The 212587-nt window shown below is 32.6% G+C and overlaps 2 protein-coding genes and 1 long non-coding RNA gene across 4 annotated transcripts; all 3 read left to right on the forward strand.

The window, feature by feature from the left end:
- Positions 1-4552: 4552 nt before the first annotated feature.
- On the forward strand, positions 4553-9527 carry LOC127725919 (uncharacterized). Its single transcript, XR_007993273.1, has 4 exons — positions 4553-4643; positions 5686-5762; positions 7491-7606; positions 9142-9527. It is a non-coding gene; the product is annotated as an uncharacterized LOC127725919 (long non-coding RNA).
- A 4624-nt stretch (positions 9528-14151) lies between these two features.
- On the forward strand, positions 14152-42702 carry LOC127725717 (uncharacterized). Of its 2 annotated transcripts, XM_052232894.1 has the most exons (16): positions 14152-14223; positions 14759-14871; positions 16664-16788; positions 17192-17278; positions 17836-18008; positions 18764-18859; positions 25167-25295; positions 26823-26969; positions 29265-29352; positions 30952-31049; positions 31292-31442; positions 32582-32728; positions 34496-34702; positions 35562-35777; positions 40572-40685; positions 42513-42702. In XM_052232894.1, exons 1-16 carry the CDS (start codon positions 14203-14205, stop codon positions 42632-42634), a joined length of 2034 nt encoding a protein of 677 aa, XP_052088854.1. In that variant the 5' UTR covers positions 14152-14202; the 3' UTR covers positions 42635-42702. The 2 variants fall into 2 exon arrangements, with proteins under 2 accessions (XP_052088854.1, XP_052088855.1); XM_052232895.1 differs by lacking the exon at positions 34496-34702.
- Positions 42703-53017: 10315 nt separating this feature from the next.
- Positions 53018-212002, forward strand: LOC127726006 (uncharacterized). Its single transcript, XM_052233304.1, has 24 exons — positions 53018-53444; positions 54806-54974; positions 82099-83560; positions 169721-170504; positions 182289-182384; positions 187235-187345; positions 187958-188065; positions 196236-196335; positions 196894-197000; positions 197715-197888; positions 198497-198631; positions 200021-200164; positions 201231-201409; positions 201767-201884; positions 202219-202280; positions 203006-203096; positions 203586-203717; positions 204027-204085; positions 204960-205101; positions 205837-205928; positions 206652-206735; positions 208827-208892; positions 209586-209777; positions 211060-212002. Exons 1-24 carry the CDS (start codon positions 53337-53339, stop codon positions 211955-211957), a joined length of 5613 nt encoding a protein of 1870 aa, XP_052089264.1. The 5' UTR covers positions 53018-53336; the 3' UTR covers positions 211958-212002.
- The last annotated feature ends 585 nt before the right edge of the window (positions 212003-212587 follow it).

The raw sequence follows: 212587 nt of genomic DNA on the forward strand, positions 1-212587 counted from the left end.
AACAGAACAGTTTTATTATACTAACAATTACATTTCAAGTCACGCAAACATGCTCAGCTTAATTTGAGACTTGCAAAGTGTATAAAAATGTCCGGTGGATAGAATATTGTTCAGTTGGTTGAATTTAGAAATTAAACATTAGCATAGGATAATAATCACTATTATTTAGTAATCTTGAACAAGATATTAGTAATAAAGTCGATGCAATCAATGCTATATCAAATGCCGTATGCAGATATATTTTTTGAAATAACGAATTTCCACGCACACTTTTAAGAGACATTTCAATTATAATCTTATTTAAACTGGGACGAGCATACAAATCTAAGATCATTAGGTTCAAATTCAATACATTTTGTTTAACGACTGAATGGGTCTAACAGCAAGTATATTTTATAACTTACTTGTACAATCACTGTACATTAGAACACTGAACAAATTAAGTTAAATTACTTGTATTTACATGTAGTATGCAACGATGCATGTCTTTAAACCAACGACTACAAGATGCACAAACTTATAATAATATAGCGCTTAATTGTATTCTATTTGAAAAAAAAAAGAAAATACAACATACTTTAATGTTTAGGTAAGAAAGATAACTCTTGTCAAAATATGAACAACATAGAAAAGTTATTGGTTATCTTTCTTACTTTAGTAACTTCTTTTTCACCAATTTGAATAAATGTATTGGAACCGCCTTTATTTTGGGGACATTAAAACCTTTTGAAGGTTGAATTATTCGAAACAGTTAGGTTTTTCTGTAAGAGATAAATTAGTCCTGCTAAAAGTGTCCGGGCGGACAAATATTAATTGTATAAAAAGTCCATGGTTACAGAATTTACTAGTATATTTAGTCCGATGTCAGTTATTTATGTCCCTATACTAATTTTCCTAGGAATTTATGTCCAGGTTATTAATATTCCTCGGTAAAAACGTCCATGTCCTTTATTTTAATAAGAAAATTTGTAATGAAAGAAATCATTTACATGTAAATAATAGAATTTTTAATTCGTATATGTTTTAATGTGTTTAAAAGTTGTGCATTAATCTTTTAATAAAATTTATGTGCCCAGACCAACTTTCCTAGGAATTCATGTCCAGGTCATTAATAGTCCTAGGTAAAAACGTCCATGTCCTTTATTTTTATAGGAAAATTTGTAATGCAAAAAAATTGTTTACATGTAGACAATGAGATTTTTAATAATTGATATATGTTTTTAAATTGTTTAACAGCTGTGCATTATCGTTTTATTTTTTTAGAATATGGGTGGTTTTTTAAATAATTAAACAGGCTTTTTTCTTAGGAAAATTGATATAACAGATTGTTCATAATGTACATGATTACAAATGCTCCTTTCGTAATTTTATTATTGATTAATTTAAAGAATGTCTTAAGAAACGAAATTTTAAATGAACATTTTTCATAGAAAAGAAAAATGAGAATATGGATATATCAAAAATTTCCTAGGAAAATAAGTGCTAGACATATTTTACTAGCTATGGACTTATTTTCCTAGGAAAATTTATCCTGGGACTTCAGTCCTAGTAAAATTGTGGTCACGGACTTGATTACCTAGGAAAAAAAGTCCAGCGGACAAATTTTACTACCGGACCGAAAGTGCTGTTACCTTTCTACCCTCAGGTATGGATTGCCTTTGCCTTATTTGGCATAACATTTTGGAACTTTCGGTTTTTAAAAATCTTCAAATTTGTATTTGGTTTGGCCTTTAAACTGTTTTGAAACGAGCGACTGATGAGTCTGTAGGCGAAAAGTGCGTCTGGCGTACACAATTTTAAGCCTATTATCTTTGATGAGTTTTTATACCCTATTTTGTTTTATTTGATAGGAGTACAATGTGTAACTGATGTGCTTCCTTGAGCCAAGTGAGCTAAAAAAACCAGTTAAAATAACAATTTTGATAGTTACATATTATTTCTTCCTCAAATCACAGAGCCTATATATGTAAGGGGATCACACTGATTAATGTTTCCAAACTCCCCAATGCAATGGAACAGATACCTTTCATATGCTTCAATCGCGTCATACGATTAATTAAAGGCACAAAAGCAAACAAACAACGCTGCTTAACATTAACTTTTGACATCGGAATAATTATTAATGTTTCCAAACTCCCCAATGTAATGGAACAGATACCTTTCATATGCTTCAATCGCGTCATACGATTAATTAAAGGCACAAAAGCAAACAAACAACGCTGCTTAACATTAACTTTTGACATCGGAATAATTATACCTAGGAAAAAAAAGTCCAGCGGACAAATTTTACTACTGGACCGAATGTGCTGTTACCTTTCTACCCTCAGGTATAGATTGCCTTTGCCTTATTTGGCATAACATTTTGGAACTTTCGGTTTTTAAAAATCTTCAAATTTGTATTTGGTTTGGCCTTTAAACTGTTTTGAAACGAGCAACTGATGAGTCTGTAGACGAAAAGTGCGTCTGGCGTACACAATCATAAGCCTGTTATCTTTGACGAGTTTTTATACCCTATTTTGTTTTATTTGATAGGAGTACAATGTGTAACTGATGTGCTTCCTTGAGCCAAGTGAGCTAAAAAAAAACCAGTTAAAATAACAATTTTGATAGTTACATATTATTTCTTCCTCAAATCACAGAGCCTATATATGTAAGGGGATCACACTGATTGATGTCTCCAAACTCCCCAATGCAATGGAACATATACCTTTCATATGCTTCAATCGCGTCATACGATTAATTTAAGGCACAAAAGAAAACAAACAACGCTGCGTAACATTAACTTTTGACATCGGAGTAATTATAGTTAAAACTTGTTAATTTAGGAGTTACTGTATTTTGGTATAAACCGATTCACATCCATCGTACAAGTATGCCACACATATTGTCTATGCATTGTAGATTATATTGTCGTCGAGTAAGTTATATAATTTGTAGAACATGAAAAAAGAGAAAGAAGCAAGTTTTGGTCATTTGGGAGACATAAAACATGAAGCGCCTGTTTCACATGTACTACTAAACTGTCCATATATTTTTCTTAATATGTTGAATGGCGCTATATCACCCGCCTTTTCGATGGCACTTTTTACTTTTTTTTACAATGAAATTTGAAGCACAAAAATTCAGATAAAGAAATAAAAGCATTATCACTGTCGATAATACCAGCATACAATATTTGAGAGTCATTTCCGATTTTATAATACAAAGATACGGAGATTTGGAATGATTTCCAATGAGGCAACTATCCACCAGAGACCAAAATCGGGGAAGTAATCAAATATATTAGGTCAAATCATGGCCTTCGACAATGAGCAAACCCATAACGTTCAGTAAGATATAGAAGGTCCCGTATAAGAAAATGTGAAACGCTTCATTGAGAAAACCAACGACCTGAAGTATTCTTTTTTTTTTTTTACAGTTTCAGCAATCTATGGTAAATATTGTTTGACAGCTGATAGTAGTAAAACGGAAAATCATGTAGCCACGAATAACTGAAGCAGGCTATACTTTTAGACGTAATCGAGGATGAGACCCTTGCAACTTTCAACATCACTTCTCTCAAATACGAACCCTTTTTTATAATTTTCTATTTTCATTTTTGAAAAGCTCTCTCTAAATTAATAAAACCCAGTAGATATCGATGCTCTTGTCAAAATCGTAGAACTTTTAAATATCTTTTTAGTTGTGTTTAACCTTAAGTAAAACGATCGTATACGATTGTGACATGATTATTGGTAACGTTACTATGGAAAGGCACAATTTAATATTTTGAGTTTAATTGCTTTAAGTACTGCAATCATTCTTTGGAATGGCATTGTTTTTGTTATTTTGTTTGTGCTTTTATCAATCATACCAATATATTAAAGAGTAAGGTAAACTTTTCCTCTCGTGATTTTATTGTAAACAGTAAACAACTATATTGCTCTATGTACCTTTTTGTTTGTCCACTAAACTAGATTGAAAAAAGGAGAAGGATGGAGATATAAATCACTAATGTCACCATGTAAGTCATGAACCTCGGCCTTTTTTTTTATATGTCTAATCTAAATATTTTTTTTATTTGAAGGGTTTGGTTTTAATGACAGATCATTGATATTTTATTTAATTTATTCTCAACTTTGTTATACTTTTTTCGAAGACTGTATGCAATCCATTGGTGTCTCTTGGTTAATTATGCCCAAAAGTTGCTATCCCATTTAAGTATACTCCACATCTTCTTTAATTCATCTCTAGATGTCGTTTGGTTGTTTTTCTCGTTGAAGTGCTGTCCAATTAATATTTACACAATATTTCTATTAACTCCTCTTTTATATTGATGATGCTGAATGTTTTATGTATCTAACATCCTAAACATAAGGTGTATATCGTACCTGATGAAGGCTATTCCAGAACCATTGTTCTGTGTATTGTTATCGGTAACATACGTACGTACATGTAATACATTGATAAACTTATTGTCTTATCTATTACAACAACAATAGCTTATATCTGACTAGTGCAAAGTCTCTTAATCTAAACATGGATATGATCGGACAGTTGTTTTTGCATATCTGTTCCATTGCATTGGTAAATTGTTTCCTTTTGGATGACTTAACAACAGTTCATATATTCGTGAGTCCTAACGGATCTGACACCAATAGAGGGTAAGAGTTAATTATTTGTAGCAAAAACAGACGGTTTCTCTTAAACTTATTCATGACTTTTATAAACTCGGAATAACTTAAAACTTACAAATTGTATAGAAACCCGTCTATTAATGGAGACAAGGTTGTTGTTGCCCACTAGATTTCTAGTGTGGTTTTTGTGGTTGGTTTGCTGTTTCATCCTTGTTTATTTTGTTCGCAGACTCTCTCTTTGGACAAAACAATGAGTAAACAATGAGGGACTTTGGTGATTTGCTATATCAAATATTGTATACGCGTAACTACATGTATGAGGCTGCTGTGTTTGGCTGTGAAAAAAAATATGTGGAATTTTGAAGACTTTTTCTTGAAGTAGGAGGTTGGGTACAATAAATAAACGTTTTTACCACATTCTCGTGAAAGGTATATTTCCACATTTTATTTAAGCCATCCTTTGAATTGTAAAGTGTTTTTTATTCATTTCTTTTTCTTTTGCAAGTGATTTTGGACACCATAACTTTAAGTTACAATATCTGAGTTACTTCCATATCAACTACTACTTAGTCTAGTATATTGTCTTTTCTATTCATTGACATCAAAGTAACACCACATACTGGCAAGTTTCATATCTCTCTCTCTTTATATTTTTTTTTGGGGGGGGGGGGGGGGGAGGAAGGGGGTGAACTAGCTGAGGAATTCAGTCCTGGCGTTAAAATATGGATTTTGCAAATTAACAAATTGTCCTCCATGGAAACTTCCGATTCTTAATCCGGGTTCGGCTATACTGTTGATCCTTTTCAGTTATATATCTTCTATGTGTGTATTAAGTTTTGAATTTACAAATATTTCGGACACTTGTATCACTGAAAAGATATTATTTGTCGAAATGATCTTCTGGTGGAGACAAATATATTTAAAACAAATTAAACAGAAAAAAAACAACACACAGAATAATTCTACAAAAAAAATTATTGTCATGGGACATTATTTAGGTTTACAATGATTATACTAGAATGTTTATTCAGGATAAAACTAGTTTTTATTTGTTGTTACATTTTTTTAGACGAGATATCTGGAGTCCTTTGCGTACGATAGAGAAAGCACTTTTGCAAATCAATGAACCTGCAACAAAGAATAAAGGTAACTTGATGCATGTGTTATAAGCTTTTTCTTGATTTCTACAAGGTTCCTGGCGAATTTTTACCGATAACCTCACTTAAGTTATACAATGCAAAAGCGTGTGGGTGTTAACAGAATTAACAATGAATGAGACTGCAGCATATATTATTTATTTTCCAGCTTCACTTGATTACATGCTTTTGTTCCTTTCATACATTTAAAAAAATATTCGATCGTTGTGTAAAGTCAACTATAGATACTGAAAGAAATGGTATACATTTAATTGTCGAAATCCGGATATGGTGTACTAATTTTTGCACCTTTTTTTGCGGTATACCATCTTTTCCGCAAGTTTATTGCTGTTTGGTATTAAATTAATAGTTAAGATCCATTTTGTTACATCCGTTTATTTGGCAATCGCCAATGGCAGTCAGAAGGGTTTAAGAACACCAGTTGTTCGACCTGCTAGTCAAATGCGTTTTGCTAAAATATACTTTTTCACTCTTTTGGTCTTTTGGAAAATGTTGTTTGTGCTTTATTTAGACCCCTCTACCAAGAAATTTGTTTTGCATGCACACGTATAAAAATTGCGGTTTTTATCCAACGCAATCATAGGTTTGAACGTTGTTTTCAATTTAGACTTGTTTATATATATATATATATATATATATATATATATATATGTGTGTGTGTGACATAAAACAAGACTTAACTGCGATTTTTACATCACATGCATGTGTCATTAAAATCCGTAATTATGATTTGCTGACAACAATCATGAGGCACTCCAATTTCCAATTTTATTTTCGTATAAAATACAATAAATATGACTACACGGGCTATCCGTGACAATGTTAAAACAATGCATAGAAAAACAAATGAAAAGATTGATTTATCTCTTAATTTCATGGTTGTATCATAAAAATGTAACTATAATAACTGAATGCCTCGTTTCTCGTGCGCACATATTTACAATATTAAAGCAGACAAAATATTTTTAGAATAAAATAGACAAAATATTTTGAGAATAAAATATACATAATATGCTTTGGTCAAGGCTTATACACTCCAATAACATAATAAAAAGAAGCATTCAATTCTTAAGTAAAATATATTCAATTAAACGAATATTCATTTACTTTGTCTATCCAATAAAACATTGCATCTCCAATTGGTTTTTACGCTTTCGAATAATATTTCAGCTTTCTAATTTTAAACATTGAATTTCTTTGTAGCATCATTCCAGTAGCGCCCGCATATTCTCAGAAATTGATATGATATTTCAGAGCTTGCATTAACTATTATGATATCCTTGATAGAGGTTTATTGCTGCTTGCAATCGACCCATTCAAACAAGGTTTCCTATTTGAAAAGTTGAAGTCATCCCTTCGAAAGATTTACAAATGCCATCATCATTTCGTTGACCGTTGTGGCATTTTTGAGTCACATATGACAATTGATTTGTCTTAATTGCTATCACCAAACAAGAACATTAACAGCTGTCTTGATATATATTTGATATGGTTATATCTTTTGTTTGTCAGCATGATTATTTTGTAAGGAACATTTAAGTGACATCTGAATTTTTAAACACTGCTGATAGAGTTTAATCGTCTGCAATATATATTTTATGTTTGGATGCCTGATCATATTCAAGAATAAAAAGAACAGAAAAAACTTGCTAACTTGATAACTGTATATTTTGCGTAACTAAAGAGAGTATATTGTACATACAGATGTTTATTACAGATGTTATAATTGAATTAAGGTCAGGATATTACGAGTTGCAGTCTACTTTGAAAATTAAACACACAGGACCTAGGCGACTGACAATTAGAGCTTCTCATGATCAAGATGTCCATATTGTAAGTTACATATATCTACAAAATACCATGTCTGTAATCTGACTTGTAATAAACATTCTTGCCATTATTTATTTAGGGGAGGGGTACGATTCCAATGAGCAATGAAAATCACAAGACCAATTTAACAGACAACATCATAGCAAAAAAGAAAAGGGACGAAAAGACAAACCACATTCCACAAAACCCTACACCGAAAACAAAGATTGAATTACACGAACCCTACCAAAAACTGTGGATGAACTCCAGCAGGGTAGGCAGTTCCTAATCCACTAGCGACACCCTTTTATAATATTTGATTAAAGGGTTTATATGTAGGTACTGTGAAACTTCTTGGAGATGTTTGGTAATTGTTATTTTTCATCTATGTGTGTCTTAATGAGATTATTTTGTATTGTAAAACTATTACATTACACTCGATTGCATTCTCTTATTTCTTAGTCATGTTATAGTAAGAGATCTGAACTATGTCTTGTTGGAGATGTCCTGATTGACATTAAATACTGGGAAACCCTGGTCTATTTTATATTTATTAAATATTGAAATTGGGCTTTCAGGTATCTTCAGTAACTGCTAGTGATTGGCACTTTGTGTCTATTTTTTCATTTTGTTACAAAATATTTTATGTAATTTGAAACAATCTGACGGATAAAACATTTTCAACTTTTTTTTACAGTTTGTTCTAATGTTGTACTGTTACATAACTGTCCCAGCCTTGGTTGGGGGTTGAGCGCTCAAAACATTCTATGTGTGTCTGTCCCATGCCAGGAATCTGTAATCCAGGGTTGTCGTTGGTGGGTGTCTACCATATTCAAATTGGTTTTCATTGTTGTAATATAAATGAGGCTGCTAGTTTTCTCTTTTGATTCGTTTCACATTGTGTCCTTTTTGTAGCTTACTAAACGGTATCGGTTTTCCTCATTGTTGAAGGTTGTATGGTAACCTGTAATTGTTTACTTTTTTATTCTTTGTTATTCTAATTATGGATCATACCCTTATCTGACGCCTAAAGTCTAGCGGTGATCGTTGGTTGCTGTCTGTCATATAAACTGTTTTGCTTTAGCGTTAATCGTGTTTTCACTTCATTTCTTTAGAACTGTTTCAAATTTTAATATCCTCAGGCCTATTCTAAGTTACTATACGGTAACGGTTACGCTCACTTGTGAACTGCATTGGTCTTTGGAGAACAGATGTCTCATTGGTACTTATACCACGTCTCCTTATTTTTTTATTGAATTTGTCTATTGTTTGAAAATGGTATATGGCAATAATAAGAATATAATCATGATGTGTCAATGCAGCGCTTATATTTTTCTAAACTTTTTTTTAATTAAAATAAGCATTTGATAAAAAAAAAAAATCAATAAGCTTTAAAAACTTTTATCAATAATGATGTCATTTATGACGGCATAATTTCACAAAATGATAATGACAAATAAAATTTTGCTTTTTTTCCGACATTTTTGTGGATTTAAATTAATTATTATTATCATTATCAAGTTTTTGCAATTTACATTTTTATAATAACCTCTCTTCAGACCGGAGGCAAACGGATATCGTCATCAGAGTTTAAAAGAGTTACAGATTCAATGGCTTGGCAAAGATTACCTTCTACGTCCAGGAATAAAGTAACTTATAACTTAGTAATACGATGAATGAAGGAAATGTGATTTAAATGAACTGAAATGAGTTTTGGAGTCATTGTTAAACTAATATAATGATGAATGCATTGAATCTTAAACTGCTTGTAAACTAGTTTAACCCTCCACATTTGTATGGGCGTGTCCCATGTCAGGAGCTAGTCAATAGTTGTCGTACATTTTATTTTAATGTTTTTTCGTTATTTTCAGAATTGGGTGTGAATATAAGATCTGTGTTTGCTTCAGTTAAATTCATTTACTATATGTATAGACTAGGGACGATTTAAATCTTGACATTGTATATAGACCCCTGTCAATTGTTGAAGACATAAAATATGTTGTATTCTAGATGTCCTATTATGTTACGTTCAGTTTAAATCCAGAGGAGATTGACAACGGTGCAACTATGTTATTCTAATACTTTATAAAATTGAGAATGGAAACGGGGAATGTGTCAAAGAGACAACAACCAGACCAAAGAGCAGAAAACAGCATATGGTACCAATGGGTCTTCATCACAGCTAGAAAATCCCATCCCCGGAGGCGAGCTTCAGCTGGCCCCTAAACAGTAATGTATACTGGCACTTCCATATAAGCGGGAGGTTTGGCTAGCCATAAACCAGGTTCAACCCACCATTTTTTCTTAATATGTCCTGTACCAAGTCAGGATGGCAGTTGTTATCAAATAGTCCGTTTCTATGAATGTTGGCGTTTGTTTTTGTAGCAGTTCAGTGTTTCTGTTGTTTTCCTCTTATAGTTGATGTGTTTCCGTTTTCCTCTTATAGTTGATGTGTTTCCGTTTTCCTCTTATAGTTGATGTGTTTCCCTCGGTTTTGGTTTTTGACCCGGATTTGTTTCAGTTAAATCGATTTATGACTATTGAACAGCGGTATACTTCTGTTGCCTTTATTTATTCAGCGAAAATGGACGTCACACTAAAATCCGAAACATATGAATGAACCCACATTAAAAAAAAACATACAAGACTAACAAAGGCCAGAGGTTCCTGACATGGGACAGGCGCAAAAATGTGGAGAGGCTAAACAAGTTTTGTGAGATCTCAACCCTCCCCTATACCTCTAGCCAATGATAGCTATAAACTTATAAAACACTATCGAGAACAAAACTTTCTCAAAAATAATAATGCATAGGTCTATTCTGTAAATACCCTTAATGTGCCTTTTCGTGACGAAACTGCAACTTATCAGTATCCAATATTCTGCCAAGAACCAAAGTCTTATCCAATGCCCGGGCAGCAATTCATGTTTTTAACATGACTTTGAAACATAAAATGAAAATATTTTTGTCGCTGATTTTTCCAAACCTTGGCTATAATAAATCATAAGTCGATGAAAGGCAGACATCAGCAGTACAGAAGTTAAAAAGTCTAGCTGTCTTCGGATTTTTTTGTCATTGTGTCACTGTTGCCAAGTTTTGATTGATAACGATCCCCTTTTATTCATAATTACTAGTCCCCATCCATTAAACTGAAGATTGAGCGACACCAAATCCACTAAAAACTCATGGAAAGTGAAGGTACTCTGGATGTTACGCGGTTTTCTGCACGAGCGGATCGATAATCAAATAAAAATGTACTTGATGATTTGTACCTTATTTGAAAACGTACCTATAATGGACCACCTACTACGCAACCACTGATTTATTAAATTTATCGCTTTTTATATCGCATCTTTTATATTTGATATCAATTTATGTTTGCCATATGTAAACGTAGACTGAAGTGTTACAGTTAGATAATACACCTATAACCGACTCAAAACTCGGAACATTTTATCTAACCTATTTCTCAAACTTACAATCATCACTTATGTCTAGAACAACATTTTTCATGACAATTGGTGCTATCAGGTTATGAAAGTACATCTTTATTTTCGTAAAATACGAACAATCAAGTTAACATTCACAAATCGAGCATAGTCTAAGTAAAATTTATTGAATTTTGTTATACCTCAAATTTGAGGACACCTATAAATACATATTTCACATCCACTGGACAAATGAAGATAAAATTTCATTTTTTTTTATTTCCCTACCTACATGTAATTTACCTGATTCGTTAATATTTATTCTTTCAAATGATAACGGTTTAGGTGCTTCAAGTACGATTGTCTGAAGTGGGCGTTACAAATCTTGGCACTATTACGGATTATGGATATTACATAAAACGACTAGCAGCATTGGAAGTTTTTGAGAACGACAATCCATTGACATTAGCTAGATATCCTAATAAAGTAAGTTTGTGTAGGTATAAATATTAAATAAGCTTCTCATGAGGAAACACGAATGAAAAATTATTGTCAGACGAAAAGTTTATTACAAATTCAAATATAGATTACATTACTAGATCTTTAATGGACCTTGCTTGTTGCTGGCTTAACATTCAGTGTCAAATGTTACCGGCACATAGAAAACAAGAAAACTTGAAACAATTATCAAATTCGTAATTAGGTTTGAAAAATTAAAAAAAAAAACATGACACAGGATTGAAAATGTCGATTGTTGCGGAAAAATTAGAAAATGTAGGGAAAACAGAATTAATTTATAACCTGTGTCACACCTTTCTTAAGTAAGACTGATTATATTTAAAGAGTTCGCTATGATAGAAAGTAGTGGTGAAATGTTTGTTTAAATTTACTGTCCCTGTTGTTTCGATCTGTTTCAACATCCCCAACCTTTTTAATTCTTCGATGAAGATGATTGCTGGTACAACACATTCCAGTCCGAAACATATCTAAAATGAGTCACATGCAAGCATATAATGTGTATTTTTAATTTACTCCTATCCGAAAATATGTGCATTATTAAAATCTGAATGATTGAAGCTATATCATGATTTATCTAGGGGTATATCAACATAAACACAACTTATAGTGACAAAAAATCCTTCACATATGATTCGGACCAACCAAAACAGTGGCACCATGAAATGACGTTTGGGCTCATGGCTTCTGGTATTTAAATATTTAGTATACTATAGGTTAGCTATGTAATCAATGAGAAATTTCAAAATGTAATGCTCTTATCATTTGATGATGTTACCATAATTAAAAATAGAATCTAAAACTTTACATTATTGTAGAACCACATTCGAAATTTGTACACAGCTACTTTTCTGTAATTAATATTTGTGGTCAGATATAAAAGTGATTTGAAGACAATTTGACATGCTAGACTCAGTATATAGTATAACATAAGACCTGAGGAGAATGTTTTGTAAACAACAAACTGTTTCATATCTTCTCCATAACAAGCTGATTTACAAATAAACGTAACATACTATTATTTGATCGTTTTTTGGTTTTACTCTAGAGGCAGAAGATACAAAGAGCACCACCAAAAATCATAAGTCGAAGTAGAACGGAAAGCACCATGAACAAAAAGACAAAACTAAAGACATAGCAACTAGTTCCTCCTGAAAAAAGGGGTGATCCTAGATTCTCTGGAAGGGTCTACTGAATGTTACTTAATAAAATTATGCGACGGGTGATACATGTATAACAGTAGATGCTATTTATGTCGACACTCCACAAATGAAATTAGAGGACAATATATATACGACATTACCATGAATTTATTTTTAGGTATTATAGTTGGTCAGATCGAGCTTACAAAGTACAACACTTTGATCCAGAAAAGAAAAATATAACACTTTCCAAACCAGCATTATACGGCCTAAAAAGAGGTATATTCCTACTTATTAACATTCTCAAAACCGGACGCATAAATCTGCATCAAGACGCGAACTCACGGGAAACCTGTATGAATTTGATTTATTAGAATTGGTTGGAAACCATTATCGTACAAAAGTTAAAATTCTGAACCTCCTTCGGAATCAATGATATTTACATACAAATGTGTAATTATCAATCAAATGATACATTGAAATTACTTTATCACCGAATTGGTACTTGCCATGTAATTGAGCAACACGAAGAACGCAACAATTGAAATAGGATCAGCTTATATAATCTCCCGGAGCACCAGAATCACCCGCCTTTTTTGTAGGTGTTCCTGTTACTTTTCATTTAGTTTTCTGTGTTATATTTTGTGATATTTTATTATTTAATGTCTGTTCAGTTTTTTATGTAAATGTTTTGGATTTAAACAGGAATAATGTACCAAGTGTCAATTGAGGAACTTGAATTGCCGACATTTCAGAAACTGTCGAGTTTAAGTACCCATTCATTTGATGTGTATAAATGTCTTGTGGAGTGAATATTGCATAATCGACTTTTTTCCATTTCTATGTAGCAAATTCCAGCAGCTCCTGCATACGGAGTATATATATCCTCGTTGATACGACATTCCAGGGCTTGTATTTCCTATCATGATTTCCTTGATGGAGGGTTGCTGCTCACAAGGAAGCTGTTAAACCAAGAGTTCCAAGTGGTGAAGTTGAAATCATCTCTTTATATATTTTAAGGGGACGCCATCACGAGTTGGTTGACCGTTATGGAATATCCGTTTCACAGATGATAGTGGATATTTTCCAAATTGTCCAACTACAATCCCGTCCCCTTTTCCTCGAATGTGATCTACCGATTTAGGCTTATTACCGGGTTTGTACTAACATGAGCAACACGACGGGTGCTACATGTGAAGCAGGATCTGTTTACCCTTCAGATCACCCCCCCCCCCCCCCCCCCAGTTTTTGGTGGGGTTCGTGTTGCTCATTCTTTAGTTTTCTATGTTGTGTTTTGTGTACTATTGTTTTTCTGTAAGCAGTTGGTCCTTTTCTTGTTTAGCTATGGCGTTGTCAGTTTATTTTCGACTTATGAGTTTGAATGTCCCTTTGGTATCTTTCGCCTCTCTTTTGTATAGTGTTTACATTTATATTGCATTTTTTTTTATATTTATATTTGAGGACACTATTGTGTATCAGGTCCATCAGTGGCAGGATATTCGAAACCAGGTGGCTACTTTAGATTTGTTAATGTAATGTCCGAACTTGATGAGCCCGTAAGTCACTTAAATATATTAAATAATAATGCAAATGCATTTTTGTCTGAAATCAAAAGTTTATCGATAAAAAATTGGACTGCTGTATAACATAAATATGGCGATAAAGTGCAAAGATCACTAAGTACAATTAGACACTCAGAAACATATAGAGAGTCGAGTGAAAAACAACTTAAGAAACCTTTCAATCTTCTAAGTACAGTACATAGATTAAAATAGCACTGCCATTTGTATGAGCTGTTGACCAATTTATCGTCATGGAAAATCGACAAACTTTGAAAAGTATAAAATTTTGGTTGTTCTGAAATACTTCTGACAAGAATAACGAAAGTTGAATAAAACTGCTTTTTGAATTTAAGGTCCGTTATTTATTCGAATTGTTGCTCACGTCAAGGTTTTGTATAATTTTAGAGACCATGGTAGTCATTGATCAAGTAGTTGGGGTTTTTCAAAGAATGCCCGAAGATGTCCATCATTTTAGGCGTTCGTACAAACACACATGTATTATCAGTATAATGCATTTTTTTACTTGTAGGGTGAATATTATGTGGATAGAGAGCGTGGTATTTTATATGTATGGCCGAGTAACGACGTGTCTTACAAAGATAGTGATAAGATTTATGTTTCCATTGTACCCACATGTATAGAGTAAGTTATTTTTATGGCGCATTTCAATATAATTATAACCCCGTTCCGAATGTAGGGTAGTTTACTGGTTTACGTGTCTGTCCGTCCGAATCATTAAATTTTGGTTGCAACTTTTCCAGGAACTACAATTAATACAATTTGCTCGCGTTTGTTTCATGAACTACTCATCATAGCTTCACGAATTTGAAATCAAGCTTTATGCGCATGCTGCACTATATTTTCAGATTCATTGCTCATCCACTTCCTATATACAAAATACTTATACATTATACACAATGGGCATGAGTGAAAGTTTCGTCGCATTTTTCAGGAAATACAAATCAAGATTTTCATAAATTTATGAACATGTTTTACCGTTTGATGCGTTTTTACATCTATCATTCTTCAACTTCCTACTTACCGAATACTTATAGAGGTGGTATTATTATTGAGCAACAGTTCACAGTTAAACTTGTTTATTTCTGTTATTTTTGCACCAACCTGTAAGTATCTGATGTATAGTTAAACATATTGTAAGCAAACAATGAAATCTAGCTGCACAATTTCTGTGGACATTATGGTCTAAATTAACTGAGTATATATATATATATTCCATCTTCATGCCTAATATATCATGTACTGTGTTACAACTCTAGATTCTACTGACGAGGAAAGGTAACACTAGGCCAACGAGAGCTGAATTTTTAGTTCAGTCTAGGTGGCCGAGTTGTCTAGAGCGACGGACACAGTGCAGGCGGTGTTGTCTCGATATCCTAATAGCATGAGTTCGAATCCCGGCGAGGGAAGAACAAAAACATGCTTCCGCAAATTTGCAGATTTAACATTGTTGTGCTGATATTTAGAGTAGTTATGTATATCGCCTGCACTGTATCCGACGCGCTAGACCACTCGACCACCTGGGCTTCACAATATATATATATATATATACAAGTCTAAATTGAAGACAACGTTCAAACCTATGATTGTGTTGGATAAAAACCGCAATTTTTATACGTGTGCATGCAAAACAAATTTCTTGGTAGAGGGGTCTCAATACAGCACAAACAACATTTTCCAAAAGACCAAAAAAGTGAAAAAGTATATTTTAACAAAACGCATTTGACTAGCAGGTCGATAAACGGGTGTTCTTAAACCCTGCTGACTGCCATTGGCGATTGCAAAATAAACGGATCACAAAGATGTTACAAAATGGATCTTAACTATTAATCTAAAACCAAACAGAAAACAATAAACTTGCGGAAAAGATGGTATACCGCAAACAAAAGGTGCAAAAATTAGTACACCATATCCGGATTTCGACAATTAATGTCTCTTCAGTGATGTTAGGAATCGAAACGGTATTTGGAAGGCCATATAATTTACCTCAATTTAGGATAGACTCTTGAATTTTGAAGAGTCGAAATAGGATGAACGGATCATATAAACCCGAAGGCAAATATAATACAAGCCCAAACGAAAAAATATCAACAAGTCTAAATTGAAAACAACGTTCAAACCTATGATTGCGTTGGATAAAAACCGCAATTTTTATACGTGTGCATGCAAAACAAATTTCTTGGTAGAGGGGTCTCAATACAGCACAAACAACATTTTCCAAAAGACCAAAAAAGTGAAAAAGTATATTTTAACAAAACGCATTTGACTAGCATATATATATATATATTGAAAAATGACTTAATCCTTTTTGATATTTGACACAAATGAAAGTGGTAATTATTTTCTATTTAAAATATTTTTGAAAGATTAATTATTCCGTCTACCAAAACAATATGCAATTTGGTTTACATTACAGAATTTCAAGTTCTTCAGCAAATGTTGTCTTGGAAGGATTTTCGATAGAAGCATGTCGACAGTATGGTATACTTGCTTCTTCGGTCAGTGAAATAACCCTGTCGAAACTACAAATTCAGAACACAGGTTAATATTTACGACCCAATATTTCTTTTCTTTATTACCAGTATTATAAATTTTTATATCCATATGGGACACACTAATTTTGTAGTTTATTTTTTTGAATATTGAGTAAAATTATATATATGTCGCTTTGAAGAAAACACATACCCTTCCTTTATCCGATTATCTAAAGCAATGCTGCTGTAAAAATATGAACTATGACTGATCCCTAAGTATAATATGATGAAATCCATTTATGTTGTTCATTATGAAGATGTATAACGAACAGGTATTTCAAAACGAATCTTTACATTTTTTTTTTGCTTTTGATACAATTTTAACACACGTGCGAATTACTTTTTGGATTTCGGAATATAACTGGAGTCGTAAATATTTTATGTTAACTTCTGTTCATATTTGGTTTCAGGTTCATATGGAATAAACACAAGAGGCAACAATATTAAAATCAGTCAGTGCTATATTCGAAATACTGATGGTGGAACTTACATTTCAGGTTGGTATATTTACTTCTTACTTGTGTGTCGATTTAAACCATTATCACCAGCAAAAAACACTCCAGACTAATGATTTAATCATAAAAAGTTAGAATCATAATAATAATCAAACAATTCGAGTGTTTAATTGCATTAACTGTTACACGCACATGGCTTAAATTGTACATGATTTACTTAGGATAATGACCTGCTTCAAGTTATTCCATGCTGTATGGATATATAATAAGGAGATGTGATTTGATTGCCGATGAAACAACCATGCCACAGAGCCAACTGAAGCGGATTTAAGCAACTATAGGTCACCGTACGGCCTTCCCGTTTGACATGGAATAGGTTCTCATTATTCTGAATCAAATACTGTAAATTTAGAAATATTCCCGATTTTTTTTTATAATTCCAAAAATTGCGCCGAGATAACTAAAGGTTCACAAAAATAAAAACTCTCATATTGTAGTAACGTGTACCTTATGTCAATTTAAAAAGACGTTGAAAAAACAACTAAAAAAAACCAGAAATTACATCATGAATTCATAAAATGTTTTTATTTTTTGGATAGGCGGTGATCGAAAAACTTTAACCCCATCAGGAAATGAAGTGTCCGATAATGTCATACTAAACTTCGGACGTGTTGGCTATGTCGGGAGTGACGGGATTTTTTGTGGAGGTGTTGGAAACCATATTCACCATAACATTTTATACAGAGGTTCATATACAGGAATACATTGGAATGTATGTCTTTCATATTAAAAAAATGACACATCCGCGGTTTATATAGAATGATTCTACTGGCTGTAGAAAGCAACATACATAAGTACTGGAAAAAAACCCAAGTAGCTTCATGAGTGTACCTTTTGGTTCACAATGTTTCACAGTTTTGAATGAACTCATCGTAGGCATATTCTTTTATAAATAAAAGTAGATGTTGGGTAAACGTCTATAAATTAGAAATCTATCTACACAAAAAAATATCTATATAATGCAGCTTTAATTATTTTTATGATCAATGTTTATAAAATGCATTTATTTATCAAGAAAATGAAAAAGACAGGAATTACCAAAAACATTGAACAATACAACATACTATACCAACCATCAATACCCGACTCGTACGAAAAAACAAAAGTATGAACAAAGACGAACGAACAACAGCTAAAACGCATTGTCTATATAGATAAATAAGTAAAGGAACAAAATATAGTGGGGTTAAACCAGTTTTACGTTTACAAATTTTCCACCTTTGCCTATTTAAAACATATGTGTTGAAAGAGTAAAACACACACGATGAAACACCTACATGGTTCAGTTACTAACATAATGACCACCAACTCGAACAATGACAAATAGGTTTAAACGCACTCGCTACTGTAGGAAGACATCTAATAAATTCATAGCTGTTGGTTTAAAACTACTACTTGTTTGACGAATATCTTTTATTACTTATGATCTTTGCACATCCTATTGTCAACTTCATTTATTTATTGCAGGAAAATGATCATTTATTTGAATATAATCATTTATCAAAAATGTGTATAGAAGCAAGTGATTGTGGAGGAATGATGACAGGTCGTGATTGGGCTGCGGTAAGATAATTTTATTTGAATGATTTCATGACATGACTGTTAATCTTTTCGAAGATAATATATATATACCATAATTTGCTAAAATCTCCAAGACGGTACCTAGTCGGTATTACCCCAATATCATGCCAGGATGTCATTTGCTTGAGTATCAGAGACGAATTGCGCAACCCATGGTCATATTCTATTACCATTCATTGAATGTTAATTGGTTAAAAAGGGTCATTAGCTACATGTACGAGATATAACAAATTATTTTTTTGGTTTTTTTTGTTAAATCATTAATGAAAGCATAAAAGTGAAATAATAATTCGCTTTTAGCAGCCAGTTTGTTTCAATATTGGGGTAATTCACTTGCAAGTGAATAATTCGACCTCATTGAATCCGTATTCATGTGACCTTCTATTAAACCCCTTAGCTTAAGATGGGTAACGCATGAACGAGTCGTGTTTAGCTATTAAAAGGAAAAGAATGTCAACATTGAAAGTGAAAAAAGGGTAAACCATTTAGTTCACTGATTCGATCCACAACAAAAACTCATTCTTGTACAGGTAAAACAATCATTAAAATATTTGTTTAACCTATAATATGAAATAAAACAGACCTAGAAAAATCCAATTGCACGTGTTTGCTATTTATATATATCTATATTTATGTTTATATCGGGTAATATGACCGTCGGCAGTTTTAGAAGGTCACATCGATGGTGAATTAGATGGCATCTAGACTAAAATACACACGAAATGCTGAAACATATTATCGAGTCCATGCATCGTTGTTTATTTTAGACTTTTTAGAATTTGGATAAACGTTTTAGTATGTTATAAATCAAATATGAGAATTTGAGGCAAATATATGAACATGAATTTGACAGCTAATGCCCCTTTAGTACCGAATAAGAATAAACTTCATTTCCACTTGTTAACGAATGTAAGAAGAGTATGCCAGAAACATAGCAAATCTGTGTATACTAGAATTGTGGCGTGAAAAGGGTTTTCAAACCTTCAGATTGCAAAGAAACTGATATATCTTTTTGGACCATAATAACACTGAAACTTTCATTTGAAAAGAAAATCATTAAAATGACTGTTTAATGAACGTGTACGATATATATGCTACACATAATTACAAAACATTTCTTCATATACAAATTAAGAGTTATACTGCGAAATAATATGTAGATTCTCTCTCCTTTTCGCATAGTTGTCCAACACTACAAAATACAAATACGAAATCCCTTCTATTATCCAGATTCTAGAATTAAATATATATATATGTACAATGTACAAATTGATTTACAAGTCTACCTATTGTTTAACTAAGTCTCTTTGTTTAAAATTCACGTTTCATACTTGAGCTCAAAAATGTTTGTCGAAATGAGTAAGCTAGGGTTATACAGATTCTCTTGTTTTATTTTTTTCTGTGTTGTACTTTGTGCTTTTTAATTTTAAATGTCTGTATTGTTTCTACATGTGACAATATTGTCTATCCTTTGTCCTGAAAACCGTATTTCAATTCAAAAATGTCACATTCGGTCAAGTTTTAGAGCTAGATAACTTACATTGGGTGATGCCTATTCACTAGACATAACTTATTAACGTATACTATAGAATATAAAAGAATAGAATTCTATTCTATTATATACTATACTATAGGAGTAACTCGAACGGTGTAACATGTGGAGAAGGATCTTCTTACCCTCCAAGAGCACCTGAGATCACCCCTTGTTTTTGGCGGGGTTCGTGTCGCTCAGTCTTTATTTTTCTATCTTGTGTTTTGCAGACTGTTGTTTGACTTTTGGTCTTTATTCTTTTTAGCTCACCTGACCTGAAAGGTCAAGTGAGCTTTTCTCATCACTTTGCGTCCGTCGTCCGTCGTCCTGCGTCCGTCGTCCGTCGTCCGTCGTCCGTAAACTTTTACAAAAATCTTCTCCTCTGAAACTACTGGGCCAAATTTAACCAAACTTGGCCACAATCATCATTGGGGTATCTAGTTTTAAAAATGTGTGGCGTGACCCTGTCAACCAACCAAGATGGCCGCCACGGCTAAAAATAGAACATAGGGGTAAAATGCAGTTTTTAGCTTATAACTCAAAAACCAAAGCATTAAGAGCAAATCTGACATGGGGTAAAATTGTTCATCAGGTCAAGAACTATCTGCCCTGAAATTTTCAGATGAATCGGACAACCCGTTATTGGGTTGCTGCCCCTGAATTGGTAATTTTAAGGTAATTTTGCTGTTTTTGGTTATTATCTTGAATATTATTATAGATAGAGATAAACTGTAAAAAACGATAAATGTCGGCAAAGTAAGATCTACAAATAAGTCAACATGACCGAAATTGTCAGTTGACCCCTTTAGGAGTTATTGCCCTTTATAGTCAATTTTAACCATTTTTTCGTAAATCTTAGTAATCTTTTACAAAAATCTTCTCCTCTGAAACTACTGGGCCAAGTTAATTATAGATAGAGATAATTGTAAGCAGGAAAAATGTTCAGTAAATTAAGATGTACAAACACATCACCATCACCAAAACACAATTTTGTCATGAATCCATCTGCGTCCTTTGTTTAATATTCACATAGACCAAGGTGAGCGACACAGGCTCTTTAGAGCCTCTAGTTTTACTGTAGTCAAGAAAAAAAACCCCAAAAATGCATTTCCATATATTTTAACAAATAGGAAACTTGAAATTTTCTTGACATAGTCCAAGAATACTCTGATGTCTGGACAGACTGTGTAGGACTTGTTGGGGCTGTCGGACTTCAGAGTGTAGATCATAAAGAAAACATGGAAATTGTCGACCTAGATTCTAAATCCTAAAAGATCTATTTTCAAGTATTACAGCCTCCATGGCTGAGTGGTCTAAGTAGTTCATCCACAATATCACTAGCCTGCCAACACTGAGGTTGTGAGTTTGAACCCAGCATTTGACAGGTGCATTCAATGCTGATCTTAATTGACTAGGATTGGCAGTTTTTTGCTGAAGGTTGTGGTTTTATCCAGGGAATCTTGCTCCCTCCATCAATAAAAAGCAGGGTCCTGATATAGCCAAGAGTGCTGAAAGTGGCATTAAAAACCAACAATCAATCAATAAAAAAAAAAATCAAGTGAATAAATCATACATCATTTGATTCCTTCTTTTTTTACTCTGCAAATATGCAACTTTTATTCAGTGTAAACATTAACTTTTAATCATATGAAAATATTTCCTATTTTACAATTTTTTGTCTCACCTGTGATGAAAGTCGCGGAAAACGAGACATAGGGATTGCTTTTCCGGCTCCGGCGTTAACAATTGTTAAGTTTTCTGCTTAAGTTAGTTTGATAGGATCTACTTGTGGTAGATCAATGATATTTTGTATGAAGTTGCATAGGATCTACTTACATTAAAAGATATTTTCTATAAAGTTACATTACTGTCTGTACATCTCAGTTTGTCTCCATTTTCAGGCCCTGCCCACTAGATCATGGTCCAGTGACTGAATTAATAAGCAATTAGATTATCTTTTTAGCTCACCTGACCTGAAAGGTCAAGTGAGCTTTTCTCATCACTTTGCGTCCGTCGTCCGTCGTCCTGCGTCCGTCGTCCGTAAACTTTTACAAAAATCTTCTCCTCTGAAACTACTGGGCCAAATTTGACCAAACTTGGCCACAATCATCATTGGGGTATCTAGTTTAAAAAATGTGTCCGGTGACCCGGCCAACCAACCAAGATGGCCGCCATGGCTAAAAATAGAACATAGGGGTAAAATGTAGATTTTGGCTTATATCTCTGAAACCAAAGCATTTAGAGCAAATCTGACATGGGGTAAAATTGTTTATTAGGTCAAGATCTATCTGCCCTGAAATTTTCAGATGAATCAGACAACCTGTTGTTGGGTTGCTGCCCCTGAATTGGTAATTTTAAGGAAATTATGCCGTTTTTGGTTATCATCTTGAATATTATTATAGATAGAGATAAACTGTAAACAGCAATAATGTTCAGCAAAGTAAGATCTACAAATAAGTCAACTTGACCAAAATGGTCAGTTGACCCCTTAAGGAGTTATTGCCCTTTATAGTCAATTTTTAACCATTTTTCGTAAATTTTTGTAATCTTTTACAAAAATCTTCTCCTCTGAAACTACTAAGACAAATTTAACCAAACTTGTCCACAATCATCATTAGGGTATCTTGTTTAAAAAATGTGTCCAATGACCCCGCCCATGAACCAAGATGGCCGACATGGCTAAAAAATAGTACATAGGGTAAAATGCAGTTTTTGGCTCATATCTCTGAAACCAAAGCATTTAGAGCAAATCTGTTGAGTATAAAATTGTTCATTAGGTCAAGATCTATCTGCCCTGAAATTTTCTTACCAATCAGGCAACCCGTTGTTGGGTTGCTGCCCCTGAATTGGTAATTTTTAGGAAATTTTGCCGTTTTTGGTTATTATCTTGAATATTATTATAGATAGAGATAAACTGTAAACAGCAATAATGTTCAGCAAAGTAAGATCTACAAATAAGTCAACTTGACCAAAATTGTCAGTTGACCCCTTAAGGAGTTATTGCCCTTTATAGTCAATTTTTAACCATTTTTCGTAAATTTTTGTAATTTTTTACAAAAATCTTCTCCTCTGAAACTACTAAGACAAATTTAACCAAACTTGTCCACAATCATCATTAGGGTATCTAGTTTAAAAAATGTGTCCGATGACCCCGCCCGCGAACCAAGATGGCCGACATGGCTAAAAAATAGTACATAGGGTAAAATGCAGTTTTTGGCTCATATCTCTGAAACCAAAGCATTTAGAGCAAATCTGACATGGGGGTAAAAATTGTTCATTAGGTCAAGATCTATCTGCCCTGAAATTTTCAGACCAATCAGGCAACACATTGTTGGGTTGCTGCCCCTGAATTGGTAATTTTAAGAAAATTTTGCAGCTTTTGGTTATTATCTTGAATATTATTATAGATAGAGATAAACTGTAAACAGCAATAATGTACAGCAAAGTTAGATCTACAAATAAGGCAACATGACCAAAATTGTCAATTGACCCCTTAAGGAGTTATTGCCCTTTATAGTCAATTTTTTACAATTTTCATAAATTTTGTAAATTTTTGTAAATTTTTACAAAGTATTTTCCACTGTATCTACCGGGCCAAGTTCATTATAGATAGAGATAATAGTAAGGAGCAAGAATGTTCAGTAAAGTAAGATCTACAAACACATCACCATCACCAAAACACATCACTTCACCAAAACACAATTTTGTCATGAATCCATCTGTGTCCTTTGTTTAATATGCACATAGACCAAGGTGAGCGACACAGGCTCTTTAGAGCCTCTAGTTTTGCCATGGGGTTGTCAGTTTGTCTTCGACTAATGAGTTCGAATCTTCCGCCTCTCTTTTATATCTCCTATGCACACGTAAATCATATATACGTATCTTTGATGAGTTTTGAAAACATGTTTTGGTGCAAAAAGATTTCAGTTTGGTTCAGATAATATGAGTGCATTCTTTGATCGAAAGACTTTACATGATCTGTCCGGATTTTTAGAGAAATAAGCAAATTTTAATGCAGAATAGAAATGCAATGTAACTTTTCATTTGAATGTAGAATTGTATATGATAATTTATACATTTTGGAAGTAACTTATGCTTACCAATACAGAAGTGTTCTCGACTGATTTAGAAATATCATTTTTTTTAAAGAATATAATTGTAATTTCATTTTATTTTGTTATGTAAGAAAACTAGAACACAGACATTTTCTTTTTTATTATCCGGAAGCATATTTTTTTATATCGAAATTAGATCATTTAGTTATTTCAAGTCACATAATTAAGGATAGAAAAATACCAATCAAAAACCTTATGCCGAGGAATTATTCATCTAAGAAAACATAGAAAACTTAAGACTGTAAGATATCATAGTGCTTTATTTTTTATATACACCCTTATCGTTTTTTGTTTTTTGCAATGGCATTGCCAGTTCGTTTTCGAGTTATAATGAGTTCGAATATATCATTTTTTATTTTCCGCCTCTCTTTTACAAAACATGATAATCTTGCATAGCCTGTAGCTTGAAAAAGAGCACTTTTTTAAGTAGCACGACATACACTACATTTAAGCAAAGTATAACTAGCCATTCGTCTTTTTTGGCTATACTCTAATTCAAATTTATTAATTAATAAATAATAAATTTTCCGTAAACATTGTAGATTTTGAGTAAAAGGAACAATAAATCTATTAAATATTAAGAATGTTTTGTATTATTTTGATTTCTTAAGGTCAGATTTCTCAAAAGGTTTGTTTATTTCAGAGAGGAAATATCATTCGAAACAACCATTTCCATGATATAAAACGATTAGTACCAGGTGTTGACGTCAGAGGTATTATGCTTGATGACCAATTTTCAAGTGTTATTATCGAAAATAATGTTTTTCATAACGTAAGTACAAAGTGTTTTATTCATCTATAAAGTTCTGTTGTATATGTTGAACGGATGATGAGAGACGATAGAATAAAATTGAGAATGGAAATGGGAAATGTGTCAAAGAGACAACAACCCGACCATAGAGCAGACAACAGCCGAAGGCCACCAATGGGTCTTCAATGCAGCGAGAAACTCCCGCACCCGGAGGCGTCCTTCAGCTGGCCCCTAAACAAATATGTATACTTGTTCAGTGATAATGGACGTCATACTAAACTCCAAATTATACACAAGAAACTAAAATTAAAAATGATACAAGACTAACAAAGGCCAGAGGCTCCTGACTTGGGACAGGCGCAAAAATGCGGCGGGGTTAAACATGTTTTTTGAGATCTCAACCCACCTCCTATACCTCTAGCCAATGTAGAAAAAAAACAAACGTACAACAGTACGCACAGTAAAACTCAGTTTAAGAGAAGTCCGAGTCTGATGTCAGAATAGGAAACAAAAGAAAATAAACAAAATGACAATAATACATAAATAACAACAGACTACTAGCAGTTACTGACATGCCAGCTCCAGACCTCAATTAAACTGATTGAAAGATTATGTCTTCATCATATGATTATCAGGCACAATCCCTCCTCTTAGGGGTTTAGTATTATACCATCATAAAATATATGAGAAGAACATAACCCGTGTCATGCCAACAACAGAATGTCTGTTTCTGCTTTTTAAAAATTACTTTTCAATGCATCTCTTCATTGTAATGCAAACTTTGAAACCTATTAGATCAAAAATATAACGTTTCCCTTTTTTCTCTGTAACTTGTGACACGTAATCATCATTATCATCATCGTCGTCCCCTCCTCCGTCTTCGTATAGCATTTATCTTTAAACATTTGTAAGATGACATAATTGATTGATTTGTGTTATTTGATGCTTTTGATTTATCTGAAACGGCTTTTTTCTCAATGAAGGTTGGTAATTTTGTTGGGGGTCTTATCTAAAAATTTAAATGAAGATATGTTTAGACCCCTTTTATGGCCCATTAATTCGGAAATAGAAAAAAAAAACATTTTAAAAAATCAATCACTTACCATCCTCCAGTGTTAACTAGACATTACTCCGTCAGATGTCAGTATCAATATTTTTTTTCAATTTTGTCTTTTTAATATTTTCTCTATATAGCTAGGGCTTCAATCTGCATTACATGAAAAACTTCAAAAACTAACGAAAATGCTAAACAAAGTTTTCTCACTGTGATTCCCTGTTACGACATCAGTTTGAGTGACTGTTTTCCAAAATGCTATTATACTTACGTGTTGGTTCAATGACCCTTTAACGTTCAATTCAAATAGCGAACTAAGAACAACTTTTCGATATTTAAAAAATATATATTTTTAGCTTTCAATACAGTTTTTGGAGGCCACTTATCTATTTTTGAGGAAGTTTGTGCTTAATTTCTAGCAAACATTACCTTATCCAGAAATTTTATGCAAGTATATATGCAAATAATGTAACACTAATAACACTATTTTACAGAATGATGTGCATGTCAACATTGGAGGAGGAAGGAACAATATTGTTCGACAGAACATTTTCTTCAATACATCTCAGTATTCAATGCAGATAGATGCGAGAGGTCACAATAGAGGTGGAAACACTAATGTTTTAATAGAAAATCTTAACGTATGTATTAACATAGAATTACAGTAGAATTATAAACCGCACTGTACTACTCAATTGGTATCATATTATAAATAATGATTTACTGTAACATTAGAAGTTAGTATCAAATTTTATTATCAAAACGATTTTCCTGATGAAGTATAACCGACACTGCATTTTATATATTTTAGCGAGATTGTTTTTAATTAAATTTGAACCCGTGAGTGAAAAAAACAAATCCAGTGGGACTTTTTCCTATCGTTTTTCTAAAAACTTAAAGGAACACACGTGCACTATGAGTTTAATTAACTATTTAAGGTTTGTTTGCCTTGTTCTATATTACGTTGTGAAGATTTTGAAGGTCAACATTATATTATTCTTAAATGTGTTATAATTGAAAACATCGATAGAGCTGGGTAATATAGAACAGTATTTAAAGCATTTGCCTGTACCCGCAGATACAGCTCCGAATAACATCGTATTTTTGTGTAAAATTGCTTGATAATGGGATTAGGTATTGATTATTCACTTATACTCAACATATACGCACATGACTCTTACCGAAGTGAAAATCAGGAACAATCATAGGTCTGTTCTATAATTTCCTTTGGAATTTAAAGATGACAAATTTGATCTTCTTTCACTGCACTGGATAACAAAATTATAGAAGTGTCCTCACAAACAACGTTAATATAACGGTATATTGATGGATTTGAAAAGTAAGTGCTCCATGAAGAAAGTCCTTTCCAAACTGTTTACATAAATTTTATCAGCATTCAAAGCCTGACTCCCAAGTTACTGTGAAACTATCTACTCTAGGGGCGATGTGAATCAAATGTGGATACTTAAATATTCAATATATATTCAATATAAAGGTCTGTTAGAGTACTTACAATCTTAGTCTCTTTCCTCTTGCAATTGCATAAAACATTTGATTTCTCTTCCCTTTACAAAAGTATACCCCATTCTAAAATAATAACTAGATAAAAAGAACTAGTGCCACTTTGTTTCATGAAAAAGAATTATATATAAAACATTCTGATTCAAACAAGAAATTCTCTGAAACTGATATCATCCAGATGATTGACTTTTTTATAGACAACATATTTATCAAGTTTGAATTGAAGGACTTTGTATTTCAACACACAATCGGCATTCCTTTGGGACCTTATTGTGATCCTCCTTTTGCCAACTTGTTCCTTTATTCATATGAGACAGAATTTATACAGGAGCTGCAGTCGTTCCGCTATAGAGATGATGTCCCTTTACTAAATAATCCAAAGTTTGGTGAATATGTGGAACGCACCTATCCCAAAAGAGCCTGAAATAAAGGATACCACAGATACAGTTAAGTCTGTCTCATATAATGACTTACATCTAGAAATTGATAATGTAGGTCGATTGAGAACAAAAATTGAGAACAAAACGTTACGACAATAGGGCTGCTTTCAGGTTCCTAATTGTAAACTTTCCATTTTTATGTAGCAACATTCCAGCAGCGTTCATTGAACTTGAAATAAAGTATACAAGAGATACAGTTTAAGTCTGCCTCATAGCATGACTTACATCTAGAAAATTACAATTGGTGTCGATAGAAAACAAAACTTTACGACGAAAGGGATAATTTCAGCTTCCCAATTTTAAACTTTCCATTTCTATGTAGCAACATTCCAGCAGCCTACATATGTAGTATATCTCTCCTAGTTGATACGATATTCCAGAGCTTGCGTTTCCTATCATAATTTCCCTGAAAGAGGGTTTACTGTTTACAAGAGAGCTACTGAACCAAAGTTTTAAAATGGTGAAGATGAAGTCATCCTTTCCAAGGTTTTACGGACACCATCACGAGTTCGTTGAATGTTATGGAATATCTGTGTCACAGATGGCCACGGATATGTTCCAATTGTCATAACCACAATCCCGTCCTCTTTTCTTCGATTATGATATTACCGAATGAGACTTTTCACCAGATTTGTACTTGCATGAGCAACATAACGTGTGCCACATGTAGAGCAGGAACTGCTTTACCTTGCGGAGCACATGAGTTCATTCCCGGTTTGTGTTGGTGAGGTTCGTGTTGATCAACATTTAGATTGCTATGTAGTATTTTGTGTTCGTCTTTTCGTCGTTTTCGTTTTTTCCCTTCATCTGGAACGCTCAAACACAAACATTTGGAACCCAAGGATGTAATAAGACCAAAACACGTTAAAACCTATATGACCAAAAGGAACCTAAAAATAGACTAATTCATTTAAGTTCAACTTTGCCTGAGAGATTCTTCATTTTAATGTATTAAAATATATTACATTTTACCAGAGATTACCATATCAAAACGTTCTATGGAGTCATCGCTACCCAAAACTCGCTTCAATTATGTCTGAAAACAAGCCAGGTGATCCAGAAGGTATGATTTATAAATATTGGACGGAAATTGCGTTTAACCGTACTTAAAATATACTATTCCTTGAATATAAGAGTTTTTAAATTACATTAATTTAGTTAACTGTTTAAAATAGCGAGGTTATTATTGTTGCTATTCCTGTGGTCCTTCCAAAAAACCGCAGAATAGTACCCTTACAATAAAATATATGCCATACTATTATAAAACCCCAAAATTTATACCTAAAAAAAGATTCTGACACAAACATAAGCATATAAGTTAGAACAGTTTTTGTAATTCGTAATTGCGAATTAAATTCGTTATCACAATTTTTGTAATTCGTGATAACGGATTTAATTGTAATAACGAATTTAATAATGCGTGATAACGAATTGTATAAATCGTTAAACCGGATTGAATTCGTTATCTGCCATAAAACCCCAAAATTTATACCTAAAAAAAGATTCTGACACAAACATAAATATATAAGTTATAACAGTTTGTGTAATTCGTAATTGCGAATTAAATTCGTTATCACAATTTTTGTAATTCGTGATAACGGATTTAATCGTAATAACGAATTTCATAAATCGTGATAACGAATTGTATAAATCGTTAAACCGGATTGAATTCGTTATCACGAATTCATAGAAATAGTTATCACATTTTTTTGAAATTCGTGATAACGGATTGAAATCATTATAATGATTTTTATGAATGATTATAACAGATTAAATTCGTTATCACGTTTTTAATCCGTTATCACGAGTTACAAAAAATTGTGATATCGAATTTAATCCGTTATTACGAATTACAAATACTATTATAACTAATTCCATACATACGTGATAACGAACTTAATTTGTGATAACGAATTCTACTATTCGTGATAACGATTTTAATTCGTGATATCGAATTCAAATTATATTTTGTGGAGGTCCTAAATAGGCTTCCGTAGATTAAAGAAGGCAGAAAGGGCAAACTTTGTAAAAAGAACGCATATATGTTATCTCTGACCTGCCACGTATTTTAATAGTCGTTTACACCATCGTAATTAACAGTTTATTTAAATGTCTGTATAGTTTAATTGTGACTAAATTTGCAAGATCATCTAAGGGGTGCCATGAAAAAAGCATAATGCGAGATGACAAATGTAAACAGGCTGTACTTTGCACAGACTCAAAATATTGACAAAGCGAATTTATAGGATTTCCGGGTCGCAACATGTGTTTCTGGAATAATCTCCATCAGGTCGAGATCAAAAGTTAAGAACGTCAAAGATAAAATTTTTGAATGCAGAAAAATTATTTTTAAACATGACTACATTTTAATTAAACTATATAATTACGCTTTCTGCTTTTCTGTAAAAAGGAAACGGGAGATATACGCAAATAAGACATAAGCCAACACCACTATCTCTTTTTGATTCTATAATGACCTTTGTCCTCGTATTATTTGCCACAAGCAGATACATCCGTATCTTGTCAAAAGATCTAGTTTTGATTATTCCTAGTTGTATGTTGTATTGAATTAAAAATACCCTACCCCTAAGTGGTTATTTTTTTTAGCTTACTGACGTTCCTTGCAATAATATATATAGTCTTGGCAATTGAATTTGAACAGGGAACCAAATAACAGATAATATTTTCCACTCTATGAATAAACCCCATTTCCATGGACAGCATAAAGCAGAATGGTTTAATGTTTCTGAGAATATTTACGTGAGTATTCATTTCAGTCAGGTGTGTATATTTAAACCAGATTTCAGTTGCAAAGATACTGAATATTGGAAATAATAATTAAGAATGAAGGCATTAAATTCTAAAATAAGGGTATATTTTAGCTCTTCAATGATTGTATTAAAAATATTTTAAGCCCTTATAACTAACATATCAAGATATTACATAACTAAAGTTACTTGAAATTTTATTCAATTTGATTTAAGTATATATTTGATTTTCAGGTACCTGACGAAAGCAGCTTTTATGCCCCCTTATATGGGAATTTTAAACCTATATGTCTCCTGAAAGGTTTCGCTGCAGTAACTAGTTTTCATAATCCAGTACTGCCAATCGATGTTGGACCTAGATACCAAATAGGACCTTCAAGTAATAGTATGTTCTTTAATGGTAGCACTACATTTTTATAATGATTACTAGTATTGGGAAGTAACCTTTAAAGAATTTTTGTTGAAGTGAGAAAAATCAGACACAAGCGTTACCTTAATTAGAAAGAAAGTTTCATTGACAAGTTACATTATCGCGCCACATGTAAGACGTCAGATAATTTAATATTGGTGCGCTGAAAGCATAGATTTATAAATCGCACTTTACAAGACAAGGTTCCTCGTCCATCAGACAAAGGTGACCTTAAGTGGATTAGGCTTCTCTGTTTGGTCCCTTTTAGTCATATAGCCTATGAACTGTTCAAGTATTGAAACACCATAGGCTTTCAAAGTTTGTGGTTTGAGCGGTCCCTGATGAAGATCAACCCAGGTGAGCGCTTCGGACGCATCACATCTTTTAAAAAGAGGTATTTCCTTTACATTTACACCGGGTCGATATCGTCACTTGGGGACTGCTGGTCCCCGAGTGTATCATCAGTTCAGAAATCAATGCTTCGGTACTTACATGATTCATAATGTACCTGTTTGGGGGAAGTCAGTTTCTCGTTGTATTGTCATTTTTTGTCATTATGAGATATGGTTTAGATCGATTTCAGTTCTTTTCAAAATCATAAAATAAAATAAAGGCTATAACTGTTAATGAATTAATAAATTATTTAAAAACTTAAGTTCCAACTCCCTCAGGTACAGTGGACCTTAGATGAATTTGGCTATTTTTTCCTTATGTTTATTTTAGTCTTAAAGTTCCTAACATGGCTACGTATGTTGACTTCCCTGGCTTTCAAATGTTTAGGTTTGAGCGTTCCTAATAATTTAAATCCATAAATCGTTATTTATAAAATGTTTTCATTTACTAGGACTGGGTTAATACCTCTGCTGATTGACTGTAAGTTTCCATCGGGATATCATTACCTCAGTAGTTATTGCGTAGACTCTTACATGACTTGTAACATTTTTTTATTGTAAAATATCAGTCTTTTCCAACCTGCATGATTTGAACACATACATAGAACATGTCAAAACGTTACTGCATATCAGAAAAATAAAGGCAACTAAGCGATGGTTAAGCTAAATATTTTAACAAGATAATTGTTCAGAGGTTATCGTGTACATTTTTTTTCTTTTCAGAAATTGTAAAACCAGCATTGGGGTATTTATCAGGTATCCCACCTACACCTGGGGCGTGTATATTAAAGTCCTTGGACAAACCTCCTGTACCTATTTACCTTCCAGACGGATCTGTTCCAAATACGTTATATAATGTTTCTCAAACAGGTATATATTACACACTTTACTTAGTTACGTGTAAAATAGTCAAATAGTCAAATGTCAATGTCAGATGCATTTCTGAGACATACAAAGGATGAATGGATTTCCGCATAGTCAAGGCTAGTTAAATCAATTTTAAGTTTTACATATTAATTTTGCTAGCTTATAATAACAGTAAGCAGTACAAATTTAAATGGACTAGATAAGCATTTCGACAATTGTTATCTCTTCAGTGATGCTCGACGTCAAAGTATTCGTTAGTCTAAAACATAATACAAACGTTCATGGGATTATAAAACAGAAAGAACCACTAGTTTTGCCAAACCCGAGCAAGGAATAAGAGTTATGCATGAATTAGAATACATCAAATAATTTCAAAGGATTTCTGTAGTAAGATTTTTGAAATGTCTGCATCGGTACCAGCATTGATTTTTGATGTTGCAAAATTTTAGGATAACAAAATGTGTATGGCTAAACGTTTGAGTCAATATATTGTCGATACTTATCCAGTTAATGTGTACTGATTGAAATTTAAGACTGGGAAAACACGATTTATTTTCAGTTGGATGTGGCCTTTAAATACTAGTAGCTTTCAGTAACTGCGAGTGCTCTTAGATCGAAACCTTGTGTTTTTTTTTATCTTTTTGTGATGATTTTATGAACGCTTATAGCCAATTTGATGAGTCAGGCCTTTTTCAAACTGATCAGCGTAGTTTGTGTTAAGCTGTTATATATTGATCTTGATTCTCGATATTGACACAAATGATCGACTTGAAACTAGAATATATGACGTGATAATTTCAAAACACTCATCATAGACCCCAGGCTTTAACTTTTGTTCATCAGACGCGCATTTTGTCTACAAAAGACTCATCATTGACGCTCGAATCAAAAAAGTTAAACTGGCCAAATTAATTACGAAGTTGAATAGCATTGAGGACCCATAATTTCGGAAGGTTTTGCAAAATACAGCTCCGATAATCTATTCCTTGGATAGAAACTCCTCAGTATTTCGAAAAATTCAGTTTTGTAAACAGTTAATTTATAATTATGACCATATCAATGATAATTCATGTCAACACAGAAGTGCTGACTACTGAGCTGGTGATACCGTCGGGGAGGAATGAGTGATTATAGTTAGTGCTTTGTTTTTAGTTTAAGCCTACATCAGGCCGTTGTTTTTCGCTATTGAAATGTTTCAAATTTGATCATGACGGGGTCTTTTATGGATTTCTAAAGTTTATGGGTTTTGCTTATTGTTGGCTTAAATAACTAGGGTCAAAATTCCATGTTAAAAGTAATCCTCTTAAACGGATATGTTGAAAGGTTGCAAGAAGTCTGCAAGCTGGTTTGAATACACGACACTAAGATCATACATGTACTAAACCTAATGCACGCTAAAAGTTCATATGGAAGGTATCATACGTACAACCTAATTCATATTGTTTGATTATCGGCTTATTGTGTTTAAAAAAAGATGGAAGATACAAAGTGGACATTTAAAACTGATATGTCAAAAAGAGATACTGACAACGACATGCCAAAAAACCGAAACATGACAAAAAGACAAACAAGTCCACTAAACACTGCGAAAAACAAGAATGAGCAACACAAACCACACAACAACTGGGACGATCTTAGGGCTAAGAAGATAGTCTTTTGAAAAATATACTGAGAAATAATTTTTCAAAAGCCATTCAAACAGACCAGACAAAATATTTTCTGTATTTTTTGTGCATGGTTTCTTCTATATGCTTCTTTGTTGTTATTTAGGTTGCTGGTTTTCATTTGACAAATGTCCTAATCATTCTGCATATGAGAAGGCTAAAAGACCGGTATCCACGCCTTTTTATCGCGACATAAACGCGGAAATGAAAGATAACTCAGGAACAAATGAAACAATCTGCCTAAACAAAGTGTCTGAAATGATAACAAAATGTGGTAACGGTTCATCCTTTGCAGTAATATTTGGACCAACAGGTAACTAAGAAATACACAACAAACATATTTTAGGGTTAACTTTGAAAAAATGTCCTGTAAAAAGCTCATTCACGTAGAATCGGAAATGTTGCTTAAAAATGCTTAGAATTAAACTTTTTACCATGAAATGTAAACTATTTTCTGTCTTTCTCAATGAGCAGACACTCACTTTTGCATCGAAGGTCAGATCAAAGTTCAACGTAATAAGTAAACAACTAATACTGAGACTTTTATCTCTTATATATGTCATAGTAATGCTGTTGAACGCATCAACGTATTATGGTGAATAATATAATCTCCTAGAAGAAATTTCCATATAATTCACAAAGTACTTTCAGGGATACAGAATAAATCTCGAACACATTGGGAAACATTGTAATTTTTCTGCACTGTGTGGGTTCTTCCGTGCGACAAATATCAGTTTTAATATTGAAGCGCTGTTCATTTTTATATATAAATGCCTATGTTCGCGTTTATCTGCCCAGCATTTCGATATAATTATCGTTTCCATTTCGGACGTATAAGAAACGGTTACATGATTTTTGTGTCAGTTCTCTTATTAATGTCTGAAATTCCTTTTGAATGCAGAAAGATATATTGTATTGGTAAGGGGTGTTTAACGACATTGACTATAGATATCATTTATGTATATCTTATATTGCTCTATGGATATTAAGTTGATTTACAAGTATTAAAGGAATAGTTTTATGATCTTTTCTTTCGCAGCCCACTAACAAGAATAGGTATATGGAGTGAAAAATTTCGATCTCCCCATATGCACCTTCTTTAAAAAAAAAACCACACGGTGTTTAAGCATCTACAATTCAAGGATTTTAATTGGTCATTTTTTTTATTATAGGAGCAATGACACTTGGCGGCGATGGATGTTATTTTGCCACGTATGGATGTCCTAGGGTAAAATCGATGGCCTCTGGTTTCTTTAGAGATTCATGGGCAGAGCAACATGTCAACGGTGCTCACGATGAATCGGCATGTTTATCCAGGGCATTACCACAGTGGAGGTATTGTGGAAGTGATCCAGCATTTCCCATGGCTAGTATATATAAACCAACAGGTGAAAAAATACATAATTGTCTAAAAGGCCATCTTTTTTTGGTATAAGTTCATCTGTAATACAAATATGTTGCACTTTATATGAAACTATCATTAAAAATCATAATAACTTTAAAAGGCAACAATAGAGGACGCAGGAAATTACATTTGTTTAAAATTATTTAAACAGTCTAAGAACCAGACTGTAACATTGGTATCTCTTAAATTTATTTGTCAAAGAACCAATATCATTATACTCCCGATGTCTAAAGTGGGTGATATATAGTGATAGGGGTGCGTCTGTCGGTATGTCCGTTCCTTCGTTTGTCCTTTTATCATGTACCCACAACTGCTCTTGAACTGCTTGTCAGATTTTTGTAAAACTTTCACAGACATAATAAACATGATGTTTTAGTCCACATCGTATTTTTTTGTATCAGAGTCATTAATGGGTTATCCTAGTTTTAGCTATAAGCTCTAATTTTTTTAGATCATCAAAGGTGAATTATTAGAGAGAGAACAAATATTTAGTTAAAATTAACGGTATATGTCTATTTTATCAAGGAGATCCGAATATAACTTCCTTTGTCTAACGAATATTTGTTATTTTAACTATTTTTTGTTATATTTTCCTTTCACAGTATTTTATTCCCGTTTAGTCGCACTTTGTACCATATTACAAATAATAATAACGATAATGAAAATGATACCCAGATAAAAGTATCCTATATATAAAACAAATAAAATAAATACTTGATAAAAATTATACAAACTCGTTTACCTTAAAAATCACAGCAAAAAAAACAAAAAAACAAAACAAACAAACACAAAAAGTGATGTTAATTGATGATACTGTGCAGCACTCCATATCATTTTGGAAATGTTAAACTTGTTTGATTCGAGTGACACCTGTGTGTTACATAAACGAAATGCACGTTATGCGAACTAAATTATAAGCATGGTATCTTTGATAAGTTTAAATCTTATGCCGTGGGGGTGAAGAGTGACACAACATAGGGTTTCCATTGAGTCATACAATATTTCATTCATCGGAATTTCTCTTAAATATACTTTTGTACAGATATTTGGAATTAGTTACATTTACATTTTACACGTATAATAAATTATTGTTCCTCTACAAAGTTGACTGAGACTCATTAACAACTAATAAAGGTAATTGTGAACTTGAAATATTAACACATTGGTGTAAAATACAAAATGAACATATTTTCACGTTCAGCTCATGATATAGAGCTCGGTTCATGATCATATTCCGGTTTAAAATGCGGTTTGGTTGGAGCTAAGCTTTAAATTTATTTCCATTTTCGTGTTTCATTGTGCTGTTATTTTTTATTGACATTGGTCGTCCTTTTTATTTAAATACGAATACACTGAATTGTACTGTAAACTTTAATAATACATCTATCATCTTCAGTAAAACCCAAAACAGACTCCCAGAGGTCAAACTAAGGACTTAAACAATAGACAAGTGGCTATACCATATGTCTGGCTTAAATCTCTTTTTCAATTTCATTTACATTTTGACAACATTCATATAGATACAAAGAAAATTTAATTATCATTGAGAACTTGTGAAATATATGTTGTGACAGGAAAGTTCATCAATGTTTTCGAAAATGTGATTTCTTTTTTATCAAACAGTTCCGACTATTTCTGACTTCCCGATTTGACTTGAAAATATAAGTCGATTGGTTTTTTCAGAAATGTGGTATTTTAAATGCTATAAGTTTATATATGATACAAAACGAAAATGGTAAGAAATATTATTTGTAGGCATGGTACATGTAGGTTCAAAAAGCTACATAGGGTTTAAAGGGAAGAAAAGTAACCTTTTGCGACAGGTTTCATCTGGCAGTTTTGACTTCTTTGGACTGCAATATGTATTAATTGTTTCTTTTCATAATGATACGAATGCCTCTTATTTTTTCATTCCCTTAAGATAAAAGTCTTTATCAGTCTTAAACTAAATGCAACATTTGCAGGTGTAGATGACCAATTTAGATCTTAATTATCATAAATGGTGTCTAAAGGCGTATTTGCTAGTGCAAAACCAGTTTTAGTTTGATAAACTTTCCATTTGTTAATGAGAACCGGTTTTAAACTGGTTTCGAACTGAAACTGGTTTGCCATTTGTTATTCTCAAACCGAAACTGGTTCAAGAAACTATTCAAACTACGTTCATGGGTGGTTTGTGGTTTCGGTATAGGATTTAAATGGAGGCAATGTTGATGCAGTGTAGTAGTCGCGAAAAAATTTAAGCAGATTCTATGGTCAAATTGATTTTTTTTAATGGATTTTCAATACTTATATGTATATTAACCTTTTTGTGTTTGGTGTTTTTTTAGCTACACATCGTTTTATATAGATAATTAATGTTCATTATAAACACTATTCATTTGTTTCTGTTATTGCCATTTTTTCTAGTCTGACAGTTGTCTTTTTGTATGACTGATTGGCAATTAAAAAAAAACGTTTTAAATTGTTAATTTTTATTTGTTGTGAATTGGAAAATACTGAGATGACGAATAAATGTTTATGAGATAACAATCCGATAAAACAAAACAAAAATATGTAAACCTTTCTATACATGCTATAATTCAAAACTGGGAAGTAAATGGAAATAGCCTATGAAAACAAGAGCAAATGAAACTGTTAGAATTGTTAAAATTTGTAATTAGGTCTACATTTCTAGGTCCGTGATATTTGGTCTATATGTTGTTGCATTAAATTAAGCATAACTCATTGTCATGTTAAATTTAAAAAATGGCTCCATTCTCCAATTGGTCTATGAACACTGAAACATTTGACAGGTAACATGTAAGAGTTTTTGATTAGGTATGTTGATGGGAAACCACCATTGATAATTCATTGATATCGGTATGCAGTTTGCACATCTCATTTTAACAGAGATTTTTATATTTTGACTTGGTGCGTCTGTCATTATCTTACCAATAATGAATTCAGAGACTGGTTAAGTTTAATTTTATGTCTTAATTTTAAGTAAAAAATCACATCTTCGACTCTGCAGTGTCAGACGGACTATGTACATCACAAAAAATATTTCTTTCTTTAATCTCCCTAACCCCCCTCTTCAATGTACTCATTCATGTACATTTTGTAAGAGGCATAACTCGTGTAGCAAGCAACAGATCAAAGCTACTTTTAATAGGTACCTTCATCCTAATCTGAAACAATAGTGTAACATCACAACATAGAAAGACACACTATAAATTTTCAATTGAAATGACTGAACTCAATCAAAAGACATATTAACACTAGTGCACATACACATACACTGAACGAATAAATTTATTCTATGATACAATGTACATACAAAAATCAAAAGCACATGTAGTATAACGAAATCAGAGATCTATATTTTAATTAGATTGTACGCGGAATCACCAAGTAAATGTGTATTACATGGGAACACCTCGTTGCGTTGTTGAATACTGGAGAGAAATGAACGGAGTCCATCCACAAAATACATAAAAAATAATACAAGAAATGCCTATTGCTATCACGTATACCCTGTAGATTTACTGAATGGAAAGATTTGCGATTAATGTAGTTCCCTTGGAACTCTCTAGGTGCGCTAATAGGAATGTGTGTCCCGTCAATTACACCTATAAATCTTTAAACCGGGCCGTAACTACCGATGAGCCGCGTCTGAATTTCTGGCAAAAAAAATAATGATTTTAATAAAGAAAAAAAATATGGAGAAAGCTAGGCATGCAGAGGGTAGAACACATCTTTGCATTTTTACATCAAAAATTAAGTAGTGCATACTTCGAATAGTAATTAATGTTGACGTGCAGCTTCTGTACTTTTATTTCAACGTAAGGTATCAAACTCTCTGTATCTGATTACCATTGCCAGTAAACCAACATTTGGTTCTGCAATTATTAAATATCGCGAAAATGAATTATTGATAATGGATATTTTCCACATTATAAGTGCGCAAAGTAAATAAAAATTTAAATGGTTTGAATTCTTCAACTTGCTAGGTCAATACTATTAAAGAAGCATTCACAGATCACACATGAATACCAAAGCATCCCACACTTTGTGTGTAGTTCTCTTTCAAATAAAAGGAAGATTTGAGGCATTTTCAAATGTTTTGCTACAAACTTGGCTGCTATTTGTTTGGTTTAACAATAAGTTGGATGTCTTTCAGCTATATAATAGAGAGCAGGTTTTGTGATCATTCCTTTCGAATGTTAATTGGACAGGAGAAGACCTTGACAAACTATCAATTTGATTGCTTGATACTTATAATTTCCACAGAGTATTGTAGGAGTACTTCGGCCTGGCGAAAAAAAAACACGGTTGCACAATTACCCATGGTCAAGGTGACTAGAGAGCATATAATTTGTATCATTATTGATTCGGGTGTTATGCATTTATAAAATAATATTAGCAAAACAGATTAAATTATAGATACAATTCCAAGCGTAACATAATTGGTGGTATAAATTCGAGGCAAGTATCTGTAAACTGGCTCTGATAGCCTATTACAGTTCTTGATACGGTAAATATGAAACAATAACAATAAATATGATACAAAAAACGAAGGCAACAAGATATATTTAGAACCATAATATTACAAGATGTAAATAAACTTTACATTTGTTGAAAAATATCTAAACCTTAACCAGTTTTAAAACCTAACCCAAAACCAAACCAAACCAGTTTTAAACCAAAACCTAAAACTAAAACCAGTTTTTCTGTAACAAATAAGAACAGTTTGTATATTTGTCATACAAATACCAAAGTATAAATTTTCATTGATAAGGCCATATAAAAGTAGCAGGGAAGGGATGTTGGATTAAACCAGAGAAATGTCCAGCTGACAACTCACTGAATCACATGTTTTATGATGGATTTGGAGGTGCAAATCTTATGACAGGTAAATTATATCAGTCAGTAAAATTTTGAAATATATTCTTGCGTGACTAAATACCTAAACAAATTTGTCAACACAAACATGCATAAAAGCATTAAGGACCAGGGAATATTATAAACAAAAATAAAGATTAATAATATATTTTGCCACAATGTTGTTATATTATATGAATACAATTTATATAAAAATAAGAAGATGTGGTACGATTGCCAAAGAGACAACTCTCCACTAGAGACCAAAACACATAGAGGTTAACAACTATATTGGTTTTGTGTCAATTAGACAGTAGTTTTATGACACATAAAATTAAAAACGCAAAACTACACATAGAGCTCTACATGTGGACTTAATAATAGACAAATGATTATACATCATGCCATGCTCTAAATTATCTGCAATCTAAATAAGTTTTCAACTACTAGAGACTTTTAAAGATCTGGCTTTAACACCAAAGCATGCTTTTTAAAACATTATAATAAACGGTATGCGTCCACGTCTTTATTTACAAGCTTGTAGAGCTGACCATTTTTCAAATGTTGTCAGATTATACAAGAAAAACGCTGTTATTGGCAAGTAAGAAATTTTAAACCTAGTTTACATTAAAAATAGTACAGATGTAAGAAACAATTTCTTGCTACATACTGTTTAAACAAAAGAGAAAAATTAAAGGTATTTTATAATTTTTTTTAATCAATTAAGATCAGAATCCTATTTTCTTTAATGAAGGAGACTTAATTCTGTATTTGTTTCAATAAAATACAACCATCATATAAAGTTGAATGAATATATGTATTCAAATAAAATGTCCCGCAAGTAAATAGCCTTTTATTATTTTTAATCAGTACATGATTTCTATAATAATTCAAATAGATCATTTGCAATCAGAGATGGCAGGATATTCCCGCACCACATTAAATAAAGGAACACAATAAAACTATGCATCCTCTGGAAAGGTACAACACTGTCTGCAACTATTAGGAGACTCAATAACTCGCAGCAATATTTAAATTCGCATTATTCTATTATTAAGAGAGGAAACCTTATAGACACTAGGAAAATATCAGCAATTCAAATAAAGAAAAACAAAAATAACATGCAATTACAGCAAGAGTGATGTTTTGTTGAAAGTAAAAAGGCATTGCATGAACGTTATGAGAAATTAAAAGTACTAATGAGGATTCAATATTCTCCTCTCCATAAATAGCACCAACTCTGAGAAAATAAAAGAAAAACATTATTTACCAGTAATACTTTGTCGCAGGCCCAAGAAACATCGCTTTGAACCTTATATCTTTTCTTTTATCGAGTTAGAAATAACATAATGGTATATTTCTGTACGCTGTCGAAACAGTAATATCACCAGTTTAAACGTAGAACTGATATAAGAATACCAATTACAATTTTTTGTTTAGGTATGTTAATAAAAATTGCCTCATAGTCGAAACAATGCTGATTAGTGAAATGAGCTGGTAGCTTAAAACCTATATGAAACTATTTTTTCCCTCATAAATACGAAAAAGTGGAATGGATTTGAATTGTGGTAAAAAAACACTCGAGGGTTTGATAATGCCAAATCGTTGAATCCCTCGAAACCGTGCGATATTTCATTATTAGTTGTTTGAACGTTTTGTTTCCTAATCAACATTGAAATTACTTTCTGTAAAAAAAACTCAGTGTGGACTACAAAGGGGTATAAATATATTCACTGCCTTGATCGGACTTGTAGTGACTTTCAGGAATAAATCAATACGATTACTTGTAGTGTTTAAGACAAGAGTGAATATGTTCAGATAAGACTCAACATTCCAATATTGTACTGTCTTATTTTAGATGATGACATCGACAGCTGTTTTTCTCGGGCAGAATATTTCTGGAGACAATGTGGAAGTCATACTGAATATAAAGTTACAGCATACTTTAGACCAGCAGGGAAAAGACATATTTTTCCATGAGGAGATAAGCCCGTTCATTAAATTTCAACACATCCATGACATTTGTTGTCTTTCTGGTCAAATGCAAGTCTGGCACAGGTCTTATGAGTAGTCTTCCTACTAGTATACTAATTTCTTTTTTAATCAATTCTATGATTCTCTTTTTCGCCTTAAAAAGGCTAAAAAAACCATGTTTAAAAGTATTTTAAGACAAAGATTTTAAAGATACATTGTATCTCCAAAAAACTCATTGTCATGGTCATTTTATAAACTTTTTTGTATCTAATGCTCTTCATGAGAATACTATATGAAACGTGTGTGTAGTGTACTTCAATATGTATCATATATTTAATTTATTTTCACTAAATCAAATCGCAGATGGTAGTCTGTCTGACCTTGAGGCCGGTAACATTATGAATATATTTGAAATGTATATTTTCGAAACATTTTAGCATGTAAAGTTTAGTGTTTTATAAGTTGAAATGCACCAAAGTTGACCATGGGTGGATTTTGGCTGTTTTATTTAGACCTCGTTTTGTTATGAGTAATCACAAATTCTTGGATTTTTATATTTGTTTCATGCCTGAAGTACATTTTAGTTGTCATTTAATGTTCATGAGAAAGAAAATACTCAGTGAAAAAATGAAAAGTCCAATAAAAACAGACAACACCATGGCAAAAGAAGCAAACTAACGTAAAGACAAGCAATGATAAAAAAACACTCCAAAGAAAGTTAAAGATGAAGCAACATGAACCCCACAAAAAACTGGGGATGATCTTACTTGTTCCGAAAGAGATGGCAGATCCTGCTCCTGTAGAGGCACCCGTCATGTTGCTCGTGGAAAGTGCGAATTCAGCTGTTCGAGATCTACTAGTGACATCTGCTGTGTTGCTCTTGTTAAAGTATGTTGATGAATCGCATTCGTGATAAGTTACCACACATTAGAGTATTAATAAACGTCTCTTGTCTAACCCTAACGTATAAATCAAAAACGTTTTTCCACAACAAGAAACAAATGTCTTAGAAAAAGGTATTGTGGAATGGAGAATATTCAAGCTATACACATTTGTTCAAATCATACAAATATAAAAACAAATCAATAAAGACTATTGGATTTATCGGTAATAAGTTTAAATCACCTTGATATCATATTTATGTCATGTTCATAGTTTTGTAAGAATAGAATTGATTCACAATTGATCTTTCATTCATTCGTACATACATACATTTGTATTACATGTACTCGAACACCGGTAAACCTCCATTATGTCTTGTAATTAGAATGCATTTACTCTCCCATTTCTATCGATGATCTAACCTCCGTCGTGATGGTCTTCATTTTCTTTTGATACTTATGAAATAAGATGATGGTCGTTTATTGGTGCATGCTTGACTGATTTATATGAATCTATCGACGAAAAATTACAAAAAACAAAGAATAATAAAACAAGGAAAATTAATGCAATATTTTGGTATTTGACAGAATAGTGAAGGAAAACAAATTATGTGTTTTAAACTATGTTTTTTTTTTTCAAATGAGAGAGCGATGCGGAGAACAGAAATTAGCTTTTCTCTAAAGAACTCAACTGAGGGAGAAAGAATTAATGACATGGATAATTTATTTTACTGCGGTATTGAGTTCGTGTATGTTATTAAATTCTTAAAGAGAAAAACCTTTGTACAAAGAATTTTAAAAAATATATTCACGTCATTAAACTATTTTTGGAATGAACACTGGTAGTTTCTCTTTCATTTCTCCGAAGCAGTGGATCAAGATTTAAATATATTTTAAATACAAAAGACTAATGGGTAAGATATCTGTTTTATTTCATTTCACATTCTTGTCTTTTATTTCTAAAAGTATTTTGTATCACTAAATTATGTTTAAATTTGGAAATAAGTATATTGACATTTGTATTTTTTGTGTAATAAGCTCAATGAGTGATAAACGACACAGGTTCATTCTTTTTTTATTTTGATATATTCATTGTATAGATCTAGGATAAGGAATGCCCGGATTATGGTTGTCAATTTAAAAGTTAACACTAAGGGTCTGCTTCATTCGTTCTTGTTCGGGCTATACCCGGTAAGCCCTATCACGTGACCGTGTTAAAAGCGCCTGAAAAGTGAAACGAGTAGAACCGACTGAATCGGATGAATCAAAAATGGCGACTGAAGTCCACAATTATACTATTTGCTTTCTAAGCTGTCAAATATTAAAAAAATGGACCTGTTAATAAAAATTGTATGTACAATCTTTTTTTCCAAAACCTCATTCGTCCTAAAAACGTGTTTCGGAGATAATTTTATCAATCTTTTAAAATAAAATATAGCGTAGTGTTCTATTATCGTCATAGTGGACCATTGCAGTATCCCATTACAATATAGTTTGATTGAAAATGTTACAATCTACAACTTTAAGTTTCGACATTTGACCTTTCAATACGCTTTCCGCCATATTTATTTGACCTGCTGATATCGTGCTGGTGTGTAATGACCGGCGAGGGCGGCGTATGCCGATATGCGCCGGTGGTTGATTTCTTAGCAAATGAAGCGACTATGCCTATGCCGAAAGTACCAACCGGGCTAACCGGGTTAATCCGCCTTGGCAAATGAAGTACTACCTTCGGCAGTGGATGTCTTATGTTATATCTTGATATTTTTGTTATTTGGAGAAATTGGTGTTGAAGCAGATAGTTGTTGTGGACCTTATTCACAAACTTTTAAAACTCGGTACAATAAGAGCTTAACATATTGTACATACAGGGATTCTCGGTGGCAGAGTGGTCTTAGTATTCCAACTACTGTATCACTAGCCTGTCAATACTGAGGTTGTGAATTCGAATCCCGCACGTGGCAGGTGCGCTGGACTCCAATCTCAATTGACTAGGATTGTCAGTATTTCTACCTTGAGTCGGTGGTTCTCTCCAGACCCTTCGGCTGCCTTCATCAATAAAAACTGACCGTCATGAAATAGCACAATAGTGCTGAAAGAGGCGTTAAACACTAGTCAATAAATCAATCACTATTGTACATACACTTGGTGAATACTTTATATTTCCGTAGATTATGTCATTTGCATTTTTGCCGTTGAGTTGTTGTCAAAGTGAAACATACCCTACATCAGGTTGAATTTATTCATATTTTGTGTTCGACTATGGATATCTTTGGATTAAAAATGAGAGAAATATCCGTATATCTTATATTCTGTTAAATTGTCAGCGTAATATCGTGGGATTGATCGGTTTCGTAATGACTTCAATAAAAACGATACTAGTAATGCATTTCATCGGCAATCGTATGTTGATATTGGTTATAGTAACGCTCATCTCTTGGCATACTAGTCCACCTGTCAATTGAGATAGGAAAAGTGCTGCTATCCTTTTCTCTCTCCTTCTTACTCTTAAAAAAATTATTGCAACACACACAAGATAAAAACGGACATGCATGCAACGACTTTTGTCAATAAGCCGTTGGATACAAGGATTTATTACTTTCCAAAAACCAATAATTACAGTAATTACAACAGAAGGTCAATGTTCTAATTAACTGCAAGATAAAATTAATTGCCTCTATTTATTTATTGTTGACAATAATATATGGCTAAAATTAAATTTTAATTGGAGACACCAAAAACAGAGAAAAAACTTTCCCCTTTTAAAGACTACTACATCTTACCATTCTTCGAAAAGATGTATGATTGTATGATGTAAACAAAACTTTGTCTGTTTATTGACGTCCGTTTATCTGCATTGGTATGGAGTTCTATAAGAGAAAATCCCGTTAATTGAGTAGTTACTGGTCCTAAGAGACTAATTGATAGAAATTGAACTTGGTTAAGGTAGCGCATTATTCTATTTTTTTTAATTTCTTTATTCATGCATCGTCTTGTGTATCTAGCATTTGTAGGATTCTGCATGCTAAGAGGAACAGCATGGAATTCCAGACTTTAAAGCTTTTTAAAAGTTAAAAGAGATAAACACACAATTGACATTATACATGCAAATCGACATATTTTAAAACTGTACATTATCCTTGAAAATTTACGCTGATTAAACCAATGGAGGCATTTTTGTAACCAAAATAGAACGTTTTTAGAGCAATAAGTTATAGGAAACGTGAGTGCGGGATGAGAATATTCATAAAATATTATTTCTTGATCTGCTGACAGAACCCGTACTTGGAACTATATATATATTAAGGGACAATTCTTCTTTTAGCTAGACCAATTTAACAGTGTTAAGTATTGCTAAAATAATTCCTTGCTGTCAGTCTCTCAGGATAGAAATAGAAAAACAGTTCTTTTTTTTTTTATTTTAAAGTACTAAACATTTAGCTTGTTCACCGACAGTCGTTCACTTTGCAGAACATATGAATGCTTATATGTAACTATAAAAAAATCTGTTTTGCATTTAGTTCTCTAGCATAGAATAAACAGCTATGGCGATTAACACAATTTTTGTATGCGGTGAGAATGTTACGGAGGAGTTAAAAACAGAGATCACTCAAATATGTGAATCTGGACCAAATACTCCAGGTAAGTCTAGGTTCTCAAGGAAATTGTATACCTTAAATCTTTTCGACCAGGACCATAGGATCATGAAATCTTCAAATATTACAGAAAATATCTCAGAAGGAGAAAGCGTAGTTAAAAAGGGTAATGAAACATACATTATGAATGGAAAGTAACGGTGCCATATGTCATGCCCTAAATCGTCCAGAATCCAGACAAGTTGTGAATAAATTCATCGGAAACTAATAGACATATTGCAAACATCGCCAAAAGTTAGAGAAAAAACATGAAGAAACAAGATAATCGTCCAATAAGTGCCTTTCCGTAGTTCGAAATTATTAGAGCCCTGTTTTTTTTAATAATTCCTCATAATATAGACAGACCAAAATATCAAGTCCATCCGCGTCAATTTATCATTCTAATGCAATTATTTTGTATCATTGTTTCTGATTGGATGACAATAAGCGTAAAATTCTCTATCTCCCTGTCTCTTACTAAGGAAGCCGACATTTTGAATTCCGGAATGTGACATGTAATTTCTCCAATAAGAAGCAAAAAACTCACATTTTGCACCTAATAATCTTCTTTTTATCAAATTTTATTACATTCTGAAGCGGACAAGAAGCCAGAAAACACCCGGTGTTTACGTTTGATGCCGGAAGCATACCTATGACGTCACCTAGTTATGGCGCCAAAGAAGATTTTTTATTAACATCATTTCACGGAATTTTTGTTTAATAAAAAAATTTACACTGAAATAATGACTAAAATTGAATGATTTGTTTATATTGCATTAGAATAGAGATAGCTGTATTGTATTTGAAGCTTTACGATCGTCCATCGATATTTTAACTGTCGCAAATTTAGTTTACCTGGCGACGCGTACAGTTATTTCTGAAATGAAATGCACACGACTTCATTCATACAACCGAACAACTATCCAAACGTTTCAGTTTGAAAGCAGGTAACGGTTTGACTCCAAGTCTATCAGCAACAATAGAGTCACGTGACCGTGAAAATTCAGTAAAACTACGGATGAGACAAACCTCATTTTTACTCACTAAAATACCACTGTCATGATAAAAACTTATTGATCAAAATAATCTTGAATATACATAGTTTTAACGCGTCAAAACTTACACATGAACTCAAAGTCCTTCATTCTTTATTTTATCTTCAAACTTGAAGTTTGTGTGAAAATTGTCTGGTCTCCTGATTAAAAAATCTAAATATTTTCGAGGAAACTAAAAATGATTGGCTGAATTTAAATTTAATGAAGCATCTCATTACGACAAGCACTCGATATGAATATCTAGGCAATAGAGTTTTGGATACGCAAACGTCAAGTTATTTTCAACACGAAGCGGTGTTTTTTTTGCCGATTTGTGCAAGTGGTTATCTCCCCTTGATATCACCAGTCAAAAACATTCGTCACAACTCGGCCGATTCCGTACCTCATGATAGAAGGAGATTAGCGGAGTTACCCGAGGATTGCCGATTGCAGTCAAAAATAAAAACCCAGCAAAATGAATAAAAAGGAGTTTACAAAAATCAAGAAGAAAATAAACTATGTTATTATAATATTAAGAAGAGATACTTCTCTACTTTTCAGAGAAGGATTAGAGGTGAAAATTAAGACCAAAAAAATGGTAAAAATTAAAAGTCACCTAGAAACCTAGCTGAATTAATATAAATTAGCTCTGGCTGATGAAATTTACTTTGTAATTTTTATAATGGGATATGGAATCACTCCAAGTAGAATTTTTTTTTTAAATACTTCTAACAGTGTTTAATGCAATAAAACATATTTTATACAATTTAAATAATCTTTCTGAAATAAAAATAATAAATAGTACTGATCATATATATTTTATATTCTAAAAAGTGGGACCAAGAGTCACAATAAGTTTCTTCAAAGTAAAAAAGCCTTTTAACTCAAGCCTATGTTTCTTAGTTGAACAATACAGTACTGCCAAGATAATATCCTACAAAAAAGGATAAGTATACCAAAAATATTGATAGAAATTCTGTAAAAAATAATACTTAAAATTATAAGTGACATAATTTTGAATTTTAAAATCATTATTACTGTAAAATTCAATTATTAGATTAGCTAGCACAGCTAGTAGCCCTTGCCAAATTTCTCAGGGTATTTCATAGTATAGATTATGAAAGTAAACTTTTTTGAAAAAAAACAAACAAAATGGGGCTTCTATTCTTCAGGTTGAGGTATCAGCTGATATACATATTTATAAACAAAGTCAAAGTATTGTATATTTTACCTTAATGATTGGATATTTATATCAGAAATGAAAGTTGGTTGGACAAATCTTGTGTCTTTTACTAAATGATCAATGGATTGTTAAATTTATCAAGAATTTGCCATTTGAATAAATTCAATTTTGTAAGAAAACATCTCTTTGAATTTTTCTTCTTTGACTTGATAAGCTAGTTTTTGCACTTATTACTGTAGCTTATTTAGTAAAGAGATAATCAAATAATCAAGGTTTTTAACTTATAGATATAATTAACTGACCTTCTATTCATTTCCTTTTTCATATGTTTTTTCCTCCAGAAATTTTCTTTACATGGCATTTTTCATTGCTATTTTTTGTGCTTTTGTCCATCCATAGGCCATCATTAATTTGTCAGATTTGTATCCAGTATGAATGAAATTTTCCAAGACGTACAGTTTCAAACGCAATAAAAATGATCTTTATTTCACTTTTCCAATGTGTAAATTTTCACTATGCACATGACCCTGACACATTTTGTTAACGTTATATGACGTGTGTTGAAAAAAAAAAACCAATGTCACCGTCAATTTGTGTAGGGGATCAAGAAGGGTTTAAGTTACTTTGAAATGGAAGTATCGTATGGAATTGTGAAAAACAACAATTTTTAATCACAATTTCATTCATATCTCTAATAAAATCAGTATTTTAGAGTACTTTGGAAACAGGTCCAATGAAAAGAAGTTGAACATTCACTGTTTTAAACAAGAAACGCAGCAAAAACCAGCTACAAATTGACATGACTGGTGGTCACTAAAATTGATGTATTACAGTAAAAAATGATGGCTTCATAATTGTGTAGAAATTTGAAATAGGTTACCCGGTTTCATTTACGATTTTTATCGTTCTTTTCCGTATTTGGATACGCAAACGTCAAGTTATTTAAATTCGATGTTTTTGGCGAACAAAAAAGATGGCTGATAATTTTTAGAACGGACAGGATAAAGAAATAGCAAATAAAAGTTATTTTGGACGATGTTTCTATATCGTATTGAAACGATATTGCTCACAAAACCTACAAACTTTAAAAATCAATTATAATAAAAGCATGACAAGTTGAAAAAAATAGTTTAAACGTCGATTTTTTAGCTGATTGATTTGGTGGACTTTTTGTCGTCACCGACGACTGTAGCGCCACCTAATTATTTCCCCTGCTATTGTTGCTGATAGAGCTTGACGACAACGGACGTTTCTAAGGACTTGCTTTCCAACTGGTTTTGTACGCGGAAAGTAGTTTTACTTACTATTTCATTTTACTTCATATTCTCAACCAAAATATCAATAACCACATATAGAATAATGGCATTTTTGTTTTTGATACTGACTTTATCAGCAAGAATATCAAGCGAGCCCGGTAGGTTATCTGTTGCCATGATAACTCATCAATGTTTAATCTTATTCTACTTTCTTAACACATTTTATATATATGTAAAAGCACTTGATCGGATTTTTTTCGACTAATATAGTTTATAAGTATCATACAGTTAAGACAAATTGCCGATATAAAGAATAATGGCATTTTTTTTTTGATACTGACTTCATCATTTCGAATATCAACTCGCCCTACCGGGCTCGCTTGATATTCTTTCTGATAAAGTCAGTATCAAAATCAAAAATTCCATTATTCTATATGTAGACCTACAAGCTTCAATACCGACTGAATTAAAATCCAGAATGTTCTCGTTGACTGGTTTGATAATCGTAATTGGTATGCAGTTCACTAAATTATTTGCCCTAGGGAAACTTTATTTCTTGTCAAGTTATCTGACATTTATTTTGATGTGCCACATAGTTTGTATTGTTTCTGTATTTTGCAATGAGATTGTCGGGCAATTATGTTAAAGCACGTGATCGGATTTCTTCGACTAATATAGTTTATAAGTATAAAATATTTAGATATGTTATGATTGCCAATGAGACAACTGCACAACTGTATCCAACAGAGTAAAAATGAAGCGGTTTTAAGTAACTAATGTCACCGTATGGCCCATTTTATCCAAAATATAATCGCCAATTTAAAGGTAGCCATACGTGATCATAATTTTGTACTACCATTTATTAAGGTAAAATGTGTTAAGAAAGTAAAATAAGATTAAACATTGATGAGTTACCATGGCAACAGATAATGACGACATTTGTAGATTTTTTCAAATTTCGTGCTTTTTCTTGTTTTTCCTTTATGTTTTGCGTATATTTTGGATAGAAACGTATGTATGCACAACAGAAACAACTTTGTATTATGGGAGATTAGATAAATAGCTATAATAAAGATTTTATATATTAGTTTGTTGTTTCTTGGCTGTGCACGATGTTTCCACAAATAAAAAATTGGTTTGACAATTGCATTAATTCAGCATTTTACTTCATTTTCTATAAAAAAAAAAGGGGGGGGGATAATATGACGTAATTATGTCTTAAAATCATAAATCTTGTGTAACTCATTTACATTTCTTGATCTTATGCATTTCCATACATTATGCATATTTGTTTTTCGTTCATTATTTTGTACATAAATTAGGCCGTTAGTTTTCTCGTTTGAATTGTTTTACATTGTCATTTCGGGGCCTTTTATAGCTGACTATGCGGTATGGGCTTTGCTCATTGTTGAAGGCCGTACGGTGACCTATTGTTGTTAATTTCTGTGTCATTTGGTCTCTTGTGGAGAGTTGTTTCATTGGCAATCATACTACATCTTCTTTTTATATTATGTACATATTTGGAAATTCATTTTCTTGGACAATAAACTTTAAACCGGTACTACGGGTCGATTTTTCTCTACTAGAAAGCCTATCCGTAATTTCAGATGAGAAACAGCAATCAAAGCGATCTTCCTTTATTTTTTTTAAAGCGTGTAGGGATTTTTCTACCAAGAATTTGATTGTGATGGAAGATCTTTGAAAGTCTTTGTCGATTTTATTCACAATATTTCTAGACTTGTGACAATTTAGGATACTAGTAATAGTCTATTGTTGAAGATTTTATGTTTTATGATTTTGTTTTGAAGCTGCCCCATTTGAGTTTCTTCACACATTTTGTATTATTAAAATACATGAAAAATGGGACGAAGTTAAACTTCTAGAGTTTGTTTGAACTTAATCTGACATGATTTGAAGTACTAGCATATAGTAGTCAATCGGCACAATAGACGAGTTTCCAATTTCGATTTTATGAATAAATTGCTCCAGCTGACCTGGGGTAGTTCGAAGTAAAGACGCGTCATGAACATTGTAATGTGAAGATATTTGCTTTGTGACGTCAAAGTTTTGCGGGGAAAAGCCCCTGTTGAAAGATCATGTATTATCTTATGTACATATTTTGACATCTAAAAGCAGGGTTCAAGTTCTTTAATATATATTTGGAAGGGCTGGCAATATATGAATATGGGTCTTATAAAGACTAATTAAATTTTATATTCATATGTTTAATATATTCGTTTTAATACTACCAATAGATCATTAAAACAGCAATTTGTTATAAGAAATATTCTGTAGTTCGCAGTACAGTGTAGTTTTTATTAACTTAATTATGTAAGGCATTTAGATATGAATATAATGTATCATAATGATGAAATATCAATTTTACCTTGCAGTAATTAATGCTGACCTTGAAGACAATCAGAAAAGATGGTTGATTATTGGTATTGGTATTCAGTTTGTTTTATCTCCAACTCTGCGAAAATATACGGAACCAGTTGTACGCAACTTGTATAATTCATTAAAACAGACGCATAGAATTCAAACACAAACATATCCAAAGCAACTTAAAAAATGCCAGAATTCCGGAAGAGAACTGAATTATGAAGCTATAAATAACAACCGTCTAATTCCACGTGTCCGTAGCAAATCAGATGTGGTTAAATTCGACTACAAAGTGATCAATCATGTAGACTTCTCAAAATTATTCTTGAAAACTTTTATGGCCCAGTACACGGCTTTTGATGACACGTGTGACTTATCGGCGCTCCTTGGGATAATCTTAAGCATTGATAAGTTTCCACAAACAGTACGGAATGTTGCGGCAAAGGTATGTAATTCTAGGGAAAGAATTTTGTCATTCATGTTGATTAGGGTCATATGTCAGACAGAAAAACTCACACAATGATATCCCCTCTCATGCATAAAGCAATGGAAACGTCTTTGATTGCTTAAGAAAACCAAAACCATTATTCAGATATAAGAATACAAATTTAAGAGGCGCAGAATTACATTATGTAGTTAAGATCCTGAGAAGTTTAAAGAAGAGGTTTTGGAGGAGTTTCAGACAAAATTGGTATCCCATAGCAAGATAAATCAATGGCAAAGTCTATGATTTGCCAAGGGAAACATAAAAAATAGTTTGGATAAAAAACACGAGGTGTACAATGTCATTTTAAGGCAAAATACTGAGTAATTTTCTTTATACGATGAGAAGCGAAAATAATTTAGTACTGTTATTACATTATCTGTACCAATTTTACTGCACATTTCGACAATTGATGTCTCTTCAGTGATGGTTGAGTTCAAACTTATCTGAAAACGCAAAACCTTATAAAAACGTTGAGGAGCTGATACATTGTAAAATATTAATATTGTAAATCGAGAAGTGGATTTAAATTATTTTCCGTTCAGTAACATACGTCTTACTCGAAAATTTGTTCGATTACAAGTATGCTTTATGTTGTCAATAATGGACAAGTTTCCTAATCATATTCCTTATACTGTAAATTCAAATGATGTTGTATTTTCATCTGCTATTAAAATCGTCAACATGACTGTATAGATCTAATTGAATGGTAATGTAGGTAATAAAGTGGCTATTTAAGTTCACAAATAATATGGTATAATTAAGAAAGTAACTGTAATTTGGAAAAAGTCGTCTCAAAATAGTTATAAGTATGAGACATAATGGATAAGCGACAGAACGTTAAAAGATTCAATTCGCTCTCCGGGCTCATAACAGAAAAACAAAGGATATGGGGTATCCATCTATGACACAAAATCAGTACATGCACAGCAAAAAACACACAAAAAGCAAAGGAACTGCGCTTTTATTGCTGTTCTTCGTCACAAAGTCACAGTGGTGCCTTCAACACGGAGCAAAAAAAAACTCTTACATCTTTGCAAGTTTAAAACGGTCCATAGCACCGTAGTATGGTACCTTTAAAACACACTAATGCTTATCTATTGTATCTCAAAAAAAGAATCATTTTCTCTAATGATTTAACGGAAATAGTGCAATGTTCCTAATGTATACAGCGGGAAATGTACACGAGACTTTAACCAACATGTGATTTATCAAAATTTATCAAAATGAAAATACGAAATTTGAAATTCACACTCATAATAGTTTTAATTACAGTTAAATAATTCATGAGTATAGGTCTTACTTAAATAAATGCTTTTAAGGTCCGTTCAGATGTGCGGAACCCATGGGCACATTGCAACTTTAATAAATGGGATTCACTCAAATATCAAACCGCATTCCAGTTGTTGCATCAACTAGTCGGATGTCTTCAGCTAAGTACAGCAGATGAAGCTGATATATTAGCAGAATTAACCAAATGGGAAGAAAATGGTATTTTTTTACATTTTATTGCATTAGACATATATCAAGTTATTTTTAATTCAAAAAATATTTAACTTATTTTGTAATTCAAAAAATATATAACTTATTATTAAGTTTTCATTGTTTAAAATGATATTACAAAATTTAGTATAAGATATATAGATTGCAATAATATATACTATTTTTAGTCTTTTTTTTTACGAAAGAACTAAATCATCATAGCTTTTTCTTTCATATAAAGTTTCATAAATGTAGCTAGTATTAAAATAAAAAAAGTGGTATGATTGCAAATGAGACCGCTAAGAAGTATATTCAGCTACTTTAATTTTCAAGAATTTTCAAGAATGTGTGCATTAATAATACTTAATTAACTATTACATCTGGGAGTTCGACTCAATTTTTAATCGAATAGGATTGCCAGTTTGTCTACCAAAGGTCGGTGATTCTATCCTGGCACTCCGGCTTCTAAAGCCAATATTACCATACCGCCATGATATACCAAAGAGTGCTGAACTGAAAGTGGCGGCAAGCACCAACAATCAACCTTAGTACATCTGGACTTTCACGAGTGTAAACAAAACAACGTTTCTTGAAAAAAACATGTTTATTTTTTTTTCGTGTGTTTAACAATAAAATTGAGAATGGAAATGGGGAATGTGTCAAAGAGACAACAACCCGACCATAGAACAGACAACAGCAGAAGGTCACCAACAGGTCTTCAATGCAGCGAGAAATTCCCGCACCCGGAGGCGTCCTTCAGCTGGCCCCTAAACAAATATATATACTAGTTCAGTGATAATGAACGCCATACTAAACTCCAAATTGTACACAAGAAACTAAAATTAAAAATAATACAAGACTAACAAAGGCTAGAGGCTCCTGACTTGGGACAGGCGCAAAAATGCGGCGGGGTTAAACATGTTTATGAGATCTCAACCCTCCCCCTATACCTCTAGCCAATGTAGAAAAGTAAACGCATAACAATACGCACATTAAAATTCAGTTCAAGAGAAGTCCGAGTCTGATGTCAGAAGATGTAACCAAAGAAAATAAACAAAATGACAATAATACATAAATAACAACAGACTACTAGCAGTTAACTGACATGCCAGCTCCAGACTTCAATTAAACTGATTGAAAGATTATGTCTTCATCATATGAATATCAGGTACAATCCTTCCCGTTAGGGGTTTAGTATCATACCATCATAACATATATGAGAAGAACATAACCCGTGTCATGCCAACAACTGTTTTTTTTTAAAATAAATGTGTTTAGTGCCGATGCAAAGACCCTATAAGTGAATCAATATTAACGCCAAAATATGCAATCTTTAATGACCTGACAACAGTATCGTAACTATATCCCTTCTTAATAAGTCTATTTAAAGGTTTTGTTATCTTCAGAGGTGAATACTGACATTTTTGTGCTTTATAAAGAATATTTCCATAAAAAATTGGATGTGAAATACCTGAACGTATAAGAAGTCTGCATGTTGAGCTATATTTACGAATGATGTCCTTAAACCGATGATAAAATTTAGTAAATGTTTTGACTAGTTTGTGATATCGAAAACCCTGGTGTAATAATTTTTCAGTAATACATAAATTTCTCTCGTTAAAATCTAAAACATTGTTACATACACGAGCGAATCGTACAAGTTGAGATATATAAACACCGTAAGATGGTGACAAGGGAACGTCACCATCTAAAAATGGATAATTAACGATGGGAAATGAAAAATCATCTCTTTTATCATATATTTTAGTATTAAGCTTTCCATTAATGATATAGATATCAAGATCGAGGAAAGGGCAGTGGTCATTGTTAGTATTAGCTTTATTTAAAGTAAGTTCAACAGGATAAATTTCTTTAGTATACATACTGAAGTCGTCATTATTGAGAGCCAAAATATCATCCAAATATCTAAAAGTATTATTAAATTTGTGTATCAGATGTTGTTTCGTTGCTTTGCTGATTTTTGTCATAAATTGTAACTCATAGCAATACAAAAAAAGGTCCGCAATAAGTGGTGCACAGTTAGTCCCCATTGGAATTCCGATAACCTGACGATATACGGAATCTCCTAAGCGAACAAAAATGTTATTTAGTAAAACTTCAAGGACATATATAGTTTCAAAGCATGTCCAATTGACATAGTTTTTTTGTTTATTGCTACTAAAAAATGACCTAAAAGAGTTTGAACATATATATTCACATTCTGACTTTTTAAATGCCCATTTAATTAGGTGTGTGAATTTTTTCTTAATGAGAATGTGAGGCAATGTGGTATATAGGGTAGAAAAATCAAAACTTTGAACAGATTCAAAATCACCAATATATGCATGTAATTTATCAAGTACTTCCAACGAGTTCTTGACACTCCAAAAGTAATTAATTCCACTATTTTCGAAGGCCTTATTTGAACAATTTATTATCAGGTTTTTGATTGTACCAAGTGTACTGGTAAGAAGAATAGACAATTTAGTAGTGGAACAATGGCTTGAAGACGAAATGAATCTATATTTGTAAGGTGTTTTGTGTAGCTTCGGAAGCCAATACATAGTTGGGACTTTCATTGTATTTGGTTCTGCTTGTAAAGCGGTAGCTAAAAGTTTATGTTTGTTACAGATGTCGTTTTCTGAAAATGGAGTCAGTTGGAATGTTGGTGAATTGGTGATTTCTTTTTTCAGAACCTCAATGTAAAATTTACGTCAAACAATAATAATATTATTAGCAGCTTTATCGGCCGGGACAAAAACAAATTCCTTGGCTAGTTCTTTTAGTTTATGTTTGATACGAGAAATAGGTTTATTGTGGTTATTGTTAAGAGTAAAATGTTCTTTAAAATGTTGAATACGTATATCAACTATGTTCATTACTGAATTAAAAAAAGAGTCCAAAGATTTTTTGTCAGCTTTTTCCCGTTTTATCCATTTCAAACAGTAAGTATGGAGTGAGTCGTGGATGATATTACGACACTCATTCCAATTAATAATTGACGGGGGACGATATTTAGGTCCTTTACTGAGGAATGATTTTAACTCTCGGTCTTGAACGATGTTAAGATCTCCTGTTATAACATGGGAAATGGGTCCATAAATGTATTCGGAATTACTGCAATTACATGAAGTAGGTGTATTTTCACTGATATTAAAATCTTTACACAATTGGCTATAATTAAACACAAATTTCCGGGTAGATTTCTTGTAAATATAACAAATAAGAGGGAGCTCAGTATTATCAAAATATCCCGGAATTTGTTCTTTAACAGAATGGTCGTTAAAAATACCGGCAATATTTACAAAATCAAAACCTTTATTGACATACTTTATTTTAATAAACTGTTTTTTATGATCTTCAGGGCGATCAATTTTGGGAAACAGTTTAGAATAACAATATGCCATTATAATTTGAACGATTTCATACTTAGGACTGCTATATGAAATTGTGTTGCAATCCTCTAAAATTTATGTTTCTAATATAACCTATACCAGATACGCTCCAGGCTTGTTGAACCAAAAGTTAAGTTGGAATAGCCAAAATAAATTGTTAATTGCTGAGAATACATACAAAATACATGAGATTGTGAATTTTATATAAGATTTATGTAGTGCTGTCACAAGAGTAGGCCTTGGAAACTCCAAAATTTTCCTCTTGTTTAATTTTTCTTATATTTACACCATTGAAATAGTAGGGGTCCATGCATCACATGCCAAAGTCTTGTTGAAATTCGACGTCGAATATGACCAGTTTTGGGGTACCCTAAAAAACGTCCGAAAACACTAGTAGGCATATATTATTGTGGTTTTTTTTGCACATGTTTTCATTAGGAATACCCATTACTGTAAAAAAATGCTAAGTAGAAACATATTTTAAAGTAAATCTGAAATGTCATGTTAATTTTTGTAGCCTGAATGTAAATAAATGGTTTAAAAGTATTGATAAAGCTCAGATGATAACACATTTATCTTTCAAACTTTGCCAGAAAACAAAATTATTCCTTCAAAAATATTGCCAAAACAATTATTGTTTATAAAAAAAAAATATTAACAAACTTTTATTTGAATTTGACCGTTTGAAATTTTCAAAATCTTCAAACTAGTTGGCTTACAGGCACAAGACAAAAAAAGGAAACTTTTGGGCGAAATTAATTAATTTTCCCCCTACAAAACCTTTTACAGTTTTTTTGCATTATTTTTATGTGCTTAAGTGAAAATTGTACTGTCCCAATAATAGTTGTAGTCAAGTTTATAAGGAAAAACAGTAATATTCAGTATGGGACGAATACCCTTGGGACGAATTGACATATCAACATTAAAATACATAATGTTGGTTTCTCTCCCCAGACTACAAAACGCCTCTGTCATCAGTAAGCAGACGCTATTAAAATTCAATGTTTTGACAGTCGATCATTATCTGAGTACTATCGTTGTGCTTAATGTAGATTATCTGTCAGCATTAGCTTGTACTAGGATGGATGTTCAGATCATATCTTCTAGAATATTGCCGTTTATATTTAAAAACCAAAGACATACAGTTAAGTACAGCCTATCAACCAACAGCTTAGCACTAAAACCTTATAACTTCATTATTCAATCTATTTTTTTCCAATTCAATTTTTCCCAAACCTTCCAAGATCTTATCTATATGATGTCAAAACACTATAGTTTCTCCAAAAACTCCTCAGTGCATAGGTGTTTTTAAAGCATTTCATGTATGAATGGTAATTGTCCTCCTTTTCAGCTTTTGATTATTGAAGCTTTAAAAAATGTAGTTCCTTATTATAATGCTTGGTGGCGTCTAACTTGTCCAATTTTCCTAGATCTTCCTGCATCATTCTCAAAGCCAAATGTAAACAACATAAATGCCTGATCACTGTTTCTATTACTTCTAGGTTAAAACGCACACATGACTTCCAATACATTTGTAAGAATTGTCTCTTATACACAAGATCTACCCCCTTAATGAGCCTATATATTGTACGTTCTGGCGGATTATCATTTCGAAAGTATTTTTAAACCAAACAGTTCTCTAATACAACATCATTACATTTACGTAAAAATGGAATACATTAGGAAAACTTTTTGTGAATATACAATAGACAAAGCTGCCAACAATGCTTTCAGTGTTAGAAGTACAAAATGTTAGTGCTATATTCAAATAATTTAAAATGTGAATACACGTATAAATCATATTTCTTTTATTTCAATTTCTCTTTTAAAGCCACCATTGTCAGTGAACATCTTTAAATAATGACTGAACAACACAAGATGTTCTTACCCATATGCTTTCAAAATACCAAAGGAAACGAGTTTCATTTTATGTCGCATTAAGGATATGTGCAATTTCTGATATTCGTGTACTGCAGATTAAAAGTGGTAATACCGCTAACTTTTCAGTATAAAATCATTTTGTCAAGCCAATGTCATTAGCGATATTCATGATTTCTGGAGTGTTAAACTTTTGCATTTATGCTCAGTATAATTCGTCTCTGATGGAAATTGTGATTTGCCAACTCTTTAAACCATTCCAAATATTAATCATACTGCAATTTTCTTATTGTTCTCTGGGTTTTTTCTAAATTTGAAAGTCGTTATATATTTGATGTCGTTACAATCATTGTGTTAGTTGATAAATTTACAAGAATATCTATTGGACATTGCCCAATTACCTCTTCTGCATTTGAAGATAAGATTATAGGTATACATGTATACACGTCTCAACAATAATACACTAGAAATAGAATTTTTAATTTCAATTTAAATTAATTCGTGATCTCATTAAAAAGAAAATGGAATCTCATTTTAAATGAAACGATAATATTTAACCTGACAATATTCATGTTCATTTTAGAGAAAAGCTTCAAGTGATCGGTATCACTATGGAGACTAACAAAACCCTTTTTGTCACGTATTTTCCCTTTACTTTTATAAATCGCAGTCATAAAGACACAAAGAAACAAAACTTTTTTTTTCAACAGGGTCACCTGCAAATATTTCGTCGACATGTCGTCTTTCAATATCCCACTTTTTACTGAATTGCTGTTAGTCACCTTAACTAAGTCTTACATATCTGAAATTTTAATGCGGTCCTAGACTTTTTTTTACACCTAGCTTTTAGAATTTCTCGCCGTAATCTTCAATAAATCATGCGTCGACTTATTTTGATGTGCTTTATATATGCCATTTGTTATCAAATGGTGAAATGGAATTTAATACCTTTAAATATACAGTTCAACCCACCATTTTTTCTTAAAATGTCCTGTACCAAGTCAGGAATATGGCAGTTGTTATCAGTGAGTTCGTTTCTATGTACGTTGGCGTTTGTTTCTGTTGTACTTCACTGTTTCTGTTGTTCCGTTGTTTTCCTCTTATAGTTGATGTGTTTCCCTCGATTTTAGTTTGTAACCCGGATTTGTTTTCTCTCAATCGATTTATGACTTTTGAACAGCGGTATACTACTGTTGCCTTTATTTATACAGAAAGAATAAATTTGACACTAATTAGTTCTTGCACAAAATTTTAAATCGTCGTTTATTTTCATTATATACGGCAAGGAAGTTGGTGAAATATAAATGAATTTTTTTGTTTATCCTCAGGATTTCGGTTTCTACAAGGCTATGCAGTCTCCCAGCAATTTGTAAAAGAAATTAGACAGCAAACACGTGTTCTTGCTGATTATTCTTTGAAAATGAAATCAGGTATGGACGAAACATTTATAAACGTGCATGATGCTCTGTTCAAAGTAAATGGTGAAATAATGTTAGCATGTAGTCGTATAGGTAATATTGAATCCAAACAAAATATACAACAAATATTACTCGATACCATACACGAAGACGTGACTGTTTTATACGATAGGACATTAGCGTTTGAAAACACGACCAAAAAAGTATCCAAACTTGAAAACGAAAATAGAAAGATAAAGGAAGATATATCAAACATTAAGACTGAAATAACTGAGATAAAGGAGGGCAAAAACGATTTCAGAAATGACATGCCGATGTCTGAACCTAGTGGGAACACTTTCTTTTATCCACCCAATCGATCAAAAACATTTGTTGCTCGAGAGACGGAATTGTGTAAAATTAAAGACAACTGTATCGCAAAATGTAATGGAAATTATGATTTAGTTATATGCGGTTTAGGTGGCTGTGGAAAGACAACGCTTGCTATTGAATTTGCACGGCGGTCGCAGGAGTTCTATCCAGCCGGTGTTTTTTGGATGTCAGCAGAAACACAACATACACTAGAAGATTCCTTTACAACATTAGCAATAGATGTTGATACAACTGGAAAAGATTTCCAAGAAACTTTTAAGAAAACTCTCAAATGGTTTTCTAATTTGAATGAAAGATGGCTTTTAGTTGTTGATAATGTTGATAGTGAAAACCTTTCTGACAGAACCAAAGAACTATTGATAGGAACATGGAAACGGAATATTCGTGGACATATCATTGTAACAAGCCGACGTGAACCTAATGAAATTGAAGAGTCGATGGCCGTTAAGTCAGAGACCTGCATCTGTCTAAATGTATTTGAAACGCAATAAGGATTAGATTTTCTAATGCGCAGAACAGAGATTAAATGCAACAATGATGACGATACCGTAATGTCACTAGTAGAAGAGCTTGGTGGATTGCCATTAGCACGAGAACAAGCAGCTGCACATATAAAAAGCATTAAATGTTCCTTCACTGACTACGTCAACAAATTCAAAAAGAAACGATTGAAATTATTGAAGGCATCACCTTCTGTAATGAATACCAGCAAAGATAGACTAGCGATAGCGACAACATGGCAATTGAACATTGAGTATATAACTAGGCAATCGGAAAATGAAGGCTTGAGCACAGCTGCGGTAACCATAATGCAAGTTGCGTCATTTTTGTTTGCTGATGACATTCCGAAAGAAATTATAAATATAGGAAGTCCACTCGTGGAAGATAAAGTTCTGGTTGACGTACTTAATGATGAAATGGGATGCAGCCATATCATTGAAATTTTGACAAGATTCTCTTTGTTTCAGCGTTTACGTGATACGTCTCTTTCGGTTCACAGGTTAGTTCAGGAGGTAATAAGAGATAATATGGAAGTCCAACATCGTTTTCTTTTTCTCCAACACGCTATACGTATGATAAACAAGGCATTAGATTCAGGTCAATCCCCAGTTAATGTTCTGTACGACGAAGACGGAAATACGGTTAAACGGGGGTCACTCGTTAAGTGGGGAAAGTTTGCAGCCAATGCAAATACAATAAAAGCTTATGTGTTAGATATGAAGAAAAACGAAAATTCGCAGTACCAACTTTTCTTTAATACGGAGATGCTAAAGATATTACAGACCACAGCAATATATCACAGTATTCATCAACAAGGAATGGCTCTTGCAGACCAGGAGCTGATGTTGCGAATAATGACAACTTTGCCAGTGGATGAAAACAGTTACAATGATCTAACAAAAATAAAAATACCGCTTCAACAAAAAGACAGGGAAATTATCTTAGAATGTCTAGTATATGCTATCCCTATAGAAAACAAAGACATTCGTGCCAATAAATCTGTCGTCACTTCAGGTGTTGACACCTCAAAAATAACTGGTCACGGAACGTTCAGAGAGCAAATGTATCCAGATGTATTTCGATATTATACTGAAAGTATGCGTCCATATCGGTTTGAAAATCTTGATATCAGATTTTTCTCGAAAAGAGGCTTATGTAGAATTGGAGACTGTGAGCTTTTCTTGCCTGATGGAAATAGGCTTGTCAGATTTCCTTCTGATGCTTTGAAAAGACACTGCCGGAAAGCCTATGGTTTATCGGGATCGGTAGAAGAGTCGTTACCTCCTTCTGTTGAAGGGATCTTGTAATTATCCATCATTTCTCCTTGAATCACACAGGAAAATAAATTGTCCAATTATAGATTATAAAATGGTTGAGAGACCAGAGTTCTTACAAGAAATTATGTCGGTTACTCCCATGCCATTTACTACATTAATGTTGCGGAAAGGACGATATATATTCAAAAATATAATTGTTATAACAAAAAGCATCCAGATGATTGGTATAGAAGATGGCGTTCACATCGACACTGGTCCAGGTGTTAAAATTTGTTGTTTAACCGAAATTGGTTTCACAGTTGATTTTGAACCCGAACAAACGATAAACGCATATTTTGAAAACATTAATTTTGTTTCAGGAAGCCAGATCACAGTTAAAACGAATTCTACAGCAACAGTTTATAGATGTGAATTTTCAAACGGGCAAAAAGGGTGTGAGGCTTTCCCGTTGTATTGATCAAATAGCATGCAAACAAGTCTATCAAGAAAAAAAGATGGTTTCTGGGTTTCTCTGTTTAGGTCAGCCCGGTTATGTAGGAATAGGAGTATACGCTGGAGGTATTGCGCACATAGATTTATGTTTGTTAAAAAGATGTGGAGGGGGTGGAGTTTTGTCACATGGAAAAGGTTCTCTCATCGAAATCAAAAACTCTACCGTGCAGAATATGAGACAAATGGGAGTTGAAGCTAGAGATGGAGGCGCTATCAAAGTAATTAAAAATATCATTTCAGAAAATCAGTTTCATGGAGTTGCTATTGGACCTAATGGTTATGGTTACATTTATGAAAACATAATTCAGGCAAACGGAGCAGAAGGCATACGGTGTGGAGGAATGATAACGTCAAATATATCGGCAGAAATGAACGATGAGGGTGCATCTAGAGCTGTAATTATTGATAACATTATAAGAGGAAATGGTCTTTGTGGCGTATCGTGTGATGGTGGTACTTTCGAAATAAAAGGAAACAGAATTTTTTCAAACTTTTTTTGGGGCATGATGGTGAAGTTGCGATCTTCTGCCTATATTATGAAGAATGACATTTTTGATAACAAATGTGGTGGAATCAGAATCGGTCAAAATTTTACAGCTTCCGTAATAATTGATGAGAACAATATAAGAGATCATATTGGTCCAGGTATTTATATATTGAATTCAGCAGAAATATTTCGTAACAAACTGCAGGCCACTAAACCTCGTATATGTTTAGAGAACAGTAAAGTTTTAGGATGTGCAAGACCACCTATAATTTATAGTAACAATTATTTAAAAAACAATGAAAAAGGGACACAACATCTATATGATATCGTTCGACTAGTAGAAGTCTGCTGTTTTTGTCGTCAAGTATCACAAAATTTGAAATCATGTTCAAAATCCAAAAAAGCAACATATTGTTCAAAATCCAAAAAAGCAACATATTGTTCAAAAAATTATCAAGCTATACATTGGTCGAGACATAAACATATGTGTAGGCTTTTGAATAATTCATATGTGGTTAAAGTGAAGATGGCAGAAACAAAACCAAATAATCAAGGAGCTCTTCCAGAACATTGGGGACCAAACCAGATTTACACGAGAACATTTAATTCGAAACTCGAAGAAATTTTGGAAGAAATACACCCAGACAGGAATAGTTCAAAACGTTTTATAGTAAAGATTCAATCTGGAAATGAATATGAATTTTATGATCCAAAAAAAAAAGATATTTGCTTATGATCGAACTGTTTCACTGGACATTCAGTTTTCAAACCCTTCTTTATATCATCTTTGTTTGGAATGTGGAGTACTTGCAGGTGAGAAATTCACAGTGAAGAAAATATTTTGCTGGGCATCATTCAAGAATAAGGGGAAAACTCTTTGTTTTTATACAGATAACCTTCCTCCATTTCAAAAGTGGTGACCGATGTCAATTGATAGGACAATGCATCCAGGAAAAATATATTTTAATGAATTTCTTATCTTCAAATTATTTATAAATCTCCGATTGATAATCTATTTCATAAGAAAAAGGCGTTTTAATAGCAAAGCAATACAAATAAAACACAAAATAGATGTATCTACAAAGATCGACATACATATATACTATTTATAAAAATAAATTCTCAAAAACATGTGTTAATGTTTATAATTAAGAGGGAGGAGCATACAGCAACTGTTATACCAGATTCCTTTATTAGGGGAATGGTTGAGGGCTCATGAAATGTTGAAAAGAGAAAATGTGAAACTTTAAAAGCAAAAACAAAATATATTTTACTTCTATGTACCATCTGTATAAATTGATCCCAGTTCAAGGGAATCGACATAGGTTTTGCTCCCTACGGTTGAAGTGCATAGTTATTAAATCCCTAGCAATATTTTCAATATTATAAATTTCCTAATAATTTTAGGGGGTTTTATACAATCACTGAAAATGTTAGTAATTTACAAAATCACTTATTTCAGGGATCTTAAACATCCCAAATTTTACAAATTCACTAATATTTTTACAAGTTATAAAATATCAATGTCGTAGATGAACACGGACATGTTCAATTTGCCGTAACTACAATACCATCCTCTTTTCTTTGATTGTCATATTAACGAATGCAACTCATCGCCAGATGTGTACGTGCATAATCAACACTATTGGTCATGTGAAGCAGGCAATGCTTACCATTCCGTAGCACATAATTTCTATTTGGTTTTTGATGGGGTTCAATCTTTAGTTTTCTTTTGGTTTCTGTGTAATGGTTTGTTGTTATTGTTCGACTTTTAAAAAACAAATGTTTGCACATGGCTTTGATTTTCGTTTGCCCCCTTGATATTCTCTCTATATTTTGGCTTTCTATTTATTCAAATTCATAAAATATCAACTCACAATGACTTTTTGTCAAGCTTTTAACTGTACAAAGACAAAGCGGCAATTCAAAACTGATCCAAAACAATCATGCGTCCATGTAGCGGATTCAGATGATGAAAGAATTTCGGTTTGTAATTTCGTCATTAGTTTTTCGGTTTCAAAGGTTTAAGCAATGTGTTTGCCCTTCATGATACTGTAATTTGTTGCTAGTTAAGCAAATGAAATCATAAAAGAAAACCCTGAATGTTGAATTAGGCCGAGGTAAACCGAAATAGACTGGGTGACGTCATTGATCAGAGGTAAATGGAAGCTTCCACTTTGGTCGAAAATTCAAAGTTCATACATGAACGCAAATAATTTCCTGGTTGATTCGATGCATGACAACTATTAAATGAGTTAGACACTTTTTTTTTATAATTATGCAAAAATTATATATATAAATTTCCTAAGTAATGCCACGATCTTTGTGTGCCTGTCGAAGTCTGTTATGTTTTAGTTGTCGTTTATTGATATCCGCTATAACTGTTTGCCGTTTATTTTTGCCATTTAACAGGCCGTTGTTTTTCTGATTGGAGTTTATCTCACGTTTCGTCATCCAATGTCTTTCCAAGATTACGGTATAAGTTAATGTTATTCATATCAAATATTCCTCCGTGAACAGCAGCTACAGATGTTAATAAATAGAATATATTGTTAACACCACAAAACACTTATACTTATAATCATGCAATAGTATTTTTTATATACCTTTCTTTACTCTTTTTAACATATGTACGTATTCTAAGCAAAAACTGGGAATCTATCATCTATCTATCATAACTTGTTCCCAAGATTCCATGCGTTAAAGGAAATCAGTAGAATATTTAGCAACTTGAAGAATCATTAATTGTTTCCATTAGAAATAATGAAAATTAATTTGCGTATTCAAACAAATTTTGTTCCCTCTCTCTCTCTCTCTCTCTCTCTCTCTCTGGCCCAAGACCACAATTAATGATCCCACGAATATAGTTCCTTTTAATTAGAGTGTATTTTTTCTTAATTTTTTTTCTTTCCCTTCCTCACTCATTTCTTAGATTTTTTTGGATGGAAATGAAAGAAGAGAGGTGAAATAAACTTTTGGATGTTGTATTTTAACTGATTTTGATATGGAAAGAGTGATTAGGCCAGGTGCAAAAAGGTTATATTTACAGTTTTCGGAACATCTCTTGACTTGTCCATAGGGGTATGGATGTGTATTGGCTAAATTTGTAAGATACTTGGGAGCAATCTTTCTGAATGTTGGATATATGTTTGGACTAGTACTGTACTTTACACACACAAAATATTTGACAAAAAGAATCGGTGCAGTTTTTTTAATGAAACAAAACGTTATAAAGAACTAATAGAGAATTTAATTGTGGTCTGTGGCCTAAGATCTCTCTCTCTCTCTATCATTATATTTTAGACAGTGTTGTCAAATTGAACAGTTCTGCCTAACCGGTTACTCGGACAATCTTTCGACCGATAAATCGGTTAACCGGTAGTTGAGTTGATGTTTTAAAGGTCTTCAGTACTCTACAAATGCACGGTTTTATGATAAGCTGAATTAAAGATTGTGCTTGGGTATTATATGGACTGGTTTTCAGCAGTCTTGGTAAAGTTTTATTTTTGACAGTCCAATACTACTACTATGGCCTTTGTAATAACTTCATGTTAATAAGATGAAAATCTTCTTACTCTCGGCGCTGATTGTTTCATTTTCTCTGATGTCTCAGAAAATTCAATTTGAGATGATTATGCGTGTTTCTCGTACCACACAGTATTATACATTAATTTCATTTATAAAATTTGCGTTTTACCATTTTTGAGTCGCCATCTCGTTTAAATATGACAAAGCCTGAGACGATGGAGGTGGCATATTTACATGTAGACATACTTTATATTAAAACAAAGCGAAGCAATGAAGTAAATCGTAAAATTTAATCAGCTTACAACTGTTCAAAATACATGTACGCTAATTGTGTTTACTTTAGATCTTGCCCCGAGCTGTCAAGTTGTCTTTGTGTTAATTAATTTTGGAAAAATTGGAGTGTTTTCAATGTTAACAATAGCAATCAATATACTGGACAATTGATCTGTCAGATCACTTAACACGATTATCATTTAAAAAGTTTATTACTGATTTCAATATTCATTTCTATCACATCTATAAAACTTGAAAAAAGGTCGTTTAACCGGTTAGCTTTTTTAGTATTCGATACTCGGTCCTTCCGACGGTTAACCGGTTAACCGATTAACCGTTGACAACACTAATTTAAAGTTTTGTTTCGCTCATCTGTTATGCAATTGTATGATTTTGTATGATATTTTATTTTGGGTGTCTACACCAACTAAAACGCGACTGTGTTTATGTAAGTAATTATAGTTTTAAAAACATACATTTTTGAAATACAGTTGTGAAATTTTCATGTTTTTTAAGATACTTGTCGTTTGAAATTTTTGTATGTTAATGCTTCAGCTAGATAAATCAATGCAAACACTATGTAGTTTGTGTTTCTGCCATGTCTCCCTCGGTATGTTGTAATAGAATAAAAATTTCATAAACAATAAATAAATTTAAAATAAAAGTTCACAAATTGTCACACGGACACGTGCTCGTATATAGTATATTTCCGGACTTGACTATTCATGGCGTGGAGACATGGCGGAATCTAATGTTCTACTTCTTTCCTAGTTTATTATACTTTTCAATCGTCCTGGTCTGTACAAGGTTATTAATTTGCTGCATGATACATATATCAGCGTAATTGAAGTAATACATGTACATTTTTTTTGGTACGAATGTCAAATGTTAGTTCAGGAAAGTCATGTCACTGAAAACTTAGAGAAAGACTTAAATACTGAAATTAAAGGTCAACAGTATCATAGCTGTGGAACCTCACAGTCCAAATGAGTTTCAATTTTAATTAACGACGATTTAGACTGCAAATTAAATATATATATTTACAGACCAAGAGGGCAGGTTACTCTTAATAAATGATGAAATTGAAGACAGTATTTATACATTAGTGAATGTTTATGCACCAAATATACCTAAAAAAAGAAATATTTGTTTCAAAAAAGTTAAAGAAGTAGTTACTAAAAATAGTTTAGAGATGGTTATAATTGGAGGAGATATGAATGATACGTTAACAAACAAAGATAATAAAAAAAGGTTAACACAAACATTAAAACAAAAAAAAACAGTATTTAGTCTTAAATCTTTAATTAAAACTAAAAAAACTAAGTGATATTTGGAGAGAACTTCATGGTAGTAAAATACAATTTATTTGGAGACGTAAAAATAATTTAAATGAAGCATCTAGAATAGATTTTTTCTTAACCTGTCCTGAACTAAGAACTAAAATAGAATCCCCCGATATTAGGCCAGCTTTCATAACTCATACTGACCATCAAACAATTTCTCTAAAGATAAAAGGTCGATCAGAACAAAAAGGTGAAGGATACTTCAAAATTAATAATAGTATTTTAGAAAATGAAGAATATCAAAACATTATTTAGTCTCCCAAACGAAGTTTGGGAAGACTTATTGGTTTTGATCAGTTCTTATTATTATTATTATTATTATTATTATTATTATTATTATTCCTCTTCCTCTTCGGCAAATTTTAAATTTAAACTTGTTCGCACCCGTTCTCCAAAACCGCTTGTCAGATTAACTTAGGGTTTCACAATATGTTAGACTAACATGTCTAGTTGTGCAATAAGGGTTTTGTTTGTACAATTGGGTTTATAAAGGGGTACTTTGAGGGGCAAAAAGAAAAGAGGGTTTTACTATAGAACCTGATGGGATTTTATTTTTAAAAATTTTCAAATGATTATAAATTGAAAACCGTTTGTGATAGACACAATCTTTTTAATTGAAAATGTTCTAAATGATAAAGCACATTAAATGAAATACAGGGTTAGTCCCCAGGGGTCTACCCATCCCCTGCCATTTAAGAAAGTTCTAATATCTTGGGGGGCCTCGGTGGCCGAGTGGTCTAAGTAGTTACTACTGTAATCACTAGCCAGTCAACACTGAGGTTGTGAGTTCGAACCCCGCTCGTGCGGGTGCACTCAACTCCAATCTTAATTGACTAGGATTGCCAGTTTTCCTATCGAAGGTCGGTGGTTTTCTCCGGGCACTCCGGCTTCCTCCACCAATAAAAACTGGCCGCCACGAAATAGCCCAAAAGCGGTGCTTAAAAGTGGCGTTAAAACACCAAAAATCAAAATCAAATCAAATCTAATATCTTGTAAGTGGTCAAGATCCCCTCCCCTAAACCATATATATTCTGGTTTGTCATGCTAAGATGGTTTGAATGATACACAGGGTGAGTCCCCAGGGGTCATCCCGACCCCCTGCCATTTGAGAAAGTTCTAATATCTTGTAAATGGTCGAGATCCCCACCCCTAAACCATATATATTCTGGTTTGCCATGATAAAGCACATCAAATGAAATACAGGGTTAGTCCCCAGGGGTCAACCCCACCCCCTGCCATTTAAGAAAGTTCTAATATCTTGTAAGTGGTCAAGATCCCCACCCCTAAACCATATATATTCTGGTTTGTCATGCGAAGATGGTTTGAATGATATACAGGGTTAGTACCCAGGGGTCATCCCGACCCCCTGCCATTTGAGAAAGTTCTAATATCTTGTAAATGGTCGAGATCCCCACCCCTATAGCATATATATTCTGGTTTGTCATGATAAAGCACATCAAATGAAATACAGGGTTAGTCCCCGGGGGTCACCCCCACCCCTTGCCATTTAAGAAAGTTCTAATATCTTGTAAGTGATCAAGATCACCACCCCTAAACCATATATATTCTGGTTTGTCATGCGAAGATTGTTTGAATGATATACAGGGTTAGTCACCAGGGGTCATCCCGACCCCCTGCCAATTGAAAGGTCTAATATCTTGTAAATGGTCGAGTTCCCCACCCCTATAGCATATATATTCCTGTTCGTCATGTCTCGAACATTTGAATGACGTATATGGTCAGTCCCCAGGGGTTCCCCCCATCCCCAATGTTCTAGTATCTTGTAAATGGTCGAGATCCCCACCCCTAAACCATATATATTCTGGTTTGCCATGCCAAGATGATTTGAATGATATACAGGGTTAGTCCCCAGGCATCATTAATGCATATAACTTTACAACTTTACTGGACCAAACCAATTTTCACTGGACTTTGCCCAATGTCAGGCGACCCTGGGAATTACGAATTATGGGAGCGTCGTTTGGGAGACTTCGTAACAGCATCCTGTTACAATCATTTCTTGTTTAAATTCTTATTAAACAATTTGAAAAGAAAATATTACTCACCAATGATATGGGTCTTAAGTGGGATCTTTTTTAAACTGAGGTTAGAGACCATACTATAGCACTATGCAAAAGAAAAGCACAAAATAATGTAAAAGAAATACATATTGTAGAAAACAAATTGAAGAAATTAAATGAGTGTGTAAACAAAAAATGTAAAAGGGTGTCATTAACTTTTTTTAAAGAGGAAACTAATATTATAGAAGAGAAATTTGGTAAACTATATGATTCAAAAACAAAAGGAACACAAATAAGAATTAGATGGGTAGAAGAAGGAGAAAAAAACACAAAATTCTTCTTGGGATTAGAAAAAGCTAGGCAAACAAGAAAAACAATAACAGCACTTTGGGACAGAGAGGGGATGATACACACACATAACTAAATCTTGAAAAGGAATTTTATCAAGAAAATATAATTATTAAAGTTCAAATCCCAATAAAAAAGAAATAAAAGATTCAGAGATAAATAACAAATAACTCACTGTATTTAAGTGAAAAGAATAGTTGCAAACATAAACTAGAAAAACTAGATTCAAATTTATACAATTTAAATAGAATATGATAAAGAAGTTCAAATTGGGTATCATAAGTGGAACAGAATATCAAAATGTGAAAATGTACAAATTGAAGCTCAATATATGCAAACATTAAATCATAAATATTTAATAGATAATAAACTGAAACTGTGCAGATGGAAACTATTACACTTCATTCTTCCAAACAAAGTTTTATTAAAACAATGGAAAATAAGCCGTAACTCAAACTGTAAATTTTTGTAACCTTACAGAAGACTATGAACATTTTTTTGTAACTTGCCACTTTTTAGATGAGTTTTGGGGAAAAATATATAGGTTATTTAAAACAGTTTAGATTGGTAGACATATATTTACTTTAAAGAATTTAATCTTGGGTTATAAAATTGAAGATGAACATTGTTATGAAATAAACTTTTTACTTACAGTTATTGTGTTTACTATACACAAAATTCACTATTTGTTGGAATATAGGATAAAGTATATCAATCTGTATACTGTTTTGACCTTGATTTAGAAGAATACCTAAAAAAAACCTCTGACATGTGACTGTTCCCACTCGCCTTATATTTACAGCCCCTTTAACCAGGTTATTCTGGGGATCTTAACATAATTCAACATGTATATCTCCTAATGGTGATATCTCGTGGTCCTAAGTTGAGGGAACCCCAGCACATCAATTGGAACCATAATATTAAAATAATTATGGATTCCATTGAAGACTATGACAGAGCATGGGCGAAACGAGAAGTTGAACTGGACACTTTGTCAGAATGGTCAAAACAATCAGGTCTCTGACTTTTTCAAATTTATGTTGACTAGTATTGATGACTTGGATGTCTGCGCGTTTAATTTTGTGGAATTGAGAAATTATTATCTAGGTATCCTGTCCAAAATCACAAGGGAGAGGTCGAGTTCAAAGAAGATATTGATATAAGGAAATCGAAAACAAAGCGGTGGTTTGGTGCTTTCCACTCAAAACGTTTTTCTTATAATATTGTAATATCGCTTTTAAATAGTGTATCGAAGAAGGATTCGTCTTATAGAAGGGTTATATTAGATTTGAGTGAAAGAGTGCGGTTAAAGGTTTTATTAAAAAGGATTTATACTTAGGAGGTAAATCTGAAATCTCCTAATGTTGACGCTTTTGTCAATTTAATTAAATATACGGACGAAATTGTCTTATTTTTCAAACGGGATTTGCGAAGAGCCTATAGACAAATATCTATTGAGTCCTTTCTTTTGGCTGTTCTGTCGCTCACACTTGCCAGTGCTTTACAAATGCAGTTGCATATATGTTGTCTGCTCTATGGTCGGGTTGTTGTCTCTTTGACACATTCCCCATTTCCATTCTCAATTTTACAGACAGCTTAGGTTTAATATTGTGAATTACCTTGATGATTTTGCGAGGGTTGATTCAGCTGACAGGGCTGTAAAAGCAATTGATGAATCAAAACAACTTTCATTTTTTTTCTAGTCAGGAAGAACATTCTCACAAGGCTGTCCCCTTCTACTAGAATGGAAATTTAGGAATTATAAATGATACAAATTTATATTACAAATTTTCTGAAGATAATTTACAAGATATTCATTAAATTTAATTTACGGTCAAACAAAAAAACTAGTAAAATGTCGAGAAATTCAGTCTTTAGTGGGGAAGATGAATTTTTTTAGCAGTTTGTTTAAAACCAGGTCATATTTTTATGTCTCGTCTGCTAAACTTGCTTAGATCAGAGTATGCAGCGCAAATTTCGTTTGCTTTATCTGGTTACATTACTCAGACCTTTCTTATGATTTTATAAGTGATAAGTTTTCACTTTATACTAAAGTTAATCAGTTAGAATTTGTTTGAGTACATGGTTAGACGTACACAATTTTCATCCTCCTACCCTCCTTTTCTTTTATTAATTTATTTTACGAAAATTTGGGCTAACATGGCCCTGTCCTACCTTTTATATATTATATTGTACATTTCGGCCGATAAAAAATGTTTTGTAGCCCGCCCGAAACATGCAGTTTTGTCTTGTGTGTTATATATTCGTACATTTATTTGTGCCTATATTTGTTGTCTTGTATGTGATTCATTTTCAGCCAAAATAAAAATGATGTTATATTTAGTTTTCATTAAAGGGGCATTAGCTACGAGAAATAAAAAAAATCAAAATATATTTTTTTTTTCAATCATTAATGAAAGTGATATAGTGAAATACAAATTCGCTTTTAGCAGCCAATTTGGTTCAATTTTGACCAAATAAGATAAGAAACATCGCTGATGAATTATTCACTTGCAAGTGAATAATTCGACCTCATTGAATCCGTATTCATGTAACCTTTAATTAAACCCCTTAGCTTGAGATCGGTTACGCATGTATTCAGCTATTAAAAGGAAAAAAATGTCAACATTGAAAGTGAAACAAGGATGAATCATTTGGTTGACTGATTCGATCCACAAAAAAAATCATTCTTACCCAGGGAAAAACGACGATAAACATACTTTTTAACCTACAATATGAAATCAAACAGACCTAGAAAAATCCAATTGCACGTGGACGCTATCTATTTATATTTATATTTATGTTTATATCGGGTTATATGACCGTCGGCAGTCTTCGGAGGTCATCTCGTTGGTTAATTAGATGACGTCTAGACAAAAATACACACGAAATGTTGATACATATTATCGAGTCCATGCATTGTTAATTGTTTATTTTAGACTTTTGTAATTTGGATATACTCTTTTAGTATCTAATTAATCAAATATGAAAATTTGAGTCAAATCGGTGTAGATGAATTTGACAGCTAATGCCCCTTTAAGCTTAGTAACTCATACAACAACTGAACATCTTTTAAAGCCAAACCCTTTGTAACTACGTAGAGATTGAGAAATCCGATTGAAAGTCTCTACAATCATAAAAAGTTATTAAAAATATTGATATCTATATAATAATCTCTTAATAATTAGTTTATGTATTAGTCAGATCAGAATAAACATTAATGTACGCGTTATCGTGCGAAGAATTACCCTACTCGAAAAACATCAAGTAGGTGTCTGTCAAACCCGAAAAGCGCTAACACATTACAACTTATCACTGTATGAAGTCATTCTGTTAATTAGTACCCGAGAAAAGATTGTCTTACAAATTAAATTTAAGTATATGTAACAGAATGATAATCCCTTTCTTCATGATTAAGTACGAGCATTAGCGAGGCAAATTATTCTCGTATTAAAAATTGCCGCTTCCCGTCAGATGCCAAATCTGGTTCCCTATGCACATTACATTTCGATGATGAATTGACTTTAAAACCAAAAAATTGTTTCCTGGGAAACTAGCACTATGTCTTATTCTACAATATACATTTATATATTCATTTCTAAATAATATATACGGAAACAGGTCACCAAAAAGTAATTTTTATCCTAAAACTTGCATTTGAAGTCTGAAAATCAGTGACACGGAAAACTGAGGAGGATTGTTTGAGGAAACAAAGCACTATGGGCCTCTACCTTTCCTGGAAATAGATAATGGGTCCTTATCTTCCGTGCAATACAGTATTTGAGGCTAACAATTCTTCAACAAAATCGATACTTTTATTTACCTCGATCGTTTTTTTGTTACCTTCTAAGCTGCCAACCCGTATTATATATAGCCAACACCTCGCGTGTGGCGTTCTACAAGGTGATCACTTTTTGGGAAAGTATATACTGCCAATCGCGACTTTTGTTTTCTTATCTTTTCCGTACTGATTGAAAGTTATTCAAATCGAAAACGACAGTTTAAACATGAAAATCTTTAGTCCGTTTCCATGAAAACTATGTTTTCTCGCTTCTCTCTTTTTTAGTGCATATACCCCTCAATCATCCTTTTAACCATCCTTATCTTCGTGTTCGACAAAGAACAATCCGCTTTGATCACTTGTATCTTCAAATTATTGAACTACTAATTTTAACATAAATCGAAATATTGCATCAATATCATATCTTGACTGTACCCAACATCATTCCAATCCCATCATATGTAAATTTTGATGCAGAAGGATGATCCTATATGATCCAACAAATTGAAAGCAAACAGAAGGGCCATAGTCAGAATAATTTGTTCATAAGAGTGGTTTTTCTAAAATCAAGCATCAACAAAAATATATTTATAATATCAACATCAATGGAAACGACAGCATGCAACAAAACTTCCTGTTGGTATTCAGCTGTTTAATTTACTTTTATTGAGACGATTTAAAAATTCACAATTTATAGTGCTTCTTAGTAAAGAACAATTGGAAAAGACTAGAAATAAAAAGTCATGATATTCCAATAATGGTGTAGAACTGTAAGTTGATCCGATGTAATAATGATATCTGTATGCAAGTATTATTTTGAGATATGATTCTTTAATCTTTATATATGCAGATACAAAAACGAACTATTTTCATTAAAAAACTCGTCAGAAAGAACACTGATAATTGCTTACTCACTGAATGACAGTAATAACTATATGCGGTGTCAGAATAAGACTTGGTCCAAAGCTGAAACAAAACTTCATTTACAATCGAAAAACGTCGATAACATTATTTTCACGTTATATATATATATAATTAGTAATGCAAATTCTTCATATTCCTCTTTGGAAAGTTTATTGAGATGCATTTTAAATATCGGTTTAATGTTTAAACGAAAGAATAATAGTATAAAATGAAAATAAAATAAAATAACTGCAAGTATATTTGTTGATTACATGTATGCATTTGTGTATGCATGATTAATATCAAGTAATATTCGGCCCAACTAGGTGTACAGTGTAGTGTATCTGTACTAGTAATAACTGAATTACAAAAGTGCATAAAAGTGTAGTGTTTAATGCATTTAGGGAACATTACCTTATTTTATGACCACATTTACATTGCATGTATACATTTAAAGCGTCTTTTAAAACATGCGGTCTATACATGTTAAACATGTACATATAAAGTTAGAAGGAGGGTAAACAGAATTTGTAATTTCGAAAGATTAATTAAAAATTGGTAGGGGGAATCTGATCTTTTTTTCCTGAAAGCTATCTGATAATATAGATTACTACAAGAACGTTTGGAAATTTTCCCATGAACAAGACTTCCATTATCGTTTCAGCTGTAATGCTGTGAAAAAGAGAATACACAGATCAATTGATAAATATATATATTTGGGATGTTTTTGTTTAAATATGTTTATTAGTATGGTGGTATATATGATTTCAAATATAAATAACATGATTGACTGCTTGAACTATTATTAGACACTGATAGCGTTTCCGTTTTATTCGACGAGATTAAAGCTCGCGTCAGTATTCATCCCCTTGTATGATCGTTTGCGTAGTTTTTTTTAGCATTCTAAATTTGTTTTTAAAATGATGATTTTAACGAATTTTTCTGATTTGAAACTTTGGAGGAAAACGAACACGTTCAAATTGGAGCTGAAATTAAAGACGATGTTCAGTTATCACAAGTTGTGGCCGAACTAGATGAAGACGACCGAAATAGAACATGCTATCAAGTTGGCTGTCGTTTCCTAAGAGATTGAGGATGATTATCTTGACGATCTGGATATTTCAAAGTCAGCGAATATTATGGATTTTAACTTGAAACTTTCGCAAGCTATGAACGTTTACAATGTTGAAGGCAAAGAGGAGTGTGACTTCGGAACATTTAAAGTTGATTATTTGGTGCTTGAACCACGTAACGACGGCGTGGAAAAAGGGTTGATCATTCTTTTACACTTGATTCTTCTGAAGAGATCGATAAGCTGATATGCTCACAAACTAACCCGAATAGACAAAAGGACACGTAGTGGGCAACAATGGTGTTAAAAGAATGGTGGGCGGACACATGGTGTCAAAATTCCAGAATTGTTGTAAATGGATTTTAAAACTATGGATTATTGGCTACAGAGATTTTTTTTTGAGGCACGGAAAAAAACGGGAGACGAGTATCCTCCAAAGTCGTTGTATTACATCGTTTTACTGCGGTAAATTCAGTACTATTCAGAAATTTTGCTTGAAGTCAATTACAATCCGTTGAGTCTATGTTCAGACTGCTCAGTAACTGCTATTTACACGAACAAATCAACATCATACTGAATTGTCTGAAATGCTACTGAACAGTACTGCATATACATTTACCGCAGTAGATAAGTCTGAAAGTTGACTAAAAAGCTGAACATGACTGAACAGTGAGACTTTTTTCAGATCCTGTTAAGATCAAAATCATCGTTTCAGACTAAAGCTCGTTTACTAGTGTTAATCACGACTGAGAAGAATCTGCATTCCTGACAAGAGTTATCTCCCATCTTTCATATGATACTGATATTGTTTGTTTTTATTTGCATAATATTACATAGAAGTAATAGGCAATATCACTGATTCAAATTTAAATTAAGTTGAACATTTCAATCACCCCGTTTTTACTTATTTTACCAAAACATAAAGATCAATAAAAGTCACCAAAGAATTAATTGTGTTATCTGGAGTTATAACTTATTTTCAGGTTCCAGGTGTATAACCAACCTTTTAAAGACATATCTTAACACGCTTGGGGCTGGTGGATATTTTTATCGGAAACTTTTGCTTTGAAAAAGAATACGGTATGGAAAACAGCCGCTTGAAGCTAACAAACTAGGAGGTTTAATGAAAGAAATGTGTCGAAAAGCGAGCTTAACTGAAAATTGCACCAACCGTTCTGGGAAACTGTATTGTACAAAGCCGGATTAGATGAACAAGCAATAATGGATCGTACTGGATACAGATTGTCAGCCGTGAGGGCATATAGAGCAAAAATAGAGCAAAAATTGTGCGATGTGTTGATCCACCAAGTAAAGATACAGCTTCTGGTTTATTGAATCTACTAGGTAATGATTTGAAAGTTACAGAACCACCTTTAAATTGTACAAAACTGGAACCAGTCAAATTGCCATGACATTTTAATGCGTCAACAATGCTTGAATGATATTACAAACACAAGTGGAACAGTAATTTCAATAACTGCATTCTTACTTTTACTTTAATAAGTTGAAACTGAATTTTCGGAAAGGATTTTGTTTTCGTAATTTGTTAGAACTGAAAAAAAAGGAATGTTTAGTTATTTTCATTTAACATTAAAAAAAATAATGAAGACAGAAACACATACCGGATATCCTGATCCGAAACCGAAGAGGGGTCCGAATCACGAGAAGCAATTAATGAAAAGCTTATTACGATGGGTAAGTAAAATTTAGATCCGATTCCCACGGAGAAGTTATGCGCCGTGGGAACGAGGGAATCGGCGTAAGCAATATAAGATTGATAAAAATGTCATGATAACTGAAACCATTGGATTACTACTTATATGAGTAATTGCAAATCACCTAAACAAATTCAATAAATAGGTAGAAAATAGAAACTATAAAAAAAGATCAGCCATACGAGATCTACAAAACCGCTAATATGACCAAATCATTGGATGACTCCTGAAGTAGTTATATTTCAGTTTTACACGGGAAACTCTACACTACGAGAAAAGGGACGATTTTTCGTTCCCTATTGGTTATTTTCGAAAAGGTGATGTTCCTTTTGCACCATTTTTCGGTGTTTATTTATCACAACTCGTTCGCTATGCCTGAATCTCTTGTGGCGTTTTGGATTTCAATGAGCGTAATCTATGTGTTACTGGGTAATTACTAAGTCAGGGATTTCGTTACCACAAATTACTTAAAACCTTTACTAAATTCTTCTATAGATACAAAGATTTCGTTTGGAAGTTTGGTTGTACCTGTAGAAAACTTATTTCAAACGGGATAGCACATCCTAATTTTTACGGAGATGTTGTTTACCGAGCCCGGAAATTTAGATACCGTAACGATCCGGGTAAACTTATCGATCTTTTAAAATAACTTTTTCTAAAAGGTTACCAATTCAATACTGTAATTAGATCTTTGAATAGTGTTTTTATTGGTATTAATATTGATTTTGTTATCAATAAATTAAAATCAAACTAAATATTATTTTTATATACATATGCACATCCAAGGCTCTACAATCTGTCGATACCTGTATCTTGGCGTTGTACAAGGTCATGTTTTTATCTGACTGATTCTGACTGGCGCCTTTACTAAATCCATTGGATGTTGGATGTGTACTGATTGATATTTTAGTCTTAGATGCATGGTTTTTTATTAGTTGTTATTGGCTTTGAACTAGCTGCCGGTAACTGAGAGTACTTTTCTGGTGTCGTTTTTTGTTTTGGGGATGTATAAGTACCCTGCCACGTCCGGTCTGTGTTTTTGTTAGATGTTTTTCTGCTTTGTATCGATCTGATGAGTTAAGCCCTTTTCAACTGATTTTTATAGTTTGTTCTTATGTTGTACTGTTACACCATTGTCCCAGGTTTAAGTTTGGGAAGACTTATTGGTTTTGATCAGTTCTTATTATTATTATTATTATTATTATTTTTACTATTATTATTATTATTATTATTATTATTATTCCTCTTCCTCTTCCTCTTCGGCAAATTTTAAATTTAAACTTGTTCGCACCCGTTCTCCAATAAATGTGAAAGTCGTTATATATTTGATGTCGTTACAATCACTGTGTTAGTTGATAAATTTACAAGAATATTTATTGGACATTGCCCAATTACCTCTTCTGCATTTGAAGATAAGATTATAGGCATACACATACACGTCTCAACAATAATACACTAGAAATAGAATTTGTAATTTTAATTTAAATTAGTTCGTGATCTCATTAAAAATAAAATGGAATCTCATTTTAAATGAAACGATAATATTTTAACTGACAATATTCATGTTCATTTTAGAGATACAAGTAAAGCTTCAAGTTATCGGTATCACTATGGAGACTAACAAAACCCTTTTTGTCATAGATTTTTCCCTTTACTTTTATAAATCGCAGTCACAAAGACACAAAGAAACAAAACTTGTTTTTTTTCAACAGGGTCACCTGCAAATATTTCGTCGACATATCGTCTTTCAATATCCCACTTTTTACTGAATTGCTGTTAGTCACCTAAACTAAGTCTTACATATCTGAAATTTTGAATGCGGTCGTAGACTTTTTTTTACACCTAGCTTTTAGAATTTCTCGCCGTAATCTTCAATGAATCATGCGTCGACTTATTTTGATGTGCTTTATATATGCCATTTGTTATCAAATGGTGAAATGGAATTTAATACCTTTAAATATACAGTTCAACCCACCATTTTTTCTTAAAATGTCCTGTACCAAGTCAGGAATATGGCAGTTGTTATCAGTGAGTTCGTTTCTATGTACGTTGGCGTTTGTTTCTGTTGCACTTCACTGTTTCTGTTGTTCCGTTGTTTTCCTCTTATAGTTGATGTGTTTCCCTCGATTTTAGTTTGTAACCCGGATTTGTTTTCTCTCAATCGATATATGACTTGAACAGCGGTATACTACTGTTGCCTTTATTTATACAGAAAGAATAAATTTGACTCTAATTAGTTCTTGAACAAAAATTTAAATCGTCGTTTATTTTTATTATATACGGCAAAGAAGTTGGTGAAATATAAATGAAGTTTTTTGTTTATCCTCAGGATTTCGGTTTCTACAAGGCTATGCAGTCTCCCAGCAATTTGTAAAAGAAATTAGACAGCAAACACGTGTTCTTGCTGATTATTCTTTGAAAATGAAATCAGGAATGGACGAAACATTTATAAACGTGCATGATGCTCTGTTCAAAGTAAATGGTGAAATAATGTTAGCATGTAGTCGTATAGGTAATATTGAATCCAAACAAAATATACAACAAATATTACTCGATACCATACACGAAGACGTGACTGTTTTATACGATAGGACATTATCGTTTGAAAACACGACCAAAAAAGTATCCAAACTTGAAAACGAAAATAGAAAGATAAAGGAAGATATATCAAACATTAAGACTGAAATAACTGAGATAAAGGATGGCAAAAACGATTTCAGAAATGACATGCCGATGTCTGAACCTAGTGGGAACACTTTCTTTTATCCACCCAATCGATCAAAAACATTTGTTGCTCGAGAGACGGAATTGTGTAAAATTAAAGACAACTGTATCGCAAAATGTAATGGAAATTATGATTTAGTCATATGCGGTTTAGGTGGCTGTGGAAAGACAACGCTTGCTATTGAATTTGCATGGCGGTCGCAGGAGTTCTATCCAGCCGGTGTTTTTTGGATGTCAGCAGAAACACAACATACACTAGAAGATTCCTTTACAACATTAGCAATAGATGTTGATACAACTGGAAAAGATTTCCAAGAAACTTTTAAGAAAACTCTCAAATGGTTTTCTAATTTGAATGAAAGATGGCTTTTAGTTGTTGATAATGTTGATAGTGAAAACCTTTCTGACAGTACCAAAGAACTATTGATAGGAACATGGAAACGGAATACTCGTGGACATATCATTATAACAAGCCGACGTGAACCTAATGAAATTGAAGAGTCGATGGCCGTTAAGTCAGAGACCTGCATCTGTCTAAATGTATTTGAAACGCAAGAAGGATTAGATTTTCTAATGCGCAGAACAGAGATTAGATGCAACAATGATGACGATACCGTAATGTCACTAGTAGAAGAGCTTGGTGGATTGCCATTAGCACTAGAACAAGCAGCTGCACATATAAAAAGCATTAAATGTTCCTTCACTGACTACGTCAACAAATTCAAAAAGAAACGATTGAAATTATTGAAGGCAGCACCTTCTGTAATGAATACCAGCAAAGATAGACTAGCGATAGCGACAACATGGCAATTGAACATTGAGTATATAACTAGGCAATCGGAAAATGAAGGCTTGAGCACAGCTGCGGTAACCATAATGCAAGTTGCGTCATTTTTGTTTGCTGATGATATTCCGAAAGAAATTATAAATATAGGAAGTCCACTCGTGGAAGATAAAGTTCTGGTTGACGTACTTAATGATGAAATGGGATGCAGCCAGATCATTGAAATTTTGACAAGATTCTCTTTGTTTCAGCGTTTACGTGGTACGTCTCTTTCGGTTCACAGGTTAGTTCAGGAGGTAATAAAAGATAATATGGAAGTCCAACATCGTTTTCTTTTTCTCCAACACGCTATACGTATGATAAACAAGGCATTAGATTCAGGTCAATCCCCAGTTAATGTTCTGTACGACGAAGACGGAAATACGGTTAAATGGGGATCACTCGTTAAGTGGGGAAAGTTTGCAGCCAATGCAAATACAATAAAAGCTTATGTGTTAGATATGAAGAAAAACGAAAATTCGCAGTACCAACTTTTCTTTAATACGGAGATGCTAAAGATATTACAGACCACAGCAATATATCACAGTATTCATCAACGACAAGGGATGGCTCTTGCAGACCAGGAGCTGATGTTGCGAATAATGACAACTTTGCCAGTGGATGAAAACAGTTACAATGATCTAACAAAAATAAAAATACCGCTTCAACAAAAAGACAGGGAAATTATCTTAGAATGTCTAGTATATGCTATCCCTATAGAAAACAAAGACATTCGTGCCAATAAATCTGTCGTCACTTCAGGTGTTGATACCTCAAAAATAACTGGTCACGGAACGTTCAGAGAGCAAATGTATCCAGATGTATTTCGATATTATACTGAAAGTATGCGTCCATATCGGTTTGAAAATCTTGATATCAGATTTTTCTCGAACAGAGGCTTATGTAGAATTAGAGACTGTGAGCTTTTCTTGCCTGATGGAAATAGGCTTGTCAGATTTCCTTCCGATGCTTTGAAAAGACACTGCCGGAAAGCCTATGGTTTATCGGGATCGGTAGAAGAGTCGTCACCTCCTTCTATTGAAGTTATGGGATCTTGTAATTATCCATCATTTCTCCTTGAATCACACAGGAAAATAAATTGTCCAATTATAGATTATAAAATGGTTGAGAGACCAGAGTTCTTACAAGAAATTATGTCGGTTACTCCCATGCCATTTACTACGTTAATGTTGCGGAAAGGACGATATATATTCAAAAATATAATAGTTATAACAAAAAGCATCCAGATGATTGGTATAGAAGATGGCGTTCACATCGACACTGGTCCAGGTGTTAAAATTTGTTGTTTAACCGAAACTGGTTTCACAGTTGATTATGAACCCGAACAAACGATAAACGCATATTTTGAAAACATTAATTTTGTTTCAGGAAGCCAGATCACAGTTAAAAAGAATTCTACAGCAACATTTTATAGATGTGAATTTTCAAACGGGCAAAAAGGGTGTGAGGCTTTCCCAAAATGCACAGGCAATTTAGGTTGTATTGATCAAATGGCATGCAAACAAGTCTATCAAGAAAAAAAGATGGTTTCTGGGTTTCTCTGTTTAGGTCAGCCCGGTTATGCAGGAATATGAGTATACGCTGGAGGTATTGCGCACATAGATTTATGTTTGTTAAATAGATGTGGAGGGGGTGGAGTTTTGTCACAAGGAAAAGGTTCTCTCATCGAAATCAAAAACTCTACCGTGCAGAATATGAGACAAATGGGAGTTGAAGCTAGAGATGGAGGCGCTATCAAAGTAATTAAAAATATCATTTCAGAAAATCAGTTTCATGGAGTTGCTATTGGACCTAATGGTTATGGTTACATTTATGAAAACATAATTCAGGCAAACGGAGCAGAAGGCATACGGTGTGGAGGAATGATAACGTCAAATATATCGGCAGAAATGAACGGTGAGGGTGCATCTAGAGCTGTAATTATTGATAACATTATAAGAGGAAATGGTCTTTGTGGCGTATCATGTGATGGTGGTATTTTCGAAATAAAAGGAAACAGAATTTTTTCAAACTTTTTTTGGGGCATGATGGTGAAGTTGCGATCTTCTGCCTATATTATGAAGAATGACATTTTTGATAACAAATGTGGTGGAATCAGAATCGGTCAAAATTTTACAGCTTCCGTAATAATTGATGAGAACAATATAAGAGATCATATTGGTCCAGGTATTTATATATTGAATTCAGCAGAAATATTTCGTAACAAACTGCAGGCCACTAAACCTCGTATATGTTTAGAGAACAGTAAAGTTTTAGGATGTGCAAGACCACCTATAATTTATAGTAACAATTATTTAAAAAACAATGAAAAAGGGACACAACATCCAAATGAAATCGTTCGACTAGTAGAAGTCTGCTGTTTTTGTCGTCAAGTATCACAAAATTTGAAATCATGTTCAAAATGCAAAAAAGCAACATATTGTTCAAAAAATTGTCAAGCTATACATTGGTCGAGACATAAACATATGTGTAGGCTTTTGAATAATTCATATGTGGTTAAAGTGAAGATGGCAGAAACAGAACCAAATAATCAAGGAGCTCCTCCAGAACATAGGGGACCAAACCACATTTACACGAGAACATTTAATTCGAAACTCGAAGAAGTTTTGGAAGAAATACCCCCAGACAGGAATAGTTCCAAACGTTTTATAGTAAAGATTCAATCTGGAAATGAATATGAATTTTATGATCCAAACAAAAAGATATTTGCTTATGATCGAACTGTTTCACTGGACATTCAGTTTTCAAACCCTTCTTTATATCATCTTTGTTTGGAATGTGGAGTACTTGCAGGTGAGAAATTCACAGTGAAGAAAATAGTTTGCTGGGCATCATTCAAGAATAAGGGGAAAACTCTTTGTTTTTATACAGATAACCTTCCTCCATTTCAAAAGTGGTGACCGATGTCAATTGATAGGACAATGCATCCAGGAAAAATATATTTCAATGAATTTCTTATCTTCAAATTATTTATAAATCTCCGATTGATAATCTATTTTATAAGGAAAAGGCGTTTTAATAGCAAAGCAATACAAATAAAACACAAATTAGATGTATCTATAAAGATCGACATACATATACTATTTATAAAAATAATTCTCAAAAACATGTGTTAATGTTTATAATTAAGAGGGAGGAGCATACAACAACTGTTATACCAGATTCCTTTATTAGGGGAATGGTTGAGGGCTCATGAAATGTTGAAAAGAGAAAATGTGAAACTTTAAAAGCAAAAACAAAATATATTTTACTTCTATGTACCATCTGTATAAATTGATCCCAGTTTAAGGGAATCGACATAGGTTTTGCTCCCTACGGTTGAAGTGCATAGTTATGAAATCCCTAGCAATATTTTCAATATTATAAATTTCCTAATAATTTTAGGGGGTTTTATAAAATCACTGAAAATGTTAGTAATTTACAAAATCACTTATTTCAGGGATCTTAAACATCCCAAATTTTACAAATTCACTAATATTTTTACAAGTTATAAAATATCAATGTCGCAGATGAACACGGATATGTTCAATTTGCCGTAACTACAATACACTCCTCTTTTCTTTGATTGTCATAATAACGAATGCAACTCATCGCCAGATGTGTACGTGCATAATCAACACTATTGGTCATGTGAAGCAGGCAATGCTTACCATTCCGTAGCACATAATTTCTATTTGGTTTTTGATGGGGTTCAATCTTTAGTTTTCTTTTGGTTTCTGTGTAATGGTTTGTTGTTATTGTTCGACTGTTAAAAAAACAAATGTTTGCACATGGCTTTGATTTTCGTTTGCCCCCTTGATATTCTCTCTATATTTTGGCTTTCTATTTATTCAAATTCATAAAATATCAACTCACAATGACCTTTTGTCAAGCTTTTAACTGTACAAAGACAAAGCGGCAATGCAAAACTGATCCAAAACAATCATGCGTCCATGTAGCGGATTCAGATGATGAAAGAATTTCGGTTTGTAATTTCGTCATTAGTTTTTCGGTTTCAAAGGTTTAAGCAATGTTTTTGTCCTTCATGATACTGTAATTTGTTGCTAGTTAAGCAAATGAAATCATAAAAGAAAACCCTGAATGTTGAATTAGGCCGAGGTTAACCGAAGTAGACTTGGTGACGTCACCGATCAGAGGTAAATGGAAGCTTCCACTTTGGTCGAAAATTCAAAGTTCATACATGAACGCAAATAATTTCCAGGTTGATTCGATGCATGACAACTATTAAATGAGTTAGACACTTTTTATTTATAATTATGCAAAAATTATATATATAAATTTCCTATTTAATGCCACGATCTTTGTGTGCTTGTCGAAGTCTGTTATGTTTTAGTTGTCGTTTAATGATATCTGCTATAACTGTTTGCCGTTTATTTTTGCCATTTAACAGGCCGTTGTTTTTCTGATTGGAGTTTATCTCACGTTTCGTCATCCAATGTCTTTCCAAGATTACGGTATAAGTTAATGTTATTCATATCAAATATTCCTCCGTGAACAGCAGCTACAGATGTTAATAAATAGAATATATTGTTAACACCACAAAACACTTATACTTATAATCATGCAATAGTATTTTTTATATACCTTTCTTTACTCTTTTTAACATATGTACGTATTCTAAGCAAAAACTGGGAATCTATCATATATCTATCATAACTTGTTCCCAAGATTCCATGCGTTAAAGGAAATCAGTAGAATATTTAGCAACTTGAAGAATCATTAATTGTTTCCATTAGAAATAATGAAAATTAATTTGCGTATTCAAACAAATTTTGTTCCCTCTCTCTCTCTCTCTCTCTCTCTCTCTCTCTCTCTGGCCCAAGACCACAATTAATGATCCCGCTTTTCGTTGTCCACGAATATAGTTCCTTTTAATTAGAGTGTATTTTTTCTTAATTTTTTTTTTCTTACCCTTCCTCACTCATTTCTTAGATTTTTTTGGATGGAAATGAAAGAAGAGAGGTGAAATAAACTTTTGGATGTTGTATTTTAACTGATTTTGATATGGAAAGAGTGATTAGGCCAGGTGCAAAAAGGTTATATTTACAGTTTTCGGAACATCTCTTGACTTGTCCATAGGGGTATGGATATGTATTGGCTAAATTTGTAAGATACTTGGGAGCAATCTTTCTGAATGTTGGATATATGTCTGGACTAGTACTGTACTTTACACACACAAAATATTTGACAAAAAGAATCGGTGCAGTTTTTTTAATGAAACAAAACGTTATAAAGAACTAATAGAGAATTTAATTGTGATCTGTGGCCTAAGATCTCTCTCTCTCTCTCTCTCTCTCTATCATTATATTTTAGACAGTGTTGTCAAATTGAACAGTTCTGCCTAACCGGTTACTCGGACAATCTTTCGACCGATAAATCGGTTAACCGGTAGTTGAGTTGATGTTTTAAAGGTCTTCAGTACTCTACAAATGCACGGTTTTATGATAAGCTGAATTAAAGATTGTGCTTGGGTATTATATGGATTGGTTTTCAGCAGTCTTGGTAAAGTTTTATTTTTGACAGTCCAATACTACTACTATGGCCTTTGTAATAACTTCATGTTAATAAGATGAAAATCTTCTTGCTCTCGGCGCTGATTGTTTCATTTTCTCTGATGTCTCAGAAAATTCAATTTGAGATGATTATGCGTGTTTCTCGTACCACACAGTATTATACATTAATTCCATTTATAAAATTTGCGTTTTACCATTTTTGAGTCGCCATCTCGTTTAAATATGACAAAGCCTGAGACGATGGAGGTGGCATATTTACATGTAGGTATACGTTATATTAAAACAAAGCGAAGCAATGAAGTAAATCGTAAAATTTAATCAACTGTTCAAAATACATGTACGCTAATTGTGTTTACTTTAGATCTTGCCCCGAGCTGTCAAGTTGTCTTTGTGTTAATTAATTTTGGAAAAATTGGAGTGTTTTCAATGTTAACAATAGCAATCAATATACTGGACAATTAATCTGTCAGATCACTTAACACGATTATCATTTAAAAAGATTATTACTGATTTCAATATTCATTTCTATCACATCTATAAAAATTGAAAAAAGGTCGTTTAACCGGTTAGCTTTTTTAGTATTCGATATTCGGTCCTTCCGACGGTTAACCGGTTAACCGATTAACCGTTGACAACACTAATTTAACGTTTTGTTTCGCTCATCTGTTATGCCATTGTATGATTTTGTATGATTTTTTTTTTGGGTGTCTACACCAACTAAAACGCGACTGTGTTTATGTAAGTAATTATAGTTTAAAAAACATACATTTTTGAAATACAGTTGTGAAATTTTCATGTTTTTTAAGATACTTGTCGTTTGACATTTTTGTATGTTAATGCTTCAGCTAGATAAATCAATGCAAACACTATGTAGTTTGTGTTTCTGCCATGTCTCCCTCGGTATGTTGTAATAGAATAAAAATTTCATAAACAATAAATAAATTTAAAATTTAAAAGTTCACAAATTGTCACACGGACACGTGCTCGTATATAGTATATTTCCGGACTTGACTAGTATGAAGTCATGGCGTGGAGACATGGCGGAATCTAATGTTCTACTTCTTTCCTAGTTTATTATACTTTTCAATCGTCCTGGTCTGTACAAGGTTATTAATTTGCTGCAGGATACATGTATCAGCGTAATTGAAGTAATACATGTACATTTTTTTTGGTACGAACGTCAAATGTTAGTTCAGGAAAGTCATGTCACTGAAAACTTAGAGAAAGACTTAAATACTGAAATTAAAGGTCAACAATATCATAGCTTTGGAACCTCACAATCCAAATGAGTTTCAATTTTAATTAACGACGATTTAGACTGCAAATTAAATATATATATATTTACAGACCAAGAGGGCAGGTTACTCTTAATAAATGTTGAAATTGAAGACAGTATTTATACATTAGTGAATGTCTATGCACCAAATATACCTAAAAATAGAAATATTTGTTTCAAAAAAGTTAAAGAAGTAGTTACTAAAAATAGTTTAGAGATGGTTATAATTGGAGGAGATATGAATGATACGTTAACAAACAAAGATAATAAAAAAAGGTTAACACAAACATTAAAAAAAAAAAAAAACAGTATTTAGTCTTAAATCTTTAATTAAAACTAAAAAAAACTAAGTGATATTTGGAGAGAACTTCATGGTAGTAAAATTCAATTTATTTGGAGACGTAAAAATAATTTAAATGAAGCATCTAGAATAGATTTTTTCTTAACCTGTCCTGAACTAAGAACTAAAATAGAATCCCCCGATATTAGGCCAGCTTCCATAACTCATACTGACCATCAAACAATTTCTCTAAAGATAAAAGGTCGATCAGAACAAAAAGGTGAAGGATACTTCAAAATTAATAATAGTATTTTAGAAAAAGAAGAATATCAAAACATTATTTAGTCTCCCAAACGAAGTTTGGGAAGTTTGGGAAGACTTATTGGTTTTGATCAGTTCTTATTATTATTATTATTATTATTATTATTACTATTATTATTATTATTATTATTATTATTCCTCTTCCTCTTCCTCTTCGGCAAATTTTAAATTTAAACTTGTTCGCACCCGTTCTCCAAAACCGCTTGTCAGATTACCTTAGGGTTTCACAATATGTTAGACTAACATGTCTAGTTGTGCAATCAGAGTTTTGTTAGTACAATTGGGTTTATAAAGGGGTACTTTGAGGGGCAAAAAGAAAAGAGGGTTTTACTATAGAACCTGATGGGATTTTATTTTTCTAAATTTTCAAATGATTATAAATTGAAAACCGTTTGTGATGGACACAATCTTTTTAATTGAAAATGTTCTAAATGATAAAGCACATTAAATGAAATACAGGGTTAGTCCCCAGGGGTCACCCTATCCCCTGCCATTTAAGAAAGTTCTAATATCTTGGGGGGCCTCGGTGGCCGAGTGGTCTAAGTAGTTACTACTGTAATCACTAGCCAGTCAACACTGAGGTTGTGAGTTCGAACCCCGCTCGTGCGGGTGCACTCGACTCCAATCTTAATTGACTAGGATTGCCAGTTTTCCTATCGAAGGTCGGTGGTTTTCTCCGGGCACTGCGGCTTCCTCTACCAATAAAAACTGGCAGCCACGAAATAGCCCAAAAGCGGTGCTTAAAAGTGGCGTTAAAACACCAAAAATCAAAATCAAATCAAATCTAATATCTTGTAAGTGGTCAAGATCCCCTCCCCTTAACCATATATATTCTGGTTTGTCATGCTAAGATGGTTTGAATGATACACAGGGTGAGTCCCCAGGGGTCATCCCGACCCCCTGCCATTTGAGAAAGTTCTAATATCTTGTAAATGGTCGAGATCCACACCCCTAAACCATATATATATTCCGGTTTGCCATGATAAAGCACATCAAATGAAATACAGGGTTAGTCCCCAGGGGTCAACCCCACCCCCTGCCATTTAAGAAAGTTCTAATATCTTGTAAGTGGTCAAGATCCCCACCCCTAAACCATATATATTCTGGTTTGTCATGCGAAGATGTTTTGAATGATATACAGGGTTAGTACCCAGGGGTCATCCCGACCCCCTGCTATTTGAGAAAGTTCTAATATCTTGTAAATGGTCGAGATCCCCACCCCTAAATCATATATATTCTGGTTTGTCATGATAAAGCACATCAAATGAAATACAGGATTAGTCCCCGGGGGTTACCCCACCCCCTGCCATTTAAGAAAGTTCTAATATCTTGTAAGTGATCAAGATCACCACCCCTAAACCATATATATTCTGGTTTGTCATGCGAAGATGGTTTGAATGATATACAGGGTTAGTCCCCAGGGGTCATCCCGACCCCCTGCCATTTGAAAGGTCTAATATCTTGTAAATGGTCGAGTTCCCCACCCCTATAGCATATATATTCCTGTTCGTCATGTCTCGAACATTTGAATGACGTATATGGTCAGTCCCCAGGGGTTCCCCCCATCCCCAATGTTCTAGTATCTTGTAAATGGTCGAGATCCCCACCCCTAAACCATATATATTCTGGTTTGCCATGCCAAGATGATTTGAATGATATACAGGGTTAGTCCCCAAGCATCATTAATGCATATAACTTTACTGGACCAAACCAATTTTCACTGGACTTTGCCCAATGTCAGGCGACCCTGGGAATTACGAATTATGGGAGCGTCGTTTGGGAGACTTCGTAACAGCATCCTGTTACAATCATTTCTTGTTTAAATTATAATTAAACAATTTGAAAAGAAAATATTACTCACCAATGATATGCGTCTTAAGTGGGATCTTTTTTAAACTGAGGTTAGAGACCATACTATAGCACTATGCAAATGAAAAGCACAAAATAAAGTAAAAGAAATACATATTGTAGAAAACAAATTAAAGAAATTAAATGAGTGTGTAAACAAAAAATGTAAAAGGATGTCATTAACTTTTTTTAAAGAGGAAACTAATATTATAGAAGAGAAATTTGGTAAACTATATGATTCAAAAACAAAAGGAACACAAATAAGAATTAGATGGGTAGAAGAAGGAGAAAAAAACACAAAATTCTTCTTGGGATTAGAAAAAGCTAGGCAAACAAGAAAAACAATAACAGCACTTTGGGACAGAGAGGGGATGATACACACACATAACTAAATCTTGAAAAGGAATTTTATCAAGAAAATATAATTATTAAAGTTCAAATCCCAATAAAAAAGAAATAAAAGATTCAGAGATAAATAACAAATAACTCACTGTATATAAGTGAAAAGAATAGTTGCAAACATAAACTAGAAAAACTAGATTCAAATTTATACAATTTTAATAGAATATGATAAAGAAGTTCAAATTGGGTATCATAAGTGGAACAGAATATCAAAATGTGAAAATTTACAAATTGAAGCTCAATATATGCAAACATTAAATCATAAATATTTAATAGATAATAAACTGAAACTGTGCAGATGGAAACTATTATCCCCAGGGGTTCCCCCCATCCCCAATGTTCTAGTATCTTGTAAATGGTCGAGATCCCCACCCCTAAACCATATATATTCTGGTTTGCCATGCCAAGATGATTTGAATGATATACAGGGTTAGTCCCCAAGCATCATTAATGCATATAACTTTACTGGACCAAACCAATTTTCACTGGACTTTGCCCAATGTCAGGCGACCCTGGGAATTACGAATTCACTATTTGTTGGAATATAGGATAAAGTATATCAATCTGTATACTGTTTTGACCTTGATTTAGAAGAATACCTAAAAAAAACCTCTGACATGTGACTGTTCCCATTCTTCCAAACAAAGTTTTATTAAAACAATGGAAAATAAGCCGTAACTCAAACTGTAAATTTTTGTAACCTTACAGAAGACTATGAACATTTTTTTGTAACTTGCCACTTTTTAGATGAGTTTTAGGGAAAATATATAGGTTATTTAAAACAGTTAAGATTGGTAGACATATATTTACTTTAAAGAATTTAATCTTGGGTTATAAAATTGAAGATGAACATTGTTATGAAATAAACTTTTTGCTTACAGTTATTGTGTTTACTATACACAAAATTCACTATTTGTTGGAATATAGGATAAAGTATATCAATCTGTATACTGTTTTGACCTTGATTTAGAAGAATACCTAAAAAAAACCTCTGACATGTGACTGTTCCCACTCGCCTTTTATTTACAGCCCCTTTAACCATGTTATTTCTGGGGATCTTAACATAATTCAACATGTATATCTCCTAATGGTGATATCTCGTGGTCCTAAGTTGAGGGAACCCCAGCACATCAATTGGAACCATAACATCAAAATAATTATGGATTCCATTGAGGACTATGACAGAGCATGGGGGAAACGAGAAGTTGAACTGGACACTTTGTCAGAATAGTCAAAACAATCAGGTCTCTGACTTTTTCAAATTTATGTTGACTAGTATTGATGACTTGGATGTCTGCGCGTTTAATTTTGTGGAATTGAGAAATTATTATCTAGGTATCCTGTCCAAAATCACAAGGGAGAGGTCGAGTTCAAAGAAGATATTGATATAAGGAAATCGAAAACAAAGCGGTGGTTTGGTGCTTTCCACTCAAAACGTTTTTCTTATAATATTGTAATATCGCTTTTAAATAGTGTATCGAAGAAGGATTCGTCTTATAGAAGGGTTATATTAGATTTGAGTGAAAGAGTGCGGTTAAAGGTTTTATTAAAAAGGATTTATACTTAGGAGGTAAATCTGAAATATCCTAATGTTGACCCTTTTGTCAATTTAATTAAATATACGGACGGAATTGTCTTATTTTTCAAACGGGATTTGCGAAGAGCCTATAGACAAATATCTATTGAGTCCTTTCTTTTGGCTGTTCTGTCGCTCACACTTGCCAGTGCTTTACAAATGCAGTTGCATATATGTTGTCTGCTCTATGGTCGGGTTGTTGTCTCTTTGACACATTCCCCATTTCCATTCTCAATTTTACAGACAGCTTAGGTTTAATATTGTGAATTACCTTGATGATTTTGCGAGGATTGATTCAGCTGACAGGGCTGTAAAAGCAATTGATGAATCAAAACAACTTTCATTTTTTTCTAGTCAGGAAGAACATTCTCACAAGGCTGTCCCCTTTCTACTAGAATGGAAATTTAGGAATTATAAATGATACAAATTTATATTACAAATTTCTGAAGATAATTTACAAGATATTCATTAAATTTAATTTACGGTCAAACAAAAAAACTAGTAAAATGTCGAGAAATTCAGTCTTTAGTGGGGAAGATGAATTTTTTTAGCAGTTTGTTTAAAACCAGGTCATATTTTTATGTCACGTCTGCTAAACTTGCTTAGATTAGAGTATGCAGCGCAAATTTCGTCTGCTTTATCTGGTTACATTACTCAGACCTTTCTTATGATTTTATTGTGATAAGTTTTCACTTTATACTAAAGTTAATCAGTTAGAATTTGTTTGAGTACATGGTTAGACGTACACAATTTTCATCCTCCTACCCTCCTTTTCTTTTATTAATTTATTTTACGAAAATTTGGGCTAACATGGCCCTGTCCTACCTTTTATATATTATATTGTACATTTCGGCCAATAAAAAATGTTTTGTAGCTCGCTCGAAACATGCAGCTTTGTCTTGTGTTTTATATATTTGTACATTTATTTGTGCCTATATTTGTTGTCTTGTATGTGATTCATTTTCGGCCAAAATAAAAATGATGTTATATTTAGTTTTCATTTAAGGGGCATTAGCTACGAGATTAACAAGATATTCATTAAATTTAATTTACGGGCAACAAAAAACCCAGCAAAATGTCGAGAAATTCAGTCTTTGGTGGGGAAGATGAATTTTTTTAACAGTTTGTTTAAAACCAGGTCATATTTTTATGTCACGTCTGCTAAACTTGCTTAGATCAGAGTATGCAGCGCAAATTTCGTCTGCTTTATCTGGTTACATTACTCAGACCTTTCTTATGATTTTATTGTGATAAGTTTTCACTTTATACTAAAGTTAATCAGTTAGAATTTGTTTGAGTACATGGTTAGACGTACACAATTTTCATCCTCCTACCCTCCTTTTCTTTTATTAATTTATTTTACGAAAATTTGGGCTAACATGGCCCTGTCCTACCTTTTATATATTATATTGTACATTTCGGCCGATAAAAAATGTTTTGTAGCCCGCCCGAAACATGCAGTTTTGTCTTGTGTTTTATATATTCGTACATTTATTTGTGCCTATATTTGTTGTCTTGTATGTGATTCATTTTCGGCCAAAATAAAAATGATGTTATATTTAGTTTTCATAAAAGGGGCATTAGCTACGAGATATAAAAAAAATCAAAATATATGTTTTTTTTTCAATCATTAATGAAAGTGATATAGTGAAATACAAATTCGCTTTTAGCAGCCAATTTGGTTCAATTTTGACCAAATAAGATAAGAAACATCGCTGATGAATTATTCACTTGCAAGTGAATAAACATTAATGTACGCGTTATCGTGCGAAGAATTACCCTACTCGAAAAACAGGAAGTAGGTGTCTGTCAAACCCGAAAAGCGCTAACACATTACAACTTATCACTGTATGAAGTCATTCTGTTAATTAGTACCCGAGAAAAGATTGTCTAACAAATTAAATTTAAGTATATGTAACAGAAATCCCTTTCTTCATGATTAAGTACGAGCATTAGCGAGGCAAATTATTCTCGTATTAAAAATTGCCGCTTCCCGTCAGATGCCAAATCTGGTTCCCTATGCACATTACATTTCGATGATGAATTGACTTTAAAACCAAAAAATTGTTTCCTGGGAAACTAGCACTATGTCCTATTCTACAATATACATTTGTATATTCATTTCTAAATAATATATACGGAAACAGGTCACCAAAAAGTAATTCTTATCCTAAAACTTGCATTTGAAGTCTGAAAATCAGTGACACGGAAAACTGAGGAGGATTGTTTGAGGAAACAAAGCACTATGGGCCTCTACCTTTCCTGGAAATAGATAATGGGTCCTTATCTTCCGTGCAATACAGTATTTGAGGCTAACAATTCTTCAACAAAATCGATACTTTTATTTACCTCGATCGTTTTTTTGTTACCTTCTAAGCTGCCAACCCGTATTATATATAGCCAACACCTCGCGTGTGGCGTTCAACAAGGTGATTACTTTTTGGGAAAGTATATACTGCCAATCGCGACTTTTGTTTTCTTATCTTTTCCGTACTGATTGAAAGTTATTCAAATCGAAAACGACAGTTTAAACATGAAAATCTTTAGTCCGTTTCCATGAAAACTCTGTTTTCTCGCTTCTCTCTTTTTTTAGTGCATATACCCCTCAATCATCCTTTTAACCATCCTTATCTTCGTGTTCGTCAAAGAACAATCCGCTTTGATCACTTGTATCTTCAAATTATTGAACTACTAATTTTAACATTAATCGAAATATTGCATCAATATCATATTTTGACTGTACCCAACATCATTCCAATCCCATCATATGTAATTTTTGATGCAGAAGGATAATCCTATATGATCCAACAAATGGAAAGCAAACAGAAAGGCCATAGTCAGAATAATTTGTTCATAAGAGTGGTTTTTCTAAAATCAAGCATCAACAAAAATATATTTATAATATCAACATCAATGGAAACGACAGCATGCAACAAAACTTCCTGTTGGTATATAGCTGTTAAATTTACTTTTATTGAGACGATTTAAAAATTCACAATTTATAGTGCTGCTTAGTAAAGAACAATTGGAAAAGACTAGAAATAAAAAGTCATGATATTCCAATAATGGTGTAGAACTGTAAGTTGATCCGATGTAATAATGATATCTGTATGCAAGTATTATTTTGAGATATGATTCTTTAATAAAATTGAGAATGGAAATGGGGAATGTGTCAAAGAGACAACAACCCGACCATAGAACAGACAACAGCAGAAGGTCACCAACAGGTCTTCAATGCAGCGAGAAATTCCCGCACCCGGAGGCGTCCTTCAGCTGGCCCCTAAACATATATATATACTAGTTCAGTGATAATGAACGCCATACTTAACTCCAAATTGTACACAAGAAACTAAAATTAAAAATAATACAAGACTAACAAAGGCTAGAGGATCCTGACTTGGGACAGGCGCAAAAATTTAATCTTTATATATGCAGATACAAAAACGAACTATTTTCATTAAAAAACTCGTCAGAAAGAACACTGATAATTGCTTACTCACTGAATGACAGTAATAACTATATTCGTGTCAGAATAAGACTTGGTCCAAAGCTGATACAAAACTTCATTTACAATCGAAAAACGTCGATAACATTATTTTCAAATTATATATATATAATTAGTAATGCAAATTCTTCATATTCCTCTTTGGAAAGTTTATTGAGATGCATTTTAAATATCGGTTTAATGTTTAAACGAAAGAATAATAGTCTAAAATGAAAATAAAATAAAATAACTGAAAGTATATTTGTTGATTACATGTATGCATTTGTGTATGCATGATTAATATCAAGTAATATTCGGCCCAACTAGGTGTACAGTGTAGTGTATCTGTACTAGTAATAACTGAATTACAAAAGTGCATAAAAGTGTAGTGTTTAATGCATTTAGGGAACATTACCTTATTTTATGACCACATTTACATTGCATGTATACATTTAAAGCGTCTTTTAAAACATGCGGTCTATACATGTTAAACATGTACATATAAAGTTAGAAGGAGGGTAAACAGAATTTGTAATTTCGAAAGATTAATTAAAAATTGGTAGGGGGAATCTGATCTTTTTTTCCTGAAAGCTATCTGATAATATAGATTACTACAAGAACGTTTGGAAATTTTCCCATGAACAAAGACTTCCATTATCGTTTCAGCTGTAATGCTGTGAAAAAGAGAATACACAGATCAATTGATAAATATATATATTTGGGATGTTTTTGTTTAAATATGTTTATTAGTATGGTGGTATATATGATTTCAAATATAAATAACATGATTGACTGCTTGAACTATTATTAGACACTGATAGCGTTTCCGTTTTATTCGACGAGATTAAAGCTCGCGTCAGTATTCATCCCCTTGTATGATCGTTTGCGTAGTTTTTTTTAGCATTCTAAATTTGTTTTTAAAATGATGATTTTAACGTATTTTTCTGATTTGGAAGTTTGGAGGAAAACGAACACGTTCTAATTGGAGCTGAAATTAAAGACGATGTTCAGTTATCACAAGTTGTGGCCGAACTAGATGAAGACGACCGAAATAGAACATGCTATCAAGTTGGCTGTCGTTTCCTAAGAGATTGAGGATGATTATCTTGACGATCTGGATATTTCAAAGTCAGCGAATATTATGGATGTTAATTTGAAACTTTCGCAAGCTATGAACGTTTACAATGTTGAAGGCAAAGAGGAGTTTGACTTCGGAACATTTAAAGTTGATTATTTGGTGCTTGAACCACGTAACGACGGCGTGGAAAAAGGGTTGATCATTCTTTTACACTTGATTCTTCTGAAGAGATCGATAAGCTGATATGCTCACAAACTAACCCGAATAGACAAAAGGACACGTAGTGGGCCACAATGGTGTTAAAAGAATGGTGGGCGGACACATGGTGTCAAAATTCCAGAATTGTTGTAAATGAATTTTAAAACTATGGATTATTGGCTACAGAGATTTTTTTTGGAGGCACGGAAAAAAACGGGAGACGAGTATCCTCCAATGTCGTTGTATTACATCGTTTTACTGCGGTAAATTCAGTACTTTTCAGAAATTTTGCTTGAAGTCAATTACAATCCGTTGAGTCTATTTTTAGACTGCTCAGTAACTGCTATTTACACGAACAAAGCAACATCATACTGAATTGTCTGAAATGCTACTGAACAGTACTGCATATACATTTACCGCAGTAGATAAGTCTGAAAGTTGACTAAAAAGCTGAACATGACTGAATAATGAGACTTTTTTCAGATCCTGTTAAGATCAAAATCATCGTTTCAGACTAATGCTCGTTTACTAGTGTTAATCACGACTGAGAAGAATCTGCATTCCTGACAAGAATCTGCATTCCTGACAAGAGTTATCTCCCATCTTTCATATGATACTGAAGTTGTTTGTTTTTTATTTGCATAATATTACTTAGAAGTAATAGGCAATACCACTGATTAAAGTTTAAATTAAGTTGAACATTTCAATCACCCCGTTTTTACTTATTTTACCAAAACATAAAGATCAATAAAAGTCACCAAAGAATTGATTGTGTTATCTGGAGTTATAACTTATTTTCAGGTTCCAGGTGTATGAAAAACCTTTAAAGACATATCTTAACACGCTTGGGGCTGGTGGATGTTTTTATCGGAAACTTTTGCTTTGAAAAAGAATACGGTATGGAAAACAGCCGCTTGGGGCTAACAAACTAGGAGGTTTAATGAAAGAAATGTGTCGAAAAGCGAGCTTAACTGAAAATTACACCAACCGTTCTGGGAAACTGTATTATACAAAGCCGGATTAGATGAACAAGCAATAATGGATCGTACTGGATACAGTGAGGGCATATTGATCAAAAATAGAGCAAATATTGTGCGATGTATTGAACCACCAAGTAAAGATACAGCTTCTGGTTTATTGAATCCACTAGGTAATGATTTGAAAGTTACAGAACTACCTTTAAATTGTACAAAACTGGAACCAGTCAAATTGCCATGACATTTTAATGCGTCAACAATGCTTGAATGATATTACAAACACAAGTGGAACAGTAATTTCAATAACTGCATTCTTACTTTTACTTAAATAAGTTGAAACTGAATTTTCGATAGGATTTTGTTTTCGTAATGTGTTAGAACTGAAAAAAAAAATGAAAGGTTTAGTTATTTTCATTTAACATTAAAAAAAATAATGAAGACAGATACACATGTTTCTTGACATGTGTTTTTAAATTGCTTGTTGGCTTTTTGTTATAGAACGAACACAAATAAATGTTCATGATCTTTCACTTTTTCCGTTCCTAAATAGTTGACGGATTGATATCTTTCAGAACATGGGATGGAGCTTCAGCCATGGAATAACATAAAAATGAACATGCTGTACCTTGACTTAGCTCCATCTACTTTCCTCTTTCATTCTATTTGGGCTTCATAATAAGTTATCCAAGGATAATACAACACCAAATTTCAGATAATAGACCATGGTTTTCCTCCAACACACTTTTAAAGCAAATTATTTCTGTAAAACATAAAAAAGAAAATTTATACAACATTAGATAAGTAGAAACTGTTAATGGCAAAAACTACTAGCAATGCAAGATATACAAAACAATACTAATAACCGAAACAATTGTATAACTCCTTATAGTAGTTGTTGACCTAAAATGTCAAATGTTTTCTAATTTTATAATTTTGCTAACTATTAGTATCTCAAAAATATAATAGATAGGTAGAAAATGTATACAACAAATATAATTAGCAATACAAGATCTACAAACAGAAGGCTTGATGGCTGAATTCATTTGATGACTCCTTAAAGAGTTAAAGCTCTTACATGACGAGTTTTGACAAATTTTCATGTTTTTTCCAATTATCTCGTAAAATATGATAGAAAGCCAGAAACTATCAACAGCTAAAATAATCAGCTATACACGACCTGAATACAATGCCAATATAACCGAATCCATAAAATGACCCCTTAAGGAGTTATTGGCGTTAAATGCCGATTTTTGACAAATTTGTGTTTTTGTCAGTTATCTCGAAAAATATGAAAAAAAGGTAGAAACTATGAACAGCAAAAATGATCAACCATACAAAATCTACACAAATGTTTTCGTAACCAAATCAATCGGATGACCCATTTAAGAATTATTCACCTAAAATGACGAATTTTTAATAATTTTTTGTGTTTTTGCCAAATATCCCGAAAAAAATAATAGCTAGGTAGTAACTGTAAACAACAATAAAGATCAGCAACATACCGGATATCCTGATCCGAAACCGAAGAGGGGTCCGAATCACGAGAAGCAGTTAATGAAAAGCTTAATTACGATGGGTAAGTAAAATTTAGATCCGATTCCCACGGAGAAGTTATGCGCCGTGGGAACGAGGGAATCGGCGTAAGCAATATAAGATTGATAAAAATGTCATGATAACTGAAACCATTGGATTACTACTTATATGAGTAATTGCAAATCACCTAAACAAATTCAATAAATAGGTAGAAAATAGAAACTATAAAAAAAGATCAGCCATACGAGATCTACAAAACCGCTAATATGACCAAATCATTGGCTGACTCCTGAAGTAGTTATATTTCAGTTTTACACGGGAAACTCTACACTACGAGAAAAGGGACGATTTTTCGTTCCCTATTGGTTATTTTCGAAAAGGTGATGTTCCTTTTGCACCATCTTTCGGTGTTTATTTATCACAACTCGTTCGCTATGCCTGAATCTCTTGTGGCGTTTTGGATTTCAGTGAACGTAATCTATGTGTTACTGGGTAATTACTAAGTCAGGGATTTCGTTACCACAAATTACTTAAAACCTTTACTAAATTCTTCTATAGATACAAAGATTTCGTTTGGAAGTTTGGTTGTACCTGTAGAAAACTTATTTCAAACGGGATAGCACATCCTAATTTTTACGGAGATGTTGTTTACCGAGCCCGGAAATTTAGATACCGTAACGATCCGGGTAAACTTATCGATCTTTTAAAATAACTTTTTTTAAAAGGTTACCAATTCATTACTGTAATTAGATCTTTGAATAGTGTTTTTGTTGGTATTAATATTGATTTTGTTATCAATAAATTAAAATCAAACTAAATATTATTTTTATATACATATGCACATCCAAGGCTCTACAATCTGTCGATACCTGTATCTTGGCGTTGTACAAGGTCATGTTTTTATCTGACTGATTCTGACTGGCGCCTTTACTAAATCCATTGGATGTTGGATGTGTACTGATTGATATTTTAGTCTTAGATGCATGGTTTTTTATTAGTTGTTATTGGCTTTGAACTAGCTTCCGGTAACTGAGAGTACTTTTCTGGTGTCGTTTTTTGTTTTGGGGATGTATAAGTACCCTGCCACGTCCGGTCTGTGTTTTTTTTTGATAGATGTTTTTCTGCTTTGTATCGATCTGATGAGTTAAGCCCTTTTCAACTGATTTTTATAGTTTGTTCTTATGTTGTACTGTTACACCATTGTCCCAGGTTGAACCCCGTCACATTCTGTATGTGCCTGTCCCAAGTCAATGTAATTCAGGGGTTGTCGTTTGTTGTTTTATATCATATTTGGTTTTTGTTCATTATTTTGTACGTAAATCAGGCCGTTAGTTTTCTCGTTTAAATTGTTTTACATTTGTCATTTCGGGGCCTTTTATAGCTGACTATGCGGTAAAAGTTTTGTTCATTGTTGAAGGCCGTATGGTGACCTATAGTTGTTAACTTTTATGTCATTTGGTCTCTGATGGTGAGTTATCTTATTGGCAATTATATCACATCTTCTTATTTTTATATATGACATATATAGCCCTTACAGGATGATTGTTATCCGTTTTAACGTATGTGGCAAAATCTATAGTAGACCGGTAGAATCTGTACACAATATAAATGATCAGCAATACAAGAACACCAAAAAACTGATAGTTTGTTCATAGACGATATGCTAGTCAATGATGTTGAAAAATGACCATTGTTGAAGATGCACATAGATCCAGGTGAGCTTCTGCTAGATTTTTGGCCTGATTCGGTCAGTGTTGATTCTCCCCTTTCGATCTTCCGCCTACTTTGTTTTAAAACTTTTCGAAATTAAATTTTTATTACGTATACTACAAAGTTTAAAGCTGTAAATTGTGTTTAAAAGTTTTATCAAATTGTTAGCCAAATGTTGCCGGTATGGGCAACTTGTTATTGATGAACTGCAACCATTTTAATTTAGTTTAGCTGTTTTCATAATCACTAAATGCAGAATAACTAAGAGAACATAAAATCTTGAATATATCAATCTTATATGTCACTTAGTTTCATCTTCATTTACCACATTTCTCTATCTTTACTTGGTAGAAACGTCCTGGAGAAAAACAAAGTAAAAGAAAAACACAAATAAGGACAACAGGTAAACACTAAGTCATTTGGTTTCTGGTGGAAAGTTTTCACTTAGGGAATCATAACACATTTCCTTATTTTATGAGAATAAAGCTACAACGTGTAAAATACACCTTTGACGTTTTTTACTTAAACATTACACACTTGAATGAAGTGTACAATTTATAAAAAAAAGTACACGTACAAATATACATTTTCGTTTCCTTTTTATATAAAGAGGAAAGTTTTCTCATCAGACTTAATTATTACAAATCGCCAATTTTCCAACCGGCAAAAGATGTTTTCATGTTTGCGTCGCTTAGAATGTGACCTGTCGAGGGATGGGTGGAACTGGTTCTTACAGTAGCGGAATCGTGTTTGTTCATAGTTACAACAACTATCCCAGTTGATCCACTCAATGTCTGGACGTTTGATCCTCGCATGTCTGCAAATATATCACCCACAACGTCACTATTTCGTAAAATGTGAACAGCAGTTAATGTTCCCCTATCGGGGAAAATGGTAAGAGTTAATACATATACGCCGGATTGAGGTGCGACGAATGCTCCGATATGTTTATTGTATCCATTTCCATAATTTGTTATGACAACATCAAAAACAAGTCCATGGTGTGTTCCAATATTATATTCGTTCTTACTAAGATAAGCGTAGAAAGCAATTGTAGATGGCTGCATTGGTATGTTTTCTCCAACTAATAGTCGGTTGGCTAAAATTTAAAAAAAAGTGTTTAAAGTTTTTATACGTTTGAGTTCTAATAATATAGAATGAGACTTCATCTGATTTTAACTTGTTATGACCAACACGGCCAGTGAATTTTAAATTATGACCAATGTAGAAACTGCATTTTAATCTATTGAGTTAAGCTAAGGATAACGGGTCTGCTATATAGCTTGAAAAGCATCTACAAACTGATAGTGAGTGTCGGTAGAGATTCAAACACTCAAACAACAGGGAAAAAACTGAATTTGTCCCATGTAAACTTTCAAAATTCCTGATGGATAAACAAAGAAATAACTAATAAATCAAGGTCCTAAATCCATCAGGCAAGTTGTCCATGGATAAATTTGGCTATTATTTTAGGTCACTTTAGGTCATATTGCTCATAAGTTTTCCATGTATTTATACATCCCTGAATTTTAAATATTTTGGTGTGAGCATTCCTGGTGAAGGTAAATTCAGAAAAGCGCTTCGGACTCACGAAATTTATTAAGGGTTATTTTCAATTCTATTTTATAAAGCAATGTTTAGGCAACATATCGGTAGCGTACTCGTATATCATATATACATCACCCAGTTGACACGATATTCCAGTGTTTGCGTTTCTTATGTCTTCTATGGATTTCCATAGAGTGTTGCTGCTTATAAGGATGCTATAAACCCATATCGTCTTTATTGTAAAGTTCAAGTAATCTCTTTTAAAATTTGAAAGACGAAAGCATGATTTGGTCGACCGTTATTGAATATCTGTTGCTCAGATGGTCGCTTCTCTGTTTTATTTGTCGAACACAATAACGTCCTCCTCCCTCGATTGCAACTACCGAATGCTACTCTCATTGAATTTTGTTTGAACTGCGATTAGTGAATTGCGTACCCTTTCGAAAGGTCTGATTTCATCCTAGATTTTTGGAGAGCTTAGAGTCGCTCAATCTTTCGTTTTCAGTGTAGTCATATAGGGACTTTGATTTGTCTTTTCAACATATTTACATCTATTAAACCTTGCATATTGTTATAGTCGTGATTGACTTGTCCCAATAAAAGATTTCTATATATTAGTTGGTTGCTATCAAAAAGTATAACTCACATTCTTTTGGTATAACCACAAGTGGTTTTTTAAACCTCGAAAGCAGAAACTAACACAGTGCATATTCAGGTAACTGTTTCTTTAAGTTTATGACAAAATCATGCCTTGAATGCATGCTTAAAATGAAAGTAGATGATACTTACATCTGATAATTTGTCTTTCCGGATTATTTTGACTTGTATCACTTCTATTTTGGAAAGTATCTGATCCCGATCGCGCCTTTTTATGAAGTTCAACGTTCACTACATTCATCTGTATACTTTCGTCATTTCGCGAGTCTATAATTTGATTTAGTCGGTTTATTTCTCTCTGTTGTTGATCAACAGTCACGGTAAGGTCCCGAATTTGAATTTCTTGTCTTTGAAACAATTTTTCTAGTTTCACAAGCCTAATATAAAGATCGGAATCTGCCTCTTTTGCTTTTACAGACCACACAATAAAAACATAACTCATGAATAAGATGTCGAATCGCATTATTTAATGTTTACAAATGTAAGTTGACACTAAAATGGTTTCAATGAACAACGAAAGATAAGAACAGATCGCAAGGCCCATAAAGGATTATCTTCGTGCATTGTTTTTATTTCATATATAAAAATAAGAAGATGTAGTATGATTGCCAATGAGACAAAACTCCACAAGAGACCAAATGACACAGAAATTAACAACTATAGGTCACCGTACGGCCTTCAACAATGAGCAAAACCCATACCGCATAGTCAGCTATAAAAGGCCCCGAAATGACAAATGTAAAACTATTCAAACGAGAAAAGTAACGGCCTGATTTATGTACAAAATAATGAACGAAAAACAAATTTGATATACAGCAACAAACGACAATCACAGAAGTACAGGCTCCTGACTTGGAACAGGCACATACAGAATGTGGCGGGGTTAAACATGTTAGCGGGCGCCCAACCCTCTCTCTAACCTGGGACAGTGGTATAACAGTACAACCTATGAACAAACTATAAAAATCGTTTGAAAAGGTCTTAACTCATCAGATAGATACAAAGCAAAAACAAGTAACAAAAACACAGAGTGGACGTGGCAGGGTACTTATACAGCCCCACAACAAAAAAACACTAAGTACAGACCTGAGAGTACTCGCAGTTACTGACAGCTAGTTCAAAGCCAATAACAACTAATAAAACAAATCATGCATCTAAGACTAAAATATCAATCAGTACACATCCAACCTCCAATGGATTTAGTGTAAAGACGTCATAAACAGTCAGAGAAAAACATGACCTTGTGCAATGCCAAGATATAGGTATCGACAGATTGTAGAGTCATGAATATGCATATGTATATACAAATAATATTTATTTTGATTTTAATTTACTGATAACAAAATCAATATTAATCATATATTGTTTTTTTTTGGTTTTTTTTTGTGCTGAAAGATTGTTTATCTCGATGTCTCGTGCAAAAAATGCACTTTTCAGGCAAGAAAACCATTTTCGATTCGCAATGAAACCCACTTTAACTCATTTCCTTCATATTCTTCGTTTCCGTGTAGATGCCCTCTCACTAACCTCTTTTCATCGTTCTTATCTCATTGTTAGACAATTCTCGATCTGATCTGGTCAGTTGTATAAACTCAAGATGTACTGAATGGTTTTGATAAAACCTCGATATATTTTGAAGTAATCTATTTCGAACCTGAGATCACAAGGTCTTTCAAACACTGTCTTAATGCAAAATGAAAATATATATGAATATGTTCTAGCAACTTTAATGAAAATGGAATAACCTACTACATTAAAAAGAAAACAGAAATTATCAAATATATTGGAGAGCACAACAGCAACATCCAACTCGTCGGAGAAAAAAAAACCTACGCATGCATGTGTCCATATGTATGCATGTTTGGGAAATTGTGAAACATCCTTTCCCTCATAAATATTTGTATTATATCAACATCTTTGGAAGAAAAAACAATATGTAGCAAAACGTCTTGTTGGACAAGACAAGACTGTTTTCCATAATACTAGTATATATATATATATATATATATATATGTTTTCAACTTAGACTTGTATATATATATATATATAATTGAATAATTCAGTCAAACTTTATTTTTGATTATTAAAACTCTTAAATTGCAAGCTTTAACATTCAGTAATTATCATAAATAAAACTGCTCTGTTGTTCAAAGCTTTCAATTATTTTTTTTAACATTTCATTCTATAAAATAATTTCAGGCATTTTGTAAAATGCCTTTCAGTTTTTCCAGGCATTTTATAAAATGCCTAGAAAAAATAGTCATTATGTAAAATGCCTGAATCTTGCAGGCATTTTAGAAAATGCCTAAAGTTTTAAGGCATTTTACAAAATGCTTTAATTAAGAAAATGCCTTTAACATATATATGAAACCATACTTATCATGTTATTGTTAATTATGAAGCACAGATGGAAATGACCAGAATATAAAAAGTCATGACATTCTAATTTTTTTGTTGTGTTTACAAATAGGTGGTTGGATGATGATAAGTATCATATTGAGTTATAATAACATTTTGGAATAATTACTATGATCCAAAGCTGATACACAATATACATGTATTTCCCTTGACTGAGAATGATGTGAAGATCAGTTCATTTTCCAGAGGACATCGCTCGATGGAAATATTACTTTTTGAGGGTGAACAAATTTTCATATCTCCCTAAGCCAAGGGTAATAAAGTTTTATTCTACTGCCGATATTTTTTTTACTTCCTGAACATAAGATATTAATTCATATATAATTTTTCCTTTTCGCTTGCTTTATCGCATTGTCTCTTTGACACATTCCCCGTTTTCATTCTCTACTCTACATCAGCAAGTCGAAAGGTCGACAGGTCAGCAAGTCAAATGCCCAACAGGACACATATCAAGTGTTCTTTATATCAATTCATTATATGTTTTACAATTATTTGGTAACAGTTCAAACAATCAGAAAGACATCAATTTTACAGGTCGACAGGGCAAATATCAAATATTTTATATATGAATTCGTTCCATATTTTTAAAATTTATTTGGTAATCCTAAACCTAATTCTTACGCAAACTATCACCACTAACAAATCAGGAAGTCTACAGATCAACAGGACAGATATCAAGTGTTCTTTTTTATCAATTCATTATATGCTTTACAATTATTTGGCAACAGTTCAAAGAATTAGAACGACATCCATTTTACAGGTCGACAGGAAAATATCAACTATTTTATATATCAATTCGTTTCATGTTTTTATAATTTTTTTGACAACACTAAACCTAATCCTAACGCAAACTCTTTCCACTAGCCTTATCCCTTACCTTCAACATAACCCTAACCTTTACCTAATCATTATCGTAAGTTTTAGCCTTACTCTAACTCTAACCTAAACCCCAACCCTGAACTCTAACATTATGCCTATCTGATAACCCTAACCCTACCTATTATTCCAAACTCTTACCCCGTTCCTTAACCTAATCACTATTCAATACCCTAACTTTAATACTAACCCTATCCCCTTAACGTAAATAAAACCCATAGTCCTAATCCTAACCCTAACGTTACCCTGACCATAATTCTTACCACAACCGTAACCCCAACCTTAGCCTTTACCTAAAGCTTATTAACTTTTAACGATAAATATATTAACCTGTCTACCTGTTGACTTGCTAACTTGTCGACCTGCTTACTTGTCGACATGTTGACGTGCTGACGTGTCGATCTGTCGACCTTTTGACAAGATCCTTTCTTGACATGATAAAAGAATGAATAAAAACCGAATCGCTCATCTATATATTTGTATCCATCCACATGGACTACAATATCGTATTTTATACTTGATCTAGAATATGATACTCAGAGGGGAATATGAAGTTTTGTTCTGTGTAACTAGAGAAAGTCTCAACCAATCAAATGTTGATTTGGCCATCACTATTATCATACAGTGGAATAATTCAAATCATAATCGAAAATTTCGAAAACATTTTTTTCACATGAGTTATGCACATGCTTCATATTCCTTTTTATGGAAAATGTCTGATCAATATTAATACTCTTTTATTATACTTCAAAAGGAGAAAAAAAATACCTTAAAATTCCTACAGATATATTTGTTGATTATACATTTTTCTGTCTGAAACTGTTTTACATTTATCGTATCCATGAGACGTGTACATGAATGCATTTGTGTATCATATGATAAATATCTGTAATATAAGGTCAAAAGATCGACGTAAAAAAGAAATAAAAAATAAGACAGTAGTGCATAAACGTGCACATGCATTTTTGAGGCCATTATCTTATTTCATACAGATTTATTTTTCATTTATAAATTTATTAAATTTTGTTTTTAAAAGGGTTGTGTATGTATTATATATTTCAATCGATCTGAAAGAGGGGTAATAGCATTCTGAAGTATACTTTTTGTACAAAAAGACTAAATAAAAGGGACGCCTATTCTGGTAATTTCTTGATAACCATATTAATTTGTTTTTAATTTTAGGGAGAAAACCCCATTGAAATTTTTGAATAAGCAAGACTTAGTGCTATCTTATATTCTATTAAGTTCCGATAGCGTTTCGGTTGTAATGCTGTTAGAAAGAGAACATTATACAAGAAAGAGAACATTATACAGTTCAATTGATAAAAATCTGAGGAAAATTGTTTGGAGGTTTTTTTATAAGCATTAGTTAATGTCAAATATTAAACGGCATTCCTATACCTAGGAAGTCATAAATTAAGAATTTAATACAAATTTAATATCAGCAATGACTAATACATTAATTTTCAGACATTTAGATAACATTGTAACTGTTCTTATTGTGTCGTGTTATCGATTCAATGAAGGAACATATCGCTTATCAAAGTTCAATATAGTTTAAATTTCTTAATCGTTTGAAATATTTGAGAGGTTTTTATCAGTTTATTTTGTTTATTTTGTGACACTTTATTATTTTATTGATGCACAAGGAAGGAGCATATTGTGATAAAACTAAAATGGATTCGATAATGTAATACAAACTTGTCGGATAATTCATAATGGTAAGTATTTATAGGTAAATATATATTCAAATGAAATTATGGAGAACCAGGTATTCCTGATCATGATTATTTCCTGTATTGGAACTGTTTATCGTACATTCAAACAACTGAGCATCAAACATATATTGTTTCCTCTCAAAACGTATGCAGGATTTTTAATGATTATTGTTTAGTGTGTTTCTGCTGAACAATTTTGTCTACGGAAATACAAAATAATGTATTTAAACTTTTTTTTATCAAGATAGAACTGTTACAGTAGTAACTTTTTGTTTGAATCAAAGAAAAGCATTTTGCAATTAATTAGTCCCCTAGGACATCTTAACAATATTATAATGCCCTCCACAGAGTAAAAACAATGAATCAAGTAGTAGTGTGTCTATTTATTTAAATGTTATTAAGGACTGAGTAGTGTCAGGCGCAGATCCAAGATTTAACCTGTGTGTTGGGGGTACTGGGAATTAGGAATTAGTGGATCATATTTTGACAAAACAATTGCTGAAATTTGATTTACTAGTACCTATATTTCTGTTTTTAGGGGGGACGCCGGTGCGCCCGTTTTGATTCCGCGCCTGAGTGTACCCTAAGTTTTGTCTAGTCCGAGTCGTGGGCGAGTGCTATATCAAACTACACTTTGTATCTCGACTCGTGGGTAGTCCCTTCATCTGGAAATGGCCCGCTAGTCATGGTTCTTGTGTGTGTATGTGGTTAAAAAAAAACAGTCAATATATGTTTATGTAAGAAAAAAACTGTCCTTTATTAATTTCCTTACAGAAGAACGATAAATAAGATAGCCATTTGGGTCTTTGGATTCGATAATCAAAGATATGTTAATCTATTAATTTAAAATCATTGAGGTACTACTATTCTTAAGACATAGTTTGTCAAATATCAGTAGTTTGACTCATATCTAATAATACAAACAATATCTGTAAAATAGCTATTTGCTTTTGTCCAACAAGATAATTTTCGCATGTTTATTAAATCTTAGTATTTTCACAAGTTGAATTTCTGCACGTACATGTAAGCAATAGGTATAAGTAATAGTACCAATATAAGATATATGTTTCATATTAAATATGCAAGTTTCATTCATCTTTATTTAATATTACACCTTTTTTTAACTTTGGAGTTTAATATCTCTATGGAAATATCGAAACATGGTCGTTATAAAATTCTTATACTACTTAGTATATGCCACTTCTTTATGCAAATCAAAAACCACGTCATAAAAATTAACGCAATGTATTTTCAAGTTAAGTAAATATAATATATACACTTTTCACTGTGATCAAGTCGTAAAACTGACATTCTCCACCACATATAATCATAAAACCAAAGGACGATTTACACACATCAATTAACAAGTGCTATTGTAAAAACACTGACTGTACAAAACACTAGTGTTATTGTACTTATAAATAACCAGGCTTCTATGGCTGTTCTTCGTCTTGAAAGTTTGATTCGAGCTATTCAATGAGGAACTAATGAGTTCAAATACTAAATGCAAATTGTTATTGTTTTTCGTCTTCGTTCTTGATGTTTTCATCAGTTTTGATTTTGTTAATTATAAAGTTTTATGTTTGGGGTTTCAATCAGCATCAGTTATCTGATACATTGTTAAAGTATGCAAACTGCTAGTTTTGAATGCGTACGATGTACAATACCCTGTCAATTATAACTAATAAATAACGGGTGAATTCTTTGACTGTGTTGGATATATAAATACACAGTCACGTCCGATTTTATTGGGTACGTGTAATCAAATATATTTTTGATAATAATCAATATTCTTGTTCAGAAATATAGGTATTACTTTTTCATTTTTGAACATAATAGGGTTTCAATAAATAATTGGTGTTGCATAAAAGTAAATTTTAAAAGTAAAAAAAAATGTTGTCTTCTGAGATTACGTATTAAGGAATAAGTATCAAATGTAAAGAATATTGATTTGATAAACACCAATATTAGGGAATGTTTCATAACCCATTAATACACAAAGCAATAGAGTTATAAACGATATGAACACATTTTACTTGCAGAGTTCAATCAATATTAAAATACAACATTGTTCATGACATGAATTGTGATGGCTCAAATCAGCTTTGACAGATATATATGGAATTTTTACAGTGTTTGGTCCAGTGACAACTATTTGTGTTAGATTTTTTATTCTAGTGTTATGTAATGTTAATAGTTGATCATAAATGCTGCATTATATGCATTTAACGGTCTTTACAATGTTAGATTCCATAACGATAGGGCCAAGGAACAATAAATGGTCTATGCCACAGATTTGACTTCTTCTAAACGGAGTTTTACTGTGCGTATTGATGTGTGTTTGTTTATTCCACATTGACTAAAGGTATAGGGGAGGGTTGAGATCCCACAAAACATGTTTAACCCCGCCGCATTTTTGAGCCTGTTCCAAGTCAGGAACCTCTGGCCTGTGTTCGTCTTGTATTTTTTTTTTATTTCGATTCATTTTTGTAGTTTTCATATTTAGTGTGACGTTCAATTTCGCTGAACTAGAATACATTATTGTTTAGGGGCCTGCTGAAGCCCGCCTCCGGGTGTGGATTTTCTCGCTGTGTTGAAGACCCATTGATGACATTGGGCTGTTTTATGCTCTTTGGTCGGGTTGTTGTCTCTTTGACACATTCTCCGTTTCCATTCTCAATTTTATTTAGTAAATTTTGCATACAACTTTGGATCGTTGAATTATAAATGAAAATCGAAAACAATACTGCATTTTTCTCTTTTATTGTCTGAAAATAGGTGAACATTTGTATAGAAAGCACAGTAAATCGGCGAAAAACGTTCTTAAATTTGTCTTTAAATCATCAAAATCTCAAATTTCAAGTCCATAGATTTTTTTTTAATAAAATATATATTTTGTTGATTCATCAATAGCCGTTTTAATGATATAAAATTATCATATGGACACCGACTTCGTTTTTGGAGTATTTAGCCTATCTGTTACCTAGTTGGTAGTGAAAAACGTCAAAAATCGACGTTTTACGGCCTACAACGCGATGACGAACTACGCTTATTTCGACGTTTTGTTGTAATTTTTCACATACAACACTACTCTGAATGATGTATACTATACACAACCAGTCGGTGACCGTATCACTATTGTACATCATTAAAATGGAATGTATGTACTAACAACAAATAGTTTTTTTAAGAAAAATCTATGGATTTGAAATTTGAGATTTGATGATTTAAGACAAAGATAAGAGCGTTTTTCGCAGATTTAATAAGATTTCTATACAAATGATCACCTACTTTTGAAGAATTCAATCAAAAAATTATAATATTTCAGACAATAAAAAAGATAAATGCTGATATTTTCGATTTTCAGTTATTGTTCACCGAGTCATAGTTGTATGCAAACTTTTACCAAAATCTGTGACATAGCCCATTTACTGTTCCTTGACCTTAAACTCTTTTTGCATTCTGAAGATTTTCCGATTTGTTGATTGATTAAAACTATATAACGGCCAACTGCAAATAAAATTGAACAAAGTATGGTTTGTGTGGTCTAATGAACATTGTACTGTTTAGTATCTTAGTCATTTACGTCATCCCTATTGCGTGTTAGATAGGAGGATAACTCAATTGTCAACTACGAAAATAATATGCAAGTTATCAAAATCATCAAACGTCTTCTGTCAAATATTGGCCATCACTTTATAATTATGGTTCTTTGTCTTGTCACCATGTTTTAGACTCTTTGCTCTTCATGTGCGGTAAGTTGTTTCTCCCTCTAAAATGTGAAAAAAAATTATTTGAAATAGACATTTTAATTACATTGCTGTTATGTCCTGTCCTGATTACATTATATTGTACATGAATGAATTTTACAAAAAGTGAATTGATTCAACAAAAACAAGTCATATACGAAAATGTAATCCTGTCGGGTGAGAAGCGGATACCGGGTGACCTTATCGTATCTAAAGCCTGCCAAAACAGACTATTTTGGTATGTAGTAAGTTTCTTGCCTTGTTCATTGGAATTTATAACAGTTTTAACCACTTACAAACTAAAGGCTACCTCTTTTCAATTTAAATAAGATTTTTTGCTATTTTGTTTGTTTGTTTTTTTTAGGGGGAGGGGGGTCGGAGTTATTTGGGACTTTAATGATTAAAATAAGTGAGACATATGTATATTGCTCTCATGACAAAGCCGTTTCTTAATTAAGGGTCTGTTGTTTTTTCAATCAAAGCATGAAACAAAGAATAGTATTTTTGTTCATTGACTTAAGAAAGTGATTTCTTTGCTAAGTCATAAAGACTTTTCTCCTTCCAATTGCAATTGTTTTGCCATCTATTACACACTGATAAAAACAACATATTGATAAGACCAGCCCAGGCAGAAGTATTAAGCTTTAAAAGATATGTATATTTAATTTAGTATTCATTTTAACACGTTTAATATCATACTGTAAATGCGTGATATACTAAGCAACATGTTGTTTATTTTTACAAAACACGACATGAGTTGTATTCTCAGCATTTCCAAAATATTAAAGATCCCAGAATATTTAAATTCCTGTAAAGGTCAAGGCTCCATTTCAACAAGGAAGTCAAAAGTACATTCGTGACACATTGGAGATGTTCCATTTATATCATTGATCCGCAAACGTTTGTCTAGTTGATTCAAACGTTTTCACATATTTTAATAACCTTCCATATTTTAATGTACTTTTCCATGTTCAGGAGCCTAATAAGTGGTACTTTTGATTACATATTAGTGGCATATTTCATAGATAATTTTCAGTTTGATATTCAATTTACTCGGTCCATATAAATAATGCATAGTCCAGTTCCATCTTTATCTAAGTATTAAACCTTTATAAATGGCTTTTAAATTTTGAGATAGAATTTGCTTTTCGAAGGGACGAATCGGTATTATTCCATAGTCTTACAGTTGATGGTATAAAAGATTCTTATGTGAGTGATGATCTACAGAAAGGAACAATAACATCATCATTTCTCAAAAGGATATACACTGCTCTGTACCCAGGGTGAAACTACATAGCATAGATAATTCGGAGCTTGTTTATAGTCAGTTCTCAACCAAGTTCTTCATATAAACTTTCAGTTCTTGCAAATATGTAACTATTCTAGCAGCTTCTAGTTGTAAACCTTCCTTTAATCTTTGCCAAATACATTGGTATAATCATAACTTATCTAGATTCTGGACGACTTAGAGAGTTTGACATATGGCATAGAGATTTATCTGCATTTGTCTCTAGATGTCTTCAATGATAAAATCCTCGACTACCCGTTAATAATTATGCATGAATATAACGTTAATCTTAACCAGAAAAAAGAAGTGTGTTCATCTACGCAAGATAAAACGACCGAAAGCAATAACAGCTGATACCCGTTTTAGAATTTTAAACAGAAAAAAAAATACATCAAACGATCGAAAGGCCTGTTGGTTTATTTATTTTTTAAATTGCCTTCTTCAACTTGTTTATTTTTATTGATTATGGTATCTTTTTATTTTTATTGACTCTGGTATCTTGTTATTTTTATTGACTCTGGTATCTTGTTATTTTTATTGACTCTGGTATCTTGCTTCTTTTCAGCTTTTTTGCTTTTACATAATTATTATTCATTTACTTAGTTAATATTTGTTACTTTGTTTGTATCAGTATCGGATTATACCATTGTTGTTAAAATATATACTATGAATCCATTTATGCTTCATAATCCAGATGTTGCATGCAAACTCAAATTTGTTAACGTATAACAGACACAAAGACAATAAATACTAGTGTATTTGATTGTTTAAGGCTTTGGAAATATATTAAACATTTTGAGGCGTGTCAAAAATCCTAACAACTAAGTTATTTACGATAATATAAATCAGTCTTATATAAAACATTTTTTCACCTGCTATAGGTTGTCGTATATATAAAGAGACAATTGATTAAAGTTATCGATAATGAAACAGGGAACCAATAGGAATATGTTTACTGTATTAGTCTTAAAAGTCATCGTTAAACAATACGAGATGGTCACGTGGGGATTGATGTAATTTTATAAGGTGCACGTTGTTTTAAGAAATCTACACTGCATTACTGAATTTTTTTTTAGTTTCACGATAATGATCCTTTGAATATTTTAGAAGACAATAAAGGAACAACTATCATTTGTTTTTACTCGTTTAACTTTGGAAGATCATAAAAAAAAAATCGATGCATAAATATAAATTTCAAGAGGTTATTATATAATGTTATCGAATAGAAGATTGACATCATGAAAACTATCTTTTAGTTTTTTGAGTTATGGTTTAACTTTGTGGTACAGTTCTTTTATAATTGCGTTAGTATACGATTTTGAGCTACAAATCACTTGAAAAACTTTCGAGTCAAAGTTCGAGCTACATTCGGGATTTCAGTCCGAATTTAATAAAAACACCTTAACAAGGCAATCATCTCAAATGTTAAGTTATTGTTTATTTCATGTCACCTTCATGTATGAATTCCGTTTGTACGATTTAGTCTTGTTAGGTGGAAGGTTTAGCACCAGCAAACTAGTTTAACCCCGCCACATTCTGTATGTGCCTGTCCCAAGTCAGAGGACTGTAATTCAGTGGTTGTCGTTTGTTGCTGTATATCATATTTGCTTTTCGTTCATTATTTTGTACATAAATCAGACCGTTAGTTTTCTCGATTGAACTGTTTTACATTTGTTATTTCGGGGCCTTTTGTAGCTGACTATGTGGTATGGATTTTGCTCATTGTTGAAGGCCGTACGGTGACCTACAGTAGTTAAATTCTATGTCATTTGGATTCTGGTGGAGAGTTGTCTCATTGGCAATCATACCGCTTCTTCTTATTTTTATATTTTAGTTTTAATTTCACACGTTGTAAGAAATTACAATAATAGGAAGAAGCGGAGATATTATGTGTATCAATTTATAAAAGAAAAAGTCTTCGTCAAAATTACTATTGGTGTAGGAGGACAGGTTCGCTGCAGTTTCACGTTGTTCACTAGACACACTAAATTCTCAATTTTTATCTAAAATATTATTTGGTGACTTTTGTAAGCGAGTTCAGTATAAAAAAAACAAGCTTACACTATCCAGGATGTCAATTTAATTGTACCCAACATGTTACAAGATAGAAATGTTAGACGATCGTCTCATCCATATTTGGTTAACAAAGGGTGACTGGGAAATAGAAATATGATCACTTTGGTTTTCTTTCACCCGGCAGTAAAACCCTTACCAAATGAGGGCGTCCATTTGGCTGTGCGGGATACATAAGTACGCAGCCCCGTCCGGTCAAAATGGAGAATTTAAATCCGATGGCTCGTGTAGAGAGAGTGCAACATCTATTTGAGGGGTATGTAGGTGGCCTGTTGCAAGGCAAAATGTCTGTCCCTATCCGACATACTCTCATTTTTCAGTGGCAGTCTCCCGCACGGCCTCTATTGACCTATTATTCTTTTTATTGTTATATAATTTTATAATTTGTTCTCGTCCTGAACATGCATGAAATATTTGCCATTGGATGTAAAACAAACAATCAATCAATCAATCATCTATATTTTTCGTACTTAGAATTGAACAATTATATTTTGGATTCCGTGACAAAGCCTTGATATTCTACACATAATTAGTTAAAAAAGAAGACGACAGGAGCAACATAAACTAGAACACATTTTGTACATCGAGTTGACATGTAACTTAAAAGGAATAGACACCATGGTTTTCCTGGAAAAATAATTTGATAGAAAGGTACCTTTAGTTAGATAATACGGCATGTCCAACTTTTATAATCACTTTACCAATGACTACGTGATCTTACGGGATCTATCATCCATAAATTGCGTCCGTCAGACCAAAACAAATTATGACAAAAAATATTTTTCGGCATGTTGTTCGAAAATTATTGCCGTTACCTGAACCTGATTTACATTTATCGTAATCATGAGACATTTGCATGTCTGTATTATTGTAGACATGATTGATATCGCGTAATATAAGGTCAAAAAGTGCAAATGCATTTTTGAGACCATTATCTTGTTGCATAACCAGATTAACTTTTCATATATATATATATATAATATATATAAAACCTTTGATTTAAAGCGTGTGATTTGTGTTTCAATTGATCGGGAAAGAGGTACTGTAGTATTTTTAGTCTTCGTGGACATTAAGCCGAATTATCAAACGGCACCAATTCTGATCGTAGTCTTTCTGGTAACTACTTGATATCACCTACTAGTGCTATCGTCTATATATTCTATATAGTTCCATTGGCATTTTTGCTGTAATTCTTTGGGAAAGAATAGGGACTGTGGGGAAATATTATAGGTTTTTTAAGCAGTAGTTAATGTTTAATACTAAACAGAATCCCTATCAGGGAAGTCATAAATTAAAAATTTAATCAAAATTGAATATCACCAATGACGAAAACATTAATTTTCAGACATTTAGATAACATTGAAATGTTTCTTATTATAGTAACTGTGTTATCGATGCAATGAAGGAACACATTCAATATTGTTAAAGTTCTTTTAAATTGTTTCAAATATTTGAGAGTTTTTATCAGTTTATTTTGTTTACTTTGTGACACTTTATTATTTTGCATGACTTTTTTTTGTGATAAACTTCAATATCTAAATAGTTTTGTTAGAATTAATTTGTTTGAAAATTCATAATGGTAATTATTAGTATGGAAATGTGAAGTAAAGTGAAACTTTGAAGAAGAAAAAAGAACCAGTTGTTTACAATATTGAGTACCGGCTTCCTGTATAAAAAGCATATATGTTGGCTTTTTCTATCACATCTTCAAACTTTTTCAGACTATTCATTATTTGATCAACTATTGATTATTGTTGTGTCTATTTCATTGCAAATTGCAAATGATAAAATAATTTTTAAGATATTTAAGCAAGATTAAATTTAAAAGTATATTTGTTTCATTCTGCAGAAAAACGGTTCTCCATCAGTTTTACTTCTGTTGTCTAAAGTGACCTTCCGTTATGCACGCAATGTCCAGTTGGATACATTACTTCACATTCGAAGACACTTGTTATTGAACTATCTGTATCATACCAACTAATACCAGGGAAACGTTATTGAAGTTGGGTCTTTCTCCTGTTATAGCCACACTAATTCACTCATTTTTATAAACTACACAATTGAATTATTAAATTATGATAAAGAGCTTGTACGTGAAATATTTACTTTTAAACGCCAACCAATTAGTTAAAGAAAGAATATTCAAGAACAATTTAGTTTGTATGCATGAGAAAAGTCAGAGGTATTTTGAATCTTTGCAGAGGCTCAGTTTTTCGGTTCTTCCCAATTCTCACAATATGTCACGTAACAGTCAAAATTTGTTCACCTTATTTGCCCAATCCCATGGCCCCTTTTCCTATTCGTGTCCATTTAACGTTCATTTTACACTTTTCATTCAATGTTCATCGCCTCGATAAAACCTCTGTGTGATGCTTGGGCCTAAAACATCAATAAATAATAAATTAATTCTACGTACACACGTAATTCGAATTCGATTCGCATTAACTAATTCGAATTAGTTTAATTCGCATTCGAAACGTTTAACGTCCAAACGTAAATTCTAATTCGAATTGCAATGCGCGTCAAATTCGCTTTACTGTCCTAACGACGTTAACTTTTAATTCGTATTAACAAAAACTCATTTCTAATGCGAATTGGATAATGCGATTTAGCCAATTCGAATCAATTCGAATTAAAAAAGAACAGTGTGTGAACGCGATTAGCGAATTCGATTCGCATTCGATTCGAATTCAATTCGAATTAAATGTACGTGTGAACGAGGCATAATATATGGATCCTTACGATGAATTTGTCGACAATTCACATCAGGCACTGATGTTGATGAAGGTAATAGTTGATTGTGAAATTCAAGATATCCAAAGGTCTAGAAAATCAGTCTTAAAATGTTATAGTAGATTTTATTTAAATGTCTTCCCCGACCTTTTTTTCCTTTAGACATGCAAATAATAGAATTATAACTAAAGTTGATTGTTTAGGACTTTAAAAAAAAATATATAAAACATCTTGACGCATGTAAATATGCTCACAACAAAGTTATTTATGATATAAACCATTCTTATGTTATACACATTATATCACCTGATATTTGTTGCCCTAGTTTTATCACTTTATAACTGATAAAATCTATCGATTATAAAATACTGATTTGATCGAACAAACATATCTTATGCTTTTGTAACTACTTCAAACATTTTTTTAAATAAAAAAATACTGGAAAAGTGACGAAAGTAAACAAATACACCCCCCCCCCCCCCCCCTTTAACCATAATATTTATCAAAACCGAAATTCTCCACACGTTCAGTTTGCTACATGTATATGAATTACCAATGCATAAATGTTGTAACGTAGAATAAAGTGTACTCTCTCTTTCTCTCTCTCTCAATTATTATTAAAGTAATCTGCGATACATTTGTACTTACGATTTTTTTAAAATTATTTCAAACATGTATTATAAATAGGTCATTTCCTCATCTTATGGATATCTTCTCCTGATATATTGGACATTCTACAGCTTAGAAATTGTTTTGTGCAGTAAGTATAATTTAAGTATAAAATTGACCAATTATACACAAAATGTTCAACTCAACTACGAATTAAATATACAAACTTTTTATTCATTGAAAAAAAAAAACATTATTATATTCATCAAATCAATTATTTTGTTTTGTGCGCCCAACATGTGTTTCTGGAATAAACCCTAATCAGGTTCGTTCGAGGCCAAGAGATTGGAAAACAAATATACAACGAAAACGTGTGAGAACATTGATCCAAAATTGCTTAAACATAACAGCCAAAACCGTGTTCGATTACCTTTGTCTGTGAAAATTTCAAACTTCATTTGCTTTATAATGATTACTTAATTTTATAAATGGAAATACATTATATTGCATAAAATAGTTTTACACACGAAATACAGTTTTCAATTTTGAATTTACTGCCATTTTGTGGGTTCCGATATTTTGTTAATCTCTTCATTTAGCAGAGCACACAACTGTACTTTCTATGTCACATATACTGTCACGGTTATTATGTTTGAAATTCCATAACATTGTATTTTTAATAAGGTTTTCGTAAAGTGTTTTGTGGACTTGTTTGGTTTTTTTTGTCGTTTCGTTTCATTGCCATGGCGTAATTCTGTACATATTTCGTTTAATTTTCCAATATTTAAATGTGACATCTATGCACTGATATTATATGTACTCAAATGAAGAAAAGTAATATTTTAATCAGTTATCAACATGTTTAAGTTTACAGTCAGTCAAAAGACAGACATGCAGTAGGAATTTCACCATAATAGCGTTTCTATATTTTAAACGAATTAATGCTACATGCAAATTTGTTACTTTCATTTAATTTGGTTTTAAATAATTCATCACTGTATGTATAGAATATAACACGCGGACGTATGCCCGATTTTGTATGTTCCATTTTATTGATTATCTTTTATAAGAAATAATATGCAACGTTTTAAACTGTAAATTTATATTGTATTTTGTGTGCTTATTGTAGATACATACTGCAGTAATACATCTATTTTTGATTCTGCTTACGGAGTTCCTTTCAATGATAGTGATACATTAGGTAAGAATATGTTTATTTAGTAATGAAGGATTATACTGCCCCAATAGAGCATCATAATGAGATCGACACAGAGGGCGAGAATAAAGGGTGTATATATCAATAGTTTGTTGGCTATAGGTCTTTTATTTGGGAAAAGCCGTTACCATTTCATTACGAAGTTTTATTATAGACAATACCGTCATTGGAAATACAGGTCATGAATGTTGAATCGTTCCACTTGTCCGAACTCCAGATCAATAGGAAGGGTTTTATAGACATGACCATCACTTTGGCGAAAGTGGGTGGATGACCAAAGATAACCTTTTGGATGACTCAAACTAACTTTTAAATGGAGTTGCTCGGAATGGCTGATTAAAGGAATATAACTTAATTTTTGTTTTTAAGGAATATATTGCTTATGTTATTTTAAGTTTTTTGGTGTTTTTGTGTTTTTGACATTTTTGAATCTGTCATAACATGGCTATTGAAAATTAGAATGCAACGTCGAAAAATTGTTAAAATATACATGCACAATGCCAGAATTTAGCTAAAAAGAGCATGACAATACTGTTATAAAATGAATATTCTAAAATAGTACCAAACAGACCATTGTTACCGTTGGATGCGCACTATATTGGTTAAGTGTTAATGGTGCAGGATTTTCTGATCGTATTGTATGTTTGTAAAACTGCTAAATGCACCTGAAGGTATACAAAGTAATCTATCTTTGACCTCTTGTGTAAAATATTTGGAAACTTCAAATAAAATCCCTTCCCCTAAGTCTGCCTTTTAGGACATCGACTATGCGAAGGGCTTCATCACTACTGTGTGGTGCCCCCTTTACTCTGTGACTGTAAATGTTAATTAGGAAATTCAGTTTCCCCAAAATTTATTAAAAATTGATGATGTACAATTGTTTTACGATGTAAGCTGCTAAAATTGAAAAAAAATACAACATTTTAATAGGGGACGTTGTTTAAGATAGTGACTTTAATTTTCAGTGTATAATTCATCAACCTTAGGTAATAGGCTAGTGCATGTGCTTGTTTATGAGCTGCTCGTATGTTAGAAAAGATAATTTGTCTCTTTATTTTCATCAGAAATGTATTGGTAGAAGCGAGTGTTAAACGCCATGAAAAATTGTGTTTAAAAAAAGAAGAATATCAGTATATTTAACAAAAGTGTTTTAAAAGCAATTTTGGAGAAAATAAGTGTTGCCTAAGAATAGATAGCTTAGGAAAAACCCAGCAGAATTGTTTCAATTTGAACGAAGCGAACATCGATTTATTATAATAAGCAAATATTATGAAATTCTAAAGTTGAGGGTATTCATTTTTAGCTCTATTAATTACCTGTTTCGCTCTCCATTTTTTCAGCTTCTCCAATTTATTCATATTCTGACTTGCTGACTGGTTCCCTTAGTTTTGAAAGCGGAGAATGCAACAATTCTATGAGATTTGAAGATCATGAATTATTTCTGACTATCGATTTGATGAAAGACTGTGTGAGTTCAAATATAAATATAAATATATTATAAAAACTGATTATAACAAGTTATATTTTACACGGTTTTATTTAAAATAGGTATCAAAGAAGATTGTGGTATAACGCATAAATGACAACAATAAAAACAAAAACAATTACAAGAAATAATCTAACACGCAACATTCAGTAACTGGATTGTGATTGATATTTCTTTCAATATATAAATAACACATAGCTGAGAGGGTGATAGAGCAGATTGTTACCCCGAGAAAACATTGTCAACTGAGGCGAAGCCAAGGTTGACAATGTCTTTTCGAGGGGTAACAATCTGCTCTATCACCCTCTCAGATATGTGTTATTTAATTTATTACACTGAATGTTCTGTTATTACTGTAATAAACTATGACGTCTTGTACATAACAACCATCCGTATTTAATAAAGCGCACACTTGATCAAGCGTCTCTGTGAAGGGTAATAGAGTATTTGCCATAGGATAGAGTCGTTTTTAATAAAGCGCACACTTGATCAAGCGTCTCCATGAAGGGTAATAGAGTAAATTAACACCCTCGTATTAGCCAATCAAAATATGGCATTTTGACGTGAAGTATAATAATCCTATTTGTTTCTTTGTGTGACTATCTATGAAATAAAACACCTGCAAAACCACACGATCGTTTCAATGTTTTAGGCGAATTATCAAATTCGCTTTGTTCACTGAAAGATAATATATAGAGTTTTGTTCGGAATGTCACAGATTCATTTCCTCGCGCTTCCTAACTTTTGTGAAGCATATATATTCACTATAATTTCGAGTGACTTGTTTTAAGACGGTTGATTAATGTTCTCTTCTCATTTAGAGATTACAGTACCGTGTTGATGTTGATTATGTTTGAGCTTTTATTGTACCAACATACCAACAACATGTCATGTTTGACAGAATAATCGATATAAAACGAAAAAAGGCTTGTTGTACTTATTAAAAAATTCACACCAGATTGTCATATTTAGGAACGTTGTAGTTCGTTGTCTTTTTGGGACTTACAAAATATAAATCATTCTAATTTTATCTCATAAAACAACGATGCATCAAAAGGTAGTTTTGGTCTGTTTGTTTTAGTGGTATCTTTGATTATTCTTGTGGTTAGATGCTCAATGTGCAAGTTAAAAGGGAACAAACGAATCAAATACCTGGTACGAGTAAAAGGGGAGGAGTTGGGGTAACATTTAATTTACTTTTATTTCTGTAAGGAATCTTTTGGTTTTGGTTTTGTTGTGTTATTTATTGTTATTTTTTTTACTATTATCATTATCATTATGTATCGGTTTTTGTGTCGTAGTATAAAATAATTAATATAATTACTTTACATTACAGAATAAACAGTCTTTTACCTGTGATGTTTTTTGTGAAAAGGTAAGATTTATACGTGTTGGAAAATATCGAAATAAGGTCCAATCAAATTGATTAAATGTGTTATAAGTCACTCTATCGACGTATATTGTCTAAGAAAGACAAAGAAATGAGATAGTGCTGATTGTAACTTGAAATTTGTGATCAGAGGAGTGATGTTAATCTGCTAACAAATATTCTAAATATCATAAATGTAAGGCAAATTGACTGTTGTAGTGTTGATGCCATAATCAAACGTGCTACTGCTTGGAATGTTTTATCAAATAAGCAAAACAGTAAAATATACTGCTTTAAAATATATAAGATATACAATATCGCAACACTGAAATGTACCTAAGTGGACGTTTCGCTCGAAGACTGATAGTCCCAAAAGCATCGACAACGACCCAATAGCATTTAAACAAATGACTCAAAATACTATGGGACTAACTTCAAGTAAGCAAAAGGAAAAATGCTTTCAAAGGCCTTTCCTTATTTAGACGGTTACTGAGAGTTTTCAATGTATTATTGTCTTCATAAAAATCATAATTTTTAGAAATTCGCACAATAAAAAAAAATGTATTTCCGACCTTAGTGAGATAAAACGTACAAATGAAATCAATGTGATGCACCATGTAACTATATAGCTTTGTTTGTTTTTGTTTTTTTTTAGTTGAAACAGACTTTAAGTCTGAGACGAAACTCTCTACCATCAGGAAAGCTTTCATTTAAAATGAATCAATACACAAAGTCCATTGTTGAGGTATGATAAATTTTATTTCCGATTAATATAACAAAAAAGGTCAAATAGTGGTTTTATTTTGATAGTTTTTTTTTAATGACATTGCCTACTGTTAATTTGATAATGTATACATAATTAGTCAATTTCAGTTTAGAAAAAAAGGTTATGGTTCAAATATATCCTTTTAAACATCCAGTATAGAAGTGCATTCAAGAATTACGATGTACCATGAGCACACGGGTTGCAAGGAAGCCCGGTGTTGTGGATGCATTTTTTTACGATTTGATTTCACATATTTCATATATTGATTGTACCATGCATATTTCACATCCGACCGGCTTCCTTAAATTTCAGAATGTGTCGCCACTTGTTGTTTTTGATGTAACACCGGAAATTAGCCAAACAGACTGTTATTCACTGAACAAAGGAGAATTGGTAATCAAGGTAAGGTTGAAAAAAAACCATGTGATTAAACAATTTTTACTAAAACAAAACAGTAAACAATGTTACAAAATGATGTGATTTACCAATTTATTAAAGGTTATAAAAGGGAATCTCTAATATCTGTCTTTTAGTAGATGTAATGGACAGATATAGGTTTCATGAGTTTTCAGGTTATACATTGCATTTCTGAGCTTCGCGACTTTAACTAAAAGTGAATAGAAACTTAAATCCTTCTTAGAAATGTTTTTACCTATCTTCAAGTGGAGCGGGAAGCTGGCGAAATTGTGCATCTGATGATACAAGCACCAAGTTTGGTCTGTAGCTCCCTTGCAACACCCAATCATCAGCCAAAGCAAGTACGGAGCCTACAGAAGGTCACACGATGGCACCTGAACTACACACGAAGGCAACACAAGGTTGTAAATTTTTATTACGATGTTTCTGAGCAGGACACACGAAGGCAACACGATGGTTATACGATGTCGTATTGAGAGTACGATGCGCTCGAACTAGGTCACGAAAGCGTCACCACACCCCCAGACGGTATAAAACCTTCGGTCGACCGTGGAAAATTTTATTTAATTACCTAATTTTTTTTAACTTTACCCTTACTTTACAAGTTATTTTAATTTCTATATTAAAGTAAATTTCAATCAAAATTTTAGAAATAAAATTTATTACTCTCTACAGATTTTTGTCTTAAGTTGCAATATGTGCAAATAATATGTTCATCATCACAATGTAAATGTCTATTTACTGATTTTACTGTTACTGCTTTATGGGAATAATTACAGGACCATCCTGTCCTGCCATGGCACCGAACAAGCCTTTGAGGGTAAAGTAGTGACCCGATTATATTATATAGCCTCCCCTCCTAGGTTCCAGTGTTCTCATTGTAAACATCCAGAAGTACTTTGTTATTTCTCAATGCCCCTGAGATGCTAATCTGGTTCTAGTCCTCCAAATCCATCAGTTGTTATGGGTGGCTGGATATCTCAGTCTGATCAGGTTGTGAAGGATCACACAAGTTGTGATGATTTTTCTGCATGCCTATGACCTCTTGTTCATGGTCTTGAGCAAACCTCGGAACTTAAGTGCCAGAATACCAAAGGCATTATCCACTATACGCCTGGCTCATGAGAGTCTATAGTTAAATGTTCTCTCATGGTGCTCCATTTTTCTGATAAAAATGGGTTTGTAAGGCGCATATTGATCCCAAAAGCATATGTAGTAGGGGACAGGAACGTCATCACTAGGTAGATACTTCTCTTCAGAGAGGTTCAATATGCAGTTTCCAGGCCTTCTTTTAGTTTTGAACCATTGTAGATACTGGCATCGACTATAATTATCAGAGGCGACATCAATCCATAGAAACTTGAAGTCTGCGTCGACCAGGGCCATGAGAACAATGGAGAAGAAGCCCTTGTAGTTTCTGTACACAGAGCCAGTATTCTAAGGACAGGTGACCGCCACATGCTTGCCATCCAGAGCACCACAGCAGTGTGGAAATATCTATTTCTTCTCAAAATGCCCAGCAATGGCGGTACACTCCTCAGTTGTAGTAGGACACCTCAACAGCAAACAGGAGTTGCTGGACCTGTAAGAGTTGCTCATCATTTTCTCTGAGATGCTTCAAAAGAAGCAATGCTGCTGCCTTCATTTTCCTGATTGTCTCATCATCAAAGTATACCATTCTGCAGGAACTGAATTGTGAATTATTGTAATTGAAGATTAGGGAGTTACACACTTCTCTGTTCTGTAGAGTTGCTCAGGTCTGTCCGAGGAAGATGCCCTGAGGCTAGCCATTTATATGTCCTCGTTACAATGACACATGTGAAATGCTTGAATTATTCAAATTCGGCTGCCTTCGCCGACATCATGGTCCCATCTTAAAACAATCGGGCAGCTTCTTGTTTCCTTCGAAAATGTCCGATAGCACCGATGATCACACGAAATAAAGACGAAGATGACACGATTTGACAAGATGCCCTCACGATGGCCTTACGAAGGGCAAAAAGGATATACGAATTCAGCACGAAAATGAACCTTCGCAAGGTCTTTCGGAAATTTATTTTTTGGCATGCCAAAGATTTTGCAATCGCTCACAAAGTTGCTGTCGGAACCTGAAAGGTCATCTGGTGTCAATTTCGGGACAGTGTGACGCCTGCATTATAGTCTACATTATCGATATGAATCACTGGCCACCGGAATTTTTGCCTTATTTAAAAAAAAATGCGTAATTTTAGTCATATAAAATTGGTAAAAATGAAAGTAACCAAAAGATCTACCTCATTCACCTTCTTATAATGGATTTACTGTCATTTTAGCCTGTGCAACACCTCTTACTGTTACAAATACGTTTTGGCAATGATATTCATTGCGCATGCGTTGTTTCTAAAATAAACACCCTTATTTCAAATACCTTGACCAAAATTACAGCTGCACAATGCAGGACAAACAAGTTGGAACGAGAACAATTGCAGTGTCCGGAACAATAACTTTCAAGTCACATCTTATACGTTCCTGGCACGATGCAGCTATGGGTGTCAAAGATGTCCAATATGGTATCAAAACGTCATTATCCTTTTTCCAACCCCATCTAGACGGCGATGGCAACTGTTGATTACGACATAAAGACTAGCCTTAAGTTTGTCCAGTTTGTAAAATGGACTTTGCAATATGTTCGATTAGAACAGCCCTAGATGGTGGAATGACATTATATGAACGATGTTTACGTGCAAACAAGTCCAGGTGTGCTTCATATACTAAATTAGTGCTGCTTGATCGGTCATATATAATGACGACAAATTCGTCAATAATGGCAATTAAATCATTTGTCACACTATCCACTAGAAGGCTGAGATGCTGGAAAACTTCAGTTGCTTCTTTAAACACATTCCAGGCCTGCCGTGCTTTTATCAACAACAACATAACCGTGTCACAACCAGTAAATACATGGAAAAAGAAAGCGCATAAATTTTGGACCGAGCGATTTTGCTACATCATGAACTGGAATCCATCGAATGTCCTTTCCTCTCCTAAAATCAATCCATAGCATGTCTTCTATTGGCTCTGTGAATAGAACTATACCAATAACAACGACATCAGTATCATCTATTGCAGCATGTTAGGCGTGCAGGAAAATATATGTATCAACCTCCGCGTGATTACATGTTGCAGTATGGTGACCATCGATTGCTTTGTGGTGTTTTGCCAAAAAATATGCACAGTTCCGTTTTGGTTTTTCATCATATCGAAAAAAAAAAGTGTTCCATGACCAAGGAAGTTTACCGTGCCCTGTTACTTTTCTTCTGGAGATTGTTCCATGCTTTTCTTGTTTCAACTTTCAAATTGTCGCCGTAATATGAATCTATTCGCGAATAGCGTTGCGCGAAACAATTGATAGGAGATAGCATTTCATCACTAGCAGATTCATCATAGGTTCTAGATGTTCTTAGTGGATTTGAAATTACCAATGACGCAGCGTCTATCATTAGCGAGTCTGAAACAGATACTTTATCTGGCATATCTATAGTATCTTCATATATTGGCATCAACTGAGATCTTATCCAGAATTAAGGGAACCAGTTTGTGATAATGAGGAAGGCAAGTTCTTGTTTTTATATCTGACGACATCTGCCATATCACAAGGTCTACTTTGACATGAAATGAATTACCTAGGCAAAAGGTTGTTATATATTACCACGTTTTAATTTTGCAGCACTGGTATCAGAATTTTTCTTTCGACAAAAGAGAGCATTCTTCTTTAAAGGTTTATATAAACCCGATTTCTCTCGATTATTTAAACAAGCAATAACATTCCCGTATTGAATTTCCCCAATTTCTTCTATTTTTGCTATCTTTTTGACTTCTTCAGAATCAATAACTTCGTATGTATCTAATGCATACAAGTGGTTGATTTTTCTTCAATGGGATTACCGATTTCTGAAAGAATGACTTGTTGCCTGTTCGTTTTGTCAAAAAAAAAAGTTTTTTCATTATGTTTTATTATGCTCTAGAACATATCAATAAGCACTCAAAAATTCATTAACAAATATACTTACCTCTGGTCCGGCCAAGATCGATCGCATAAGAGCTGACAAATCTATTGTTATACCGATTGCATCACCCATCAGTCTATACTTTTGTCCACGAACAGTAAAATTCCCCTGGAAAATTATTTCAAAATAAATAGCTGGATGCCCAGTATTTAGAGTAGCAAACGGCGAAGATGCACAGACATCCAACGAACATAACTAATGTGATCGAGGACAAAGAAATGAGAATGGACAATGTTGTGATGTTATACTATTGTTTCAGAAAAGGGAGAAGGTTTGGTAGCATAAAAACGTTTAATCCCGCTGCAAATGTTTGCACCTGTCCTAAGTCAGGCATCTGATTACAGTAGTTGTCGTCTGTTTATGTAGTTCATACGTGTTTCTCGTTTCTCGTTTTTATATAGATTAGACCGTTGGTTTTCCCGTTTGAATGATTTTACACTAGTAATTTTTTGGGGCCCTTTATAGCTTGCTGTTCGGTGTGAGCCAATGCTCCGTGTTGAAGGCCGTACCTTGACCTATAATGGTTTACTTTTATAAATTGTAACTTGGATGGAGAGTTGTCTCATTGGCACTCATACCACATCTTCCTATATCTAATGACTCTTTTTAAAGCTTGAAATCACATGTCTCTATAGGATGTTACAAAATATTGGACAACAGCTCTAAATGTAAGACTGTACCATAAAAGCGAAACTGCGGAGATCGTTTTTACGGACTAAGTACCTAGTCAGAATGTCATCAAGAGAATCGGCATCGTTATTGTTATTTTCAAATTGATATGACATTTTAGTCACTTCAAAGAGATAGCCTGTTGATATTTGATGAACTTGCCTCGTCTCCGCAACATTGAAAACTGTTTAAAAAGGATTCAGCAGACCCTGATGATGCGATATCTGCTCCTGTCAATGCTGTTATCCAACAACTACTAAGTAAATCACCTAGAAGATTAAAAGCTGTAATTTAAATATAAAGACCTCAAAAAATAACAATGCGATTTGTTTTCTCCGTAAATATCCGACCATCGCCATATGATTTGCTTTGCAAAAACAAACAAAGGTTGGTCACAAGCCATGATTGGTGTTTGTGCCGGATTTAAAAAAAATCATGTAACTTCCTTCACTTTATCAGCATCTTGCGATCTTTTCTTTTTTGGTGAATGATAAGCCGACCATGACACAGTTTTAACATATAAGACCCAATAGGTCAAACTAACATACTGTAACTAGTCATATTCAAAACGAAGGTTTCAAACCAGATTTGAAACTGTGAGATGTGTTTGTTTGTGAAGTAGACGTTATTGCTTTATTTTCTTTTAAATGCTGGTTTGATGTATGACTTAGGAAGGCTTAAAAATTGAAATCAGGCTTCTGTCATTGACATGTGAAGTCAGGTTTGGCACAAATTACATTTGCGCCAGGAGGTTGAAATACAGGTATACCTATACTGTGCAAAAAGAGTCAAAAGATACCAAGGTGTCATTCCAACTCAAATGTCGAAAATAAACTGACAACGCAATGGCAGAAAAAAGATCAAAAGACAAACAACAGTACACAAAGCACAACATAGAAAACTATAGACTGGGCATCACGAACCCCATCAAAACGTGTGGAAAGAAGACATTGCAGTCTATCAGAAGGTTTATGATCCATGTTGTCACCAGCAGATATGGTGAACATATCTTTTTTGTATTATTAACACTTCATCTGTTAATCTATTGATCATTGACCCACCAAGCTGTGTGGTAATTTCTTAAACCCAATCAATTCCATGCTGAAACAATGAATCAATGAATCAATGAATTGACGTTTTCTGGTCTTTACGTACAGTAATGGACCCAGGTATACGGTAAATGGTGGTTCACGTTCAACTGAATGTGTCTGCTGTTGTTTTTTTTTGTGTTGCTTTTTGGTGCTGTTTTCATACGAAAATTGAGCGATATCCAGTTCTGACTTTGAAATCGCTTTTTAAATTGCTTTGTCATTGGAATATTATGTCCGGCCCATGCTCAATCATTGACACTTGTTGAAGTAGGCTACGCGGAATTGTATTCAAGGCCGCATCCTTATCAAAATGACTAGAGAACTTTATTTTGTGTTTTTGCATTTGTGACATAAAGGATACAGCAGATAAAGTAAAGTCTGCCTCATATCTTCACTAACATCTAGAAATTGACAATGAGGGTCGGTTGAAAACAATACTTTACGACAAAAGAGATGATTTTAGCTTCCCAATTGTGAACTTTCCGTTTCTATGTAGCAATATTCTAGCAGCGTGCATATGGGTATTATATATCTCACAGTTGATACGATATTCCAGAGCTTGCATGTTTTCCTTGAAAAAAGGTTGCTGCTCACAATGAAGCTATTAAATCAAGAGTTCCAAGTGGTAGAGTTGAAATCCCCATTCGACAAATTTACGGACGCCATCACAGGTTGACCGTTATGGAATATCTGTTTCACAGTTGACGATGGATATGTTCCAATTATCATAACGACAATCCCGTCCTCTTTTCCCCGAATGTGAACTTCCGAATTAGACTTATCCCCGGGTGTTTACTTACACGAGCAATACGACGGGTGTCACGTGTGGAGCAGGATCTGCTTACCTTTTTCAGCACCTGAGATCACATTTTAATTAAATTCATGTTTTTCAGTCTTTATTCTTCTATGTTGTGTTTTGTGTACAGTTGTTTTTCGTTTTTTACCATGACGTTGTCAGTTTATCTTCGACTTATGAATATGAATGTACCTTTGGTATCTTTAGTCCCTCTTTTGCATCGAACTAAAGGTACTTTTTTCAAAAGAGAAATGCAATTGTACCAAAAACATGAGAAAAAGTCAACCCAGTTTTCAAGTACCTGACGAAAGACACAATGTTTGTATGGTGCGTTTGTTATCTGAACTTATATAATATCCAACTCGATTGTTGGAATCCGTCCCATTCTTTTTCAAACCTACGGGACAGCTTCATTTAAAGCAACAAATCATAAAATAAAAAAAAATAATCATAGGTTACACTAAAATGTTTATATCGTACGAAAATCGTGTTCTCTGTTTGTTTTATAGTGAGCTACAAAGGTTTGTTCAAAAACAAATATATTATATCTTAATTTTTCGATTAACTGATGATTCTGAAAATTTATTATTCTTTCAAATTAAATTTGTTGATGGGATTATATAAATTTTATATTCAAAACAAATTCCTATAAACCTTATGCAAAAAGAAACTATTATTCTATAAATGGAAATGTATATATATATAGGTTTTATGTACATCCCTATTGCGAGGCCCCTGACATACTGTGTAATTTCGTGAAATCATTGTTATCGATAGCCATTGACAAACACGAAAAAGGCTAATAGTTAATAACGACATGCCAGGTGCCCATGTCTAAGCAGTTATTGATTTGATTATATGACTTTAAGGAATAACACTATTTATAGAGTAACGACACTGGCCCATTTAGTATAGTTGGTAACGCAATTTATCTTGTGAAGGGACTAGATTATGACCAAGGAAAGACGTTTTACACCGTGAACTTGACATATGAGGTTGGTATAAATATATATGATTATCGATATTAAATAACAATAGGCTTGTGACTGGAGCTATAATGATCAGGTAAATAAAAACACTATTTTGGTTTAATTTTATAAATCGTATTGGTTTCATCTTATGTATACATGCTGTATAAATTAACTTGCATGTTTAACCAATTTCCATATTTTTTTGTTGAGTAAGCGATATGAACCAACGACAACCACTGAATTACAGGCTCCTGACTTGGGACAGGCACATTAAGAATGCGGCGGGTCAACACTATAGTTAATCTATATAATAACAAATGATCTTTGGTATACATTCACAGGTATACTACTTAAATTAGTCAAACAAATATTTCCAAGAAGATAAGCACAAACAAGAAAAAACAACCTTGGGGTTAATAATAGTCCTATAGTATAATACTTATAACATCCAAACTGATATAATTGTGAGGGACGTTGTCAAAGCATTTTACAAAGCACCTCAAAAAAGACTTCTCTCCAAATTTCACCACTACGGCATTGAATCCAACACATTGAATCAGCGCGTTTCACAGATGATAGCGGATATGTTCCTAATGTCGTAACAACAATCCCGTCCCCCATTCCCGAATGTGACCTACTGAATTATACTTATTACTGGGTTGTACTAGCATGAGCAACACGACGGGTGCTACATGTGAAGCAGGATCTGCTTACCCTTCCGGAGCACCTGAGATCACCCCCAGTTTGTGGTGGAGTTCGTGTTGCTCAGTCTATAGTTTTCTATGTTGCGTTTTGTGTACTATTGTTTGTCTGTTTGACTTTTTCTTTTTTAGCCATGGCGTTGTCAGTTTATTTTCGACTTATGAGTTTGAATGTCCCTCTGGTATCTATCGCCTCTCTTTTGAAATAGACAAGATTTTCTCACATCCAAAAAAAATAAACAGTCATTATTAATGAAGTACAATCAAACAAAATTGACGTTACATCTGGCGCTCATAAAAGAATAGTTCATATGGCAAAATGTTGACTACTCGGCTAAATTGCATAGCGGCCATATTGTCTTATGACGACAGCCACTTCAAAAGGATTATACATGCCCTTAAAATAGATCTGCAAATATGCCAATTCCTAAGTCGCATCAGCACTTTGTCCTTGCAGGTTGAATTTTCAGGTTAAATAACATTTATTCGCCTATTTTCTTCAGTTTTCGGTCAAATTCTGAGAAAACATGACGTTTCGTCCTTCTTATTTCTTAAAAAGTCATATTTTAAGCAATTTTCATAGATTTACACAGCATATTTGTAAATATTCGCCAAAGGAAGTGTTAAAAGACACGTGAGATTTAGGTCTAAGACGGAAACATACTTAATTATCCGCAATTTTTTAGTAATTTATATTTTTAATCTACAACTAAGGGGAGGAGTTTAATCAAAAGGGCCAAAGTCATGTGATGCAAATCTTATGAATAAAGTATCAAGGATTTTGCCATATGTTTGGGTCCTATCCTGTAACAGTACATTGTGTGCATAAATGCACCAAACACCGCACATTTTCAGATGACAACATCATATACAAAAAAATAATAAGAAACAAAGACAACACACATAAATTGCAAGAAGACTTTATATCAGCAGAAAAAGGGGAGAAGGACCGGGTAATGTCTTTCACCAAGAGAGCTCAGTTTTGCAGATATCAAATGAGAAATATCCATTTAGATTTGACGATATCCTTTACAAATATGTACTGCAGAAAGAATCATCCACAAAAAACCTTGATGTAATACTACAAACAGACATGAAATAAACGTAACATAACAGCATCGATCACACAAAAGTTAAACTTTATAAAGAGAACCCTTAAAGTCAAATAAAAACAGTAAAAAGAAAATATTATACATTATTTTAAGACCAACGCTATAATATATATATAGCAGCTACGTCTTGGACCCATATAACAAATTACAAACACAGCCGCTTGAGATGGTGCAGCGCAAAGCAGCTAGATATAGCTGCAACTGTTTCACAACACTAGCTAAGTTACTGAAATGCTAAACACACTTAACTAGACAATCATAGAGAATTTACGAATAAGAAAAAGATCCTTCTTATCTACAAAATCATTCACTTATTGTAGCGATTTGCTTACGCAATATGGCACAAGAACAAAACAATATCCACGCAATCATTCTGAGAGACCTATACAGATCACCTAACATTCATATGAATATATACACAAGAACAATATTTCATTGGAACCTTTTACCTGTAGTTGAATAAAACTGAACTACACTGGACATTTTCAAGAGCAAATCCCAATATCTGTTCCCAACAAACATCTCTACATTAACAAAAACACACACTGTATTAGATCCCACGTACGCATGGTACAGTGACACTAGTACCCTGCACGTTATTATCAGTAACTCCATGGAGTGCTGGAGTCGGTTTCACAAACATTTACGACTAAGAAAGATCGTACAGAACATATATATTGAGTTGTTCATGACTTACGATCGATCTTAGTCGTAAGTGTTTTTGTGAAACCGACTCCTGGTCTATAAAGAAGAATTTTTGTTTAAATTTCTAGACCTGCTTGGTTAAATCCAAAATACCTTCTTTTTATTGTATTATTGACTCCAAATTTTGGACATTATTTCTACCTTTTTTGATTGGGAATATTTTGTTTTAATTGTTTGTACTAATATTTTTACCAGTAACATTTAAATCAATTTTCAATAGCAACCTTCGCATGCAAACAAGGTCCGGGAAACTGCGACACAACTAATTATAGCGATACAAGACGAGGATGATATGGACCCTATGTTTAATCAGACTGAATATGTGTATACTATATACGAAAATGTAAGTCTTCGCAAATTTTCTTCTCAGTAGATATTTGTCATGATATAAAAATACAATCAGCTTTGAAAAAGAAATATTCATGTTGTTTTGTGCTTCAATTTTTTTATTTCATTTTTTAGGGTGGGGGATTAAAGTGGATAATTTGTATTTCTAATCAGGCAATTGAAACCTCGAAATGATTGCCTTAGTGTTTGCATTGCATGTTTTACAACTACCGGAAGGGTTAATGTTGCAGGATAAATATATATTTTTAAAATAAGGTAATCTAAAATATATACTTAAGGATGATTGTTACTCTTGTTTTTGTATTTTGTCAGATATTCGGAATTCTCTAGTCCTATCCGTGTAGTGCCAAAACAATTGTTTTTGCCCGCTAACCCCTACCTTCTCTTTTCATAATATTATCACATCTTGTTTAAAAGGGCCATTTTTTTAAAATCTTATAAAATCCTTGTTATTTTTTCATACATTTTCGTAGAAAGAAGGTTTCAATGCAAAATCTATGAAAAATCAATACCCGCCAAATTTCCAGTTGATTATATCTCAAAAACAAGGAAATGGACCTTTAATTGTTTTTCTACTTTTTTAGGTTCCGTTAATTTTACACTATCAATTTATTACAGTCTTTTGAAAGGCTTGTTATTTTGAAACAGAGGAACGAACATCCTTTATAAGGCAATAACATTTATATTGCTGTAAATTACTTTATTCATAAGACGTCTATTAGATAATAAATATGAAGAAAAGAAATATGTTTTAATTATTCTACATATAATAAATCCTGCACTATGTTGTTATCTCGTCTACAGACAAATGACACCGAGTGGAGAGAAACAACCCCGTCGATATACGCTTTTGATCGAGACTTTGGTGAAGGAAGGCAAAACCTATCTTACTTCTTTATGGGTAACTACAAAAAGCATATATAAAACCAAGATTTATTCCTAAATTAAAGAATGTAGAAATGTGATCATTTTGGATAAATGAAGTAAGGAGTCATACGGTTAACCTCTGTTAGACAGACACCCGAGAAACAAAAAAAAAATTGTTATCTTGAAGTCATCTGGTCACCTTCATCAAACGGACAACTACACTTATTACTATGACAAGCTTCAAATTACCAGGACGTAAATACGCTTTGAAGAAGATATGAAAGATATGATTAAATTTCAAAGTGACCACTAATAATAGAATTCCTTACTTTGCATTAGCAAATAGAAAAATGCACTATGAAATAGGTTTAGATTGTAGTTTTTTTTTTTATCTCTCGAATTTACTCAATTAATCTGTATTAGAAAAAAAATAACGATATGATAGAAGACTAAAAACTATTTTTATAAAAAAAAACGGAATTACCGAATACAAAATGCAGCCTGAATTTTTGCATTATCTAAATTTTAAAGTCGGCTCAGAGTGATTACTTGCGTTTCGTTAATGAATCAATCATAAGTTTCTACACGCCGTTATCGAGTAATTTTTTCACAATTGATTTTATATTGCAATATCCTTAAAAGTGTAAAACAATCAAATCGGTACGCGTATGCAATCTGGTCCAACAAGCCAACTATTGTTTGTCGTTTTCATTAGTAAATCATAAGAAGTAATACATTTATAATACCTGCATTATAATACATGTATCTATAGAATAATGATTCAAAAGAACAACTCTGAACATTATAGGCTTTGCTTGCGATATTATCTTAAAATTCATGTGGTATGACAATTTTTTTTTTTTTTTTTTTTTTTTAATATATATAAAATCCCTTCAAGTAAAATATCGCTTAAAGGTAAATTTGTGTTTCCTATATTTATTCGTAAATGTATTATTCTTGAAGGTTATCTTTATTTCCTTTATAGATAATTCTATTCTTAAAGATAACATTGCTATAAACACAACGACTGGACGTATACAAGTTCGCCAACAACTTGATAGGGAAAGTCGACACGAATACGTGTATGCTATTAAGGTATATAAAATTTCCTATAGAAAAGGTCTCTCATAGATATTAAACTATAATAAAACAATCAATTTATAAATCAAGTGTCATGATTTAAATAATTCAAGGATATTAGATGGAATTACTTTATATAATACTTTATTGAAATTCCAGGAACCAGAAGACCAGCGATATTACTGCACTAAATAACACAACACCCGTAATGCCACTTTTAGTTATACTAAGTTGTTGTCCATCATTTTTCAACTTATAGTTACAATAAATATAAAAATAAGAAGATGTGATATGATTGTCAATGAGACACCTCTCCAACAGAGACCAAAATGACGTAGAAGTTACCATTTATAGGTCACCGTACAACCTTCAGCAATGAGCAAAACCATACAGCATAGTAAGCTGTAAAATGCCCCGAAATGACAAATGTAATACAATTCAAACCAGAAAAAACTATAAGCAGGATTTTTCTACAAAACTATAAACGATAATAAATATGATATACAACAACAAACGAAAACCACTGAATTACAAGCACATACAGAACGTGATGATGTTAAACAATTTTGGGCGCCAAACTTTCTCTCTAGTCTGGGACAGTGGTGTTGCAGAACACCATAAGAACAAACTATAAAAATCAGTTAAAAAGGGCTCAACTCATCAGATAGATACAAAGCACAAAAAACCCTAACAAAACACATAAGACACTGAGTACAGATCTGAGAGTACTCGTAGCTACTGAAAGCTAGTACAATCCAATAACATGTAATAAAAAATTCATGTATCTAGGACTAAAATATTAATCAGTAAACATCCAACATCCAATGGATTTAGTGTAAAGACGTCATTAACAGTCAGAAAAAAATACAACCTTGTGCAATGCCAAAATATAGTTATCGACATATTGCAGAACCTTGAATGTACATATGTCACAGTGTATAACAATAATATTTTGTTTATTTTTAACTGATAACAAAACCAATATTTATAGCGATAAAAAAATATTCAATGATCTAATTATAGTGGTGAATTGGTAACCTTTTAGGATAAGTTTATTTTGAAGGATCGATTAGTTTACCCGAATAGTATCTAAATTTACGGGCTCTGTAACAACATGACCCTAAAAATAAGGATGTGCTGTCCCGTTTGCAAAAGTTTTCTACAGATACAGACAAACTTCCAAACCAAATCTATGGAAGAATTTAGTAATGGTTTTAAGTAATTTTTGGTTTCCAAATTTTTTACTTAATAATTTACCACTGATGCATACAGTAAATTTGTTTTTTTGCGGAAGCAGATGAAAATGCGTTTTATAGGATAATCAAGCAGCACTATAAAACATTTCTTATCTTTCACCGAATAACACTATATTAGTTCATCATACTGACCAGCCAAGTAGTCAGCACTTCTGTGTTGACATGAATTATCATTGATTTGGTGATAACTATAAATTAACTGTTTATAAAACTCGGAATTTGGGTTCCTTGAACGCACTTCAACTTCGTACTTTATTTGGCCTTTTTGACTCTTTTTATTCGAGCATCACTGATGCGTCTTTTGTAGACGAAACGCGCGTCTGGCGTACACAATTCTAATCCTGGTATCTATGAAGAGTTTATTTGCAAGCGGTTACATCGGTCTTCAAATTAAACTATTGTGTTACTTTGAAAAACGTCGAAACAGATATAGCTTTTTTATTTTGCAGGCTGTACAGGACAACAACCATTTTCGGAGTGCAACGGCTTCTCTTAAAATTACTGTATTAGACGTGAATGACAATCTGCCAAACTTTGAAATCCCATTTGTTAAAGTTAACATAGATGAACATTCAAGCCACGGATCATACATATGTCTAGTGTCGGCACATGATGGAGATCTTGTAAGAGCAATTTAACATTTAAATATTTAATTGTACATTAAGATATTGTATTTATGACGATGTAAGATACCGTATGTCGACAAATAATATTTCATTGATTGATTGTTGATCGCAAATTAGTTAATTTCTGCGAGTTAGAGTACTGGAAGACAATAATTCAATAGCAGTATATTTCAGATAACCAACATTCAGTTTGCTAGTTCCCGTTCTTCATTAATCAAAATTCATTTGTGACGTCATTTCTCGAATTCATTTGTTGAAATGTGACTTTTCTTAAAAGGATTACCGTTTTTTTTGTTATTTCTAGACACAATTCAGTAGTCTGTAATCTTATAATATTCTACATTTATACCTAAAAATAGTATTGTTCTTTGGCTTAAATGTATACGAAAACAGAATTTATGTATACAAAGAATTACTTACAAAAGTTCTCTGAAACTGATCGCATTAAGATGCCTGATTTTTTAATTTAACACCATATGATTCTTGTTTTTTAACAGACAGCTTGAAATCCGGCTGGAACCAAAATGTACTCCTCTTCTTGTGTGTAATATGAAACTCATTCTACTAGTATATATTTCTTTAAAAGATGAAATAAAGTCAGATTGCAATCCTTGATATAAACATTGATATGAATGTTGTGATACAAAAGATATGAAAGACAGAATTATCGAAAGAGTTATTAAATTCATTGAATTGACAAAAGTCATGCGTGTAATAATCGCATGATATGTTAGTACTTCAAGACATATAACCCCAGAAAATAGTAAAGAAATTAATGGGGTGTCGCTGAAATAGTTTCCGTTTATCACTTTTTTTCTTACCTCCTCTTACGTCACCAATTTAAACCAACCTTGGTCTGAACGATCATTAGGGTATCTAAGTTTGTACGGATTTTTCAATTCCAGCCAGTCAACAAACATATGGCCTAACAATCTCAAACTATATTTGATATGTAGTAACTGTTTATGACAAAACTGATCGGCAATACATCATCGAACACGTTGGATGACTCTTAAAGAAACTTTTGCACTTGAAAGACCCTTTTTAACTAATATTTGGTGTTTTTGCCTATTATGTCGAAAACTATAATAGATAGGTTACCAACAAAATATTATAAGCAATACCAGATCAACAAAATAGATTGACAGCTCATATCGATGGAGTTATTTCCCTTAAATGACGATTTTTGACTTATTTACGTGTCAGATCGTTTATTTTGGAACTACTGAACCAATTTAAACAAAACTTAGGCCGAATAATCCTTTTGGTTTCTAGTATTACGTTCGAGTTTATATATGTAGAACCGTCAACAAACATGTCCAACATTTCAAACATAGAACATATAGGCAGAACGCATTAATTGTGTTATATATTGAAAACCACAATTTAACAGTGTAAAAATACTCAATTTGTTAAGTTCAACCTACTTTCTATTTTCACCAAAGTTAGCAGTTGACTTCTTAAAGGCCTTGTTACCATTAATGATAATTGTTTGCTAGTTTGGAGGAGTAGGCTAATACAATTAAAGAATTACAAAACTGTGTGATTTTAGTTACATATATTCGTGATAAATGTGAAATGTTTAAACTGTAATATGTTTTAATATTATGAATATTTACTGAGAATTTACAGTCAACAGAGAGCAAATTTACAAAATTTCTACAAAAAGTTTGTACATGTATATTTTCATATATATTTGATAGTGGAAAATGTTGAGCGCATGCAAGTACCCAAAAGATATTTACATGAAATGTGTTGTTAATATAAACAAACACTGTGGGAAATTATTTGATTGGCTCTTGCATGCGCTCTATATGTCCGGTTCCCATAACTGTGTACAAAATCACCATAATCTATGGGTTTTTTCGGAAACCTATTTGTGACGTTACATCTGCAGTTATTGTAAGTCATGGGTAATAATAGTAGTTTTGATTAACATTACCTCACCTTCAAAACAGACATAAATGGAAATCTTATACCAAAAATTCAAACATTAGGCTAAATAAAGGCCCTTATCGTACGCTTTCCTTTCGTGCGTCCAAAGCTCTTAGTTTTTACCATCATCAGAAACGTTAAAACACATTTGATAACCAAGGATTTATAGATACGTATACGTAGAAACGTTAGGAGCCATATGACTTAAAAGGCTCTGAAAAGAATAGCCAAATTAATCAAAGGTCAACTTTGCCTGACGGAGTTGGAAACCTAGTTTCTTAGTAATTGTAAGAACGGAGAACTTTTAGAAAAGAAATATGTTATAAACTATGACTACTGAGCTGATCATACTCTCATTTATAAAAGATAACCATTAAATGACAGAAAAAAATTTCAGTCATACAAGATATACTAAAAAAAGTATATGAACAAAACCATTAAATGACTCCTCAAAAATATATTGCCCTTTACTGGCGATTTTTTGCTTCTGTCGATGTAATGTCCAATAATCCGAAAGACCATAAACGATATGTACAAAATGTAAACGACAAAAGTGATCAGCAATTTAAGATCCACAAAACTGTCTATCAACTGAAACCATTGGATGACTCCTTAAGGAGTTATTGATCTTACAGGATGATCGTTGTTACTTATTTTCGTGTGTTAGCCTATTATCTCAAAAACTTTAATAAGCTTTGGACTTTCAAATATTGTGCCCTCGAGCATCACTGAAGTGACATTGATTGTCGAAATGCGCATCTGGTGCAGCAAAATTGGTACCGTTTATGTTATTAAATATATAGTTAGAAATAGAAAAACTGCAAAAAATATCAGCCGTATAAGATTAATTTACAAAATTGTCAATGTTAAAAAAAAATCCTCACAATAACATTGCCCTTAAATGATGTTGAAAACGGGCTTTTTGTGTTTTGGACTAAATTTGATGTAGATAGAGACAAAACACAGCAACAAAAATGAATTATATCAGAAATTAGGGGAGTGGTTAGTGTTTAAGATGCAAACAGATCATGATTGAGCGACACTGCCTCTGGTTGTCAGATATCATGGAAAAAGGTGATATAAAACGTTTCTTTGTATCAATGCATAACAAAGGAAATATAAAATAAATTATTAGTAATAAGTTTACTTGATGTAGAAGTTGAACTGCCATTGTGACAGATGCAATTCAGAAAGTGTTGTTTTCATTTTTTTTTGAGGTTTTATAATCTTTTGAAACTTGACATATATGACCAAAATTATCAATTTTAGATACATTAGGGTGAATAAAGGAATGAATAACAGGGATCAGAATAAAACCAACTATTGAATGTAAATCAAAATTATCTTGTGTCGCTTAAATAAACATTTTACTACTTGACAATAATTCATTTTTGAGTATGGTTATTGATGGTACTTTCATTTTAAACTTTTACATTTTTCAGTATGACTGATAGCATGAAGACTTATGTTTTGTAAAGATCCAAAGGTTTTTATTTTTTAGCTCACCTGGCCCAAGAGGGCCAAGTGAGCTTTTTTCATCACTTGGCGTCCGTTGTCCGTCGTCGTCTGTCGTCGTCGTCCGTTAACTAATACAAAAATCTTCTCATCTGAAACTACCGGGCAGATTAAAGCAAACTTGGCCTAAATCATTCTAAGGGTATCTAGTTTTAAAAATGTATCCGATGACTTCGCCCATCAACCAAGATGGCAACCATGGCTAAAAATAGAACATGGGGGTAAAATGCATTTTTTGGCTTATATTTCTGAAACTAAAGCATTTAGAGCAAATCTGAGAGAAGTAAAACTGTTCATCAGATCAAGATCTATCTTCCCTGAAATTTTCAGACGCATCAAACAACCCGTTGTTGGGTTGCTGCCCCTGGATTGGTAATTTTACTGAAATTTTGCAGTTTTTGGTTATTATCTTGAATATTATTATAGATAAAGATAAACTGTAAACAGCAATAATGTTCAGCAAAGTAAGATCTACAAATGAGTCGATATGACCAAAATAGTCAATTAACCCCTTAAGGAGTTATTGCCCTTTATAGTCATTTTTTAACAATTTTTTGTTAATTTTTGTTATCTTTTACAAAAATCTTCTCCTCTGAAACTACTGAGACAAATTTAACCAAACTTGGCCACAATCATCATTTGGGTATCTAGTTTTAAAAATGAGTCTGATGACCCCGCCTACCAATCAACATGGCTAAAAATAGAACATAGGGGTAAAATGCAAGTTTTGTTTATTTTTTTTTTAACCGTTATAAATAGAGAAAATCTGAAAGGAGCAAAAATGTTCAGATTAATGAACTCTACCAATTGTCCATACACGTCAAAACTGTTAGACAAATTCTTTTAGGAGTTATTGCCCATAAGTAACAAATTTTATCATTTTTGCCTATTATCATGAAAACTATATTAAGAGAGAAACATTTTTATCCCGTTAGGCCTTATATAATTATAATAGATAAATAAACACTTTAAATCACAACAATGATCAGTAAGGCAAGATCTATTCAAAAGTCAAATTTTGCCGATATAGTTAGCATGGTTAGTAGACTATGACTCTTCATAGAAGTGATTGGCCTTAAATGAGGATTTGTTTACCCTCTTTTGTGTTTTGAGCAAAAACTAAAGAAGATAGAGAGAAACCAAACCGACTAAAAGATCAGTAATACAAAATCAACAAAATAGAGATTTTTGACATGAAGTCTATTCTCATCTACAATGTTGGAGAGCGTCCTTTGTTTGATATACACATCGACTAAGGTAAGCGACACAGGCTGTTTAGACCTCTAGTTTAAGAATGCTTCTCTTTTGTAATTGTATTTAGGTATTGAAAAGTGTTGACCGAAGCACATTTCTAGCGCTTCATACTAAAAGTGTGCGCACGATCAACGCTTTGAAAACCCTATAAAATTGCAAACAGATGCATTCAATTCTTATAAATACATGTATATGCTTACGAGTTACATCAAGCTTTTCGTTTGTTTTCCAGTGCATTGTTTTGGTGTTGTCGTGGGAAGCACGTGCAGTCATGACTGTTGCATTTTATTGAGAAATACAATGTCATTTTACAATGCCTCATGATTGTTCCCAATCAGTCAAAAATACGGATTCTTATGGCATTCATACATGCCATTCATATCTTTATAATACTTGTGATTTAAAGTGTGCCAAACAAATAGTTTTATCGTTTTTGGGACTGTTAGCTTTATTCATAGTATGAAATTTTCGCTTCGTTAAAGTTTTGATTATGTTTGGATATCTTTAATAATCATACATATGTTCTCTCTTGCAGTACCCATTTAACATGACCAGATATGAGCTAAATAAATACTTCGAGATATTTTACATACAACAAGATAAAGGAAAACCTGGTGGCGTTATAAAAGTTAATGATTCTATAACGTTTGATCGCGAGATGTTAGGAGATGTCATCACTGTGTCAGTTAGTATCAGCTATATAACTGTTATGTATTGGGTTTTTTTTATTCGTTCTAAATGTAGTTGATAATGAAAAAAAATACCATCCTGGGTTTTCAAAATAACACAACGATTCAATTAATATCACTCTTGTGTTTCTTCTTTCTAGCTAAAAGATAGTTATCTAAAGCTAAAATATGGGTCTATATAAGCTTTGATCATCATATAATTTGTAGCTTTCAACTGTCGTCGTCAATTTACAAAAGCCTAATCCTTTACGTAATCTCTCTACGTAGGTAGCTAAGTTGGTTAGATTAGAGACAAAAGTAGTTAACTGATGTTCATATATCATAAACTAAGTAAGAACATACTAAATTAAGTAAAAACCAAAACTAAGGGAATCGCATAAACTTTTAAAAGAGAGGAGAAAGATACGAAAGGAACATTTAAATTCATAAGTCGAATATAAACTGACAACGCCATGGCTAAAAAAAAAAAAGACAAACAGACGAACAATAGTACACAAAACACAACGTAGAAGGTGCCAAACCAGGTGCATCGACTCTTACTACATATGCATGTATAACGCATTACCCGTCATGCGAATACACTCAGGCAACATTTTACAATCGGATATCTTTAATTTATTCCTAACTGTTACAGGCTCGGAAATATTTAAAGTTTGACATATTGAATAGACACATGTTTATCATTGCAGTCTTTATTTTGCCTCCTATATATTTTGGCAAGTTTTGTCGTTGGGTTGTTGTCTTATTGACGTTTAACCCTCTTCATTTCATCCAAGTTACTCATCGTATACCGTTATAGTAAAAAACAAGTAAGGAACTAAAATTGTCTGTTAATGTACCCTTACGACGCAGATGCTGGGTTGGACAAACAATCCGTGTTTTTAGACATCAATAATATTTTACACACTCCAAAGCTTGGGATAATTTATCAATCATGATGTTATTCCAAATTTGATTTCATTTTTTAACATTATTTATTTTCTTTTTGAAGGTTATTGCATTTGATGTATCTGATCCAACAAATGAAACAAAAGGTGGCAATATGACAGTAAAAATCAACATTATTGATATAAACGACAATACGCCAAAGTTTTCAGAGCCACATGGATATACATTTAGTGGGGACACTTTAGGAATTGTTGGACAGGTATTATAAGACTTCTCTGAACTCGTTACATTATAACTTTAACCTGACCGTTTTCTATCGACTATGAAAAGTAAATACATGTCATACATGTTCAATATTTCGATTTAGAATATAAATTCTCAAACATCTGTAATTGTATCTTTATTTATTTCGAACTTATTTTTTTTTTTTTTAGATTATATTTAATATAGGTTCTTAGAAATAAACTTAATTAATGCGCATTTGAATAGAACACATTTTTTTTATATTCATGTAAGTGCATTTCCTTTTGCAAGATTTCTCATCTTCCATCTTATATGTTTTTCCAGTAACATAGCTATTTTAAAATTGTCTGCCAAGTCTTTGATATTAGCCAATTAAAAGGACTCACACAAGCCTCGTCGGAATTGTCTCTCTTTTTGAAATTTATAGGTGAATGCGACTGATGATGATAGTACCCAAAATGGCAACGGCGATGTTAAATTTGCTATAATATCGTTTCCTGAAGATAACCATGTTAGCATCGATTCAAACTCCGGCTATATTAATTTAACCAGTCATATCGTAGATACTATTGACTTTTATATCGAAGCTTGTGATCAACCGGTACAACAAAGCAGCAGGTAATTACATATACTCTTTAGAAAATAATGTTTACCTTGGTCATATTCGTCACCAAATTCAAACACCAAAAATGAGCAGTACATTACCCTATGTTTGCCCAGAGTATGGAGAAAAATATAAATAATAATAGTATATGTGCGACAGACCAAAAAAATCGATTATTGTTTACAAAAGATACATTATTTTTATTGTATGATTTGGTGTATCATTTTATAGTCGATCGAGGGGACTGCAATTTCAAAAAGATTACTTTATTCCTCACAAGTTGGGAACCTCGCCTGTTGTTCTATATGATGTTTTTGTGTTATTTTGAGAACAAGGTGTTGATGTCATCTCTTTGATTATGATGATTTACTTGGAGCCATTTAGTCCTTGACATAATGTGGAATATTGTATTGACACATTATTGTTGTTAAAAGTGTATGCTGCTCATTTGTATCGTTAAGTTACTGTATCATTGATGTAAATAAAGTCAACAGCAGTATACCCTGTTCAAAAGTCATAATTCGATTAAGCAAATACAAACCCGGGTAATAAACTAAAGCTGAGGGAAACACATCAACTATAAGAGGAAAACAACTGAAGAACAGAAACACTGAACTACAACAAAAGCAAACGCCAACATGCATAGAAATGGATTGTCTGATAACAACTGCCATATTGCTGACTTGGTACAGGACATTTTAAGAAACAATGGTGGGTTGAACCTGGTTTTATCGCTAGCCAAACCTCCCGCTAATATAGCAATGTTAAAAATACCGCTAACATGTCAACACTACGTGACTGAAATACTGTACAATCAAACGCAAGAACACTCAGCACAGATAAATACATAAATGAATAATATAAAAGTACATTACAACATGTAAACCGCAGAATAACAACTAACGCCTCCCATGAATTTACGATAGCACACGAGGACACGACAAAAGAAATTTAAACTGCGCGTCATATGAATGGATCAAAGTCACAAACAGTGACGTATTTTATGTGACGTTTATATTATCACAGGCAAATTTCTAACATTAAAATAGATATGTTGTATTTATAGACACGTACAAAAATATTGAATTTGGAATGAGTTTGTATTGGTGTTATTTTGTGTATTTTGTAACCATGACAAGAATATTAAAATGGAATTGTGTTTGTATTTTCTAACCATGTCGGTTTTTCTTCTAAATAAAAAAACACCTATTTATTCATATTCCATTTATACATATGAAAAAAAAAACCAACATGCAAGCTACCATCAACTGTTTTTGTATTCCTGGTCTCACTTTAGGTTAAGAAAATTTAAAGGCAACCTTAGTTTACAAGTTCAAATCTCGTATATCCATTGAGTATATACAAATCAAGAAAAAAAAAAACATGAGTCGACAGGATAAGCATCTCTTGCTAGGCATCAATAGCCGTCCGAATATACACTCGGTCAAAATGACACAATAGGGAATATGACACAATGGGTAAATTTAAAAATCAAACGACAATTCTAGTATCTAAAGATCGAAGAACGCGGAATACGATTGTAAATTGAGATACAGACACATCGTATAGGTCAAACAATTCATGATGCTAATCGTAAAACTTGTTTACTGTCGATTTCATTATGTTTTTCTCATAAGGCAGCTTGAGCAGTATTTGTGTCAGGAGCAAACTCCTGTTAATGGAGTATGTATAATGTGAAAATGCGCGCGTGTAACGTTATGATTGATAATTGTTAACGATATACGATTCGGCAGAGGAAAAATGATCTCGTTTGTCATGTCCTATTTTGTGTAAATCCCGTGTCAATTATCAATTGATTAAAACGGAAACATGGAAACTATTCTTTAAATTTTGACAGTGTTAAGAGTACATGATATGATTGACTTCTTATTTTATAATGTTTCTTTTTTCAAAGAATCAACTTCATGGATTTACTTGTTAATCAATCTCACAAGCTAGATTTTTTAGATTAAATAACATTTTTAATCGAGATTAAGTTTAAGTTTTTCTTTAATGTCATTAATTTAAATTTTAGATAAACAGAATTTATTAATATTGACAGTACCAAATTTAGTGTACATGATTCGCTATATTCTACTGTAATTCAATTGTAAAAAATACGAAACCCTCTATACGTTTGGGGTGTCTAAAGTGCTTTAAAGAGAAAACTGAAAGCCAAGGTTCTAAGTATATAAATACTTGAAGAGCTTTATGACCAAAACCATCTATGGTAAAATGTGTTTGTTGATGTTCATACGGTATCATATGGAATCATACAAAGACAAATACAACATTTGCTTTTAAGGCAATTAAACGTAGCTTAACATGAAGGATAAATATTAAATATTTTTTTGTCGGATCATATAAAAAAATATTTGTATTACCAATAGGAGAACAGCTATGCGACCGTCGCTTAAGCTCCTAAAGCTAATACACATAAACGTTATAGTTTTCGAATATGTATAGAATATACTGTATATAAAAAATTATTTTCAGTTTAGAAAACTCAATTTTCTGATGTTTTCATTCTTATCTGCTGTCTGATTTCAAATTCACTGAATGAAAATAAACCTGCTAAAGAGATAAAACTTACCTTCTCTGACATGTCTTATTTTCATGTATCACAATTTTACACGTAGTTGTGATTCCATATTTCTTTAAATAAAGTTGCTGTTCATTTTTACTTTTTAGCGATTTGCAGGAAATGATAACCGCTAGTCAATGACAAATGTGACATGTTTTAAACATTTCAATAATAGCAATAATGATATTATTACATTGACGCAACACGTATGCTTTGTATTCATTGTCAAACATGTTTAGCCAAACTATAAAAGAATTTTTTTATTATTTTATTCGGGCCAATTGTGGGTTATATTCAGGTGAAAAAAATCTATTTCAGACGATGTGTTCAAGTATTAGTAGTGTTAGCGAAAAATTTAACCGAAACTGAACATGTAGAAATTAAAGCCAACGTGTCGGAAAATGTCAGACCTGGTACTATAGTTACATTCATAGGTGTAAGTATATGCAAACTAGCTTTTATTATTTCTCTAATAAGTTATTTTGATATAATGTTGACTGTTATTACACGTGTGTTTTTCCAACAAAATGAAAGATATTCATGGTCGAAATAAGTATAACAGATTTTTGATATTCAAGAATCCCCTCCTTAAATATGGTTGTTATGATGTATTATTGATTTCATTCTCGTATTAATTATTTTGTCGATCTAAAGAGAGGCGAAAGATACCAAAGGGAAATTCAAACTCAAATGTAAAAAAAATGAACGAACAATGCGATGGCTAAAAACGGCAAAAAGACAAACAACAGTATGCAGTGTGTGAAAGGACACTTACGTGATTTAGGTATCCAAAACAAAGAAGGGACATTGATTTTGTTTGTTTATTTGTTTGATTTTTTTATCCTTGTTTTAAATTCCAAAGTAACATAGAGCAGACCTATGATTATTCAGAATTTCCTTCTTGGTGAATATTTTGTTGTGCTTATGTTGAGTTGTAAAATTCGTTTATCAAGTAGTTAACGTTTATTTAATGTTAATTACACACAAACTCTATGTCTTTTTGGGCTTTATCTGCGGGTACAACAACATATTTGATATGGATGTCGGTCACGTGCTTTCTTTAGGTCTTGAAAGACCATTGTTGCATGTGCATGCATATACCCATTCATTTCTTTAATCATAATTTGAATTAATGACCTCACATCCTTAACCCATTCGCAAAGACCATCAATGTCTTCTATTTCGCGTTTAAATCATTACCTGTCATAATCCTTGACTAAATCCATTAATATTTTGAAGTTGTGTTTCATATCGATGGATGTAGGCCCACGACATTTCGAACTTTTAGATAACATATTTCGCGGATAAGTGTTGTTGACAATATTCAGGTAACCAGTAATAATATTGCGAGCTGTAACAGGTGCAACCATGAGGTTTAGACTTCAAGTCGTCAATATTGAAATTGTTTCAAATTTGTCTCTTTTGGTTCGTCCACTCTGTTCGCAAATATCCCCATTGCAAGGAAGGGGTTTATTTTTTTTCTCTGTCTGATTGTCTAGCCTTTGACATTATTGCCGCCCTATTCTGAGGAGCTACAAATCAAAGCTTACTGTTCTTTAACGAATACTGATCTATTCTTACACATTATGGAAATTTAGGAAAAGGTAACCGAATACTTCTAGCAGGGGTATCGCTGATGATCTAAAAGTGCATTTTGTTATATTGGTTTTTGTTGGTCCGTAAACCTTTTTTGTTTTAAGACTGCGACCACCCAAACAAAAAATGTGATATCAGGTGCTCCGGAGGGGTAAGCAGATCCTACTCCACATGTGGCATTCGTCGTGTTGCTCATGTAAGTATAAATTCGTTGATGTCACATTCTAGGAATATTGTATTATGTTATACTCGTACTTTCATCTTCATGCTATGATGGCTTCAAAATGGCCTGTGTATAGATATTTGAATAATATTATAGTCAAGTATACTAAAATATTGAGATCCAATTATATTTTACGATAAAGTCCTTGCACTTTATTTTATTCAGTTCAAACATGTATATCCAATTTGATTTTTGTTAGGGCAAAGGCGGAACATACAAAGTTGTTGGAGAAGAATCTATGTTCAAAGTTAATAAAAGCAGGTACTATTAAGTATATCAGATATTGACATAAAACAAATTAGTTGTTTGTTTAATAAGCATATTTAAAAATCAGTTTATGGTTTTACACCTTATGATAATAAGAAATATATATATATATCAAATAGAATAAGCGATTAAAATGGTCGACCATATATATAAATAATAATCTGGATCAAGAAACGCATACACATAAAATGAGACGTGGAATATACGTCAATAGGAGAGCAACCAAACGAAATAAGACATCTAGAGGTCATCAAAGTTAACCATGACAACAAAGAACAAACAGTTTACAAAACACTATATGAAAAAGTAATGATTAAACAAAACGAACATACCAAACATCAAAAGTGTAAATACTGAAACCAGATTTGTAACGACTTTCACATATACAGTCTCATCAAGATTTCTCGAAAAACCATTTCCATAACGATGAATATTTTGTAATATAATATTTAGTGGCAGTGTAGAATACTGAGAAGAAGATCTAGATAATGATTGTCAACGGATTCAAACTAACGTTCAAAGAGCGTATTCATATTCAATACATATTTTTTACAACGTTCCATAAATAATTCATTCTGTTGTTTATGGTATGTATAGTATGGGAGTATTTCGCCATCTTTGATTGCAATTGAAAGCAATTGATCGGTCTAAGTTGTTAATTTTATAAGCACTAGTTGATGCTTGGATGCGTTTGTCATTTGTGAGAACTTTGAAGTCCAGAAGTTATTGTGAGTTCTTCTGATAATAATTTTTTTACAAATAAGGATTGTTTTGTATTGATTAAAAAATTATAAGCTTTGATTTATAAAGAGGGATAACTCAGCTATTTTAATTTCATTACTCAACTATACAGTTAGTTTATATTCTATGTTAGATGACAAGAAAAGAAGCTCTGTCATCCCATTTTGTCTTTATTATCCGTCATATTTTTTAATGTACTATGATATGTATGGTATTCAATGCTCTTCATTTCCGTAATCGATAAGGTCTTCGAACTAAATTAATTCGAGAGTCCATGGTGAGTATTGTAAAGACGAAACGCGCGTCTGGAGAACCAAATTATCAGTTTGTTGTCTTTCTGAGAGTTTGACACAACTTGGTCGGTGCCACTGATGATGAATATTTTGCTAACGAGGGTATCGCAAGGCCAGTTGTCAGCACTTATCTGTTGACATGAAATATTATTCAATATTTTCTGGAAATTTACTCTCTAACGCGTGTCTGGCATACAAAATTATAACGTACAATATTATAAGCTTAAGGCTAATATCCTATCATTTTGCTTACTTCCTACTCATATGTAAATTTTGCAAAACATGCACTTTTAAGAAAGGTCAGTATAAAGTATAAAAGAAAAATGGAATATTTGTCTATAATCTATATAACTACCTTACCAAAGAGAAGATCTCTATTTTTTCTTAAACAGTTCAGAAAAACCAAAAATTAAACATTCACTAGATACTAAATGTACCATTTAAGAAGTGTACTAAGTAATTTGATTGCCATTGAGACAACTATCTACAAAAGACAAAATGGTGTTTATGTAAGCCACCATAGGTATCCGTATGGCCTCAAACAATGAGAAAACCCTATATCGTAAATTAAAGAAGACTAGAGGCCAAAGATACCAAATGGACATTTAAACTAATAAATCAAAGAAAGCTATAAAGAGGCCCCTACGTGACAAAAGGTAAAACTGTTTATACAATAAAGCCAACGCCCTGAATTATTTAAGAACAAAGAATAAAAAACCCGATTGCTTCATTTCGGATTTAAGGAAGCTTGGATGGTTAAGCTAGCTATAAAACCCGTTTGATTTTGTAAGTTTTTCTAGATGTCCCCCTTTCTTAATTTACCTTGGAGTTCGGTATTTTTGTTATACTTTTATACATAGTGGGAATATTTTGGTGTTCAGCAGCAGTTGCATGTTCTGTCTATGTTGAAAAGAATTTTTCTACAATATATTTTCAGTAAACATAAGACCTTTATCGACTGATAAGTGCTGACAACTGGGCTTGTGATACCCCTGTAGGGAACATGTTTAAACTCGCAACATTCTTTATGTGCCTGTCTCAGGTCAGGATCCCTGTAGTTCAGTGGTGGACGTTGGTTTATGTCTTTCATATTTGTTTTTCGTAAATACGACTTTTTGGAATTTATTGTTTTCAATGTATTCATATTAGTATTAATAGTTATAAAAAGTACCATGATTATAATTTAATACGCCAGACGCGCGTTTCGTCTACATAAGACTCATCAGTGACGCTCAGATCAAAATAGTTATAAAGCCAAACAAGTACAAATTTGAAGAGCATTGAGGACCCAAAATTCCTAAAAGTTGTGCCAAATACGGCTAAATTTGATCTTCAAAATTAATTTATTCGATCACCACTGATTATTTTGGTTTAGATGAAGCGCGCTTCTGGCGTTCAATATTATAAGCTTAAGGCTAATATCTTTCTATCATTTTGCTTACTTCCTACTCATATGTAAATTTTTTAAAACATGTACTTTTAAGAAAGGCCGGTATAAAGTATAAAAGGAAATTGGAATAGTTGTCTATAATCTATATAAATACCTTACCAAAGAGAAGATCTCTATTTTTCTTAAACAGTTGTCAGAAAAGCCAAAAATTAAACATTCACTGGATACTAAATGTAGCATTTAAGAAGTGTAGTATGATTGACATTGAGACAACTATCTACAAAAGACAAAATGGTGTTTATGTAAGCCACTATATGTATCCGTATGGCCTCAAAGAATGAGAAAACCCTATATCGTAAATTAAAGAAAACGAGAAGCCAAAGATACCAAATGGACATTTAAACTCATAAATAAAAGAAAGCTATAAAGAGGCCCCTACGTGATAAAAGGTAAACCTGTTTATACAATAAAGCCAACGCCCTGAATTATTTAAGAACAAGGAATAAAAAAAAAACCCGATTGCTTCATTTTGGAATTAAGGAAGCTTGGTTGGTTTAGCTAGCTATAAAACCCGTTTGATTTTGTCAGTTTTTCTAGATGTCCCCCATTTAGATTTTTAACTTGGAGTTCGGTATTTTTGTTATACTTTTATACAAAGTGGGAATATTTTGGTGTTCAGCAGCAGTTGCATATTCTGTCTATTTTGAAAAGAATTCTTCTACAATATGTTCTTTCGAAACATAAGACCATTATCAATAGATCAGTGCTGACAACTGGGCTTGTGATACCCTCGTTGGCAACATGTTCAAACTAGCAACATTCTTGATGTGCCTGTCTCAAGTCAGAAGCCTGTAGTTCTGTGATTGTCGTTGATTCATGTCTGTCATATATGTTTTTCGTAAATAGTTTTGTTATAAATTAGGCCGTTAGCTTTCTCAATTGAATTGTTTCATATTTTTCATGTCGGGGCCTTGACTATACGGTATGGGTTTTTCCCATTGTTGAAGGCCGTACAATAGTCTATAATTGCTTAAATCCACTACATTTGAACTTTAGCGGATAGTTCTCTAATTGGCAACCATACCATATATCATTATCTGTATATAACAGGCGAATTTATTATTAATGATGAAATATCTTTTGATAACAAAAAGATCTGATAATTTTGAACCTTCCTTACAAAGACTGCAAAAGACGATGCGTGTAATTTATTTAGATGTGATTGCTCGTATAAATATTTACGAGAGTTACTTCAGTATTGTAAATTTCCTTTTTTACAGTGGAGTTGTCAGTACTGCAGGCAAAATTGATAGAGAAGATAATCCTGACAAATATCTAGTCAATATACATGTTCTGACGAAAACAAACCAAGTGAGTAATCATTAAGGATCTCGACGTATTTGCTTAATCTTATTTATTTTTAGTCTTTTTATCTCCATTTTACTTGTTTACCGTTTATAAAGGGTGTACTTTTATTGTAGTAGCTTACAATTTAAAATTGTATATTTATCTATAAAGGTGGATACGATTTTTACTAGAAGATAGAAAATTACAGTGAAAAATAATCTTCAAATTGAAGTCGCCTTATTGTAATAATGACAAATTATACTGGATATTCGTCTTACTATTCCTTGTTTAACCGATAACGAAAACTAACATTATGAAAAGCATGATAAGCTTATCGGTTCATTTTAAGTATAACCAAGATTTTTGAATATCATAAGGAGAGCAATGATATCTTTGGTTCTTCGCCTTTCTGGATTAACCTTTATCCGTTCTTGTTCTACTTGGCGTTGTTCCTGGCAAGTAAATATCCGGATATAATTCATTTGATGATTTCATTAATAAGATAGATAGGAGGACGGGATTATGACTACACAATGTAGAACATATCATTGGCCGTCTGTGACACATACATGTACATAATACATTATAGATAAGTCCGAAGATCAGCTCTATAACTCCCTGTGTATCAAAAATAATTGTATTGCTATACATTCTTTTTTGTAACGAACTGCAAGATTTTAATTTATATGTTTGTGCTTTGTGTTTAATTTTAGGTTTTTCAAAATATAAGCCTCTGTATTGAATTATTAGATGTCAATGATAATCCACCTCTCTTTGAAAACGCTGATTATTTCTATCACTTACCTGCCAACGTTTCTCCCGGACTATCCATTGGAAATGTCAATGTAAGTTCATTTATTAAAAATATTATCAATTCGAGACATGTTAGCAATTAAGATGTGTTAAATGATGAATGGAAAAGCTTCAATTATTACAGTTAAGGTTTTCATTTTTTATCATTTGTAACAGCAAAATCATTATCTTATTTAAATAACGTTTATATTCATAATTTTGACAGCCCGTTTTCTATTGTTTTAGGCAACTGACAAGGACAGTGATAGAAATGCTGATATTGAATATAGCTTTCCAGACACAATGTATGTTAATTACTGTTATCTCAGAGTATGGAATGAGGTGGTACATGTAATATTTTGTGTAGTTGTTCAGGATTTTGTTTTTTTAAGTCCTGAATTATGGAATCTAAATGTAAAACAAAAAATTAAAAAAAATATGTTTCGACTCGCGCTTTCGTTTAGTGTGCTATTTATAAAAATAGCCATAGTTTCTGGGTATTAAAGTTCATATTTTACATTTATTTCAAAGTTTTTGACTCATTAATGTCTTTAATGTCTGCTGTGCACACTAGAGGGCTTAATACGTTTGTATTACTAACTGTAGTTTGATACTGCTGCCGTTTAAAAGTCAGTCCTCTAGGGGTGCAAAATCAGTTATAGCCAACTTCGGTAGTTGCCAAAAAAATATCAAGTATTATTGTAGTTTGTCAGTGATTTGATAATGTAACATGTGTAATTATTCTGGAATTATATGTTCCTGGGTCAAGGTTGACATAGGTGTGATTTGGTTAGGTTTCGGTTTGATACCTATTTGGCTCACATGTCCCAAATATTGCCATCACTTTGTGTCCGTCGTCATCGTTTAATTTTTACAAAAATCTTCTCATCTGAAACTGCTGGGCCAATTGGAAACACACTTTACCATAGTTATCATTAAGGGTATCTTGTTTCATAGATATATGTCCAATGATTCTTCTTGCCAACCAACATAGACGACATGACAATGAATCGACAATACATGGTAAAATATATATAGGAAGATGTGGTATGAGTGCCAATGAGACAACTCCATCCAAGTAACAATTTATAAAAGTAAACCATTATAGGTCAAGGTACGGCCTTAAACACGGAGCATTGGTTCACACCGAACAGCAAGCTATAAAGGGCCCCAAAAATTACTAGTGTAAAACCATTCAAACGGGAAAACCAACGGTCTAATCTATATAAAAACGAGAAACGAGAAACACGTATGGAGTACATAAACAGACGACAACTACTGTACATCAGATTTCTGACTTTGGACAGGTGCAAACATTTGCATCGGGATTAAACGTTTTAATGGTACCAAACCTTCTCCCTTTTCTGAAACAATAGTATAACATCACAACATAGAAAGACACACTATAAAATATCAATTGGAAGGCTTAACTCAAATTAAAAACGTAAATTTACACACAATGAACGAATAAATTTGATCTGTCATACCTGAATGCAAATACATAGTTTAAAATTATAAGGGATAAATAATTAAGGTCAAAAGTAAATAAACAGGTTTAAACAAAGTTAAAGTATGATACCACTGTGAAATGTTAAACAATTTTTAGAAAATCATCACTTTTGAAAAACCTGCGTCATATTATACACAGGTAAATGGAAATAATTTTGTTGTTAAGTATACTTCTTCTTCTTACTTTTGTGTATAAAATCTTTCGTTTAGGAATACCAAGAAATTTCTTTAATATCAATAAAACTAATCTAACACTTGTTATATATGGGGTGAATATCAACAATAAAACTATACAAGTAGTGCTAGATAAAACTTCCTGAACAGGTACAAGAACAGTATTTAAGGAGAAATGAAATAATTTTGATGTTCATATTACGAAGAAGTGAAAATTTGTAGTAATACCAAATAATCAAAGTTGGGATATAGACAAGATCCATGTTAACATTAAATAAAAAAAAGCATTATAAATAGTATCAACAGGTCAAATTAAAAAGAAAGTACGATTTGAAAGTACTCGCAGTTACTGACAGCTAGTTAAAAGCCAAAACAATTAATAATAAAAAATCATGCATCAGAGACTGAAATCAACTAAAACACATCCAAGGGATTTAGTATTTTAACGTCATGAACAGTCAAAGAAGACATAAAATGTATGTTTGTCTATTGTCTTGAAATTCATTAAAGATTAAAAAAAATATGACAAGGGAGAAATGTTTAGAATGTCAAGATCTACCTATCATGCATTAGACCAAAACTGTCAAACGACTACTTGTAGGATTTATTTATCGATGAATAAAGATTTTTACCAACATTTGTCAGTTTTGCATGCTATTTTGAAAACTATAATGGATAAAGAAAAACCTGAAATAGAAAGAAAAGAGTACTTATAGGAATTACAGCCCTTTATTGGTGATTTTTACCCATCTTTGCCTTTTTTGTCATTATAAATAGTATCAACAGGTCAAATTAAAAAGAAAGTACGATTTGAGAGTACTCGCAGTTACTGACAGCTAGTTAAAAGCCAAAACAATTAATAATAAAAAATCATGCATCAGAGACTGAAATCAACTAAAACACATCCAAGGGATTTAGTATTTTAACGTCATGAACAGTCAAAGAAGACATAAAATGTATGTTTGTCTATTGTCTTGAAATTCATTAAAGATTAAAAAAAATATGACAAGGGAGAAATGTTTAGAATGTCAAGATCTACCTATCATGCATTAGACCAAAACTGTCAAACGACTACTTGTAGGATTTATTTATCGATGAATAAAGATTTTTACCAACATTTGTCAGTTTTGCATGCTATTTTGAAAACTATAATGGATAAAGAAAAACCTGAAATAGAAAGAAAAGAGTACTTATAGGAATTACAGCCCTTTATTGGTGATTTTTACCCATCTTTGCCTTTTTTGTCATTATAAATAGTATCAACAGGTCAAATTAAAAAGAAAGTACGATTTGAGAGTACTCGCAGTTACTGACAGCTAGTTAAAAGCCAAAACAATTAATAATAAAAAATCATGCATCAGAGACTGAAATCAACTAAAACACATCCAAGGGATTTAGTATTTTAACGTCATGAACAGTCAAAGAAGACATAAAATGTATGTTTGTCTATTGTCTTGAAATTCATTAAAGATTAAAAAAAATATGACAAGGGAGAAATGTTTAGAATGTCAAGATCTACCTATCATGCATTAGACCAAAACTGTCAAACGACTACTTGTAGGATTTATTTATCGATGAATAAAGATTTTTACCAACATTTGTCAGTTTTGCATGCTATTTTGAAAACTATAATGGATAGAGAAAAACCTGAAATAGAAAGAAAAGAGTACTTATAGGAATTACAGCCCTTTATTGGTGATTTTTACCCATCTTTGCCTTTTTTGTCATTATAAATAGTATCAACAGGTCAAATTAAAAAGAAAGTACGATTTGAGAGTACTCGCAGTTACTGACAGCTAGTTAAAAGCCAAAATAATTAATAATAAAAAATCATGCATCAGAGACTGCAATCAACTAAAACACATCCAAGGGATTTAGTATTTTAACGTCATGAACAGTCAAAGAAGACATAAAATGTATGTTTGTCTATTGTCTTGAAATTCATTAAAGATTAAAAAAAATATGACAAGGGAGAAATGTTTAGAATGTCAAGATCTACCTATCATGCATTAGACCAAAACTGTCAAACGACTACTTGTAGGATTTATTTATCGATGAATAAAGATTTTTACCAACATTTGTCAGTTTTGCATGCTATTTTGAAAACTATAATGGATAGAGAAAAACCTGAAATAGAAAGAAAAGAGTACTTATAGGAATTACAGCCCTTTATTGGTGATTTTTACCCAGCTTTGCTTTTTTTGTGGCAAATACGACAAAAGAATAAAAAATATCTTAAAAAGCAAAAACGATCAGCAGCACAACAAAATCGAAATAGTTAGTCTTATTACAGAAATTGTTGCCCTTTTATCACGATTTCCCCCCTTTTCACGTTTTTGCCAAAATCTATTGGAAACTTAGAGAAATTGTAAACTGCAAAATTTTTCAGCTAGACAAAATTGACAAATAGTTCAGCAATGCTGAAATTATCAGTCTTCCTCTTCGAGGAGTAATTGCACTTGAAGGACCATTTTTAAACTTTTTTCTGCTTTAGGTAAAAACTAAAAACTATAGTATATACAGACAAGAATTATCACCAACACAAGATCGATAAAAAAAAAAGAAATTTTAGTCATGAATCAAATTCTAGTTTACAATGTTCGAGAGAGGTTATTGATGAAGATGCACATTGATTCAGTTAAGCAACACACTCATAATTTCTAGAGCCTCCATTTGTTTTTTTTTTTATAATTTGGTGTTGTAAAATTATTTTTATTTGCCTCTTAGATTCTCTGACTCGATTAAAGTTTAGTTCATTTTTAAGGGCATACTGATAAACTTGAGCAAAAGCTAACTCTTTGTTTTGTTTTGTTTTAGTGTTCATGCATTGGCACTTAGTTAAGGAATATCAATTCAACAACGTTCATTAGGGAAATTTTTCGTGATAGATATTTTTTCTCGTGTTAGTTCAATTCATTGTTAAAAATAAATAACAAAATACGTAAGAGGTGATATGTTTTTAATTTCAGACTGTCTCCCTATTTCACAGTTAACAAAACATCCGGAAATATATCTCTTTCTGGCATTGATCTTCCACAAGGAAAAGATTTATTTCAACTTATAGTTATTGCCAGGGATAAGGGCGACCCACCACTGCAATCATCATGCAATGTTTATGTAAGTAGAATGTAGTATATCTGAAAAGAGGAATAATGAGGGGAGTACCTGTAAAAATTCTACTTCGGAACTTAGCAATTCATCGAGTTGGCTTTATCTTTAACATACCAACTGATCGAACGAGTTCTTTTGGCAGGCAGGTCTGCATTGTTACCAGCCCTGTTGTTTTATGTGTGTCTTTTTACAGTAAACCCCTTTACAGTATTAGATTTAAATACTTATTTTAAGTCCATATCAGTTTGATGTACTGTTTAAATGAAATACATCGGAATATCAATTTATCATTTTGAATATTAAAACATACTTTTGTAACAAAAGAGCATTATTTCCCCTCAAAATGACCTCTGTACCAGCCGATCTGGCTGCAACGGCCCTGACAAATCATGAGATAAAGCAGTCATACACTATTAACGATACCCTGATTTAAGAAAATCAACGATTTATCAAATCACTACATTTACTGTTATTAAAAAATGACAATTTAAAGCATAACGAGTAAATATTGCATATTGTCAAGCTGTATAACACGCATTAGCATGAAATTATAATTTTTGCAATAGTAAAATTGAGGCTGGTTTTCTGTCAGTTATACAGTATATTACGGTTGATCATTTTCTGATGCAATTACTACTTCTTGTCTTATATATGAATTTGTAGGTAATCGGAAACATAATATGTTTGGTTAGAACATTTCTCAAAGTAAATTGTTGAGTTTTCTCCCCTCAAAATATATGAAGTCATGCAGTCAAAGTTTTTGTTACTCAAGAATTCCATTAGAAATAATATTTACTAAAATCTAATAAAATAAAATTTTGTAAGCAATTGAAAGAGGTAGTGCTTTATTCTTTATACATCATTCCCGGTTTATTTTTTTGTTATGGTTCTTGTTGCTCAGTCTTTATTTTACGATGAAGTGTTTGTAGACTGTTGTTTGTCTTTTGATTTTTTGATTATTTATCGGGTTTTTTTTTTGCAATGGCGTTGTCAGTCTGTTTTCGACTAATGGGTTTTGAGTGTCCCTTTAGTATCTTCCGCCTCTTCTTTTTCTTTTTTAGAATTTCACAATTGGTATTACCTTTCAAAACTTCCATTTGTATATGCTAGAGAAAAACACCTACAGATAATTTTCAGTAAGACAAGAAGGAAAACACCATGCAGAGACATCTTAACCGCAGGCTGATCCTACAATATAACCTTAAAAGCTTTACTTTATCTTCTGCAGGTTTCAAGAACAATTGCAAATAACGCTTTTGTAAGAATCGAAACTCCAGTTAAAGCATCGTTGTTGAAAAGACAGCAGTTAGAATATGAGAGGTAACATATTGTTTTAAGTCGATCTGATTAACATTTGATTTTATACTTTTCTACTTAACTATTATTTTTAAGGCAAATACATATATAACTGTAGTAACAGTAGGCAAATGATTATCTGTCAATTTAGTCACTGTAAGATAATAACTGATCGATTGATTGTTTCTTGCTTCCTTAACTTCCCGAGGCAATTATTTCATGAATATCCAGGACGAGAACAAATAACGATTTATACAATAGGTATGTTCTGTAAGGTGGAACGTTAGGGTCGAAGAGCGGGATAGTTAGAATGCCAATACTAATTTACGAATTTTAGACTGACACAGTCATTTTGATCTTGACATCATCTGAAGTCTGAACAATAAGTTATAAAGTTATGTTAAGTCTTTCAGTCAATTTTCGGGTTAATTGACTGCGGTAAATTCAATACTATTCAGACAATTCACTTTCAGTCAATTCAGGACTTTTCAGCAGCTTTTCAGACAATTCAGTATATTTTTGATCTGTACAGGTAAATAAACAACTACTGAACAGTCTAAACATAGAGTGAACAGATCTTAATTGACTCAAAGCGAAAGGTCTGAACAGTCCTGAATTTACCGCTGTGCATAAGGCTGAAATTTGAGAAAAAAACTGATAATGACATTATCATTTATTGTTCAGTCTTTTAAGAACTGTTCAGAATAAAAAGACTGTTTCAGACTAAAAAAAATCGATTACTAATGCAATGGAAAACCCCGTGTATTAAATAGACGCAGAATGTTTGGCATGCACCAGGTCATCTACAAGGACCTCAGGGACTTGTTTCGATTGTTCGTAAACGTGCAGATAGCGGGGTACTCACCCTGCAGGAGGTTTCAGATCTAACGTCCCTATTCTTACCAAAGATTATAATTCCAGCACAGTCAAATGGACGCTCCACCTCAAAAAGGTTTTACTACTGGGGCGGGTGGAGCCCAGGAATGACAATATTTTTATTTCCCAGTCAAACCTTGTGGTTATGATAATAAATATATTATATTTTTATTTATTTCACTTATTCCGATTTCTCTATGTTATTTTAATAGTTTAGGGAATTAAAAAAAATTATGTATCATGTATTTAATACATTACAGAAAACTCAGTACGATTCTCTCACTAGACGTAACAATTAAAGATGTTGTTCCCGTACATATATACAAGAATGACATAGCACAATCAAGGTATTTCTTGTTAAGAATTACTTCCTTCTGATTTAGCTCATCATGATTTTCAATTACAAACAGTACATGACTGCACAAAACTACTACCATTCTCAAAATCACTGTCAAACATTATACGTCCATTTCAAGCGCAAAATAATGCCAAGCCTAGGTTATATTTCTGTTCAGTCCAGTTCACATGAGTAAACAGATTAACTTATGTTTTTACTTTCATAGATATTCCGTTTATTGGAAGAGGTAGGCATACAACGAATATTTCTCAAATTAAAAGTTTAAGTAAAACTTTAATTTTTCATTAACACAAATGCATTTTTTTTTTCTCATCTATGGGTTCATATTTTTCTTGATTTATATTGAAGATCTTTAATGGATATTTCTGCAACGAATCGGACAGGGACTGTTTTACCAAGTGACGAACTTCAAAGGTATATAAATATATAATTAGCCGTTACTTTTCATGATATCAGTTCGTATATGCTTTGACAGTCTTTTATATCTTCTAAATTGATTATACGCTAATACTGGATACATGTCACCGGATAATATTTATTTTCTTTATAAAATGTAAAAATTAAAAGTTGTGGTATGACTGTCAATGAGACAACTCTCCATCAGAGACCACACGACGTAGAAGTTAGCACATATAGGTAGCTGTATGGCCTTCAACAATGCGTAAACCCATACCGCAAAGCACACTTTAAAAGACCCGGACATGATAAAAATATAAAACCATTCAAACAAGCAAACTGTCTAATTGAATGATAGTAGTATGCTTAAGTCTAAAGGCAAGTATTTCAGGCATATCAAGTACAAAACTCTAAAATAAATAAATTATATACGTAGCTTCTGCAAAGATGGTCGACTCGAATGAATTGCGGAATTTTCACAGCACTAAGGGTATAATGCTGGGTCTTCTAAGTGCTCTACGAAACCTCTTTTAAAATTATTAAAAGAAATTTTATCAGCAGTCAAATCCAGGCTACAGAGTTATTGTGAAACTACCTATTCTAGATCTAGAGATGGCGTGATACTAAAGAATTCAAAAGTTCGGAAGTAGTACATACAATCGAAGACTCTTTCATCGTGCAATAGTATTAAAACATTTGACTTTTCTACCCTTTACACAAGTATTCCTCACTCCAAACTAAAAGACAAATTGAAAGAATTGGTCCCGCATTGATTCATAAAAAAAAGGATTGGCTAACGTAGATACAAGTACCTTGACTTAAGGGGAACAAATCGTACTCTGTAAAAAAAACATTGTGATTAAAAAAAATAAATCTCTGAAACTGGCATTTTCAAGATGCTTGATTTGTTGATTGACAACATATTATTTTATATTTGGAGGTGGTGTTTTTCAACAAACAATCAGCATCCCATGGAATACAAATGTGTTCCTCTTCTTGTCGTTTTCTTCCTTTATTCATATGAAGTTGAATTCACACAGGAGCTTCTTAAGAAGAACAAAAAAGAAGCTAGCATTATCCTTCAACTTCATTTTTTCGCTATATAAATAATGTCTTCTCACTATATAATTCAAAGTTTGGTGACTATGTTGAACTTATCTATCTCATTGAATTTGAAATTACAGTTAAGTCTGCCTCATATCTTGACTTACATCTAGACATTTCAATGAGGGTCGGTTGAGAACAAAACTTTAAGACAAAAGAAATCATTTCAGCTTTCAATTTCAATATAATGTAGCAGCGCCTGCATATGGAGTATATATCTCCCAGTTGATGCGATATTCCAGGAATTGCATTTCCTATCATGATTTTCTTGATAGAGGGTTGTTGCTCACAAGTAAGCTATTAAACCAAGAGTTCTAAGTGTTGAAGATGAAATTATCCCCTTAAAACTCAAAACTTTCACGGACACCATCACGAGTTAGTTGACCGTTATGGAATATCTGATTAACTGATGACAACGGATATGTTCCAATTGTCGGAACCGCAATCCCTTTCTCTTTTCCTTGAATGTCACCTACCTAATTAATTTATCGCCGGGTTTGAACTTACATGAGTTACACGACGTGTGACACATGTGTAGCAGGATCTGCTTATCCCTCCGAAGTACCGGAGATCACCCCCGGTTTTTGTTGGGGTTCGTGTTGCTCAGTCTTTACTTTTTTTTTTGGTGTACAGTTCTTTGTCTTTTGGTCTTTTTCGCTTTTTGACATTGCGTTGTCAGTTTATTTTCGACTTATGAAAGTCCCTTTGGTATCTTTTGCCTTTCATTGGAATGAGACAGAAAGTTTACCTTGCAACAGACCACGTACGGACCCCGACATGACAAACAGCTACCCTTTTTTAGCACAGGGTTAATTGCCGTAAGTCCAAAGAAACACCATATGCTTAAACCTTTGGCTTTTACTTGCAGATATTCAAGTGATAAAATTTACATTACTTTAATATATTTATTTGGTTTTTGTCTTATAAAAAGACAATTGTTCAATTATTTTCAGGATTCCTCAATTAAATGTTATTCTAACTGATGAATCATGCGACTCCTTCAGATGGTTTTTTTTTTTTTTTGGGGGGGGGGGGGGGGGGGGGGTTACCTACGCTTGTATCTTTTTAATGGATTTAAGAGATTTGAACTTCTGTAAACTTCTGTTGCCTTTAATATGTATTTCATGTACGTGTTTTATTTCATATCTTTCAATGTTGTATTGGTACCACCTCTGTTGGTGGACTGCAAGACAACAGGATTAAAACATGCGCAGTAGTTAGTGTTTCTAACCAAGATATTAATTTTATATTGATACTTGAGAAAAATTTAGCTGACAAGAAATATAAACTCTAAAGTTATCATCCTGACGTAATGTGCTTTTTTGTTGATGTGGTTCATAAGTGTTTCTCGTTTTTTATATAGATTAGACCGTTGGTTTTCCCGTTTGAATGGTTTTACACTAGTTTTTTTTGGGGCCCTTTATAGCTTGCTGTTCGGTGTGAGCCAAGGCTCCGTGTTGAAGACCGTACTTTGACCTATAGTGGTTTACTTTTATAAATTTTGACTTGGATGGAGAGTTGTCTCATTGGCACTCATACCACATCTTCTTATATCTATTTTATTCTGATACTCTTTCCTTTCATTTCTGCAGTCATATTTGTATTATTTTTTTTGTTTCATTACTTTAAATGGTTAATACTTTTTGACTTCCAATAAATGATAGCGAGAACATCTGACTAAAAAAACGTTTTCGAAATGCACACTACGTGCATTTAGTATTTTTTTTTACTCTAATAATACAATTAAATGAATATTTGTCAGGTAAAAGTGTAAAGTTCATTTAGGAATCAATATCAACTTTATACAAGTACAGTTTTTATGCTAAAATGCACTCTCAAGTTGATATCCTTCTGAGTTTTATAATATCATTTCAGGATTGTTTTACAAAATATGGAAGCTATTCAAGCGCTATTTTTACAACAAATTACATCAACTGTTGAATCAAAAGAGTCGTCTTTCTCAGCATCACAGATTGCTTTGGTCATATTAGCTGTCGTTATACTTATCGGAGGCATTCTTGCAACTATGTTTATATTCAAAACAAGGAAAAGGTAACTCTCATTCAAATTCACCTATATTCATAATCTGAAGATTTAGAATTTTTTACGTGGTTTTAGAATTGTTTGTTAAAACGATTTTCAAACTGAACACTGTAAATGCAAGATTTTCATATGAAATGCTAAGGCAAAATATGAAAACCTTGGTAAAACCAAAAACAAAAACCACGTTGAAAGAACAAATTTAAAACAACTATTCTAATTTCATTTTTTTTTACAAAATAATTTAAGGTAGTAATTATTTATCAATTTATTATTTCGCTTGTGTGTTTGCCTTTGTCGGTGAATAGTAAAAACTAAAAAAAAAATATGTAAAACATAAGCGCTTTTTATAATACTTTCCCCTTTTGGAATTTGACTTGGAGTTCGGTATTTTTGTTATACATTTTTGTCTCGCCTGCGACGAAAGTCGCAGTATGCGAGACATAGGTATTACTATTCGGCGGCGGCGACGTCAACTATTTGTATAAAGCTTTCTATTTTCAGTAGACCTGGATGCTACATACCTTCTATGCAGATACCTTATTTTATGAAGTTTTCGTCTGTCATATGCCCATTGTCCTTGACCTTTTTTTCATGGTTCAGCGACTGCTTGAAAAAAAAATTACAGTTTTTTTGTCATGTGAATTTCTCACTTATTATGAGTAATAGGTTAACTATATTTGGTATATTGGTTCCTTTCAACATCTACATGTCCTTCAAACAGGGATAACCTGATCTCGACCTCAATTCATGGATCAGTGATCAAGATTAAAGTTACGTGATTAGGTCCGTTTCTCAGATACTACAAACAGCAGGTCAACTATATGTGGTGTATGGAATGATAGGTACATGTCAGACTGGTAGGTTTCATCTGACCTTGACCTTATTTTCATGGTTTATTGGTCATTGTTAATTTTTTGTGTTTTGGTCTGTTTTTCAAGTAGTGTAATCAATAGGTCAACTATATTTGGTGTTTAGAATGTTTGTAAGGGGTACATGTCAGACTGGCAGGTTTCATCTGATCTTGACCTCATTTTCTTGGTTCATTGGTCATTGCTAATTTTGTGTATTTTGGTCTATTTTTCAAGTACTGTAAGCAATAGGTCAACTATATTTGGTGTATGGAATGATTGTTAGTTGAACATGTCTGTCTAGCTGGTGTCATCTGACCTTGACCTCATTTTCATGGTTCATTGGTCAATGTTAAGTTTTTGTGTTTTGGTTTATTTTTCAAGTACTTTAAGCAATAGTCAACTATATTTGGTTTATGGAATGATTGTAAGGTGTACATATCTGTCTAGCCGGTGTCATCTGACATTGACCTCATTTTCATGGTTCATTGGTCAATGTTAAGTTTTTGCGTTTTGGTCTGTTTTTCAATTACCATAGCAATATGTCAACTATAATTAGTGTATGGAATGATTGTAAGGTGAACATGTCTGTCTAGCCAGTATCATCTGACCTTGACCTCGTTTTCATGTTAACGTTTAGTTTTTGTGTTTTGGACTATTTTTTGATAACCATAAGCAATGGGTCAACTATATTTGGTGTATGGAATAATTGTAAGGTGTACATGTCTGTGTGACAGTTTTTATCTGACCTTGACGTCATTGTCATGGATCTTTAAAAATGTTAAGTTTATGTGATACTTTACTCAGACTTTCAACATAAAATCAATGGTCAGTAAAACAGGCAAGACATTTCAGCGTGTGCACTCTTGTTATAAAGTGTTATGTATTTTAGAGATTAATGACCTACATTTATTATTTAGATCATTGGATCAAATATCAGTCTCGTCTGTTAATGAGGAAAAAGAACCTATAGACGAGCAGAAAAGTCATGTAGCTGATCGTATTTCTACACAGTCGATAGAAGTAACAGTTGAACTTGGAGAGGAACGAGAAAAAACATCAGACTATGACGGTTCTCAAAATAGCAATGAACAGGCAATTTCAGAATCAAACGCATTGGGAAGTATTAATCCAGCATTTCAGAACGATAACGAAACCATCGACATGACTGAAATAAACGCTTTGTCAACAACTGATGAGGCGGAACGTCAGCTTAGTCAGTTAAATGATTTGTTGAACATGGAGGAAAATAAAGCACCAGCTTCAGACTACCATATCGTAGATACAGTAACAGACAGCAAAGATGTTCAGAATCTTGATGATGAAAATGCGCAACATGTTTCTAATGGCACCGGGCCAGGTTTATATCCTCCAAAAGCAGATTACATCGATATCAATAAGATCAAATCTGAAAATGAGCAATTGAATGAAAATGAATATCTTACCGTCAATGAAGAGGTTAAAGATACATTGAATGAAAGTTCAGGTTTTCCACAAGCTGAATATAAAAACAGTGAAAATGAAATACCTATAGAAGAAAATAATGACCAAGTACTTGATCAAGAGTCGGGTGAGTTTATAATGTCTCTTGATAAAACTGAAGACCAAGACATAGACTACAATACAGCAAAGGTCGAGCATATTGATGAAAATAGTGTTGATGTTCTAGACGAAGAACCAGACATTGATTATAATGAGAAACAGGTACGTTTTTCTACAGTTGTATTGGACAGTGAAGAGAACAAATTTGAGCCTTTAAAAACTGATGTTGACGATCAAAATGACGTCTTATCGAATGAAAACGAAACTCCTGAAGATTCAGTAGACGGAGAAGAACAGACGACTGAAATTGAAACAATCAATAATGTAATGGATATAAATCAAGATGATACTAGTTTGCTTCTTGTCGAAGAAGAAACTACAGCTTTCTAAAGAATGGTTTATAACAGTTCTAACTTTCCAAAGAACAAATCCTCTATCATGATTGGAGAAGTTTGATTAATATTTCTTAGGTTTTTTTTAGTGTTGTTATTAAACAGATTTTGTGAATTCCTCAAACTATTGATGCATAATTTCTATTGTACATATTTATATTGCTGAGTTTAGTTTAAGAAAAACAATAATGGTGTTCCAATGTGTTGACAAGTGGTTTTGTCTTTCTTTACTTCATTTATATATATATAGACGTGTAGATAAAATCTTTTTTTGTTTAATCTCTTTTAACTACTGCTCTGAAGCATTTTTAGAAATAAAATGTATTTTATGTTTTGAGAGTTGCATGTAAAGAAATAAAAAAACATCCTTTTTCTTTGTTTTTAGCTAGTGACAAAACAAAAAAGTAAGATAGTTCTGAAGTTTTCATTTATAAAACTTGATACAATTCATCCAAAAAATATCATTAAAAAAAATCTGCCAAATAATTGCACGATTCCTGGTTTTTCATATGCTTTATTGTGATTCTCAAACAGTGAATGTATTTACAATGTATGTGAAATGCTTATGTGTTCTGTATTAAGATGGATTAAACATACTAGAATGATAAACCTCCAGGTAAATTGGTCCAAATTTAGTATATTGTTTTAATACTTCTGTTAAAAACAAACATCTTAAGTGCATTGTAACACAAGAAAAATGTCAAAGATTATCATTAATGAGTACATACATTTTCCCTTACGGTGTTGAGACCAATCATGGCAAACGAGATAAAATAAACAAACTGAAGTTAAGCTCCCCACACACAAGTGAAATTGAAACATAAAGAGATTTGTTTATATTATTTTAACAAACACAGATACAGTTTTGAACGTAATTCCCTATCAAAATTGTACGGTTGCCAGCCAGTGGTCTCCTCAATAACCGTGAGATAAGGTGTGTATATTCAATGGAAAGATAAACACTGAGGCATAAATGATTTCCGTCATTGTAACATTTCTATATGGAATAATTATGAAGGGATTGTATTTCATCAGTTACTAAAAGGTATTTGTATTTATTTGTAAAGTTTATTGTATTTGGTGATGGAAAAACAATTAATGTTCGTTTCCTTCCAAAAATCAAGTTTGTATGCATAATATGTAATCAGCATTATTTTTGTTTTTGTTAAAAGTAAATTAATAATTCCAAAAACACTGCATTCATTTTGCAATTAACCATCAAACATTATTGTTTTATGTTGAAAACATAGAATATAAAATAAATGACATGAGATTTATTGTATACACACAGACTATTCTCTGACGTCTTTTTCCTATGAACTAAAACATTTCAATTTACAGCGCATACGGATTACAATAACATTTAAACAGTACGTAATTTACAGTAACCTTTCTCGGCCGTTTCAGGCGTTGTCTGAGTCTGTTGCTTTGATAAGTTTAGTAAGAGTGTCCGTGTTTTTGTTAGACATGATTCATATTTTTTTTCTGTTTAATTTGTTAAAATTTTAGACTCGGAACGATTTAGAACTGGACATGTTTTAAATATTTCTGTCTTTTGTTGAAGACTTTGTGTCCTTTATTTAAGCTGTCATTTGGTTGTTTGTGTTATTGATTGCTTTTTTATTAACGTATATCTGACATATCCTTTTATTCAAAACCGTCATAAGAAATCACAGGCTGGACATCTATAGTAACACATACAAACCATCCCACAGTGCTTCAGTTTAAAACCAGTTATATGTACATTGTATGGTTAGTGATTACAGCTTTGCTTGATTTTTAATTGCTTGTGTGATTCATGACCTTTTATCCCCCACTCTAGGAGTGTCAGGCACCCGTTTCCGGTTTGCCATTAGTTTGTTTTTATGCTCCCGCCGCAAGGCGAAGAGGGTATTAAGTGTAACCCTTGACCTTCTGTCTTTCCAATCGTCCCATTTTCGTTTGAAAAGCAGGGGGCATTCGTGTCCTCAGACACATTCTTCTTTAATTTACTATGTTGAATGAAATTAATATATAATTTTGTCACGCTTTTCTCTAGTACTACTAAACAGAATGTCTTCATACATGGTCTGTAGCATGTCTGATAATTTGGAAAGTGTAAACGCTTTTCGGATCTGTCAGACATCTTTCTTTTTATTTGTCGATAATTTGAATTACGACTGAGAGAATCCTTATCACGACAACTGTTGCAACTTCCGGTGTTTTAGGCATCCTATTAATACCAAAATTCAGACTGATACATTAAACAGTGTCTATTCTATTGCACCGGATGCTCAGTGCGACGTATATATTCCCCGTCAGTGAAAAAGAGAAAGGTAGCACAAATGAGCTGAAACAACAAAAAAGACAACACGAAGAGACGTATTTACTCTATACAATCCTTTATATATGTGTTTTCTTTCGAAAATAGTTGAAAAAAGGTGTGGGCTAAAGCGATTAATTGTTGGACCCATGTTAATATTACAAATGTAAGTTAATTTTCAAATTTAAGAAATAAAACTTAATAGAATAATGATATCTAGCTAGTAGATAAATTTGAATACTATTGAAGGTCATACTTTCGATCATCAGGTGGTATGATTGTGTTTAGGGTAAAGGTGAGATATAGACACTTTTAAGTCATTTGAATAGAACATTTTAATAAGCATAGACGTTTTCATTTTGCCTTCTTTTAATAATTCGGGTGAGATATTGCATGCAATCGCAGAGTTGAAACAGAGGGCATTTGATAAGGTCCATCATATGTTTTTTTTTCAATTGCAAGAAACTATACATTCTACAATTCTTTCAGAATTATCTTAATTTACTTGTAATAGATGAATTAATTTGATAAGTAAAAAAAACGAATAAGACTGGACAATGGAGTGCAGGATTGTCACTTGCTACGTCCTGTGACGTCATAAACATGTTATTATTAATTATTTTTGTTGTTTTTTCATTATATAACTGACATAATTTTGACACACAATGACATTTGACATCGAGAGCTTTGTAAAATAACGAGCTAGATATTAGCAACAGCCTGAACAAAAAAGATACCTTAATCGTTTTAATACAAGTATATCGTACTGTAAAATATTGTTTGTAAGATAGTTGCTCGTATTCGAATACTAATTGAAACATCTGAAAATGTTAAAACTTGTTTTTCGGTTTTTGTACTTTTCCCGAAAATGCATGAAGAAAAAAATTCGAAGCAAAACTGTAAAACATATTATTAATACATGCACCGATAATGTCTTGTGATGATCTTCTGAAATATAGTATTTACTTAACTTTTTTAAGTCTATTTCAGTGAACCAAAGCAGTGTCTTATCATACCTTCTCTTTCATATATTCTTTACAAATGATCTGTTATTTCTAAAATGTAAAAAAGATAACCAAAATGAGAATCAAATCTCACAAGTCGAAGAGAAACCTACTAAAACATGGCAATATACGAAAAACGACGAAAAGACAAACAAAGGTCTATAAAACACTTCGTGCTTAAAACAAAACTAAAGACTGAGCAACACAAATCCCAGCACAAACCAGAGATGATTTCATGTGCTCCATAAGAGTTAGCAGATTATAATACATCTTTTCTCCTCCTATATATCAAACTTCATTACGTTTTATCTCAGTATTAGAAATTCAACTGTTTTTTATCTGCTTCTGAGGAGCTTAATAACAAACCATTGTAATGACCATGAAATAACACCAATATAACCCGATAAATGAGATAGTCAATGTACATATGAGTTTTATGTAGTTCACATTATATGAAACAGGTTAGCTGATATAAGGCACTCACTCGCCTAACAGCTTAATATTGAACTTGTTCGTAGGTATTTTGTGATATCAATGTGCATTAAACCTAATTATTGGAACAGGTTGACACTTGAATCATATTATTAATTGGAATCTTTACAATATGGGTATTTACTTAGGAAATTGGGTCTATGTTTTGCCCCGTCGAATACAAATATCATTATGCACACAAAGTTTATAATGTTTCTTTATGATGTTGTAATCAATAAATGTCTACGTCTGTTCAGGTGTCGTTCAGTGGCACATTTTGACATAAATTCGGGGTAAAAGGGCAGACAACTTGAATTGTGATTTGGAAAGGGGGTTAGTTGAAAAGGGGCACAAATTAAACCTTACATTAGGCAACCTACAGACGCCTTGGAGATTTTTTTAACAAGGTTTTGTTAACTTGACATTCTCCCGATACGAACCATCAAGTTAAACATCCATGTAACGGACGTGAATGCAGATTAATACACCTCGTACAGCCTTCAGAATATGTCTTACTGCCAGACGAAGAAATTCTTCTTCCAACTGCAATTTTTGCAAATACCCCTCCTGAACATAAAATTGAGAATGGAAATGGGGAATATGTCAAAGAGACAACAACCCGACCAAAGAGCAGACAACAGCCGAAGGCCACCAATGGGTCTTCAATGCAGCGAGAAAATCCCGCACCCGGAGGTGGTCCTCAGCAGGCCCCTAAATGAAATTGTGTGCTAGTTCAGTGAAAATTGACGTCACACTAAACTCCAAAACATATTAATGAACTAAAATTAAAAAACATACAAGACTAACAAAGGCCAGAGCCTCCTGACTTTGGACAGGCGCAAAAATGCGGCGGGGTTAAACATGTTTTGTGAGATCTCAACCCTCCCCCTATACCTCTAGTCAATGTAGAAAAAAGAAACATATAGCAATACGCACAGTAAAACTCAGTTTAAAAGAAGTCCGAGTCCGATGTCAGAATAGGTAACAAAAGAAACTAAGTAAAATGACAATGATACATAAATTAACAAAGGACTACTAGCAGTTACTGACATGCCAGCTCCAAACCTCAATTAAACTGATTGAGAGATTATGTCTTCCTCATATGAAAATCAAGTACAATCCCTCCCGTTAGGGGTTTAGTATCATACCATCATAAAATATATGAGAAGAACATAACCCGTATCATGCCAACAACTGGTTTTAGAATAAATGTGTTTATTTCCGATGCAAAGACCCTATGAGTGAATCAATATTAAAACCAAAATATGCAATCCTTAATGACTTGACAACAGTATCGTAACTATATCCTTTCCGAATAAGTCTGTTTTAAGGTTTGGTTAGCTTTTGAGGTGAATGCCGACATTTTTGTGCTTTGTAAAGAATATTACCATAAAATATTGGATGTGAAATACCTGAACGTATAAGATGTCTGCATGTTGATTTATATTTACGAATGATGTCCTTGTACCGATGATAAAATTTAGTAAATGTTTTTACTAGTTTGTGATATCGAAAACCCTGGTGTAATAATTTTTCAGTAATACAGAGATTTCTTTCGTTGAAATCAAATACGTTGTTTCATACACGAGCTAAAAATGGATAATTAACAATCGGAAATGAAAAATCATCTCTTTTATCCTAAATTTTGGTATTAAGTTTCCCGTTAAAGATAAAGATATCTGTTTATTATATTTAATGTTTGTAAAAGAGAGGCGAAATATACCAAAGGGACATTCAAACTCATAAGTCAAAAATAAACTGACAACTCCATGGCTAAAAAAGAAAAAGACAAACAGACAAACAGACAAACAACAGTACACAAAACACATATAAAACTAAAGACTGGGCAACACAAAACTCACCAAAAACTGTGGGTAAGCAGATCCTGCTACACATGTGGCACCCGTCGCATTACTCATGGTCACCTTCGGGGAAAGGGGGACGGGATTGTAGTTACGACAATTGGAACATATCCGGTATAATCTGTGAAACGGATATTCCATAACGGTCAACCAATTCGTGATGGCGTCCGTAAAATTTACGAAGGGATGACTTCAACTTCACCACTTGGAACTCTTGGTTTAATAGCTTCCTTGTGAGCAGCAACCCTCTATCAAGGAAATCATGATAGGAAATACAAGCCCTGGAATATCGTATAAATTGGGAGATATATACTCCGTGTGCAGGCGTTGCTGGAATGTTGCTACATAGAAATGGAAAGTTCACAATTGGGAAGTTGAAATTATCCCTTTTGTCGTAAAGTTTTGTTTTCAACCGGCCCTCATTGTCAATTTCTAGATGTAAGTCAAGATATGAGGCAGACTTAACTGCAACAGAGGATCATTCTTTGCAGGACTAGATTAAATATACGACTTCCAAAAAAATGAAGTAGGAAAATTAAATGAAGTTTTATTTCTACCATTGAACTTAACTTTTTTACGACAATTTTCATAAATCTCCCATTTCTCTTTACACATGGAACAATCCATTTTTACAGTACACTTCTAGAGTTGGAATTGGTGATTTACGATACTTTACAAACTAAATTTGTGTAACTTGATAGACTTTCATAAAACTGCGAAATATAAGATATAACATTTTTAAAACCATGAAAATCTATTGAAAACATTGAAATGTCGATATGTTTATTGTCAAATCTAAACTAACTCAAAATATGTGAAGAATAAAGTACAATTTAATTAAAAGTTATCTGCATAACTGTTTCTCTTTTACAGATATATTTTCAGTCATTGATTGATCTCAATTTGTGTATTCGATCTTCTGTTATCGTTATCAGAAAGTCAATCTCTGATCATTGTCCTAATATTAGCTTCGTTTAAAGAGTATTTAACCGAGATTTGTCTAGTTTTAAGCTATCTTTTTTTTTACAACAACACCAATGTAATTGAGGTAGTGAAAACCAAAAGGCTGCGCTCGTTTTAAACGAATTACAGAAATTACCTTTCAAAAAATTTAATTGATCAGGATAGCAAAAATGTTATTGTGATCCCGGAATCCAGTTACTAGGCAGGACAACTTCAAAAGTTAGTCATTACAAATGTGAAGTGGTGGATTTTCATTAATTTTCTCTTTTTGATAACCTTATCAAAGATTACTACTGTGTGTCGAGATTCTGTTTTCTTTTATTTGAGCAGCAACCACTTGTTAACGGAAATATTTAATGTAGATTTAAACTAAATCTTTAATTTTAAAGGTCGAATGTTAATGGGTTGTTCAATCCTTCTTGTAAATTTTACGTAAGCACGGACTCATTCTCAACTATAGTAAGAAATTATAAATTAATTATAATTTATTTAAGAAAAATCGAACTTACCTGCTACGTACTTTTTAGTACAACTTCGTCTCGAAAGATCCATACGTTACCTACTAGTTATTTTAACTAGACAAAAGTATTTAAAAAACTGTGTTTATTTCAATATCTTGTAAGAAATGTCTATCTAATGACAAACAGATCTGTTTTGATATAATATTTTGTATATAGAAAAATGAAACAGATATAACATATTTTTACACATAATTTTGAGGAAACCTTAAGATGATCTATACAATTGAAAGTATTATAAACCTTCAAAATATTATTTCTCTGGTATCTTAAATTTCAGCCTCTAAAACCTTTGTATACTATGAATACAAAATAAGTTATAGAAATGTTGGCTTGGATCAGAGAAATATGTTTGATGTTTTCTTGCATCTTTAGTTTTACATGTGAGTATATGTATATGTATGGAAACAACATAATATAACATTTTAATCAATAATAAACAAGCAAACATATTCTGAAAACAGAAGAATTTCCAATTTTTTTTTACTAATCTTTAAGAAAACAGCGGTTCATACCAATTACGTATTTAGAAGGCTCTAAAAAGTGGCCGACTAGACAACCAATCGACGAAAGCCTATAACAGAATTATCTTATTCCACTGATCGCAATTGCAAAAGGGGAAAGATTAAGTGATACGAAAATAATTTAAACTGGACACTTGTCCAAGTGCCTGTCTCGAATCAAAACCTCGCCCGTTCCTGTCATCCATCACTATGGTAATGTGTTTTGTAATTTATGGAGTTGGGTAAAGATGCAATAATTGTAAATTGCTGTTAAATTTATTCACAGTTTGTTAGACCTGGCGACAACTACAATTGATTTAACTGTTACTTGCTTAACGTTCAGTGGTTATATCTCACCCATATTCAGGACAATAAAATATAACAAAAACAGGTTCAGCAAAAAATACCGGATGAAGGACAGGAAGGTAGTACTGCCACTGTAGTATGAGGTTTCATTGGTCAGGTCAGAATGAGTGCCTTGCAGTAGGCCATCTATGGACACCTAGCCTGCAATGGGTTTTCTTAACGTGCAACAAGCGTGTCAATCGTCCTGCAGGGAATATCGACGAATGTAACGTCCGAATTCCGAGCGGACTGTGACTGTTCAGGAGTTGCTTTACTGTAGGTATACTCGTCTATTATCAAGTACTGTGTGTTGAACTATTTCTCCACTTCCCTTTTTTATTCAAAGTGAAGAGAATATCAACCATTTTCCTTCATCACAGGTTTTACATAATGCTTTCTTATTAAGGTTGTTTTATACGTTTCGTTTTATACTTGTAGATTGTGTTTGTCCGGATGTAAACGCGTTTGCAAAAACTGCAATCGCTACTGTATATGACAACCAAACAAAAGGTATGTATACTCAATCGGGATAAATATACGAAGTTTTCTTTGCATCATTATAATCTTTAAAATTATTTTTACTTTTCTAATTATAACTCATAGCGTTTGATAAATTTAGTAAACCCTCTGGGTAGAAATGATATGGATGATACACATACTTATGTCAATGTGTTCAAGCTTCACAACAATTAAGGATATAATTGACATAATAGTGTTACTTACACTTATCTGTAAAGATTCATTTCTTTTCATATTTTTTTGATAATTTTTCACGGAACACTCGGATTGGGATGCTTATAATATTGTATCTTTGTATTTAGTGAAGTATAGTAAATGTAAGTGTATTGGTATATTTTTATTACAAATATTTTTTTTTCAAGGGGAACTTGTCTATACGTATCCTAAAACTTTGAATTCATCTCTAACTTTTGAGGCACACTGTGGAGGTCTCATCATACAAGGAAACGAGATCCGTTTAGCACTGACCAGTACACAATTAAACGAGAAATGTGTAAGTGATTGAATGATTGTTTACAGCATATTTTTATTGTTAATATAAAGTGTGTTAAATCATGCAAGATCATTTTATTTTTTATTGAATATTGTTTTACTGGATTGTATTTTATTTGAATTTGAATTCCGTAATAATTTTAAGCAGTAAACTTGCATACACCGCATTAAATGTTATGTATATATAAATTAAACAAAGTTATCTGAAATAAAGATAAGCAAGTGGAACTTATCTTTTTAGGAAGAGCCTCATGGAGAATGCAGAATAATGTGTGGATCAGTGAGTAGATTATAGGCGTGATAATTCTCTTTTTCTGATTCTGAATGTTTGGTGGTAATTTATTTATAGGTCATCATACGGCCTTCAACGATGAACAAAAATCCATATCGTATAGTAAGCCATAAAAGGCCTTGACATTATTAACCAATCTGTGAAATGAATTGATTGATAGGTATGAGGTAACCTACTGCAAAAAAATAGTGATAACTAATGTAGAGCCATCATTACACCTAATGCATATACTGTAAAGATACTTATTTTCGCCGATTTTAAATTCGTGATTTCTATAAACAAACCTAATGGTAAATATAAAAAAGGAGGTGTGGTATGATTTCCAATGAGACAACTATCCACCAAAGTTCAAATGAAATGGATGTAAGCAGTTATAGGCAACCGTAGGTACGGCCTTCAACAATGAAAAAACCCATACCGTATAGTCGGTTCTAAAAGGCCTCGATATAAAAGATACGAAACAATTCAATTGAGAAAACTAACGGCCTAATTTATTATATAACAAAACAATTTATAAAAAAAAGATGACAGACATGAAACAACAACAACCACTGATCCTGGATTGGGACAGTCATATAAAGAATGTGGCGGGGTTAAACATTTTTTAAGGCGCCAAACCTCCCCTAACCTTGGACAGTGGTGTAACAGTACAACATAAGAACAATCTATAAAAATCAGTTGAAAAGGGCTTTACTCATCAGATCGATACAAAGTAGAAAAAACATCTAGCAAAAACACAGACCGGACGTGACAGTGTATTTATACATCACTCACAACAAAAAAGACACAAAGTACAGATCTGAGAGAACTCGCAGTTACTGACAGCTAGTTCAAAGCCAAAAGAACTACTGTAAATTCAGAAATTATTGCGAGGTTTTTATTAATGCGAATAATGCGATTGGTTGAATATCACAATAATAACTTGCATTCATAAATCTGATACATAAATCTTTATATAGATTTTCCTGAAATCGCAATAATTAATCTCGCATTTTTGTCAATTCTTCAAAAATCGCAATTATGAAAGCACGCATTAATTACTGAATTTTCAGTAATTAAAAATTCATGTATCTAAGACTAAAAGTATGTTTGTCGTTTTTCTTGTCTGTATAATTCTGATTTTCCTTCAAAAACAAATTTATGTGTGATGGGATATTTTCATGAGTTAGACTAAATCGCTAAATAAAAAATAAACTCCGCGGCAAATTTATCCATTTACCAGAACAAACTTTTATTGACTTCTATAGCAATGATACTATTATATAACACGCTCCACAAAGAAATTAGCAAAAATGGAACTAAAAGTACTCAAAAATTATTCTGTAAGACCAAATTAAATTAACACGGATGCAAGCTAATGCCAAATGTATTATCAAAAGTTTTTTTCAGTTACTATCAAAGAAATTCCGCATAATTAAATGGAAACTATTTACGATTCCATTGCGTATTACACATGCATGTAATATGTACAAATCTTTATATACCTATATATGAGGCATGATTTGTCACTTTTGTAGCTTAAAGAGTCCTTCTTTCGAAGAAGGATGCACATAAATCAAAAAGGACCAACTTTTTCAAAGAAGATTTATACAGTTGATATTACAGAGGTATTAATTTTCACTTCAGAATATAAGAATTTGAATTTTATTTAAAAGTTTTTTTATCACAATTCTATAATAAAGGAGAGTAAACAAGAATATATTGTAAATTAGTCGATTCCGAACCTTAACGTATAAATGCTTATGTAAACCGAAGTGCTATAATCCTGAATTTAACATTGTTGGTTCAGTATCTTCTACATATCATTCTCAGTAAATATTCCAAAGCTAGAATCAATTGTATGAACAAAATGAGAAACTTTCAAGAGGACAATCAGGATGCATATCGCGAAGAAAGACAAGACCACGACCAAAAGGAAAAATACGCACAGACAAAGAACAATAAAATTCATAACATAGAAACAGAAAAATAAAAAATAAGTAGTACGAACTCTGCTTACTGGGTATAAACTCATGTGTTATGGCAGGGTACTCACTAAGGTCATCGATAGCCAATCCCATAGTATAATCTGGATTTGATCGGCGAATTCACGGATTCCTTTTTAACACCAAGGACAGAGCTATCGTTTTCGATCTACAAAGGGTGCGAAAAATGAAGGAAGTGCTCTCTAGCATGTTCACAGATACATTTTTCACAGTCATTATAAAACTACACTTTAATTTTTTCTGAAAGAATCGATAATTCATTTTGAGATACATTATTTTCAATGGTTTTATATTTCAGAATAAGTTGAATGGTTCAGTCATATTTAGTTTCAATGATGGAGACATAAAACGTCATGACTGCTATTATCCTGATGACAAAGTTTTCAGTTTGAAGGTTGGATTATACTTCTGTTTATAAAACTACATAACTATTATACATTTGTGCATGCTTCTAAAGCATGTGTCCAAATATAAATGTATAAGAAATATTTTAGCAGTTAACTCGATCATTTGATTTTTTTTTTATTATTATTTTCTTTTGTTTTATATATACCTGTTGATTTTTGTCTTATCAAAAAATTGCACTGCAAGAGGAAAAGAGAATTGAAATTTAAAACAAATTGATCGAACAATTTACATTTTCTAGATGTTAATACTGGTTCTCTGTAACAATTTAAACTCTTATATAGGGAGTGTGGCACGCATGGCCATGGATTTTCTTCAAACTTCACACACTTACTAGTCTTGATGAAACAAACAAAAAAAGGCAAAATTTTGGTTGCTAAGCATATCGGTTGCCATAGCAACCGATGACCAGATTTACCTCTTCTGAATATCTATGATTTTAAGCTGAAAAAGGCTATTTTCAACATAATTTTTCATAATAAATAATTGAGAGATTGAATATTGTTTTATGATTTTATTAAATATATGCATTTTATTAATGTAATTTAATAACTGATATTTTCATATTCCATTTCAATCATAATCACATATACCCCCCTTTTTATGTGGTTTGCATTAGGTAAAAAATACCCTTTTGAGGTCATTTTTGAATGCTCACCATAATTGTTTGCGGACACCTGAGTTAAAATCAACCATGAATTCATAAATATCATAGTCTTATCTTATCAATGATGCAAAAAAGTAATGGGGAAGTATGTCTCAATATTTTGTTACCATGGATACAAAATGCTTAGTTTTCATTTTTTCAGAAATTTTTTTTTTTTTTAATTTTGAAAAAAAATGTTTTAAAACCTAATTCTGCAGCCAGAAAAAAATAAATAAATATACAATATGTAGAAATTAGTGTAATCATCAAAATTTGAAACATATTCATATATAACGGTATTAGAGTTTTAACTGTGTTGCTATAGAAACAATTTCATTTTGATACACAAGTTTAAAACAATTTTGAAAAATGTTTCAGTTAGTTTCTCAAATGCAGGGATTGAAGTTAAAATTTTGGCATGGTAGCCCACAGCTTAAATTTTGTAGCCCACATATATAGTCCTATACAAGAAAAGCAGAAATTTAAGTAGCCCACACCAAATTTTAGGGGCCATTGGCGAGTGGGCCCCTGCTAATTTCAAACCCTGAAATGTGCACAAAAGTAGGAAAACTAAAACACTTATTAAGTTTCACTGTATACACACATGTGTATATATAAATGATTTTGCTAGTATAGTATTTCGATAATGGTGTTACCACTTGAAGGAATCAAACACAATTTCTCTATTCTGGATAAAAGTGCTGATTATAAAGAAATTTCAGTCTGTTTTCATGATCATGAAAAATATACAAGAAAAACAATTACTCAATCTAGAAAAAAAACAAATAAAATCATGTAAAAATTACATATTCAATTGTACAATATTTGCCATTGAATGTGTTGCCATGGAAACAAGTAGGTCAGGTCGAGTTTTTTTTTACCCAAAAACATATATTTTCCCCCTTTTTTTTAATGATATAAAATAACACAAATGAAAATAATCAATATCGTTGAGGGGGTGGGGGTGTGAGGGTAAGATTTTGTAAAAATGAAATGATCGATTAGTTATGGTTTGCTTTGTGTCCAGTGTCAAATATCTCATGCATATTTCAGAAGAGAACAAAATCAATAAATTTAATAGGAACATTGTTGGTCCAGTGCTAGTCTACTGACCCAAAATTAATTAAAGGCAATAATTTGATACACTTCAACACAATAAAAAATAGAACAAAAAGAGTCAGACGTTGGTCCTCTAAGTAAATGATAATTGACCATCTAACCTTTCTTTCTATAAAGGAAAAAATACCTATATTATGAGCTGTTTATTTTTCTTATTCATTATTAAACTCAATGTTGAAATGGCAAAGCATGTATAGCTATACGTTTTGAATATTATTGTATTATTGGATGATGAGTATATACATGAAGATCATTTTTGAGGTGAAGTTGAAAAAAATAGACAATTTCAAAAAGGTCCGGCAATATGGGTAGGCTGGGATGAAGGCGGACAATTTGAAATATCACTAGATATCGGGATCAATTGGACAAGGACAGAAATTTCAATAGGTCAACTTGGGTGCCCCTAAAAGAATTAACACAAGGGTTCTTTAGCAAACAAAGGGCGTAACAAACAAGGGCGGGTACTGTCGGCCGTTGACCCGATGGTCCCTGCTATCCATCCGATACATTTCTTGTTTGCCGTTCTGGCCGGGGAGGAATTTTCGAGATTTTCCAAAAAGATTCGTTTCCCTATGAGGACCCGCGGAAAATCTGTCAGATGGTGGCTGCTGGTCTTAAAACGAGCAGTGGGGGGAAATATACCATATAGGCAATTTTCATAAAACGGGTCCCACTGACTGCCTAAAGTGATGGCCCGCTACATTTATGCTTCAGTGATTCCATATGTAATCAACCAAATATTTCCAATAAATAAGGAGGAACGGGCCCTCAGGGCCCCTGGATCCGCCTATGGTAGCACTGTCTTAACATTAGTATTAGGCATTGGATTATTGAAATTTGAGAAAATAACAACTATCTTAAGTTTATGGATTTTTAGCAGCAAATTAAAAAATATTGACCATAAATTATGCTAACTCTTTACCGTGAAAGGGTAACTTTAAAAGAATTATATACATGTACATATAATTTGATTTTCACTGAACATGCTGAAAGCCCATTACAGAAAGATGTTTCTCAAAATTAGCATATTGTCTTTCTTTTAACAAAAAAAAATCAAATTTTACTTTGAAACAGGACTGAATGTTTAAAACATATAATACATGTGACTTTTTGTCCTTGACTTTTTGTCTGTGACTTTCTGTCCTATATTCTGACCGCTATCATGACCAGGAAAAATGACTTTATACCTATTTATATGTAATAGGTTTTGCATCAAACTTACAGAAACACTTAGATTGAACCATTAATTTTATCAAATAAGAAAATATAAAATGCTTTTCAAACATATTAGCAAACAATAAATGTATTGACTTTCGAGAACATTTGGCATACCTCAAGTTAAGTCGTTGAATATGTTTACTTATATTTTATTAAAATATTTTTAACTACCAAGATATCGTGCATGCAGGGGCTTGGGCATACCTCAAGTAGTCCGCGACATGTTTATTTTTTTATGAAAATATTTAAAACTACCTAGATATCCTACACAAGGCTCGGGCATGCCTTAAGTTGTACGTGGAAATAGTTATTTACTGTTATGAAAATATTATAAAACAATTATATTGGATTTATCAACTTACATGTATTTTTGGCCTACTTCACACCTTTTGTGTGTTACTTTATATATTTGTGATCAAACGTGTCAAATTATAACCGGTAATATACAACATAATTTACAACACAGTAAAATACAATATACTACTCAATACCATAAAAAGTTTAAATACCCTGGTGCCCGTTACAGTACCCTAAACCGTTTTTCCCAGTTTTTTTATTATTTGATAAAGACTTTACCATTCAATCTTAATGTTTTTTTTTTATATAAATGTTAAGCAAATCCTATAAGATATAAATAGGTAATAGGTAGTACAACGATCAGGACACAGTCAACGTTGGTCAGGTCGAGTTTTTTTTTTACCCAAAAACATATATTTCCCCCCTTTTTTTTAATGATATAAAATAACACAGAAATTTTCATTCGTTAGGTCATTGCTGTTGTTGGTCAGGTCATTGTCAACGTTAGAAGAGTCACGTTTTCGGAATTTTTCGGAATTTTTTTCTATATTTTTTCATATAATTATATATTAAATGATCAAATTTTATTATATTTCAAAATTAACATAAATCCTTTAAGAAATAAAAAAAAGTAATGAGCATTTTCATTTGGTCCTGTCATTGTCAGCGTTGGTCAGGTCACGTTTTATGAAGATTTAAAAGTTTTCTATATTTTTTCTTATATTTATGTATTAAATGGACTAAATTTATAGCAATTCAAATTTGACAAATTTTTTAAGAAATAAAAAAGTTATTAGCATTTTCGTTTTGGTCCAGTCATTAGTGTAACCTGTCAAAGGGAGATAATTCGTATTGTGAGGAATATTGCACAATGACCATTTTTTAGAAATGAATTTCAGATGTTTCTAAGTAGATTCCCCATAACTTTTTTTTATTTTTGATAAAAAAAAGGCAGAAATTAATTGTTTTTGTGTTTCTTTTTAATAGATGTAGCCGCATAATTTCACAACACTACACCAAATATTGTATTTTTCTCAAAATTCCCAACTTTCTCCGCTGTTACCATGGTAACCAACCAATATATATATCTGTTGGCATTACTTTTCTGACTAGGCTAATAGGATATACATATCAGCCAATTTTCAGAAAGATCGGTGACTATGTGTGCCGAAAAAGTTTAAGTGGTTACAGAGAATGAGTATTAATATTTGTTCGATAACAATTATGGCAATCGAACCAGTATTTAGCTAATGTGAAAGCGGTTAGATTATCTTTAGGCAAGCGATTTTTTAACATTTTGAGCAACAAGAAAGGAAGTTAACTTCTATTTAGCTTTTAGCAACACAATGTGTGTCTTGTAGATTACTCTTATGGAGCTGAGTGAACGTAAGGGGCAAAATCTTAAGGTTTTTTTACATTTGAATTTGTTTCGTTGCAAATAGCTGCATTGCAATTCCGTTCTCACAGCTCTTTATTAATAAATGAAATACACTTTTTAGTAGTCACTAAGTCTGTTAATTAGATTTAATGATAATTTTTTTGTTATATACCATTTTCAGAATTCTGGAAAGCAAATATTTGGAATAACATACCCAGGAAGGATCTTTCTAACAAAACAATTGGATTATGAAGATGGTGACAGAAGTTTCGACTTGAATATAACACTTGATGTAAGATATAACATCCATAATATATATTCAATAAAATGTATTACATGTATAGCATTATTTGTTTAGCATAACAAAGTTTGAATAACTCATGTCCGTTGTATAACCTTAAAACTCTAAAGTCTGAAAATGAAATCATCAAGATGCTGGATTTTTATTTATTGACACCATATTTGTAGCTTAAAAGGCAATCAGGTTCCTATCAGAATCATCTGTGCTACTCTGCTTGCCGACTTGTTCCTTTATTCTTATGAGACAGGGGCTTCTAAAAAAGTTTGGTACCTATGTTGACTACATTTATCCCATTGAACATAAAATACAGGATACCACAAATGCCTGTTTCGTATCTGAACTTACATATAGAAATTGACAATGACAATCGGGTGATAACTAAACTTTACACAATAGAGATGATTTAAATTTTTGCCATTGTGAACTTTCCATTTTTGTGTAGCAATATTCCAACAGCACTGCCTCCTTGATATCTTCTGTTTCTTTCTTCCGATGATAAACAAGAATATCGTATTTCATAGCTAATTAACATATAATTATAATTATTTTACCTCGAATAAAAAACTACAATTTGAATAATTTTAATGTATCTCTCTTTTTCAGAATAGAAACCGCACCACGAAAACAACAGTACGGGTTAATGTTATTGATGTGGACGATATGGATCCTATGTTCGACCATGACGATTTCAATCTACAAATATCCGAAAATGTAATGTTTACAAGTATTTTACAGTGTGCATGATTAGAAAAATATAAAAAGAAACATGATATGATAAATGTGAAGTACGGTAATAGAAAATACATACAGTATTGATAAGATTGATATTTATTTAGATTGAAAATGGCAATAATTATAGAATAACTAATTGAAGAATTCAAATAGAGAAAAAATATTCAACGAGTGACCGAACAACACATTAATTCACGAATGCGCGTAGCGCATGAGTTAATTATCAGTGTTGTTCGGTCACGAGTTGAATATTTTTCGATATTTGAATTCTTTGATTAGTTATTCTTTTTATTACATTGGCAAATGGCTTTTTTAATGAAATTAATGTAGAAAATGTAAGGAACTATATCTTTTTTCTACGCATTCACAATTTGTTTTGATCCGACGTTATCGACGTCTTGCCCGTGACAACGCCTATTGTTGTATGACGTCAGAGAGTGAAACAACCACGTTTATTTCACATGTGAAATTATCGGTTTTTATTTAACTGGGAAATCAATGTAATTCATTGCTACCAATGTAATAACACTTTATACATTTTGTTAGTCTGATGCGGTTTTCTGGATTAACCTTCATCAATAACACTTTATACATTTTGTTAGTCTGATGTGGTTTTCTGGATTAACCTTCATCAATAACACTGTATACATTTTGTTAGTCTGATGTGGTTTTCTGGATTAACCTTCATCAATAACACTTTATACATTGTGTTAGTCTGATGTGGTTTTCTGGATTAACCTTCACCAATAACACTGTATACATTGTGTTAGTCTGATGTGGTTTTCTGGATTAACCTTCATCAATAACACTGTATACATTTTGTTAGTCTGATGTGGTTTTCTGGATTAACCTTCATCAATAACACTGTTTACATTTTGTTAGTCTGATGTGGTTTTCTGGATTAACCTTCACCAATAACACTGTATACATTTTGTTAGTCTGATGTGGTTTTCTGGATTAACCTTCACAAATAACACTGTATACATTGTGTTAGTCTGATGCGGTTTTCTGGATTAACCTTCACCAATAACACTCTATACATTGTGTTAGTCTGATGCGGTTTTCTGGATTAACCTTCATCAATAACACTGTATACATTTTGTTAGTCTGATGCGGTTTTCTGGATTAACCTTCATCAATAACATTGTATACATTTTGTTAGTCTGATGCGGTTTTCTGGATTAACCTTCATCAATAACACTGTATACATTTTGTTAGTCTGATGTGGTTTTCTGGATTAACCTTCATCAATAACAATGTATACATTTTGTTAGTCTGATGCGGTTTTCTGGATTAACCTTCATCAATAACACTATATACATTTTGTTAGTCTGATGCGGTTTTCTGGATTAACCTTCATCAATAACACTGTATACATTTTGTTAGTCTGATGCGGTTTTCTGGATTAACCTTCATCAATAACACTGTATACACTTTGTTAGTCTGATGCGGTTTTCTGGATTAACCTTCACCAATAACACTGTATACATTTTGTTGGTCTGATGCGGTTTTCTGGATTAACCTTCATCAATAACACTTTATACATTTTGTTAGTCTGATGTGGTTTTCTGGATTAACCTTCATCAATAACACTGTATACATTGTGTTAGTCTGATGTGGTTTTCTGGATTTACCTTCATCAATAACACTGTATACATTTTGTTAGTCTGATGCGGTTTTCTGGATTAACCTGCATCAATAACATTGTGTTAGTCTGATGCGGTTTTGTGGATTAACCTTGTGGTTTTCTGGATTAACCTTCATCAATAACACTGTATACATTGTGTTAGTTTGATGTGGTTTTCTGGATTAACCTTCATCAATAACACTGTATACATTGTGTTAGTCTGATGTGGTTTTCTGGATTAACCTTCACCAATAACACTTTATACATTGTGTTAGTCTGATGTGGTTTTCTGGATTAACCTTCACCAATAACACTGTATACATTGTGTTAGTCTGATGTGGTTTTCTGGATTAACCTTCACCAATAACACTGTATACATTGTGTTAGTCTGATGTGGTTTTCTGGATTAACCTTCATCAATAACACTGTATACATTGTGTTAGTCTGATGTGGTTTTCTGGATTAACCTTCACCAATAACACTGTATACATTTTGTTAGTCTGATGCGGTTTTCTGGATTAACCTTCATCAATAACACTGTATACATTGTGTTAGTCTGATGTGGTTTTCTGGATTAACCTTCACCAATAACACTGTATACATTTTGTTAGTCTGATGTGTAACACAATGTGTGAGATAACAATGATTATCAAGGTGAATTCAAATATAACATAACTGAAACAAATACATTTACCCTTTAGACACTTAATAACAATCTGTACGAATATTATAGACATATACCCTGCAGCCAATAAATGACCATGTCTACTGTGAAATAACATGTATCCGTCAGGGGTTAATTGCATAGTTTGACAATTAACCACAGACTAGTATTACTCCACATCCAGACTACTACGCAACCTGCCAACAGCTACGGGCCATTGTGTAACGATGGATGACCCCACTGAACTATATAAGATCCAGCTTTGGACTCGAAGGATAGATTCGTACAGATAGATTCCGACAGGAGATTCCGCCAAGGTCTCCCCCCTTGTGGGTAGGCTGGAATTAATTCACTAACCATCCGAATTACTCAGTCAGGACCGAACAGTTATACCACTATACGATCACGTGTCCGTGTGACGATATGAACATTCGAACAATTCAACTTTAGAGACAGTTTGTGAACAATCGAACATTTGAACTTTAGAAGCAGTCTTAACTTTGTAATTACATAATAAAATTATTTATCCACTTACTGACTTCATTACATAAGTCAAATTGGTGCCGTGTGACCAGGATCGACTTGGATTGGCTAAAACAACGCAAAGGAATATAAAACGTAAGAACTAAGTTACTTTCATTTTTTTCTTTATGGACAATCAAGATATTTCTATGTCAGTGCAAAAAGTAGAAATGGCTTTTCAAGGGATGGCACACATGTTAAGTACAGTTTTTAATTTTAAAGGGAGTGAGGCCGTATATTTAAAAGGCTTAAAATCAGAAGTTTGTTCACGAGCTGTGGTTCGCACGAATTTTTTTATTAGTATTTTTAGATATTGTAGGTCAATTTAAAAATTAAGAATACACTTTTTTTTTCAGAATGAAAGGTTATTTTTTTTGGTGTTATTTTTCATATGCTGTTATTCAATAGATAGGATAAATCATATATATGATTCTTAAAAAAAATAAAATGTTTTTTTGAAAGTTCGAAGCTAGTTTTTCGTTTAGAGTAAATATGTAAAAAAAAAAAAAAAAAAAACAAAAACTAAAATGTCTGATACTATAGCATTTTTTCGTATTTATGGTTTTTGGTCATATTATGGGTTGTTTTCTTGAAGATACATTCAATTATTCTAGAAAATATATATCTTACGTAAAATTAGTAGAGCACCGGTATATATGAAGGTTGATTTAGAACCTTTGGTAGATGAAGTTAAGGGTACATTGTGGGTTTATATGTTTGCGATGTTATAGCCATTGACGATTATGGTTTACGCAGTTGGGTAGTGTTTACGCACATTTGTTTAGAGAAAACAAATAGTCTATAATTTTAGATTCCAACCCCTTCTTCGGACGATTAACATAAGTGATGTTAACTAATTAAATGGTGCAAGTTGTTTTATGGTGTTAGATTACGCCTTATTTACATAAAATAAATGTTAATAGATAAAGAGAAGTATCTTCAGAAAATAGCACATTAAAGATAAATGTTGATATGTTTTGCCCTAAGGGATTTACAGTATTTTTGTGGTAGATCGATATTTGTAAAAAAAAAATGAGAGACATATGAACTTCATGACTAATGACAAAATCTAAGTGAAATATATAATTGATATTAAAGGAAATCTAGCATTAAAATAAAATTGATTTTTTTTTAACAATTATGAGGATAATTATCAGAAATTAAAATAAGAATAAGAAAATAATTAATTTAGTAGTAAAACAAAAAAAAATGAGTCTAAACAATGGGTTTTGTTCATAAATAAGCATAGAAAAAACTTTAAATTGTTTTGGTTTTTAAGAAATAAGTCAAGTTTTAAAAAAAAAATGAATGAATAAAATCTCAACATATATACATTCAGTCATAATGAAATGTATAAAAATGTTTTTGTTTTTAAGAAATAAGTCAAGTTTAAAAAAAAAAAAGAATGAATAAAATCTCAACATATATACATTCAGTCATAATGAATTGTATAAAAGGATAGGCAGTAGGTTGCTGATGTTTTAAAGCAAATTAAAATGATATATATAAAAAAGAAAGGAAAGATTATGATGAGGAAACTATAAACTTGTTTTGGAAAAACGTAATAGATTAAGGAGAAAGGCATTTTTTTTTCGCAATAGGAAATATAGAGTCAGTAACAAATTGCGCAAGACGTAGTTAAATTTTATCAATGTAATCTAAAATATTTTTAAGAGTGATGAGAATAAATTTGTGGACTATATTTAGCATTAAGATTAATTAATGAGAAACTAAAGTTAAAGACGTAAAAGTATTACAATTGGTAACAAAGTTACACATATAATTTTTAGTAATTTTTTTTATAGGTATCATGTAGGTGTAGGGGTTATATAAAATGATCGAAATGAACTTATTTGATTGTAAATTTGTAAATATGTTTCTTATGTCTTGTGAAAATAAACATATTTTTGTTTTTATTATGTAGGATTCTCAAAATTGTAGAAGTTGTATACTACAGTTTTTTCCCCTCTTTTGTTTTTTTGTTTTAACCAGATAATTCGATATTTAAGAGAACGTATTGATTTTACATAGGAATTGTTTTACAAAATGTTGCTAGGCTTGAATAACCCAGCGAACTAAAGGCGAGTGAACAAACTATCAATAATCTGATTGATAAATAAAAAAAGAAATAAGGGGAAGTTAACAAGTTTAAGTTTTTCCAAATTGAGATAAGTTTATCAGTGGGGTTTAGGTGCGATCTTCATTGGAATAGCCATATTTTTGTACTGTTAATTTGTTCAGAATATATCTTGGTTGGCCAAAAAGAAAGGTGTGAGTTTTGGTTCTAATGCCACGAACAATGGGTACAAAATGGTGTCTACGTGATTGGTTGGGACAGATGTTACTGATTCCAGAGAGATGTCTTCCTCTGCGCCATTGATCAAGGACGAAACTTAACCGGAGACCGATGTTAACAGTCTCGTGAGAAGGATGTACCCAGAGCTAGATGCGTCAACTACTTCGTAATGGGACTAGATTGTAAACCTTACAACGTTGATGACCGGATTTACTGGCAGACGATGACCAACACTTGTACAAAGAATTGCGCACTTTCCAGTAGTAGAGGAACAATATGCTATGATGGTGACGGGAAAAAGTATGCACAATATATACCCAAAAATTGAACTTTATGAACCATATGAACTCTATGTATCCAGATGTTGGACTTGCCGAATTTTATGAACTATAGATGTGTGGTGATGGTTACCGAAAACTTAACAAGGAACTTTTGAATTTAAAACAGCATAAATGAAGGAAGATTCTCGTATTTTACCGAACTTTCGTTCTTATTGCGATGAAAGGCATTTGTAACACAATGTGTGAGATAACAATGATTATCAAGGTGAATTCAAATATAACATAACTGAAACAAATACATTTACCCTTTAGACACTTAATAACAATCTGTACGAATATTATAGACATATACCCTGCAGCCAATAAATGACCATGTCTACTGTGAAATAACATGTATCCGTCAGGGGTTAATTGCATAGTTTGACAATTAACCACAGACTAGTATTACTCCACATCCAGACTACTACGCAACCTGCCAACAGCTACGGGCCATTGTGTAACGATGGATGACCCCACTGAACTATATAAGATCCAGCTTTGGACTCGAAGGATAGATTCGTACAGATAGATTCCGACAGGAGATTCCGCCAAGGTCTCCCCCCTTGTGGGTAGGCTGGAATTAATTCACTAACCATCCGAATTACTCAGTCAGGACCGAACAGTTATACCACTATACGATCACGTGTCCGTGTGACGATATGAACATTCGAACAATTCAACTTTAGAGACAGTTTGTGAACAATCGAACATTTGAACTTTAGAAGCAGTCTTAACTTTGTAATTACATAATAAAATTATTCAATAACACTGTATATATTGTGTTAGTCTGATGCGGTTTTCTGGATTAACCTTCATCAATAACATGGTTTACATTGTGTTAGTCTGATGCGGTTTTCTGGATTAACCTTCACCAATAACACTGTTTACATTGTGTTAGTCTGATGCGGTTTTCTGGATTAACCTTCATCAATAACACTGTTTACATTTTGTTAGTCTGATGCGGTTTTCTGGATTAACCTTCATCAATAACATTGTGTTAGTCTGATGCGGTTTTCTGGATTAACCTTTTGGTTTTCTTGATTAACCTTCATCAATAACACTGTATACATTGTGTTAGTCTGATGCGGTTTTCTGGATTAACCTTCATCAATAACACTATATACATTTTGTTAGTCTGATGCGGTTTTCTGGATTAACCTTCATCAATAACACTGTATACATTTTGTTAGTCTGATGCGGTTTTCTGGATTAACCTTCATCAATAACACTGATTACATTGTGTTAGTCTGATGCGGTTTTCTGGATTTACCTTCACCAATAACACTGTTTACATTGTGTTAGTCTGATGCGGTTTTCTGGATTAATCTTCATCAATAACACTGTTTACATTTTGTTAGTCTGATGCGGTTTTCTGGATTAACCTTCATCAATAACATTGTGTTAGTCTGATGCGGTTTTCTGGATTAACCTTTTGGTTTTCTGGATTAACCTTCATCAATAACACTGTATACATTGTGTTAGTCTGATGCGGTTTTCTGGATTAACCTTCATCAATAACACTGTATACATTTTGTTAGTCTGATGCGGTTTTCTGGATTAACCTTCATCAATAACACTGTATACATTTTGTTAGTCTAATACGGTTTTCTGGATTAACCTTCATCAATAACACTGTTTACATTTTGTTAGTCTGATGCGGTTTTCTGGATTAACCTTCATCAATAACACTGTTTACATTTTGTTAGTCTGATGCGGTTTTCTGGATTAACCTTCATCAATAACACTGTTTACATTTTGTTAGTCTGATGCGGTTTTCTGGATTAACCTTCATCAATAACACTTTATACATTTTGTTAGTCTGATGTGGTTTTCTGGATTAACCTTCATCAATAACACTGTATACATTTTGTTAGTCTGATGTGGTTTTCTGGATTAACCTTCATCAATAACACTTTATACATTGTGTTAGTCTGATGTGGTTTTCTGGATTAACCTTCACCAATAACACTGTATACATTGTGTTAGTCTGATGTGGTTTTCTGGATTAACCTTCATCAATAACACTGTATACATTTTGTTAGTCTGATGTTGTTTTCTGGATTAACCTTCATCAATAACACTGTTTACATTTTGTTAGTCTGATGTGGTTTTCTGGATTAACCTTCACCAATAACACTGTATACATTTTGTTAGTCTGATGTGGTTTTCTGGATTAACCTTCACAAATAACACTGTATACATTGTGTTAGTCTGATGCGGTTTTCTGGATTAACCTTCACCAATAACACTGTATACATTGTGTTAGTCTGATGCGGTTTTCTGGATTAACCTTCATCAATAACACTGTATACATTTTGTTAGTCTGATGCGGTTTTCTGGATTAACCTTCATCAATAACACTGTTTACATTTTGTTAGTCTGATGCGGTTTTCTGGATTAATCTTCATCAATAACACTGTTTACATTGTGTTAGTCTGATGTGGTTTTCTGGATTAACCTTCATCAATAACACTGTATACATTTTGTTAGTCTGATGCGGTTTTCTGGATTAACCTTCATCAATAACACTGTATACATTTTGTTAGTCTGATGCGGTTTTCTGGATTAACCTTCATCAATAACACTCAAACCTAAATATTTGAAAGCCAAGGATATATAAATACATAGAAACGTTAGAGATATATGACTAAGAGGGACATCAAAAGAACAGCGTCAAATGCTCTGAAATTCTAATTCACTTGTGTATTGTGTTATTTCAGGTTAGTTATAGCATGTCCTGGCAGAACACAACTCCTCTAATATCAGCCCATGACCGGGACAGTGGTACTGGGAAACAGGATATTGAATTTGCAGTGTACGGTAAGTGTTTAAATCAGTTAACTTCGAAGATTTGGAAGTCATATCAGTTCTGATCATTTTAATACAAAAAAGTATTGGCACCAATAACATTATGTTTTTCACACACATGACTAATCTGAAGACAAAAGTAAATTGCAAACAGTTTGTTATATATAATGATTTTGTAAACATTATGGTAATGTAATATTTTGTTGGATACGGGTATTTTTTTATGTTTAGACACCTTAAACTTTAAACCGATGAAAATTTGAACGCAGAAAGGACAAAACACTAGACCTTTTAAGTTCTGAAGATGCATAAAATAAGTGTATTTATCAAGAGTGTTAAAAAGAAAATATAGTTTATATATAAAGGATTGAAAATAAATGTTAAAAGTATGACACTCTTTTTTCAATTGTTTTATGCCTGTTACATTATAGCAATGTTGAAGGGTCGGCTTTCCCATTTACATGCAAAATAAGTATCATTAATAGCAAAAGAAATGTGACTTTTACCTTAATGATCAACAGATTGTTACATTAACTTTTGAAGATAAAAAAGCCTGCATTTAAATTTCAGATAATAATGACAAACGTGTTTTTGATCTAAATAGAAAAACAGGAGAAGTGAAACTTTTCAAGATATTTGACAGAGAACCTCAAAGTATATACAACTACAAGATAAAGGTATATCAAGACATTTGCACTTTTACTTTATGACAATTATTCAATGACCATATTTATATTTTAAAGTTTAGAAGTAAAACATGTGTAAATGAACCATGAAAACAAAAACAAACAAAAAACACTCATAACTATCAGTGCCAGGGAAGCAACCAACTTTTCTTTCTTATGACCAAATTTAAAGTCAAGTCAACGTGACAGAGAGGGTGTATTTGTCAAGGATTCAAAAAGACAAAATATTCTAGACCCATAAATGAAATAAACAACAGCTACTACATGTAATACACAAAATCAGCAAATAATGGAACCTTATATTATACAAAAAACAAAGTGGTAAAGTCAATTATGTTAACAAATACCAATAGTAACGCATATACGTTCCATGGGAAAGTCAGACACATAATCAAACACCCCATCTAACGAAAAAAAAACGTTATCTCAATTATAGAAAACAGTAAAATTTGAAACATATTTGTATAAACAAAGTATACCGTGATATCCTAACGAGTTATATCTAGTTGAACCAAACTATTACTGCGCTGATGATGATTCACCTTAGCTGTTAAAGTAGTTTTCTAAGCTGACTAAAATCGAACCAACAAATGGTATGAATAACGGTTCCGTGATCTGAATACTAACTTATAGTCAAATGATTTATTTATTTTTTTTCATAACTAGGAGCATATATTGATTTATTTGGTAGAATTTGTATTTTAGGTATATCAGACAAATGATCATCGCAGAAGTGCTACAGCAAATCTTAATATAATCGTATCAGATAAAAATGACAATAAACCAATATTTGACAAGTCAGAATACTATGCAAATGTGGATGAACACAGCAGTAAAGGGACCCTAGTTCTACGTGTTCATGCTTCAGATAAAGATATAGTATGTATTGAGCACAACGGCAGATAATAAATTGATTTTTTTTTATCTGCCCCACTATTAATTTCTACCAAGAACACCCACTTCTTCTGTTTTGTTAATTGTGTTGGGTAAATCAGGAGGCTAACTAACAACACAAGTATAATGAAATAGACAATTTATTCGAAGATATACTTCTATGTATGTGCACAAAATAAAGTTTAAATCGATAATAAACAAATTATAATCCTGCAAATATATCACGGGTGTATGACAATAAGGTAACAACTTTGTAGAAGCGCTTGACAGGTTCAACCCATATGAATAAAAGAACTATGGGGTATACATCAATAACCAAGAGACTTCCACATTTCAATCGGGCGTGGCTAAGTATTTATACATCCCGTAAACAAAACCTTTCAGAGTTTATCTTACTTCCATATTAGAGATGTCCATATGACCATAATGCTATACACTAGGGTTCTGCAAGAAATTCGTAACCACACGTTTCCCCTGTTAATGTAATCACGTAACTCATATAAATGAGTACATGGTTTTTATTTATCCTTCAAAAATATTCCTAAATAAATGTGTTTTATTATCATATCATTGATCGTGTTTTACCTTTTCAGGGAAATAACTCCGTGGTGAGATATTCCATAGAAACCATACAATCATTGTTTCAAATAAATGAAAATTCTGGGGAAATACTGGTAGCTAACTCAGAAAAGTTAGACAGAGAAGTAAACGAAATATTTATTTTAAACGTAAGTATAAAAAGTAGCAATTGAAATTTGAAGTGTTGTTTTCGCTTTTTGTCCCCCGCGCAACGGGTTGCGGGGGACATAGAAATACCGGGCGTTCGTCAGCCCGTCATCCGTTCATCCGTCCGTCCGTCCGGTCTTGTTAGCGCTCTTACGTGTACAATTCTTGCTAGATTTTTATGAAACTTATATCATAGGTTTATATCAGCAATGTCTTGGACGAGTTCGAAAATTAGTGCAGATCAATGATTTTTAAAAATGTTATGCCCCTCGGAAACATTAATTATATGGAACATTGCATCGTTAGCGCTCTCATTATTTCAATTCTTGCCAGATTTTTATTAAACTTATATCATAGGTTTATATTAGCAATGTCTTGGACAAGTTCGAAAATCAGTGCCGATCAATTATTTCTAAAAGAGTTATTGCCCTTGGAAATATTGATTATATTGAACATTGCATTGTTAGCGCTCTCATATGTCTTGGACGAGTTCGAAAATTAGTGCCGATCAATGATTTTTAAAAATGTTATGCCCCTTGGAAACATTAATTATATGGAAAATTGCATCGGTAGCGCTCTCATGTGTACAATTCTTGCCAGATTTTTATTAATCTTAAATCATAGGTTTATATCAGCAATGTCTTTGACGAGTTCGAAAATTAGTGCCGATCAATAATTTTTAAAAGAGTTATGCGAAAATATTAATTATATGGAAAATTGCCTTATGAGCGCTCTAATGTGTACAATTCTTGCCAGATTTTTATGAAATTTATAGTATAGGTTTATATCATCAATGTCTTTGACGAGTTCAAAAATCAGTGCAGATCAATTATTTTTAAAAGAGTTATTGCCCTTGGAAATATTGATTATATTGAACATTGCATTGTTAGCGCTCTCATGTGTTCAATTCTTGCCAGAATTTTATGAAACTTATATCATAAGTTTATATCAGCAATGTCTTTGACACTTTCGAAAATAAGTTCTGATCAAATATTTTTAACGAGTTATGCCCCTCTGAAATATTAATTATAATGGAAATCACATTGCATTTGCTCTGAATTCTTCATTTCTCTAAGATATTAATAAAAAGTTTTAAAGAACAAAAACAGAGCTTTTTTTAGTTATTGCCCTTGTACCTTGGATAGATAAAATATGTGCAATTTACGCGGGGGACATAGGAACTCTGTTCTTTTATTTGCAAGATATCAATAGGGTAGTGAGTAATTTGAAAACTTCATCGAAGATTTAGTCAGTGACCACAATGCAAAAAAAAACCAAAAAAAAACCACACAAACAATAGTCAAAACATTATTAAACAGAAAAAATAAATTGCACCAATATCCTCCCACATCAAAATTTTAATTTTGAAATCACGTATTTTATATTTCCAGATTAAAGCTACTGATTCGAAGATAAAAGACTTTAATGACCAAGCAAAAGTTATTATTAATATCTTAGACAAGAATGATAATGGTCCAGTCTTTACGCAAAATAGTTATTACTTTAACTCAACAGGAACGAGCATTATAGGACAGGTATTACTTCGTTTACCGTAAAGAAATACAAAATATATTAATGCAGTTTTACTGCAACGCTGTTCGGTTGTAAAATCTTAAAAGTACTATTGTTATGTTGATTTCCCTTTTATAATTTTTTCCTTATACAAGCCGAAGGTAAAGCAAAACAAGGAATGTTGTGATCATTTTTGCAATTTCTCTATCTAGAGTACAGATAAATGTATTTGGATGCAACGGTTTAATTATGCGTCCAATTCTGATAATATACCTACTTTTAATGATTTTTGAAGGCAAATAGGTAAGACTCTTAGTTATAAAAATAGTGAGTTTTAAAAATGATAAGAAAAAATAAAGATGATTTGCATTGAGAAACAACACGTTTGTTCGCAGAATGTGGGGTTAATTTTGAAAGAATTAAGCTTATAGAAATAAGAAGATGTGGTATGAGTGCTTACCATGTTCTGCTATATGTATGATTATCTTACCTTCTATAGATTTATGGGGATATGATTGGTTAATCGACTACACGTGGTTACCATGCATATATATTTCATATAGGGTGTCCTAAAAAATACATGGTTAGTTACCATATACGGTAAGCAACCATATGGGGTTAGTAAGGGGTTACTTCCCTTTTAAAACAAAAATGACATCTGAAAGGTTTAAACAGACGAAAAAACTAGTAATAAACGATTGAAATACATTCATAAAACAAATTTAAAGCTAACACGTTGTTATTGTTGGCATTTGTTGTTTGTATAGACAAATGGAAGTAGGTTCTTAAGCATGTTAAAATTAAGTATTGAAGTCTTTTAAATCACTTTGATAGGCCGCTAGTCTTAATACCACATGGGAAGATAGTCGGTAAGATAAATTCGTTACACGGTGTGCTAGTGACCTAATACGGTATATATGGGGTCAGTAAATTCCATATGGGGATTCGAGCTTCGCTCTCACCCCATATGGAATTTACTCACCCCATATATATCGTATTAGGTCACTAACACACCATGTAACTAATATTATATGATTATGTCAGAGAGAGTAACGAGTTGTAAGAATACATGCCTTTTACATTTGTAAGGTTGTAGCTACCGATGGAGACAAAGAAGATAATGGTAAAGTAGTGTATCATTTGGAATCTGTACAACATAACATTAACTTAGATACTGACACTGGAAGAATAACAATGATTGGTCAACTTCTAGCTGATACTATTTTTAGAGTAAAAGCATGTGATTCAGCGAAGATCGTCAGTAGCAGGCAAGTAGTTCTAATGAATTGGACTGCACTCAGTTGTTATATGCCGATTATTATCCTTAGTAGGAATTAAACAATTTTCTGAATTAAGGAATATTAGAGATATTGCAAATAATGTGATGTCATGTAACTATGTGAAAAAATGCATAAAGGTACTTGTAAGTTTACATTGTACTTGAAATTGTAGACGACACACCGACTGTTATATAGAATGAGACTTATAAATATGTTATTTAGCATAAACCAATGTGGACAGATTAACTATGTATTATGCAAACTTTTAATATATTAAAATCTTGTGTTGAAAAAAAAACAAAATATTTAGACAAATATCAAAAGTATTTCTAATCATATTTTTAGAAGATGCACATTTGCACAAGTTTTCATTCATGCTGGAATGGTACAAGTGAATAGTTATAATTTGACGGCAACTGTTATGGAAAATGTAATGGTCGGATCGTATGTCAGTAATATTGAGGTATGAACATTATGCCATACTATCTGTTAAAGTTTAGAATTATAAAGTATCAGAACCTGGTTATTTGCGTTTTCTGATCCGAGGGTTTATAAAATATTTTTGTTTGTTTGTTATTTGTAACTTTAAAACATACTTTGTTGGCTCTTTGACACATTCCCCATTGCCATTCTCAATTCTATTATACTTTAGAAAATAATAACATTTGTTTCTATGGATCTCCTTCCCAAGAAACACATTTTTTAACTTTATTTGATACGACTGATTTTCGGTAGCACTATATTTGTTGAAATTATAAATAAATTTATACTATATTATATATTTTTCGTTATTTCAGATTCCTGGTGATAGATACGAAATCATCAATAAAAATGTTCCTTTTACAATAGATATTTCAAGGTAAAATTAACGTGTAGACCCTTTGTTAGAATTTCATCAAGGGACCTTTATTGTCTTTGATTTTCAATGTTTTCATAGTTTTCTACCTATTGACTAGATTCAAAATGAAAATGAAAATAGCATGAAAAAAATGAAAACAACATTTTTATAAATTCCATGCATCTGAAGCGCTTTTCTGGATTTACTTTCATCAGGAACGACCAAAGCCGAATGTTTGAAAGCCAAGGGTATAAAAACAGAAACAGTTGAGCTATATGACCAAAAATGACCTAAAAATAGCCACAACCATCTTTGTCTGTGGGAGTTGAAACCTTATTCTCGTACATGTATATTATATTCAACTATTTAATTAATACGAAAGGAAACAACTATTGTATTTTAAATCGTAAATATTGTTGCACTGACGTTTCTTTGGTGGACTTTTAAAAATATAATCGATGAATTGTCAGAAGAAATCGTTTGAATTAAGACAAAAAATATCGGGGAAATGGGATCGTACTCATTTCTCAATCTTACAGATATGTTTACCTCTATATGTTGTCGTATTTTCCATTAATTTATGACAAAAAGTTTAATGAAATGCATGCATATACCATAATTCAAGTACTTTCCGAAATTATTCGTTGATGTTGAATGTGATATTAAGTCATGGAAATAAGAATTTACACTTAAAGATTTATCAAGTTAAGCATTTGTTTTTAGTATTGTATCTTATCTTTTAATAGTGGAATTGTCAGAACACGATCGTTATTGGACTTTGACGAGGGAAAACAACATTTTGACTTTACAATACATGTACTTAATAAAGAGAAAGCTGTGAGTTGTATTAAATACGTACATGGTTTTTTTTTTTAAATTCTTTTTGTGTGTAAAGTTTGCTGAAAACGTATTCTTTCATCATGTTTTCCCACCATGACCCTTTTCCAAAGAGCTTCCAATTTTTCTAGAATTCCCATTTCGACAGCTTGGTGTGTGCAGTTGAGGTTCTAACAACATTTTAATTGTTGTTGGTCCGATGAACTTTGTGCTATTGCTAATGTATTAAATTTGTCTCCATGAACCATGTATAAGGATGACTAATATTTCAAATGTATGGATATGAGTAGTGTAGTATGATACACACTCTTTAAGTTTTAAATTCCGTTGGTGTTTAACAACTTTAGGATTATGACCTTTCAGGTTAAATAAATTTAGATGAAATTGGCCAAATCCCATTGTTGACAAAATACATTCTACTTAAACTCTTACACATAATCTTCAAAATGCAAATTAATTCGACGTGATATATGTTATTATACATTTTAGATGATTGCAACAGTTCGATTGACTGTTGAAGTTCTGGATACAAATGACAATTCACCAGACTTTTCTCAACAGCTTTACACATTTGCCTTACCAGAAGATGTGACGGTTGATACTGTTATTGGAGTTATAAAGGTAGGTCAAATGATTTGATTGACCACAAGTGGCTGGATATTTATCCTCCTCGTATTCTTTATTTCATTAAAAAGTTATAATTAGCTAAGTCAGCAGATAATTCTTTTGACGATTTTAGGTATTGTCCTTTGTTTTATGAACAAATCAGATTTCTTGAATTTCTATTGATGATTTATACACAGGTTATACGTTTTAAAGGCCGACAGAATTGTTGATAAAGTACATTATAAGTAATATAACGTGATCGGTTCAGATCATGCTACTATTACATGTAAAAAGTAATAATAATTCTCTTTTTTTTTCAAATAGGCTACAGATAAAGACAGTGGAAATAATTCTGCAATTCAATATTCCTTACAGAGCAGCATGTATGTACATGTATTGGTTCTATTGCAAACAGTGCATGGTCTCACTTTCGTAATATTTCCTTTGAATTGTTTTAGTTACAAGTACACAACAAAGGAAATCAAATTGAAAAATTTAGCGTTGTTTGTGTTAAAATATCCGAAGTTCATTTTAACTTCTTTTTTTTTCAAAAGGAATAACATAAAATAAGGAGATGTGCTATGTTGCCAATGAGACACAAAAACACAATCTGAATGAAGCGGATTTAAGCATGTATGGGTCATCTTACGATCTTCAACACTGAGCAAAATCCATATCGTATAGTAAGCTTTAAAAGGCCATGACATGACCAGATGACAATTTAAACGAAAAAAATCATTTTGAGGTGTAGACTTATGATGCACACTGTTCCACGCTGTTTGTTGATAATGCAGACCATGGTACCAGTTTCTGTTGTCGATTTGTTGCAACATCATTGTTGTAAGTTTTAAGTACCAGCTATTTCAGGCGAATTTAGTCGATTCATAATCATTTATTAGGAAGAACATGCATGAAGATTGATCAAAGTTTTGATTTTTTTTCACATCTTATTATCATATAGATCGAAGGAAAAAATGTGTTATAATTGGTACCAGATAAACTAAAAAAGAATAAATATGTCATGTGAACATGGGGCCGTCTTGACCTTGTTATAGGGTATGAATGATTCGTTCATTGTTGAAGACCCTACATCAACTGTCAAGATGAAGAACAGGAATAAAAGCCCTGTTCATTGATAATTTTCTATGTTTTCTATGTATTGTGTGCGATTTTGTCCCATGTACATTTACTCCATATCCTTTCATTTTCCATGTGAACATATATCAGTTTAAAGAAAAATATACGATCTGTTTCCAGTGACTCGACAACATTTTCAGTAGATTCAGTTGGTAATATCAAAATGAAGGATTCGCATAATGATATGAAAAGTTTGTATCAGATTAGCGTGGTAGCATCTGATGGCGGTGTTCCTCAGTTAAGATCCTTCGCTCAAATATTGGTAAGTGATGCCGTTTTTTTGCATGGTGCTGATACATTGATTTTACAGTAATAATTTTTTATGATTGATATTCCTTTTTGATTTAAAATATGAGCGGAAAGAATGAAAATAACAACATTAATCAATGTAACAGCAACCTAACCTCGCAACAGGATTTCAAAAGACAACATTCAAAGATAAATGTTTGACAATTATTTATCTTTAAGATGCCTTATATTTTAAGGGGAAAAAAGCGCTAAAAGAAGTTTTCAATTGCTTAGATCAGTATATGTGATATTTGTTATTTAAACAAATCAGTCGTTATGAATTTTGAATTCAAACCTCCATTTTGGTCGAAACGGATTTTTTTTAATGCCAGTGGATGAAATTGTACAGTTTGGCAAAGGTATTGAAAGCATTCTTTTCAAATATTTTCCTTATACGATAAATTCAGTACTGTATGGACTTTCGGTACCGGTTACTCAAGAACTTTTTTTTTTAGGAAATTCCGTATTTATAATTTTAAACCTTCTGATCACTTTATTTAATGACTAGCCAGACATGTATTTACCATAAACGAAGTGTCTTAAAAGTAATGCATTTTCATAAAGAATGTATCTGATAATTTACTGATTTGTATGCATCATACATTATGTATGAGAAGCCAGAACAGTGTTCTAACAAAATATGATACATGTATCTTCATGATCTGAAGTGTATTTCTCGTTACTTATCTACGATTATTTTTTTTTTCAGATAACACGGGTTAGTATAGTCGGATCACAAATAAAGTTTGGTACACCATTAGAGGAGAAAAAATTAAAAGAAAAAAAAGATGAACTTGAGAGGTTTGCAAAAATAATACACTGTACATTTTTTTCAACGCATCACATTTAGAAATAGATATCGCAACTAGACATGAATAAATGAGATGTATCAAAGATATTAAGTGAGATGCGCAGTATATTAAGAATAATGCAAAGAGGTTTTTTCATCGTTTTCTATTCTTTTCTAATATTTGTCATCAAAAGTAGTTTTGTTGTGTAAAATCTCTATCAAAGATATATGGCTTATAATTTGGTACGCCAGACACGCGTTGAAGAGCATTTTAAACGAAAATATCAAAAACGTTGTGCCAAGTACGACTATGGCAATCTATTCCTATGTGTAATAAAACCTTAGTGTTTTAAATAATTCGACATTTTATAATCAGTAAAGGACTTTAATGAAAATGTAAATATATCAATGATATTTCATGTCAATACAAAGGTGCTGACTACTCGGATGGTTGTGCCCTCGTGGACAAAACGTCAAGCAGTGACATCGACCTAGTGGTTGTTAAAACTCATCAAAGATACAAGCCTTATGGTTTGGTGCGACAGACGCGTTTTCCGTATACATATGACTCATCAGCGACGCTCGGATCAGTTAGAAATTCAAATTGAATACGAAGTTGAAGGGCACTGGTGTGATATAGATAATTTCCATCAACCTCTAGATTTACTCAGAGACAATTTTCAGTGGGATCAGTGGTATTTTAAATTTGATTTTTTTTCTCTTCCAATTTACAGGCAAATTGGTGCTATACTGAAGATCAAAGCTCATATAGAGGGAGTAAAGGGTGTAAAACTAAAGAATCAAAATCAACAAACAAGGTAAATGGTTGAATACATGTATATAGATAAACCATTGTAAATTGTTATGTGGTACAATAACATAATAATAATGCATCAACACACGTGTAAGTTAAACAGCCTTTTAGGGGCCTGTAATTCACTGGTTGTTGTTTGTTGCTGTATATCATATTTGTTTTTCGTTCAGTAATTTGTACATAAATCAGGCCGTTAGTTTTCTCGTTTGAATTGTTTAAAATTTGTCATTTCGGGGCCTTTTATAGCTGACTTTGCGGTATGGGTTTTACTCATTGTTGAAGGCCGTACGGTGACCTATAGTTGTTAATTTCTGTGTCATTTGGTCTCTTGTGGAGAGTTGTTTCATTGGCATTCATACCACATCTTCTTATTTTTATGTTGTCTTCTTTATGGTTGATTAATGTATGTTTCCTTACGTCCAGTAGCAAATAGTTCATACATTTTCAGGAGGAGCGCAAATTAGGAAGAAAGATAAGAAGTTAGCAATATCCTTTAACTTTACGTTCCGCTATATAGATGATGTTCTCTCACTAAATAATACAAAATTTGGTGACTATGTTGAACGAATCTATCCCATCGAACTAGAGATAAAGGATACTACAGATACAGTTAAATCTGCCTCATATCTTGACTTACATCTAGAAATTGACAATGAGGGTCGGTTGAAAAAAAAACTTTACGACAAAAGAGATGATTTCAGCTTCCCAATTGTGAACTTTCCATTTCTATGTAGCAACATTCCAGCAGCGCCTGTATACGGAGTATATATCTCCCAATTGATACGATATTCCCGGGCTTGTATTTCCTATCATGATTTCCTTGATAGAGGATTGCTGCTCACAAGGAAGCTATTAAACCAAGAGTTCCAAATGGTGAAGTTGAAATCATCCCTTCGTAAATTTTACGGACGCCGTCACGAGTTGGTTGACCGTTATGGAATAACCGTTTCACAGATGATATCGGATATGTTCCTTATGTCGTAACTACAATACCCTTCCCTTTTCACGAATGTGACCTACCGAATTAGACTATTTACCGGATTTATAATAATAACATAAGCAACACGACGGGTGCCACATGTGGAGCAGGATCTGCTTACCCTTCCGGAGCACCTGAGATCACCCCCAGTTTTTGGTGGGGTTCGTGTTGCTTAGTCTTTAGTTTTCTATGTTGTGTCATCTGTACTATTATTTGTCTGTTTGTCTTTTTATTTTTTGCAATGGCGTTGTCAGTTTGTTTTCGATCTATGAGTTGGACAGTCTTTCTGGTATCTTTCGTCCCTCTTTTTTAACATCAAATACAATAGGTAAGTTCTGTAAGATAGGCGTTTGGCCGGTTTTAAAGGGCGGAAAATTATTACTTCCAATGGAAAATAATGCAATGTCGGATAGGGACAGAAATTTTGTCTAACTTGCCACCTACGGAGATGCGGATCCAGGGGCCCCAAACTAGACAACGTTTGGAATTGAACAGGTAAAAAGTCTGCACTAACCATAAATGTAGCTCAATAAGGGGGTGGGCACCCTGCACTAAGTCCGCCTCTGCTACGGGCCCCACATAGAGTTGTTGCAAGGGTTCCGTAACGTCCAGAGAGCGTCGACCTCCCTCTACATAAGAAAATCGATTTCAACGTCCCCGTTCCAGACGGGGTAGCGAATTTTCCTGCACAGTAAGACTAACGCCCTATTTTGGCATGGGTTTACTGCCGTTCGGATGAAGACCAAGTGATTACAGTATTTCGTTACCCCTGTCAAACCTTTAAGGGTATTATTTATGAAAAATGTACTTTTACACGTGTAGTACATCAAATTTACCTAGAAAAAAATCATTAAATAACCTTTCCCACTAACTTGTCTGCTGTTTGAATATGTAAATGCACGTGTATTCACAGGGTTTTTGAATGACTGTACTTTTTTTTATTATGAAGTTCTATAGACATTGTTTTTACCCAATTCAGAGGAAAATGCATTTTAAAAACTTTTTTTTTTTATCTTGAATTCATTATATATATATCCCTGTTTTCAGAGTCATGAAATAAACTACATTGTCTTTATTCCTTTTATACTTATGGTGTAAACATTGTATTTCATCTAGGTCTTACATGTATATTTCTGGGAAATACAACAATGAAACAACCATTTCTACCTCCGTATTGAGAGTGTAAGTATGCAAAACTGTTATAACTAAATGCATTTTTGAATAACTTTTTTTCCATTTTTACACAAATGGAAAACATGCAGTCTAAAAGGCGGGATATAGAAATACGATAAAAAACGTCATGTTCTTAACAAATATGCACCATTCCAATAGAAGTTATGGGTGGAATTAGCGTTCGTAAATTTGCAGATATTGAACTTTCCCTTTATTTTTTGAAAACTCAAATGTACTCCGTTAGTATTAAAAAATTACAATTATCCAATGAATAGACAAAACAAACATGAATAATAAATATACTTTATACTAATTTATTTAAATGATGATAATCATACTTAAATTAGATTGTTTCTCTAAAAAAACACAAAATAAGTTGATAAGGCGTAAACAAATAAAAAAAATCAGTTTTTATAATTATTCCCTGTACCTTAATATACTTTTAGGCAATATAAAAGCAAGAGTTTGAAACAAATTTTTGATATTATTAAACTATTGACATTGCAGTATCGGATGTGTTGTTTTCTTTTGAAAAAATATGCTTGAAGGGTACAAGTTTACTATTTTCTGCTCTTTGGTCGGGTTGTTATTTGTTGTTATTTGTTGGAATATGTGTTGTATGAAATATAATTGATAATATCAGATTAAAAAAAGCTTTAATGCCTTTTGTCCTAAATAACAAATGTTATATTTATACTACAGTATGATATTGGAACATATGTCAGAAATCCAAGCTTTATTTGGGAACCAGAGGACAGTATACCTACCTAGCCTTCATAGGGAGGGTATTCGTGCTGTAGAAATTGCTTTAATTGCCATTAGTGGTGTGATATTTATTTCCAGTATTATTATCATCATCGTTGTTCGGAAGCAATGGGCACTCTACAGTATCAAGTAAGTAACTTAAATGTACAGATACTACTTTTAAGTAGGTTTGATGTATTAGATCAGACAACAATACTTGAGTGATCATCTAAGGTAGTATGGGAGTATATAAATTGTGGTGGTCATCTTGGACTTAAAATGATTGCTAGAGGGTTTTTTTTAGAAATAGAATATTTTGAAGACATTTGTATTATATATATACGTTTTTTTTTTATTCTGTGACAATGTTTTTACTGAAAGATAAAAACAATATAGAAATTAGTCAAACATTTCAAGTAATTGATTTATTGGTGGGAGAGGATGATTGTAAAATTATAAAACATTTACAATTAACATTGTTTTTGAAATGAGGTGGTATGAAAAGAGCCATTAGTTGCCCCAACACAAAATAGTAAATATTCAAGCATTTGAAAATTATATTAATTTTATTGATAGACGAACAGATTGATTTAATATTGACACTTATATGAAGAAAGGTCACTATGATGTCATGAACATGTCGGAATGACAATTTAAATCTAAAATTGCCATTTCATACGTACCTTCTGTACAAAATAGGTATGAGCCAAGGCCTAATCCCAAAAAATATTTTTTTATTAGTATAATACATCTTGAAACACGTATATATTGTGTAAAATTCATCTTGTATGTTAGTAAAATACATCTTGTAGGAAAATATCACTTTAAGGGAAGTCTTGCCTCGTGACAAGATCTAAAAACGAGGTTATTTTGGGAGTTGGTTTATTAAAAATCATACCTTCTCCATTACCTTTTTTATTAGTTAGCCAAAATGAAATGCCGTCTCGCAATATCTTAATTTTATAAACTTGTTTAATAATGTTATGTTCTTTAATTCACAACTTTTCTGAAACTTTACTGGACTTGTGAAGTTTATTTAGTCAATAAATATCTTAGGTGTACGTCAATGAAGCAGCAACTTAGTGACTCAAAAAAGACATATATACCGTAGTTCAACTTCGGTCTTAAACAATAAACAAGTGTTAGTCAAATATGGCAGGCTCTAAATCACTTCGCATCAAAAAAAGATATGAATAATTTTTAAAAATACTGTTGAAATATGTCATCAGCATAAAAATCTTAAATAACAAAAACATAAAGATATAACAAAAATAACGACATACGAGTTTCCGGGCTTAGAACAGGTAGTGAGGTACACGAAGAAGCAAGCTAAAATCGCAACCCTTCCTCCAGTTTGTGACTTTTGTACACTATATGTATACTTTTGATTTCTTGTTTTATACATAAACGTGTGTTTTTTTCTTGATTCCAGACAACAGAAATTTGACAGGCTTCATAGTAATTTGATTCGTAAAAGTTCGTTATATGAATCACAGGAAATAAAGGTTCGGCTTGACGACGAAACTTCTGACTATGCTGGCTCACTTAATACACAGGAAGGGGAAATTAGCCAAAGCAGTAACGCGACGTCTCTTGATGCTACAGCTTTTTCTAATCCTGTTTACGAAAGTATGCACAAAACTACAATGACAATATCACCATCAACGGTTGCAGCCACAAACGAAGCATTGGAAAGTCTACAAGACTTGGCAGAAAGACTAAATATAGAAGATAAACCAGTGAATGTAGACGGTACGTTAGATGAACACTCCGAACAAACCTTTGTGAAAAGTGCAGATGGTACCCAAATTGTAACATCTGTAGAGACATACGATGATATAGATATGAGTGGATATAGTAACTTTGAAATCAATGAACAAGGCAATATAACTCATATTGATTCAACTAACCTAATGAAATTCGAATCAGATCAGTCATTATTTGATCAAGATGCTGAAAACGGAGAACACAAATACGAAGATCATGAAAATGAACCAAATATTGACTATAATGACAAACAAGTTCGGTTCTCTTCCATTGTTCTGGACACTGAAGACGACGTATTCAAGCCACTGAAGGAGGAAACAATAACTCCAGCACATTTTGAGTATGATAGTGATCGTGATGACAGGGAAAGTATGGGTAGCTCCTTTCCTGATCTCTCTAAACTTATGAACCACTACTCTGACGAAACAGATAGGGCTGATGAAGAAATTCATTCACCAATCGACTTCTTGAAAGCTGATGAAATCCGACGAACTCCGACCGATAATGGGACATTTCACTTTGGATTCGGAGCATCAAAACAGGATGAAATTACAAAGTTTTGATTTAATCTTTCGGATAAAAAATAGAATAAATTATATAAAATTTTAGTTATTGTATTACATACATGTATCTATATATTAGGCATTCCGTCATCTGTGTTACAACCCTCCATGAAGCCTATAAGGAAAGGCATCACTTTTATGAAATTTGATTTTGTAATTATACCCCCACGTTAAAAGTAGCGAAGGGTATAATGTTTTTGACCCGTCCGTCCGTCCGTCAGTCAGTCCGTCAGAACGTTACGAAAATTACGATTCAATTTTTTTTCTAGGAGTTATGCCCCTTTGAACTTAGAATTTTGGCCAAATTATACTACCGCAACAGTTTGTAATCGCAACTCCTCTGAAACCACACAACAGAATTTCATGAAACTTTGTAGTTAATGAGGACATAATATGTAAATGTGCATATCCACAAGAAAATTTGTATCATTTGACTTTTGTAGAGTTATGAGTCTTTGAACTTAGGATATGTTAATATGAATTTTAACTGTATTTTCTGGTGAGATTTTGTTTGTCCAGTGACAATGTTGGGGCGTGGGGTATGTGAGCGCGCTCACAAAGGTTCTTTAATTCAGAATGTTAAATATCGGCATTTTTGCAAAAAAAAAATTTATTTGTATGAACCTTTTT

The sequence above is a fragment of the Mytilus californianus genome, unplaced genomic scaffold (genome assembly GCF_021869535.1).
Source record: "Mytilus californianus isolate M0D057914Y unplaced genomic scaffold, xbMytCali1.0.p SCAF_15, whole genome shotgun sequence".
NCBI lineage: Eukaryota > Metazoa > Mollusca > Bivalvia > Mytilida > Mytilidae > Mytilus > Mytilus californianus.

Bases quoted from the DNA above. Each gene is read 5' to 3' on its own strand.
- LOC127725717 (XM_052232894.1), top strand. From the start codon at position 14,203: ATGTCCGAACTTGATGAGCCC. The intron at 31,443-32,581 runs GTATGTTCTTTA...TTTTCTTTTCAG, and splicing joins AATAGGACCTTCAAGTAATA to AAATTGTAAAACCAGCATTG. The intron at 34,703-35,561 runs GTAACTAAGAAA...TTTTTATTATAG, and splicing joins AGTAATATTTGGACCAACAG to GAGCAATGACACTTGGCGGC.
- LOC127726006 (XM_052233304.1), top strand. From the start codon at position 53,337: ATGGCCCAGTACACGGCTTTTGATGACACGTGTGACTTATCGGCGCTC. The intron at 54,975-82,098 runs GTATTTTTTTAC...GTTTATCCTCAG, and splicing joins AACCAAATGGGAAGAAAATG to GATTTCGGTTTCTACAAGGC. The intron at 205,102-205,836 runs GTAAGTGATGCC...TTTTTTTTTCAG, and splicing joins GATCCTTCGCTCAAATATTG to ATAACACGGGTTAGTATAGT.